The sequence below is a fragment of the Pelodiscus sinensis genome, chromosome 14 (assembly GCF_052426305.1).
Source record: "Pelodiscus sinensis isolate ZL-2025 chromosome 14, ASM5242630v1, whole genome shotgun sequence".
NCBI classification, from domain to species: domain Eukaryota; kingdom Metazoa; phylum Chordata; order Testudines; family Trionychidae; genus Pelodiscus; species Pelodiscus sinensis.
In genome coordinates, this window is record NC_143065.1 from 35,921,682 (window position 1) to 36,210,039 (window position 288,358).

General features: G+C 40.7%; 1 protein-coding gene and 1 long non-coding RNA gene across 19 annotated transcripts; one reads left to right on the plus strand and one right to left on the minus strand.

The window, feature by feature from the left end:
* Positions 1-19,355: 19,355 nt before the first annotated feature.
* LOC102451360 (uncharacterized) lies at positions 19,356-173,797 on the minus strand. 13 transcript variants are annotated; one of them, XR_332318.5, is made up of 8 exons: positions 170,329-173,795; positions 162,851-162,895; positions 144,807-144,893; positions 143,968-144,122; positions 142,104-142,235; positions 99,263-99,367; positions 21,383-21,458; positions 19,356-19,718 (listed from the first exon to the last, which is right to left on the minus strand). It is a non-coding gene; the product is annotated as an uncharacterized LOC102451360 (long non-coding RNA). The 13 variants fall into 13 exon arrangements; XR_001368550.4 differs by lacking the exons at positions 19,356-19,718; positions 21,383-21,458; positions 99,263-99,367 and adding exons at positions 115,008-124,188; positions 126,258-126,354; positions 132,616-132,730 and having other exon boundaries at positions 170,329-173,796; XR_012895709.2 differs by lacking the exons at positions 19,356-19,718; positions 21,383-21,458; positions 99,263-99,367 and adding exons at positions 124,628-126,354; positions 132,616-132,730; positions 134,961-135,045 and having other exon boundaries at positions 170,329-173,797.
* Positions 168,981-182,087, plus strand: NR2F2 (nuclear receptor subfamily 2 group F member 2). 6 transcript variants are annotated; one of them, XM_075896992.2, is made up of 4 exons: positions 168,981-169,066; positions 169,572-169,759; positions 177,173-177,700; positions 180,498-182,087. In XM_075896992.2, the coding sequence occupies exons 2-4, from the start codon at positions 169,717-169,719 to the stop codon at positions 180,770-180,772; spliced, it is 846 nt and encodes a 281-aa protein (XP_075753107.1). In that variant the 5' UTR covers positions 168,981-169,066; positions 169,572-169,716; the 3' UTR covers positions 180,773-182,087. The 6 variants fall into 6 exon arrangements, with proteins under 6 accessions (XP_075753107.1, XP_006126936.1, XP_014430893.1 ...); XM_006126874.5 differs by having other exon boundaries at positions 169,030-169,375; XM_014575407.4 differs by lacking the exon at positions 168,981-169,066 and having other exon boundaries at positions 169,448-169,759.
* The last annotated feature ends 106,271 nt before the right edge of the window (positions 182,088-288,358 follow it).

Below are 288,358 nucleotides of genomic sequence, written 5' to 3' on the forward strand. Positions count from 1 at the left end.
GCATAATTGGCTGGATAACCGTAGTCAGAGAGTTGTTGTTAACGGTTCTAAATCCTGGGAAAGAGATAACAAGTGGAGTTCCTCAAGGGTCTGTTTTGGGACCCGTACTGTTCAATATCTTCATCAATGATGTAGATATTGGGATAGAGAGTACGCTTATTAAGTTTGCAGATGATACCAAACTGGGTGGGGTTGCAACTTCTTTGGAGGATAGGGACATAATTCAAAATGACCTTAGCAAGTTAGAGAAATGGTCAGAGGTAAACAGGATGAGGTTTAATAAGGAGAAATGCAAAGTGCTCCACTTAGGAAGGAACAATCAGTTCCATACATACAAGATGGGAAGCGACTGTCTAGGAAGGAGCATGGCGGAAAGGGATCTAGGGGTCATAGTGGACCACAAGTTGAATATGAGCCAACAGTGTGATGCTGTTGCAAAAAAAGCAAATATGATTCTAGGTTGTATCAACAGGTGTGTTGTAAGCAAAACTCGTGAAGTCATTCTGCCGCTCTACTCTGCACTAGTTAGGCCTCAGCTGGAGTACTGTGTCCAGTTCTGGGCGCCACATTTCAAGAAAGATGTGGAGAAATTGGAAAGAGTACAGAGAAGAGCGACAAGAATGATTAAAGGTTTAGAGAACATGACCTATGAAGCCAGGCTTCATGAACTGGGCTTGTTTAGTTTGGAAAAAAGAAGATTAAGGGGGGACATGATAGCGGTTTTCAAATATCTAAAAGGGTGTCACAAGGAGGAAGGAGAAAATTTGTTCCTCTTGGTTTCTGAGGACAGGACAAGGAGTAATGGGCTTAAAGTGCAGCAGGGAAGGTTTAGATTGGACATTAGGAAAAAATTCCTAACTGTCAGGGTGGTCAAATATTGGAATAAATTGCCAAGGGAGGTGGTGGAATCTCCCTCTCTGGAGATATTTAAGAACAGGTTAGATAGACATCTGTCAGGGATGGTGTAGACGGAGCTTGATCCTGCCTTGAGGGCGGGGGGCTGGACTCGATGACCTCTCGAGGTCCCTTCCAGTCCTATTATTCTATGATTCTATGATTATAAACATCTTGGTTCTGTTATTTCCACTCTAATGAAGTGTGTTTTACCCACAAAATTGATATTATATTTCTGTTAGTTTCTAATGTGCCACAGGACTACTCATTGTTTTTAAAGTTACAGACTAACCCTCTAAGACTTTATAATTTTCCCACCATTTTGGCCACTTGGGATTACAAGGATACAAGGAAGCCCTATCCATGTCCTTTTCCCTCAACCACGTTGTCTTCATTTTCAGCAGGGAGAGGGTCTGGCATAAGATCTATTGTAACTGCTTCACCAGAAAATCTCTTTACACTGGAACAGCTGAACCATGCCAACCAATGCTGGACTGGGAGCTGGTAATGCTATAGAATGAATTGCCTAATTGGCTACAGAGAATTCCATGTTTCTTCAATTAATATAAATGCCTCAACATAAATAACTGGCACAGGGCCTAGTTTAGTCACTTGTTTGGACATGATGCAGAAAAGTATGTTATAGTGTTCCAGCTATACAAAGAAGTGGGATTAGATCTTTAACCACATTAGATGTGGCACTTGCTTTTCCTCCTGCCCAGCCAAGGTTACTTCCTGCTGCACATCAGAAGCATTACAGGAATGCCCAGGCTACAAGTGCAGAGTTTCTTTTTTACTTGGGGTAAAATAGTCTCTGTGGTCTGGAGGCATTATTCAGTGGCCCCATGTCAGAACATCTTCAGCCACCATTCCTGCACATTTCAAGAGCAGATTCGAGACTTTTCTCTGATTATCAAAATTATTAATTACAGCTAAGTAATGTATTCATTTAGCTTCCCCTCCTCCTCCTGCTCTCCCCGCTGAAAATAAATGTTCAATCATTTGCCAATGTCCAAACTTCAATCACAACTCTTTGTTGGAATTACAAAAAAATAGGAAGATAATGGTTCTCACCTCATTTAATCATCATGTGTAAAAAAATATTGTTCTCGCTCTCAACCCTAACAGTAGGGGCAAGCATGCCTGAAGGTGGCATTTTCAAAGCATGTAAAATGAAAATATGTTGTGGTTTTTGTTTTGTTTTGTTTTGTTTTGTTTTAAGAATAGGTTCTTCAGAACAGGTAGCTATGCATATTATAGGCAACTCGTTGCTTTACTCTAAAGGGCTGATCCAATGCCCAATATGACCAAAGGAAAAAACAAAATCAATTGGATGTAAATTGCAAGTATGGTCAACCTGACTGGATCTGAGATGGTGACTTACATCTCACTTTTCACACCTCACACCATTGTGAGAATTTCCCTGAATCTTCCCTCCTCTTAATCTTAAAATTAATTAATTAAAAATAATATAACCTTCAGGTGTGTATCTAACTTGTCAACCTAGATGGACTAAGAAAACTTGTAAATATTTGTAGTCAGTTCTATAAGTGCACATTCAATATTGTGCTTTGCTTGTTTATGTGTGTGTGTGTGCACGCATACGCATGCGTGTGTATTTGGAGGATGTCATCTTTGAAGTAATTGATAAAATGCCTTCCCTATCCAGAGGAAGACACAAATTAATACATCTCATATTTTTCCACTAATAAAATGGAGTCATGCTGTGTAATTAGAAGAGTCTAAAAAGAAACTGAATACTATGCTCATTAACCACTTAAGCAATACATAGTTTCTTGGTTTGTGTGTCACTTTTCTATATTTTTACAGGGTCAAATCCTCAGAGTAATTTGATAAAGCAGGATTGATAAATGAAGCTATGATGATTTATTTCAGTTCATTATTTGCTTCTATCTTACTAAGGGGTAATTATTTAAAGCACTTGATCAATAGTCACTCTGTCATCAAAGTTGTGAGCAAAGTTTGTGTCTGTTTTTATTATGATGCAGCCCTTCTGTAATCTCCGTCTTGTTATGAAAGTTAGCAAGATTGGCTCGGCAGATAAAAAAACAATGAGAGAAGTTTAGTTAATGCAGTGGATTAGCTTTTTATTTTTTTCCACTCCCCCTTTAAATCTGAATATTTAACACCAAGAGAGAAACCCGTCTTGTTTTTCGGCTGGAATAACAGCAGTTTCTGTTTCTAACCTGGGAAGAATGTGGTTGGGATTCAAAAGCACCCCTGTCCTATTGTTAGACTCCCCCAGCATTGATCCTTGCTTTTAACATCATAATGAAGGATGCTCTTTAGTGGATTATCTTGAGAAGGGATTAACTCCTTCAAGACTTCTTAGAAGGCAAGGTGTTTTGAGCCCTAAATACACACCAATTGCCTGCTTAACTTTTCATCTTATTTTGAAAACTGCCCAGCTGGAATTCAAATTCTTTTCCATAGAGCTGAATTTTCTTAGTAGCAAAGTTTGAGTCCAGGGCAGCAGATGCTAAAAATAAATACTATTCTTTTAATCTTGGGTAGTCAAATGTTTCAGATATTTCACCGAGACAGCCATGGCAAGATAAGACTCAATCATCAAAACTTTGCAGCAAATTCAGCAAAGCCTTAAATTCTGTTCCTGTCACTCAGACACATGAAATAAGCTGCCAAGACCAAACTCTGTTATAAAGGTCTCCCTTAACTCCATGTATATATGCATTGTAGACGTGCTGGGTAGCTAGTTAGTAAAATAGACTGAATTATAGCTAGAAGATAGATTAGAGATACATCTAAAATAAATACCAATAGGCACACACATATACAAAACTACTAATTTATATTAATAGATATTATATATAATATGAATTAATAGATATTTATATATACACACACATACATCATTTACAACCTTATTAATACACACATACAGTTTTGGGATGCTGCACCTTGACTTTCAACAACATCATTATCAGTATTGTTTTATGACACACTTGCTGTAGCATACAAAATGCCTAGTTTAAAAAAAGGCATTGAAAAGAGGACTAATTGCTCTATAATTTATAATCAAGTAGCTTCTTCAACCTATGTTTCTTTATCTTAATAACCATTCATTTCTGTCTGCCTAATTTATTGGAACTGAAATCTTGCATTTGTTCCACGTTCATCTTACCCCTCAGCTAATCTTGTTTCTGTTATTAACCTGCTCCATTGTGCTCTCATTCAATTTGCCAAGTAACAAGGTAGACAGCAAAACTTTTTCTTGCCTGGCTGTTACTTTTTCAGTTTAGTGTAAATTTCTTTTCTTCTATTTCTACAGAATAAAAACATTTCCCCTCATTGACATGAGTTGTCTTTTATTTCTTCCAAGGAAATAGAATGCAGATTGTAAGTGAATTTTTCATTTGGACACCCAGGAAAGTATTTTTATGAGCAACTTTATGAAGTAATAACAAGTGTCATCCACAATTTATAAAAAAACGCTTTAATCAATGGACTGGAATTATTAACCCAGCCTGGTATATTAAAAGGAATTTTTAAAAAGCAACAAAAATATCCAACATTTACAAAGTAAGTTTTCTTCATTTTAACAAACTGAGACCCAGGTGCACTCTTATTGTGAACTAAATGAAATATCCTCTTATTCATTTTTGTAATAATAACTGTATTCCAGCAACTATGCTTTAATTGTAAATAATCCCCCACATTCTTTCAGTATAAACTCTTTAAGGAGTCATGAATTTTATTTATACTCTCTCACTCTTTGAGAGTCTTTTGTTTATTTGCTGTTTAGTTCTTTGTGAAATAACACTCCCAGAAGAAAATCCCCCTCTCTGCTTAAGGAATTAGCCCAGAGACAAAAGCAGAGAATTCTTTAAGCCTTGTTTTGTACGAAGAGAAATGTTTGACATTTCTGCGGAGAGGTGTTTAGTTTGGATTCATTAGGTCTTAGGGACTCTTTTCTCTTTTTTTGGCCTTTCAGTTTCTGTCACTGTTTTTTTTTTTTTTTTCTCCCTCCTGTGTTTGGTAGACTGAAGAGAATTCACCAATGTGTAATTAGGTTTCCTACATTTGAATAGCAAAATCCAGTTGTGTTTTAAATGGGAAAGCTAAGCATTCCCCTCCACCAGCACGCCCGAACCTGAAACCAGATTTGTGAGCAGATGAAAGAAAAAAGACTTTGCCAAACATTATTTAATGCTTCAAATAAATACTAGTAAGGCTCCATTGGTGAAACTGCACTACTGGCACTAATGGTAGAAATTGCAACCTAGACAGAATTCAGGGGGAGTTCTCTTAGAATTAGGCTATAGAGTAGGAAAAAAGCCCAGTGAGCATGACAGCTCTCATTACTGCTGCCACCAGCGGGGGATGGATGGGTGGAGAATTATGGGTAAACATTTCACTGAGTCTAGTACACAGCACTACAAATACAACCCAGGCTGAAATGACTAAGGCTTTTGGAATTGTCAGAACAAAATTCAGGTCCAGCCCATACTAAAGTTTGGAATAAATCTATAATTGAGATAGAGGGCAACAATGCTCTAACTAGAGATGGGACACAGTTTTCTCATCTTGTGAGAATTTTCCAGATTTGAAAAAAAAATAACCTGAAATGGAGGAGAGGAGTCAAAATCTCAAAACACTTTGAAAAATAAAAAAAAATAGGAACTATAACTTGTGTTAAACAAAACATTTCATTCTGAATTTTGAATTGTCTTATTTCAATTTTGATATTTTTCATTGCTATTCATTTAAATTTCTAACCAAAGTGGTGTTTTGACACAAAAGCCCAAAATACAACAGGGAGACATTTAAAAACATATTTTTCAATTTTTTTTCAAACCAAGATTTTTTTTTTCAAAACGGACATTTTTGACAGATCAACATTTTGCACCACAAAACAAAATCTTTTTGTCAGAAAAATTCCTGAGCCACTGTAGTTGTTCCCATCTTCCTGGACATGTTTGTATTTTCATTGTAAATGGGGCCTAAATATCTCCTTAAAAACGGAGCAATATAACACAATTTGCATAAGGGCAGGTGCTTACTAGGGAAAAAGGATTAAGTTCAATCCTGGTCTAATTGTGTGAACTTCCATGGACTTCAAAAGGGTGATTTTGATTCCAAATCGTTTTGTCAAAATGACCAGATACAGCCATATCTAAATGCTAAATTTTATAGTCCCGTTTTAAGAGGTAAGAAGCTGTTAACAGGGCACTTTTAGTGACAGATCTTCAACTTATTTAATCACTTATTTCATCACTTGATTCAACAGAGCAGATTTGTTGAACTTCAGGGTATGCTTTGAAGCCAGTTTTTTTCTAGGCTTGCCCTAAGGGTGCGGAAGTCATTGCTTAATACAATTATTTAGCTGGGCTCTTTTCAGCTCTACAATCTCGGAACTCCAGATAAATTTTTAAAGGAGTTGGCTGCTGCCAGATATACCTGAGTCAACTGGCAAAAAGACTTCATGAAACAGCCAACAGTCTTTGCTGGTGCATCTGGCAGAACACACCTGTTGTGCTGCCAAAACACCGCATGAGAAATATCTGGATGTTGCACTGATTCTAACAGGAGTAAGTCAGTGGTATAACATAAAAGTTTGCCAGCCTACTTTTCTCGTGCTTATTGGGTACTTATTATTTTTTGAAAGTCAGGTCCTAGCTGTATCTTAAAATATTTTTTTTAACAAATTGGTTTCATCTTGGTGCTCAGAACTGTGATGGTAAACGTTGTGATCCAAAACCACTGAACTGTTTCCATTGACTTCAATGGGTTTTGAAACAGGCCCCATAAAAGTAGGCAGACAAGCTTAACAAAATGTATATAATTTACAACAGGGATCTCAAACTCATTTTACCTTAGGGCCAGTGCCAGTCTTCAGAGCCTCCAGCAGGCCAGCAGGCACTCTCTTCTGGCAAGTCTCCAGGGCAGAAGCATTCCCCTCCTCCCTCCCCCACACACATCTCCTGGCCTCATTTGTCAGCCTACCTAGTCCCACTCCTGTATGTCGACTGGCCCCAACTGCCATCTCCAGGTGATTTAACCCCAACCCAGGGGCCTCCAAGCCACTGTTGGCACATCCCTGTGGCATGGGGAAGGTGTGTGCTGAGATGTCCCACCCATATGTATGGACACACATTCCTGGGCTACAGGGACTCATGTGCCAGCAGCTGAGTGCAGGCTGAATTGTGGAACTGCTTGGGCCAGAGATGGCATATAGGCCATGAGTTTGAGACCCCTGATTTACAAAGTTCATTAAGTTTATATAGTGGCAGGCCATTTAGGACTTCACTGACACAAATAGAAGAACCAGGTTTATGGATCCCTGCTGGGAAACAGAGGCTACGCAGAGCAATAGTTCTTCTGTTAAGCAGAAGAACCTTCACTGTGGCATCTGGGCTTTGCAAGTCCAGAAGGTGAATCCAATCCTCAATTATCCCCAGAAAGACTTGCTAAGCTCCTTCTGTATGTGCTCCTGCTGGCTAGAACGGGTCAGAAAATTTTGACTTTTTGTCATTAGGAGAATTTTCATCAGATTCTAAGAGTGTTAAGAAACCTTACTCTAACAACTCTGATTTGACTGAGGCATAGAAGCAAGCATGTGACCTGTGTGATCAATCAAATATGGCTTTCTTTGTGAATATTGAACACTTGGTTATCGATAAGGACCTATCATTCTGATTTCAAATCCCAGCTTAAAAATGAATAGTTTGTTAGTCATTCCTCCTGCAGATATTTTTATTGTTCTCTTCAAACCGTCTAATAAAACGAAAGCTGTCTTCCTCTTTATATATGAGGAATCGCTTGTGTTTAAATAATATATTGTACTTCTGATGTACACATTTACATTCCTTTTTCACACTAATATTTTTTTACAGTAACCAGTCCATGACTTATCTTCCCACTGTTACTTGAAAATAAGAATAAATGTCTCCAGTATTAAAGACACTAATGTGATTATGCCCTATATTCTCAGTTGCTTCCTGACCACTCTGTGTGAGGTCTAAAATATCCAACCAGAATACAAGTTAAGTTTCCAAAGTGGGTTGCTAAAACCAAAAAGTGAAGTACTTTGGAAATTCATTTAAAGAAATAATAAACATTCTTCAGCAAATGCCCAAATACATAGAATGCTTCTTTATTGTTATTGGAGGCAGTTTATTTATACCTTTCATTGCCTCGTGGGCCATATCTTTTTAATGGGAAAGGAATTAAATCCAATGTTATATTTTTCAACAAGTTTAAATATTCTTCTTGTCTTTTGCTCCATGTACAAACTCCTATTACTCAATAAAAACCTGGGTGGTTGTTTTTTATTATTTTAAAACCAAAACATTGAGCTTTCATCAAAGCTCAGCTTAGATGAACAGGACATGTTGTCGGAACAGGTGAAAATAGACTCCTGAAAAAGTTCTCTCTGGTCAGAAAGCACAGGGGATATAGTCAATGAAAACACTTCCAAGCCTTCCTTTAGCAGAACCTCACCTCAAATAGTGTAAATATTGATGCTTTAAAGATGGAGACAAAGACAGACCTGAATGGAGAACAGCTATCAATACAAGTTCTTAACACTTTGAGGAAGACTAAGAAAACTGTTTTTAAAAAAAGATGGAGGATGTGGGGTGGGCAAGCATCATGCCCAGTCTTCAGTAGAAACCTGAATAATCCTGTTTGTGTGATGTTTTCTGATCTTGTTCTTCATAGAACAGACTATACAGGATCATAGAAGTTGTAGGATTGCAAGGGACCACAAGGGTTCCTCTGCACAGTGGGGCTATTTTGGCATACCCAAAGTATACCGACATAGTTCTATTTTGAGATAGCATGTCTGCTATTTCAAGACCTATTTCAGCACCCCTGTAATCCTCATTTCTGGAGGGTTAAGGGATGTCTTGAAATAGCATGTTATTTCAAAATTTGGCACTGCGTAGACATGCCAAATTTCAAAATATGCTGTTTTGAAATTCAAGCAAAATAAGATACACAATTTGCGTAGCACAAATTGCATATCTTATTTCAAGTTTAGGGTTCTGTGTAGACATGCCCCCAAGAGGTTATCTAATCCAGTTCCCTGCACTCAAGACAGGAATACAAAATAAATAGACCTTTTCATGAACGGTATTTGTCTAACTTGTTCTTAAAAATCTCCAATGACAGAGATTCCAAAACCTTCCTTGGCAATTTGTTCCAGGGCTTTACTAACCTGACAGGAAGTTTTTCCTAATATCCAAACTAAACCTCCCTGGCTGCAAGTTAACCCCATTGATTCTTGTTCTACCTCAGTGGCTAATGAGAACCATTTTTCACCCTCCTCCTTGTAAAAACCTTTTATGTACTGAAAACTGTTATCATGTCCCCTCTTAGTCTTCTCTTCTACAGACTAAACAAACCAATTTTTTTCAATCTCCTCTTATATTTTTCTAGACCTTTCATCATTTTTGTTGTCCTCCTCTGGACTTTCTCCAATTTGTCCACATCTGTGCTGGATACAGTATTCTAGTTGAGGTCTTATCAGTACAGAATAGAGTGGAAAAATTACTTCTCATGTCTTCCTTACAACACTCCTGCTAATACATTTCAGAATGATGTTTGCTGAAAAAAAAAAGCAATTTTACACTGTTGACTCATATTTAGCTTATGATCCACTAACACCCCCAGAGTCCTTTTCTGAAGTACTCCTTCCTAGGCAGTCATTCATGCTGTATGTGTGCAACTGATTGTTCCCTTGTAAGAGCAATACTTTGCATTTGCCCTTATTGAATGTCATACTATTTACTTCAGACCATTTCTCCTGTTTATCAAGATCATTTTGAATTTTAATCTTATCCTCCAAAAAACCTGCAACCCCTCCCAGGTTGGTATGGTCCACAAACTTTAGGGCTGTGTCTAGACTGGCACGTTTTTCCGGAAAATCGTCTGCTTTTCCGGAAAAACTTGCCAGCTGTCTACACTGGCCGCTTGAATTTCCAGAAAAACACTGACGATCTCATGTAAAATCATCAGTGCTTTTCCAGAAAAACTATGCTGCTCCCGTTTGGGCAAAAGTCTTTTTCCGAAAGACTTTTGCACAAAAGGGCCAGTGTAGACAGCACAGTACTGTTTTCCGCAAAAAAGCCCCAATCGTGAAAAAGGTGATTGGGACTCCTTTGTGGAAAACCGCGTCTAGATTGGCCACGGACGCTTTTCCGCAAAAAGTGCTTTTCTGCGGAAAAGCATCCTGCCAATCTAGAAGTGCTTTTCTGAAAATGTTTTTAATGGAAAACTTTTCCGTTAAAAGCATTTTCGGAAATTCATGCCAGTGTAGACGTAGCTTAGAAGTGTAGCTCTCTGGGCCATTATCTAACTCATATATGAAGATATAGAACAGAACCAGGACCAATCCCTTGACTGAGAATCGCTAACTGCTCTCTGGAAATGGTTTACCAACAAGTTATGCATCCACAAGTAGCTCCATCTAGATAGAATTTCCCTAGTTTGTTTATGAGAAGATCATGTGAGAGAGTATCAAAAGATTTACTGTACTAGATAAATCCATGGCTTCCCCAGGAAAGAAAGCTATCCGGTTGGTTTCATGTTCTTGACAACCCCATGTTGACTATTACTTATCCACCATATTACCTTCCAAGTGTTTGCAAACTGTTTGCTTGAGTATTTGCCCCATTATCTTTCTGGATATTTAAATCAAATTGGTTGATAGTCTGGAATGTCCTTATTCCCCTTTCCATAGACTGGAAATGTATTTGTCCTCTTCTAGTCCTCTGGAAGGTATGTGATTCTGTGACATCATGGCTGGGTAGTATGAACTGCCATAGTATTTCATTTGTTGTTTTTCTTTTGCTTCAAAAATAAAGACAATTTCCTTAAATCAGCTCTCACTTTTGAAATGGAAATCAGATTTACTTTGCTAAGTAATTATGCATGATCAGTTAACAGAACAAGAGAAGAAAAAAATGTAAGAGGCTTTTCTTCCTCGTCTCTCAGGCTTAAGTATGAAATGGTCCTGATTTACTTGTTGCACAAGATCACCAGCTATTGTGGAAAGACCGGATTTCTACACAGCAGTCATGATTTTTCTCTAGTCAGGACATGGGCTTGTGCTGCAAAATATGCAGGGTGAGTGGTATCAAAAATACTTTAATAGTTCCTGTTGCTAGATTACTGTTGGCATGGCACACTTAGGCAAATCAACTTCTCATACAATTGTAAAAATTAATTGCAGGGAATATGAGGCTTGTTTTGGAAAGGGCGGGAATTGGAGACCTCATTTTCACTGAATTATCCACATAAAGCAAGACATATTCAAAGTCTCATGAGTGTTGATGCATCTTTATAACACAAGCCAAGAGCTTTATCCAAGAATTAAATAACTGGGATACAGTTTTCAGGAACATAATTCTTTTTCTTAAACATATTTTTTGTTGGTGCAACTTTAATCCATTGATAATTTCAGCAGAGCACTAAACTTTCAAACAGTTGTTTGAAATAAATAATTCATGGAGACATTTAAGTGTTGGAGAGAGTTCTGTGGATGTACTTTATGGCTTATTTAATATTTGGAAAAGTAAGGGACTGACAGCACTTGTTAGAAACATCTGTGACGAGCACTTCCTCATGTAGGCCTTCATTCAAGATAACACTTAATCACGTGTTTAACTTTACACATGCATATTATTGCTTTCCTGAATAAGGATCCTTTCCTAAGCTGGAGGCCAATCCAACACCAATTTAAGCCTATGGAAAGGAGTCTGACTTCAGTGGAATTTGGCCCTTAATTAACCAACCATATGGTATTTAAACTATACGCAGATGATAATCCATAGTACTGTAAAGAATAAGAATAGAAGAACTAGCTATGCAGTAAAATAAAGAATTGTTATTATTTGCAAGGTTTTTTTATTGTTTTTAATAGTGGTCACGGCTTGGGATTTTAAGTAAAACATGTGCTCTGATTTTTTTTTTTTAATTGTCTTACTTCTCCTTCCTTTATGCCATGGCAAAGAATATGGTGCATTTCCCTGAAAGCTCTATGCCTATTTTCAAATTTGTTGCAAATCTCCTTTCAATAGGTCTGCCTTGACATGCTATGTTTCATGCAGTGAAAGATTGTACTGCTTAAAAGCTCCCGAAAGGTGATTGCTGTCCTTGAAATAGAAAGTGTAGTTTCAATTTAAACAAGAAGAATCATTTGCAATTTGATGGAAATACATGAAGCAATGTCATGTGACTATCTTTTCTAATTGTCAACAGATTGACAAAGTGACACATAATCCTGACAAACCAGTATTTAAATTGTTAAAATATGACTTTGTAGCAACTATAAGTCTGTCTGGCAATGTCCAGGTACTCCATACTATGTGGATTGTCTGCTTTAGAAATGAAGTTTTATACCAGTTTGCTGCTCCCAATTGCAAGTAAAGAGACATTACTAGAAGATTCAGAGGGGTAGCCGTGTTACTCTGTAACTTTAAAAAATATATATAGTAACATGAGCTTTTGTGGGCAAAACCCACTTCTTCAGATGAGCTGGAAAGGGATAACAGAATCCCTGTTATCCTCTCCAGCTCATCTGATGAAGTGGGTTTTGCCCATGAAAGCTCCTGATACATTTATTACTAGAAGAAACATCACAAACTGGGCCCTTTGAGTTGCAGGAGATGGCCTCGCACTTTTCTGTTAGTTTAACCAGACTTTCCATGCTATGCTCCAAAATGAAGTGAGACAATTATTATTTATAGTCTCTACTGTGGTTTTATTTAATGGCAGATTTGCCATTGATGAGCTCTGAAAACAAAACCTCTCACAGTTGGCAACGCTGAAAAAAGAATATTGGTTTCATTGGACTCAGTAAAAGCCAAAACTGGGGTGTTCATCTTGATATGTGAATAATTGGAGGAAGCGGTTAGAGCATAGGAGTTGAAAACCTTTCGTTAAGTTCAGCTCTTTCACACTGATTCATGATGAAGGCCTTAGCCAAGTCTGTAAACTTGTGTGAGGGTAGGTCTGCACTGCCATAAAACACCCGTGGCTGGCCAGAGCTGGCTGACTCAGGCCCACGGGGCTCAGTTTGCTGGGCTATAAAACTTCAGTGTAGACATTAGGGCTCTACACTAAATTTTATAGCTCATCAGTCTGAGCCCCATAACCACAAGTCAGCTGATACAAGCCAGCCCCAGAGCCTGTATTCCAGCCCAAGTCTCAACATCTACACTGCAATTGTATTGCCCCAGAACCTAAGCCCCATGAATCCACATCAGATAACACAGGAGACCAAACCTAATTGTCATGCTTGTGATGATTAAAACCATAGACAGTGGGTCCTAGAGAGTCCCCAGGAATGCTAGGAAAGCAGGCAGTGAGTTGGCAGGAGGCCAGGCAAGCCAAAGGAAACAGCACGTGAGCTTTTGTATTGGAAGCAGTGGCCTTCCTGTTCCTGATGTGTTGCCAGAGCACAGCCTGGGAGGACATGAAATAAGCCAGGGAGCCATATATATGGAGAATCCAGTGACATCCATGACTAGGGAAGGACTAAATCTTGAAACTACAGATATTTGAGTAGAACAGGGAATGTTTAGTCACACAATCAGGTTTTTTTTTTCATTTCTGAGTTTGGTGCTGAGCCATGCACAGGGCTGGTCTTGCCATGAAGCAAACTGAGGTGGCCGCTGGAGTGTAGAAAATTGTGTCTGCTGCTGCTGCTGCATATGTATTCTCTCTGCTCTAGATGCACATAGATGATGGAGTGCCATGAGAGAGTAGAACAGGAAGAAGGCAGAATTGAGACCTTTCAAAGTTTTGGCCCAAGCAAAGGGGTATGGGGGCATCATTTGAGCTCCCTGCTTCAGGTACCAAAATGTTGTGGACTGGCCCTGGCCATGAAACTACTTCCTTATACTGTTACTCTCCAAACTGAATCCCAAGGAAGCGTTGGTTTTAATCCTTTTTTGTTTGTTTGTTTTATTTGCTCTGTAACATCTAGCAACCAAGTAATGTTTCACCAACTGTGTTATTGTTGATGATCATTAAAAAAAAAAAAAACTTTGAAGATCATGATCTGATTCCCATGTCCTAGAAAGTGGGAGGTTCTGCACATTTCTAAAACTGCAAAGCCAAACTATCAAGGGAAAATAAAGTTTTCATGCTCTTTTCAGAGGAAGGGTTAATGCGCTTGATGGTAGCTCACAGGAAGTAATTCACAAGTGCGCCTTCCTGAGTTTTGGAAGGGTTTTTTGCATTTGGGTGGTAGCAACAATACCAACCCAAGGCCAGGGAATCTACAACCTTGGGGAATTTTTAACACAAGCCTGTAGTGGCAAGGTATTATAAAGTCTCTTGCAGACCCCCTCTTTCTACACTTGATGTGCTAGGGTGGGGAACAGGCTTGACTCCTACCTATCAAAGATGTTGTAAGACTTCTTTAATTATGTTCACAAAGATGTTTTGAGGTAACGGATGCTTCAGTGATGAGATCTATATAAGTAACTAGAGAGATCAATAGATAACGAGGAAGACACTGAAGACATGCAAAGTATTACTAGTTTCTTGCTGACAGCTCTAGTGGAAATCATTGTAGCTAATTATCAAACTCACAAGGAAACAAAGTAGCAGAGGTAAAAACAGTTAAAAAGTCATTTTTCACATTTAAAGTGATTATTAATTAACCAATAAAAAATCTAGCATGTTACAAACTAAACAATTTGCTTTTCTTTAAAAATTTAATACAGTGTCTTGCATCTAAATCTGGGTGAGGAGAGAATTAACACATAATATTACAATAACTTTATTTCTATTGCACAAAATGATTGGAATAGACAATAATTTTGCCTGTCAGCTTGTGGTGCAAAAGAATGACAGCTGCTCATTGTGCTATTAGCTGAGAAATGCATCCTGGTTAGCTGTTTTACTTATTGAGATATCCAACTGCTTCATGCAAACAGAAAGCAGGTGTTTCCCATAAAAACAAAACAAAAACAGTTCTGTAAACACTTTCTTCATTTTTCAAACTGGAAGCAGAACTTCAGCAAAGTCAAAAATCAGGCTATGTCTACACTACAGGGGTTTTCCGGGATAGTATCCCAGAAAAACTCTGCCGCGCCCAGGGAACGCATCTGCTCTTTCACTTTTTTTTGTGGAAGAGCAGACACGCTCTTTTGGAAGCTCTGTCTTCCTCCTCCCAGAGGGTATGTCTACACTACCCTCCTAATTCGAACTAGGAGGGTAATGTAGGCATACCGCACTTGCAAATGAAGCCCGGGATTTGAATTTCCCGGGCTTCATTTGCATGAAGCCAGCCGGCACCGTTTTTAAATGCCAGCAGTTCGAACCCCGTGCTGCGCGGCTACACACGGCACGGAGTAGCTAGTTCAGATTAGGCTTCCTAATCCGAACTAGCTGTACTCCTCATTCCACGGAAGCCTAATCCGAACTAGCTACTCCGTGCCGCGTGTAGTCGCGCGGCACGAGGTTCAAACTGCCGGCATTTAAAAATGGCGCCGGCCGGCTTCATGCAAATGAAGCCCGGGAAATTCAAATCCCGAGCTTCATTTGCAAGTGCGGTATGCCTACATTACCCTCCTAATTCGAATTAGGAGGGTAGTGTAGACATACCCAAAAGGAAGAAGGGCTCTTTCAAAAGAGGAGGCTTTTCCAAAATTTGGCCTAGTGTAGACGGGCCAAATTTCAGAAAAGCCTCTTCTGAAAAAACTATTGGAAAAAGGTACTCAAACTGCGGAGCTCAATTTGTGTATCTTTTTCTGATCGATCCCTGTAGCATAGATATAGCCCCAGTTAATTGTCTCCTTTGTATTAATGTATAACAATGGTCAGCCATCTAGCAACCTTATTGGATGGAAAAGAGCCCATGTGGACAGATATGTAACACACGTGGTATGAAAAAGTTATTACAACTTATTACTTGTTACAGGTCAGAAAGGGGAGAAAGAAACACTCATCCAGTTTCAAGTTGTCATTGGTATATCTTTTTACTTTCATTTCATCTGTTATTTTGCAAACTAAACAAACCCTCTGGTAGATTTATTTTTGAAGAGCTACACATCCATATAAAAAAGCAGGATCATTGACATTAACAGAGCACAATGAAAATATCATTAAGAACTGTCTTGTAAGTGAGTCTGCTGTTTCTCATGGAACAAATGGATCGTATGTATTTGGAATTCTTATGTGTTGTTTCACTTTATGGCTTGCTTGTAGTTTCCATCTCTTGGCATCCATGGACTCTAGCACTTTCCAGGAAGTTTTAAGTCACAGCCTCATATTCTTCTTCAGAAGTTGTCAGGGTTTCTCCATGTAGATGTGTAAGTTATTCTTTTACCCTTTACCACTCTCACTCTGGCATAACTGCAGGCTGACTTGTAATGTGTCCTAATTGTATAGTAAGGTATATTCTCTTAATGACTGGATATAACCTTTGTTGCATGTGCAGGTTGTTAGTCCCTTTTTAATAGCTGTATTTGTGTCAGGTGAGGTCAGACATTAATTCGTATTTTCCTTTGTTCCACTTAAAGAAATGTTTTTTTTAAGATTCTTGGATGTTTTCATTTTAACAATTAGAGGCACCCCACATAAAACAAATATTCCTGTGATCACATCTGCACATGCATGTGTGAATGCATACTAGACCATCATATACTATAAATTCACAGCACTTAACACATACAAAGTCACATACATGTAATCAAGGAGTTTTTCTGTTAAACTGACCAAAATAAACAAACAGGGAGAACTAATTTATGAATCTAGTGAACACTGATAGCTCCATTCTAAATCTGACTTAAGAATGTCTCGATGTCGTTTGCTTGGCCAGGTTACAGAAACTGCTTTTCTTGACATCAAACATGCATAACCTTGTAGGGGCCTTTAAGAGACATTTTGCTGGGCATGATTAATATCAGGAATGCCCAAGATACTTTGTGTTGGATGTTCTTTTTATATGACCTGGCAAAAGGATGAGGGTAAATTCACATATACTAGGATTTCCATTATGTTTTTTCCTCTAAAGAAAGATATTCTGGGGGCATTCTTCCACTTCATTCTCCTTTCTCCCTAGATGTAGGTTCACAGTGATCTTTGTTTAACCTGTTCTGATCATGCAGTTATCAACTCATGCTACATGACATTATGGCAAATCATAAACATAGCCAGGAGAAATAGGATGAGTAAAAAGCCCAGATGTCTTAATCTCATAGGACCCTCAACTCTGCCTTTCCTCTCAGTAGCTCAAGTCTACACCACATCTAGAATAGAAATGGATAAAGCCAGCCGCCACATGCCCTTTCACTAAAATTAAGCAATAAACAGCAGGGACTTAGCATCATGTTGCATGACCTCATGGTCTCTTTATTGGTGGAGTATCATTAAGAGGCGAAGTGAAGTGAAGGTAGATGGCCGCTAGCATGAGCTCAATAAACAGAGCTTGTATTTTATTACTGGGAGGGGATACAGGGACAGCTACCTCCCCCCTGCTCTAGGCAGCTGGTACTGCTTCTTCCCCAAGCAGGAAGCACAGGACATTCCAGTTACTTTCTGAGTTAGGGGTATATGCCACCTGGCAGGAATCATCTCTGGATGTGCCCTACAATAACTGTTATGGCAATGTACAATCAAAGCCCTTAGTCTGCTTCCAAACCAGGTGGATGAGTGTGTATCTGTTGGTGTGTTTATCTGACCAATTGTTCATAGCAATCCCTTAGCTGCTAAAATGATGATTTGTTTTTCAGCCACCAAAACTGAAAAAAGAACGGCAGCTCCGGGAACAGAGAGGAGAAGGGGGATGCCATAAGACCTTAAAATACAGTAAATTGTCTTGAACCTAATTGACTAGTGCATGTTCCTTCTTGTGTTTAGTGCTGTGCCAGCAAAGCTTAATGTGTTGTTTAGATTACTTTAATAGCTTTTGTTAATAAAGCAGTTTTCTCTGATTTTGTTTTGGGTTTTTTTAGATTTCATTTTAAAATGAAAAGGAATCCAAATGATGTTGGGGGAGCCTCTTCAGGAATGTATTTGTTGCATCTTTGATCGTATCTACATCTCTGTTTACTAGAAGGATTATGTAATAACTGTACATGGTACCATAGATAGCCAATGAAACCTTATATAAAGAACTAGAAGACTTACCTGGCATTGCCTGGGTCCTTCAGGGCAAGGAGTTGGTGGTGTGGGGGGGGGTGCAAGAGTCAGCACAGGGTTTTGAGAATGTGAGGGGCAGGAGGCTGGGTGCATGGGGGAGGGGTGATAACAAGTGTTGGGGGGATGAAGAGGGGCTCAGGGCGAGGCATTCCATCCAGCAAGGCATTTTTCTCCCCTACCATAACCACCTGAGGCCTTTTCTCCCCCTCAGCTCACTACCCTCAGCTGCAAGGGGCCAGCTGCCAGCCCCTCCAGCCATTAGAGGCATTTTCTCTTTCCCCCCACTCTCTGAAGGCAAGGGCTGAGAAGAAGCATTTGGGGCAGAGAGGCTACTTATGTGGTCTGGTGGCAGGAAAGATGGTGGAGCCCCAACCTTGCTGACCACTCTCTTGGTGGTGCAGCTTCCCCCAGTGTTCGCTCTGCAGTATAGCCCTCCCCTTTGGGGTCCCTGCCCCCAATAGCCACTGTCAGTATCACATTCCTCCTCTCGGTGCTCCTGCCTTTCCATGTTACAGAAAATAGTCCCATTCCCAGCACTTCCCATTTTCTTGGCACAACCAAACCCTGACTGGGCTTTAAATAAGGCTAAGAGGAAGCCGCATACCACTTTTGGTGGTCCTAGCTCTTACTGTTTTGGAGATCGTGTACAAAAGACACACAGCCACAGACAGATGCACATTTCTAAAATATATAGATAAGGACGTGAAGCCTGATTTTCAGGGGCAGTCAATACATTTGAAAATCCTGCCAAGGATCCCTGTCCCAGAGAACTTAAAGACTAGAGACGGTATTTTATGACATGATGTAGGAAGAGATTACTTTAGGCAAAGATTTAGAAGTATGTGAGGTTTTTATGGCTGTCTGTTTGAGTTTGTAGGGTGACTGCGGTTGTATGTTTATGGCTGTGGGTGACTGTTACTTTAAGTCGAGAAGAGGGACTGTTTGTGGTTACTGGTTGGAAAGCCAGCAATGAATCCCAGCAGAAGAATCCTCTATAAAGTGAGGATTACGTAAATTACTAAGAAATGCCGAGGGTTTATAATTTATGTGACAGGACGGGTTTTCCCGCGTGCTCCACAGGCCTTACATTCTTCTTAGCTGTATTGTGCTCTGTCTGAATGATAACTCTCCATCCTACTGTAGGGCTAGGAGGGGCATTCATTTAAGTGGCTCTGGATATATATTTCCAACAACATTGAACCTTTCCCCACGGAAATACACAACCCTGCCTGGCATCTTTCCCAACCAGCTCGACTGAAATGCATTTTGGGCTACCTTTATATTAGGCACTTTTATGTGTCTGGATTTGAAACAGAAAAATGGATTTAAATGTTATTTTACCAACAAACAAAAATTAAATCTAACACAAAACTAAATTCAACTAAAAATAGTATAGAAAATGACAAGGAGCTAGCCATCTCCTGATAAATATGTCCCGATTAAAGCACATATCTTGGTTTGGCAGGCATAACAATTATGACCACTCTACTGAAATAACTATATGAAATGTTGTGAGTTGGATTGAGAGATGGAAGACACGAGTGCTCTTTCTTGCCTCTGACTCTTGGCAAGGCCTCATTTCCATTGACGTCAAGAGCCTTTACACTGAAGTCCGTGGGTATATCTCTCCCAGTGGGAGGCTTTGGTTTAGGTCCTTAACTTCTCCTTCTGTTCATATTCTCCATCTGTAAAAGGAGAATAATGATGCTTAGTCACTTTTGTATAGAACTTTGATACTTTGAGATTTGTGCATGAAAAGTGGTATATAATGTCTAACACAAAATAATGGTTTAAATTACGACAATGAACAAAATTGCAGAAGCCAATTGGCTAGTTGTGCAGAGAGAGCTAAAGATTTCTCTCCAGTTATATGGCAATACAAGGATATCCTACAACAAGAATCCCCACACTTCCTCTTCCTGGGGAGCACTGGATCTGCTCACTCACACTTCCACAGAGAAGGAAATGCCAAAAAGGAAAGCAAAGAGGAGTAGAGAGGACAGAAGGTCATGGCCGTCCTATCCAGCCTGCTGAGCAGAGCCAGGCACTGGATCAGCACAGTGGGAACAGTCTTAAACTAATGTAAATCAACGTAGGCTGGAGATCCTCAGATGATGCAAATAGCTGTAGGTTTGTTGACAGTGGAGCTATGCCAATTTATACCTCCTGAGCATCTGGTCTCCAACAGGTAATATAAGAAATAGAAGCATGATCCAGAGGAGCAAGGAAATTAGAAGTCATGATTCCAGTGTTCTAATCATGGTTTGACCACTGACTCACTGCATAGTCTTTTTGCCTTTACTACTTCTTATGTAAAATGGGAATAATAAATAGAACATATTGAGCTACTGCACAGTAGTTATGTGCATATGAAGCCTCATGGATTAATATTCACAATATGCTTTGAAGGTACAACCAACACTATTTCACATAAGTGATAATAAGTATCTTTAAAATGTTGTCAAATAAATTGGTTACATTTATGAAGCAAATTGCCTAAAACAGTGAAACTCCGGAGATAATTTCTGGGCTCCTTCTGCTTTGGGTAACACTCAAATAGTCTTTCTAATCCCACAGTCCTGTTGTTGACATTCCAACCTAATGCACAACCCTCGACAATCAGATGTTAGAGCGTGTGTCCAATGCATGTGTCCAATGCATTCTTTTTGCTACATCAGGCATACTTGGCAGATATTAATATGCCTTTAGAAAGTAAAGCAAACAGAATAAAAGGAATCCTAAATATGTCACAGAAAAAATTACTGACGTCTTACTTTCCTCACAAACTGAAATATCTGTTGTCTGACTTTTGGAAAGATGGCTTCATAAAAACCCCAGTTACCAAGGAGTTAATACATGCAGTATAGTATAAGTATTTGGTTAATTTGCTTATTAAAATCATGAAAAGCTTTTGGCTCTTTGACACCCAAACAAAAGGCAAGCAATTGAGTGACTTTTGACCTGAGCTTATCAGATGACTGGTGTAATGCTGTCAAACCCTCATCACTGCATTCAAGTAAGGTCACATTTTATAGGTGTTTATGACAGTTTAAGGTTCATACTGCCTATCTTTGTCAACACTAGAATGATGCAGGTCAACTGGCCGGGTTAATGAGCCAGAGCACAAGAGGAAAAACATAAGAAAGAGACTAATATCTAAATTAAAAATCAAATTTAAATAACCTGTAAAACAAATAAGTTCTAACAAAAGCTAGAAAATCAAAAGTCACTTGAACTGGATTGAATACTATGACTTCAACTTGTGTAATTTCTGTGTGGGCATTAAAACAATATTTGAACATAGCAAAACTGTGGACAAAAATGTTACAAAACAGTTTGTGGCACTTACACAATTTCCTTTTAGCTAATTTTATGGCCATAAAATTGTGTGCTTTCCCGAAATTTCACCAAAACCAGTTCTTTCACTGGAAAAAAAAAGATGAGAAATCACTGGTTAAAACAAGTTTACACACAAATGGTCCTGTTTCTTAGCGCAAATATTTTTGTGAAAATTGAATTAGTCTCAAATTCACAACAAAATGTGCATAGGCTCAGATTCTGATAATTTAAAATTGAGAATATCTGTGCCATCTTCAAACACTATGGAAGTTAGTAAGTATTTGAAAATATGGTCACTTTCTTTTTGGTGATATTTTTAGAGTAAAAACTGATGTTGAAAAGACAAAATTATATTTAAAATGTATACTGATGTCATTATTGACCATTTTTGCTTAAATAGTAATATGGGTCTCTCTCAGAGTGGATGATTTTTTCCAATAATTTAATCTTCTGAAAAGTCTCTCAGACTTGTTAGTCTGTAACTTTAAAAACAGTAAGTAGTCCTGTGGCACAGCAGAGACTAACAAATATATATATAGTATCATGAGCTTTTGTGGGCAATGTCTTGGTTTTCATTTTATCAATAGAAATGTATTTTACTTTATAACTCCAGACTGTTACTTTAATGAATATTGTTATTCCTAGTAGAATTTGTCCTTTACTTTCCAGGTACAAATAATCTACAGCAATGAACATTTTGTGGGATGAATGGTGTTTGGGGTGCAGAGAAAAACCATATGAATAGACACACTGTCAACCACATAGACATAGTGACCAACTATGTCACTAGAATTCAAATTAAATTCTAGTGACATAATTGGTGTTTTATGATAAACATACTCAGAAGATTAAAAATAACGTGTAGTCCTGTGGCACCTTAGAGACTAACAAACGAAAGCTCATGACATTATATATAATTTTTGTTAGTCTTTAAGGTGCCATGGGACTACTTGTAATCGATGGTAGGGAAGCCTGTTGAGCAAAGAAAAAATGCCTCCATTGTACTTGTGTGTCTCTCGTATGTCCATATAGTGAGAAAGGCAGGGATGAAAGCACAAGAAACATATTTACATCAAGCCCTATTGCCACACTGCACCCACGTGGGTGGCCATTTTTGCCTCCCTAACCTCTCCAGACATCACTTGCATCTAAGGTATACTTGTTTGGCTAGAACCTTTTGCAAACTCTCTTACACACATCTTTTTAGTGATTTGGGCATAAACTTAAAATCCTTAAGAGCTTAATAATATTTTTGTTTTGTCTGAAATCTTTGGCTGTCACTTTTGATAGAAAACAAAGTTATAATTTCAACCTTCCTTTGTAATGAATTGCATTGCACATGAATTTATATGGGTTTTCTTAGCAAAATTGTAATAATAAATTAGATCAAGAATGCTTGAACATAAAGCTAGAAGAAATGTGAAACTGGAAATGTATAGAAACTCACTGAGTTATTGATGAAATAGGCCATGTGTCCTCTGATACCTTGGCTTGATGGAATGCCTCTAACTGCTTCCGTAATGCATCCCGTTGTGCCTAGGTGTGGGATGACAAAGTCTGCCTCATTCCTTTAATATGCTTTTACTCCTCTCATTTACAAGCTGTGTGTCCTTGTTTGTTTGCAAGAATGTTAGAAGAGGGCAATAATGGGTATCTATTAACTATTTTAGATGCACATACAACTCCTGAGAATACTCTGGATTTTGGGGGAGAAGCAATTAATGCCAAGAGAAGGAAAAGAAAAGTGTCTTATTGTGCCAATAATTTTGCCAGAGATAGCCATGAATTAAAGGAATCCCTCACCACTCCTTTTTCTCTTAACTGGAAGGGGGTTAAAGGATTTGTAAGTACTGTTTCTACAATCCCCATCTTGATGCAGATTCTATTAACACAAAAAAGACACTTGCTTCCTAGATTTGTTGTTACTGTCAGGACCACAGCTATGGGCCACTGATGGAGGCCAATGCCTGGGTGGGGCTGAAGTCAGTCTACAAGGTCAAAGCCAAAAGCAACAGTCCATTCTAGCAAAACACCACAGGATCTGGTCAGAATCAAGTTTGAATGGTCACTCTGGGCTGGAACCAAGTGAGTCAGCCAGAATAGGGCTAGTGGTGCAAGCAGTGCAGAGACAGAATGAAATCAGGAGTGGAGCAGGAAACCCAACAGAAAAAGTTATCAGGAGCTGGGCTGGCTTCAGAAACCAGGAGAAGGGCAGTGTATCAGGAGTGTTCCACAAAACCTCTCAGCAGCAGCAACTTGGGGATGCACCTAGCTGGACATACAACCTCCAGGTATTTTCTCTATGCCTTAAATAGTGTGCCTAGACCAATCAGGTAACATGGTAGGCTCTGCCAGTCCAGACCTCTGTGGGTGGGACATACTGTGGTGCTTACACCTATGAGGCTCATAGGCTGTTGTTCCCCACTTGACCACAGTGTCGGATGGTGGTGTAGATATGGCAACCATCCAGAAGACTATTAATTATTATATTATTATTCCCAGTTAGGATCTGAAACTCATTGTGCTAGCTTCTAAACAAGCATGTAATATAAAAGAAGATACTGTCCTGCCTTAAAGAGTTTATGATCTAATTTAAGACAAGATGCGACAAATGAGTGTGACAAATACTCAACACACTTTCAAAATGCAAATACACTATAGATAGGAAAATGGCCATAAATTCCCATACCAAAGATAATACCTATCAGTGTCTCTCTCTCAGTCTTTTTTAACATGAAACACATCAAACTGTATGCACATATTCAGTGGAATGTATGTTGTGTTGTTTTTTTCTGTTGAAAATCCAAATCTCCCCTTGTTGCTGTTTAGAAAAATATGTGTAGACCAGGAAAAACAAGATTAAAAAACATGCTTCTGCTTCAAAGAAATGAGGGTCTGACTCTGGTGTGTTTTCTTTCTGTGATGAATATAGCACACCTGGGGATACTACTTTTTAATAAATCATACATTAACACAGCCTTGGTTTGAAAGCCATTTTTTCTGTAAAAAGATTATACAAATTAAACTAGCAAATCCATTTTTCTGGCCTTTTTTGAGAAAATACAACAGTGTCTCTTGAGTTGTTGATCACTGTAAGAATGAAAACAGGAGGTTTTGTAGTTAGGACATGAGATTGAGATTCAGGGGACCAGTATTTAATTCCTGGTTATTTGGGACTGTGGCAAGTTATTTAATCTCTCTGTCCCTCAGTTGACCATTTGTTGAATACAGATAACATTTCCTTTTTCCGAGTCTTTGTTTTGTCTATTCCTATTGTAAGCTCTGTGTGGGAAATTACTGAATCTTTCTATGTCTATGTACTGTACCAATCACAATGAGGTTTCTATCTTAGTTTGAGCCTCTAGGCCCTGGTGTAATACTAAAAATAAACAACAATAAGTGTCTTGAGTCTAGACATCAGCCATTTGCTGAGACAGGACTCAAAGGCCACATCCTGGTATAAATAGGCAAAACTCCAGGTACTTCAGTATAGCCACACTGGTTTACAGAAGCGAAGAAAAGACAAGTGTCAGGACCTTACCTTTCTGTGTGATTCACCCTTTCAAGTATTGGAAAAGGGGGCATGAAGTGGCATGAAGTAAGTAAACAGCCAAAAATGTGACCCCTAAAGATAACATCACTCCCAGTCTTTGCAAAATGAGATGTGCTGAATTCCAGAGAGGATTGCTTAGCTTTCTAAGCACGCTGGCTGAAATATCTGGGCTACTTGGAACCAAGGCTTGAATACTGACAGGCTTCCTTCAGGCCTTCATTCTCCCGCATTAGATACACTGAGTTCCATATGGGTTACAAAGTGGACTCAGCTTAATCAAGGTCAGGGGCAGGTAAAAAGCAGCCCACAGGCTAGCCAATGTATAGGTTGGTATAAGTACATTACTTAGGGGAGTGGATTTTTCACTCCCCTGATCAAAGTGGTTCTACCGATACAAGTTTGTAGTGTAGATCTGGCCTCCCTCTAAAGAGAATCTGCCTAGGAATAAATGTATGTCTCTGCTGAAATAGATCCAGAGACTTATCCTGTAGAAACTTAGGCTGAAGTCAATGGAGCCACTTGCACATAAAAGTAGTTTAGTTAGTTAGTTAGTATCGTCAACAGAAGCAACAAGAAAATCACCATTATTATTTAATGCAATAACTGGATTTTCATAATGAGTCATGCAAATGTTTCTGTCCGTAATAACAAGTTTTAAAAACAGACATTGTAGAAGAAATAAGGAAGAATGCTACAGTATATAGAGATCTACATTCAGTTTGTGCAAACATATTAAAATCAGATATGGAAAGAAATCATTCCCATAAGACTGAATTACTGAGTATTCACATTCGCCAAAATTCTCTGCTTTGATGAAATGTGTGTGTGTATGTGTGTGTTTTTGGCCCATTACATCTTTCCTTACAACTTATTATTAATATAAATCCAAAACCAGAGAGCATATCTATTCAAAAATCTCCAAAATATCTCTCCTGAGCAATATGAAATCTTATGGAAAATGATGTCTAATATCACAGAAAACATTGTAACACATTAAATACAATTGGGAATGTACTTTTGAAAATATTACTTATTGCACACAAATGAAGGAAATAATCCAGTTCATTCTAATGGGAAAATATTTCTTCTAGTGCTATGATTTTGCAGGCTATAAAGTTGATTAATGCCTCAATAGAGTGAGGTTCTTACGCACATGCTTCTGTCTGTCCCTATTCAGCAAAATGCTTAAGCTCAGGATTTAAGCACATGCTTAAAGGCTAGCTATTTAAAGGTACATAGGCCTAAAGAATTAGATAGGTGGCAAGTGAGAATTTAAAAAATGCACAGGCACCTAACTCCCACTTGATTGAGTTCAATCAAAGTTTTGCACTTTAGCACTCTTTAAAATCCAACTAGGCTCCTATTTGCATCTTTAAACAGTTAAAACCTTTATACATCTGACCCTCTGTGCTTTGTTTTGAGCAGGGACACAGTGTCCAATCAGCTTCTTAGTGTTTTAGAAAACAGGATTCTAGTCTTTTTGTTAGGGTGATATTTTGTTGGGGAATTATAACTTTTATTTTAAAAATCTCAGAGGGGTAGCTGTATTGGTCTGTAACTTTAAAAGCAATGAGTAGTCCTGTAGCACCTTAAGGTATGTCTACACTACAGAGTTTTTTTTTGAAAAATGGCTGTTTTTCTGAAAAAACTTCAATTATGTCCACACTGCAATCGCATTCTTCTGAAACAAAATTGAAAGAACATAGGCTTTTTCCTGACACTGGTAATCCTCATTCTATGAGAAAGAAGCCTTTTTCCAAATGAGCTCTTCTGGAAAAGGGTGTGTATGGACAGGAAAAGAGGGAGTTCTTTCGACGGGGAAAGAAAGGTGTGTATGGACGGGGAAGAGAAAGGAAAAGCACAGGTACCCTGGTAGCTACTCCATCCATAGTAATCACAGTTGAAATGCGAGATAGCTTCCATTCACTGTGGACGCTATCTTTCAAAAAAGCATATCACTTTTTTGATGCGCTTTTGTGGAAGAAGTTTTTCTGGAAGATCTCTTCTAGAAAATCTTCTTCTGAAAGAAGCCTGCAGTCTAGACAAAGCCTTAGAGACTAACAAATGAAAATTAATAGGTAGCAGGTTTAAAACAAAAGGAATTTTTCTTCACTCAGCACACAGTCAGTCTCTGGAACTCCTTGCCAGAGGATGTGGTGAAGGTTAGGACTTAAACAGGGTTCAAAAAGAGCTAGATAGACTAATGGAGGTTAAATCGATCAATGGCTATTAGCCAGGGTGGGTAGGAATGTTTCTGTGGAGGTAGGTGACGGGGAGGGATTATATGAGGCTTACCTGTTGTGTTCCCCTTCCTCTGGGACATCTGGTATTGTCAGCAGACAGAATACTGGGCTGGATGGACCGTTGGTCTGACCCAGTATGGCTGTTCGTGTGTGTGTGTGTATACACACACACACACACACACACACACACACACACACACACTCTAGCGGGCTCTGCCCCGTGCTTCCTATGCTCATTCCCCCCCCCCCCCCCCCCCCCCCCCCGGCCACTTTCGTGTCCAGCGAGCGTGATGACATTATTCTGTCACCCAGCAGGAAAACCTTTTTTATCTATATCTATATCTATAGCATCATGAGCTTTCATGGGCAAAACCCACTTTTTAAAGAGAGATGATAGTAAAGACAGATATTTCACACCAAGTGACATGACACTATGTATTGCCCATCCCTTTTCCTTCCTTCCCTGCCTGAATACACCCTTAAAATCCGAAATCACACAGTTCTATGTCCTCTCTATGCTAATTACTGTGTGGGAGACATCAGTTAAAGGCCAAAAGAGGTCATCAGATCATATATTCTGACCTCATGGATATTTCAGGCCACCAACACCACCCATCAGACACAGACCAGCCAGGCAGGCTATGTGTGGTTAACAGGAACTTAACGTGGGCAGTGGAAAGCATGTGATACAAGCACAGGCATAAGAAAACACATTTCTCTCTCTTGACAGGGGACAAGTACAAACAAATGCTAGTGGCTGAAATAGCTTTTTTTGGTCAGGCAACGTCCCCATGGAAAGAGGCTATTTGAGGAAGGAATGCTTAGCAGCAAGAATAACGCAGGGCTTCTTGGCACTGCATGAGAAGAAAAGCCTCCACCAGTGGTGATGAAGGGAGAATGGAGGCTGAGGCAGAGTTGATGTGCAAATAGGTCATTGGCCATCCAAAATCTTGGGAGCAGCCAGGAAGGGTTACATCTGTGGCAAATCCAGCATTTCAACAATGTGCTGTCCAGACAATGATATCATTCCCACGTCTAGCTCAGTTCAACCAAATAACCTGTTTCTTTCATGTGTTGTAAGTTTCTTAAATGATGATCTAATCAGAAGAATTTACTGTAAAGGCAGAGGGATTTACACTTTGTATATGAAAGTGGATCAATCCAGAAAAAAGGATTTATACAACTATTTATTTTAGATAACAAGATTTTCAAAAGCAAGAGAGAGAATGAGAGATATACAGGCTGGAACCACCTGCCATAGGTGACTCATAGAACCACTAAAGAGGTGCAAGCCCCCATCAAAATGTAATTGTTAATGAGATGCCCCCTTGTGTCCCTTTCCTGTTACTCTGGGTGGCTCTCCCTGCACCTTTTTCCCCTCAGCGCCTGTGCCAGCTGCTCTAAAAAAGTTTCTCACTGGAAGTTTGGAAGGAGATGGGAGTTTTATCATGTTGTTTGGATGTTTGTTGCCATCATATCTGGGCAAACCATTTATAACAATATCACTTTGTTGAGGCATTTCACCACTTTTTCACAAATTATTCACAAACAGATTATTGTCTGCAACTAGTGTCCAGCGTTCTTTTAAATCATTCACATACCTACCAGGCTGGCGGGAAGCCCTTGGTCACTAGCGTATTTATGGAAAGAGATCACAAAAGGGGTGTGAATTCAGTCATGAGGAATTTCTCTGAAGTTTAAATTAATAATCTCTTCTTTCACACAGGAATCACCCCACTGTAGTCACAATAGATCCTGCAAATTCTGTTGTCAATAATGATTATATGCATAATCAAAACAGACTAAATCCCTCTTTCTCCCTGAAATGATTGGTTGAGTTGCTAATGGTCAGTCAATCCCTAAAGAAAGTTTTTAAAAATTGTGGTTAAGGTCCAGTCCTAGCTTTTGCAATAAAAAATAACAGCACCTGTAGCTAACAACTACAAGCTAAACCTCTCTAGTCCAGTACCCTGGGGACCTGACCAGTGTTGAACACGAGAATTTACTGAACTACAGAAGGTCAATATTATCTAGAAGCACAACCAACATCTCTGATGCTTGCTGGGCTCTTAGAAGACATTTGGGGTAAATTGGAGCTAAATAACAGTACAGAACACTGATAGCTGAGACTGGTGACTATAAACAATCTTCATGGGAATGTGGGAAACTTGGCCACACCCATGGTAAGTGGACATCCAGCTATCTAAAGTCATGCCAGACCACCAACGTTGCCAGACCAGAGAGTGACGGATTAGAGAGATTCAACCTGAAGTAACCCAAACAAAAGTGGTGTGAAATCTGGGGATACTTTACATTAAAATATGAACCACATATTCTGTCCAAAACATGAATGCACATACAAATATTTGTCCTGGATATACATGGTAGAGCACACAAAAGATGCCCAATCCTTCAATACCTGAAAAAAAAATCAAATTTCCTTCCTTCAAAGTTTTTAGGTAGTGCCTAAAGACTAACCAAAAATCAATGCTGTGTTGAGCTAGGGACTGTACAAACACAGAGAAGTAGACAAACCTTAAAGAATTTTTGGGATTTAATATTTTTTCCATCTCAATTCAGGTTAAACAGTCAAAATCTCAAATTTTTTGTGACCAACAAATGAAAAAAAAGAAAATGAGAAGTCATTTTGAACCAAAAAATAATAATAAAACACCTTTTTAGTTTGAAACCATTGAAGTAGGGTATATTAATGATTTTTAAACTATTTTTATTTTATTTTAGTTAGGAAATTTGTCATAACCAACTCTTTTCCCTAAACAGTTTCAGCTTTGATAAATGAGCATTGCTGGTGAAGAAAGCATTCATTAAAAAATTTCCCTAACAGCTAATGACAGATGAATTTTTTTTTCATTTCAATTTGGTTTAATAACCATCAAATAAGTGCCACCAGTTAGTTCACCTTTAAGACTTGAACTAACCCTACATGTTTTTACATCACCGTAGACTGTTACTGTGCTATATGTTAAAACCAGTTTTTCTTCTGGTCAAGAAAAAGTAAATTAAAAAAAAAAAGAAAACAAATCCAGTTGCATTTTTGGTCTCTCATAATATTGCCAGAATTCTAGCATACAGTTGCACTATTGGATGTTTGTATATTTCTTTGCAAATATTCAAATTTTAGTAATTAGGGAGAAAGAGTTCCCACATTTGATAACACAGATAAGTCATGGGAACATCAACCATATGCCAAAGATTTCTTTTACTGAATTTGTCAGTCTGAAATCACATTAACAAGAAAAATGTTAAAGATATTTTGTGTCTATATGAAAAGGAGAGCTGTAACATGGAATGTACTTATGACCACTTCTTCACTCCGCAGAAGATCACTGCTGCCAAGATTGATCTTCCAGAGTTCATTTTAGCAAGTATAGTTAAGACTCGCTAAATCAAACTCAGAGGTTGACCCCACCAGTGTGTGGTACTCCTGCTCTTGCAAGGAGTAAGAGAATCTAGGGACAATACCAAGCTCAGCTTAAGGTAAGTCAGCTCCAGCTATGTATTTTACATAGCTGAAGTTGCATACCTTAAGCCAAGGTGCTGGGTCTAGTGTAGACTTGATCTTACTATTAGTCGACTAAAGTACTGTTAGTTAAAGTAGTATTCCCAGTGCACTGTGCAGCAAGCCTAAGTGCCTTCATATAGGAATTCACATAAAGTTCATGAAAACAAAAAAGCACATGCTTAAGTCTATCTTTGTTCCGGGCTGCCCTTAAGCATAGGCCTAAGTCCTGTTTGACTTGAGACTTGTCTCCACTATGCCAGGGATTGATGCTGCAGCAATTGATCTATCCGCCACTGATTTATTGTGTCTGCTAAAGATGCGATAAATCCATCTCTGAGCATGCCACTGTCAATGCTGGTACTCCACCAAAACAAAAAGAGTAGCTGGTGTCAATGGGAAAGCAGCACTCGCTGACCTTACCATACGCAAGATGATGTGGTGAGTATGTCAACTTCAGCTACACTATTTGCATAGCAGAAGTAGGTCAATGGCAGGGGGTAGTATAGACAATAGCTTAGCCAATATTTTTTCTTACCCATACATTGGTCACCTCTTCAGAATCAATTTCATCCTTTTCTCACCCAACCTAGAGATTGCTTCCCTCTGAATTTGAAATTCTACTACCATGTACTAAAGCGGCTAATTCTCACTGAACCTTATATACAGGGGTGGATATCCTTCTGAATTGTCAATTCTTCATAAGTCTTGAAGGTAGTTAAAGCTAGTGGAATAAGTCCTCATCAATAACATTGGTTGTCGCTTTTTTAATCAAGTAATTGAATACAGATATTTTTGCATTGTTGTCCCGATCTAAACTTAGGGAATACCAGAGGTTTGTTTTACTTTATGTACCAGTTATCTGAGATATGTAAAACAGTTAAAATAAATAACCTTTTGCTTGGCTGTATTTTTCCTGTCTCCCTGGCTTTCACACCTCTCCAAGGGTATGTCTACACTGCCACCCTAGTTCGAACTTGGGTGGATAATGTAGGCATTCAAACTTGCAAATGAAGCCCAGGATTTAAATATCCCGGGCTTTATTTTCATGTTCCTGGGCGCCGCCATTTTAAAATGCCCCGTAGTTCAAACTACTTGCAATGAGGAGTAACAGTAGTTCGAATTAGGAGCTTTAATTCGAACTACCTAGCCCGTGCCGGGCAGGTAGTTTGAACTACGGGGCATTTAAAAATGGCGGAGTCCGGGAACATGCAAATAAAGCCCGGGATATTTAAATCCCGGGCTTCATTTGCAAGTTCAAATGCCTACATTAGCCTCCCAAGTTCGAACTAGGGTGGCAGTGTGGACATGCCCATACTTAGTACTTTATAGTGCTGTTTCATCTTTAAAGCACTTCACTAATATTAATTAATCAATCTTCAGAAATACTCCTGTAAAGTATTATTATCTTTAAAGAAATATAGATGGGGAAACTGAATCTGACACCTTCAGTGCCTCACCTAATGTCAGGGAGTTATAGGGCCAGATAGTCTAGCCACGTGGGAGCACTACTGAGCTGGTACAAAAGGAGCCATAATGATAAGTGCATAATTCTCTTGACATAGAGGAATGTCCTAATGATGTATCAGCACAGGCCCAATGACATGGGGGGTGGGGAGGGTCCAAAGGGGAAAATGCCCCAAGGCTTGGCAATTCAAAGAGGTCTGGAGCTCCCAACCACCATTGCTTTAAATCACTACCATCACTGTATAGCTCTGAGGGCTGCCGGAGGGCACTCCATACTCCATGCAACTCTGAGGGCTGGCTGTCCCTGGCTTCACCCTTTCTGCCCAAGGCTTTGCACCTTCTCGGAGCACGGATCCAGGCCACACCCACACCTTGCCAGGTGGCCCGTGAGGGCTGTTGGTGCCCCTGTATCAGCAACATGGATGGTCTTATGCCTCTGACCCCAAGCTCACCATGTAAGGACCAGAGAGGAGCAGGCATGGCAATATTTTGCTATGCCAGTCCTCTGTCGTGTAGGCTCCATTCAGGACCCTCAGTTAAGGCAGAAATTAAAATTACATCATGGCCATGTCTAACACTGAGGAAGCCAGATCTAGCTCCTTGTGTAGAGATTACACTCATTTATTTGTGGCTTCTTTCTGTTTGTTGCAAAAGCACTGATATTCTAAGGAATATCAAGGGAAAATTCATCTTATTCCCAATGCCAGGTCTGAAAGGTCATATTTATTGGGCTAAAAAAGCAAGTTTAGCCTGTTTACCAATTACAGCTACCCACTCTTTATTAGAGCTAATGAGGCCTCCTCATGGCATCCAAAACCATTTTATTTTGGGGTGAGAAAATTGATTTTAAAAAGGTGAAAAGGATAAAACTTTGTAAAGAAGGAAGGGAAATCAGCAATAGGAAATTGTCTTATCTAGGTTAAACACATATTTTAATATAGATACCATTTACGCAATAGACCCTAATGGCTTCTTCAAAAGCCATTAAGGAGTATTGGGTAAACACATAATTTGGTACGTGAGCTAATTTTGAAAGAACATTATTCTGTTTGCAATACATTTTTTTCAGGTCTGAAATGTATTCCTCTGACGTGCCTAAGGAGTGACTCAGAAATGGATCCTTAATCCACAGCAAGGAAATAACCTCCTAAAACCAGACTGGGTGTATATGAGTTTACATAGATGGCTGGGGAAAGGGGGAAAAAAAATCCAAATGAAATATTAACCAGCTGAGTGTTCTGTACTGATTTCATGAGACCAATCAAACCTCTAGTGATACTCTGCTTACCTAATATGGAATGTGCCATTTGCAACACCGACAAATGTGAGTTCCCCATTGTTGGCTTGCACCCACAAATATCAGAAAATCTGTGTTCCAAACCCTCAAACTTTGGAAATATTTAGAGCTTGATCTCAACTTTACTGCGTGTCACCTACGTAGACCACTGTCTGTAAGTCTCAGAGTCTCTGCAGACTTCAACTTTAATATTGACTGTCTTCAATGTTATAATAGCTCATTAGCATGTCCCAGTTTAGACTGTAAGATCTTTGGAAGAGAGATCATGTTTTCATTATATGTACACACACCAGCAAGCACAATGGTTCCATGATCTCGGGTATTGCCCTTTGGGAACTGCTGCAAATAATATTAATAAAATAATGAATTATAATTTACAAACAGAGAGAGTTAAATGAATTCCCCAAGGTCACAAGAAGTTCAGTGGCAGAGCCAAGAATGGACTCCACAAGGTTTGACTCCTAGTCACCTGTCTCAACCACCAGACTGCATTCACTTTCACTATATAATCACTGAGATTGTGGTGGAAAGAGGAGTGTAAATTGTGCACAAGTATTTGAAGGAGACTATAAACCTCTTTTTCTGACGAGGAATCACGGTTAAGTTAGAGGAGTATCAATGTGAATGATTACTGTAGAACAATCAGCCTGACTGTGTTATGAAGGGGTGTGTAAGTGTTAAGGGTTGACTGTGTTATGGGGGTGGGGGATGTAAGGGTTGATTAAAACTAAAGAGTCAGCCATGATCTAATAGTCTCTGATCACAGGTCTGGGAGCCAGGAAATTCTGTGTTCCAAACCTAGCAGTAGCATCCATTTTCCTCAGGAAATTCACTTTACTGCTCTGAACCTCCATTACCTTGTCTCTGACATAGCAACAACAGCACCTACCTTACAAGGATGCCATAAAGATTTCTTAATGATTGTAAAGTGCTTTGAAGAGTCTTGTACACCTGTGTTACACTTTTTTAACACAAAACTGTTACTAAAAATGTAGTATTATTAGACTAAGAAAACATTTTATTTATACTCCAGGGCTACGTCTACACTGGCATGATTTTCCGAAAATGCTTTTAATGGAAAAGTTTCCGTTAAAAGCATTTTCGGAAAAGCACGTCTAGATTGGCAGGATGCTTTCCGCAAAAGCACTTTTTGCGGAAAAGCGTCCGTGGCCGATCTAGACGCGGTTTTCCGCAAAAAAGCCCCGATCGCCATTTTCGCAATCGGGGCTATTTGCGGAAAACAGTACTGTGCTGTTTACACTGGCCCTTTTGCGCAAAAGTCTTTCAGAAAAAGACTTTTGCCCGAACGGGAGCAGCATAGTATTTCCGGAAAAGCACTGACGATCTTACATGAGATCGTCAGTGCTTTTCCGGAAATTCAAGCGGCCAGTGTAGACAGCTGGCAAGTTTTTCCGCAAAAGCAGATGATTTTGCGGAAAAACTTGCCAGTCTAGACACAGCCCCAGAAGTATTCTATAGTACTTTCCTGTCTACCTATGTATATGTTCCCCATTTAGCTACGTTAGATCCTTCCTTGGCTCTCATCACCATCATATCTGAATATGACACAATCTTTAATGTCTCTATGCTCAAAATTCTCCTGTGAGGTAGAGAAGTGCTGATATAGGTTGACCCTCTCTAAACCAGAACTCTCTGGAATTGTAACATCTGTGATCCAGCAGGCCCTGGAGCAAAGAGCCCCAGCATCCAGGAATTGGTGGCAAAAGGGCAGGTGTCTGGGCCCAGCTGGGACCAAGAGCCTAGTTCAGCCAGAGGCATGGCAGGGGGTGGCAGTAGCAGGGTCAGGAGCCCTCCCCTGCCAGGGCAGTGGCAGCCTTGCTGGTCCAGCGGCAGCAGGGCTGGCAGCCATGGTAGGTCCAGGAGCCTGGCCGGGATGGTGGCAGCAGGGTCAGTGGCCAGCAGCAACAGGGCCAGCAGACCTGACAGGGGCAAGAGCCCTGCCAGGCCAACAGCAGGGGGAACAGCATTGACCTCCCTTGGTCTGGCAAACTCCCTTGTTTGGGACCGGTGAGGTCCCAAGTGTACCAGCCCAGAGAGTTCAACCTGAATTTCCATTTACAGGTGGGGAAGTAGGGTACAAACAGATTAAATGACTTGACTCAGATTACATAGGAAATCTGTGTCAGGGTAGGAGATCAGATCTCCCTAGTTCCAGTCCACTGCCATAACCACAACACAATCCTGGAAAAGGCTTGATGGTGACAAGACTGCATATTAAAACATCAACAACACACAAGATGAAAATCAATATAAAATGCGACATTAATAAACACAGATTTCTTTCTTTTAAATGCCTCGTGTTTTTCAGCACACGACTGGGCTGGGAGGCTGAGATCAAAGCAATCAGAACAAATGTTAAGCAAATGAAGTTGTAAAATCTTTGTCAAGCATTGCTCAACTCTTGAAAACATATGGAGCATGACTGCTGGGCTTCATATTATGCCTTGAATGTTTTTCATTTTCTCTTTCACTGTTTCACAGCAGAAGTACAGTACTATAATTCCGTCCTTCCATTAACTACCAATTGTTTCTTTTGCCAACCTTTCCTTTTTAAAATATCATTATTATGAAGGATAACGTTATATAGTGGAAAATGGTAAAACAAATAAATATATATATGGCTACCCATTACACATTTACAGGGTTTCTCCATTGTCTAGATGTGTGTTCTATCGTTCATTCTAGATAAAAGGTATTATGTTAACAGTCCTGTAATTTAGAACTTTAATTCACTATTTTGTTTTTATCTTTTGGTGGAAAGAAAGACATTATTTTTTCCTTCCTGGAAATGTTCAGTATTGTTAATAATAATAATGGGTGATCCTAAAAAAGGATTAGACTTGAATAAGCACTCTATAGTTTGCATGCTTCATTGAATCACAACTACAGATGTGAAGGTCCCAACCTCCCACACAGCAGAGCGACTTGACACAACTCAGCTCCCACATAATCTGGGCTCATGTGACTCTTTCCATCACTGCCCAACCTTTAGAAATTCTTCCAACCACCCTGCTTCTCCAGTTTCCAAGTGTCAACTCCAGCTCCTTGGATGTCTCATCTCAGAGGTGGAGCAAGAATAAATGTCAATGAACCAAAAACTTATCTTAAGTCCATATGCTGTCTCTTGACTGTCCTCCCACCAGAGTAGTTAAGTCAATCCACCACAGAGTGACAGTTCCTTCCTCTGCATTCAAGCCCTCCCAGAAGGCCAACCTGAATCCAAGGATCTACTATGAATCCACACTTGCTCTACATAAATTCAAAAATCAGATGTGTGGATCACAATGTGATTAAGTTGTGAAGTGAAGCTGACCCAGGAGTGTTGAGTGCTCTGCAGCACAATCCAGACAGGCATCCTCAACTCAGACAAGATTTTACTGGTTTTACAGCCCAGTACAGAATAGCTAGATTTATGGATAGAAGTGAGTCAGGAGACAGAAAGTACATGAGGACCAAGGAAATTGAGGTGATAGGGGATGAGGAATTCAGAAAAGCGGCCTGGTGAGCATAACCAACTGCAAGCCATCTATATCCACAGATTCCCATATGTCACTTTGAGGGCTGATGGGTTCTAGTCCCCAAATCAGACCCGGTTAAATCATTATTACATTTATTCTATGGTTGGAAACCCCGATATGCATAGGTGCAACACTCACATTATAGGAACTCTTTTATATTTACAAATAAAATAATTTATTTTCACATTTAGTAAAGCTATACCCACTAACTCACCAAGGTAGATAGAAATTATAAAGAAAGTACATTTGGACATCCATACTTGCACCATCCCTTCATCCCTTGCAAAACAACCTGAAATGTTAGCCCTTCTCTTCCTCATCACTGTCACCTTCCTCATTACCACCAGTGGCCACCATTCTGGCCCCTTCCAAGGTCTACATTTCTCCCCTTACTGCCCTGGGATGCCACTTTTATAATAAGTAATATGCATATTCTATAGGGGGTTGCCCTCCTTCCTTATTTGTATTTCCTCCATTGCCAATGCTAAGGTATCCTTTTCCTATAAGTTAGTATGGTTTCAATTTTACCTGATTATCACATACATGAATTCATTGCCATGGAACTGTTTGCAGTTGGATGTTCTGTCCAGAACTTTTCAGAAGTTGGTGTTAGTTCATGTTCTGTGGTCAGCTGATGTCATAGGCACAAAACTCCCCCTTACATCTACTTTCAGTTCCTCATAACTTATAAAATGAGTAGTCCTGTGTCACCTTAGAAACTAACAAATGTATAGGACCATGAGCTTTTGTGGGTAAAAAAAAACTCACCTACAGACTAATACGGCTACCCCCCTGAGACTCATAACTTTTGAGTTACCTAAGTTTATCTATGCTGAAGTTTATAAGTCTCTAGCCTCATGTTAATTGCTAAAGCCAATGTCTTATAGGTTACTAACCTGTACATTTCTTGCCTTCCTGCTAAATATAATAAAGCAGAATATTATGCAGTGGATATAATAGAGAGAAGCTGGCCCATTGAGCTACAATTTGGGGAGCTCTTTAACAGATATGAATCTTTTAAATGGTTATGCATGGGGGGGCACACAATTTAGAAAGAAAGTTTAGAACAGATCTGTTTTTACTGTATGAGAAGTGGCTTCTTAACTTTTCTCTTATAGACAGGCCCGCCTACAGAGGTGGTGGTGGAGGGGAGCAAAGTAGCAATACAAAAGGGTCTGGAGCTCTTGGCCGCCACCGGACATTGAGGGCTGTCGGGGATTAGCGTGGCACTTTCCAGATGACTTCTGAGGGCCGCCTAGCCCCAGTCCTGCCCATTCTTGCCTGAGGGGCCTTTCCCTACCTTGCCCAGGGGCCAACCAAGGATGTCAACCACATTGCTGATCGACTACTATAAACTGATATTTTAATAAGGCAAGAAATATTTGCAGCAAGATACAACAGCCGTTGCACTTCTTTGGTCCATGTGATCTTTTTAGATCTACTGTGCATTGTCTTGTACATGTTCTAATCATAAGAACCAAGGGAGGCTTTTGAACTCTCAAATCAACCTTCCCTCTCCAGCAATAAAGAGGTGGCTCCAAAGGAGTTATGGGTGGAGTCCTCCTCTCTTTCGCTGTGGTCTCCAAGGAAGTTAAGAATTCAATGGACATGAAAACTATCTAAACCTTGGAATCATTCCCTACAAAACATGGTGGAAGCACATTGACACATTACAGCGAGCGCTAAAGCCAAAGTACCTGTTTCATGGATAAAAATCTTGAACTGTTCATGATATGGTATGTGAAACCAAAGCCTTAAATAACTGCATAGCTGCTTAAAGCATTTTTCCCCTTGGAGGACATGATCTTTGTTGGCCTAACATGAAATTTATACACAGAATGTCTGTAGGACACAGGGATGGGAACTAGTGGTGGCTGAGCCAAGTGAAATCTGAAATCGGGTTCTGTTGTTGATCACAAAGACAGACAAATCTGCAGAACATAAACACAGCCTCTGCCTTCTGCTTCCACTCTAGGGATGTGGTCCTGCAAGTCAGAAGTATTATGAGCCAAGAAGTATGTGATATGGCTAGGTTTGTAAATGACTACAGACTTGTTTCAAAATACAGTGGCTCTGTTCCATACCTCCAAAGTTTTGCTATAAGCGTAAGGTTCAAGCGAAGCCCAGCATTCAAAATGCAGCTAAAAATACTAAATTCTACTGGTTTTTTGGCTTGATGCGTTATTGGGAATTACTATTTTATGGCAGCTGATCTAAAACACGAAGCAACAGTAGAAACAACCATTTTGGAAGGGATGCGAAATGTGAGTAATGACAAGGAAGGCAAAAATACTCATCTTTTGGAAGAGCCCTTCTTCCTCATGGGATGAGGAAAGCGGGACTTCCAAAAGAGCGTGCCTGCTCTTCTGCAAAAAGAAAGCTGAAAATCCCCCTAGTGCAGACATAGCGTGTGTGCACAGTCTAACTCTGGATTTTGGCAGGAGCCTTTATATGCTACCTTAATACAAATAATGACAATGAACATCAGGTAATTTCAGCATATACTAGCCCTGAACAGTCACAACAGGGTTGAGCATAGAGCTGTTGGAATGCGGTTTGAGGTGAGATTCCCTGTGGATTTAGGGATAGTGGAAATGCCATGAAGTTGGGACTGGAGGCATGAATTTCAGGTAGCTCAGAAAAGGGGGAAGAAATTGGCTACAAGTGAGGTCCCAGAAGAAAATGGGGTTGTAGGAGTCAACACAGGGAGAAAACTGAAAATGAATCTCGAGCTAAATACTGATGAATAGATTTTTGGGCCAGAACAGTCCATTCTAGTCATCTTGTCTAACCTCTTAGTAAAGGCCAGAGAATTTCAGGCTATGATTCCTGTTTCTAACCTAATAGCTTGTGTTTAAAGGAAGATTTCTGTGCATATACACACATATCCTACAATTATCATAAATTGTGAAAGATGCTGGAGAAGGGTTCTGTATGGGAAGAAACATTGCTATCCTGATGCTTTAGGATTTCTAACTCTTTCTCCCTTTCATAATGAGTCAAAAAATATGCTGGGTAAAATGTGCTAGAAAATTTTTTGGGAATATTCATTCTACATTCTCTGTGTGACTATAGACACATGAAAATATGTAAAGACCATTTGTAGCATTAAGTGAATTTACTGGCAGGAACTTACTAAATTTACTGGCAGGAACACTCTGCAAAAACAGTGATTTTAAAGCACAAGTGGCACACTATTTGAGTGAATGTGGCAAATATTTGAGCTAGAAAAAAAATTACACCAATCTAATACAAATACAGAAAAGCACCCATGTAAGCTATGTGGGCACATCTAAACTATTTTTTTTTCTAAAGAGGATATGCAAATTCCGCAGGATATGCATATCTTCTTCCGATCTCACTTTCAAAAAAGGATCTTTCAAAAGTAAAAGTAGTTTGGATGTGGGGGGAGGGTTTAGGGGGAAAAAAACCCTTTTTCAAAAAAACTGCGTAAACCTCCTTTTTTAAGTAAGATCCTCTTTCAAAAATTCTATGTAGTCAAGACATGTGTGTAATCAAATTAGTAAGAGTTCTCAGCTGTGAGTCTTCATAACCAACTGCCCTTCAAATAATCTTTTGACTAAACCTAAAATTATTCAACTAATAATTTGAAACATTTGGAAAAAAATGACAGATTTGCAGATTATTCACAAACAGTAAAGGAGGCAAATTTTGTCAGGTAAATGATTCCTTATGAATAACTAGTGCATGTTATGAATATGTGACAGCAGAGCCAATCATATCCATTCTCTACTTCATGCTCATACTGAGCATGCTCATTAGAGGCCATTTTACAGCTGTTCTTCATTTCAGAAGGACTTCCCCATTAACCACCTTTTTTTTTCCAAAACATTATTCTATCTGTTTTATAAGTGAGGAGAATGACCCTTGTGGAATACCAGTGCATATGTTTGATGTCACTTTGCAGCATGAGCCAACAGAACTGGCCCCCAAAATGACTTATAAAGGGATTTTGTAAGACATGAGCAGAACAGCATGCACTCTGGCTAGGCAAGGAATTCAGTACTGTAATAGAAAACATGTATTTGGCTAATGCTAAACATCCTAACACATGTTAGCATTTGCTGCCAATATGCTTCCTAATTAAGAACAACATAAAATCATAGGAAATCCTGTATCCCTGTCTTCATGCACTTTCCTTATATCTTCAGTGTCCTGGCTCTGTTTCTCAAGTACAGCCTGCACAAGAGAAAGGTTAATTCAAAAGTAATGTTTTGCCAGCCATTAACTGTGTTGTCATTAACAAGATTAATATACATTCCACTATGCATCACCAAGTGCATTCTCTCCCGCACACAGATACCCTACGCCATCAAACAACCACTACTAATAAAACCTAATGAGAACAGTACAAATTAAAAGAATAGCAGCATTTCTGCTGGTTGAGGTGTCATCAGTAAACCATATAAAGATGTGGGATTATTATGGATCTAATTGAAGGGCAACTGAAAAAAAAATCTCTTCCTTCTTGGATGGTGAGGACTTGGCTGTGTTTGTATATTTTATCACAATGAACAGATTTCAAGACGAAGGACAGACTAGTGTCTGTTTTTCTTCCTAACTCTCGCTTCCTTCAATCTCCACTCTTTCTCCATGTGAAACTGTTTAAATGAATATCCCCTGCACACACACACACACACACACACACACACACACACGCGCGCGCGCGCGCGCGATTCAAATCAGCATCTACTGATTACTGCATAGGTAAACATTTGACTGTGTCCTTCTAAACAATCATAAGATTGAAGTTTTATAAGGTGATCTAAGAAAACCCAGATTCATTGGAAGTGGCCTAGACCCTGCTATTTATAAACTTACCACTTTCTTTCAAGTGAGGGGGTAGAAAAACTGCTGTCAGATTACAAGCAGTGTTCCTCCTCCAATTTTATATTGAAACAAGGCACTGAATTGATATCAAGCAATCAGCTCTGAGTCCAAAAGGTTATCACTTTAAAATTTCCATTGAGTCCTTAATTGTTTTCAGAATCATCCGTATTTGTTTTAATAAAATGCATACTATTGTTGCTTCACATTTATTCTTCCTCTTCTAATTCTTCTTCTTTAATCTATTTATTGCTTGTTTTTCTTGGCTCTTTCTCACTTTCCATTTTTCATTATTAGTTCTTTATGATCTTCTGTTTCCTTTTTTTCTCTCTGTCATGGCTGCTATCCCAGTTGTTCTCCTTTGGGGCCCGAGTTTCCCTTAGCTAATGAAACAAGAGATGCTTACCTCCCTTGCTTTTGCAATCCAGCTGTTTCCTTTTTAAAATATAAACTCATCTTTATTCAGTGAAGTTCCTGTGTAAGGTCTGATCTTTTAAGAGGAGACTGCATTTTGAAACCGAAAAAAAGGGGTGGAAAATAAACTTTGCACAGAAAAGGCTTTTGGATAGAAATCCAACCAGGTTTCTCTTAACACACACGCAGTATTCCCTGGTAAAATAGGGTCATTATTTTACTTAGCACCTCTTGGCACCCTGACATTGCAAAAGTCTCCTTGTCAGTCTCCTCCTCTTTCCCAGCCCCTTAAACCTCCCACCTTGAAAGATTAACGTTTCCTGGCCTCTGTGAAAGTGCAGTCGAACTAACACCACAAACCTGGGCTTTATATGATTAGTTAGTGAAAACTTGCCAACTTTAGGTGCAGCCTGCCAAGTCAAGTCAATTTACTTTGATGCTTTGACTGTGCAAGTAGGCCTTAATCCCCCTTTAATCTCCAGTGTGCCCTTGACATCATGGAAATTACTTACAAAGCTAATGTCGTCAGATGAGCCATGTTAACTATTTCAGTGAATGTTCTCCTGCACAATAGAGCCAGTTTACCTTGTAAAGGCGCAAGCCCCTAAAATATTTGCACTTAATGAGCCCAGCAGATATCATCTTACAAATGGAGAACGAAAAATCCTTTTTCTGCATTATAGCTCTCTAGGCCTCATGCGAGTTGGAATTTATATGCTATCCAAGCCTCCGTTCAGTGTATTTTATTTCAGGTCTGATTGATTGGATAAAGAGATTTACATAGTAGCCACAGCAGCAATGAGTTATTAGACGGGCAGTTTCTTTTTTTAAAAACTTGGAAGGCCAAAAACTTTTTGCTGACATAAACATTTCTACATCAATTTGTTTTGAAAGTCTGTTCGGATGTCAAGAGCAAATAGAAAAATAATTCCATGTGGTGTATGGGGCAACAAAGATGAAAATTAGCATTTCTAGCAGTGAGTGTGGAACACTAGTATTCTTTACTGATTTAATAAGAACTTCCATTCATATAGTGCCTTCATATCAAAATGACCTCAAGTGCTTTACCAACAACATGCTTGTATGCAAATGAAGGGATCACTTCGCCTACAGTTGGAATGGAACCAGCACTGGAGAGAGAAGAGAGTTGTGCTGTCACACAGTTTAAGACAGGAAGTGGAGGAAAATACTGTAGCCAGTGGAAACGGTATGGGAAACACAGATAGAAAGAATGTAATGATCTGATTTGGAACTTGGCTAAGACATTGAAGGCAACTGTAAATTGTAAAGAAAGGTGCTTTGAGATATTTTTAAATGACCATTGAATCTATTCTATCAGAAAGATAAGACCTCCTCGGACCTCTCTCCTGGCATGGTTTGGGGTGGTTTGGTATTGTCATGGAAAGAAGAAAGGTGTCTTTCAAAGCACATTGGGAGTTTCTTAGGAATATTCCACAGTTTCTTAGGAATATATCATCCCAGTACTGATCTCGCCCATCCCACGCTTAAGGTATGATCCTGAACAAAGGAGGTCAAGGGAACTTTTGCCATTTATTTCAGTGGGAGCAGGATCATCACCTTAGCATGTGATATCTGATGGGAGAATAGTGCAAAGCAGTTCAGCAGCAGAAATTTCACAAGCACTCTGCAATTTATGCAGCACACAGTTTCAAAAGAAAGGGGAAAGACCTTGTGAAAAATAGCGCGTGAATGATGCATCCATCTTTAAACCCACTTGCACACTGGAAAAATGGATAATATTCAATAGTATTTTTTTACATGTTCAGCTACCCAATTTGTAATCAAAAATAGCATGTGCACATGGCATTATTTTGTACAGGCAGAATGCCAAAACTGTTTAAAAAGTTGGCCCTGTGTGAAGAGGGGTCACTTTCCTTTCCCCAGAAATGCAGCCTCTGGGGTTAATGGCAGACATTTTTACCAAGTGAATTATTCCCTGGGAAATGGGATTAGTAATAGATATGGATCCAGATCCAAATGTATCATATTTTACAGGTGTGTGGATCAGGTGATCTGATCCAGGCCAGTTTGGTGGTAGGAGAGAAAGAAAAATGAAAACAAACTTGCTTCATGATAGGGAATTTAATTAAAAAGGCCAAATGCAGTTACCCAGTTTGGGATTTGGCTGAGACACCGAGCTAACAGCCTCCCAAAGTCTTACAGAGAGTGACAGGGAATTTTTAATAAACATGTGCGATCAGGTTTACAGTTTTGCATCACAGTCATAACTCCTGACACTCAATCTGTGTTTCAGAACGCAGCTAGAGACTGAGGCCAGCCTGTGAGGTCTGTGGCGCATGCCACTGGATTGCAGCACTATACCACAGCCAGCACCTGTGCCTGTCAGCTGATTGAAGAGTATGAGCACATCCGTCCTCTGTCCTCCCCCTCCCCTGCCAAGCTCTTCCCCCACCCCCTCCCGCCATTCTTTCCACCAAGAAGTGAAGAAGCATTCAGACAGAATATGCAGTGCAGCTATCCTGGCCCTCAGGTCAGAAGAAACTGAACCGAAAAGGAATTTCACACACTGTTCTCCTCGATGGAACGCAAGCTACGGTGGTTAGCTTATGGGCTACTTTTGCCAACGTACTTGTCTCTGACCAACAAACATGGGTCACAAGTGCTATGATTAGGTCAAGGATAGTGGCAGGGACATGTGCTGTGCTAAAACACTGGGTCAGTGAAACGGCCAAACTTGTGGAGCAGGTGGCAGAGGGGTAAATTTGATCACTTAAAGTTTTTATTGAATTGTTTCAATGTAGGGACACGTCCAGAGAAGTTGCTGGGAGGAAGACGTTTCCTGAGTTTCCATGACAAAATATATGAGGAGGAAGACGCAAAGAGGAAAGACATTACCCTAAGTATGGTTAGGCTGCAATATACGAAGTCTGCTGGACTCAGAGCCATTATCTGATAATCCTAAAGCAAAATTGGGACCATGAGCCAAACTCTGATTGTCCCACTACAGTTTTCCTGTAGAGGCACTGCCAGAAGCCTGCTAATCTGTTCAGGGACTCATCAGTTCTGCTGCTCTTCTTATCCCCAACACGCTAGTATGCAAATTAAAGGGATCTCATGCCAGGCTAGGATATAAAGAGGATGGGGTAACTCATGAGGGGTCACAAGGAACAAAGGACAAATGATGGTTTCCAGGAGGTTGGATGTTTGGAACCAAAGAAAAATACAAGATTTTGCGTCTCCTCACACCCACAAAGGAAAAAATTTGGAGTTCACTGTTCTCTACCTGCTTATCCCAAGTCTTTTTAGGTTTTTTCCCCAGGGATGTTTCTAATGTTTGTTTCCTCCCGCCTCCCCCATACTTGAACATTGAACTTTTTAAGGGGAATGTCTAATCAGCCTTGGAGTTCAGCATGCTCACTTCCACCGGGGCGTTACAAACGCTGGCACTTAATCCTGGCCTGAGTTGCAACCCAAGCAGAGAAATTTGAGACCTCTGCACAAGTCCTTCATTTCTGTCTGATCCAGGATAATTCTGAGGATTACTACTCAGAATATTGGGAGAGCAGACATTGGAACAGTTACCAGGCAGACAGCATTTTAAAATAGCCAGCTAAAAGTAAATGCAGGCTGGATTCCGGTGCCAAGTTAAAGGATAGGCATTGTGGTTAAATCGTATTAGCCAGAGCATTACGTCCATTAAGTGAGCTACTGAGGATAAGGGGGAAGTAGTTACCTTGCATCAAGAAGAGCTAGAGTATGTCAATTGGTGTTCCTGACATATATCACAGTGAGACAATCTTTTTCCAGTTAGACTAAGGGCTGGCTACACTAGACAATTGCGACACTGCAATGATCGATCCACTGGTGGTTGTTTTATCATGGCTGATTAGATGCAGTAGATCGACCTCTGAACGATCTCCCATTGACTCAGGTACTCCACCAGGATGAGAAGAGTAGGTGGAGTCAACAGGAGAGCAGCCCCCACTGACCTTTAGAAGACACTGTGGTAATTATGTTGGCTTATTGTGGTATATCATGTAGCTTAGATCAATGGTGAGCTGTAGTTTAGACTAAGCCTAAGTAGTTAATCACCCTTTCCTACCTCATTGCAATGGCCCTATTGGACCACTAGCAGAAGGTATCTCTGCTGACCAACACCAGGCTACATTTAACCCATGAATCAGACTCTGAGATCAGAATTTTTCTGCTTCTAAATAGTCTGCACTCCCAAGATAAGGCACCGATCTGTCTAGAGTGATCAACATATTTTAAGGCACCAGATATCAGCCTTTCACACCCCTACCCCAGCCTTTTAGGGAGGCTCAGACATTCTGGAAGAGGTGAGAACAATGTGCAGACGGTGCATGAAGAGCACTTGAAGAAGACAGCATAGCAGGCAAGGGTGGTGGGAAAGGATCCTGGGGAGAGCTGAGGAAGGAATGGATGGATTGTATCAAAGAAGATGGTAAAAAAGTAGATCTTAGTGCCACCTCAGAAAGATAAAGATGGCAGATACTTGTGTGATAACCCAATTTAGCTGATGGGTTAAGGGAAATAAAGAATAGTGGGAAAGGGGAAAGATTTCTCCTTAAGGCCAGGGAAACCAATGCCCATGAAATATCTCTCAAGAGTTAAGTTCTGGTCCTATGAAAATGACCAGCAGCTCCAAAAACTGGCCATGTGGAAGTGACAATGATTTTTTCATAAGACTGTAGGTCTTGTTTGCAGCCCTGATGTTTTATGTTCTTGTGTGTGACCTTTAATGCTAAGGGTGCTAGTAGACTTGATGGTAATGCAAACACAGAGTGTTCCACATGCATCCGTCAAAGCATTTAAAGATTCTATTAATCTGATGTCTTAATTGTTATTGAGATTAGGAAACAGGAGCTCCTTTGTTCCCACAGTCTGGGCACACTTTTAAAATAGAGGCACAGGTTGTTTGATTTTTGCACATTAGGCTGTTGATCTGACATGGAAAGCAGCGTGACTCGGTGCAGGTGATTCAAGAGGGTCATAAGTTGGAGGGGAGCTAATTCCCTTCTAAATCCCCTGACATATCACAAACCCTGGCTTTAAAAAAAAAAAACCACTGGCTCATCATGGTCCCTCCTCAGCAACTGTTTACCCAAAGTATAGGCAGGGTTTCCTCCTTTCCAGATGCCTACTAAATGTTTTTAGACAAGAGCAGCAGTGATATTTGCTCCCAGCTGAGGGCAACTGAAATAGGAGCGAAGGACTATATGTCCTATGTCCATTCTGAGAGAGACTACACTAGACTGAATTGCTTTTTTCAGGATACCTCTGGTATCCCGAAAAAGCAATGCCTCATCCAAAGAACACATCTGCTTTTTCAAAAAAAAAAATTCAAAAGAACAGACGCACTCTTTCACCATCCCTGTAAATCTTATTCTATGAGGAATAAGGGATGGCTTGAAAGAGCACTTTCTTTCACAATTTGGCGCCGTGTGGATGCACCAAATTTCAAAAGAGCCTCTTTCTAAAGTAAATCGAAAAAAAGATATGCAATTTACGTACTGCAAATTGTGACTCTTTCTTCAGTCTAGATGTAGCCTCCAGGAGAACATCCAGATTGATTCTTACCCTAGGGATGCTGGGAGAGGGAAATGAAAGGATTGAGAAATGGGAGGAATCAGAAATAGAGTGGATGGAAGGAAAGGAAATATATAGAGATTTAACCAGAGAAAAATAGAAACCAAAGTGAAAGAATAAAGGATAAAGTGCCAAATTCTCTACTCAATTTGACCCCTCCAGATGGCACAAAGAGATGAGAACCTGATGGCATATCTCCTTAATGTGAGAGTCCCCCAGAAGAATCTCCAGTGAGTAAAGGGCCAGTGTTCCCAGCCCCTTTCCTATGCCCAGTTTAGTGAAAGTGCTGAGAGTCCAAAAGGACAAGGCCACAATGCTTTTGAACGTAAGCAATTACCACCTGGCAGCACAGCTCTTAGAGGGAAGTCACCTGATGGTGTAGACCCTAAAACAAGTAGTACGTGGCAGTAATAATTACAGCAGCCTCTCTCCTGCGATCATCTATTTTAGGGCTGGTGTCCACATAGAATTAGCTAGATATTCCAGCAGCTGCAATTGGCTCCCTGATTGCACTCCATCTCACTCTAACAGAAAATGAGAAGGGGGGCAAAATACTGAAGACAAAACATGAGAAAAATCAGCAGAAAGAAGCAGAATCACAAGGGAAACAGGGCTCTTTGGACTTGTCTCCACTACGCCAGGGATTGATGCTGCAGTGGTCTATCCACCAGCCATCAATTTATTGTGTCTGCTTCGACGTGATAAATCAATCTCCGAACATTCTCCCTTTGACAATGGCATTCTGTCAGAATGAGAAGATTAGCCAGCATTGACGGGACCTTACCACACATAAGATGGGACTTAGTAAAGGCAAGGCCTTAGAAAAAGAGAACAGGGTCATTTTAAATGTATTGAATGTGGAGGTATCCATCTGCACAGTGGTAGTGTAGTCAACGAGGAACTGACCCAGATAACTCCGTCTGAGGACATATGCACATTGGACAAGACTGAAGAAATGAAACAACCAGATCTACAATGAAATGATCAAGTAATAACAGAAATAAGTATAGAGGGAGGGATAGCTCAGTGGTTTGTGCACTGGCCTGCTAAACCCAGGCTTGTGAGCACAATCCCTGAGGGGGCTATTCAGGGATCTGGGGCAAATCTGTCAGGGATGGTACTTAGTCTTGCCCAGGGAACTGGACTTGATGACCTTGCAAAGTCCCTTCCAGTTCTATGAGATAGGTATATTTTCATAGCCTGGTTTTTATTTTTTATTATTTGTACAAGTCCTGAGCCTGCAAAGCCCTGGGCCCAGATTTTCAAAAGGTATTTAGCTAAGTGTTGAAATGCTCAGTTGTTGCAACTTCTAACTGATTTAGAACCCTGAATCTTATTTTCAAAAGGGACTTTGGCACTTAGGAGTCAAGAGCCCATTCATAGCCAATGAGTTTTAGGCTCCAAAGTGCCTAAATCTGAGAATGAGATTTAAGCTCCTAAAGCATGTAAGCATTGCAATGGTAAGCACAGCAATGCCTAAATAACTTTAAACATCTGGATCTTAATCCCATGCCTAATTAATCTGAGTGAGTGGCCTCATTGACATCTGTAGGCCTGCACACATGCTTAAGTGCTTCAATAGATCAGGAACTTACTGCCTTGTACATTTGCTGAACAAACAACGAATAAAATAGAGTGAAACAGGGAAAGAGGGAAGGGCAAAAAAGCAAGGGAAAGGACTGGATTTTTGAAACATGCCTTTGAGAATATTGGCTGGCTAAATTGTTATGGAGCAAATAAGGCCTCTCTTATGTGGGGAGAGCAAATCTTGTATCAATGTGTCTTCTTGGGCTTCTATATTAGGGATAGCTCCACTATAACAACTCCATTTGACATGCTTCTGTGAAATCCAGCATAAAAACACCCATATTTCACATGCAACATGCTACAAGCCAGCAGAATTTGAGGGCTTCACTTTCCATTCACGCACACATCAGATCTCATTTATTTTCTTGTTAATATATCCCAAATCATCTCTTAGTGCTTTTCCTCTGGTCAGAGGAGCTCTCCCTGTGTTGTTACAGAGCAGGTACACTGTTTAGAGGATGTAACACATTCCCTCACTCTCTTTTAAACCCTGTCAACTTTCCAATACACAATAGATTTTTTTTCTGGTAGTGACGCCTATGAGGTTATTTACTGAGTCAATTAACAAAAGATAACCTCCCATTGTTCAATCATCAATAAATCAATGGTGTTAATACTATCTTGGAATGTCTTCCACTATTTACTTTAATATTGTTGACTCTAGGCACTTAAGAAAGCCAGCACCCTCAAGTTTCTCTTGATTAAAGGTAAATGGATTTTCTAGTAGCCATTAATAAATATAAATTGTTTTGGAAAATATTTAAGTTTGTCTGAGTTTAACCACTTTGTGAACATTTAAAAATGTTCCTCATTGTCTGTGTTTGATTACTGACAGTCATTTACACACAGTAATACTATTGTACAACACCTATATATTTTACCCTTTATTATTATTATTATTACAGTTCCTCCAGACTGTGCTTGGTTTACAGGCTTCTTTAACTTTCTAATTGTTTTTTAAAAAATGTTTCTTATAATGAGACAGATGCTTGAGAGTTTACAATCCATAGATTAAGTGCCGCCGCTCTTTCTTACTTGGACTGGCACTTTGCTCTACTAGTCATAATAGTTTCATTGATTTCAAGTTTGTGATCATATCCAGTGATCCATTTATTAACGTGCATCTCCACAAAGATGTCCATGCATCTGACAAAGTGTTTTTTACCCACCAAAGCTTATGCTCAAATAAATCTGTTAGTCTTTACAGTACCACAGGAAACCTTGTTTTTGCTTATACAGACTAACACAGCTACCCCTCTGAGACAAAGATGTAGTATCTTAGAATAGACCCACAAGCAATGTGATTGATATCAGTGGAATAAGATATTGCGGAATCTTCCCTAAAAAGAGAAGAGAAGAGAGACTTGTGGCAATACAAAGCCAAAGTCACAGCTCACAAAACTCTCTCTTGTAGGCCTGTCCCTGCACCATAGCCATATTGTTCCTTGGAATAGCAGAAAGTTAAGATGAATGGGGCACTTTACACTTCTCAGAGCCATTGTTTCAGGCTGTTTGCAGATTCAGGCAGAAATAACTTTAGGGAACATTTTCAAGGCTTTTTTTTTCACATACATATGAAAGAAAATTAAAATAAATATATCAGTTGAGATTCTAGTGCAGTCACATCACTTCAGGACTGGAGGCCTTGAAAAATGTTGATGTTACTAAATCCAAAATAGCAAAAGGGAAATCGATTAAAAAAAAAATCCTGAGTACAATCATTGTAATTCTGATGCCACATCAACTCCAAGGAAGGGAAGTAATTATTTCACATATTACCCTTTTGTTTCTGAAGTCAGTAGCCTTGAAAGTGAATTGAATATTATGCTTCTGCATAGAACATCTTGTTAGTCTGGCATCTAACTCTATTCTTCTCTTGATGATGACGACTGGTGACTAAGTATCAGAGGGGTAGCCATGTTAGTCTGGATCTGCAAAAGCAACAAGGGGTCCTGTGGCACCTTATAGACTAACAAATGTATTGGAGCATAAGCTTTCCTGAGCAAAGACCGACTTCGTCAGATGCATGTAGTGGAAGTTGCCAGAGGCAGGTATAAATATGCAGGCCAGAATAAGGCTAGAGATAACGAGGTTAATTCAGTCAGGGAGGGTGAAGCCTACTTCTAGCAGCTGATGTGGAAGTGTGAATACCAAGAGAGGAGAAATTGCTTTTGTACTTGGCTAGCCATTCACAGTCTTTGTTTAATCCTAAACTGATGGTGTCAAACTTGCAGATGAACTGTAGCTCAGCAGTTTCTCTTTGAAGTTTGGTGACTTTAAAATGCATGTGACTACAATAATAAATGAAAACTGTCATTGTTCAAAGATTGGGGTTTTTTTTTTCTTCTTTTTGCTTTGACCTCATTGTGTTGTATCGTCTACTTCAGCATGTTTTGAAAATAGTGAGGGAAACAGACAAGAACTTTTAAAGGAAAAACAGACTTATAATGATCTTCAACAGACCTTTCCATGATCCTGTGCAGATGGACATTAATGGATGGATTCCTCTTAAATGATGATAGAGCTCTCATGGACAAATTCGTTTCATGTGCAGGGAGATGATAGGAACATGGAGAGATGAGGGAAGCTTGTGCTTACTTTATTCAGGCTCTAGTTAGGGTTGCCCTAACTTGTCTCCTATCTGACATGGTCTCAGCATGTCAGCAAATAGTTGTGGTGCTAAATTGCCCTGGATACACCCTCTCCTCCTCAGGGACAGCCCTGCCACGGGCACGTGGCGCATGGGCAACCACGGCCCTAGGCACGTGGCGCATAGGAGGCCCCACCCCCGGGCGTGCGCGGTCCCTACCCCAGGCATGCTGCACATGTGCTGTGCCGGCTCCGGGTGCGTGGCGCATGCGCAGCCCCGCCCCATGGTGCCTGGCAGCCCCAAAAGGTTGGGGACCACTGCCTTAGAACATACCCCTGCCAACCCAAAACACCTCCTGCACTGGGGAATTCCTGCAGGGAAGGTGTGGCAAAGCCAGCTGTCTTGTTCAGGCCCTTTGTGTTTTAAATCGCTTTAGGATCTTTCATTCAGTTCAGCTCATGAGACTCAAGTGCAAATGCTCTGTAAAAGGATCCACCATAGCCAGTGTCAAGCAGAATTCTCTTCTGCCTTATTCAGTTACATGGAGTGTAACTCAGATTTCCAGGTCATTACAATGAAAAGAGACTCTCTCTCTTGCTTGAGGTAATGATGGAAGAACCTCAGTTGGTTCTAAGGTCCTGTTCAGAGAAGCATCCAACCATGCAGACAGCACGAGTTAGAGTTTACACCTGCTCTGGACAGCAATGACCTTGTGAAAATTTTGGACCCAGGTCTAAGCTTTGCAATGAAAATATATTTCTCTATATAAATTCTACAAGCTTAAAATTAGAGCATGTTTTCTGGGAGAAGAGATCAGAATAGGACAACTGGAGAAGGCAGTGTTTGTGAAAGCCTATCTTCATGTTGGAACTGGGTAGAACTGCACTTCAGGGGCTGGAGATGACACATGGATTGGTAAGTGAAAAAGTGCCTGTAGGAGTGCCACCTCTGAAAGGGTGAGACTCCAGGAGGAACCATGGAGTGGGCTAAAACTCCAGTCATCTGAAGAAGCGAGCTGCGCCCACAAAAGCTCATGATACCATCGACATGTGTTGTTAGTCTATCAAGTGCTACCAGACCATTTGTTGTTTAAGTTTATCCTAAAATCCATAGCTTGTGAAAAACCTATTGAAGAATTATCAGAAAAACAAGCTAGCTCCTTAGATTTAAATAAACTGTTTCCTCACCATCACATATAATACTGTACCCGCAACACATCCACATTCTTGATCAAATATTTTGAATCCACTTGGTAAAGCACCCCATAAGTGGGGAATGCACCTGGTGAGCCGATGTCTCCTCCACTTTAATTTTTGTGATCGGAGACCCTGGTGAGGTCACCCTAAATGACCAGAGAACCATACATACATCCCAGCCAGAGAAGAGAGCCAGAGGGGAGAGATGACAAAGACTGAAGAGATAAAGTAGGGAGGAAGGACACCAAAAGGACTCCATTTCCAATTTACAGCAACACTATGATAGGTGCAACATGCATTGTGTTCAGCCCTATGCATCTAGATTGGCATGATTTTCCGGAAATGCTTTCAACGGAAAAGTTTTCTGTTAAAAGCATTTTCGGAACAGAGCGTCTAGATTGGAACGGACGCTTTTCTGCAAAAGCACTTTTTGCAGAAAAGCGTCCGTGCCAATCTAGACACGTTTTTCCGCAAAAAAGCCCCGATCGCCATTTTTGCGATGGGGGCTTTTTGCGGAAAACAAATCTGAGCTGTCTACACTGGCCCTTTTGTGCAAAAGCTTTGCACAAAAGGGACTTTTCCCTGAATGGGAGCAGAATAGTATTTCCGCAAGAAGCACTGATTTCTTACAGTAGGAAGTGCTTTTGCGGAAATTCAAGCGGCCAGTGTAGACAGCTGTGTCATTGTGGAGCCTTTGGCTATTATCTTTGAAAAGTCGTGGAGATCGGGAGAAATCCCAGATGACTGGAAAAAGGCAAATGTAGTGCCCATCTTCAAAAAAGGGAAGAAGGATGATCCAGGGAACTATAGGCCGGTCAGTCTTACCTCAGTTCCTGGAAAAATCATGGAAAGGATCCTTAAGGAATCCATATTGAGGCACTTGGATGAGAGGAAAGTGATTAAGAATAGTCAGCATGGATTCACAAAGGGCAAGTCGTGCCTGACCAATCTGATTAGCTTCTATGATGAGGTAACTGGCTCGGTGGACATGGGGAAGTCAGTGGATGTTATATACCTTGACTTTAGCAAGGCTTTTGATACGGTCTCCCACAATATTCTTGCCAGCAAGTTAAGGGATTGTGGATTGGATAAATGGACAGTAAGATGGATAGAAAGATGGCTAGAGGGCCGGGCCCAGCGGGTAGTGATCAATGGCTCGATGTCAGGTTGGTGGTCGGTTTCTAGCGGAGTGCCCCAAGGTTCGGTTCTAGGACCGGTTTTGTTCAATATCTTTATTAATGATCTGGATGAGGGGATGGATTGCACCCTCAGCAAGTTTGCGGATGACACTAAGCTGGGGGAGAGGTAGATATGCTTAAGGGCAGAGATAGGGTACAGAATGACTTAGACAAATTGGAGGATTGGGCCACAAGAAATCTGATGAGGTTCAACAAGGACAAGTGTAGAGTCCTGCACTTGGGACGGAAGAATCCCAAGCATAGTTACAAGCTGGGGACCAACCGGTTAAGTAGTAGTTCTGCAGAAAAGGACCTGGGGGTTACAGTGGATGAGAAGCTAGATATGAGTCAACAGTGTGCCCTTGTAGCCAAGAAGGCTAATGGCATATTAGGTTGCATTAAGAGGAGCATTGCCAGCAGATCCAGAGATGTCATCATTCCCCTTTATTCGGCTTTGGTGAGGCCGCATCTGGAGCATTGTGTCCAGTTCTGGGCACCCCACTACAAAAAGGATGTGGACGCATTGGAGAGGGTCCAGCGGAGGGCAACCAAAATGATTAGGGGGCTGGAGCATATGACTTATGAGGAGAGGCTGAGGGACTTGGGTCTGTTTAGTCTGCAGAAGCGAAGAGTGAGGGGGGATTTGATAGCAGCCTTCAACTTCCTGAAGGGAGGTTCCAAAGAGGATGGAGAGAGGCTGTTCTCAGTAGTGACAGATGGCAGAACAAGGAGCAATGGTCTCAAGTTGTGGTGGGAGAGGTCCAGGTTGGATATTAGGAAAAACTATTTCACTAGGAGGGTGGTGAAGTACTGGAATGGGTTACCTAGGGAAGTAGTGGAGTCTCCATCCCTAGGGGGGTTTAAGTCTCGGCTTGACAAAGCCCTGGCTGGATTGATTTAGTTGGAATTGGTCCTGCCTAGAGCAGGGGGCTGGACTTGATGACCTTCTGAGGTCTCTTCCAGTTCTATGATTCTATGATTCTAGCTGGCAAGTTTTTCCGGAAAAGCGGCTGATTTTCTGGAAAAACTGGCCAGTCTAGACACAGCCTAAGTGTTTAAATGTCAGTCTGAGTCTCTGTACTTATTTAGTATAAACAGAAGATACAAAGAGAAAGAAGGTGATCCCTATTTCCCATGATGCCAAATATGGGATTTCCAAGACTGTAAACTCCTGGGAGCCGAGATAATTAATGAAGCGCACACATGGTGAGAAAGGAGGTTTGAGATACATGTCAAAAATAGGAGTAATTTAGTGTCAAGGGAATCTATCTTTCAGCAACATACAGGTAACTACCATTAATGTCAACGGGTACAACTCATATCCTGGGGGAGAAAAATCACACCCAGGGAGTTTTAAGGAGTCTGAATTTATACCTTTTACATACTGAGGGGCTCTCTCACATCATCCCTAAACACGTCTCCTCTGTGTTCCCTGTAGCATCAAGCACATAGTTGGCACTCAACAAATTAACAAAAGGATAGTGTATGTCCCAGAGGCATGAATTCATGCTCCTGTCTTCTGCAATTTTATATGAGGTATACATATTATATTTTCTCGGGAAACACACACACACACACACACATACCCCTATCTGCAGGAACATAAAGATCACGGAAATTACTCTTGGTTTTTTGCATATGTAACAAAAACATGCCCTAACTACTTATCCCATCATCATATAATTATTGAAGACATCTCCCACCTTCCCACAGAATACAGTGCTGAATATTCGACTCTCCCATTGAAAAAGACAGACAAACTGAAGCCCACAAGACAAATAAAAAATAAGCCTGGGTGCTATAAGTCTGCCCAAAGTCCTTATCTCAGGCTATTATATGTAAATCTATAAAAGGGTCTTAGTCCATGTGTCCCACCAACTTTTAACTCCTGACTACTTTACTTGCACAAATAGTCCCACGGGCTGCAAAATGAGTAAGGCAAGCAAAACCTTGTATATTTAAATGTGTTGACATAATGGGGTGGGTAGCAGCTATGAAGGAATTTTTCTGGTTCATTGGGTAATTATTATCCTTTTTAAAGTGGAAAATAAACATGCAGCTATCTATGAAATAAATAGAATTGTTCCAGTCTATTAGGTCATAATTTATTATTTTAAAAACTATTTTTTAAAGAAGACACTCTGATCTATGGAGCTTGAGTATGTAGTTAGAGAGTAAACAACCCACTCCATGTAGGTGGCATGCATTTTAAAAATCAAAAAGACCTAGTTGCTGCAGGAAATGATGTTGGTCTTGGATATTCTAGTGCAGGGCTACTCAATATGCGGCCCGCGGCCCGTTTGTCTGAAGCCTGCAGTGCAGTTTGGGTTTACGCGGGGCTCAACATGTGGCCCATGAGTGGGATGAACATGGCCTCCACTGGAAACATGCTCCACAATGGTGAGGCATCTCCCAGGCAGGGTTAGCACTGAAAGATGCAAGCGGACAGGCTGTCTGGAACAGATGGGTGCAGGGTGTTGGTGTTTCAAGCCCCTAGGGAGGAGGTGCCAGGAGCTCCGGGGCATTGTGGGAAGTGCTTTGTATTCATGCCCGTCAGTATGAAAGAAGCTATTTGCATATATATTTGCATGTATATACAACCACACTTAAGTTGAGGCTCTCGGCATGTGCTGTGAATATCATTGTGGCCCCCAGGGCTTCCAAAGTTGAATAGCTCTGTTCTAGTTTATACATTGTCCTCTGAGTCAGCACTGAATTCCCTTGCATGAGAGTAAGGATGTTGAGGTACGGGTTTTCAAATGAGATTTTTTTTCAAGTCCTTACTGATTCCATAGAATATTTTGTAAGAAGTTAGCGCCAACGTCCTGGAGACATTCCAATAGAAATAATTACATTCTTCCTAAATTCTCCTGGCAGTTTCAATTGGATATGGTGTGCTTCTTCAGCTGCAGTCCTGTTGTGTAGTGTTTTGTTTGAACCCTTTCAGTGGTGTGTGAAGTGATCTCGATATATCACTTATCTAACCTCACAGGAATTTTTGGAGGTTTAATTAAGGTGCTTGTTGAAAGTGTAAAGTTGTATTACCTTTTATGCAGACATATTTAACAAATGAACTGTAGTATTGTTTAAAAAAAAACAGTTATAGTGTAGTGGGAGCATGGCATGAATAAATGTCTCAAAGGCCAGTTGTTTAGGTGTCTAGGTTAATACGAATTTACCCAAGTCTAGCCTCTTAATCTCTATTTCATAGCTCAAGACAGTAACACACATTTTAGAGGACAACTTTTTTCCCCATAACATTATGATTTCAGGTCACAATGTCAGCACAGCTTTGATTTTCCTCTCTTTTCTTGTTTTTTTTTTTTTAGACCATTATTTAAGCATAGGTTTTTATATTTAATTTGACAATCTTTATATGGTTGCTGGCATAGTAATTTAGTCTACTTGTCTTTTTCAGAACACCAAAAGATCTAACTTAGTCAGAATGTCTTCTAGTCCAGATTTCTATTTATTGCCTACCTCACTGAGAAAGACAAGGTGAGTTATCATTCAGTACAGAAAAGCTGAGAGGCATTTATATGCTTGAAGTACTGTATAACCATCCAGTTCAGAAGCATAGTGTTAAAGGAAATGTGTTACTGCCCAGGCAAATCTCCTCACAACAATATTAAGCCCAAATGGTCTATGCAGCTCAGAGCAGCGATGTAGAAAGTTTACCTCCTACCCAGTCCCAATCCAAATCCTCAAACTTGCAAATGCAACAATTTCTGGCAGATTGTGTCCCAGTCTAATGGTTTACTTTCTGAACAATAAATTCAACATGAAATGACAGTCACAGCAAGTGTTCAAGGCTGTAGCTAACACAAAACCACAAATGTTATTGAAGTTGTAACTCAACAAATGAGAAAATGGGAACATACATGCAGGGTAGCTCTCAAAACTGTAATGTCTGCAAATGAACTTACCAATAGGAAGATGTTAATATTTGCAAATATTTCATCAAAAAGCCAGTTTCAAACCTACAAATTATAAATGTTATGGCAAGGAGAATATTTCAATAGGACTTTTCCTAGTCAAGGATGTTAGTTGACAAAGAAAGAAAAAAGCTGCCTGTGTCGATAATCTCATTAACAGTTAGAGAGAGACCATCATGCACAGTATTTTTTTTGGGGGGGGGGGGGAGCACAGAGAAAATTCTTTCCTTTTTTGCTTTTAACTGTGCTTCTGAGTGTCTGTTTAAATTAGGCTAATGTAATTAGCAAAACCCAAAGATACAGAGTTTGCACCGACGGGTAAAATTAAGGTTACCCATTGCAGCCTTAATACATCTGTATTGCCTAATCTAAATTTTAGCTATGAGGAGGAGAGTGTGTGGAATAGAAATGTCTTGCCAGTGTCAGGGTTAATGTATACTGACTGCCTAACTAGAGATAAATCCTGCAGACTTACTTCAATGTGGAAGTGCTTAAGAATGACATTTTGAGAAAAATGCGTTCCATTCCCCAGGACTATGTCCTGGCCCCGTGGTGCTGGTTGGGTGGGTTTTGGTTTTTAGTAGAAAAATGACAGAACTTTATAGTGAGATTACTTCTTCCAGATTTTCTCACTCAGACCTTTCTGCGTAAACTCCTTCCCTTAAAATTCTCTGAGCGGGAATCCTTACAAGATGTAAGTATTTACACTTTGTTTTTCCATTAAATAAAAAAATCTTTAAAGGGCTGGTTAGGTAGTCATAAGATATAAAGAGCATTTCAATTATTAAAAAAATGTTGACATTTACAGGCCAAGAGACTGGTACGCAGTTGCAAAGGTCATCAATGAGTAAACAGACATTAATGGTTAGCTGGATAACTAGTACATAAACAGGTCATATTAATAATTAACACAGGAAAACTGGCCGTTTACAGCAAGCTCATGAAAATAGTGAATAAAAGTAACATTGGGAAGGGCAAGAACCAATATTTAAAGGCATCTGGAAATAAATCTAGAGGAAACCTAATTTTAAGACATTAATTTCTCACTATTTCTTTCTCGCCCTTGCCTTACTGACAAATTATTTTTTAATTCAGGCAGCCAGAGTAAAGTCATTTGAAGCACTGATAAAAAGTGCTGCATGACTATTTATTCTGCAATTGATTCTTACCCGGAGTCCACAATGCTCCTTTGTTGACAACACTGCAGAATATGAAATAAAGAATAGATTTCATCCCCAAAATTATTTGTTTTTTTAAACATAGCCCCTCCTTTAGTTCATTACTGAAAAATATATTAAAAACATATAAAAGTTGGAGTTTAGTATCCTTTTGATGATTATGGAAGGTATGCATTGATTGTCATTAAAATGTATTTAAAGTGCCAATGGTAAAAGTTTTACCAAGTTTTAAAAAAAAAAAAAGAGGAATGCTCAGCATTTATCTCCCAAATATGCCCCATATAGTTCAACTATAATTTTTCTGTCTAGCCCTATTGGGTTTACTTCCTGGTTAAAAACATGATGCAAAACTTGGGGAATGAATGATCACAAAGAATTGGATGTTAAACACTATCATAGATACAAGTTAGATTTCTAAGTATGTGTGCAAAAATATTTGTAAAGATAAATGATGTTACTTTGAAGTGAGAGCCAGCACAATAAAAATGTGTCTTTGAATCTTATGTACATTGTACCCAGTATGACATACTCATTTTGAAAATTACATTGTTTAAGCTGGGATTTGTTATAACAACATCTAGTATCCACTAAAAGGTGAATTCAAACTCAAAGAGCAGAGCAGAGGGGAAAAATGAGAACAAAAAAATTAAAGTAGATGGCATCTCACATTATCAAACTGAAAAGATTTCTGATGGTTAGGTTGGTGAACCAGGAGTGCTGTTACATGCTAGTAATAGTTAATCAGAAAGTAAGGCTAACAGTGTGGCTGTGTTGACTTAGGAAAGAGTCAGAGAAAATGTTTTCCCCCATATTACTACCTCATAAGACCTTATGAGAGCCCATTTGCATAGTATTTAAAAAAAATCACAATGTGTTATAAATGCGTGTAGTCAGATATTTATTTCAATTTAAAACATATTAAAAAGAAGGACAATCTCAGACCCAAGATGCCATGAAAAAATATTAACACATCAATAGGCTACTAAACACTGCAATCTGTATGGCTTATTTAGGGACTGTTCTTAGATTTTAATGCAGACCATGCTGCCTATGGGCAAATCTGTGAATAGAGCACATTAACAAGTTGAGCCTGTGTTTCCCTTAGTGCCAACTTCTGACCGTCAGCCAGTGTACAGAGGGTCAGGACCCTTGACATGCTTACTGTGCCCCTTTAGGGGTTTGGCCAACAATATGGCTCCCCAAAACCTTGCAGTCACCTGGGCCAAAGGCTGCATAAGTTAGTGGGAGTCTTTCCACTTCTTTCCATGGGCTTTGGATCAAGTCCAAGGAGGACAAGCACAGAACTAATTGCCTTTTAATCAGCAATGCAGGGATAAAAAAGAAAGGTGTATCTGTGTCCTCCATCTGCACGGGCAGCCAACATCTGACCTCTAGTATGTTTCTGTATTTAATTGACTTTGAGGGTGCTAATTTCAAAGATCTGTAATAGTTGGTGCAAGGGACCAAGAATCAGTGCACCCGAGTTCTTGCTCCAGCTCTGCCGCTGGTTCCATGTGTGACTGTCAGAAAGTCATTTAATTTTTCAGCGTCTCCATTTTCCCATTTGTAAAATGTAGACACTAGTTGCCTGCCTTGCGGTGGTGTTGCGATGCTTAATTAATTAATGTTTGTGAGGTGCTTTTAGATCTCAGGGTATAGTTTGCAATGCATTTCAATATTATTTATTGTTAATAAGACAGTTGTAAGCAAAGATGAACCCCGATCAAATTCATGCACCTCTGAAAATTCAATTTGGGTAAGACCTGGAGACAAATATATACTTGCTAGTTAATCCAGAAATGTCCCTAGCCCTTTTGCAGACTAGGCAGAAAATGCTTTCAGTGTGCTCCCTTCCCACCCTACCCTAAGAAATTGAGAAAGAAAAAATAAACTGCACAGCACAGTACACCCCTGCATCTGCTACTTTTGCTTACGCTTCCCTACCAACCCTGGGCCCACCTATAGCTCTAACTATTATTGCCCCATGCATAAAAAAAATCCTCGCAATTGGCCAAAAGCAGCAATGTAATGAGTCAGCAATGTTCTGAAGTTTAACTTCAGGAGTCAATAACAGGGAAATATGCAATGCTATTGAGCCATTAGAAATCTTGAAAAAGTAGTGCATTACATATATACTGCTGAGTTTAGTGACGACAAATATTATTTGTCTTCGATGAGCCAATAAGATCACATATATAAATAATAGCATCCTAATGGCAGTAGTGATTTGTCTCCTGGCAGGAAGGGAATAGATGTTTCTTTGTTTTCCCTGTACCTCAAAAGTACATCTCAACTTATTATAGAATGTTCATGTCAAAGAGAAAATAGTCACACTTTTTGAAATCCATCAACAGAATGTAGACATTTACAGTGAAAACATTTGCAATGTCTGTTTCGTAACATTACATATTGACTACTTGTTTCTGTAACTCTGAAGATTCATTGTCCCTTAGGGTCGATAATTCTTGATATACACCTCAAGAGAAGTCAATATTTGCTTGGTGTTTTTATAAATAAAGCACAATGCCTTCCACTTATTCAGAGTCCTCAGTCAGTGTAATCCTTGGTTTCCCAAAACATTTTAATGGTTATACTTTAATATATGACCTATTCCTACATGCTTAAAGCTTTATTTCTTTACCTCTTTCTTTCTTGATAAAAGTGTTTCTTTCAGTGTTAATGTAGCTACAATTTGCCATATTCGTTAAGCTATCCTTGTTATTCTTAAATACCAGTCAACACTATAAAACTATTTAAATATATAGAAATATTTTACTGTTTGACAGAAATAGGGTTACTGAGTATTTTAGCTGCATTGTTTGGGATATTTTACAAGGCTATTCCACAAAGAACTGGAAAGCACCCATGGTAAAATACTGAAACAGATGTAAATAACAGTGGTACATGACATCATGATGAACCGTTCATACCCTAGCTTATTTGTGAGAGCCTTGCTTTTTTGTAGAGGGGGGGCCATGTGGAAATGGCGTTCTGCTGCACAAGCTGGGAGGCAGCAGTAACAAGCCTTATTCTCTGATGACTCCTTGGGCAACAAGCTGCAGAATGATTTAGGCCCAGCAGCAGTAGAGGGCAGGAATAGATGATCCATTATTGTACAGACCCTGAAGTCCTTCCATTTTCCCAAGGGGAATGCTAGAATCCTAGAAGCTAACTCCAGCCAATAGGCTGGTGTACCCAACACAGAGAGACCTGGGTTTTTCCCTAAGATTTCATTGAACTGTGCACTAAGAACAGCATTTTCATCCTGCAGCCCTTCCTCAGGCTATTCCCCTGAGTTTTCTCTACTGAGGGTCAGCTCCAGCATGGAGGATCAGGCCCAAATGGTGATCATCAGTGATCTAGTTGGAGGGAAAAGCCTAAAATCACTATCGCCATCACAAGACACTCCAGTAGAGTGTCTCTACAGTGTTTGAATAAAAAGCTGTGTTCATGATAATCTGAATTAAAGAAAATGTAATCAGAGATATAAAAATGCAAAAGGCTTTACAAAGTGGCATACGCTTAAAAATAAAATGCAATGGCATAGTCACAGTTGTCTTTAAAAGCTTTGCTCCATTTGAAATGGCTTTGTTATTAGTGATTCTTAATGCATGAGATAGTGGGTTAGAATAAATCTTTAAGTAATTCAAAACAAGGACTCTTCAGTAAATAGTTGAAATTAAAGGGGGAGTTAGAGTCATCTGGTTTCCATTAGGATGATAAAATAGTTCGCTTGAAACCTTTTACAAGATGCTTTGTTACTGGGAGGTGTCTGTGCATCTCACTCCATCACTAGCCATTTGACACAACATAAAAGGCTTCAAAAGCCATGCTAGGACTCTTAATCAAAAACTAATTGTAATAGATATTGGGGAGTGTTAACACTGTGACCGCTAGGTTGTATCTGCGGTATATAAGCAGGAGTGAACATTAAACACAACCCTGAGTTGATAGGGCTTATCTGAATTTCAGAGTTAAGTGCTAAGTACTGTAGGCCAGTATCTCCAAGCTATTGCTTTGTACCACTTTTGCAGTTAACTACACTGTAGGACTTTGTTTTCCTAATGAAATTTATAGCATTGTCAGGGAGCTTGGAAGCCCACTGAAGATACTGTTTCAGTTTTACAAGAGTTCAGCGAAAACACAGAGATACAAAGAAAATACCTCAGAACTTTATATGTTTGCTTGGGGGGAGGATCTTTTTTTAATCCTTATTTGCTGCTGATCACAAAGCTTATACTATTGGCAAAATAAGGGGCACCTTAAAGATGGACAACTTCACAAAAGTCACTAAACTTTTCATGTAGCCTTCTTATAAAACTACTTTGCCTGTCTCATTACAAGTGTTCACGAGTACTTATTGTGTGCATGTGAACCATGTTATTGATTTTACTGAAATAAGAGTAGGATTGTCATTGCTGGTTGTAATTTAATTCATGTATGTTCCACATAATGTCGGACTTTAATTTTGCACATTATTGCACCATTACAAACCTGAGTCACAACTGCCGCTGGGGTACATGACATGGAGTCAATAGGAACCCAGATACTACTGTGATGAATGTGGTATAAGAACCTACATAGAATCAAGCAATCGGAGTTTACACCCCCTGAGGATTTGGCCCATCGTGTAAAATACCTTTGACATAAAGTATATTAAAACCCTGCTGTTGTTATTTCTCATGAGCTCATTATGTATACTGTAACCTGTATGCTACTAAAATCTCCAGACAGCTGTGTTCCTTTTTACTCCAATTTCAAACAATATAATTAAAAAAGCATTTGCTGAAACGTAGACACTTCTACCATTTATGCTGGTACTATCCAAAATAGGCTAGTCTGTAAATACCAGATTAGTATCTGTAAAGCAAAAGCTTTTATTCCATAAAAGAACATTCAAAAGAAAATCTCAACCTTTCTTGCTGAAGAATAAGCTTTATTTGCAAAGCCCATAATTATCTTAAATGTTCTGAGAAGCTGGTGAGAGCTGCAAATGTTAAAACAAAACATAAGGAAACATTTTGGGACATTTAAATGGAGGTAGATAAAGATGGTGTTCTTTTCCTCCCTATTAGTTTACTATATAAATGGGAAGACATTACAGAATTTGAAATTTAATTAACGTAATTGACTGAATTGCATTTTGCAGTAGTTATTGTCATTAGCAGTCTTGACCTCTCTGTCAAAAGGATGTGCTAGTGATTACTTCCAAGGGGTATTTATTATGAATATTAAGCTCTTCACTAAGTGTCATCAACATATTAAAATTCATTTTTGTAGAAGACTGAAAATGCAACTAGTTGCTGGAGGGCGGGGAAGGTGTTGAAATCATTTAATCTCAACTCACATGTGGTCAAACCAGAAATAAAAATGGGGGGAAAGGAGAAAATATAATGAAAGGGATACTGGATATATTGTCATGAAAATGTACTTAAAGGGCACTTGATTTTCAATGAAATCTTGGCTGTATGACCTGGAACATTCATGACTGATGTTTAAAGCATGTTTTTATATAGTCTTGCCTTGTATCATTGGAGAAGTCTGAGTGTTCAAGGTTTATGTTAATCTACATTTGGTTCTTTTTTACTGACTGTTTGCAGAACGTGTATAATTAAGGTGGGCCAGAATTCATAGAGTATTTGTCTCACAGGTGCTCTTACCTGTGTCACTTGTACCCACAACAAACAATTCAGTCAGGCATTTGATACCCCAAATTGTATCAGTCAAGCACCTGCCTTTAGTCGGGAGGAGAGTACACCTATTAATTACACTTTCAGGGTACATGACAGGCTGTGTAGAGTTACATCATTCTCTATTATGTTGTAACAGCTTAGATGATGCAGCTATTTCTATTCAAGACAATTCCTTCGTCTGATTGAGAAAAAGTGAAGTGTGGAGACGAGAGGGGATTGGAAATGGAAGAAAAGAGAACTTGACAAAGGAAGAAAACACAAGAATTCCTCATCCACTCCTTGCTATTCACCATGTGCTGGAGATAGAGTTTGAATATTGTCTACCTCCTGCATGCTTCCAACAAAGCAAACACAAAGATTCCCACAACTGTGAGCTGGAGAATATTAATGTCAGGCCTCTTTGGTTGTAACCTCCCCACTTCTTCCCCCACTTCTCTTTGCTTTGAGCTCCTTTCTGCTGTTTGCAACTGGGCTGTCCATCTGCAGCACTACACACAACTTGTGCTGAAAGTAAACACTTGACTAAACATATGCCAAGAATACATAAAACTGGAAGGTTTGTTAAGGCTCTCAAACTCATCTTTTCTTGTCCTATTAGATTACAAGGACCTGATCCCCCAGTGCCCGATCTCAGTTTTGTAAGAGAAAAAAGAAACAAAATGTACAAAAATATATATTTTGTAAAATTCTGTGTTACTCTGTTCAGATGCAAGAACTAATCTCAAACCACTGAACAATCGTCTGTCAGATATAACTACTCAGGGAAGAACAAATGCAGGGTTAAAACTCTGATTATCCTGATTTCTAATCCAGTCTCTGCCATTTCCTCAAAGAATGACTCACTTCATCATTCTGCCTCAGTTTCCTCATCTATAAAATGGGGATAATAATACTTTCTCTCTTACTTCTATGAATATTCTGGAAACAAAATGTTGGTTCAGGCTGAACCAAAAATAATTTTTTTCCAAGAAGTCCAGCACATCAAAATGCCAGAAGAGTATATTTTGAGACACAATGTCAAAACAAAAGACATTTTGAGCTTGTTTTCATTTTTCTCCCCAACCAAAACAATTTGGAAAAAAACAATTCACAAAATATCCCAGTGGGTACATCTACACTGCACAGCTATTTTGGGATACTGGAGATATTTTCAAAATAATGAGCATGCTATTTCACCATCCCTGTAACCTTCATTCCACCAGGGTTAAAGGATGTCTGAAAATATCACATTATTTCAAAATTTGGCACTGTGTGGATGCACCAAATTTCAAAATAAGCTATTTTGAAATATAATCAAAATAAGATATGCAATATGCATAGAGAAAATTTCACGTTTAGGGTGCTGTGTAGGCACACCTAGGCTACGTCTACACTGGCCCCTTTTCCGAAAGGGGCATGTTAATTTCAGAGATCGTAATAGGGAAATCCGCGGGGGATTTAAATATCCCCCGCGGCATTTAAATAAAAATGTCCGCCGCTTTTTTCCGGCTTTTAGAAAAGCCGGAAAAGAGCGTCTATACTGGCCCTGATCCTCCGGAAAAAGCGCCCTTTTCCGGAGGATCTTATTCCTACTTCGAAGTAGGAATAAGATCCTCCGGAAAAGGGCGCTTTTTCCGGAGGATCAGGGCCAGTGTAGACGCTCTTTTCCGGCTTTTCTAAAAGCCGGAAAAAAGCGGCGGACATTTTTATTTAAATGCCGCGGGGGATATTTAAATCCCCCGCGGATTTCCCTATTACGATCTCTGAAATTAACATGCCCCTTTCGGAAAAGGGGCCAATGTAGACGAGCCCCACGTGTAACATTCTGCATTTTTCAATGATGAAAAAAAAAAGGAGGAAGGGCAAAATACTTAACCCAACTAATTCTCAGTAGCCCAATGTGAATTCCAGGCTTCAAAGATCCACAATATGAAGGGGCAGGATTTGCATCCAGCCATTCAGAACAGAGAGGGGAAAGCCTAAGAAATAGTTCCTAACAGCTCCTGCCTGGAGGAACATGGAATGGTGGGTTAATTAATCCTTTGGAGATCTGAACAAATGACCAACACAGGGGTTGGTTCATATTTCAAACACAATATTTTGTATTAAACACAGTCTATTACAAAGGACACACCTGTGCCTGTCACACTGAATGGGTCAAACTGCCCTAGCATTTCTGTAGTCGACATGGCATTCTGCAGCCTTCCATCCATTGTAGAAGTGCAAGTCCAGTTTCCTTATTTTAAGGTGAAATCTCTGTCAGCCCTACTCCGCTGAGTGTAAGCAGGAGTGAAAGAGAAAAGAGGCATGGAGGGAGTGTATGATCCTTTAAGGCAGGGGTGGGGAACCTTTTCAGGGGCCACTGACCCACAGAAAAATCAGTCAGGGGCCACACACTAGTGAGAAGCAAAGTGAGAAGCCCCTGACTGAGAAGGGGAAAGACACTCCTCACATTCCCCTTGCACACCAGAGCCTAAGGAGTCCCAGGCTCGTAGATTTTGTGTGCTCCAGCCCTGCAGGTGGGTTGCACTGGGGCTGGAGTGCCAGCATGGGTTCCCCAAAGCTGAGCCTCAGGGGGGTGGATCTAGGAAAGCTGGGGACCACATCCACCCCCGGGTTTGAGTTTCCCCACCCCTGCTTTAAGGCCACCATATTGTTGTAATCTAAGAGCCATGACACCGTTAGGAATGGAGTTTAGTGTGCAACCTGTTAGACTGTATGGCAGTTGCCAGAGCTATTCTATTCTATTCTATTCTATTCTATTCTATTCTATTCTATTCTATTCCAGGCTGTTGGGCCATGACCATCACTGTGATGTGTGAGTACCTTACTGAATTCTAGAAGTTAGAATGAATGGAGCTCTATTTCTCTGTATTCTTCTCAAGGGAGAATCAGCAGCAATACCAGCAGCGTGTAGCCACTGCAAATCAGTAATAAATAAGACACGCCATCCAAATAAGGTGCCTTAGCTGGGACTAATATCCCACCTTCGGAAAGAAAGTGCCTTTGTGCAATCATCAGAAAATAAATGTCCTGGGCTTCCATGTTCCAAAGAGACTGGAGAATTTAGGTGCCTTTCTTTTGACCATGACCTATTTGAGATAAAAGGGCTTCATTTTCAGATGATGGATACTTAGCACTCTTTATAGTATCACAACTCGGACTCAAAGTCACTGCCCATGTGGAAGATGAAGGTCACACCCTTTGGTGAGCTGGACTCATAGGCTATGTCTACACTGCATAGTTATTTCGGAATAAGCTATTACTGAATAGTTATTCTGAAATAGCTTATTTCAAAATAGCATGTCTACACTGCAGGGTAGCCTCAAAATTAGTCCAAGGCAGGCTTCCCTAAAGTAGATATGCTATCTCTATTTAGAGCCCCAGGAAGAATAATTTAGAACTCAGCATCTACATGCATCTTATTTTGAAATAGCTATTTCAGAATTCATGTTATTCTTCGAAGAATGAGGTTTACAGTTTTCGGAATAAGACATCTGTTATTTCAAAATTATTTGGAAAAAATGGAATTGCTGTGTAGATTCTCACATAGTTATTTTGGAGTAATGGCCATTATTCCGAAATAACTTTGCTGTGTAGACACATCCACATGTAGCGGAGTCACAGTTTTATTGGAAGCCATGGCTATTTCTGCTGCAACATTGGTTTATCAGTTTGGTTTTTAAACACTTCCAATAGAAAAGAAAGTGTCACACCGACCAGGATTCTAACTTAGCCAAATTTCTGCCACATCCAGCCTACCAGAGGTCATGGGCAATCCCCTCTCTTTCCTCTGCCTCCCTTACTGCAAAATATGGGGAATGGGGACACAACACACAACCTAACTCAGACTTAGCATTAATCTTCCCGAAGGCCTCTCATTACTTTGCCAATAAGATGATCTTCCTCCTACCACATTTCGATATATTTGACATCTGTCAGAAAGCTCAGGTCACACATATCTGTCTTCTGGTAAAAATGAGTCATCTTACAGAGTCCTCTAGTCTACTGCTAGGGTCTTTCCAGAATAATTATTGACATATTGTCAACACATCCAGCCTACCGTATTAATAAGAGTCATAAATTACTAGCTTTTTTTTCCTCCTCTCTTACCAGCAAAGAAATGAAGTGACATAACTATAGCAGCAAGCAGAGAGTAGATACACTGCAGTGAAGTTGTGGATCCAGACATACAAAGTGGCAGCTTTCTGAAAGATAAACATATTACACTTTCTCTTTTACTATCTTTTATTAGAGGGAGTGACTAACTCCAGGGACCCTTCATAACTGGTACAGATTTCCCTCTTCCTTCCTAACCATTATTCTATATCCTTGAGGGGGAAAAAAATCATTCTTCAAATGCTGTAGCAGGATTTTAAATAAAGCTGGATACATTTTATTTTTTCTGACTCACTCTGGGTTGGAATTATCTGTGGTAAACCCACTAATGTCATTTGAGGAATGAATTTGAGCTTTTGTGGGTAGCCATAGAGACCAGCATAAGGGAACTCAAACTTCATGCTTCATGACAAACGTGAGGTTCTGCAGAGGTCAGTAAAACACCCTCATTTAAGCCTTCCACCATTGTCTTAAGTATGTTCTAGGGCAGGGGTGGGCCAGAGGGATTCACACACTCAAATCCAGCCCGTCACAATATTCTGGGCTACCAATGTCCTTCAGCGCCGTGAGACCCTCAGACAGGCTGCCTGCCTGCCACAGTCCTGCTCACTACTCAAAGCAGCCAGCTTCTAGGGCCACCATATGTGTCTGCTTGGTGTACACTCCTTTTGGGGGTCTCCACAAGCTGTTTCCACCCCCATGCACAATCCTTTCAGCTACTATTGGTTGGTTTCCAGCCAATGGGAACTGCCTTGGCCATATTTGTGGGTGTTTGCAGCATGCAAAGATCTGCTGACCTCTTCCCCGCAAGGGGGAACATTGTGCCATGCAGAGATGCACATGCTAGCCCCAGCAGTCGGCCATTTTGAGCACATGCGGGGGCATAGCAACCAGGGAGCCTACCCAAGAGTCACTCTGGACTTCTGGCTGGGAGCCACCTAAGGTAAGCATCTCCTGGCCAGAGCCTGCACCTGGAATCTCTTCCCATTCTCCAATCCTCTGTCCCAGGTCACAACCCAAACCCTCTGTCTGCATCCCCTCCTGCACTTGGTCACAGCCCAAACTCTGTGCCTCCTTCCACACCCCTCCCTCATGTCAGAATCCTCTCCTGCATCCAAACACCCTCCCAGATCCTGGGAGGTCTCCCAACTTGGGAAAGAGGTCACCCCAACTGGCCACAACTGCCTCCTTCACCCAAACTCCCTTCAAGACCCCACACCCACTTCTATACACCAGGGCCCTATTCAGAGCTCACTCCTGTTCCCAACCTCCGTTCCAGACTCCACTCCCTCTCCATTAATGTAATAGAAAAGTGAAGCCCTTGACCACTTGCCAATTCTTGGAGTAGCCCCCATCAATAGTTGCCCACCACATTCTAGGGTGTTTATCAATTTAGTTTCTGCTTCCTCTGAAACTGGAGGTATTGCCCACTATTGGAGGCTTAGTGGACCAATGATCTGATTCACCATGGAAAATGTGTTGTTTTCATTGAATTCTTCAGATGTAAATCCCAACTGAGTCACAGAGTTCAAGATTATCTAATCGGCTATAGTAAAGGTCACCAACACCACCCAGTGATGTGCACATTAAACCCAACAACCAAAATTAGACCAAAGTATTACAGCCCATAGGATCCTAAACTTTTATGTGTTACAGGCACAGAAAAGGAGGGAGCAAGTTCCAGCAATTCCTTTGTCACTGATTAAGAGATTGATGATCAGATAGGTGGATAGAACCACATTGGCTGAGTAGCCTCCTTCCGAGTCTCACTACTATTATGGGATATCCAGAGACCCCATCAGGAACATTATCTGGAGTGAACACCAGGGCACATTCTTCTCTAGGTTGCTGACAAATACATTCTTATTTGGGTTTTAACTCCACCTACTTGCAACTGTTCCTGCCACAGCATTCTCTTGCTCCATGGGTAGTTGATTGCTAAGCAATATGTAAAAGAGCAGGCCAAAATCTGCAGCGCTACAAAATCTGTGTTGAGAAGCACTTTGCATATGAGCACTTTCACTGTCATGTGTAAAGTGCCTCCACATGATTGTTTCACAAGGATTTGGTACCAGTGCAACTGGCACCTCTCCCAGGAAGGATGTTCATTTTGCACTGGCAGGCGCTGTGTGACTGACATGCTGTAGAACATTAAGTACTTTTTGCAAGAAGGCTTTGGCATGTGCTTTTGCTAAGGGGGAAAAAAATCTATTCCACTGAATGTCATCTACACACAACAGATGTGCTGGGAAGAATATTTCACCTTCTTGCCAGAATCCAATGTGATGCCACATGCCCATCATAGGTGAGAAGTGGCATGTCTTTAATTATGTCACTGAAAGAAGTCCCAGCCTGGGGGGGGGGGGGGAACGAACACATCATGAGTAACCCTCATTTATCTGACTTCCACTGAGGAAGGTCTGTACAGACGAGCAAAATTTTCTAGGCCTTTGGCTGGCAAAAATTCTATCCAAAATCAATGTTGTTGTATTTCCAATGCTAATATTGGCGCATGTGCATACATAAGAGGACTGACCTTGCCCAAAGCTTATTAATAAGCTGGTAAGTGGACATTTACATGATCTTTCTCTCCTTTTGATTCACATATGATTTATAGAAAACAGAGATGAGATTCATTTTTAAAACAAGAACTTAGAAAGTCCAGGCCACAGGTTAGACCCACACTCTGTCTCCATTGCTGCAAAGAAAAGGGAACAATGAGGTGTCTTAATAGGGCAGCCTCTTTTCCTGTGGAATTCCTGATAGTATAAACTTGGAATAATTGGCTGTATGCCACCACATCTGCCCATCTTCTATAGGCATTGCAGAATGTGGTGGGCATTCTAGGGCCAGAAGGAAGCACAGCCAGGGAGCTGAGCAATCCTGTGGTAACGGAGCATGTTCTAGCAAGTCTTTTCAATTGATGCAAATTAAAGCTGCTCTAAAATTGCTCTACTTTATACCATGGAGCCAACCAATTTTGAGAAGGGCAAACTGCAGAACCCTACCTATGCCCCCTAGCTTGAGTGCATAGCTCAGATGCCTCTGAAGATCTGGTTTTTCGCCACTCATTTAAAATGAAGTCATTTGCTAAGTGGCAAGGAGAGGAATGAAGGGCCCATAGGAAGTCTGAGAATATTTTGGCAGGTGATAATATTTTTGAACTGCCTGCTGTTTGGTGCATTCCAATAGCGAAAGGCTTGCACTTCTAAAGAAAGAATAAAAGGCAAACCTGCCCAGGATAGCGTAGCAGTCTGTAGAAAGAGAGCCCATCTTTCAGCTAGCGTGCGTGGAGACATTTCTCCTCACTTCATTCTCAAACATTAAGGACCACATACTCACAGTGTTGTTTACAGTTTTCTAAACCTAAATCCAGCATGTGTGCATATGTCTGTGGGTGGGAATGACTGGATAATGTTACCAATATTTCCACCAGTTGTTAAGCTTCTTAAGTCCTCACTTTGTGAACGCTTCAGCCTTTCATTTTCTGAAAAATATAGTCAACGTGCATAAGAAAAGGTAAGATTTGGTAATGTGGTCACATTAGAGTATCTAGACATCTCCAGTTCACTCCATAGAAAGTCTGTGCAAATGTACCTTTATGAACAATTCAGGGGTTACTTCATGACTGTGATGGGCCAGGAGAGCATAATACCCCATTGGCAGAGGAAGTTACAATATCCAAGTACACTGGGCATGTTCCAAGGAATGGAGCAGTATAAAAGGGAGCAGCTCTACTCAGTCTGGGCTGGCCAACGGAGGAGAAAGACCTGTTGCTGGATCTCCAGAGACACCCAAGCCAAAGACCCAGACAATGGGAACCAGAGTCCCCAGAGATTGGCTTGAGCTGCTGGTGCCAGAGGAGTCCCAGGGAGAGGCTGTTATGGAACCGGAGGACCTGGAGACCACGTGGAGTATCCCCACATTGGAAGGCAGTGTCCCACAGAGGGAGCAGAAGTGGTATCTCCCACTCAAGTGAGCTCAGCTTGTTGTGGTTGGATTCCCTGCTGAGCGAGTGGTGGAGCACTCTGTCACTCACAGGGCCTTAGGTCAGGGCTCAGAGAAGTAGGGGGGCATGCCCTCCCGATATTTTTCCCCATACTACTGACTCTAGTCATTAGGATGTGCTGCCCTGAACCTAGGGCTGTGTTATAAACTGTGGCCATCGTGCCGCAACACCTTGGGATGAAGTGTGCTCGTGACACGTGGTGGAGAATGTGAGCAACATCCAGGACCTACTGAGAGGTCCAGGCAGAGAGAGAGAGAGAGAGAGAGAGCGCGAGCGCAGGACAGGGGAGCGTTCCTGTTCACCTTTGAATGAGTCGCTACAGCTGCCAGTTGGCCCCAGGAACACTGGGCTACTAGATTAGCTCCTTATTTAACAGGACAGGCACAGAGGGCCTACCACAACCTAGACATAAAAGAGAGGCTTTGCAATACATAAGGATGAAAGAGGTGGTACTAGACCACATGGATATCAGCATGGGGGTGGACATGTGACTTCCCCAGACTAACCACAATAGGAAAGTGTGAGTGTTTGGTCTTTGGCTGGCATTCCCAGAAAAGTGAATCAGAGGCTATGTCTAGACTATGGGGAAAATTCGAAAGAGGATATGCAAATTCTGTTTTTCCTCAAAAAATGAGGGTTATGTGGCTTTTCAAAAAAGGGGGGGTGCCGAAAAAACCCACACCTAGATTACTTTCAGTTTCAAAAGCTCTGCTTTTGAAAGTGAGATCAGAAGATATGCAAATTCTCGTGGAATTTGCATATCCTTTTTCGAATCTTCTCCGTAATCTAGATGAGCCCAATGACCCCAGGGGAAGGGGAGATTTCCCTGGTTGGAAGGCTTAGCTGGGAAAGGAACAGGTTTAGGGTGAGTTTGAAATATGTTTATACTGAGGCGTTAGTGTTAGAATTAGCTAAGCATTTTCTGTTTGTTTGTTTTTTTGTTTGTAACCTACTTTGCTCTGCCTATTCTCACTTATTACTATTTAAATTCTACTGCTTGTACTTAATAAAATCACTTTTACTTACTATCTAGCCCAGAGTAATTGATTGTTACCTGGGGGTGGATCAGTGTGTACATTTCCTCTTTCATTGTTAAAGGGGGCTTACCTATATAATTCTTTTGGGGTTCTGATCCCATTTGGGGAGTGGTATCCCAGGAAGCTGGGCCCTAAACTGCATTCTCCTCAGACCTGAATGGTTCAGTGTTTGTTCTGCTTCTTGAGGGGCACTGATCTCAGCTTGGTGCCTTGGCTAGGGGAAACCAGCGGAGCTGGCCCAGCAGGACAGAGCAGTGAGAAGCCCCAGAGAGCAGGAAGGTGAGTGGCAGTGGCCACGTCAGCGGTCCGGGAAGCCCCCCTCAGAAGTCTCCTGTGACTGCACCATGTCACAATAATAATAATGTCCCCATCACCCCCTTATCTGAAAGTTCCCCATGTTTTTCAAAGTCAAAATAGCCTTGTCTTGACAATGTCCTGGAGGAGAAACAGCTTGTTTAGTTTATTGGGAACTTTTCTGTGTGGCTGTGTCTACACTGGCCACTTATTCCGGAAAATCAGCCGCTTTTCCAGAATAACTTGCCAGCTGTCTACACTGGCCCCTTGAATTTCCGGAAAAGCATTGACGATCTACAGTAAGAAATCAGCTGCTTTTCCGGAAATACTATGCTGCTCCCGTTCGGGCAAAAGTCCTTTTTCCGGAAAACTGTTCTGGAAAAGGGCCAGTGTAGACAGCACAGTAGTGTTTTCCGCAAAAAAGCCCCAATCGCGAAAATGACGATCGGGGCTTTTCTGCGGAAAAGCGCATCTAGATTGGCCACAGACGCTTTTCCGGAAAAAGTGCTTTTCCGGAAAAGCATCCTGCCAATGTAGACTCGCTTTTTCCGGAAATACTTATAACAGAAAACTGTTCCGTTTTAAGCATTTCCGGAAAAGGGTGCCAGTGTAGACGTAGCCTGTGTGTGTGTCTGAGAGAGAGGGAGAAATAACGAACAACATATTGAGGGAAAGCTAAGTAAAAGAAATGATTTCTGTATTTAGTTCTGAAAGCAGAGAGGTCTATGGCCTTTCTTGTCTCTAGTAGGAATGAGATCTCTGGTCTAGGTCCACCTCTTTTGAAAGAAGCATTTCCTGCTGTCACAAGCATCACTGTACTGGTTGACAGTTTCATTGTTCCATTTGGATAGTGACTGTATTGGGAGGTTTTGATAGACGGTTGCACCGTGACCCTTTAGAAGATATGTGTACGTATTATGGCCAGAGACCTTTTTGATCAACAGTCAGCTCAAATATATGGCAGGAGAATTGTTAGGATGATCAAACTATTTCAAGAGGCATCAAAGTTTTGGAACCTACCGTGCTGGAATCTCCTGAGTAACTTTTGCAGTTTATGGTGTGTTGCATTTTTATTTGTATGCTTGTTTAAAAATATATTGGTTAAAAGAAGAAGAACAAGAAATTCTCATTATGGGGAGCACAGAGACTTGAAATAACTGGGTTTTGATACTTGCCATATTGCACTTTACTTTTTCCTCAGCACAGGATGCCAGCTTGTTTCTTCAAATTAAGACAATATGCTTATAGTGATGAACCTTATTGGCCATCTATCTTCCTTTTGTAATCTGGCTCTCATCAAGCTGAAATGAAGCCATTTCTTCTGACTGTGGCTGATTAAACACAGAGTAAACCTAGATCTCTAAGGAGGCTCTAATGATTCTCCACAGACCTAATGTCAGCCCAGCACCTGCAGCATTCAGCTTCCCCATTTCCATCATAAAATGGAGCATCTGTTACAGGGAAGTGTTATCTTTTTATCATCGACGGTATCTTTCTGTTTGAATTCACCTTCCCCATTTGGTATAAATTACAGCCATTTCATAAGTAATGAATGGTCACACAGGATGCACTCTGGGTATTAGGGGTTAAAAGGGCATGAATGTCATTTACTAAACCTTTATTTAACTTGGTGAAAGTTAAAACTCTGTGGCTTATGTACAACCCTCTTTCTCACAGCAAACAAAGGTAAAATGTTATCACTGCTTAGGTCTCAAGCATCTTGATATTGTTTATCTAAGTAGTCCCTCTCAGAGGTCCAGAGACGCCGGGGCCACCTCCAGCGGTTGAGGCCTCCTTGCTATAATAAGTAAAAAAGGATGACCCATGAAAAAAAAATAAGGCACTAAAAAAAGAACGAGACATAATTTGAATATTTTTTAATTTAACAAATGATTCTCTAGCCTTTTATGTGCAAATATATTAATTACTGAGGGAAAAATCCAGCTTTTGTGCAATGTCACAGTTGATATTAAGCATGTCGAGCCCATTCAAGCACTCTTGTCCCATAGCTGAATAGTGATTTAATAAGTTGCAAAACTTATCAAATGCTAAAAAATTAACAAGCGTCTCACTTTGAACTTGGGGCCTAGGCTAAATGCCCTTCCATCTAATTGGCCCTGTATCTAAGTACTAGCCATTGATGATTTTGGGGGGGGGGGACCATTTCTAGGGAAGGTATTAGATGCAGAAAGGTTCATTCAGGCCAAGGATATTTCAGTCTAAATATCTTTCAGTAACTTGATTAACTATAGTCCTAACAGTTTGAAATAGACTAGACTTGCTCAATAAAAGGATTAGACACAAACATAAGGCCTGATGCGAATTCCAGCTGAAGTCAATGGAAGGCTTTCCATTCATACCAATAAGAGTTGGATCAGGCCATTCAAATTTCTGGAAAGATCAGTTAGGTGTTCATAATAGAGAGTTTTTGGAAAAGCCATTTCTGTGTTTTATAAACCACTTTCTTTTGATTTCTTTCTGATTTTTTTTCTGGCAGATATTTTGATTATTTCCTGACAATGAGATGGACCGTGTCATATCTGGAGCAGGGAATGAAAACAAACATTCAAAACATTTTAGATTCACAAGCAAAGCTTTGTCCATTGTTTTCAAAAGAATGCGTATAGCCTTTAGTAGACACTGAATTTATATGTGACAAGACCAAACAATGCCCTTCCACTCACCTTTAGCTACAAGGATATCTGATACGGGTTCAATGGCTACACAGTATCTTTGATAGTTGCCTGGATTTAATCATCTGATCCATTATTATCGAGTATTTGTATTATAACAGCACTGAAGACCAACTTAGATCAGAGCATCATGTGTTAGATGCTACACATATTGACAGTGAGAAACAGTCTAGACCACAAAGTCTAGACCATACACGTACATAGTATTATTCCTTTTCTCCTGTTCTTTGTCTGCTTTGTCTATCCTCGTTTTACAGGTGGAGAACTGAGGCTCAGAGTGATGAAACAGTTTGCCTGAGTCACACACAAAATCTGTGGTTCAAGCAAGAATTGGACTCAGATATCCCAATACCCCCAGTTTGAGCTGCCGGGACCCCTACTTCATCCAAACTAAATATTTGCTGCTGTGTTTTTTGCCCCAAAAAAGGGACATATGCTTAAAACAAAGAAAGGGAGAAATGTCAATTACTTCATTGTTTGAAAACTCTAGCTGGGCAACCACGAAGCATCTGTAGCTCTGTAAAACTGAGGCAAAATGCACCAGGTTATAGAATTGTTTCTCTAATTAGCACTTCCCTTGATAAGGCTGATATTTCATTTCTCCAACACATCACCAGCTGGATTAATAGAAGTCATATATCTTTAATCCACAGGAAAGAATGACTATTTTATGTAGAGTTGATTTAAGTTCTATACAGGCATGTTTGGCATACAACATGTAGATTTAATGTAAAAGAAAGATTAAACAAATTGTTATTTCTGCTGTTTAGAAGTTTGAAAGAGGCACAACTGTACATCCACTTTGTCTTGGTTTCATTAGAAACAATAAGCATTATCTGCATATAAAGGAAAAGGAAGAATGTTCTGACACAAGCTGGAGTTAATTATTTTGGGTTCTATTCCTGGGTATGTCAGAATTTCTGTCTTTCTATGGGTATGCAACTTAATCTTTTTGTACCTCAAGTCTCTTGTTTACGAAATGGGGAAGATTGCATTTATCTATACAGAGGGGTGTCATGAACTGACATTCATGAACATTTGTAAATCTACAAATGGAAGGGTGCTATTGAAGTACAAATATGTTTAATCATTATTATACTGAATTATGTTGAAAAAAATACAATGTAATAAGAAGGTAAGTCCCCTTCTTCAAAAGAGATTAGCTCTCCTCTTCCCCCTCCAAGAAAATTGTCCACAACCGTTCATATGGGTCATTTGCTTTGAGAATCTTCCTAAAGTTCCTTCAGTTTGTCAAACTATTTTAATATCTTAGTAAACATTTTACTGTATTTTCCATATTGTCTGGCTTTTCAAGTTATCACTTCTAAGAAAATGGTAATTTTCAAGGGTTATTTATTAATGAGCAAGTGAACTACCTTTAGATTTTTCTTCTACCATCATAGAGATGAGCGAATAAGGTTTATGCCAGGATACAGTTTCAGGATCATTTTGCAAGCCTTCTCTCAGTATCTACTTTATACTAATCACTTTTATGCCAAACAAACTCATATTGTCCTGTCACAAGAGCACACACTTGGTATTCAGAATAATTAAGAGATGAGTCATCTTATGTAGTAGTTAGCATTAGTGATATATGGGGCAAATGATTGATGAGTCCAATGTGCATTTGACTTGTGTAGACTCAAAATATGCAGCAGAAGATCACAATTAATTCAGAAGAGACAGTGTAGCTGTGAATAGTGTTTTGAAAAAAAAAAAAAAAAAAAGACTCCAAGCCAAGCAGTTGGAAACAAACCTAATGATGCACACAGGTGACATTTCAGAATTTCTCATAATGATCACTCTCAAGACAAGAGGTGGTTTTAAAAATGGAAAACATACTTTCATAAAGAAAAACAAAATTTTGACTGTTTCAATTCTGTAAGGCTCAAAACAGAATTTTCAAAATTTAGATTTTATGAAAATATTTTTCTAAATTTCACTGTTCCCCTTTTGGTCCATTTTTCTCTCTCCCTGCCCCCTTTTGGTATTGTGTACACTAGAAATAAAGGATGTCCAGAGTTTTGTTTTGTTTTGGAACAGTCAAAGTGACAAAAGAAAAACTGAAATTAACTCAAAACTCTGGAGAGTGTGGTACACCAAAGAAAGCAGGCTGCAGTAGTTTGATGGAGGGCAGGTATATGGGCAGTTGGACAACCAGGTTCCTGTTCCCTGAATAGGCTGCCAGAAACTGCTGCCCAGCAATTAAGTCAGGCAGGCACTTGAGACTCATTAAGAGCCTGCCTGCAGCAGCAGGCTAATGGGATACCTGCAGCCAGTTAGGGCCTGCTGGTCCATTATAAAATGATTTCCCCTTGGCAAGGAGGGGGAAGGAGACGAGGGACAGACTGGAGTGGAGGAGGAAGCACAGAGTGAGGCAAGCTGTAGGTGGCATGCAGGAGAGGTTTTTCCCTAGATGCTAGGAACAAGGTATTGTGGGAGTGGTTGGAGAAGTGGCTGCTATACAGTAGGGATAAGGGCAAGAGCCCCACTAGTAGCTGCTACCTACGGCTCTGGGCTGGAACCCAGAGGTAGTGGGCGGGACTAGGTTCCCCTCTAACCCTCCCCATGACTGGTGGGCTGCTCCCAGGGAAAAGGGGACTTTTGGACCACGGAAGGGTTTTCTCCTCCAAGCTAGTGACTGGCCTATGATGAAAATAGCTTATTAAAAGCAGGGAACCCTTGCCTCCGAGAGAAAGAAGAGGCAGGAGAAGCCTCTGCGGCATTTTAAAACCCACCAGGAAGTGCAGGATCCAGGGGGCACTACCAGAACTCCACCACAAGAATTAGAATTTCCTTTTTCCCCACTGAAAAGGAGAATTAGAATTTCCTTTCCCCAAATTTTAAGACGTGTAAAAGTTAGAGTGGAAACCAGAAAAATATAGTGAAAATGGGAGGAAAGCCTACATACATCATTCATTCTGGTGCAACTAGTGGCATAATGGAACAAAGGGAGGGGAAAAAACCAAAAAAGTTAAATATTTCCCAATGGTTGGTATTGAGAAGACAGTAAAAATGTTTGAAGAACTGAAAGCCTTCATCTTTAGCATTTTTGTTAAGACATACACTTTTATTACTGTTATTAAAATTGTTTTGTTCCAGCTGGAGGTAAAACTGCTATAATTCATGGTTTGGTTGTGGGGGCACCATTCATAGATTCAGGTCATTCAGAGCTTTTCATATTTATCAAAATCATTTTGAAGTTGTGCCTGGAAGTGAACAACTGGAATGAAATATCAGCGAATATCAACCTATATCACTGCACCTTACTGAATGCCAATAGCTTAAATATGTGAAAAAATGTTGCAATCACCACAGGTGAGAGAACCTCAAGACAAAATTGATCTTATGTGAGCCTCCTAGTATAAAAATCATTTACTTTGCTTAGCTATACAGTTTATCTTGTCAGATTGGATTGTGACGGTGGTCTTTTGTGACTCCAAATAAGACGACATAGGTCAAGATGAGAGAAAAATAATTGAGAATCCAAGATTAAGAGATGAAGGATCAGCTGCTGAAATAGAGAAGCCTCTTATAGCGAGGCATTTGATAATGATATTGCAGAAAAATTCAAAACCGTAGAAAGAAAGATAAAACCAATCTGTGATGAGGCAAGTATGTGAATTATAGTCAATAAGCCAACAAAGATATGGAGCTGCTGTTGTATATTTTTAAACATACTGTGGGTAAAATTCATTTTGTGCAAGTAGCCCACGATGACTATGCAGGACTTAAATTTCATTTTAAACCCTATTCTGAAAGCTTTTATTGGGACTGAAATGGTACATAGGCTTCATAATAAGCCTCTGAACTCCATTCAGAGTCATATTCCTTTATAAACTGTAGGGGCAAAAGTTTTAATTACTTCATAACTGTGTTAGCAGCATGGCAGAGCCATCAAAGTGAGAGACAGGCAGAAACTGATCAACAAAATCATTATTTCTCGTGATGATACTTCATGAGCCAGAAAGAACACAGCTTGACTTTTAGGTCGTAAACTGCATTTGTAGTGTGACCAGTTAGGTAAATAACAACTTTTACTTAGAAACTGTGCGCATTTGATCTGGAAGTCAATGAGTAGCAAACATGGAACCTGTAATATCATTTCTTTGAAGTATAAGCACTCTTTACAAGAAAAAAAAAAGACGAAAACATCACTTAGCTTCATTTAGATCACTACACTGAAGGGTATTTCCATCAAATAGAAAGACATGGTGATTGCATTATAGACTAGAGAGATGACAGAGGACAGTAAAGCATTACAGACTACACCAGTACTACTTAAGAAAGAGCTATGTTCTGGGTTGTGGTGTTATGGTTTCAGCATACATAAGGTAGTGCAATATTAATACCCATGAAAAATCATCACTTCCCCAATTGAAAGATCTGAAAGGCCAATGACAAAAGGTTCAAAAGTGATCTCCCAGGTTTGCCTGACACCATTGTTTGGTGCCTGTCTTTGCAACACAAGTGGTGAAATCCTAGTCCCCATGTAATCAATGGGAATTTTGCCATTGTATCAAGTTGGACACTCCACAATTGCAAAATGCCAGCTCTGTGTGGCTATGTTAAAATAGGGTTGCAAATACTTCTGATAGATTTGGCAAACTTATGTTTATCATTTTAAGTGAAAAGTTTTTCATTTTACCAGCATTCCAAACCTCCACCTGAGGTCAGCTGGAGTTTTATCATTGTTTTCAATGGAAGTAGGATTGGGCCTAAAAGCATAAGCACAACAGAATCTAATTCTCCTATGCCTTGCACCTTACGGGAGTGGAGGGCATCCTGTGGCCTACAAGCAACATGCAGCCTATCAGGGTTCTATGTGTGACCCACAAGACATCGTTTACCATTGCCCACGTGCAGGGTTGCCAGATTCTGCTGGTTTCCATCGATGTCGTTTTTCTCCTAGTGATATTACTAAAATGGCATGCACATAGAGAAGCAAGAGTTTGAAGTGAGGTGTATGCTGAATGCGCACAACTCTCACAATCGAAGCACTCCTATGCTTCAAATGCACACGTTGCAAATCCTAGGCACACAAGTGCAGCTAGCAAAAACTACCCTATCCTGGGAGACCGTTTGGTTATGACAATCTTGTGGCCTACTGAGATGGAGGGCCACTTACGTGGCCTGCTCACTAGCCTTGATTGCCCATAGCCCTGTTCCCTCTAAGCTGCAGGACAGCACAGCTTAACAGGTGATTAATCAGCCCTGCCCAGTCAGAGGCTCAGGGCTCCATGAATGGAGCTGACTGACTGGGCGGGGCTGATTAATCACCTGTGAAGCTGTTCTGCCTTGCAGCTTAGAGGGAACACTAGCCCATAGCTGCCTTAAGCATCATACACCAATGCAAAACATGTTGCTGTTCTCATTAGGCAGCTTTTAAATATCTGTTTTGCACCTGTACAAACAATGACACAAGTGGAGGCATGCAGTCCAGCATATGAGGGCACTATCTTAGAATTTAGCGTGCCCAGGTTCAAGTCCCTGAGCTGCCATGAACTTCCTGTGTGACAGTGGACAAGTCATTTAGTTTCCCAGCTATACTTCCTCATCTGTAAAAGAGGATAAAAGTAACTTCCTGCTCCCAGCAGAGATGTTGTGAGGATAAGTAAGTTAAAGACTGGGAGGTACTCAGAAATTATGCCAGATAAGTCCTTTCAATAATTAAAAAGGAGGTGACATGTTCCTAGTGTTGAAATTTTTTTTTAAAGTGTAAATAAAAGATTTGCTGAAATATACATTTCAGCCTAACAGATTATTACAATAGCTACAATACAAATAGAGAATGCTAAGTCTAAAGCACAGTCACTTTCTAAGTATTCAGCTCCTTACTTGGGCAAAATTTCCCATCGACTTCTTAGAAGAAGGGTCAGACTCTCTAGTAGTACATATCAGTAAACACCGTTCAATATATAGTACAATGAAAAGCCACACAGATTTTGGCATACTTTATACTATCAATAGGTCATGTCATCCACCAATAGTTTGGTATTTGCTGGTATGCTATGCTTCCTCTATCTTCCCAGAAACTCATCCGCCTACCTGTAAACCTTGCAGATTCTTTCTGTGTACTCTCTCTAAGGTTGCATCTAGACTACAGGGTTTTTTCAGAAAAACAGCTGCTGTTTTTCTGAAAAAACTTCACTTACATCCACACTGCAATTGCGTTCTTTCAAAAGAAAATCAGAAGAATGCAGGGGGGCTTCCGACATTGGTAAACCTCATTCTATGAGAAAGAACACCTTTTACGAAAGAGTTCTTTTGGAAAAAAAGCATGTGTGGAAGTGGAAGAGGGAGTTTTTTCGAAAGAAGAGGCCTCCAGGAAAAAGCACAGGTGCTCTGGTGGCCACTCCATCCATAGTAGTCCCAGCTTAAATGCGAGATAGCATCCATTCAGTGTGGACGCTATCTTTCGGAAAAGTAGGTCACTTTTTCGATGTGCTTTGGCAGTGTGGACACTCTCTTTCAGAAGAAGTTTTTTGGAAGATCTCTTCTTGAAAAGCTTCTTCCGAAAGAAGCCTGAAGTCTAGACGCACCAAGTGTTAGCCTTTCCTGTCCATCCAGACAGCTAAATGTCTCTCCAACATTCTTGTATGTCAGTTACTGCAGCATCCCTCTCTCTGGCCTGGTCAAATGCAATCTTACCCTGTTCATATCCATTCAGAATGCTGCTGCAAAGATTGCTTTCCTGGCTTGTCGTGTTGATCATATCGTCTCTCTCTTTGCATCTCTCCACTAGTTTCTCCTTCTCTGTGTGACATCAAACATAAGCTACTTGTTTGCACTTTTAGGATCCTTCATGGTGACTTGTCTCTCATTCAGTATCAAAAGATCAGATTCTGCCTCCTGATCAGCCTTCATTGTCCACTTACAACATTTTCAAACAAGCACATTCATATGTTTTAGCCCATACTGCCCTCCCTCTGGGAGTTGTTCCCCATAAACACAAAACTAACTCATTATGCACCATTGAACCCTCCTCAAATCTCGGCATCTCTAACATGTCTGCAAAAAGTATCCCAAGGTTAGGATGTTATGTTAGCAGTATAAGCACCTCAGCATCCTATCAGTCTATCATACTGATCAGCGTCATCTCATTTCTTTGCACTCATCCATATGTCCAACTGTATCTGTAATCTTTTGTCTTGTATATAGATTGTAAGTTTTTGGGAGCTAGGGCAATCTTCGTGTTTTGTGTTTGTGCCGTGCCTCGTGCAAGTTCTGGCCAATGTGTGGTGCTTCTGGGCACTTTCATATAAATAAATAAATATACAGGTTGAACCTCCCTAGTCTGGCACCATTGGGACCTGACTGGTCCCAAACAAGAGAATTTGCCTGACCAGGGGAGGTCTCCTACCACCAGCTCTTGAGCCCATCACCTGCTACTGACAGACTGCCCCAACAGGCATTGTGCCTTACTCTCCCTCGCCCCCAACCTAATTGGGCTGCTGGTTTCCTAGGCAGCAGAGGCACCGGCTCCTGCCATGGGGTTCCGGCCCTAGCCCTGCACTCCAGGAGGTTGCTGCAGAGCCCTGGTTCTGGGGTTGCTGTGGGGCTCCAGGCCCAGCCCCGCCCTCCCACAGGCTGTTGCAGGGCTCTGGCCCCACACTGACCTGCCGGACGATGGATGTCGCTGGACCAGAGAATGCCGGTTTTTGGAGGTACAATCTGTACAATGTTCATACACATTGGTTTGACATCAACACTTTTTGTAAAGTTTTCTATGGACTGACAATCCAGATGTTTTTGCTATAAATTATGCATATATATAAGACATAATGTATGTCTTATTTGTAGACTAACAGGGAACTTACAAATTGATGTTTGTTAAAATTAATATTTTTGTCAGTCATAATTAGTCGCACTTGAAGCATTATGACCTTCCAGCAGATTATCTTAAAGTTTTATCAGTCCCTCAATGGAGGAATGATTATCAATTTTGATCACCCTGTTTTTCTATCAGATAACAGTAGTATTAGATCATTCAGCATTTCTCTGAATAATATGCTAAATTTCATTTTAATTTCAAATGGATGCTGATTTTCTTTGTAATGTGTTTACCGCATCCTAGGCTCTCTCAATGGATACAATAGTCTTGTACAGAATAACACAGAAAGGTGTATAATTGTGTAAATAGACCAAACAAGCCAAATGGAAGAAAGCATAATTTGCCTTTATTAGTTTCCATACATGCCAAATATTCTTTTGAGTTGTACTACCTTTTTATGCCCAGCTGTGATTAAAACTGCATTTTATGGCCCTTTAGCATTTTGAAATGTCCAATAAAATTTTTAAATTTAAAAAATCAAAAATTCTTATGAACGGGATCTCAATTATAATTATATAAATGTGAAGTACCAACACAGATTTCAGTTAACCTGAATTTATACATAAATAGCGGACATCAGAATCTGGCCAAGATGTAACATTTTATTCCAGATTTCAAAACTTCTTGGCTGCGTCTAGACTGACAAGTTTTTCCGCAAAAGCAATTGCTTTTGCGCAAAAAACTTGCCAGCTGTCTACACTGGATTTTGCGCAAAAGCACTGATGTTCTACCGTCCGAAATCAGTGCTTCTTGCGCAAATGCTTTGACATTCCCGTTCGGGCAAAAGCCCTTTTCCGGAAATGTTTTTGCGCAAGAGGGCCAGTGTAGACAGCTAAAAACCATTTTGTGCAAAAAAGCCCCGATGGCGAAAATGGCGATTGGGGCTTTCTTGCGCAAAACCGCTTCTAGATTGGCACGGACGCTTTTCCGCAAAAAGTGCTTTTGCGGAAAAGCGTCCGTGCCAATCTAGACGCTCTTTTCCACAAATGCTTTTAACGGAAAAACTTTTCCGTTAAAAGTATTTGCGGAAAATCATGCCAGTCTAGACGTAGCCCTTGTGTGAATACAAATATTCTTTCAGTAAATATTTTAAAAAATTTGTTAGTGATGTGTGAGTAGATGAATGGTATCTCAATCTCACCTGAAGAAATGGGTTTGTCCACAAAAGCTAAGGAGATATATGGTATTAATCACTAAAGGTATGTCTATGCTATGGAACGAGGTCAAATTAAGATACGCAACTTCAGCTACATTAATTGCGTAGCTGAAATCAAAGTAGCTTACCTCTGTTTTTGGTGCTGTCTACACTGCAAGAAGTCAAAGGGAGAACACTCTCCCTTTGATTTCCCTTATTCGTCATGAAAACAGGGTTACCAGCATCAACCCGAGTGCCCCTCTAGGGCCAAATTGGCTGTCTTAACTAGACCTACTAAATTGAACCCTAGAAAATCAACAGTCTTTCTCTATAGTGTAGACGTACATTAAGGGCATGTCTACACTAGGAAATTATTTCTTTCAAAGTAACTCCGGTAACCATTTTGAAATAGCATGTCCACACTACAGGGAATTCTCTAAATTAGTCTGAGGCAGGGTAATGTGGACACCCTCTCTCAATGTAGAGCCCCATGAAGCACAGGGAGTAATTACTCTGAATGACTCCGGGAAGTAGTTATTTTGAAATAGCAGCACTGGACTACTCATTTTTAAAAGTTGTTTTTAAAGTTACAGATTAAAATGGCTACCTCTCTAAGAATTTCAAAGGAAGTTTGTCTATTGTCAACAACAGCATAAAAACTATTCTAGATTAAACAGATGTTAAGTTGCTGGATTGATTCTGGTCTCAGCTACACCAATGTGAAACAAGTGTATCTTTATCCTACTGAAGTCAATGAATCTGTGCCAATATAGAACTGGTATGAGATCAGACTCAGAACCATTAAGTTGAATGGAGTTATTCCAGAATTACATGACATCCTTGTCTTTATTGGGTTTGTTCCTGATTTGCACGAGGTTAACGGGGATGAGAATCAAACTGTTCATTCTCAACAAATAGCTTTGGGCCCTGACTGTCATTTCACATGCACACAAGTGTCATTCCAGTGGAGTTGTTCCTGATTTACACCATGGTAGGTGTAAGAATCTAGGTCTAAATATTTTAACCAGTGAACGTGAATCATAGAACAAAACATGAATCAAGAGCTTTGTCTAAACACTTATACTTCTAAAGGGGCAGAACTGTGTAACATCCATGGGATTCCAATGACATCTTTGAGACTGCACAAATCTGGGCAGTTTGCTCCATCCTTGAGTGCAGCTTTTTGATAAACAATGTGTAGAAACCAATCTTTTTACTGTACTACATGTATCCTTTGGTATATATGGTTGTGCCAATTTTATTCCACTATTTGATCTGAGGAAGTGGGTCTGGCCCACGAAAACTCATCACCTAATAAACCATCTTGTTAGTCTTTAAAAGTGCTACATAGTCCTGTTTTTTGTTTAAGTAAACACAGAATTCCACATTCTCTTTCAAGTACTTTGGTTGCATGCAGTAGAGCATTCATAGGACCAGACATTTCATGACAGGGCACAGCACACTGACTAATAGTTTAGTTACACTAAATAATTTCAAAGGCTTCTACTTTCTCCTCATTTTCCAAAAGAAACCATTTTTATTTTTAATTGTTTGAAAACATTGATCAAAGCATTTCTGAACATGATATTTATGCCTCTATTGAGACACGAAGCTGAAAGAAATTAATTCTGAGTAGCACTTTACTTGCACAAATTTCAGATCTTTAAATTTCAAAATAGTCAGCTTTCACTATTAAAGCCTTGAAGTTAAGACACAGTTTAATATATTTACCACTACATTTCACTAGCAATAGAACTATCTTATTAATGTAGGGAGATACTTTGTACGTCCTAAAAATTTTAACTGAAGACAAAATGGGCAGGAGAGCTAAGGAATGTAACACACTTCTTCACTTCTGAATTAGCCTTCTGTCTTTAAGCCATGGATAAATTATTTGACTCAGTAAGGTTCTGAGCAGCCTGGCCATGATCCTGAAGTATGTGCTTGATTATAATTATAGTTGCATATTTACCACGTGTTGCTCGGGTCTGTAACTCAATTACATTTTTTAAATAGAATTCTATGTTTTTAAAATGAACCATATGTACCATTGTTGTTCTAAACTGTGGTGATTACAAAAACTTTTTCTGCATTTCTCTTTTCTGTCTACTACATATTTTAAGTTTTCTATTTAATGAACAGGTTGGACCTCCCCGGTCCAGCACCCTGGGGACCTGAGTTGTCCCGGACCAGGGAGTTTGCCAAACTGGGGAGGTCAATGCTCCCCGGCTGGCTGACCCACTCTGGGCTCCTCTCCTTGGGCCTCCCTGCCCTGCCGATGGTCCCACTAATGCTGGCCCAACACAGCTCCCCACCCAGCTACCTTCTCACTGCCCCAGGATCTTCTGGGGTTCCCAGCAGGGACCACTTGGCCACCGCTGGCTCTGCTGCAGCAGTGTGTTCCTTGGCTGGGGCCACCTGGCCACTGTCCATCCCGCTGCTAGGACCACCCCGCTGCCACTGTGGATTCCATGGGTTCCCCAGCTGGGGCTGCCTGCCTTTGCCAGACGGGGGTTTCCCCAGAGGAGCCTGCCTGCTCACCCCTGCTCTGCTGCCACCAGGGATTTCCTGGGGTTCCTGGCCAGGGCTACCCGGTTGCCAGCAGCCCCACTGTCACCTGAGGTTCCCTGGCAGGGGCAGAAGCTCCCCAGCTGCCACCTGGCCCTGCTGATGCCGAGGGGTGCCCAGTCAGGAGTGGGGCTCCCTGACCACCGCCTGGTCCCACTGATGCTGAAGGTTCCCCAGATGCCGCTTGATCCAGCCATTGCTCCCCAGGCCCTGCATTGTCTCCGTTGGTTCAGGGGCTCTTTGATCCAGCAACATCCATGGCTCTGCCAAACCACAGATGTTGCTGGACCAGAGAGTCCTGGATTCGGGAGTTTCACCCTGCACTATATACCTGTAGAGGTTAAAATTCTCTTAACTGGGATTCTCTGGTCTGGCAACATCCACGGTCTGACATAGATACTGCAGGACCAGAGAGTCCAGGTGAAGGGCCAGTGGCAAGGATCCCTGCAGAGCCGGCAAGGCAGTAGGCTGCCTGAAGCAAGCCTGCCGTCAGCGCATGGCAGCAGGTCTGCCTGGGGGAGCCCCAGTGCAGCAAATGCATGGCTGCCCAGCAGGGCCTGGAGCCCCAGCATAGGGCACGTGTGACTGCTTGGCATGGCCAGCAGCAGGTGAGGTGCTGGCTGGGTGGCCAGCAGACTGGGCGGGAGGGCCAGCATCGGAGGTCCAGAAATGACCTCCCCTGATCTGGCAAAATCCCTCATCTGGGACCAATCAGGTCCCAAGGGTGCCGGACCAGGAAGATTCAACCTGAACTACATTTAATGTACTAAAATATGAAGGGAGTCTGTGTTACCTGGGATTGGGGTCTACCCACATCCCCAGTGAGAAAAGGAAAAAACAAATAAGGAATGAGTCAGCTCATGCCACAGAGAAAAGAACATATCCTGCAAACAGAAGGAATGTCATGATGAAGAAGCTTAAGGAAGTGGTGGATAAACAAAGGAATGAAATTAGAACCAAGAACCAGAAATTGAGGCTTTAAAATGATGTGGAGGCCCTGCAAAAACAGCAAAACAGATAATGAAAATGAATCAAGACCTTCACCACAGAATCTCACTAAGGGTATGTCTACACTACCAACCTAGTTCGAACTAGGGTGGTTAATGTAGTCAATCGAAGTTGCAAATGAAGCCCGGGATTTAAATATCCCGGGCTTCATTTGCATCTTGCCGGGCGCCGCCATTTTTAAATCTCCGGTAGTTCGGACTCCGTGCCCACGGCTACATGCGGCACGGAGTAGGTAGTTCGAATTAGGCTAATTCGAACTACCGGTACACCTCGTTCCACGAGGTATTTAAATCCCGCGCTTCATTTGCAACTTCGATTGACTACATTAACCACCCTAGTTCGAACTAGGGTGGTAGTGTAAACATACCCTAATTGAGGCTCACAGGAAAACACTTGTTGATCAGAGAACGTACTTGGAAGCATATCTGCAAACGCAGGAAGAAGAGAGCAGCACTTCGAAGGCAGAGCTTGGGAAGCTGAGAAAGAAGAGACAAGGGGAGAACAGCCAAAATGGAGAAGAAATAAAGCCAGAACCCAGTAAATGTCCTGACAGTCCAAGATTTACTCTGGAAGAACTATGGAGTGTCTTGTATGAGTGGAGTGTACTGAAATCCGAAGTATATTTGCTGCAGGAGACGTTTTTCATGAGGAAACAGCAAGATAAACCTCAACTCAGCCAGAATCTTGGATCAGATGACTCATCGTTACAGCCATCATGTCCATAGAATCACAGATTATTAGAACTGGAAGAGACCTCAAGAGGTCATCAAGTCCAGTCCCCTGCCCTCATGGCAGGACCAAGCACCATCTAGATCGTCCCTGATAGATGTCTATCCAACCTGCTCTTAAATATATCCAGTGATGGAGATTCCACAACCTTCCTAGGCAATATATTCCAGTGTTTAACTACCCTGACAGTTAGGAAGTTTTTCCTAATGTCCAACCTAAACTTCCCTTGCTGTAATTTAAGCCCATTGCTTCTTGTCCTATCACCAGAAGCCATGAACAACAATTTTTCTTCCTCCTCTTTGTAACACTCTTTTCGATACTTGAAAACCGCTATCATATGTCCCCTCTCAGTCTTCTCTTTTCTAAACTAGACAAATCCAGTTATTTCAGTCCTCCCTCATAGCTCATGTTTTCTTGACCTTTAATGATTTTTGTTGCTCTTCGCTGGACCTTCTCCAATTTCTCCACATCTTTCTTGAAATGTGGTGCCCAGAACTGGACACAATACTCCAACTGAGGCGTAATCAGTGCAGAGTACCCATGCTTTTATTGGTGCTTAAGTTTGTGTGTGTGTGGTGCCCCTCTTCTCGGTGTGTCTTAGTATATTTTATGCCCTCTGATTGGTCTCATTCTACTTTTTTTATATATATCGTGTTCTGAAATTTTGTAAGCCGCCTCATATTTTGAATAGAGAAGCAGGGCAAAAATAGTTAAGTAAATAAAAATAATACTTTTAACCAGTTTGGCTGTTGGATCAGGCATTCCTCTTAAATGGTAAGAGCTAGGACTATCAAACGTAGTCTGCTAGGACTGTATTTGCTTTGGTGATTGTCTCTTTTCTGTTTGGCTTTATGAAAAGCTATCCCATTTCTGGCAGTGGTGACGTGTGAGAGTGAACATGCACCACCATAGCTTCCCAAGGTGGGAGAGCCAAGACCAGCACCAGCCAGCCACAGCGTGGTGGTGCCCCCTCTCTCCCTCTTTCTCTGCTTCACTTACCAGCAGCGGGGAAAGCATAAGCCGGATGGCTCCAGGCCATGTGGCGCTGCTTCTCACCACTCTGGGGAGAGCTGGGAAAAGGTAGGCAGCCAGAGGTGGAGCAAGGGCAGGGCGGGAAGAGGCAGGGCCAGTGCCCCCAACCTTCTCCTGTCTCATGCTGCCACTGATTCCCAGACACATCCAGTTTCACATTAGGAAAAGAGGAAGCTGCATACCAAACGTGGTGGCCCTAGCTCTTATCATTTAAGAGGAATTCTTGATCCAACAAACTCTCTAATATATAGTAGATGTATAGTTCCATTGGCTTCAATGAGACTGCATATGTGCTCAAAATTAAGCATGTTCTCAAAGGCTTTGCAGGAGGAGAGGTAGCATGCTCGGCACCCTCTAGGACAGAATGCATTAGATTGGTCATGAAAACCGGCGGGAATTTTCATATCTTCTTCCAATCGCTTTTTTGAAAGCGGGTCTTTAGAAAGTGAAAGTCTGGAGGCTTTTTTTTTCCCTGAAAAAAACCTTTCGAAAAACCGCTCTTCCTAAAAAAAAGGAGGTTTACATGGTTTTTCGAAAAAGGGGTTTTTTTCCCCAAAAACAACCCCGCGTCCAAACTACTTTCACTTTCGAAAGACCCGCTTTTGAAAAAGCGATCGGAAGAAGATATGCAATTCCCGCAGAATTTGCATATCCTCTTTCAAAATCAAAACGTAGTCTAGATGTGCCCTCTAAGTCTGTGAGTCTCTTAGGACACTGGTGTTCAAACTATGGGTTGCAACCCAGTGCTGGGTGGTGGAATGTCAGGCACTGGGTCTCATTGCTGCAGGAGGATCAGGTGACCTGTGGGGTGCGAAGGCAGCTTCCTGACTGTCCTGGCACCAACGACCGCGCTGTGCCCTGGAAGCAGCTGACAGCAGGTCCAACTCCTTGACGGGGAGGGAGAATGCACAGGGTTCCGTGCACTGCCCCTGCCCTAAGCACTAGCTCTGTACTCCCATTGGCTGGGAACCTGCTGCTGGCTGCTTCTGGGGCTCAGCATGGTCTGCGGTGCCAGGAGAGGCAGGAAGCTGCCTTAGCACCCCTGCTGTATGGCTGACCGGGAGTCACTCAAGGGGCGGCCCTCCCCTCTGCCACACCCTGACCCCCTCCAAAGCTGGAGTCCCCTCCTATAGCCCAAAGCTCTCGTCCTTGGCTCCATCCATGCTCTATTCAAATTATGTTGGGTCATGGTCATCAATACTTTTTTTTCAACTGGGTCATGAGAAAAAAAAATAACTTTGAAAACCACTGGTTCAAGTGCCTACATGAAGATTTCTGGTTTGACGATTCCCCTAAAATACTCAGAGCTAAGTAAACTATACGGCAGACCCATGGTAGGATACTGAATTTCAAAGGAAGAAGGACCATTTCTCTGTTGGGATTTAAACTCCAGATGGAGTCTACATCTTCCACATTTCATGCTTAGGCTACAGAACCTTCCCTTCCAGAAATCATTGGAGTCCTCTTAGATGCTAACTTAGCCATAGAAACTTTTTCACCAGCACATTTTTTTCTTCCTTTCACCACTTTTCTGAAAATCCAGTGCTCCTCTAGAGGATCGACTTCCATTTGTACATAGGCAGGTTATAAGGACATGCTACTCTAAGCATAGTTGCTGCATGGCTGTGCTAGTCATGAGAGAATGTCACTAAAGAGCACTGAAGTTTGTGCACTCTCCTGAGAAAAGGTGGGAGAATAAATACATATTCATTGCTATTGGATAGGAACATGGGTTTTTTGAGCTTATTCTCCCCGATTTGCAGAGTGTCTAAAGTTAGTGTATTCCTCTCTCCTTTCAGTGCCAATGTTCCCTAATATTAGTCATACCACTTAACTCCTACTTTTGGCTCCTCCTTATCTTCACTTCTGTTTTGCCTCATGCCCCATCAAAAGGAATTTCTCTGACCGGCACATCAGAAACTAAAAATCTAAGTTGCTATCAAAACCAAGCATTTGTCAGCATTAACCCAACATAATACATTAACATACAATATAATCCATTTATAGTGTATGTTATCATGCAAATAACTTAAGGGCGCCTCACAGTAAACGAAAAGAGAAAGGACTAAACCTCAGCTACTGGAATGTTTAGCAAGTAAACCTTGTTGGTTGTTTTTTTTTTTTAAACATTAATGGGTCTTTTCTCCCACGCAGGCATAGAGTTGGATTATGTGTAGGAGGTGGGGATTTGTGCAGGAAATTCCTATGCCCATTTGACAGCACTTAAATGTGAAACTCCTCCAAGCGATTTGTGGTGAATAGACTTCTAAAAAGGAGAATCTTCCTTGAAATTGTGAAGAAAGGAGATTCATGACAGGACTCTACTATGAAAAGCCTTGATCATCAGAAGAGCAACTTGTTGGCTTAAAGCTAAAAAAGCATGAGATCTTAATGATCTGGCTGGAGTGTATAATGTGTAAAATACACAAGCAAAAATGCTAGGCAATCAGGTTGGACTGGTCTTGGCTGACCTGACTCGTTGCCAACAATGATTTAAATTAATGTTCCATTATCAGTGTAGAATTAGTGAATAAAAGCAATTTTCCAACATTCTTACTTTTGATACATTTTTCTTCACGTTTTTCTTCATACATTTACAAATTCTTAAGTGGAAGTGCTGGGTTGATAGTGCTGCCTTGGAACTAGATCAAGGAATTAGCATGCACCCTGAGCACATGACTGAACTAAAGTCAGAAGCAAGTCAGGGATCATATTATGGACTCGGAAAGTCAGAATTTGGATCCTTGGTTCCCTCTTCTCCCATGTATGGATTAAGCAGTACCAGGTCGTTACATGGCACAGATTACGCAAACTTTCCTACCAGCTCTGCTGTGCTAACTGAGACAAGGGGCCGTTGGACAGAATCTAAAGCTGTGCCTATTTCTCACCCACATGAAAAAGTTCAGCCCAATGGAAGAACTCTCCTTCTGGCATAAGAAGGGACTTTAAAAGCCAGAAACAATCGGAAAACAGGTCAACCACATTAGGAACAACTCAGAGTTAGGATTTCTGCATCCAATTTTACAACATTTGAGCATAAGTACTGGATTTGTTTGTGCAACCAGTTAGTTGCACATTTAAATACATATGTATGCACATTGATATGCTTATTTGCACTTTTCCAACTAGAGACCGTTTTTAAAAATTCTCACAAGTGCAGGAGAAGCATTTAGCCAACCAAATCTAAATTAATAATGTGATATTCAGATTAAATTAGAGATCTTTCTCAGACTGTAGATTTAACTTTAAAATATCCAGAAGTTTGCTTTATCATGCAAACCTTAATCAAACTATGCAGATCTTTCTTTGGCATTTTCACATTATTCCAGACCACAATCCCTTAAATTACAAGAATACCAACAATTTTTTAAAAAAAGTTCTGACTAAAGGATACAAGTGACTTCTTTGATCTTATCCCTGGAATCCCCAACAAAACCAAACTTCTGTACCTGAATAGAACACGAAAACCCTTGAAGCCTCCTGAACTGATAGAAGGTTCCCTTTGCTCATGTCCCATAAAGACCTGATCCAGTTAATATTAAAGCCAGTAGAAAGACTCCCAGTGACTTCAGTGGCAATTGGCTTCTGCCTGAAGTGAGGCAAGAGTTAAGCATTGCTGTGTTTTGAGTCTGATATAATGCACAGTAGGAAAACACCTATTGAGTTCAATTGGTATTGGATGAAGTCCTTGCATTACAGTTAAGCAAAAGCTGGTAACTGGCAGTTCAGATTTGTTTGACTACAAAATAAAGATTTGGCAACTTGATTTACCTTTAAAAAGACCCAAACTGAAATGTTTGACTCATGATCCAAGTTTCTGAATCCTCACCCTACCACAGTGGTCAGGATTTCAAGATCCAGAGTTTTGATTCAGATCTTCGTTTGGACAAGGAGTAGCTATGGAGTCGCTTTAGGTGTGGATCCAGGTTTATGTGATTTGTCCTTTTCATGTGTGTTCATTTTTTTTAATTGTATCCTTTGGTATATATGGTTGTGACTATTTTCTTCCACTATTTGATCTGAGGAAGTGGGTCTGGCCCAGAAAGCTCATCATCTAATAACCATCTTGTTAGTCTTTAAAGTGCTACATTGTCCTGCATTTTGCTTCAGCTACCCCAGACTAACACGGCTACAGTTCTATCACTATTCCCCGATCCAGGTTTAGATTCACAAAACATGTGTTCAGACCCCAGGCTTAACTTCAGCCATTCCCACATTCTAGGTTTGCTACTCCCTTATCTTGTGTTCCTCCTCATATCCTTTCCCACTTTCTTCTCTATTCTCTTTGTCCACATATTGTTAGAGACTTGTGCATTTCAAACGATTCCTTGTGGAGAGAAAAAGAAAGAGGAGAAGCTGCTGGCTGCTCTTGTTTATATATATCTTGGGTGCCCCATACTCCACTGGTGATTATCTGACAGCAATGTACCAAAGCCCTGAGGATTGTTCGACTCTGCTAACATACCTCCCACGCTATGTTCTCTCTCAAAAAATTTCCACTGCCTGAAATCTGCTACCTTATTTATAATAGTCATTCACAACCAACCATATAACATCAGCTGTACTATGCATTTTCTACTATAAATCCAGAACACAGATTGGATTGATCACATTCTGATTCCATTGTAGAATTTAACAGTGTGCCAGGCCATATTTCCAAATGCACAGTATGTACCCTTATGCAAAGCAGTTCCTATGCACATATGCACTCGCTTTCTGCTAGAACTCACTATTGTCTTTTTTCTACTACAAATAGAGATAACTCTACTATATCTTAGGGACAGGACACTTTTGTCTTAGTAGGACTCTGATATTATTTAGCTTTTTTTTTTGGTGCAGTCACAATAATTGCTAAGTTACATAGGGCCTTCGTATACTGGAACCATTCAGATTTTATTGTTCCTTAACTTCATGGAGCCAGGTTTGAATCTAATTTATGTTGGTATAAATCTGAAGTAACACTGTTAAAACAAAAGGCACTTGAAATTTACAAATGAACTCAGAATGTGGTCCGTGCTTTTTTAGATGATCTAAAAAGTTAAACAAAAATTCATCTGAAATTGGGAAACTTAGTTGTCAGTCTTCTCTCACTTTAAAACAGTAAAGCCAATTTGTTTACAATTTGAAAAGGAAGCAAGAGGCTCTCTCACTACATCTTTGCTCCCAATTCGTTTCTCATATAGCTGGGCATCTGTGACATCCATGTTTTGTAAGTACCCTTCCCCATGGACAATACAGGCAGTCCCCGGATTACATGGATCCGACTTACATCGGATCCCTACTTACAAACGGGGTGAGGCAACCCCGCACTAGCTGCTTCCCCCAGCAGACCAGGGAGACACGAAGCTAGCGCCCCTCCCCCCCAGCAGACCAGGGAGACGCGGAGCAGCTTTTCTCAGCAGACACCTCAGCTTGAGAATAAAGGACTGAGGGAAGTGAGGTGTGGGAGAATAAAACTGAGCTCTGGAGAAATGTTTGGCTAGAGTTTCCCCTACAATATGTACCAGTTCCGACTTACATACAAATTCAACTTAAGAACAAACCTACAGTCCCTATCTTGTACGTAACCCGGGGACTGCCTGTAGATAATTTTTCAAGAGAGACAGGAAAGCCTATCTTCTGCCTTTCTGAGATGAGAATCAGGTCTGCCAAGGTAAGCTAAGCTTTAGCTTAGAGAGGATTTTTATGGCTGAGTTATAAAAACCCTGGAAACGGGAGTTTATGATAAAACCAGTGGCTGATCCTTAACTATAGCAGTATTCTTGGTTACCACTACAAAGACAGGCTTTATGTTAGAGGGCAGTAAAGCTAAATCTGCCCATAGGACATTAAATGTTAGCATCTAGTGCAGACAGTTATATTTTTAGCACAGGTGCTCTCTCCAAATACACTTGGCTTCAAGAACTCGCCTCCTCTTCAAAAAATTGTTTTCATCTGTAGCACTGGAAATGTTTCTATAGTTGTGAACAACTACATTTGATTAAAATCTGTCAGATTTATCTTCTTAGCAAGGAGAGAAGAAATATGTGTTTTCCACCAAAAGGAAATCAATGTGTCTTTATGATAGATGCAGACAAAAACTGGGATGGTGTCACTTTAAATAGGGAAGCAGGAAGAATGGGCAGCCCACCAGATATTACCATTAGCTGCTGACATAATTACTATGAGGCAAAGCCCCAGTTTAAATCTTCTAATCCATGTTTATAGGATTGTCTTACAGTCACTGACCTAATAGTTATTACTCAGACTTTTAAAGCGACAAAATCTTGTGTGTCATCCCTGTACCTTTCTTTCCTTTACATTTCTTAATCAATGCCGCTTAGGGAAATCTCCAAGCCAATGATTTTGCCAATACCATTTAAAAACATTTTATTATATGACTAATATTAGAGTCATATTGGCTCATAAATTCAGCAAAATAGTAGTCATTTTTCTCAAACTATTATAGAAGTAGAAGAGAGTTTAAAACTGGTTGATTTGTTGGCCAAAAGAGATTTCTGTTAGCAGGTAGACACCAAAAATACTATTTTATTGAAACAATGAAGTGAAAATTTGATAATGGTTTTAAGTTGCTGGGTTTTAAATCATAAGCTGTCTGTGGTGCAAGTTTATTATTAGCCATTTTCATTGTCCCAGCTTCTATAAATCTCACCTCCTTATGCAAGGAGCTCTGCATACAAATATTGAAAGTCAGTCCCTGATCTGACAAGCTTGCTTTAAAAAAAAAAAAAAAAAGTGAGAGATGCTTAGTATTATTAATCCCATGGGGAATTTAGCCACAGAGAGATTAAGTAACTGGCCCAAAGCTGGACAGGCAGTTTTCAGCAAAGGCAGGAATTGTATCCATCTGAATCCCAGACTGCTGTCTTGACGTATGATACCACCCTCCCACTTAGAATGAAATGGAACTAGGACTTATTACATTCTTAGAGGGATGCACTGCCATTGATCTCTATGTGCAATTCCTCTGGATTCAGCTTGGTTTTAACAGATTTTGCCCAATACCAGATTATCTTGGCAATGGGAGGATAACGGCTTGTGTCAAATGGAGACCACTCTGTACCAAAACCAGGCAATGATTGTCCCCAAATCAGCCTATAAAAATAAGGGAGTTTTATTTCATAGGGCAGAATTGAGCCTAAGACCTCTGAAACTTAGATCATGAGCCTCTACCACATGGGCTAAAAGCTAGGTGCGTGGGTTAAACATGGAGATAAATCCAGAGAGATCAGTAACTCTTACTAAAGACATGATGGTACCATTCCTGTTTCCTTTCATTACAACACAGAAATTTAGTGCCAAAGTAAATCCTAATTTGAAAGACAGACATGGTCCTCGGACATGTCCACAGAGGACAAGAAATAGCAGAAGACAGTCCTCAGTGAGTAGAAACAAAAAATAGCTGTATGGATCGCTGTCGATTTACATAAGCTGAGGATCTGGCCCAAGGAGAGCCATTTTTTAACTGGATCTAAAATATACAGGAATTAATGGAATTACCCTGAAGCCTAAATGAGCCAGATTCTATAGATAAAACACTGTGTAAAATACGTACTACAAAGGAGTTCATAATTCTTTTTATATAAACAATAGAAAAACAAAAATCAAACTGGCCTGGCCTACCTTGTTTGCAGCAGACAGCACCCCACTGGAAGAATTTATGGGAGAGTGAGCAATGAATGGCCCAACAATCTTCTGAGAAAGTAAAAACATCTTGGCTGTCTACATCTGCAAGAGAAGCCTGAATTACCTGCCTATCCCTTTAAGCATTTTCAGATACAAATCAAACACAGATGGCCCATTATGTTTATGACCTCACTGTCAATTGCTGTAGATGGTGCATGCATTAATTATTGAAATAGTTTCATAGTATTCAACTTTTTAGTGCATACATTGTCACAGATAATTTCAACTTTCTGACTAGGAGGAGGTAGAAACAATTTTATGTATGAGAATTAATCTCTTGAATGTTATAAAAGCCACAACTACATTGGGTTTTTTATAATTTAATAAATAAATAAAAACCTGGCCTGAGTCCTCAAAGTCAACATTATGTTAACATTCCTTGCAATGCATAAACGATGCCAAAACCTATTACAATTGTAGTAAATTTTGATTACTGGAGTTGTTTGTTATTTATGTGTAGAAAATAAAGATAAAACTGGGAATAGCCCTCTTCTTTTCCACGTACAAATTACATCCATAAAGTACCATGTTTTGTAAACAATAAAAATACTTGATGGAGGCTTTCAAATTATTGTATCTATTTTAGCTGGAGTAAATGCTGCCTCTAGAAAGTGGCAAGTATGTAGTACCTGTTGAATGGATGTCCTGTTTATTTCTGCAGGAAAATAGACTGAGGCTACAGAGGCCAGTAAATGGCAAAGTCCAGGTGGCAGTAGTTGTTAGTATGGATGGAGGAGACATTTTGAAGCAGAGGGGGATTCTCAAACACACCTGCGGCATTTAGGTACCTCCCCATGCCATTGAAAGTCAACAAGAGCCTCACTCTTATCCCCTTAAAAGTTCCATTCAGACTCCAAACTGACCAGGAAGGCATTAGGAGTGTCCTGGATCTGGATGTGCCAGAGAACCTGAGTCTGAACAAATCAACACTCACAGCTCTTCCCCCCCTCCCTACAAATAAAAGTCAGATGGCCCATGGTGCACCCATGCACAACAATACAGGCATAGAGCAGCATAGCCCCCTGCCTACCTTCCTTTCTCCCTCCACTCTACACTGTGACTTGATGGGTTGAAGGAGAAGCAAGATGACTCCAGGTGCATTTTCTTGTCTTCTGGAGCACAATCAGCTGTGGGCTTTTGCAGGCTGCCTGCAAAGATATCCAGCTTTGTCTTTTGGGGCCACACTAACTGCAGGTCTTTGATCCTCAGGAGTCTGCCTTAATCCTTTGGGTTTGTTCCCTACTGGAATTGAAACGGATCCAAACCATATTCCCATACAGTCACAGATTTTATGGCAAGAGGACCATGCAGTTGGGCCTTCTGAATAGCACAGGCCAGAGAATATCATGGATGGCTCCTATATTTAGCCCACTAATTTGTGGTTGAATGAGGGAAGTGAGTCTCAGTTTTTCCTTACTACAACACCTTTTTCTACACCAAATTTACCTGGGACTCTTCTCTCATACAGCCTGCACCCCTTTCCTTTTAGCAATATGAGAAGGGTAGATAACCTGATGGGTTGTGAACATGTCAGATTAAGAATTTATAATCTAGCACACAGAATTATAGGAGAGGCTGGCCTCACTGGGTCACCCAGGGTCCATGTACCTCAGTAAACTGTCTCCAACAGGGCCTACACCTGTGCTTATGAGGAAATAAAAGTCATACAAGTAGGTGGTTATGGCATAACCAACCCTCAAGGATGCTTCTTCCTAGCTCTCAGTTTGTGAGATTTGTTTGTGCCATGAAGCACGAGGGTGTACAGCCATTCTGAAGCTCTTTTTAAAAATATTTACTATCAGAACTCCAAATAATTCTAGTGCCCATATACATTTGCAATTTTTTTTAATTCTTCTAAGAGCTGGCCCCACTGACATTGTGGTAATAAGGTTCACAGGCTAGCTGTAGGCCTTGTGGAACACTATTTCCTTTTATCTGCCTTTTGAGGCTCCCTAAAAATTGCCAGAGTTACTGTCTTTGAATTCTCCTTTGGGATTTAAATGTTTTCCTGCCAGTGAAAGGTAATTAGAGAGCTTTGGAGAATGAAGTCCTCTATTTGTCCCCAAAATAGATACAGAATAGGGTTGCCAGATGGTTTAACCAAAAAAAACTGAACCCCCCCCCCCCCCAAAAAAAAACACCAGGGAAAAAATTGTTGGGGGGGAGGAGAGGACTCAGTTATGAAGCAAAAAACCAAAAATAATAAAATAGGTTAAAACAACGTGGCCCCTTTCAGAGTGCCTGCAGAGTCAGAATAGGGATAGGAAGAGGGGAGAAGTTAAGCACTAAGACCCAGGGAAAGCATTGCTTCCCCTTGGTCTTTAGGCTTTTTGCCAGCAGCCATTTTGTGTTATTCATCAAGCCAAAACACAGCTTCCCTGCAAAACCAGGTAAGCAAAGGGTCCGGGGGATGGGGTGGGGCTCAGTTGCCAAGTGTGTCATAGGGTTGCCAGGTGTCCAGTATTTTCACCTTCTGGCAGGGGGGAAAAAAATCATTAAATACCAGACATTTTTGGTGTCTGGTATTTTCTGAATTTTTTTTTTTAAACCAGAGAGGAAGCAAAAATACCAGACACCAGGTCAATGCCGGACACCTGGCAACCCTAATGCAGCATGGCCTGTGTGGGTGCAGAAAGGAGAGATGGTCTAGTCATAGAATTTGAGACCAGAAAAGATTACCAGATCACCTCATCTTACCCACCCCACATGCAAGTTAAAAACAAGATAAACAAGCACTTTAGACAAGCCATAACGCTAACCCTCTAAGAGCTAGATACTACCCATAAGTTTAGTAGCCAGCAACTCTTTCACAGAATACTAGAATCTGAGAATACTAGAACTGGAAGGGACCTCAGATCATTAAACCCAATCCCCTGCACTCAAGCACCATCTAGGATTATCCCTTATGTCTATCCAACCTGCTCTTAAATATCTCCAGTGTTGGAGAGTCCATAACCTCCCTAAGCAATTTATTCCACTGTTTAACCACCCTGACAGGTAAGAAGTTTTTTCTAATGTCCAACCTAAATCTCCCTTTCTGCAATTTAAGCCTATTTCTTCTTGATCTCTGATGATAGGACAAGAAGCACAATTTTTCTCCCTTCTTCTCCGCCTCCTTGTAACACCCTTTTAGAACTGCTATCATGACTCAACTCCCCCCAATCTTTTCTTTTCTAAAACACCCTCTATAATTTCTTGCCTGCAGTTTGGGCTTTTATAAGAGCCAAATCTTTCTTTGCCACACCCCTAAGGAAGGAACCACAATGAGCACAGGGTACTTTTTTGTATTTCTACGTCTAGACAGCCCAAATGAATTATTTTCAGCTGATCAGGGAACTTTTCTTGAAGGCCTTGCAAAGTTATACTAATACTTTGATAACCCAACCAACAAGCACACAGAGATAAAATATAAAATCTCTCTCTCCTCAGCCACCCCTGCTTTTGTCCACATGTAGACTTCCAAGTCCTCCAAGATTCCAACATTCTTTTGTAATTATCTAACCTGATTCTAAGGTAGGCCATAGCATAGGAGAGGACTGCCTGAGTATGGTACTCATCCACACCCATTGGCTCTGCTAGAAATTCAGACTGAAGGCCTTCTGTTAAAATGAGTGTTGTTGCTGCAGATCATGTTTTCAAAACAGGAAAACAATTCCCCTTGTACTAGGAACTGCTTCAAAATCAAGGATGTTTAAACACTGATGAGCTATTATCTGAGTTTCATTTCACAGGATCCCATGCAAATCTAACCAGATCCAAGATTGCTAGGCCCTGCAATTCCAAAAATCCTGATATCGGCTTTCCAAAATCATGAGACTGTTTTGTTTTCTTAATTGGGATTCTTTTTTATTTTGCCTCAGGTTTGGAGGGAGGGGTGTTTGACCTGTAGGGTTTAGACTTCTAAGCTTTTATCTGCATCTACAATAGCTAGAAATTAATTTTAAAAGAAAATGAAAGCAGAGATTTCCAACTTTGTGACTTCAGGAACTGGAGTGTAAGGAAAACCACCAAATATAATGATGACACTGCAAGAGATTGCAACACTGCACATTCCTTTCTTGTCTACATTGTAGGAAGGTGGTTTATTCCTGGTTGAGTTTTTGTTCCTTGATTTATCTATTTTTGTTATAAAAAACAAAGAAATGCTTAAAAGAAATTATAATTTGGATGGATGCTTGGTTCTATAGCTGTTGACTGTTCTCTGATTTCCTGAAATGAAACTAAAGTATAGAATATCACAGCTGTAACATGTCTGGGATGGGTGGAGCTCTTACTTTGAGAATTTACACTGATCGCTTTTTCCAATGTTGAGAAAACTTAAGCGCACATTATTTTTAAATGAGGTCTATATTTGGTACAATACCCACCATTCTGTCAGTTCTAATTTTAGAGGGCAAGGAGCCATTCTGGCACTCTTGTAGACTTGTCTAATTTTAAAATAGTTGAACAGCTGATAATGATCAAAGAGAAAATTTATGATCCCTTGAGAGTTTTTCACTTTAAAAAGTCACTGTTTATTGTTCTGAATATGATGTCATGCAGGATGTCATGTTTTAAACATGCAACTATGAACAAACAAAAGGAAGTTTTTCTTAACACAGCACACTATCCACCTGAGGAACTCCTTGCCAGAGGATGTTGTGAAGACCAGGACTTTAACAGGATTCAGAAAAGAACTAGATAACTTCATGGAGGATAGATCCATCAATGCTTATTAGCCCCGATGGATAGGAATGGTATTCCGAGTCTCTGTTTGTCAGAGGCTAGAGAGGGATCATTTGATGATTACCTGTTCTGTTCACTCCCTCTGGGGTATTTGTAATTGGCCACTGCTAGATGGACCTTTGGTCTATGTACATTCTTATGTTCTTATGTCATAGTATATGATGAAAAGAAAACGTGTCATCTGGGGTTAAACATTTATGACCTGCTTCTTGGTCAAGGTGGGGACTTCAGGGACAGCAACTGGGCATAAACGCATCAATTTAGAAACTGAGTCAGGTGACATTTTCTCCTCTTTCCAATGGATAGAGGGAAAGAGTAATACTTACTACCGGCCTACATCATCTCTCAGTTACTATCCATACCCACAGGACCAATAGGTGGTAGAACAAAAACTGTTCCCTTTCCACCTACTCTATACATGGATTAAGTAGACAAGTCACCTCATTTAGCTCTATGAGCCTGAAAGTCTAGGTAGCCCATGGAATGATAAGTTTTATAGCAAGAATAAGGACCTTTATAATCATTGAGTCTGACTTCCTGTGTAACAAGCCTGAGAATCTCAGGGATTCCTGTTACAAGCAAGGGGAGTAAGGGAGGTTCTTGGATTCCTGAATAGGTTCATAGTTGATAGATTAGATTAGATTAGATTCCTGAATACCTAAATGGGTGTGTATGGGTGTATGGGTGTGTGTGCGTGTGTGCATGTTGTATTTAAAACTGACCCTAGTTCCTATTACAGTGTGTGTAATACTGAGGCTGTCAAGTAGTTTTCCAGCCATTCACTCATCAGTGATATGAGGACTGGTGTGATGAGGGGAAGTTTTTTTTTTTTTTTTTTTTTTTAAAGGAGGGGATTAGAGTGGGTTGGGGATCTGCCCTGTGCTGGCCCTTTAAGGGTAAAAATACAGCCCTGGAAGAGGGCTGAAGAGGTGGAGCTGTGGAGCCAGCAGCTGTGGCAGGTATGAGCCAATTAGGGCCCAGCTGAGGAATGTATAAATAAAGGCTCCTGAAGGGGAACAGGAGGGACCTGACTGTTAGGGAAGCTAGTGGCTTCTTGAATTAGAAGAGGGCTGGGGAAGGGCAGGCAAACTCCCAGGTTCTATGACCTGAAGCAAGGCTTGAGAGCAGTAGAGAGGCAGTTATGATAGGCAAAGGGAGTAGGTCCACACCCCCTTGCAAATGATGAGTGGCCATTTCAAACTGAAGTTTGCCCCATGTCAAGGACTAGATAAAGACTGGGTTACTGAAGCAAAGTAGACATAGGGGGTTGGGAGTTCCCATAGGGGAAGGACCCCAGAGTGTGGAGGCACTGCAGTAGGGCAGTACCCAGAGGAGGCTACCATGGTCTGGGAGGGATGTTGGTCCTAACCAAAGGAATTGGAGGAAAAATAGGTAATAGTAAGTGAGACACCAACTGAAAAGGGGTGCTCCAGACATGAAAAGCTAATTCCCAGAGGGTCCAGCAGGAGCACCCCTGGAGAAAGGCCCTTTGTGTTCCGGGGTGGGGGGGATGTTTGTAAACAATTAAAGGCTCCACACAAATACTTGAGTACTAGACACAAGTTTCATCTGCATAGCTCTACACTGCATCTGGGAGTCATTCTAGGCAAAGAGTGTTTAATGAATAACTTTACAGCAAGAAGCCTTGCAACTTCCTATAAATATTAGGCTTTCTGCCTTCCTTCTGAAATATATTAACAGCCTCAAGAGGGATTATTGATGCTGGCAACTAAGTTGAAACAGCCCTCAGAAGTTCCTGACATTTTGTGTACATCATTAGATTTGTGTGTGTGTGTGTGTGTGTGTATATATACACAAGTGTTTGGAGTTTGGGGAGACTGCAGGACTAAGGGAAAGGAAGATTGATAAAGCAAAGCAATCGGAGTTATTTCTTATGCATGAAATTGATTAAATGCTTCACTAAATGGCTTATAAATTTGGCTCTCATATTTCTGTCACCCCACTGCAAAGATTACAGAAACTCCGTCTATAACCATGTTGTATACAATACCAAATTACAAAAGGTTGTAAAAACTAATGTTTTGTTTAAAGTTTTGAGCAGGACCATATGCCTTTGCTGACCTTGAGTAAGCTATTTTAATTCAAAACATTTCAAAGGGAGAAGAGAGGAACAAATCCATCTGCATAACAAAACCAAACTCACATTGTTTAGAACTTAGTACCATGTAGCATAACACACTTATTCACTGGCATAGAAATATATATTGAATGCTCCTTCTACTTGGGTATTATAACTTTATAGCTACCAACTGAATGTGGTGTGATTTCTAGGAGCTCAGGCTTCCCCAAGCTGAAGTGGTTCTATTATTTTTGTGCACTCTTTGTCATCAGAGCTATCTGTCTAGGGGCTTATTTGGTTCATGTCACCACATGACATCATATGTGCTAATGGATTTATCCTCACAATAGCACTGGGACGTGAGGAACTATTATCTCCAAAATAGAGAATGTTTGGAGGAGTTGGTCTATGTTAGGGTGAGAAATAAGCAGCCCATGGGTCAGACACGATTCTCCAAGGTTAGTCCCTGGCAGCCTCCAAATGCTTTACTTACCTGCACGGCCACTTGCAGCTCCCATAAGCTAGGGATTGTCATTCCCAGCCAATGGGAGCTGCAGGAAAAGGCACAGACCAGGACAGAGCTTCCCACAGCTCCCATTGTCCAGGAACGGTGTTCTCCAACCAGTGCAAGCTGCAAGCAGTCATACCTACAGACATGCAGGTAAATAAAGCGCCAGTGGACTTCCACAGGCTAACCCTGGCAAATCACATCTGGCCCATGGGCCATTTACAGCTGGGGTCCCCAAGTTATGAATGGGTTACGGACCAAACACTTGGCCGTAACTTAAAATGTTCACAAGTCAGACCCCATTGAGTTACATTGCAACCGCGCTGTTCGTAAGTGTGGGTCACATTTGTAACTCGGGGACCGCCTTTACGACCACTTAATGGGAGGTTTGGTCATAAATGCGAACGGTCGTAAATCGACCGTTCATAACTCAGGGACCGGCTGTATTGCCCTGTCTTGGAAGGACCGTCTTATAGTGCCTTTCCAAAGAGAAGATGTAGGGATAATATTGAGCAAGACCTAAAACTGTCTAATGTGAATTACCCTCAATGGGAAACCAGGTGACAGACAGGGGTTGGGCAAATTGCAACAGTGGCAAAGGAAACCTAGAGAGGAAAGGAAAGTGTAACAGATGGGGAACTGAAGCACAGAGAGATTAAGTGACTTGTTCAAGATCACACAGGAATTCTGGCAGAGTCAAGAAATGACCCCAGATCTCCCAAGTCCCAGGCCAGGGCAAAAGTCCATCCTTTTGTACAGATTTAGAACTTCCCAATCTGCCCTGAGCAGTGCACAGATGCATCACAGCAGGAGCTAACAAACAAAGCAGCAAATCAGATAGACACAGTTCCTGCCCCGCTCTTCTCTCGCTCTGATTACTGGAGGGGTATCACTTCTTTCACTATGTTCTGAAGAGCAGCTCCCTCCACACTGTGGCCCCAATCCCCTAATCTGGTTTTGCAAGCCACGTTTTTTGTCCTTCTCTGCTCCTCTCTCCTTCCCTACTTTCTCGCCAGAGAGTATCGCAATGTAGGGCCTGCGTTCTCCCCTGTGGAGCCAGTGTCTGAGCAGAGGAATGAGGCGGGACATTAGTCCCCTATGTAGCTGAGTGTGGACTGTGACACTCTAGTCTCAAATGATTTATGAATCTTGCATTGATCTGACCATCTTGAAAACTTTGACAGGGGTTGGTAGCCAGAGAGTTCATCCCCTGGATTTCCTAGCAGCAAGTGGAGGTTTTGGTATATTATCATTTGAATACTTGGGCATCCAGGAGCATCTTCCTCCTGACAGTCACAAACATGTTCAGCCTCACAGGACCCTGGTTGTGGTCTGTTATTCCCATTTGACAGATAGGAAAAAATGAAATACACCCAGTGAAAATGGTTTGCCCAAGGTCATTTGTTAATCTCCATCAGCGCCAGGAACAGGGGGTAAAGTAAACGAGTGCATCTTGGTTCACAGCTCCAGCAAGAGCTGGCTGAGCTGTGGCAAAGCCAGCAGAGAGCGAATTAAAGAGCTGGCAGGGACCTGGGTTGCAATAGGACTATACCTGTAAGAAATTGTAAGTTACTTTCACCACTGGCCAGGAGCTAGACCCCCAGCTCTCAGTGCTTTAAGCACTAGTTCATGCTTTTTTTCCCCCTTTAGTTATAGAAATAAATAAATGATGTGATTAAATATTAGCACTAAAGCAGAGCTCCAGCAGGATAGGTATGTATGAAATGCAAATGTGAGCATGGGAAAATAATTCCTCTTTTTTAACTATAAATGCTTGTTTTCAGCAGGGAAAATGATATTTTCTTATAACATTTTACAAGCCATCATGTCCCCAGCAAGGATTAACATTTGGCATCGAAGTACTGATCTGGCAAAGAGCTCTCAGTAATGGAAGCTTTTTTACAACCGACTCTGTATTTCAAGTCTTGACTGACTTGACCTCTGCCCATTGCTAATCCTTCACTTTCTTGCCAATAGAAAAGCACATCTTGAGGGTGGGATGGCACCAAAATACACAGCACAGAGCATGGCTGGACTTCAGAGGTGAAACGAGAGCCACATAGGGAAAAAACACCAGATGAAGTACATGGAAGGGTTCCTTAACAACTAGTAGTGCATTAAATGCTGGCTCCAATATGGATGGAAAAGACTTTTTCCCAGTCTTGCCCATGCAATGCATCTGTTTCTTCATGGAGTATATTCTTTTGTCTGAGTATTGGCTTCTGTTATAGCTGTGCATAGGAACCCTAACTCCAATTAGTCTTGTCGTGCCTGGCTGTACAAAAACACTGTGAGACAGTCTCTGCCCCAAAGAGCTTCCAGCCAAAGTAGATAATGCAGAAAAATGAAGGATTGTGATCCCATTTTCCAGGTGATGAACTCAGGCACAAACAACACTTGCCCAAGGTTACCTAGCGACAAAGCTTGGAGATGAAACCAGATTTTCCAAGGGCCAATCCGATGGCTGAACTAAAAGCCCAAAGTAGTGGATTTCTACTGCGTTCATGGAGCTAAATAGTCATGCCAGTAAAATTCTAATTATTTTTCGTTCTGACAATCTGCCCTGTGATATATGCTAGCTGTTCAGAGAGGGCACATCTAAACAGCAGCGCTAAACTCAAAATAAGCTATGCAACTTGAGCTACGCTAATTGCGTAGCTTAATTCGAAATAGCGTATTTTGACATTTGGTGCTGTCTACACAACCGTTATTTCGAAACAGAGCACTCTTCCCCTGACTTCCCTTCCACCTTATACAATGAGGGTTACAGGAGTCAGAGTAAGAAGCCTGTTATTTTGAAATAACGAGCTTGCTGTATAGATGCACTCTACATTATTTCGGAATAACTGATGTTATTCTTAAATAACATTAGCGTGTAGACATAGCTGTTTTGACAGAAGCTAGTCATCCTAACCCTGGCAACCTGACATTTTAATGCCTTGGTGCCTGTAGTTTTAATACTGTCCCTTATTTGTGGACATCTGTCTAAAATGTCATCGCTTCCTTTATAAATAGTAAATGGCCAATGCCAGAACATTGCCCTATTGCTACTGTAAAATGCAGTCCCAAGACTGAAACTGCATCTCACAAACACTCTTTGCAACTATGAGAGCAGGGTGGTGACTCCAAACCACTTTGGAGTCCTACAAATATAAGCAAATAATCTTACGGGGTAGAGAGGGATCAAACAGGTGTGGAAAAAACATAGCTTTTTCTGAATCACATGCTCTACACCAGAGATTACAAGGGGGAAATGGCATAAGGGCCACTTTGTCTTGTAGTCTCAGAGGGGTAGCTGTGTTAGTCTGTAACTTAAAAAAAAACTTAAAAAACAATGTGTGGTCCTATAGTACCTAAGGCTATGTCTAGAGTACATGGCTCCGTCAGAGTCATGTAAAATAGTTTATTCGGCATAGGCAAAGAAGCGGGGATTTAAATAATCCCTGCTTCATTCAAATAAACATGGCCGCCGCACTGTGCCGACGATCAGCTGATCTGGCACAGCGGGGCAGTCTAGACACACCGCGGTCAACAAGGGAAGCCTTTGTCAACCACTCCAGCAAACCTTGTTTCACGAGGCATACCGGAGTGGTTGACAAAGGCTTCCCTTGTTGACCGCGGTGTGTCTAAACTGCCCTGCTGTGCCGGATCAGCTGATCGTCGGCACAGCATGGCGGCCATGTTTATTTTAATGAAGCGGGGATTACTTATATCCCCGCTTCCTTGCCTATGCCGAATAAACTATTTTACATGGCTCCGTCAACGGAGCCATGTAATCTAGACATAGCCTAAGAGACTAACAAAGGAGCCATGTAATCTAGACATAGCCTAAGAGACTAACAAAGGAGCCATGTAATCTAGACATAGCCTAAGAGACTAGCAAAGAAATGGGCTATGCCCACAAAAGCTCATGATATCATCTACATATTTTGTTAGTCTTTAAAGTGCTACCAGGCTGTTGGTTGTTTTTTAAGTTTTTCCTGTTACCGGATAACTCGGCTACCCCTCTGAAGCTAAAAAATATAGAGAGTATCATGAGCTTTCGTAGGCAGAACCCTCTTCTTCAGAGAAGTGGAGCAAAATGCACAGAAACCCCAAAATGTAATCATGCAGAGATCCTGAGTGGGGGGGAAATGTCCATTAGCCAGCTAAGCTTGATCTAAGGCTGCTTTTGATCAATAGAGCAACCTCTGGCCAGACCAAAAGCATCAGAGAACAGGGCCCAAAGCAGTTCAAGTCATTACTGTAGAATGTTATAGTATTATGTGTAATAACGAATGGTAAAAAGAAAATGAACTATAAAGACTGTAAACATTTAGAATCAGATTCCCCAGCCAGCCTCATCATGTAGCTGTAAAAATGCACCACAGAATAGGCAAACAACCTTTGCAAATTTTGGGGGCAGCCTGGAGGTGAACGTTGCCTGTGCATGTAATGATAGAATACACGGACTTAAATGGATTTCAGAATAATACATTACGTATCAAGTCTTTAATTGACACAATATTTTTAGGGGGAGCCACTTACATGTAGGATCTATACACATTATTTACAATTTCAGCAATAACAGTTAATGCACTGTGACAAAGTATATTGTTTCCAGCTTGTTATCCATTCATAACAAGGTCACTCTATTACCATTATTTTTGTGAATGTAGCTGTTACCTTGAGGCAAAAAGTTAATTGTAAATTACACAGGGAGGCTCACTGAGGGTTTTTAAAGAAACACGAGAAAACACTACTCATTGTAAGTAAGGTAACACCGCCATTTTATGAAACATTTCCGTTTAGAAGCGGAGTCATTCAGGCATATGCTTGTCAAATGCACCTTCAGATTTTTAGGGTACATCTACACAGCAACACTATTTTGAAATAACTTAGTCTGCATCTATACAGCAGGCAGTTATTTCGAAATAATGTTGAATTACTGTCAAGCTGGAGGACTTCTTACTCCCACTCCTGTAACCCTCATTGTACGAGGAATAAGGGAAGTCAGAGGAAGAGAGTTCTATTTCGAAATAAGTGCTGTGTAGATGCTCCCAATTTTGAAATTAGCTATTTCGAAATAATCTACATAATAATTGGCGTAGTTCAATTTGCCTAGCTTATTTTGAGTTAAGCCCTGCTGTGTAGACGCACCCTTAGAGAACTTCCTATAGGACAGAACAATCCAGTCTATATTTAGAAATACTTTAGCTAAAAGGAAATGGGCTTTCATCATTTTTCTCACTGTGTTTGGGCCAGAACACATTCCTCTCCCACCACCAAAGACATAGACAAAACTCTAAAGGCCAAACTGTGACGTTCCCTCAAACCCTGAGTGGATTCGACCAGTGTTACTCAGACTCAGAACATCTTAACTAGTAAGGTACCTAACTCCCAACTGATTTCAGTGGGAGTTAGACACCTAAATACCTTTGAGGAACTGGGCTTGAGCACATTTTGGTGACTGATCTTACCAGAGTGCTGGATAACAGTGCAGCAATATGAATTAACATGCAGCTCCTAATACCTGCTTCCTCCTTGAGCCATGGGAGAAATAGACTATGTACCTGCCCTCAAAGCAACTTACTTCTTCCTTCAGACCAGTTCAGCTACATGGGCCAGCACATAGAGGGACAATACAGGGCTCCATCCGCTAGTTCAGGAGGCAAAGTAATGGCCCTGGAGCAGTGGTTCTCCCTCCCACATACATCAGACATGGTTTTCCTTATGCCCTTTTAGTCCCCAATGCAGACCATAAGGTGGGTTATCCATTATTTTAACAGGTGCAGGCCCAATGTTAATTATCAGAGGTGAGTTAGAGATCTTCTTTTATGAGTATGCACAGAAAATATGCAAAGCGCCATACATACTTCCCTCCCATACCCACTCACGTGGCCAGTCCGAGGACAAAACACAATAGCAGACTCCTCAAGCATGAGCCTCCCTGTCTTCTCAAGTAATGTGTGAGCCAACTGATGTCCTTGTTCATACCATTTACATAAGAATTAAACTTGTAAATTAAATTAAGTTATGGCTGACCTTGAACAACGTTTCCTCAGCTCCCTCTTCCCCTAGCACCCTTACTCTACATCGATGACATCTCCATATTATGGACCCACGGGAAAGAGACCCTTGAAGAATTTCACAAGGATTTCAACAACTTCCACCCCACCATCAACCTCAGCCTGGATCAGTCCACATGAGAAATCCACTTCCTTGACACTACAGTACAATTAAATAATGGACAAATTTCCACCAAATATACCAGAAACCTACCAACCGCTACACTTACCTTCATGCCTCTAGCTTCCATCCCAGACACATTTCTCAATCTATTGTATACAGCCAAGCCCTAAGATACAATCATATTTGCTCCAAACCTACAGACACAGACAAACACTTACAGGATCTATATAGAGCATTCATAAAACTGAAATACCCACCTGGAGAAGTGAAAAAACAGATCGATGTTTTGGGGCCACTGGGTCAGGGCAGTGAGGGTATGTCTAGACTGCATCTCTCTGTTGACAGAGGGATGCAGATTAGGCAGGTCAACATTGCAAATGAGGCAGGGATTTAAATATCCTGCGCCTACTTTGCATAAAAATGGCTGCCGCATTTTACAGACTCAGCACTTTGTCGGCAAAAAGTGGCAGTTTTGAGGGGGATCTGTCGAGAAAGAAACCCTTTTTTGACAGATCCCTTATGCCTCCATATTTTTATGCATAAGGAGGCATAAGGGATCTGTCAAAAAAACCTTCTTTCTCGACAGATCCCCCTCAAGATTGCCACTTTTTGCCGACAAAGTACTGAGTCGGCAAAACACAGTGGCCATTTTTGTGCAAATTAGGCATGAGATATTTAAATCCCTGACTCATTTGCAATGTTGACCTGCCTAATCTGCATCCCTCTGTCAACAGAGGGATGCAGTCTAGACATACCCTCACTGTCCCAACCCAGTGCCCCCAAAACATGAGCCAGCAAGCCACTGGCAGCCAGCCCTCCACCACTCCCCAGGAGCAGTCTGCCAGCTCCCAGGAGCCTGCCAGGAGCCGGAGAAGATGGGCGCCTTCCTGGTCCAGAGTGGAGATCATGGACCTTATTCAGGTTTGGGGGGGATCCCCCAATGTCCATTATGCACTAGGCAGAGGAACATGGCTGTATATGGCAGGATAGCTGCAAGCCTGGCCTCCAAAGGCCACATTCGAAACCAGGCACAGGTTTACATGAAAATCAAGTTGGTCAGCAAGACCCCCAACCCTGGGCCCTGAGCTTCTCCTCCTCCTTCTTCCCCTTGCTTCCCCCTTCCAGCTCCCTCCTCCCAGGTTTCCCTCTCCCTTCTCTCACCCTCTCTTCCCCCCTCTCCCGCCTCCTCTCCCCAGTCTCACCAGAGTTTCATTCCCCCCACCCCAATTTTGTTAAATAAAGAGAGTTTGTGTTCATGAAAATATGTGTATTTTATTTGACATTAGGGAGGGGTAAGTGGAAGGATGTGAGGGAGGAATGAGGCACAAGCCCCCAGTGGGGCAGACCAGGGAGGCTCTTAGTGCTCCTTAGAGTGGAAGCTCTCCAGCAGGGCCTCCTGGATACTGACAGCCCCTCGATGGACCTCCTGGATGGCAACCTGCAGAAAATGCAGCCAGACTCACAGCAACGTGTCCAAGAGAAGCACCAGAGCCAAGAGGCAGCTCTGGCTCCATGTTTCAGAGTGCTGTGGTGTCCCGAGTGAGGGCAACCAGAACACGCAGAGACAAAATGCTTTGCTGTCCCTCATCGAGGTAGGCAAGCAAGCAGGGAAAGCTGAGAACTGGCTGTCCGGGGGGGTCCCTTTAAACTTAGGCCTCAGATAGACTCAGGCAGCAGCCACACAAAGTAACTCCTGACCTGATGCCCTGCTGGACCTGGTTCTGGGCAGCCTTAAATGCGATTCAGCGTCCACTCACTGTGGCCGTGCTATTTCAAAATTCATGGTGTGTGTAAACACGTTATTTTGAAATAACTTATTTTGAATTAACTATTTCTAAATAAGATATTTTGAAATAACGCTGTAGTGTAGACATATCCTTATAGACTAACTTTTCTACCCCTCTAGCTTATCTACTCACTGTGGGTATGTCTACACTACCACCCTAGTTCGAACTAGGGTGGTAATGTAGTCAACCGGAGTTGCAAATGAAGCCCGGGATTTGAATTTCCCGGCCTTCATTTGCATGTTGCCGGGCGCCGCCATTTTTAAATGTCCGCTAGTTTGGACTCCGTGCCCCGCGGCTACACGCGGCACGAATGAGGAGTACAGGTAGTTCGTAATAGGAAGCCTACTCCGAACTACCTAGTTCGTGCCACGTGTAGCCGCGGGGCACGGAGTCCGAACTAGCGGACATTTAAAAATGGTGGCGCCCGGCAACATGCAAATGAAGCCCGGGAAATTCAAATCCCGGGCTTCATTTGCAACTCCGGTTGACTACATTACCACCCTAGTTCGAACTAAGGTGGTAGTGTAGACATACTCTGTCTCTCTTTCTTCTTCCTCCCCTCCCTTTTTTTTCCTCCTCCTCCCTCCTCCCTCCCTTATTTATTCTTGGATCTGGACTTTGAACACTCCTGTCATCTGAAGAAGTAGGTTGTGCCCACGAAAGCTCAAGATACCATCTACATGTTTTGTTAGTCTTCATGGTGCTACTCGTCTATTTGTTGCTTTTAAAGTTTTCCCTATTTCTTTCTTGTTTAACATCCTAGATCAGATCCCAAGCTTTCCCTTATCTCACAGTCTCAGGCACTTCAAGGAAGTGTAAGGTTTCAGGCCCGGGAAGGGTTAAGTAACATTATTGTTGTGAATTTCCACCATTGGTCATATGTTCAAAATGCACATAGCCTGAGACGTGTGCATTCTTCGTCCAATAACTTGTCCAGTAATGGGTGTATTGATTGCTAATGTCATCATGTTTTAGTATACATAAACCCCCTCACTCTATCATACAGCCGCCAACAATCCAAGAAGTCATTGTTTATTCATTGTAACTCCCAAACTGGCCCATGTCAAATTCTGCTTGAGGCCTTGCTGATAAAAATCAGCAGATGATTGGGCATACACATTCTTAACATGGCTGACCCATGACATCTTAGGGGCAGCAGAGAGCCTGTCATTATGTGTACAATACTCTTCTTTCTTTCTTCTTATCTATCCCCAGATGACTTTGAGATTTTATTAACTCATTAATGACTGAAGATGTTATTTAAAAAATGGGGGACAGGGAAAGAGAATTGTTTGTTTTTGAAGTGGGAATACACATGAGATTGGTTCTAAATAAGGAAAAGGGGGAATTGCATCAAGAGGAGGAGGTAATTAGTTTATCAAAATTACCAATCTGATTGGTTGGCACAAAGTTTTGGGTGGAGGTGAAAAACCACAAAAACTATTAAGCTGTTTGTGAAGCATTTTAAAAAACAGAGATAGATCTGTATATAAAATGAAACATCAAAGACATCTAAATCAGAGATTTCCACTGAAAGTCTGGTGAGTTTTACAAGTTCAAAAGTGATTTTCCAAGTGTTACTTAACCCTAAATGCAAACCTGATGTCAGTGAATATACTTTTGTACTTCTTAAAATTTCAAATTATTTTATGCATGTAAAGCTATCTCTTCTTTTTGTTTTTTCTCTTTTAAATGAATATATACAGTGAGCATTGAACAGCATGATATATAGCCACACCGTTTTTTTCACTCTGATTTTCACTTTTTAACACTCAGATCCTATTTGCTAATGTAAGTAAATGAGTCACTAATTTACAAAATGTTCATTTTTTTTTAATTTCAGGGTTTTTTGGCAGGCAGGAATTAGAGCTGTTCACAGTTTTATTAAGATATACATTCAGAATGCAATTTTTGAATGTTCTCAACTTTGGCCTAATACTGTTCCCATTAAAATCAATAATAAAATTCCACTGATTTCCATGAGCATGTACTTAGGTCAATACTGTGCATTTTTAAAAAATCCCATCCATAATTCCTAAGTCTTGTTTGAGACAACCATATAGACTGACAGTTTTCTGGAAACCAATATTCACAGAACAAAGAAAGTTTTATTCTCCTACACTTCAAATTTGAGTATGTTTATTATAAATTAAATGGTTGACTTGAAAACACACACACACACACACACACACACACACACTGCTTTTTAGAATTGGTGCTTCAAATATATATTAAAAATACATAATTATTTTATTTTAATGTTTTCCATTTCCAGATAAGTGTTGGTGAACAGTTTGCAATAATAACTATACCTGTTTTTAAAAAGAAGAATTAAAATGAGCAGATATAGGGTCCCGTAAATGTAAACCTAAAACTGGTGTAAAAAATAGGTACCTAGCTTCTAAACTAAGATTTTTTTAATAGGCTTTATATGTCTTTCTAATTTATTTTTTTTGGGGGGGGGGGGCATTATCAGGGTATTTAAATGCCTTCTTGCCAAAAGTATATACACAAAAATACATTCCTCTCTTTCTGTCATTCACTTTCCCCATCTAAGAGATCTGGCCAAGTGTGTGGGTATGTGTAGTGTTAGTACAGGTAGGTAGATTGAAGCATTCCTTTTGCATTTTGGAATGAAAAGATGGAGGTTCCTGGCCATCATTATCTCTTTTGGGAGTTAGATTCAGACCTGGGAGACTAGTCAGTCAAACACCTTTTTCTCCTAGCAGCACAAAGTTTCACTCTTGAGGGTTACAGTTTCATGGTCCCAGTGAAACATAACTGTTGTGGGCTGTCATGATCTTGTGTAATGAGGTATCTTGGGCTGGTTTCATAGGGTTCTTTGAAAATGACCCAGGATTCCCCAAGGAACCACTGTGGAGAGTTGGGCATTGGGGTGGTGAGTTCTCTATGGCTGCTGTGTTCTCTGAACCACTAAGAATGGTTTCATTTCTGGGTACAATAACAATACATGGAAGTAACAAATACGTAGGTCCTTGGGACTATGTCCAAAACTGACAGGAGTCAGATATGCAAGCCCTAGATGGAAGGGGACATTTTCTCAGTTGCAGCTATTTGGGGATCTAGAAATGGGAAGTCTGTGTAAATCCTAGTAGTCTGAGGGTGAACACTCATTGGAAGGTAATGTGACAGAGGTGGCAAGTTCTTCTAAATACTTCCCTCTCACTGCAAGCATAATTTAAGGCTTTTCTGAATCCATCTTCACGCACCTGCTCTACAGCTCAGATTGGAGAGACAGTGCTGTTTGCACATGACATGAAGGTGACTTAGAGCTACATGTTATCTGCACAGGGCTGGCCTTTTAGTCCTTGATGTTCCAAAATCTGTCTTCGTATAGATGTTGAGCAGAAGGGGTGAGAGAGATTGAATTCCTAAGGGACTCTACAAGTGAGGGCTACAGAGATAAACCAGCAAGTGCCTGAATGGAGCCTCCGAGGAATGATTTAAAACCATCTTTGCTGGAACTTGCTCACTTTACCACCCCTCTGGAGCAAGGCAAGAGGTTCTACAATTGATCACATCAAATGCTGCAAACAGGTCCAGTAATAGGATCATAATATGGCTGTTATGGTCTTAAAAACAATGTCAAACACTACCTTTATTATTTATTTCTACTCCAGAGATACCCACCACCACCCTGGTGATGGATCATGATTATTAAATATAATTATGACCCATTTTAATAAGAGAAGAAAGGAGCAGACAATAATTGTAAGAAAAAACAATGTTCTCTCCTCCTAACTCCCCAACAGTTGATCCAGACCGAGCAATGGTCAATTGTCAATATTGGCCAAATACTCTGTTTTTAATATAATGAAACTCCCAGGGACTAGAAACTATGTCTTGTTTTATACTTGAGAGTAAACAATTGGTAACATCTAGACTTGCAAAAGCCTATTTGGGCACCTATTACAAAAACTGAAAATGCATACTTAATGCAAAAAAAATATAGTAACATTAAAATGTTATTTTCTGCTGTCTCAAATCCTGTTAAATTCATGAGCACCTTTACAATATTAAAATTCCCTTCTGGGTTTTGCTTTCGATTTGGTTTAGTTTTTGTCTTTTAGTAAAAAATAATGTTACGTTTTCCTTGCGCTTTGTTGAGTCTATTTAAGCTAAGTTAATGTAGTCATTGGCATCCCTGATATTTGCACTACAGTAGGACGTAGGGCTCTCAGTCAAGGCCTGGAGCCCCATTGTGTAAGGTGTTCTCAAAGAGAAAAGACAGTCCCTGCCTTATAGAACTTATAATAGATGTCTATAAGATGAAGGGCCACAGTTGGATACCAGAAACAGACTAGGAGAGCACAAGGTAACCATGAGATATGTCTAACATATTGGGGAGTGACACATACCTTTTCAAAGGTGAGCTTTTCACTCCTGTCACTTTCTCACACCAAAATCCTAGACTATTGGAAGCTAGAATGGAAACCTATTCTGAATCCTTTGTATCATGAACTGTTACCTTGATGCACTAAAATTTTGGTGAAGCATATGGGTGTCTTGACAATTATAACAGCAAAATGGGATTTTTCAAAAGAAATATGGATTTTGACAGCTAGAGCCTAATTGCTGAGTCTAAAAAATTGCTGGGCTGGTATATTAGACGACTTTCAACATTTTCAAATATCTCACAAAAGAACCTATACCCCTACGACTATCCCAACATAAAATTTCAAGGCAGTTGTTTTCATATACCATGAAAAACCACAACTTGTTTGAGAAAATGAAGTTTCCTCACAGAAATAGATTAAATAAATTGTATTGCTCTTGTAGCCCTTGTAAAATAGCAAAAGTTAAACAAAAAAAAAGACAGATGTGATGTTGATAGATATCCCAGAAATCTCATGTAAAAGTTTGAGGGGAAAAAAATGCACCCTAGCCCTGAAAACATTTGGGGTAATAATAATCACACACTTCTTATTTTGTTAAAAGAGTGAATTTTAATGCCCGTGTTAAAGTGCCAGATTCCTATCTCTGGAGAATAAAGACCTTTATGTACTAAAGAACACATACATCCCAGACAGTAGCAGTGCAAGCATCTGATTTACAATTGTCTCTTTTTAGGCAGCAATGTATTAACTATAGGTTAGCTGGGCCAAAGTGTGAGGAAAATAGTAAAATGAGGGCAACAGTCAAAATAGAGAAGGAGGCAGTGGGAGGAAAGACATGGGTTGCTTTTTAATTTAAAAAAATGCCTTTTTAAAAAATTACATTTGTTATCTTGCTGTAGGTCACTGGATGCTAGTGTCATTGTTTACACACTGTGCCAGCACATACTTGCATGCACCAGAAGTGTTATCCATTTGCCAGATTTAGTGCCTAGTCATCCTACTGATGAGGTCCAGATTTTAATGCCATGCACACAAGTGGAGTGGACTGAGGAGGAATATTTTTAGTTTATGTCCAGGGCAAACACACAGAGTAATACATCCCACCCACCAGAACGAGAAGATATTTGTCTCCCTGCTCATCCAATGCTGGGCTGTCTGCTGAGTCAACTGACAAGGTTGCTAACTAGTGCCGATATTTATAACAATGAGGATGCTTATCCATCCATGAGACCACCTACATATTTTGCATTGGTTTCCCAACTTTGGAAGCTCCTAGTGAATCTTAAACCACTACTAGCTTGTTCCTGTTTAGAAGCACTTTCTCTTTAGGAGACAGGAATCAATACCAAATCAAATCATAATGAAAGAAAGGGATTCTAAAGTAATAATGGTGAAAGGTGTGCAAGCCGGTGGAAAGTACAGTTAAAAAAAAAAAAACCTGTGACAAGTCATGATAAATGGGTCGTTATAAAATTCATGTTTAGGCTGCACCAGTCTGGGGATAATGCCATTCGTCATGGCAACACTGGGGCACTAATGAGCCCTCATTGCATATTCATGGTTGTGGCATCGCTCTCTCTCCCTCCCACCATGAACCAATGCCTGGTAAATATCTCCACCTCAAGCTGAAACTCGGCTTAGGCTGCTTTTTTTTTTTATTTGTTATGTTGCAGCAATTACACTGTAAAAGTGCTGCACAAGATTGATTGCTCTGATCTGTAGTTCAATTGTAAATTAGAATACACATCCCCCTAGGGAAACACGGCCCCTATTTGTGATTAAGAAAAAAGCCCCATAATAGACTAATAGCTAAAGTTCTCTCTCTTTTACTTTCAGGCAATTAGCTTGATGAAATGGCCTCTTTTTGTGTACCCTGGAAGTTGTAAACCGATATCATAATGAAGTATATGATGTTTATTCTATTATTTTCACCTTGCCATATATGCAGGAATGCATAAATAATGGCTGCTTTGTCTAGTAAATTTACTGGTTCAGAAGTAAACTATATCTTAAAGAGACAGTGTACGGTTCCCAATGATGTAAATTAAGGTAAGTACTCATGTGTCTTGCTAAGACCCTTATAAAAATTAATGTTCTGCTTAAAATGATTGGAGACCATTTTTGGTCACACATTTAAATAATGCTTAATACTTACATGGTGTTTCCATTTCCAATGAACTTTATAGCCATTACTTAAATAACCCTCCTTAAATAATATCCCTGTGAGATAGGTATTATCCCCATTTTACAGATGATAAAATAAGGGAGGGCAATTCAAAGATCTAGCCGAGGCCACAAAGGATGTAAATAGCACAACAAGGATTGCTTTTCCTTTAGTCCTAAACTCAGACTATCTTAACATGCCTTTTCCCTCATTTATAATATCATCACCTGTGTAGTGTTGGATGATGGTTCCCATGGGCTCTGGTCTTAGTGTGACTCCTAGGTGTAATGCTGTTGTTTTCCTTTCTTTTGATGTTCTGCAATGTCATTTTAGCATTGAGGTCACGTAGCGTGCATGGCTATCGCTTCACTTGTTTGTAGGTTGTTTCCCTTATCTCCACAAATCCTGAACTGGAACAGCAGGCTGTGGACTTGGTGTTGCTTCCCCAGTCAGTGACCCTTGGCATGCACTGTCCTTCTGGAGAGTCAGCTCAGGCTGTTAGTCTGAGATGCTGAGTCGTGGTATGGAACTGCATCACCACTGATGACAACACCAGCATCTTAATTCACCAGCTGAATGGCTGTAACGAAAACTGCCATAGAGGTGATGGCTACAGAGCAGCTTGGGCAGCTCCAGTACCACATTTGAAACTGGAGACTCACAAGTTCAGTTACTAGAGCAGTTGATGCTCTTCAACCAAGACAATTTGACACTCTATTTCCATCTTACATAAAAACATGTACATTTCCAGGGTATCTGTATCTCCCATGGATCATGGACAAACCATGAATGTTCAGAAACTAAGCAAAATGTAGTGATACATCTTTTTTTCCAATATTCAGAAAAGACACTGATGTGATGGCCAATGCATCCATGGCCTACTGCCAATCCATGTAAACCAGTGGGGCAACATAAAAATACCATGTCCTCTTTCAATGCATCTACACAGCAGGGCTTACCTTGAAAGAAGATACACAAATTGAGTTATGTCAATTGTGTAGCTTATTTTGAAATAGGGAGCCTCTGCACAGCACTTATTTTGAAATAGAGCACTCCTCCTCCAACTTCCCTTATTCCGTGAACAATGAGGGTTACAGGAGTAGGAGTAAGAAATCCTCCAGTTTGACAGTAGTTTGACACTATTTCGAAATAACTGCCTGCTGTGTAGACACGGACTAATTCATTTCGGAATAGCGCTAGTTATTTTGAAATAGGGTTGCAATGTAGATGTACCCTTAGACAGCTAGCAGAAAATTAAAGAATGTGCAGCAGGTAGTTCCACATATGCCTGATTAATTCTCTAATCCAAGTAATCTAGACCCGTGTTCTCATCCTTTCCATTCATAAAAACACAAATGTGTCAATTACTGAAACATTGCCTAACTTTCTCATTTCATCTGTATGAAATTTTAGTTTGTACTGATTTTGCTAGTGTTTTTTATATTTGTAAAACTAGACAACTATCTAGATGAGTTGATGCATCTCCTGGAAGACCTCTGTATTCCACTGGTTAAGAACCACTGGTCTGTACAGTTAGGAGTGGAGGAAGAAAGAAAATCTGGGAGCAATTTAAAGTAAGTGCAATAATGCTTTGGATTAAAATACTGACTTTGTACTGCAGAGGACTTGTGACCAATGGGGGAATCTCTCCATCCCTTTCTGTGAAATAGCAATTGAGGTGCTATCTTGGAAAGCAATATAGACAAGGGAGAGGAAGGATAGGTTCAGGTGGTGATAACTGAAGACCTGGATTCAGTTCCCAGCATAGACTTCTTGTGTGGCCTTGGACTACTTGCTTTAATCTCTTTCCTGTGCCTTGGTTGCCCATCTGTAAAATGGGGATAATAGCACTCCCCAGTTTCCTAGAGTATTGTGACAACAAATATATTAAAGATTTGAGAAACTCAGGTATTGGGGCCATATAAGATGAAAAACCAGTGGCAGATACACATGGGTATATGTGCAACACTGTTGATTCACCTACAGGTTATTAACCTTAAGGTAGTATGAGAAAAGGTTCTATTAGAGAAGACCGCAACACAGTTTAAAATCATTTCATCACACTATACTACCAAATGCAAACTTTAAAAAAATAACACTGGCAGTACATAGACACCATATTTTGTTTAAACTTCTTAATCATTGTCTTCTTGCATGACAGCCCTGGCATTTAAAATATGTTAGGGGTGACACAATCCTTTCACCTGGTGCAGACATATATCACTGGAAGGATGTTCTCATAAACAAAGTGCTGCAGGCTATGATCGTATCATTCTCCTCTTCCTTCTCCTTAGTTCAGTTCAATGACAAACATTTTTTTCTGTTCTTTGCTCCAGTTTCTGTTCAGGAGATGGCTGGTGTTGGAACAGCAGGTGATGTTGCCAGTAAGGATTGATGAACATTGGTGGAGAAGGGAGGGACAATTTGCAGTGTAGTTTGAAATGTTTTATGCGGGGCTTTGGTTCTCCCCAGTGCAATAGCTACTCTTTTACCATTACAAGAAAAAATGTATTCTCATACACATATACACACTTAACTTTTAATATACAGTTTTTTAAAAAATGATCAGGGACTGTCACCTGACATGTCTACCTTGGTATCCCATGCTGACCTAACATGGGACTATAGCCACTCTCTGCCTCAGTTTCCCCTTAAGAATCCTGTAAGACAAAATTCTCCTGCTAGGATGCTACTTAATTACATCCTAAAATAAAGATGAAATACAGTCTCTCCCTAAGGTCTTAGATATGACGCTGCCTTCCTTCTTGGGGTCTGTGGTCTCTCGGCACCTTCCTATAATTGAGACTTGATGGCTTTTTATCAGGCCTATATATTCCTTAGACAGTTGGGAGCCTAGATAGACTTTCTCCCTTTACATTCACTTGTCATAGGTAGCTTAGGCTTGAACTCCCTTCAAAGGGGCCAGCAACCCCAGGAGGGGGATATAAAATCAGTGACAATGTTTCAAGGAAATTCTTGCATTATTAGCATGGTTCAGTTGAGTAAGTAAGTAGAGTGTCCAATTTGAGGTGGTTTGTAGACACAAAGCATGTGGATAATCTGGACAAAACTGGAGGTAATAGGACAGAAGAGAAATACCACAGTTCAGTGAGTTTTAATGTATTGGTAGGTAAACACTATCAGCTATTTGAAACACATCATTTCATGGCTAGAGCTTTGTATAATCCTCTGTGCTTTGTGACAATTTGTGAAGCAGGCCCAACTTTCCCCCATCTCACCCGCAAAATTGGCACATTTTTCTCCTGTAAAACTACCTTCTCAGTTTCTCCAATGATCTTACTAGCTATATGTGACGCTTATAAGTAAGAAACCATGTCACTAGAAGAAAATTACACATTCAGTTCAAGGCTAGAATCACTCCAAATGTCCATTCTTTGGGTATGTCTACATTGCATTCTTCCTTCAAGAGAGGAATGCAAATGCGGACAAGCGAAATGGCAAATGAAGCGCAGATTTGAATTTCCCATGCTTTATTTGCATAATTGCGGGCAGCCGCTTTTCCAAAATAGCGTATTAAGGGGAAAACAAAGGCAGTCCACGCAGCGTTATTTCAAGAAAATGCCCTTCCTTTGAAATAACCCTTAAACCTCATTTTTTAAGGAGTAAGGGTTATTTTGAAGGAAGGGTGTTTTTTTTAAAATAACCACGCATGGACCGTGTTTGTTTTCTCGAAATACGCTATTTCGGAATAGCAGCCATCCGCGATTATGCAAATGAAGCACGGGAAATTCAAATCTGCGCTTCATTTGCAAACTCGCTTGTCTGTATTTGCATTCCTCTCTCGAAGGAGGAATGCAATGCAGACATACCCTTTCAGGTTTGTGTTTTCCATGAAAATGCTGTTTTCCCCAATATTTTTATTAATGAGCATGCCATCATATTTTACATTAGCTATCTTCTATCATACAAATCAATAATAATCAGCACATCACAGTGCTTGAGATGAAGTAGTTGCGATTTTGTCACATGATTTAAATTATGGTGTTCCTCGTGATTCGTTATGGATTACACCTACTCCAGGTGTCTCTCTTTCTTAGTGGAAAATATGCTGTTTGAGCCAGTCAGACAAAATCTTGTGGCTCCTTTCAAATATTTAATTTGAAATACTTCTATAAGTGTCCAGCATTGGAACTGATTTCTTCCAGCAGTTGACACTAACGAAACTTTACACTGTTTATCATTCTATCTTATTTCTGTGCCCTCTTGAACTTCTGAACATCTTTTGTGTTGTGGTCCTAGTGTTTTATTATCCTGGAGGCCTGTACTTGTGTGAGCAGGGTACTTATGAGGCCAGTACTCAAAAGAGGGATACTGAAGTCAATGGCAGTCTTTGCAGTGATGCCAAGTGACTTTTACATCAGGCTTTGCACAGGTTGGGAACTGTTTCTTTTCCAAAGTGTGAAATTCTTAATAAACTTGACTTTTATTGGTAGTATACTATGTAACAAGGGAAACATATCTCTGGTCTTTCCCAGAGGGTTTTCTTCTGTTTTGTCATAGCATCAAGCCATTCATCACAAAAGGAAGAAACCCAGGAGAGGAGTATCTATGTTCAGCTGAGAAAATAACATTTCTCTAGAAGAAGTACCAATTATCAAGGTCAATAATCAAAGATGGCAGTGAAGAGTCAGAATGCACAGCCAAAGTATAATTTGTTCAGTACTGAGCATCTCAGAGATAGACAGTTCTACCTTCATACTTCAGAGAACTGCTGCCCATACATGTAAGGCTAATTTATCATTTGAACAAGACAGTCATGTTGGTATTTGTCAGAAACACAGTATAGGGCAGAGTATCTACAGAGGAAGATGTTGAATTTGGAGAGGAGAATCCCTTTGATGTGTAACTTCATTTGGAAATAATAGAATCAGAGAAATGTGGAAGGGTCCTCAAAAGGCCAGCAAGTTCAGGCCCTGCACTGATGCAGGACCATGTGAATGTACGCTCTCCCTGGCAGGTTTTTGTCCAACCTCTTCTAAAAACCTCCAATGATGGGTCCCACAATCTGCCTTGGAAGTCTATTCCAGAACTTAATTGCCTGTAGAGTGGGAATTTTTCCCCTAATGACTAATCTAAGTCTCCCTTGCTGCAGATTAAATTCATTAGTTCTTGTCCTACCTCTAGTGAACATGGAGAACAATTGACCACCATCCTATATAATAGCCTTTATCACAGCAGAACACTATCATCAGGTCCTCCCTCTATCTTCTTTTCTCTAAAAAAGAAAACAGGTCAGTCTTTTAAACCTTTCCTCATAGTCCAAGTTTTCTAAATCTATTGTCATTTTTGTTTGTTTTCTTCTGGGTTTGCTCCACTTTATCCACATCTTTATTGGATATTGTGGCACCCAGAACTAGACACAGTACTCCAGCTAAGACCTAACCAGTGCCGAATAGAGCTAGACAGCCAGACCTCTACTGTCTTTCTTATGGCACTCCTGTTAACACACCTCAGAATATTATTTTCTTTTCCCACTGTTGCATCACATTATTGAGTCCTGTTCAATTTCTGATACATTATTACCCCCAGATCCTTTTTAGCAGTACTACCACCCAGCCCATAATTCCCCATTGTGTAGTTACAGGTTTGATTTTTTACTTCTCAGGGGAAGTACTTTGCACTTTTCCTTCTTGAATTTCATCTTGTTGACTTGTGACCGCATTTTCCCATTTGTCAAGGTTCCTTGGAGTTAAGTGAACCAGGAATCCATGGTTACATCTAGACTGCATCCCTCTGTCGACAGAGATGCAAATTAAGCACATTGAAATTGCTAATGAAGCCGAGATTTAAATATCCTGTGCTGCATTCGCATAATCATGGCCTCACTTTTTTTGAAATGGAGTTTTTTGGGGAAAAAAAGGCAGTCTAGACGTGGATCTGTCAAAAATAAACCCTTTTCTGACCCTGTTTGTTTGTTTGTTTTTTGGGGGGGTAGCAGATCAGCTAAAATATGTGATTTGTTTTGTTCAGGATTGATCAGGAATATTAAAAATAAACAGGACAAACCAAAATTGTAGCTGCCAACTTTTCTAGTGATAGAAATAAACCTTTTCTGAAAGTTAGTTTCTTACAAGAAAATTATCCCAAAGATACAAATATCCTGAAGATCAAGAAGCTCTTTAAAATCTTCCAGTAGTAGAATCATGTAATTAGAGTCATGCTCCACATGCATTAAAGGCTTAAAACATTAATTGATCACTATAATGGAAGCTATTTTTAATTTGTTTATTTAATTTGCATTTACATGACACTGGATATGTTATGGATAGCTGACTCTATGAAAGCTATGCAGCTTACAGAGATATACAGTTTAATAGTGTGTGTAATTCTCTGAGCTCTAAGTCAGGATCCAACATAGCCCTTACTTAACCTATCTGACTGTATTTTGGTTGATTTGCTTTCAAGTCTGTTGTGAATAGAAATTCTTTGTTCATTTAGTATTTTACCTTAAAGAGTTGTGGAGGAGGAGAGAATAGCTTAGGGGGAAAACATTAAATGAACCATAAAATAAGCCCATAAAAGTAACTCAATCAACAAAATAAAATCCGTTATAACACATGAAGTTGTTATAGGTTATATCAGATGTTATGGTCCTGATCCAAATGCCCAGTGACCACAGTGGTTCTCTAGATGCTTTAGAAAGATTGCTCTCCCAAATGTGGAAACAATTAGAAAGACATTAATAACTCATTAGCAAACATTCCATAATGAATTTCTCATTTCTGGGCCAATGCTACTAGTAAAACATAGCTGCATATTTTAGCTCTTTAGCTGATGTATTTTCTATTGGACATTAACCTCCATTGCTGTTCCTATAAAAGTGCCTTAAACTAAGTATCTGTGACTGGTCCTCTTGAGAAAGGTGATTCATGAAGATCTTTATTCACATACCTGCCAGGAAGATGTAAATTGCTCCTCCAAATTAATAAGAAATCCTGGCTAACACAACTAGCAGGTCACAAAATCTAAGGTCTACTGGAATCAATGGGAAAATTCCTGTTGACTTCATTGGGCTTTGGATAAGAAACCACCTAAATGGATTTTAACAAGCATGTAATGGATCAAATGGAAAGTACACCATTAGTCAAGTGGAATATTTTTAATGTCATTCTTTAAAATTCCTGTATATACAGTATTGACCTGACCCAACTGTTATGAAAATTGATGGAAAGATTATCACTGATTTCAGTGGGCATAGGATTGTGTCTTAAATTTTAAGATTAATTCCAAAGATTAGACATGTCTTTACATGTTCAACAAATCACTATTATGCACACGAAACATATGCAATTTAATCAAGGATGTCTATTAAGATAGCCTGTGACACAATGGTGATTAACATTACTGTGAAATATATGTATTAGATAGCACTATGGAAGGAATTAGGGATACTAACTGGCATTATACTTTAAAGTCTGTGACCAAACACATGGAGAAACAAGTTTTGTCCCCAACAGGAGGGAAAGCAGCTATCTACCTTTCTTCAATATAAATTATACATTTTAGAAGCAAAACAATGGAAGCCGTATTTAGCTACGAATCCAAAGAAGGATGGGAAAGTCACAGAAAAGGAAGAACAACAGGAATCCATGCTCACTGACAAGGAAGAAAACCGGGTACCTCAGGAAGCTGTTGCCATGCTCAGTCTTAAAATGCTAGAATCATAGGACTGGAAGGCTACATCTACACTCCACAGTTATTTCGGAATAAGCTATTCCGGAATAGTTATTTCAAAATAGCTTATTTAAATAGAATGTCTACACTGCAGGGAAGCCTCAAAATTAATCCAAGTCAAGCTTCCCTATGTAGATGTACTATCTTAATTTAGAGCCCTAGGGGGAATAACTTAGAATGGCCCTGGAGAGGGGCTTTTTCAAAATAGCAGAAGTGGAGCAGCTACCCAGCCCCTATTCCGAAATAATTATTTCAGAATAGTTATAGAAATGTGTCATGTTAGTCTGGTGTAGCTGAAGCAAAATGCAGTGCTACATAGTCCTGCATTTTATTTCAGAATAGGCATTAATCTTCGTAGAATGAGGTTTACAGAAGTCGGACTAAGCCATCCATTATTTCAAAATAACGGAATTGCTGTGTAGACACTCGCATAGTTATTTCGGAATAACAGTCGTCATTCCAAAATAACTTTGCTGTGTAGACACACCCGAAGGGACCTTACGACATCGTATAGTCCAGTCCCCTACACTCATGGCAGGACTAAGTATTATCTAGACCATCACAGACAGGTATTTGTCTAATCTATTCTTAAAAATCTCCAGTGATACTGACAGTAGCGAAGCTCTCACTTGCCAAGACTGAGAGAGGTAACATGGCTAGTTACAATTTTAGGAACCTCAGCAGATTGGCAGACAATTTGGAGGAAATTTGGGATGGCAAAGGTGTTGAAGTCACTCTGGAAAAAAAAGTAGGCAGTTGGTGGAAGCCACCGGATGACCTGCATGCTTGTATATGGGCTTTTGGTGTCCAGGCCTTGAGCATGTAAGTTTCCCTGAATGACAGAGCCCTGTGTCAGTCTGGGTTGAATCCCAAAACATCACAGTCAGAATGGGGGGGGGGGCGTATGTTATATTTTCTTCAGTGTTGATCAACCTTGAACTTGTATTTCATCATGGAGAACCATTCTTGGTATAGAAAAAGGACAGTGACTTAAATGGAAATGAAAAACATTTAGATACATGAAAATCTATTGGGGAGAAATATTGTTTTCAATGAGAGATTCAAACACTTCAAACTTGAGACAGATATGAAATAGTAATTTCATAGGAAAAATCTACTCTCTTTCAAAGCTTTAGTAACCTGAATATTATCTAAATGTGATGATTTTTACATATGGCTTCAAAAATGACCAGATCTGAACAACTATTGATATTGTCTCACCAGAGATAGATGTGACAGACAAAATGCATGAATGTACATCCACAAGCACATCCCTTTCCTAAATATTAGTTTGACTGGCAGTCTGGAAAATATTAGTGTCTTATGAATTAAACAAAAGGTAAGTAGACCAATCATGAACTTTATGCATCTTTTGGCAGAAGCTACAATTTATGTGAGCTCTCTGTTTCTTCTAATTATACAGAATTGCAAATGGAAGTCTAACCAAAGCACAGACTCCAAAAATTTTGTCTTTCTTAAAAATTCCGGACACATGTTTAGATAATTCCCAAGCCTAAATACTCTGGATTCTCTCATCCTTAAAAAATCAACATAATTTCTTTTCCTTTTCTTTCTGTTGATTTATCATGTCCATATTTCAGCCTAAGAAAGAAAATGTAATTTCTATGACTCAGTAAGTGTTAGTCAGGAAAGAGTCTGATGAAACTCAGGAATTAGTCTGATGAACCGTCAGAAATTTTTACACTGAATTTGTAATGTAAATTACAGAGGATGACACTCTGAATTCAATAGTCCCATGAAAATCCTGTCCAAACCACATTGATTGCCAAAGAGATATATAACTCCCATAACATTCCAACCTAATGTTTCTTTTGCAATTTTAAACTTTTCTTTCTGTTGAGAGTGGCTGCTTCTATTTCCCAAAATGGGAAATATGTTTCTTCCTACCCTTTTAAAAGTCTTTCTAAAGAGTATTGGAAATCTGATCTCTTTGCATCTTACGTCATATCTTTAACAGATTCTCCAAGGAGATGCATGTTTGAAGTAGAACAATCTCAGTGCTGGGAATCTGATGTGATAATACAAAAATGTTCCAAAGTATGCATTCTGTCTGTGACTTTCCCCAGTGTGCAATGCCTTAAGTTCTGACACTGGATTTTTTTTTAACAATTTGTCTAGAATAAACTCACTGGATAAGATGCAAGCTCTGAGTTACACTCAAACAAAACTGCAGGGTCTCAGGCTAAAAACTTTAGGCTATATCGGAATATTTTATCTTGAAAGAAATTGAATCAAAACCACTATTGGCGTTAATGGTAAGCATACTGAATGGACATTCCTGTTTAGTCTCAAGAAAAAGCAACACATAATATAAACCTGAGGCAGTAAAGTCTGTTAAAAAGGATGGAAAGGATATTGCTTTGGGATATTTGAAAAGTACCAAAAAGGATGGAAAGGATATTGCTTTGGGATATTTGAAAAGTACCAAAATCGCTGATGGCACCAAGGGACCTGATCCACGGGTGTAATTAATCAGCATAGTTCTACTGACTTCAGTGAAGTTATGCTCAGGGCTGGTGACAGATATCACCAGGTCCTGGACAAGGTGATGGTTCTCAGCTCTAGGCCCCCTGGAAGGGGTGGAGCCTCAAGTGGAAGGGGCAGAGCTAGAGGCAGCCAGCCCTCAGTGCCACCTGGACTGTGACAGATGGCGCTCCAGGAACAATTTAAAGAGCCCAGGGCTCCAGCCATCACTGCAATAGCTGCATTGGTGACCCAAAGCCCCAGGCCCTTTTAAATCACCAAGTCTTGGGGCAACTTCTCCCTTTACCCCTCCCACTTCTGGTGGCAGCCCTGGTTATGCTAAACTATAGAATTTGAAAACTCGCCCCATAAATTTGGATGGTGAATTTGCACTTCAAACACTGTGTTCTGTTTAGATTGTTTTATACCTATAACCCCAAAACAACAACATATGAGATACAGGAAAGAGCCACAGACAAACAACTAAAAAAGACTTCTGGCTTTGTGGCTCGAGGCTGAAAATCAATGTATCTAGAAATTAAGAAGCTGAAGATGATTTAGTCCTGAACAAAGAAGAGATGTAATAGAACTATGCAACATGATCGATTGTTGAACACTGATTGGATGGATCACTTCAAAATTTCAGAACAGCTGGAAACTTGCAAAATTATATGGGCATATATTTAAAATGAATAGCCAAGATCAGTTAAAAAAAACATATCAGCATATGAACAACCTGTAGGATTCACTGGGAGATTGAGGACAATTATTGTGGGAGATTATTGAAGAGAATAGTTGTTTAGAGATGTTCAAGGAAGGTTTGAGTATGTATATAAGTAGCATATCGCTGTCTAGATTTAAAAATTTACATAGATATCAGATTTGATCATTTGCAGCATACGTTTTTCCAGCATTGAGTTAGCGCTAAAGGTATTTTTACACAGCGAAGTTATTTCGGGATACCAGAGGTATCTTGAAATATAGCAGATGTGCTATTTCACCATCCCTGTAAACCTCATTCTATGAGGAGTAAGGGATGGCTCAAAATAGCACTTTATTTTGGAATTTAGTACTGTGTAGACAGTGCCAAATGTCGAGACTCGAAATAAGTGTAGACACAGTCTAAATGTGTTCCTCGGTGAACCACAATTGCATAATTCATCCTGCTATGTTACAAAGTCCAGAAGAAGTTCCTTCCCAGGGATAAAATACTGGTATTAATGGGTATTTAATCTAGTAGAGACAATCATAACAAGAACCAGTGGCTAGAAGTTATATCCAGACAAATGTATATTAGGAACAAGGCATACATTTTTACCTGTGGGGGAATAAACTACCAAGGGAAATCATGGATTCTTCATTCTCATGAAAGTCTTCAGATCAAAACTGGATGCTTTGCTGGAAGGATATGCGCCGTGATGGAATTCTCTGGCCTGTGTTATACACATCAGACTAGATGAGCTGATAGTCCCTTCAGACCTTAAACTCTATTAATCTAGGTGTTCCCAGAAAAGAGCCACAAATATTGGTAACTTCCAGAGTCATGTTAACAAATTAGATCAGTCAGTGGCCTTTCCAGGGTAGCTCTTCTTACTGTATGTTTTTAAAATATGAATCATTTGAATTTATATCCTCCTCTATTGTGCTATGAGACATCTTAACCCCCTTAAAAATTGTAATGTACACACACCACTAGAGTATATAGTGGCAAAACAGTACATGTTGTGGAATAATAAAGTACTGCATATAGTCAGGAAGAATTAGCTGTCATTATGGTAGATGTTCATATATCAGAAAATTCCAGCAAAATATAGCATTTCCACAATTAAATCAAAACTTAATCCACCAAAAGTATGTACAGTTAAATTAAACATAAGCAGATAAAATCAGTGTTCATATTTTTGTCCCTATTCAGATAGAGATATCCAAAATTAAAGTAAATTAACTAGGTTATTAAAATCCACTTTGCTTGATCTTGATTTTAGATTTAAACAATATTTTAGCAAATACAGGCAGTTAAGGTTTATTTTACTGCAAATACAGGCAGTAAAACCAGATAACTGAAAACTGAGGCAATTCTGTTTGACCTGGATTTGATAATACTGACAAGTACTTCCATTTTTGCAAGCAGAATTAGACCGTATTCTTTGCATTACACTAGCATTTAGTAATCCTATCTCAGAATGGCCTTCTGCTAGGCACAGTTAAAAGTCAAAGATGACCTGGCCCTAAGGAACTTGCAATCTAAATAGATATAACATGCGCATAATAGGGTAAAGATACCTGCATGAAGTAGGAGCACAGCGACACTGATTCTTAACTCACTTGGGCTACGTCTAGACTGGCATGATTTTCCGGAAATGCTTTTAACGGAAAAGTTTTCCATTAAAAGCATTTTCGGAAAAAAGCGTCTAGATTGACATGGATGCTTTTCTGCAAAAGCACTTTTTGCGGAATAGCATCCATGGCCAATCTAGACGCGTTTTTGCGCAAAAAATCCACCATCGCCATTTTCACGATCAGGGCTTTTTTGAGCAAAACAAATCTCAGCTGTCTACACTGGCCCTTTTGCGCAAAACTTTTGCACAAAAGGGACTTTTGCCCAAATGGGAGCAGCATAGTATTTCCACAAAAAGCACTGATTTCTAACAGTAGGAAGTCAGTGCTTTTGCGGAAGTTCAAGCGGCCAGTGTAGACAGCTGGCAAGTTTTTCCAGAAAAGCGGCTGATTTTCCAGAAAAACTGGCCAGTTTAGACACAGCCTTGGTGTTTTTAAAAATCTGACCCTAAATAGACAAGACAGGCAAAGGGTAGGTAGAGAATCAGGCTATATCTACACTACAGTGATCTATTGGAGAAAGGTACGCAAATTTTTCCAATAGTTTTTTCAGAAGAGGCTTTTCCAAAATTTGGCCCATCTACAATGGGCCAAATTTCAAAAAAGCCTTCTCTTTTGAAAGAGCTCTTCTTCCTCATGGGAGGAGGAAGACAGAGCTTCCAAAAGAGCGCATCTGCTTCTCTGCAAAAAAATGCGTCTGCTCTTCCCTGGATGCTGCAGAGTTTTTCCAGGTATCCCAGAAAAACCTCATAGTGTAGACTTAGCCCCAGACGCACAGAGAAATGAAATGATTTACCTGGGACATTTACCAAGGAAATGTCAGAGCTGGGAATAGCACTTATGTATCCCAAGTTCCAGTCTCGTCCCTTGCGCACTAATCATGCGGCCTCTCAAATGTATCCTTATTTGTGAGAATCATCAAAGCTTTATCCAGCCCCATCGAATGACCTGAACATTGTTTGATCTATCCATTTCTTTAGCAAGTGCCAGGATTCTGAGTGCTCTGGTCTAAGGACCAGCATGGTGTTGGTGCATATTTGTGCATGAGCACAAATCCACAATTTCAAAGACATGTAGTTAGATATCCAATCATCTAGCTTTGTGTGTGCACACATGGGAGACTTGCACAGACATATGCCATTCTGCATGGACCATGTAGGTGAGCAGATGGACACCAATGGCAATGACAAAGAAGCCAAAAATCAGCCCTTTGCATGCGTATTTAATGTCCTTATAGGCAGCAAGAGAACTGTGAAACAACTTTGCATTTCATAGCTAATGTCAGCCCATGAAAATTTTATTGAATATTAAAAGGAAAAATGACACCTTGGCACTTGAACTGACTACATCTTGTGAGAGGTGCAAAGCCACTTCACCTTCAATGATTTATTAGACACACTTCTGCTTTCCTCTGGAAGAAAGAATTACTTAAATACCCAAGGAAAAGATTCTCCATTTGGTACATTTCCCATTCCTGTAAGTTACATGTGCACATTAAAAGAGGAACTTACCTCCTAGTCTCTTTTCCTCTGACAAATAGGTTGTGCATGGAAAACTGGGCACCTATTCAAATTAATCTATGTTGGCAAATATTTGATTCAATTCATGGAGCTCCATGGAACACTAGGTTGAGTTCTAGGAGATCTTCAGCTGCTGGAAATATTCCCCTCCTCCCCAAGTCTATAGAACTATTATGACTTACATCAATTAAGAATTTTCCTCTCCCCCTCTCTTTGAATCTGGATTTGGCAGAATCTTGCTGTTCACCACTTTATGTGGAGGGAAATCTGATTTCCTTGTAGCAGATTCAATGTTCTTTGATTCCCTCCCTCCTCTCTCAAAGTCAGGGAGGTCTGCACCTAGAGATACAAGGCTGCAACTGATATGTGTTTGCAAGTCCAGAAATGACAACAACCTTTCAGGTGCTATTTTCTGGCTTCTAGCAAAAGCATTGTGCATTGCTAATTGGACCATATGGAATTTCATTTTCCTCAACCCTTTTTAACAGTACAATATACTGTATCCTCTAACTCTAGCAGCTGATCTGTGCTATCCACACCTTCAGTGTGTCTCTTGTAATGTGTTTCACATATAGGCTTGTGTTTGATTCTGTTCTCCTGGGTTCTGACCTCAGATGAGAGCTGTAAATGGTGGTTGGTGGCAAGAAAGTACAATCACTTCCCCTTTATCAGTTTATTTTATTCCCTGCAGTTCTTCACAGCTCTACATTTTACTAAGTTTTCTCTTTATCAGTATGTCTAACAGGTGGCCGCTCTGATGCCTCTCAGCCTCCAGTTTGGTGCCTTGTAGCTTTCTTCCTGGCTGAGAAATGTCGCAGATGGAAATGAGCAGTTTCATCTCTTCCTGCCAGCTGTACAGTGATCATGTGATGGCAGTCACTCCAACCTGCCTGAGACTATGGTGTAGAAGTTGCATAGGAGTAGTCCCAGATGGAACCTGTGTCTGGTAGGACTATTCTATCCTTTTCAAAAAGGCAAAGTGATGTAGGTGAACATAACATCTCTGACAAGAGAACCAGCCAGGGTGCCAATTTTGATTATGTTCTTGCTGGCCAAGGAAATGGAGTTTTATCTTCATCCCTTACATTGTTTATTCCAGGACAGTGTTGAGGTGCACTAATAGGGTGAAGTGGGCAGATTGTATTGCTGATCTTATTCAGTAGATGTTTGATTTTGTTTCATTGGGTTTTCAATTTAGCAGATGCCTCCCAAAATGTTCTTTTAAAAGATTATTTTAAAAAATATACAGTGTGTAGATATTTTTACTCAGATTTCCAGTTACACAAACCCCAGAAATAGGCTCTCCCACCAGAGAGAACTGAGGGATCCTCTATTATCTATTATTTATGTATTATAAGGGCACTCAAAACTCCCAGACAGGACCAGAACTCCATTCAGGGCCTGCAGGCCCACTGTGCTAACTGCTGTACAAACACATTGGAAGAGACAGTCCTTGTCTTAAGGAGTCTGAAATATAAACAAAGGATGCAAAGGGAGGCAGAAAGAAAGGATGAGGTGGGACTAGGGTGAGCATAGATACTTAATTGATGCTACATTCCTCTCAAAGGCTGCATTACATGTACATATATGTATGAAGAGACACACGGAGAGAGAGAGAGAGAGAGAGAGAGAGAGAGAGAGAGAGTCTGATTTTTTGACTGCTTCTTATAGTCATTGCATATACAGTATGGCTACGTCTACACTGGCACCCCTTTCCGGAAATGCTTACAACGGAACAGTTTTCCGTTGTAAGTATTTCTGGAAAAAGCGTGTCTACATTGGCAGGATGCTTTTCCGGAAAAGCACTTTTTCCGGAAAAGCGTCCGTGGCCAATGTAGACACGCTTTTCCGGAAAAAAGCCCCGATCGTCATTTTCATGATCGGGGCTTTTTTGCGAAAAACACTACTGTGCTGTCTACACTGGCCCTTTTCCGGAACAGTTTTTCCGGAAAAGGACTTTTGCCTGAATGGGAGCAGCATAGTTTTTCCGGAAAAACACTGACAATTTTACAGTAGATCGTCATTGCTTTTCCGGAAAAGCAAGCGGCCAGTGTAGACAGCTCGCAGCTTATTCCGGAAAAGGGGCTGCTTTTCCGGAATAAGTGGCCCAGTGTAGACACAGCCATAGGGATACGTGTATACAAAGATGGAAATGAAGACGTGTTTCAAAAAAATTGTATGTACTTGGGTATGGGAGGCCATATGACGTTAGAAGAAATTGGAGGCATGGATAGAGGTAGCAGTAAAGGCACGGATAACACAGATAAAGGAAAGAGAAGGAGGAAAAGAGACGGAATAATAGGAGAATGACAGCAGGAACAGTCACGTAGGACAGATCAGAGGACTTCATCCCCATTGTTCGTCTAGGATCTTTCTTAGAACTAAATTTACCTAAAGTTAAAATGCTTTTTCTTCCCTCTTATATCCAAACTAGGCCTTCCAGGTGTATTGACAAACTAGATATTTCAATTCAACTCTTTTTTTCACATCCAAGGGCAGTTATTCATGTGTCCCACAGTGTTACCTCTCCCTTTTATCAGATCGATAATTACTTTTTGGGTCACTGTCTAGCTGACTTGATTACAGACCTAAAAATGAGAAGATCCGTCTCCCATTTTCTATCTCCTGGCTCATCCACTCTTCTTTGAGCAATTTCAATGGCAAACTTCAGTAAACGAAATGCTATCTTTTCTGCATACGTTAGACTTACTGTAGCTAGGTAACCAATGAATTGGTTTATTTTAATCTTGTCAATTGTGTTCCATGTAAGGAGGCTGGAACACAATTATAGTGACCTCTAGAGATGGATGGCTTTTGGGTAGGAGTGGAAAAAGTTTCCTCATCCCTTTGGAGTATAACTGCTATGTAAGTTAGACAAGGTTGGGAACCCTTTTTTCATATTTTTTTTCATGTTTTTAGATCAGTGTAGCTTACCTCTTAAGAACAACAGCTAGAAAAGGCTCCGTTAACTGATTTGGTATCAGAGAACTGCATACATATATTGAAAGCTGTGGTAAGAATCACCACTACTCTGTCTTGAGTGACCATTTAAAAGGAACTTTACCCATCACACTTACCTGGTGACATGCAGCTTAGGAGAAAAGATCAGATTTTCAACATGACCTAGGGTCCCAATTGCTTAAAGTGGGGAGGAATGCAATTCATTGCTGAAGATACCTTACCCAGAATGCCCTCCCATTTCAGCTAGAAGGATGTTAATGAGAAGAATTTCATTTTATCACAGCTGTCACACTATACTTTCATATAATAGGCCAATATTCACCTCTGATTTATCAGTGGGATTACACCTGGGGTGAATTTGGACTACGGTGACTCAGTCAGTAATGGTGAACTAGACTGTAGAACTTTCACTGTTATATGTTACTCAGGTGTTATCTCTGTTCTTTTCTTATTTGCTAAACAAAAGGGCAACAATTTTAAATTTAATTTAAAAGGTCTCCAGACAGATTTAGTATTGGAAAAGAAGATATAGAGGGATGGAATAATGCACCCTGTTTTATTCTGGCCATTGTATTGTATTCTCATATGTTCTAATAAAGTATAAAATGACTCTCTGCTATGTTTGCTCCTGAGATAGCAGGGGTATTTTGAGATTGCAGTCTTCTTGGATTATTGAGATAATTCCCTCAGATCTCAATGGGTCAACAATAAAGTGGTGGCCACAAATACACGGCTGCTTCAATCCAGTGCCAGTCCTTCTCCCCTCTTTGCTAGGCAGCTGTGTACACATTGTCCTTTAATTTTACAACTTCAGTGCACCCTTAACACTCAAGGCACAACCATAAAAGCAATCAAATAGGGGTACTTAGCTAAACTTCCATAACGATTTGTATGGTGTGGCAGGTGACACCCCTTTACTTTCATTCTAGGGATTGAGTTATCCTGTAATGAGTGGGAGATTCATGAGACTCTGTGACATTAATAGGTAGCAAGTTTAAAAGAAAAGAAAGTATTTCTTCACACAACGCACAGCCAACCTATGGAACTCCTCGCCAGAGGATGTTGTGAAGACCAGGACTTTAACAGAGTTCAAAAAAGACCTAGATAAATTCATGGGGGATAGGTCCTTCAATGGCAATTAGCCACGATGAGAGGAATGGTGCCCCTAGCCTCGGTTTGTCAGAAGCTGGGAATGGCGACAGGGGATGGATCACTTTATGATTCCCTGTTCTGTTCATTCCCTCTGGGGCACCTGGCATCGGCCACTGTTGGAAGGCAGGAGAGTGGGCTAGATGGACCTTTGATCTGACCCAGTATGGTCATTCGTATGTGCATATTAATAAGGAAAATTGTACTCTAAATTTCTGCCAGTCACGGAAGAACCCACCTCAATGTACTACTAATATACATGACTAGAAAAAAACCTTGCCATTTCAAAAGACCAATTATTTAGGTTTAATAACCCATAATTTAGTATTTCTGAATTGTTAGGAATTTCAGCAAGATTAGAAAGGTGAAGAAATGGGTTCGCATTACATCAAGATTATATGGCAAATTTTCACACCACATTTGAGACATGTGTACTAAAATTTTAGCGTGAGCTCACAGAGTCATTTTATAAAGACCACTCTTTGGACAGGCTAATTTGTCTATCTGTGTTCCATTTTAGGGCTTGATTTTAACGTGTGATTATTGCCACTAATACCACAGAAAGGGTAGGAAATCCATTAAATGTCTACAAGGGCAACTGGAATGGAAAATTCCTAAAGAAATCCTATTAGATTTTTTCCCATCAAATCAACAGTACAGACTTTTTGTGCTTTTCTTAATTATACATTGATATTAACTGGACTGTTGCATGATTTAAATCTGGCTCTTCTTCTCAGCTAGTCTGGGCTGCTGTAGTTTTTATGGCATCCAACTAACAACTGCATCATGCATTAATCTATCTAGAAAGAACACCTTAATATTTTTGGTCTTTTTTTAGAAGAAAAAAAGGCCCCAAGAATTTTATGAAAGCTTTTGGGTTCAGCCATTAGCAATCTTCTGCTGAGTATTTGAAACATTGCTTATTTTAATTGCTTCACAGGAGAAAAAAATATCAAAGATGCCATTCTCTATTTCCAAACTTTGTAATTATTTCTCTCAGCCATTTGAAATAGCTTAAAAGTATTTTCATTGAAATGTAGATTTCTTCCATTTCAAATATACTTTTGTTCTCCAGTATTTCTTTTCCTTTCCTTTGGCTACTTCTTCTCTAGTCTCCTCTGCAGCAATACCTGGAGTTCGGCCTCTGAAAACGATAGCAGAGAGATCCATGTCTGTGCTCACACAAGCAGGTATCTCCCCATTATTTAAATGTACCATCTCCACCAGAAGCCCATCCTCTGCATGCTCTAAGGACTACAGTAATACTAGTTAACTTGTTCATAGCATTTCTCATCTGCTGATCTCAAAAAGAGGTAAGTATCATTTATTCCCATTTTATGGATGTGGAAAGTGAAGCACTGAGAGATTCAAGTTGCCAGCAAACAAGTGGCAAAGCCAGGAATAGACCTCTGGTCTACTGAATCCCACTCAGGTGTTCTCTCCACTCGACAACCCTATCTCCCAAGTCACATTTCAAGCCTATACTTCAAATCGACTAATTTCAAAAACAGGAGCCTAAGATTAGTCTCTGCACATTTCAGTTTGCAAGGGGTTGGTTTTCATAAACATCTAAATGATATAAGAGCATAAGTAACATTCACTTCAGTGGAATAGGTGTGGGAACAAATTAGCCACATCAGGGATCTTGTTAGTCACAGGTGCCTACCATCCTAATTATCCCTGGGGACGGATCTACCCCCTAAAGCCTTTCCCACTGGAATCTGCCCCAGTTAACCTACAGATAAATTAAATAGTAACTCCAAAACTGCAAAAGAACAACAGTAAAAAGAATCCTGATGAAAACCTCAGACACATTTTGCTGGGGATGCCTTAAGATTTTCTCTGTCTCAATCCACTGTTGGCTATCTCCTCAGTTTCATACCTGCAACTGCCATATGTAAGGACAGACTTTCCATATTGACATTAAAGACATGCAAATCTTTAAAATTATCCCTTGAACACACTTACTTCAATCTGGAAAAATGAAACTTGGATGTTCAGAAAGCTTTTTGACTCAAGACTAGAGATCTTTTTAAAAGATATGCACTAAAAGCTCCACCAGAAGTGATGTGCTAGATGCAGAAATTACAAAGTCTGTTTCCAAGATATTCAGGAATTCACACTAGATGGTCATAATGAGGTCTTCTGGCCTTCCGATTTATGAAACACATCATCTCCAGTTTCAACCCGTGAGGACTGCACACTCCCCATTTCACAGAGCTTCATATTTAGATTGTATCCAATATCTTAAAGTGTAACTCATTCTAAAATGTGCCATGTGTTTTGCCTGGTCTTAATGTCAAAACCATAAGAATCTACCATGGGGGATGGTTCAGCTTAGTATCATTTGAAGGATTTATCAACGTCAGTGAATATTTCAGTGAGCTTACACTGAGTTTGGGAGTTGTGATGAAACCTGGAGACAGGTGAATTCTGTGTGGCTTTAGCCATATCAGCCCTACATGTTTGGTGTGTGAAGGAATTTACTAACTAAACTCTGCATTTGTTTCTCACTGAACTTGAACATCAGTCACAAAGCATTGAGGTCCTGTTGGACTCACCATCAGTGTTCCCTCTAAATCTTTCCACCTATGTGCAGAATAAATTTTGTTATTTGCACAGAGGTATGTGTGGCTGTGCACAACCAGTAGAAACACATGCTACCAGCTGTGGGTACTCTGCTAATTAGCTGGGCAGCATTTGAATCTCTCTGAGTGGCCACCCAAGTGGTCAAGTTATAGGGAACACTGCTCACCACTGATCCTGGATATGAAGGCAGCCACAGTAGCAAGACATTATTTCTTCATCCTATAGTTTGACAGGAAGCTACACCACTTACTCTTAGATGAGGATCAGGCCACAATGATCTATGTGTTCACCATTTTTTGGCTGGGCCTTAGCAGCTCTGAGTATCCAGGTGTGAAGATGTGTGCTACTAAACTCACTTCAGTAGAATGCAGCAGCTTTCCTCCTGAGCAGGAAAAGACACAGAGAAAATATCATATGATGCTGAACTGGGCTACATCTGAGAATGTCCTCTAGCCACAGCTGTGCTTCTCTGGGATGATGCACCTATGGGCAGCTACACAAAACTCATGGGAGCCAAAACTAAGGTGTTCTTGGTTTCTGTGTCCTCAGCTGTGGAACAAAAGTATGGAAAGGGATGAGACTGAATCCAAGCAATACATTCTCCATACCCAGTTTTTACATAAACTTTTTGGCAGCAACCAAAGACAAGGAACCAGAACAGCAAAAATGAAAGAAAAATGAGAAAGAGGCAGGGGGCCAAGCTGTCTACAGAAAAAGCAGAAGTTTTATAAAAAAAAAACTCTTTGGCTATGTCTACATTGACAAGATTTTGTGCAAATACTTTTAACGCAAGAGTTTTTGCGTTAAAGTATTTGCACAAGAGAGCGTCTATGCTGGCATGTGCTTTTGCACAAGAGATGGGCTTTTGCACAAAAGCATCCGTGCCAGTGTAGACGCTCTCTTGCGCAAGAAAGCTCCGATGGCCGTTTTAGCCATCAGGCTTTCTTGCACAAGAAATTCATGTTGCCAAGAACAGTTGCGCAAGAGGGCTTTTTCCTGAGCGGGAGCATCATAGTTCTTGCGCAAGAAGCACTGATTTCACACATTAGAACGTCAGTGTTCTTGCGCAAGTACTCCTCGCCAATGTAGACGGGTAGCATGTTTTTGCTCAAAAGTGCCCGCTTTTGCGCAAAATCATGCCAATGTAGACCCAGCCTGTGTGTTTTGTGCTCCTATGCTACAATACTAGATTCTACATCCTAGGTATAACTAGCTAGATTAACTTCTTGCTCTCTCTTGTTCACAACAAACATGAACAAACCCCTTTTTTGCCTTAAATGTCTTCACAAATAGTTTCAGGACTTGTTGGGGACAGAGAGAGGAAGCAAGTGAGGCAGAATATTTAGAAGCTTCTCAACAATACAAATACCCTCAGGTCATGTTTGCCAGACTTCAGTAAAAGCAACAGACAATCCAAAAGTCAGAAAGTCTCTAAGTCTTGATGCATAGATCTAATTTTGTTGCAATCTCTACCTGCTTACAACCTTGTCATTATCTGAGCAGCGCTTTGTGTATTACTTGGAACCACATATAGTGAAATCGAAGAATCTTAATTGGAAGATTTAAATGGGTAGCTGAACGAATGCTAGCTGTGGCAAGAGTAAACCTTCATGATACCTGGGACAGGACAAATAACATAGTCAAAGAAAGAATGAATTATATTATTACAGGTTGAACCTCCCTAGTGCAGAACTCTCAGGTCTGGAAACATGTCTTCCAAAATAATTTTACTTAGCCAAATGTCTACTTTTCATGGGTTTGGCTAAATTTCCCAGAGTCCCATAAAGTTTTTTTTTACAACCACCAGTTCTGGCTCTCAGTGTTCTGTGCTGTTATTTAGCTCTAATTCGCCCCTAAATGTCGTCTAAAAGCCAAGTGTGCAGTGGAAGTGTTGGTAATACTGCTAGACAATATTGACCACCCATGGTTCTGAAAATTCTCTGGTTCGGAGTTGGTCAGGTCTTAAGGGTTCTGGGCTAGAGAGGTTCAACTGTAGTATTGCCACTTCAAAGAATGCATTTAAATATTTAGTCACAACGACTCAAAGAAGGTTGTTCAAAATAGCAACAAAGATAGCACTTACTAGAGAGCTAGATTGTGAAACCTTAACTCACATTAAGTAGAACTGCGTTCCCAAGCAGTTCCATTGATTTCACATGGAAGAGACCCTGTAGTAGTCATGCCATTTCTTGCTTCTTGATTTTGATGGGACAGCAAAGGTATGAGGCCAACATGAGTGAGAGTCTCACAGGCTAGCCTGGAATGACATCTGTCAAAGAGAAGGTTTTAATGCATGTAAATTGTTCCCATATTGTATGCTAAGAGTTATTTTTGCATCTTTGTATTTTTTTGAATATCTTAGAATGTTGCAAACAAAATGAAAGAAAATGTTTCCATGCACTGTAAAATACAAATGGCATAAAAAAATTACTCAATACATCAGACAGTAAAAGTAGCATAACTAATGTGTATTATAGGATCCCTTACAAGTGATATGCTAAATCTCAAGGGGCTGAAGTGATAAAATAATTTGATGTATAAATGATGCAGCGGTTGCTATGGTAACAATGTATGCTTTATTGAATAGAACAAGAAATGGTCAAGTAAAGCTTGATAGCTAGGCTGGGGATTAAAGATAGACTTTGGCACTGTGGGAAATCCAACTTGAACTAGAATCCACTTGCCTTGAAGTTTTATTCTTGCTCTAATTGTGTCTAAATTTGGGGCTTTCTCCTTCAGAACCCAGCTTTTTTCCCCACTTGATTCTAGAGTGAAATAATAATAATAATTAAACAGTGAATAAATTCTGTGTTTGTCTTTGCAGTGAATCAAGCCTCAGTCATTGTGATAATTCCAAGAAAGTGAGAACTCCTATCTGAAATCTTCATTTGGTATAAAAATGAATCTGTTCCTGCCATGTAAATATGCCTGTTTTACCTCAGTCTTTGCTTACCTTCTATTCTTTAATTTTCTCCTTTCAATGGATTAGTCAGAACTGTTCCTGGGCTGGAAGTGGGGATTGGACAACAAGAACTTGAACCTTATTGGCTGAAAATGGAAAGCAAGAGTAGTTGAGATCCAAAAGCTGTTGCTATCACAGTCTTACAAAAATGTCATGCAAAGAGCAAGTGCAAACTTCCAAGACAGTCTCCCTTGTTTCTCAGTCAGCAGCAGCAGTGAGGAAAAGAGATGGGAGTCTTTCTAGCTGCATCTGAGAATACTGGTCCAGTAAAGCCATACTAATTCTGGTTAATTTAGGTGGATTCTGGCCTGTGAGGTGGTAGGAGAATTATAGGATGTGTTCTGTTAGACCCATCCTTTTCCAGTTTACAGTTCATTCAAGTAATAGAGGTGGCTTCTCTTCAGTGTAAGAAACAAACATTACACGGGTTTCTCACTGCCTCCATATTATGCTACAAGACATGTATGTTGCTGTTATCTTAATCCCCACCCTGTTCCTCAGTAAAGGAATTTTGAATGGTGTTTCTTATCCATTCCCCTTCCATCCCCTTTCCCCCTCGTACCCCCCCACACACTACTACCACCACTACCAGCATATGGACACCTTGTCTGGATTTTTGTTGTGTTCTACCTTGGTCTATTACTGACAAAGCCTTGATTATGAACATCTAAATGGGGATAATATCTGCATTTTAAGGTATATTTTTGACTGCAACTCTTTTGTTGTTACAGGCATAACCATGGGTGTACACAGCATGTAAGCACACATCAAAGATGTGCATATTTCCATTGTATCTCCACTTCTCTCCCTTTCAGTGGGAGGGAAGATGCAAGGCTGTTCCCCCTCCCTCACAATTGGGACTGAGTTGCTTTCCATCTTGCATTGTATTAAACACACAGGCTGTGTCTAGACTGGCATGATTTTGCGGAAATACTTTTAATGGAAAAGTTTTTCCGTTAAAAGTATTTCCGCAAAAGCGTGTCTAGATTGGCACAGATGCTTTTGCGCAAAAAGTGCTTTTGCGCAAAAGCATCTATGGCCAGTCTAGAAACGATTTTGCGCAAGAAAGCCCCGATCGCCATTTTAGCCATAGGGGCTTTTTTGCGCAAAACAGTTCTTCCCTGTCTACACTGGCCCTCTTGTGCAAGTATTCTTGCACAAGAGGGCTTTTTCCCAAGCGGGAGCGTGAACGTATTTGCTCAAGAAGCACTGATTTTTACATTACAAAGTCAGTGCTCTTGCGCAAATTCAAGTGGCCAGTGTAGACAGCTGGCAAGTTTTTGCTCAAAAGCAGCTGCTTTTGCGCAAAATGTTGCCAGTCTAGACGCACCCATAATGTACAACTAGGAGAACTGCACCCGGGCAACTTGTGGTGTTTTTCTTTTCCTAAACTGGTTAGACAACAAAAACAAGGTGTATGAAAGAAACTGTCCATCTCCTTCATTCCCCAAAAGTGCATTGTGCTGCCCAGGGAGTGCACAGCTGGATTCTCTTTGCATAGGGGCATCACATAGCTGATGGCATCCTCTTGTCACAATGTCCATGTTGTAGAATTATAGAAATGGAGGGCTTCAAGTGACTGAGACAGGTCATCTCCTCTTGCTGTGGACCAAGTATTCCTAGAGCATCCCTGACAGGTATGCCTAACCTGTTCTTGCATACCTCCAATGATGGGGACTCCGTAATCTCCTTTAGTCACCCTTTCCAGGACTCAACTTCCTTACAAACATTTTTCCCTTGCAGATTAAACCAATTATCCTTTGTCCTACATGTGTCATGTATTTTGGTGTCACGTGCATGGTAGGGACTGCAAGGGAACATGCCAGAAGCACATTGTGTTGCAGTAATCCTGCCCGGCAGAGTGACCGCTAGCAAGATGTTGTTTCTGGTATGCGTTACACTATCTCTGAGGCTGCTCTAAGTTACTCCTCGGGCTGATCTGACCTTGAGATGCCCTGAGGATCAGGGAAGGTAAAAATGAGTTGGATCCATCTTTCTGTCCTTGCACCCATCACTCAAATCATAGGCTTGCCTCTCCTCCCTATAAAACATGAAGCTTGTTTGGGAACTGGAGCACTGATTGCCCTGTTTTCAGTATGGTGTAATGCAACAACACGTTACTTATACCCATTCTGGAAACTGGGTATGGCACACTGTGCACTGTCCCTTTGAAGCTGTTAGATTCCTTAGCTACTTACAATTCACTAGTTAGCTACACTCTTCAGGTTTGCATTCTTCACAGATATGCCTCCTTGAGGAGATTTGAGGGAACAGAATGGTGCCGACATGCAAACACCAAAGGTAATGTAATAGCTGTTGCTTGTGTTTTTTAATTATCAGAGAATCATGCTGGTTTTTAAGTGTTCTAGAAAAGCCATTACAACACTGCTGCCACCAACCTCTGGGTTGCCTTAAGACAGCTGCCACAAATAAGCATTCACACTTTTCCTCTTTTCTTTTATTAACTCCTTGCTTACCACTGGCTGGAGGAATTTGTTTATTTATCTTAATGAAGTGTCTGTTCAGGGCGACTGGGCGGCCCAAGAGCTTTGTAATGCAATAAAGAGTCTTTTATGTCTAGCTTGTGAGTTCAAATCCAGCACATCTGGTAAGTATCCAAAAGCCAATACTATCAGAAGCTGCGTGGTGAGCTTTGTGAAATGAGTTAGGCCATCTCTGCTTGTTTACAAATGCCAGCTTCACCGTAAAAAGTGACCCAGTTAGTACTAAGTATCACCCATTTTTTACTTTCTTAGGAGAGAGAGAGAGGTTAGGGACATGGGTGAGCCATGAAAACTCAGCCACCCATTCATCCCTGATGATGAGTTTCATGAGGTCAAGATTTGAAGCACATGGACGAGGAAGCTTGCGCCCCTGCAAACTATGCTTCTCCTTTTCTCTTCATACGGGATTTAAAATCTGAAGTTTTCAAACCTGACTGGCAGCTATTAGGCTCCTAAATGTGTATTTGGCCACGGAAATGTAATGGCTCAGTTTTTGTATGTAGATTGGCGGATATGCGTTTTATATCTGCGGGTCATTTTTGCAGATACGGATGCAGATGCGGGTACAAATTTTGTATCTAGAATCCCGCAAATTTGCAGATCTCTGCTTTATATCTACAGGGATCTGCAACCATGGATGTGGATCTGAATAACTGCAGATCATTTTTGCAGATGCGGATATGGATACCAATTTTGTATTCACACAAGGCTCTATTCATATATGATGCTTATAATATCAGTGAAGTCTGTAGGAGCTGAAAGGATGCAACATCTGTGAACTTTTATTTGAGTGCTTAAAAAGTCAACTTTAACTCTTAAGGTATCAAGTATTTCCATCCATGCTGGAAATTAAATATACATACTGGAAGTGTATATCCTTCAGTGCACATAGAGTTAATATGTTAGGAATTATCTGGAGGGCATCTCTTCAGGTGTTGATCAGGAAAACACTGCATGGGCTATTAAAATAGCTACTTTTGGTAGGGTTGCAGGTCAGGAGTAGCTTACTCCTATATCCTCCCTTGTAGTCTGACCTGTGCACCACTCTTTTTAAGGTCAGGCCCTTAACATCAGGAACCTGTTAGAAAGAAAGATGGGATAATTTATAAAGCTGTTGCCATTCTTAGGGTTAGGTGTGGAGGGAGAGGGGGGGATACATCCCAATAAATCTTGATCTATTGAAAAACAAACCACACTTAAATTTGAATCACAAGCTCATTCAAATCTGAGAGTCCTGGCCAAAAAATCAACAAGCTTGAACTTGCCCACAATGTACTAGTCACCATGATCAATTTCTAATCATACTCTGGAGCCCTAATGATAATATTCTCTTCTGTTAGTTACTGTTTAATCTGTAATATCTTGATGCAGGGGTTAAATTGGTATACCTATGTTAATTAAACAGAAGACAGCAGAGACAGTTTTCATTCCGAAATTCTTTTGAGTAGATTGTTTCCTAGTGCTTCACAACTGGGAAAAAATAACAAATCCAGACACATTGTGAATAATTTTAAGCCCTGCTGAAGAAGCTATTTTACTCATACAGTGATCTATGATCTTTTTTTGTAACATGGTATATTTAATTATTTTGCTGCTCTATGTCCGTTTCCTTTACTTTTCTCCTTTTCTCAGTGTGCATATGCATGTGTACATTCATAACAATCTTTTACTCTTAATCACAAGGAAGCGTGCACATGCATAGGTGCCAGGACTGGAAAAAAAAAACAAGTTCATGAATTGTACTTTCAAACTTTGTCTGCAGATTAGTATATGCAAACATACGTCTGCCCCTCTTCGTCTTGGATAATTGGTCACAAATGCTACTTGACACTTTTCAAAGCAGACACTTTAAATACTTCTGAACATTGCTGAACTTTTTGGCAGGAATTCATTTGCTTTCTAGCCCAGCCACTCATTCATGACCCAGTCCTGCCATTCATATTCCGCCGATTTCATTGCAGTGTTCTGCCAGAGTGAAAGAAGCAAACACAAGACCAGAGTCGTAACTGGTTTAAGGCAGCATACTTCCATTGGATTCCATTGGAGATGCATCAATTTACAACAGCTAGTGTTCCTGCCTTTGCCAATACTAGTTAACCAGGGCATTTTAGTCTCAGACGCCTCTTTATAAGTTTAAACTTTCAGACTACTCTGTATATATTGTAGCACAATGGATATCTGAAGGGATGAGGTCACACCATATTGTCAGAAAACACATCACATTTTAATGCACCTGTAGCCATCACACATGGATACCAGCTCTAGGGCTAGCCACAGATGACCCTGTCTGGCAATTCTCATTCACCCAGCCCCTTTCAAACCTGCCCATGTACAACTCAGCTGGTGGAGGGGAAAGTCCATTAATAGATAGATAGATATGTTTCAGTGAATACACTGAAAAATAAATACCAGTAAATGGAAAACAAGTGACTTAGAGTGTTCCATATAATTTCGTGCTGGTAATCAGTCCATTGTTTGTGCTGACATTCTGTGACTGCTGTGTGTTTACTTAACATGCACAGTTACTGTAAGAACGGAGCAGCCTGTACAGCCCACTTAGAAGTGCTTGCCAGATCCCAGGGAGGGTTTCTATGTTATTCCAGTATTATTTTTGGGTATTAGCATGTTCCCTTAAGATTGTCACTGAGAACATTTTATTTTATCTAATGACTTATTTCAGTTTTATTCCAGCAGTCTCCGACTGCAGTAGTCTTCCATGCACATGCATATCCATTAACACTCTATGTAAAATGTGAGCTACTTGTTTTCTATACTGGCATTTGTTTATTTTTCAGTATATTAAGCATATTCCTGTTGCACTTTGAAGGACTCATTACAGTGCAATGTTTCTACGTTGCTTTCTTCATCCAGAAAATGGACAGAAAAGGAGCAGATTGAGTTTAGTTTGAGAAGTAGGTGAAGGTTCAGGTGGAGTCTTATTTTATCGGAAATAATATTAAACCAATTTGTAAGATGTAGCCAGCACTAATTTTTGAAGGAACTATTTGGTTCATTCTGTACCAAGACCCAGCATATATCCTGTCACTGGATCAACTTCTGCCTCAGCATCACTGGGTTCACACAGAGCAGACGAAGGGAGGAGGCAAACAGGGCTGGCCTTACCATGAGGACAACTGAAGCGGCCGCCTCAGGTGCCAGACTGTGGGGGGGGGCACCACTAGGCCCCAGAGAATTGAGACTTTTCAAAGTTTTGGCCCAAGCAAGGGAGCATGGGGGCGTCATTTGAGCTCCCCACCTCAAGTGCCAAAACGTTGTGGACCGGCTCTGGAGGCAAAGGTAGTTTAAGGCACATTTCTCTCATCCCTGCTTTTCTGTGTCAACTGGGAGCAAATCATTGCCTGGCACAAGTTATAGAAATAGCTGGAATGACAGTTCCTTTGGCCTTGTGTGTCCTGACTCCACACCCTCCAGTCCCTGTCACAATCCCTTCTCATTGCCAGCCCCATCCTGAACACGCTCATCCTACAGGAGGGGAATAGGTGGCACAAACCAGCTTCATAATGCAGAGGGATTCTCCTACATCCAGAGAACCCTTAACTGTCCTATTGGGACAACTTGATCCTGGGTGTGTGCTGGAGCAGGGTGAAGGGAAACTTAGAGTAGGCCAGGGATCTGTCCCATTGACTTCAAAGGGACTGACTGGGCAGAATTCACTCATATTTTTATTACATGGGGCTCGCTAGTATTGTATTAATTATCTTGGTCCTAGGTCTTACAGAGCCCTGAATGAAATAAAACATGAAACCTCATGTACTACTAGGCCTTTGGCACTACAAATGTGGCCTGGCCATGGATTTCCCTACATTCCCTTCTAAAGTTCCCCATCAGTTTTACATGCAGTGCTGCCAATTTATTCCTTTTCCAATTCCCATGCTGTCCAAATTCAAACACCCACTCTAATTTCAATTCCCTGGGCTATGTGTGAGAATTGCATCTAAGCAGGACTCTAATTGGCAAAAGAGGTGCCATCAACCTACACTCTGTGCCAAGTTAGCCTTTGTGCCCATTTCTTTGACTTAGAAACATTTAAAATACTGTGTCTAGTTTCAGGATAGAAGAGAGCCAAAGGAGCCAGACACTACTGGCTGTGGTCTTCTAACACTTTCACTAACTGTAGCACTAACAGTGGTAATTACTCCCAAGAAGTAATAGTTTGTAAAGAAAAGAAAAGAAAAGAAAAGAAAATTGTCTGTGATGAAGCTTGCTCAGTAATGCCACAAGTGACTAAAAAGAGCTCACAGCACATCAATGACTCAGTGCCAAGTACAAACAGGATATGAGTCAAAGTCCAGAAAGGCCCTACATAGCACTACCTGACCATAGATGGAGATTTCCAAGTTCATGGTCATTAGTGGCTAAACTCTCACTTACATTGGGAGTTGGACATCTAACAGCTCACTGTGTCTTTAAAAATGTCCCACATAAGCTTTGCTTTGGGGACTTGTAGCAAAAGTACAAATAGTTCCCAATAGCTCTCTGATCCTGGTACAATATAAAGATATTTTTCTATTTGTATGCATTAACAAAAATTTTGCCTACCCTCAAAAAGAAAACCAACAAAAAGCCTTGTCTAGGTTAAAGATCTGACATAGGCCCACAAAAGAGCATTCAGAGTTAAGGATGATCCTCCATCTAGAACTCAGAACATTGTTCCCTGGATGACACGGCCAGCAGGAGTACATAAGGTTACCACTGATGTAAGACATCTGTTGCAATGCCTCATGAATGCTGTTATTGAAAGTGAGTAAATTGTTGCATGAATGGGCAAAGATTTGCTTGGTGTGCTCATAGTGTTGTGGCCAAATTCCAGTGTTGGTAATTATATTCTGCCTAACTACAGAATATGTGTGTCAGAGGAGATTCCTTCTTCTCTTAATGTTCACAATTTGTGTTTAGTGTTGCTATAAAACAGTTGTTGAGTTTCGCTGTATTTGTGGATCAAGATCTGTGTACAAGAAAAACTGTTTTTAATTCATCTGGGTAAGTCAGTTGTATGATTTAATCTGATTATTATAAGATGTCTATATTAAAAGAAAATGTGAAATTTATTTCTAGCTCACCCACCTATATTGTTGTTAGTGGCATTACAACACAGACAAATTGAGCCAGCCATAGTAATAACCATCATGTGTTAGGGTTTTTTTTTTATTCACTGGCTAACTTGTATCTTGACTCATTGGGATCAAAAACTAGTAGGTTGTCCCTATTTGAGAATAGTTTTGTGTCACAAGTAGGCCTTTTTGTTGAATTATTATGCAAACAATAAGATAATATTTAATTCTGACTATTCAAAGTCCTTTGAATCTCTTAGTATGTTAGTTTACATCACTAATGTAGTAAAAGCTGAATGAAAAAGCTCGATTTATTTGGAAAATTATGTATTCCTAAAAATGTGTGTGCAGATCATTTTTAAGTTAGGTCTCCTGTCCCAGATGACCCACATCACATAATCTGATACCATGTAATGTCCGTAAATGATAAAAATGAAACAAAATGCCATTTTCTTTTTGGTCCATAAAGAGCCAGTACAGAGGACAGTGAGGGATAGGGAACCTACTGAGGACCAGCATTCTCTCTGCTAAAATTCACCATCAAATCAGTTCAATCCTCCAGACTCCATCTGAGTTCTCGGGTTGACTCACTCTGACTTCACTGCATAATCAGAAGGCTTTTGATCCTTAACTGGGAAACCAAAGAAGAAAGTAAATGCCCTCACAGGTTGTAATATAAACTTGGGAAAAATGAAATGTACAAGGAACATTTAATATTCTAAAATGATAGTTGCAGTAAGTAGATTAGGAATGAGACGGCTGGAGAATCCAGACTGTGCATTTCGGTCAATTCACTTCTCATGCCTTCAACATTTTGTTTAATTTAGAAGGAAACAGTTCTGAGCTGAGATAAAATCTACAAACAAAATTGACACTAAATCACTACACAGGCTAACATAACAATTTAATCTAGCCTGTGTTTCCCCTAGCTTTATGCCTAGGGTTTGATTTCTTCTTCTTCTGTTTCTGACATCTATTCATTTTATTTTACTGGGCTAACCTTAACTTGGAAGCTCAAAAATAGTCCCAGTCCTGAAGTGACTAGGGCTTCAGTGGGAACATTAGCAGGACAAACATTTGTATTATATGTCCTAAAGGATAGGGTATTAAATCTCTTGTTTTAGGCATTATGTGGCTATAGCAGATGTCACAAAATGTTTTTCCGTCATGTTTAGCATTGGCCTTGCACATTATGGAGATATTCTCCTTCCTCTGGTGTATCATGTACAGGACAATATTGAAATTAATAGACTTCTAGTTCGGCCTAATGTATCAAATCAGTACAGGTTGAACCTCTCTAGTCCGGCACCCTTGGGATCTGACCGGTGCCGCACGAGAGAATTTGCCAAACCATAGGAGGTTAATATTATCTAGCAGCATTACATACACTTCCACTACTCACTGGGCTCAGAAGATATTTAGGCATAAATTAGAGCTAAATAACAACACAGAACATGGAGAGCCAGGACTGGTAGCTGTAACAAACTTTATGGGACTTCAGGAAACTTGGCCACACCCATGGACATTGGCTAACTAAAACCATCCTGGACCATGGATGTTGCTGAACCAGAGAGTGCCAGATTAGAGACTGTCAACCTACATTCTGCATTTAGGGATTTATTCTTCCCTTACTGCTACTGAGAGGGGCAGGAATGATAAAAAAACTTAGCCCAGACCGGCTTAAAACCATAGGCACTGAGTTCCTATCCTTAAAAATCCATTTTATGCAGCCAGTTTCAGAGTCTTGAGTCTCCGAATAAAATATTTGGCTGGGTAAGAGAGCAAATTTAATATTCAGAGCCTTTGCCTATTTTGATCCATCCCCAATTGGTCGTGTGGGAACTATTCTTAAGGGAGAAATGGTGTATTTCAGTGATTAAACAGAGTCAGCAGCAACAGTTTAAAATACTATTGAAGTGTCTGGGCCACATATTAAAGGCATTTAAGCACCTAAATATTAGAATAAGCTCCTAATAGGGTTTTCAAAAGCACGTGGCTGCATTTTTCATCTATAGGCACCTAAACGCCTGTAAAATCTAGCCCATAGATGTTTGGAGGATGCAACATGGGGGTTACACAATGAATCTGCTGCCCAGGATGCTTCAAAGGAATGTTATTTCAGGTCTGCTCTGATTTCTAATTAGATAATGAATGATGTAGGACTCTAAAGCCAACCTGGAATTTGTGTTAGCACTTTGCATGTATGAATGACAAAGGGATACTGATTTCATAGCGATTTAAATGATCCAGCAAAAGAATGTTTAAACGTCTTTAATGCCCAGCTATGCCAGAGCACCTGGAAATAGCAAATTAACTCCAGATGTTTTGCCATTGACAAACTTGTTTCTTTTACAGCCACACAACACACACACACACACACACAGAATGACTTCCAATTCCACAAATGAAAGGGAGCAGTTTCAGCTCCGAGTGCCTCGATAACTCTGAATTGCAAGTGCTGGAAGGAATTTTAATCTACATAGTTTTAAAATAGAGGGGGGCTTTTAAATATGCTGCAAACAATTTGTGATGGTCATCTCTAAAATGCAGTTCCATTATCCTTTTCCATTTGGAATGAATGAGCTAATTAATTTCAGGCCATACTTGATGAGGTCAGCACCATACGAAGGGTGCGTGCTAGACATTGCTAATCTCTTTCAGCTGAGAGTGATGAATTAAAGATGAAGCATGCCTTTGCAGGCCTAATTTAGAATGTATATCAAAAACCTACAGCAAATAATACTATACCCTACAACAAAGGAAAACTTGTTCTCTCAGGCTCCCATGTAGTGTTGATTTTAAAGCCATTTTCATTTCACTTTGGAGTTCCAGCTGTGGATGGGTGAAACAGTTCAGAAAAATCAAGCTTTCTCAGCCTGCATGGACAAAAGTGATGGGTGGGGGGAAACCAGTCTGTGTTTGATCCGGTATGTATTGTGATTCTAACTGTATGCACCACATTTCATAGATTTCTCAAAGTCCTGCATTCCCCAAGATAATAGTACCTGTGACATATTACCCTCATGCTCCAAAGAAGTTTTTCTAATATATTGTAAAGTCTAAAGGGAAAAGCAATACATTTGTTAATGATGGTTCTTATAAATTTTTACTGGGTTTTCTATGTTTCCCCTGTTTTATAGGTATGGTATATAATTTGTTGGAAATAATAATAATAAATAAATAATACACAAATAAATAATAATACACTAGCTTTGAGCCAGTAGAAAGCTAGATCTTTCCATGTTTATTCACACTGAGTAGCACCTTCTTCCTTAAATAGTCCCATTTGCTTACTTGAGTAAAGTTAGCAGAATTTGGCCCAAAAGAGTGCTATGAAAACCATTGTTAAACCAGGCCATAGCCTCAGACAGTGTAAAGTGGTGTAGCTCCATTTAATTCTGGTATAGGCTATGCTGATTTATGACCCAGTTCTCATTGATAGCCAAGTCTTTCCATACTTAGGCAAAACTCAAAGGCTACATCTAGACTGGCATGATTTTCCGCAAATGCTTTTAACGGAAAAGTTTTCCGTTAAAAGCATTTGCGGAACAGATCATCTAGATTGGCATGGATGCTTTTCCGCAAAAGCACTTTTTGCGGAAAAGCGTCCATGCCAATCTAGACGCGGTTTTGAGCAAGAAAGCCCCGATCGCCATTTTCGCGATCGGGGCTTTTTTGCGCAAAACAATACCACATTGTCTACACTGGCCCTCTTGCGCAAAAGCATTTGCGCAAGAGGGCTTTTGTCCAAACGGGAGTAGCATAGCATTTCTGCAAGAAGCACTGATTTCAGACAGGAGGAAGTCAGTGTTCTTGCAGAAATTCAAGTGGCCAGTATAGACAGCTGGCAAGTTTTTCCCCAAAAGCAGCTGCTTTTGCGGAAAAACTTGCCAGTCTAGATGCAGCCAAACTGAAATCAACCTGAGTTTTCCCAAAGTAAGAGGCTGTAGGATTTGGCCTCATATGCAGCAACCAATTAGACAGGATTGTCAATTCTGTAAAACTGATAATCCAAACTGTAAATTTGTTCTCTGGAGTGAGAGGTTGAAAACAATAGACCTCGGGCTACCCCAACATTGTGTTTCTTAGTACCTAGCGATTAGCTGAAATTCTTGACAGGTTATTGCAATGAATCAAAGTTCCCAACTGGTGGCCATAACCGGCTGCTGTCTTTGTATCCCAGTAGTCCTCATTAGAACAAAGCTGCTTCGAATTAAATCCAATCTACATGCCAAATCAATCTTTCAACCCTTTGATTGCTTCTGAAAATATTTATATTTCTTAATAATGCACATTTTGTGCTGCAGCCTGTGATTAAATGCAGACAAGGTCTAGAAAAGCCTAGAGTGTATGCGGAAGGGGTTATTTGGGACAGGAAAGGAAAGATAAAGAACACAGGTTTTTCCCATTGTGGAGCCATTAGAGTGTATAAATCTAGCAAATTTAGTTCTATAAGCATCAGAGTGGGTTGGTAATAAATACAGATTGGAGTATTATAATAACCAAATGGAGTTTATGGATTATGCTCAGTAGTTCATAATTCTCCAATGCTGTACTCTAGCTAGCTTTCTCACTGCACTGAACTTTATTAATATTCTCTTTGCATGTTTCCTGGTGAAAAGTTAAAGATTGCAATGATACTCTACATAATACCAACATATTTAAAGGATCTTCCCTTCAAACTAATTTCAGGGAATGGTTTTTAAAGGGTTTAATTAGAAGAAACAGATGCTGTAAATCAGCTACTAACTCCATTAAAAGTTGCCAATTTACACCAGTTGTGGATCTGGCATTAGGTGCATGAAAATAAGAATTTGAACATAAAGGAGTAAACCATTATTAGTGCTTATCCAATTAATTTTGTAGGTGGCCAATAATGGGTTCTGCTGTGGGAAACACACAAAGGCTTTCCAGATGTAGCCCAGGGTAAACAGCATGTAATATGTTTAGTAAATGGCGATATAAACTACAGATAAGATAAGGTGACGAGGGAAAGAGGTATCTTATTCCTTGTCTGAGACGTTTTGAATGATTATTAAAATTTGTATAGCTAGGTCCTGATCCTGCATAATGGGAATTGTGCCCTTGTTTGGGAACACAGATGAGATGAGGAAAAATTTCTTGGAGTTCCACCCAAAGCATAAGCGACTGTTGTTACTTATAATAATAATAATGAAAAGGTGTGGGGGGGGGGAGCTGACTTTTTAGAAATATATTAGAATAAATTGGGTGGGCAAAATTATTATTATCCCTGGGTACAGGGAAGAAATCTGAGAACTGAATCAAAAATATATCGTTTAGTTATAATCATCAAGATGACAAAGGCAGATCTAGTGTATTTGTTTCCTTTGTTTGTAAATTTTCATTATCGTGTTTCAAGTCTTCAGTAAGGATGGAAGGAAAAAAAATTACCCACAATTTTTTTTCATTCATTCAACATACATTTCATTTATTAATCTGTCATTTCCTAAATATGTTGTTGTTATTTTTATTGTTATTAATATTATGTGCTGACCCTTGACTATTATTCTGCATTAAAATGCAGTCAGGATATATGTCTTCCACGGCAGGAGAACTTACATATTATCACCAGGAAAAAAAATTCTTGTGTCAGGGTCTGATCCAAAATCTACTAAAGTTAATAGAAAGACTCCCATTAACTTTAGTAGATTTTGGATCTGGCTCAGAATAAAGAAGTGATACAATGAAGCTGATATTTTATGAATAACTTCTATTATTTGACCAGCCCAATTTTACACTACACTAGGAGTTCATTATTGAAAAGAAGCCTTTTGTGTGAGAACTTTAAAATGTATCCTTGAGTGAAGAGACACACAAAACACAGAGACTATTGTCTTACGGGGTGCTTTTATTAAGCAGTTCCAGCCGAAAGGTGTATGCCTATTTTTAAAAGAAATTTTCTGATTGTAGATAACGGCTCAATTTGATTTAGTGTCGAATGATAGTGATGGGGTTGATAACTGAGCATTCATCGGTAATTCATCTTGTGCTAGTAGAAATTTACAGCAAAGCAGTGCTTTCCCAACACTGACAAGTCCTATTAATCTTCTTCAGACACATTTCAATAGGTGTCTCCATCTGTGCCCAACATCTAAACACTCTGGCATCACTGGGGACTTTGAGACACCTTCATTTCAGGTTACACTAGTGAAAATGTGATACTAGATTGCACTCTATTTTTTAACCTAATTCTCTCTTTTCATTCAATTAGCCTTTCATGCCTACATTTTTCAACTTATGTGTAATACCCTTTTTCCCAGAAAGAACTTAAATGGAGATTTTATGTCTTATAGACACAAACTATACTATGTTGAGAGTAACCTAAAACTTAAACTTTTAAAACAACATAATATGGTACATAGTTGCGGTGGAACTGGAGATACTGTCCGCAATGTATATTCTGTATAGCATGCCCACAAGGCAAAATATATCTGTCATAATACAGCTCTTACAAGCATTATTAGGCCTGAGTAGAGGAAGGACTGAAATCAAATTTATTCTTTTTCCAGTTTACCAGTTTTTAAAATGGTTCCTTGCACAGCACTTGTTTGAAATCCACTACCCAGTATCCATGTGTGTCCAACTATATACAGATTAAAACTATGTAACACATCTCGCTTTACATGTATAATAATGCATGGACAAACATTCCACAGTCAAATTAGAACAGTAACATTTAAGGATGTATTATGCTCAAACTTTCTTGCTTGTTATTAAAAAGAAAATTAATTTCCGAACCATGTGGGCAAGTCATAGTGCAAACTGAACGTGAATTTCACTTCCAAGCCGAATATTGTTAGCTTCACTTTCAAACCTGCAATGAGTTCATTAAGAAAGGCAGCGTAGCTTTAAAGATTATTCATTTTAAAAAACAGCCTCTTATTCCATATAGACATTTTGGTTATGTGTTAATAGAAAAGCTGAAGATACTTCCTTAATTTTGATAAATCATATTGATTTCTCAGTAGCTGCTTCCGTTTCCACAAAAATCTTGTAGTGAACTTTCTCCTTACAAGATCCAAATAATGAGTAATATGCATAAATAGGTAGCAGCATTCCAGAATTAAGACAGAGTCTTAGACTTCTTTGCTTCTATGAAGTTCTCTAAAACCATCCTGTGAGTCATGTTATAGATCTAAATGACCTTATTGTAGGTGGCAAGTTTAAATGTGCCATATTAATAACTTGTTATCCAAGACAAATTAAGTCCTTATGTGTCAAAAGCACTCTGCTCTGGATTACCTACAAGACAAGTATTTATTGAATAAACGTTGGATCCAATTTCATTTTAATGTGACTGACTGTATGCTTCAGCCTTTTAGAATGAGATAAAAACATTCAAACCTATAACTCTGTTGCAACATTACACCTAACTTGTCTATTTCTATTATTGTCTCTTTAAAGAGAAATAGGGAAAGCGTTTTTTGTTTAGTTTTGTTTTAAAGGTTTTATTATTATTATCATTCTGAAGAGCAAGGGGAGAGATAGAAAAAAGGCTGGCATTCAGCCTAAAGAGAAATCATTGAAACAAATTAATCCTATGCCGTTTAAATTGACATGGTAATCCATCATCAGCAAAGGCAAACTCTGAAAGCAATCTAGAATCTGCAGTGTTCTTTCACTGGCCCTGAGGCACAAAGACAGATAGTAAAAGAGGAGGAAAAAATCATAAAAGTTAGCAATGCCTTGGAAGGGGGGGGGTGGAGGGGAGAAGAAACAGCTTTCACTTTTCCTGCTTCTAAATATCCAGTTCAGAAAAGAATCCTGATTAACCTTCAACAGTTGTTACCAAGCTGAGTGTCAAGTAATCTTCAACTGCAAAGCACCCGAGTGTTTTGCATAGAGTGGACATCCTTTATAAACTCTAACATCCAGAACTATATCCAACACCAACTTTGGAAACTCTTTCTACTTGTGCCTTATATCAGCCTAAACTTAGTTATTCCAAAAGGATAAAATTATATCCTTCCTTCATAACATTGTACAAGCAAAGAAATGTAATAGTCATGATTTGCAAACAGTTGATGGAAAAGGCTGGTTTGTGAATCTAGTCCATACCCTGTCTGTACAGGATTGTGTACTAAACTATATATTTCCTTGGGCTTTGTCTAGTCTAATATTTAATATCTGTAGTGACTGGAGCCTTTTACATTTTTAAATCTTTAGGACACGTGGTGCAAGGGAACGATTTACAGGTGTCAGGCCTTAGAAACCATTTGTCCTGAAGTTGCTATTATCATGATATCAAGTCATCTACAACCAATCCAGAACTGAGCTATCTAAGAATAGCTTCCACTGCTCTTCCTTTTCTTTTAAGCTAACAGATCCATTACTTTTGTCCAAAGCTTCTCCTTGCTAGCTGGGTCTACTTATCCAAACAGTAGAATGTATGTTATTGAATTAATACTTTGAATTTTAGAGAATAAAATAACATAAAATAAAAACATAAATCCAGGGAAAGAATACTACTTTAGAGTTAGAAACCAATATAATATGAAGAATAAGTCAGACAAATTGTGCCAAAGGCAAAGGGGTGTAAGGCTGGATAATCTGAACCATATCCAACATCTGCCTTATTTTAATTTAGCTGGGATAAAGTTTGTTCTTGATTATTATTAAGAAAACTTTATGATGTAGAGAATACCATGAGCAATGTTACCAAACTGTTTTATTGGTGTATGACATATTGTATTGTTACGGGGTGGTGGGTTATTTTAAATTCCCTTCTCACTCTAAAGCAACCCAGTTCTCAGATTCAGCTCTCTGAGATGCCCGTTTCATCTCTCTATGAAGCACTGCAACTGGATCTGAAACACATACAGGAGGTTAACTGCTCAGAGTTGATTAAAATTATTAAATTTTAGGAGAAGAACTTTGACGTTTAAAAGTTCCAAAATGACATTTGCAAGTCATTGTCGGAGATATTTGCTGGATACAAGTGGCAAAGAATGTCTGAAGTAAACAATTGTATTCTGCATAACATAAATTGCTCATATGAGAAGTGATCTCGCCCAATTTGTGAATTTATTTTCCTTCTCTGTAGCAAGAATTATTAGATTTAATAACAAAAGATCCTATAATATAAAAGAGATAATTATAGAGACTAGAGTAACTCCATTGATTTCAACTAACTGGTCTGTGTCTGAGGAAGGTTGAATACTTAAGTATATCAAAGGTTGGGATGTGATTGAAACCATAACATTTGTATAAGCACAAATATATTTAAAATCCAAAATAGGGTTATTTCATTATCAGCTAATATTTAGATCAACATTAAATACTGCAGCTAGAAGTAAACTTTCTTGTATTTATTTCTTATTAAAACCTAAAACTGATCCTAGTTTTTAAAATTTGTTCTTCCTGACACTTGACATAAGGCAAGCTTGTCAAGAAATGCCATGCCTGCTATTTTTCCCCTGTTTGCAGGTATCCCCTTGCTTTAATGATTTCAGTTTAGCTTTAACTCTTTAACATGATACAATCTTATCCTATTTACCTTAGACACATAGGATTTTTATAAGGCTGATTGATTTCTTATAAATAGAAATTAGCCTTTTGTACAAAACTAGCACCATTTAAAATAATATCTGCAAAAGTAAAGGAGCAAATGTGAAGAAATGTATACATAGATTGATTGGCAGCTGATTCTTAAACACTCACTACAGAGAAGGATTTCACTGTTTTGTAAAATAGCTCATCTTAATTCAATTCAGAAGGCAGAGTCTAAAATATGCACTTAAAATATTTCCAAAAAAGCTATTCAGTCTTTCAGAGGAGGGGGAGTTTTAATTATGAGGCTATAAATATGCAATTGATTAAAAAAAACTCCTAAATTCATATGTTATTTTATTCAGCTGTGGTTGTGTGTATACATCTGTCCATCCCTGTCTACGCTTATTGGGTATGTCTGATAGATGTATTTCTATTTATGAAATGCCTAATGCAGGCCCAAAAATGTAGTAACTGCTTCCCTAAATAATCTATTTCTGCTTTCAGAAAAAAAAACCTTAGAATTTTGATAAATAACAGTATAGATCAGTTTTCCTTTTTGTATTTGATAAGAATGTTATTTTAAAAGCTGAATATTTAAAATTTATATCATTGCATACTTTCAGCTGCCTAAGATTCTGCTAATTATTTTTGGACTTGTCTCTTAAAATCACAAGCCACTATCAGGATTTCACTATTAAGTCTGTTGGAAGGAAGACAAATAAAATAGAATGCAATGATTACTATTATTGGGGGTGATTACAATTTTGTTTTTAATTTTTGCTTGACAGAATTATGGATAAAATATAGTTTTATTCTAAAATCAGAGCTTATTGAATAGACAAGAGATGATGCAGTTATCATTCATATTTTTGGACATTCCAGCTATTATTTTGTTAATTTGAAAATAAAATACATGCACACAGAAATCATATATAAACATACTTACCAAAAATGCATCTGTCTCAGCAGTTAGCATATTTATGTCTTCACACTAGGAAAAAAACAAACAAGCGAACAAACACTAAAAACAATTCAAATGTATAGGTGAGGATTTGTATATGACAAGTACTGTGTGGAATATGCAGAAACCTGTAAACAATTTCATTGCTTAAAAAGTAGTTTGATAGCATACAAAGATACAATTCAATATCATGTTAAAAGGTTTAAGAATAGAGACTATGAAGCAAAAATGCAAAGCTTCTACCATCTTGTTTTGTGTGTAAATTTGTGTAGAGGCATATAGGTACAATTTGGGAGTTATTAACTTTCAACATCAGTTATGACTCTTAAATCAATCCATTGTAACTCCCTATTAAAATATCAGCCAGGTGTACTAGCAGGCAAATATATTTTGAGACTCATTTCTAGATTTTTTTCTTTAAAAGTTGTGCTTGACTAAGGAGAGGGATCTAAAGTGATTGTTCTAGAGCTGATAAATATAGTTTCCTTTTTGCAATGACTGACATTTTTAGAATACTTCATTTATTCTGCATTTTAAAAGTAGTGAAAATGAAAATCTGCAATTAAGTAAATAAAATATTGCTTTACAAAAGTGTATATATTGATAAACTTTATGCATGTGTGTGTGTGTGTGTGTGTGTGTGTGTGTGTATGTGTGTATACATGGGTGCATAGACAGGCAAAATAGTTCATCTTTCCATTTCCATTTTCCTTCGTATTAGAGAAAAAAATGGAAAAGGAAGGAACAGATATGTTCTTAAACCTGGCAGCCACACTGCATCTAACGCTACTGCAATCGCCTTTCTTCCCTAGCATCTCTCTCACACACACATACACACCCTTCAGATTAGCGTAGTTAACCTTGGCTCTGTGCTGGAGCGGGAAGGGTTAATGAAACCAAGCTCTTTACGACCTGGAAGGTCAGACTCTTCCTATCTGCAATCTAAGGAATTAGGTAAAGAGGTTATAAGATTATAGTGAGAGGCGTTATAGGCCCTCCTAGCCTCACACCTGAACATATTGGTCTAATCCACTGGGATTCTTAAAAATCGCTTCAGCTATGGAAAACTGTTAATTAGGCTGAGTCTATCCTGAGGTTTCCTGTTGCATTAGTGATCCAACAGGGCAGTACGAACCCCGTAGCCTTACATGAAATTCATCTAATATACCCCCCTTTCTTCCCCCTCCCCCTGAATTATAATATCAGCAGCCATTTATTTAGGGAGAAAATAGCGTATGGGGGTTAAAGGCATACAAAGGAATTCAAAGCCTTTTTCTCGGTCACCTTTTAAGTATTAATAACTAGTTGCCTATTTGTAGTTGTTTCTAACTTCAGTGTTTGTAGCAAAATTAGCACTCGGAGAAGTAAAGATGCATATTCCCATCAGCTCTGCTCTTGGATTCCTAGTTCGAGATTCCTTTCATTCTTCTCAGAAAATAGCATCCTTCGAGCTGCTTCTAAACTTTCCCTCGGTCGTATGGACTTAGTTTTATTCAATTACATCTTATGTCTCCCCTCCCCCACCCCTCAAGAAAGGATATTCACTGCAGCTTGTCCCTTCAATATCGCGAAAATAACCTTTATTCTGTGCAAAAAAAAAAATCACCAGACTCTCTAAATATTCTATGTTAACGTTGATTGGCAGAGTCATTGTCAATTTCTAGCTTTATGTACTTTGCTACTTAGCATGACTGCCTGAAGCAGGGTTGTATGTAACCTACCGCCACACATCAATTGATATTATTATACCTGAGACAGAACTGAATAGTCCTCTACAAACTGCTGGAGTTAAAGACCCTGCATTAGAATCCCTATCCGAATTACAATACGAAGTGCAGAGCAGTGTTTAACCATGTTGTCATTTTCAGAAGTGCTGCTTTTTTATGCCATTTGTGGTTACCTTAGAAATAGATTACATACTAGAAGAGCTGTTATTACGGTTTCAAATTATGTGCTTAAACACTAAACTCTCTTTTATTCGCCGTTTATTTTAGGGGATGGGAACACACTCGTGTAAGTTGATTTAAAATCTCACGGCCGTGGTGAATTTACTGTCGCTGCTGTTGTTAAGGGTATTCCTGCCTGATGGAGAGAGATAACTGAAGTCCCTTCAACTTGATCTCAAAGTCTGACCATCATTTACTCCAGCCCTCTCTTTTCCATTCTGGCAGCACGTCTTTTGTCATCATATTCTCGTGGTTTCAGTCATTGCTTTGTATGTGGGTGGGGAAAACTTATATATCATTCTCCTATTTTTTTTCCTGATAGAATGTATATTCTCTTGTTTCTCTCCTTCATGTGTGTTCCTACTTCCTCTGTCTACCTGATGGGATCGTTTTAGAAATGTGGGTCTAATTCTTCTGCCTACCTTCTTCGGTCTGATTAGGTATTATTTTTCATTGGTTCTGCTACAATAGGGTCCTCCCTTTAATCTCCCGATTTTTTTTTCTCTTTTCCCCATCCCGGTATAACCAAATCCATGAAATTCACAGCCTCTCTCTTTGACACTACTGGGTCGCCTAATCACTTCGTATCGATTTCCCTAACTCTTTTCATCCAGCTGAAGACACATCTTAAAACACTCCAAGGCAGAGTGTGCTCTTTGCTTTATACACACTAATAAAATGATTTACCCTTCTCTCTCTGCTCTCCTCACAGGAGAAAATCGTTCAAGTCCCGGCTATTTGTGTGTGATCAGTAAATATTTAGTGTGGTGACATCTTCAGCTCCTCTCCTGATCAATACCCAACCCAACAGGAGGTGGACTATTTTCCGGGAGGAGACTTGCCGAGAGCTCCCTTAGATGAGTTCTTTGCTTCTCCTACAGTATGTTATGATTTGTCCTCAAATGTACCCAGTAAAGAGAGAAATAGAGGGTTTTAATCGGTCTGTTCTCAACCTGTTTACTTTGACATTAAACCTCCTACCATCACCAGATCTCCCCTCTCCCTGTGATGTTCTACACACTTCTAAGGGGCAGCAGTAAAATGAATCGCAAGCAAGCCAGCGGTCACAATCCATTGGGCCATTCTGTACCCCCTTTTTCCTCTCTCCTCGCTTTGCAATGCAGTGTCGAGAGATGGGGGGGCCGTAGGTGAGGGTCTGTCTCACGTGTGCGGGATATTCGCTGTTAGGGTTTCACTCTCTCGCAAAGTCATGCTCCGCGTGTTGGTTCGGAAGTCCCTGGAATACAAGGTGCCTCAAGAACTTCACATATATCCCTACACTTCTATTAGCAATCTGAGGCTTTATCTCCCCTCCTCCACACACACACACACACATTCACACCCTTGTAATAGGTTATAATGAGTCAGGACTGGAGTAGGGAAACTGCCTTTAAAACAATTAACAATGGACTAGACCTTACACCCCATTTCTAAAACCCTCCACGTTGGAGGGCTTTCTCTAGGCACGAAAATGGACAGAAAGAGGAATTCACGAGTGTACTTCTCCTGATGTTATTTCATTCCAGGGAAAACCCGTGCCTGGCATGTGAAATATTTTCTGTGGTAAATGGCTATGTGTGTATACTGACCTATGGGTGTATGTGTATACACGTATGTCTAAAATAGAATACATGAATGCAACGTTATATATTATATCCATTATGCATGTATTTGTGTTCCATATTTTATACACAGATATTTCTCTCTATCAGTATGTGTATTTAATCTTCTGTCTATATATCACTTATAGACAGATGACTAAATGCGCCCACATATAGAGAAATAGCTGTGTATAAAATATGGATCACATAAACATATATTGTATACACCGAGATAGATAGATAGATCTCTCTATATATGTATATGTGTTTGTGATCCATATTTTAGTGTATATATGTGTGTGTGTATAACATATGTGCGGTGTACTGTAATTAAATATTCTACTATACAAACGACTACATCCACCTGTTAACTTTGTTTATAAACCACTTTAACTAATAGCTTTTAACTAATTTATCCAATCTCTTATTCAGGTAAAGGAGACGACTGGGGCAGAGAGGGAATCCATATCAAAAGGTGTTACACCCTCTCTGTCGGAGGAACTTTACACATCTTGTATAGAGCGATTATCTCCAGAATATATCTTTATACTAATGCATACTTAATTGGTCTGTCTTGACTGTCCATATAAAACAATTTAATTAGGGTGCTTTCTGCTTTGGAAAGAAGAAAAAAATCTGCCCAGCATTTATTGTATTTAGCACCAATACAGGCAGAAAATGTTGCACAAGTTTTTGGTTGAAAGAGCACCTATGTGTCCATTGAAGGGCGTTGATCCGAAAAGACAGAGAGGACAAGTAAAATCGATTTGAAGCGACCCTCTCTGTCCCTTTCACACCATTCAGACACTCCATTCCTTCTAAGACAAAGCCCTAGCGCCTTGGGAATGCTGACAAAAAAAGAAGGCTCCAATCCCACAACCAAATGGAGCTCTCTGAAAAATTCCTTGATATTGCTGCTATTTTTTTAAATGATAAAGCCCAAGATAGTCTCACCCAGCGTCTAACATTTCTCCCGCAGGAATGTGTAGGGAATGGGTGGAGGTAATTATGGCTATTAGTATTGCAAGTCTAGTTTCAACCTTGGTCGTTCGCAGGCTTTTAGGGTTAAAATAGCCGTCACCTCTGACCCCTGCAGAGCAGAGTTGCGGCTATCACTGCAACTTGGGCCAAAGTTTTCAAAAGCTGAGCTGCACAGCAGAGAGAACACATCTCTCTGGAATTATTTTTTTTATTTTAGATTGAAAACATCTTTAGCCATTTTAATTAAATTCCCACCATACAGCACCGGGGGGAGGAGGGGGTGCAAAACCCTTAAAGGTATAGTCCACAATCTCTCTTCCTTGTTTCCTTTAGGTTTCTTTGGCAGTTTGATTTCAAGCATGAAAATTGTTATCGTAAAACTGATTATTAGGTCATCATTTCATCCTTGGCTTGCAAGGATAAACCTGGGGGGGGTAATTCTCCTTTCCTCTACCTCCCCCCCCCCCTTTCTCTTAGCCTTTGGGATTGATAGAAAAGGCACATTTGGAAGATAGTGTTTGGAGGGGGGAGGAGTGGGCTAAGGGAAGAAATTACTTTACTATGTATCATATGCTTGTCAGCACACCTTAAGAATTCTCACCCATAAGGAGTTTATTTTGGAAAGGGGGGAGGACTGTAAAGGAGGGGACAATTTGGTTGTCCCTCTGTCAGTAATAAAAATTCATTCAACGGGGTTGTGTCTCCCTCTTCCATGTATAATCAGACTTCAGAGGAGTGGAAACTTGTGTGCACCATCGCTAGGGTATTCATGATCAGTTAAAAGATTTGCCCTTCTGATCAATATTGTGCATTTATTCCTCCCCTCTTCCCCCGCAAAGGCTGCAATGATAGTTGCCTTCCTCGGGTTTTTTCCACCATTGTCTGAGGTGGGTAAAACCCATTTGTAATTTTCATTAGCTCCGTAAACATGCAATTAACATTCAGAACTGTGTTTAACTTAATTCCTGTTTTAAGGCAAAGACAAGTAAGAGTGGAGGGAACGTTTGTTCCATTTGTCAAGTTTGACACACTCCTTACCATAACAGCTTCCTAAAATAAAGGATCCGTGTGCGCCCCTCCCCCCGCATCTTTCTTTTCTTAAAACAAAACGCGCACAAAAAAGGGAAGAAGCAGGAATCCATTAAGTTTAAAACTGTACTCGACTGCCAGAGGCAGCCTAATGTATTCCAAATTGTCCCGGGCGCTCCCTACGTTGGCGTCTCATTCACTGGGAAAAAAGGGGGGAATTACTGGTGGGGGGGGGGGGGAAGCATGGTAATCATAGCAGGTTTGTAACAGAATCCTCCACTTTTAATAAATTACAAATCACAAAAGTTGTCATATTTGTGGAGGGCTGTGGGAATATCTCTGAGGGTTTCAGTTAGCAAACGGATTTTATGTAGGTGCTTATTTATTTTAAAATGGGGGGGGGCTGTGGATTCACTCCTAGCTGGGATCCCATCTCCGGGGCAGACGGTTAGTTCTGTTTCTTTCCCAGCTTGCTTTAGCATAAGCTTGCGTTCTCTACCGGCCCTTTACAGGACGCTCTGCCCCCCCCTCCTCCCCCCATCCCCTTTCTGTGCATGTGTTGCTCGTTCGCCTGCAGTTGTTTGCGGTTTCTCTCTTGGCGGGTTTGCAATCGGGTGCCTACATCCTACCACAACCCTGACTAAGTTAGGAGATTGCACTCTCATTTATCTATATTGTTTCCGACTGGACGGAGGGGGGGGGGGTGTAAGGTTGGGTTTTTTCCCCCTTTGTTTTAGTTTTGCTTTTTAAGTCTCGTCTTTGCCGCTGGAAACAAGGTGTAGCAAGCCGCTCTTCCTTCTAAGGAATGAGATGAGAGACCAGGATCCCTCAAAGACATCTCCTACCTTGGGTTTGGGTTTGGGGATTTTTTTTTCCTTCTTAAAGGCGAGGCGCACATTCCTAAGCAGCTATGTACACAGCTCTCCCGCAAACCTCGTCTGTGCAAAGTTAGAGTGAGTGTTCAGTTATTGTCGTCCCCCCCCCCGTCCCCCCCAAGGCTGAACGCTAATAATAAACGGAAAGCACTTCCCTTTAGATTGTGGGAGATCTATTCCCTTCACCTTTCTTCTTTTCTCCCCCACCCCCAGAAGGCTGTAGCCTCCTTTTTTATTTATTTATTTATTTACTCTCTCTTTTTTTTTTTATCAGTTTGCACAATCGCTAGATAAACACCAAGAAGGAGATTCTCTTTAATTACCCAACGCACATCTTTCCAGGGGGGCAAACAGCGGTTGTTGGTTTCTTTTTTTTTATTATTTCACCTGCCAAACTAAAGGAGAGGTAGAAAAAGAAGATGCAAGCGATTTGGGACCTTGAACAAGGCAAATATGGTTTTGGTATGTTTACTTATAGTTTCTTCTTTTTCACTCTTTTTTTTTTTAATGTGTTGTGATCTTGTGTGTCTCTTAAGGGAAAAATTGTTAGATAACTTACGTATTAAACTATCGTTTCTAAGGTTACGTGGGTTGCTCGAAGAGGGGGGGGGGAAGAGAGGGGAGAGACCCAGTGTCTGCAATTACAGCACCATGAGTTACCACGTCCTTTAGTTAAAAAAAAATAAACAAAACGACCCAAATCCGATTCAAAAGCTAACATACAAACGTGCATCAAAGTCACTTCAAACAAGAGCGAAGAACGAATCGCCCTTCTGAAATTGTATTGCTCGCTCCATTCTACTTTGTTATAGTAACTGACTATTGGGGATGGGGGGACTAGATCTCTAAGTTCGGAGCTGGGGATTCTGCCCGGAATTTTGTAATCGCGTGAAGTTGGCAGGATTTTTTTACAATAATAATTTGAGAAAGCTCGGGTTTGAACGTAAAGCGTGGAGAACCCCTCTCTCCCACCAGGAACAATTCCGCTTTAAGCATGTACAATGGTAAGAAGCAGGAATATATATACTCACCCTCGGAAGGTGCGGGTGGCAGGCAGCAGCTTTAAGGCGAATGTTTATCCTTTATTGCAAAAGGCGCAGATCTGACTTTAAGCAGCAAAACTGCTCTGTTCTGACAAACGCATGAGAGGCATGGCTCCTCATTTTTTTTTTTTTTGAAAAAAAAATCACAAACCAGTCCCCGTCTCTTCCCCCCCCCCCCCCCCCCCATCCCCTCCGCTTAAGAATACCTATTCAGCACTGGGCTTGGAGAAACCCTGGTGCAGAAATCTTACTGTCCGGTCTAGGAGTGCCCAAGCCAATTAATTTTAAATCCTCCGGAATGAATCAGATTAAAATGCACAGAAGTTTCATTCTCGTATGCATACGTGAGCCAAAAGTCGTTTCTCTTTAAGAGATCCTTTTCTTTTAAAGTTGAATTTTAGGCGGATAAGAGACTTACACTAGGGGGCAGACGGATACTGTACTTGCTCCAGTCTTGAGCAAATTTTTTCCCTCTCTCGCAGCATATGCTCTGATTTAGCACTGTAAATTTTTCAGAGGACCCAACTCTGACAGCCCCTGGTGATTTTCAAAGTACCACAAGCCAGTGGTTAAAAATTGCATTGACTTGGAAGTTCAGAGGCACACAATAGGAGCCACTTTCCCTATTCATGGAACTTCAGTGTGGTGGAAGAGAAAAACACACACATACTACATTCAGGGAGAAGAGGAATTCATTGCATTATGTTAGACGTAACTGCTTTCCACTGTGTTCAGAGTGAAACCCTGTATTTGTTCGATGCTGTACTCCTATGGCCATTTAATCTATAAAGAATTAGAGGACTATTAGGCAACTTTCTACCAGAAAAACGGAATCCCCCCTCTTTTCTAAAGATTTATACGGACGCTATCCCAAACTTTATTTTAGTAAAATGAATCTTCCCGCCCCTCGCTCATCAAAATAAATTTACATCTGCAGTAAAATAGCAGAAGGGGTGTATTCTTTTTGTAAAAAAATAAATGAGTGGATAAATAAAAAGTAATAATACAATCCTACTTTTAAAATATCACTGTTCTATTGTGACTCAGCTCCGATAAGAACATTTTAAAATCTTCATCTATCGGCGGTATACTCATGTTTTCAAATATTATTCAGGAAAATTAGCCGCAGTTCAGCATTATATTCTTGTATTCTGCACCAGCCTACATGGCAGAGGTGTTTTCAAAAAAATAATAAACCACCCATTGGTGTTAGCTATATTGTTGTATCCCTCGAAGAGCAAATAGTTGATCCGGGGCATTCTTCATTATGGTTTGAATAATCAGAATATACTAGCGCTCTTATTATATACGTAGCTCGCATATTCAAACTATTCATAACGTGGACGCTGTTCAGAAAATTAACGCTCTTTGTGCATTTGTTAAGAAGGATGTTAATGTTTTCAGATGATGAATTATTCCTGTTTACTTTATAATATTTGAGAAATATAGGACATGCCCCATAAACTACAGTCAACAACGATGTTGTATATTCTCAAACAAAACGTATGACCCCCTAATGTCTGAGTTATTTGGAAATAATACGGCAGCTCTCCACATTTTAACCGTAAAAAGATCCTTTCCTCCCACCCCTTTCTATCTATCTCCCTCTCGATCACTATTTAAGCTAAGGGTTTATATTGCTACATCATGATCAATTGGAATTCTACTGCCTGCTTTTGAAATTGACCAGGCGCGCATCTTTGTTGGTGGAATCTTATTATATTCCAGGTTTATAAACAGGACAGTGTCAAGTCTAGGTGCTTTTTACAACTTTCCAATCATCTCAACACCTGCGGCTTTCGAGACATATATTATTTCTGCGGCAGAAGGGGTGTGCATGTGGCAACATGAAAAAGTGTGTGTGGAGAGGGGGGAGCTGCAGCAATTAATCCTGAATATAGTTTTGTATGCATCTGTGTCCCCATGTTTGCACTTAGTTTGATTACATGTTCAGAAGTCCCTATCTCAGACTTGGTTAATATATGTACGTGTGTATTTCTATAGAAGTAACTGTCCGCCTGTCCATGTATCTGTGTATTTTAAAATTTATATCTATCTCCGCATGCGTTTGTCTTGTTCTGGTGCTTGTTACAGATATTCAAAAGGAAATAAGCTATCTCGGTTATGGTGCTTAGTACCCAGGTTCAATAGGATATAAACAATTGTCCTTGTGTACTTAGATCGGTTACCTATTTAGAGTTGCTCCATATATTGTACAGAGGTTGTGCTACCGAGTCACAATACTACCATATCCCTATATCTTATCTGTGAATTTCTGCCTCGCCTAAAACAAAAAACAACACCACAAGTTGAATAGCTAGAATTGTATTACGTTATAACCAAGCCGCCTAGATGGCTGATAAAAGAAAAGAAATTCTGGAAAACAGCACGGAAATTTTCCAACACACTCAATGAATGTAATATATGCTGTACTTGATTAAATCGTTGCTATTTCTGTAAACACTATGCAACTCAGAATAAATGTGTGGGTATGTGTTCACATATATAGATACTCAGACATGTGTGATGTGTATTTGTATGCTAATTATTTCCAATTTATGTTGGGGAGTTTGATGAAAAGAATGGTTCTTGAAATGCCACAGCAGTCAAGAAACAATGAAGTCCATACTCAACTATTCTGTGATCAAGTACCATATTCACTGGTGTCTCTGTCTACCTACATTGACAGATGTATATCTAATATATATGTAGCATCCATACAGACATCACACTGATGTGTATGGTATGAATACAGGTATCTCCAACTTTGCAAATAACCATATTAATGATGGTTAGATGGGGTTGCATATACTGAAATAATGGTTTATTGCTAACTCCATTTTAGAGCTTTTTTTAAAAAATGATGCTGAATAGGTTTATGATAATGTCTTGTAACCGCAGCATCTGAGTTACCTTTTTGTCAGCATCCTCTTCCCGTATTGAGCAATTAAAAAGTTAAATCTACATACCTGTGAAACTTTAACCCTAAAAAGGAGAAGGTAGTCACTGAAGAATATCAATTCTGAAAGTACTCCTTCTCCAATTTTGATTTATAAGAATTGCACCTTATTTAGTACAGAAACTGTTACTTCCCTCACCCCCTAAAAAAAAATCCACCAGGAATTTATTTTCTGACATCAGCAGCACAATGGGGAACAGGAAACTGTAATGTAACTCTTGCTTGCAGGTGATGATATGATCAGACTTTTTTTTCCTCGTGCCTGATCAAAGAGTTAATAAAGTCTGAGATCAACAAAAACTAGTTCAGTCTCGCTTTGACATGTATGTATATGTGGGTCTCCAGCCTTATTTCTCCACAGCCTTATGAAAGATTCTGCAAGAAAAGCAAAGGGAACGCGCAAAAGTATCATCCTAGTGATCCTATTTTAAAAAGAAATCCACCCCCACCGCCGTGCGAAGCTGTCTGAGAACTCATCTCGCTTTAGGACCCGGCAGCCTGCTTTGGCAGCCATGCCAGCCAGCACAAGGCAGAGCGGCCCAATGAGGGGCGAGGGGCGGTCCGGGAGCTTTTGACCAGTCAAACACAGTCTGTTGCCTTATAAGGCGAGCGGTCGCCATGGCAACGTGTGCTAAGTTGCAGCAGTCGTGTCAAAGTTCACTATATAGAGAGCGCAGTGAGCTGATCGCAGAGAAAGCACTCACCACTCTGCCAGCCCAGCTCCTATAAATCGCATTCACTTCCTAACCCCCCTCCTTAGCATATTTGATCACTTTGATTCTCAGTTCTTTTCTTTGGCTTTTTTTTTTTTTTTTTTTTTTTTTTTTGCTTTTTTTGTGGTGGTGAGGGGGGGGAGGGTTGATTGTCCCTCCTGTGTCTCTTCTCGTCTTGCTTTTTTTTTTTTTTTTTTTTTTTTTTTTTTTTTGCATGAAGAATGATGCTGTGTTCTAGGTTGTGATCCGTCTTTCCCTCCTCCTCTTCCTCCTCCTGCTCTCCTCTTTTATCATTATCCCTGGCTGCGCTCTACGCTGGAGAGTTGACTCTTTTTCCCTTCACCTCCCCCTTTCCCCCCCTCCCCCCCCTCCTCCCCATGTGTTGTGTGAACCAACTGCGCTAAGAGCCCCACTTGCAAAGAAGGAGACGCGGCACAAGGCAGCGAGCAGCGGCAGCAGCAACAGCCGCGGCAGCGGGAGAAGCAGCAGCAGCAGCAGCAGCGGCGGCGGCGGCGGCGGCAAAATAAAGAAAAGAAAAGAAAAAAGAGAGAGAGAGCAGGAGAAAGAAGCAGCGGAACGAGGGGGGGAAAAAGCGAAGCGGATCTCGGTGGATGTTTCCACCACCTGGACTTGAAAAAACTACAGCGAAACCCTTCGCGTTCTGCGCCGAGAAAAGTCTTTTTAGTTGTGCAATTTTTTTTTTTGGTGCAGCTTTGTGTGTCATCTTTAACCTTTTATCCATTCTTATTTTGATGGCTTTCCTGAATGGCTGACTGTGAGCTTCCCTGGACCTGGCCCCCCGACACTCGCCTCTCTTCCTTCAACTCCCCTACTGCAGATCAGTTTAAGAGAGAGAGAGAGGGAGATCTTTGAAGAGATTTTTCCTCTCTCTCTCTCTCTCTCTCTCCCCCACCCCCATACCCCCTTACTTTTCTGTCTTGAAGCCAGACAATCGACTCGCAATCTGCCCTCCCCCCTCGACCCCTCGTTCTCCACCGTCGCTGGCTTTTTTTTTCTGTTCCCCCATCCCCCTTGTCTCCTTTTTTTTTTAAAGAAGAGAGGGAGGGAGAGAGAAACTGCTGCAAAGCTGATCTGAAAGCAAAGCAAACAAACTTTAAACATAAAGGGGGAACAGGAAGTTTGGAAACGGTGTCCAATAGATATGGCAATGGTAGTTGGTGCGTGGCGAGATCCCCAGGACGATGTACCCGGAGCTCAGGGAACTCAGCCTTCTCAAGTCCCTCCTGTGCAAGGACCACCAGCTGGGGCCCCTCACACACCACAAACCCCGGGACAAGGAGGGGCACCCAGCACTCCAGCCCAGACCAACCAGCCAAGCCAGCAGAGCCAAGGAGGAGACAAGCAGCAGCAGCAGCAGCACATTGAATGTGTGGTTTGTGGGGACAAGTCTAGTGGCAAACATTATGGCCAATTTACCTGCGAGGGCTGCAAGAGTTTCTTCAAGCGGAGTGTAAGGAGGAACCTGAGCTATACTTGTCGTGCCAACAGGAACTGTCCCATTGACCAGCACCACCGCAATCAGTGTCAGTACTGCCGCCTCAAAAAATGCCTCAAAGTTGGCATGAGACGGGAAGGTATTGGGATTTCATTTGTTTTCCAATTTTCACTCGCTGCATTTTGCTTCCCCTCCCCCCTGTTTCCCACAAACCAGTTTTTTTTAAGGAGGAAAAAAAAGCCAAACAATAAACAGAGAGTGAGAGAAACTTTCTCTTGATTCAGAAAGAGGCGGGAGGGGGGGGGGGGGTGCTTGCTTGCTTTCTCCTGCCTTCCTAATTGATTTGTGTGCGTGTGTGAGGCGGCTGTTGGAGGATCATTGGAAGTGGATATTTTAGTTTCAGTTGTTTAAGGAGGGAGATTATTTTTTTCTGAGGCATGATTACGTGTGTATGTTTCCTCCTGCATGTTCCACATCCCTGTCCCCAATTCGTGTGTGTGTGTATGTGTGTGCATTTATAGATAGAGAAATGAATGTCTGCCCCCCACTCCCCAGCCTTACATTGCAGTTTTCCACAGGAGGTTCGAATTACTGGAGCAATGTAACTAGCATTGTAACACTGCAGGGCTCTTCAGCATTCCATTATGGAATCTCAGTCTGATTTTTTTTAAAATAGACTCGTCTTTTTATTATTATTATTATTATTATTATTATTATTAGCCCCCTCCCCTCCACAGCAGAGACAGAGAGTATGTGGCAAAAGGAACGGGGGAGTATGGAGGAAACAAATAAGTAGCGGAGGGGGTTTGATCGGGGCCAGTCGAGTCTTTGTGATATAAAATTAGACGAGACATGTGCGCCTCCAGTTTTTGCAATGGCGTGTTCCGTGTCTGGACGCTGCTATGTAGGTTAAGGGTTAGGAGCTTTGGACTGCCTGGCTGGTCTTTGTGTGTCTGCGAGAGTAACTAACCTTATCATACGCCAAATAACCAATCTAAGCCACGCACATTCAGCCACTCTCCCTTCTTTCTGCCTCTCTGGCTCTGATTCCCTTCCCCTCTCGCTGTCACCATGTAAATTTATTAACCAAATGAAAGGCCCACTTTCCATGAGCAGCTGAAAAAGGTGCTTTTAAATAATCACCCTCGCCCGTCGCGTGTGTGTAGACCCACGTCTGTGTGTGGCGGTGGAATTTTACCTTTTTCGAGGATTATTGGATAGTCAATACATACTGTCTGGGACGAGCACTTAGTATTTTGAAAGGTGCCAGCACCCTCCCCGCCCTGCAGCCTTAAATCAATAAGCAATATCAGCTGTTTAGCTGTAATGAAGAGGATCCCCCCCCACACACACACACACACATACACAAACGTTCGGTACCTATGGGGGGGAGGATTTTTCGTGTGTTTAGGAGCTGTGGATCCGGACTAGTGTCCTTAAAGCAGTTCAGAGCAGCAGCCTTGAGGCAAGTACACAGCGTTGCTTAGCTTTTATTACTGCTTTTACTTTAATCAGGGGCTGCAGAGCCTTAAACCAGACCCAGGCTGCACGCTGTCTGGAAAATTGCGTGTCGTCTCCCCTCTTCCTCCCCCCCTCCCCTTGAAGCTGACTTTACCCAGGGTCACACACTAAGCAGCACTTGATTAGCCAGGTCCGTGGCAATTCAGATATTAATTGCTGTAGTTTCTTCTTTATTTACTGCAGCCGTCCAGAGGGGCAGAATGCCACCCACACAGCCAACTCATGGTCAGTTCGCCTTGACAAATGGGGACCCTCTCAACTGCCATTCCTACCTATCCGGATATATCTCCCTTCTCCTGAGGGCAGAACCCTACCCGACCTCCCGCTTTGGCAGTCAATGCATGCAACCCAACAACATCATGGGCATCGAGAACATTTGTGAACTGGCAGCCCGGATGCTCTTCAGTGCGGTGGAGTGGGCCAGGAATATCCCCTTCTTCCCAGACCTCCAGATCACAGACCAGGTGGCTCTCCTCCGGCTGACCTGGAGCGAGCTATTTGTGCTCAACGCTGCCCAGTGCTCCATGCCCCTTCACGTCGCTCCTCTGCTAGCCGCTGCTGGCCTGCACGCTTCGCCGATGTCTGCTGACCGAGTGGTCGCCTTTATGGACCACATACGAATCTTCCAAGAGCAAGTCGAAAAACTGAAAGCGTTGCATGTCGACTCTGCAGAATATAGCTGTTTAAAGGCCATAGTCCTCTTCACCTCAGGTAGGCAGCATTTATTTGCAATCCCCCCTTTTCTTTTTGCACCCCTTTGAAATCGGTTCACTCTGGCCAAGTGTAAGAAGCTGGAAACCTTGTCAGTGAGCATTGCTACATGTGTCCTCTTAGAAACATGGGATGTGCTTTTCCAAGACAGGCCTGGCACTAAGCACCCTACCTTACAGGGAGCCTGCAAATAGTTTTAACAATGATCAAGAGGGAGGGGAGAAAAAACTTGTGAAGCACCGATAAGGCATGTGAGGCTCTGTCTTCCCCGGTGAAAGTAATATTTGATTTCACAGGATAGCCCTGGCATTTAATGACACCGATCCCAACAGCAGCAAAGGCTGCCCATATTGCTAAATGCAAGTCTGCCCATCCTTGAATCAGTTTATGGACAGCCACAAAACAACCCACCAAAGCAGTCCTGAGGGACTGAAAATCAAATTTAAAAAAGTTAAGCATGCAACTCCGAATTTAAAATACACTCGCTTCCTTCTCAGAAAAGAAAATAAATCACATTTCCAAAGAGCTGTTCCTGGATTAAATAGAACGTGGCACCGAGCAATTCTGTGTCACTTCATTTAAGGGGGCAGGTTTGCAGTTATACCGAACAGGAGTTGCATGGTCCAAAGTAAGTAGCGGTTCGGAAAAGATAATTACTCCACTACACTTGGAGTAGTAAAATGTAAAAGTAACAGGACAGGGTGCTTAGCTGAGCCTTAAAACTGATTCTGTGCTTCCTATGCCCCTCTGCAAGGAAATAAAGCAGGAAGGTGTTTCTTAGATCATTAAAAGTGGAAAAAATAGGTGCCAACTTTTTCTGCATATAAATAGTATATGAGTTATAAAACAATAATTGAATGCATTATGAAATCTAATTAGTTTGCACCGTAGTTTAATCTATGTGAGTAATCGACTTCATTTTTAACTCTGGAGGCTATATATAGAAAGAGATGGAATGTATATGCATATATTTATATTTAAATGAATGCTTTCTAATTTGTGCACTACACTAGCCTAGGCTGCTAACTTAAAGGTGGCATCCGGTGACACTGTTTTGGATCTCTAGAAGTTTTGGGTTAAGGTGGTTTTGTTTTCTTAAATGATTTCTTTTGTAACTAATTTGAAAGCTTGGGAAAGTGACCACGTGATAAACATATGAATGGAAGCAGGACCTGTAAAATAATTACTCATCGGAGTTTTTTAAAGCTTGATATCAGGAAACAGAAAAAAAATGTAGTTTATGTGGAGTGGGGGGAGGACGACTTACAATCCACTCCTTGTTGTGTTAAAGGGGGTCTGGGGAACCAAGTCATTTTCTGGACTTTGTCCAGGTTCTGGGTCGTGACCTAAACTTCCTTTTATATATTATTGCTTTACACACAAAACTTTCCCCCAAAATTACTTGGGTTAAAGTCCTAAGGTGATCAATTAGCAGGGCGCATCTAGCCGTAGGAAAGCAGAACGTACCGTTTGTTTGTGAGATGCTTATTTTATTATCCTGTCATTTTCCAGGGATGCATTTTTTCCCTGGCTCAATTTTTCAGCTAGGGTTCCCTCGCCCCCCAACACATACTCTCCCGAACACAGCCCTGACGAGTTTATTTCAAATCCTGGATTTCTAAAGAACACTTTTTTTAGCCTTTCAAGAAAGCAACCGTCTGACACTGTGGTAACTGTTAAATTTATTACTATTTGCAAAACGTGAGGCCTGGCATGCAAATTGCCTCCCAACTAGATAAAGGTTTCTGTTATCTGATTCTGTAGAAAAGCACACATGCAAAAATAAGAGTGATGCATGCAGCTTCTCAGATACCCCAATATCTCCCAAGGATGTAAAACAGACACACACATCGATGCATGCGATGTCTGCCCTGATTTTATTATTTTTGCTTTTTTGCTTTAAAAAAAAAATCTGGGGTCTAATGACTCGCAGAATATGCATGTTAGCCCTATGCCTAAGAAGGCACAGAGAGGTCAGGTCATAACCTGTACTCTCAGCACAGACGTCTGTGATTTAAAGGGAACTGATTGTATTTTAGCGTATCAGGAAAAAATGTCCAGACCATATTAGGGAGTTTTCTTCTTGTAGAGGATTTGGGTTTAAAAGAAAGAAAGAAAGAAAAAGTGAGAAAAAGAAAAAAGAAAGAGAAAAGAAGGGGGGAGAGCTCAAATGAACAGAGAGATCACAGTTTGCATGGCTGCTTCTGAATAGGCTAAACTGACAAGATCAGTTTTAAAGAGCCACTTAAATCAGTTTCAAAGACTGCAGAAAAACGCGCTGTCTTCTTTGGGGGAGAATCTGTTGTTGGATCCGGGGCGCCATTATTCTTGGCTGGGCCAGTTTTTTTTATTAATTATTATTATTATTGTTGTTGTTATTCCTTCTAGCCACATGATGATATTCTTCACAATTGTTTTCCGGGTGGGAAAGAAAGAGTGGCTTAGCCCCGCACCTTTTTCAAGCTTTGCAAGTAATAACACTGATAACAGGACATTTCCCCAGATCATCATGTAGTGCAATGAAACCCTAAGATCTTGAAGCTTTGCTGAATTGTGAGGCAGACCCTGCCGAAGGGTGGATTGCACACATATGTGTACATTATACATATAGAGAGAGAACTATATATTATTCTACTTTTGCTAAAACAGACTTAGCTCTGAGAGCGACATGACCAATCACCATCTATACCTCATTTTACCAGTTTTTTTTAAAAAAAACAATCCTCTTTAAACTGATTGTTTTCTTTCTGTCTTTCCCTTTTTCTTTTTTTCTTTTTTTTTTTTAACTTTCTTCTAGATGCCTGTGGTCTCTCTGATGTAGCCCATGTTGAAAGTTTACAGGAGAAGTCACAGTGTGCTTTGGAAGAGTATGTTAGGAGCCAGTATCCCAACCAACCAACGCGATTCGGGAAGTTATTGCTACGTCTCCCCTCACTGCGCACTGTCTCATCTTCTGTCATAGAGCAATTGTTTTTCGTCCGTTTGGTAGGTAAAACCCCAATAGAAACCCTAATCAGGGATATGTTACTGTCTGGCAGCAGTTTTAACTGGCCTTATATGTCCATTCAATAAAATATTGGAGAGAAAAAATAAAATATATATATTGAGAAGGGAGATGAAAGAGAGAAAAACAAAAGCAAATGACGTTTGGGTTCTGGTGGTTGCTTAAATTTCCTTCCGCTAAGGATGTAAAAGAATGTTACAAGTTTGCTAAAAGAAGACAGGAAAAATAATGGACTGTGAATTAAAAAAAAAAAAAGACTCTCAAATGAACTTTTACAGAATGCATTAAAAAACTCCCGTGTCGTTAAGAGAAAAAAAACTTGCTACTTATCATTTTTTGTTTAAAAATAAAGGGAAAAGAAAAGTTAAAGAAAAAAGAAAGATGAAGGAAATACATTAGGTGGGGTTTTCTTTTTTCTTTTCTTTTTTTTTTCTTTTGGGGGGTAATTTTTTTAAAAAAAAATCTCGCTAAAAGTGCTTTTAAAGGAAATTTGGAGAAAATTAGCAATGGAAAAAGTAAGTCTTTTTTTCCAAATTATTAATTGTCCTATGTGTCTATGTACCTATAGTTGTTCTTTTTTTGTATTTTTCTGGTTTCAAACCAGTTTATTCTGTGGTTCTATAATAATTTTTGATATAACCTTGGCTTCTTTAAAAAAAAGTGTATCCTTAAAATATATGTTCTGAAAGAATTAAAACTGAGTCCACGGAAGTATCATAGGAAGAAAGGAAAAGAAAAGGAAAAAAACCCTCAACAACACAATGATGGAAGCGCACTTAGAGGTGGTGACCCACAATTTAGCTTGAAGCTGAGAGAGAGCTATAATTATATAGACCCCAATGAACCACATGTCACTTAACTACCCCAAAAACTAGGTTTTTGATATTTTCAGACAGAAAATGAACTGTGGGGATTTATTGTAGGTAGAATGAATTGTGTCCAAGACACATTATGGTTTTGATTAAAAAAAACAAAAACAAAAAAACAAAAAACAAAACAAAACAAAAAAAACAAAGTGAACTTTTGTAATTTGGATTGGGTTCCACATAGTTCTTCATGAATTGTTATTAAACTCCTCTATCTGTTTGTATATTTGCAAGCCCTTTGTATTATAATAATTGTTGATATTTTCCCTTTTTAAAAATATCATTGAAATCAGCATGACAAAATAACACTGTTGGCACTTATAGATAACGTGATTGATTCAGTATCTTAGAGTTTACAGTTTTGTGTTTAAAAAAACTGAAGGTTTTTTTTTAAAGTGCAACATTTCTGTATACTGTAAAAGTTATAATAACTGAACTGTTTGGTCGAGTCTTTGTGTGTTATATTCCAAGGAAAATTGAAAGTATTCAGAAATTAAAATATTATTTGATATCTGAACCTTGTTTGGCTGTCATAAATGTCTTTCAGTAACCACATTAATTCTCTATAGTTTGTAGTCATATAAGTCCATAGGCAATTGATTTGTTTACTTGTCACAATAAGTTTATAGCAGATTTATAGTAGTGTATTTACTTGTTTAATTCGGGAGTGGGGAAGGGAGACTTAAATTCATGGTTTATCTATGGTTTTAGGAAGTACTATATTGAAATGGTAAACCATTACTCCCCACCAACCCCCTTTCATCTAATCCTCCTGTTAATTAAAAATGGATTTTCTAGAGAAGGCCCTTGTTTTTGTCACACTTAAGTGCCTACATAGGAAAGTTATTGTTGTGAAAAAGTATTAGAAATCTGAAGATCAGTATCTATTTTATGATCAGAATGGGAGGAAAAATCTTTTGTACATTTCTGATATACACGCACAAGATCACTGGAGCAAGGTAATAGCAGTATTGTAAATACAGGCCAGTTGTTTGCATTGAGTTTTCTTTAAGCATGTGTGTTATTTTTTATAATATTCTGTAACTTCCATCTATGGTTGTCATTGAGAGGTCTTCAAAAGGAGTGACTTAGATTGTAGGACTGAGGAGAGTGTTTTTAATGTGTAAATATAATAGCAAGTGGATTTTTTTAAAAAAATTGGACAGTGAAAGCATGACCAGAGGTCGTCACCATATTTTATGTTTGGGATGTATGAATGCATGTGTATGTCTATTCACACATACATCAAGCAGGGCCCTATATGGCAATCCTCGCGCAGGCAAAGGTCCCATTCAAATCAGTGGGCGTTATGCCTGCGGAAGTGCAGCAGGATGGGATACGCAGTTTGTGTATTTCATACTTACTATCCCTTGTCATCACAAATAACATGTTAAGGAAGGAAAGACGAAGCAGGGTGATCTGATTTTGAAAGCTGTTGCTTTCTTCCTCTTTTTAGTGTGTGTGTGTGTTCCGTCTCCACCTTTGGGCGATAGAAGATGCTTTGTGTGTGAAAGCTTGCAATTTGGTCCTTGTGTGAGGCTCCCTCCTCCCCCCTCCCAAGTTACTATACCATGTTTGGGTTTTTTAAAAAAAAAGCCTGAGAGATAATTCTATAAAGTCGATTAAACCCTGATCTTCCTCCCAGTTAGACACATCTGTTGAGGGCTTTGTGTGAGAATTATATACATAATTGTGAATTTGAGCAATTTTACATCTGAACCACGGCATATATATATGTGTGTGTGTGTGCGTGCGTGCTTTATTGAAGGGGCTTGCTGACCTCTAGATTTAGCTTTTTCTATTGCAAGTACTCTACATGTGAGTGAGTGTGTGTGAAGTTTTTATTCCAGCTAAGACCACAGGATCTTTACTTGTTTGTTTTGTGTTAGCTTATTGTAAGCAACCGTGTGCTGTACATTGTTATTGGCATTAAATTATAATTTATGATTTTCAAATCAAAAGACAGTCCCTGGTTTTTTTTTCTTTGTTTTAAAGCCTGTGAGCTAGATCCAGATAGATCTACGTTTCTGCAGCCAGCTTTGGTTCACATAGAATGAGCGTAAACAGAAAATGCATAAGGGTTAAACAAAAACCCCATGTATATCTATTTGGAATGCTCAGAGGAGGATTTGTTTAGGGACTTGCATTAGGTTTAAGTTTATAGCATTTAAAGAAAGTTTTTCTTTTCATGCTGAGTTAGAACAAAAGACCTATCCAACGACTGAGTTGGACAAAAGAGGAGGGCTGGGAATGAGAGGCTTGTTCTATGTGAAATTGACGAGATCTTTTTTTTTTAAAGCTGCTAAACATGGCGACTCTTTCCCCTTAAGTGTCTATTTTCCCCCCTTGCGAGGTTTTTATCTGATCTTAGTTCGCTGTTTCTTCCTCCTCTACCACCATCAGCGCTTGGGATGTAAGAGAAACAAACAGCCCAGCGCGAACCACAACAATAGTAAAAGCAGACAGGCGATCGCTGCTTTTAAAACACTTCAAGGCATGTCCTGAGAAGGACTCTCCCCTCCCCACCTCCGAACCTTTCCCAGTTAGATTCCCTCTGCACTTCTGAGCAGGGGGGGAAGTTAACACAAAGCGGGAGCGCTCGGTTTAAAGGACAAACATTTAGGATCGTACCCGACTGAGCGGGGGGCTTGTACTTCAGTTTAAAACGCTAGCTGCAAAGTGCTCTCTACCGCTGGCGTGGCGCTTAAATCCACACATTAGCCCTCCCCAAATAGCGCGGGGGTACTTGTTCCTCGAAGGCGGCGGGACCTGGATGTGTGCGCTAAGTGGCATTTTGGGGGGTGTTTGGTAGGGGAGATGAAGCGTGTGAAAGTATGCCTTTAAGCTTGCTTTTGACTTGGTGTCCTATTAGCTCAGCCAACATGGCGTCTCCCAGTAGTGCAATGCAAAGAGCCTGCACTGAGCTGCTAAGCAAAGGCAGCGCTTAGTAATAGGAAACACATTGGGTGCAAAAATAAAAGAGGCAGCAGCAAAAAAAAAAAAAAAAAAAAAAAAAACCAACAACAACAAAAGCAAAGCAGAGGGCCATTCCATCTGTAACCAGGAAAGCGCCCTGAAAACTCCAAGCAAAGCAAGTAAATGTAGGTCCGAAGTGATTCTGTAATTAAACAAGCAGGGATCTAATCAGAGAAAACATTAACAACGTCCCTCTCCAGCCATCCCCCCCCCCTTCATACAGTGGATTTGAATGAACGCTTTTTCACTCCCTCCTCTTCTAACAGGTTTGAAAGCCGGTATCAGAGCCCGATCTTTCTCTCTGGATGGTGCATGGAAAATATGTGTGTTCGGGGTTTGGGAGGGAGGGAGCAGATTTTTTTTAAGTCACCAGATGCAATCCCCTATCAATTCTCATTAACACAGGAACTGTGTTTGGTATTTTCCTGTGCTGTAGGTAGTAGCACATTTGCATACCCTGGCGTTTAGTCAAGAGATCCTTTAGTTAGTAGAGGTGAGATCAGAACATTGGGAGACTTATGTGTAGGCAAATGTATACATAGGCAGAGAGATCTTCCATCCAGAGATTGTATACAATCTGAATATAAATTACATGTGGAAGGATCTCTCCCAAACAAGTTTTTCCCTCTCCTTCAGCTCAATGGCCATTGAAATAAAATAAAATCTATTCAGAGTGTTACATCAGGGTTTGTTCTTCAGAGAGAAAGGGGTTCTCAAGAAGGCTCACTTGAGGAAAAAATATTTCAAGACACTTCATACCCCTATGCCCCTCATGGAAAGCCTGATTTAAAAATATACATAGGGGTTTTTTTTAATTAAAACTTTATTGGGTCCTGCGAATCATACTTGTTTCACTTCACTTTGTAGAGAGGAAAGAGATACTCGGAGAAATTCAGGCCTTGTCAGGATTTATTGAAGTTGGGTTTAAAAAACGTGCTTCAGATGATTTTTTCCCATTTTCTCAGATTTCAAAGGCTCCCTGCAGTGCGGCTGCCTAATTAATGGTGAAATTCAGCTAAATCTAATTATGCAGTAATTTTAAAGCAGTTAGTCCTGGGCGTTGGTTTGTAATAGGACCCCAGGTTTTTTTTTTAAGTTTGCTTAATGTGTTGGTTTAGGGAGGGTGGGGGAGCAGCCTTTTGTGTAGCACAGATATGCAAAAACAAAACCAAAAAAAAAAAAAAAAAAAACTAGCGAGGGGGAGAAACGTGTTCTAAATCGTATGCGACGGGGTGGAATAAGGAACACCAGTAAAAGTGTAAATAACACACTAGTTAATAGGTGACCATAAAGGTATTTTTGGCCTATGGCTTTCCAAGTCCCAGCTATTTCGCGGATGATCTTGGAAATGTAATAAAGAGGCAACAAACCCTCTTCCTGTATAATATAAATCAGATTTCTCCCATTGAACATCTATAGTCATTAGAGCAAGAGGCTTGTGTTCACGAAGTTATAAATCTTATCGGCCTTTTGATAACACAGTTGTAATCAGTTAGCATCGCATTCAAACTCAATTGTAAAACTGCCTAATTTAATATGTCATATGTGTCATTAAAACTTTGTGTTTTTTCTCTCCCTCCCTTTCCACCCCTCCTACTGCCCCCATAAAGTAAAACGTCAACAGCTCTGGCGTGATCGCTCGAAGTACCGCTTGATCAGGGAGTTTCCAATATTTCTATGTTGTATTTATTTATTTTATTGGTATTCGAAGTATTGTTGGCTCGTCCCATCGAGGTAATCGGAAGCGTTTCGATAATATTAGAAGGGGGAACTGGAGAGGAGGCCAAAAAATTGATCCCTTCTCTTTCCTTCCCAGTTGCAATCCCCAAATGGAGTTCTTTTTGAAAGAAACTTGTCTTATAATTAGCTAAGCAAACACATCTGCTTTCCTAGTTTGGGCTTAGTTAATTATCAAAACAAAGGGCCCGTTTTTCTTTTTACCTTGCTGGAAAGAATATGTTATTTCAGGAGTTCTCTCTTCTCCACTCCCGCGCTCTCCATCTCCTTTTAAAGCCCTTCCATTACGGCAGCAAGTTAAAATTATTGGGGTTATTACTGGGGGGGAATAATTTTGCGCAGTCTGCCTAATGTAAGGCTTGATCATTACCCTCCTTGGAACAATATTTTTCCACCGAATTATCCTTTCTACTAGGAGGAGGGCGGATATGAGGGAAGAGAGGGGCTTAGAATTGCGAACCAAGTTAGCAGCAATTTGAATCAAGCTTGCACTGGGTTGATTTTAGTTGACAGAGAGTGTGTTGGAGCTGAACGCCATAATTTGCACTTCTGTTCTTTTATTAGGGTTGGACAACGAACTAATGAGCTTTTCCCCAGCACAGTGTCACTTGTATTTATTTTCTTATGGAAACTTTTAGGGAGCGGAAGTGTTCTTTAAAGAGAGGGAAATAGGTAGGAGGGAAGTTTTTTGAGTATTTTCTTACGGATACCCACTGTGTATTTTAGCCTTCAAGTCTTTGCTTGAAGGAAGCCCACGGTGTGTCAAGAAGGATAAACTCCAAAGTAGTGTGTGAATTTTAGTCAATAGTCACTTGTTCTATACCAGAACGTTCAATTGTTGGGAATTTAGAATCCCTACCAATAGACAGATAGAACGGGAGAGCAGGTATCCCTAATAATTATTCTAATTTAAAAAAACAGAAAATAGAAAACATCAGGGATCAGAGTGGTGGAAGGAGAGCAATTTGATCAGATCTCCACTGGAGACAGTTAACTTTGCAGAACGAGGTGACTTTTAAAGCTGCCCTGCAAGCTAGTAAAACCAGGAACTTCAAATAAGAAATGAAAAAGACAAAAATGAAGGATTCCCACAAAAAGAGAAGGGCGACGTGTTTCCAGCTCCATCCCAACCAACGCGTGAAACTGAATACATTGTCTCAACTCTGCCATGTATGTGAGCCTGGCCAGATTTTGATTTGGGATTCCAGTGTGTTTGCTTTGAACTGGGCCCTTCGGTTTATTAAGGCAGTGAGAGGAACTCAGCAATCCTCTTTGAACCACGCTTGGTTTAACTATTTTACACAAGTTTCCCCAGGTCCCTGGAGATTCTTCAATTGAAGAAGGTTGAAATTAGAGTTAAAAGCTGGAAGGCGGGTGGGGGCTTGTGTGAAAGAGGGTGATGAGTCTATTGCAAATGGCCCTATATCGGCTGCTATTATAGAACGAAATAAACATCTACATAGGTTTGCCTGATACACGCAAATAAATCCCGTTTTTAGAATCCTGAGCCGCTCCAGGGAAATATGGCATTTAGGTCATACGTGTAAACGCGCGCCAGTGCTATGTAGTAGTTTTACTCCAAAACTTTGTCTGTTCCTCTTTTCTTTTTCTAGTAAATTGGTGTTTACGTGTGCCTTTATGTTCCGTCTATAACTAGGATGTAATCAGACGCCCCATGTCTCTCTCTAAAAGCATTTAATAAATGTCTATTAAAGCGCTACAAATGTAAGATAAATTTAGTGGCGCTGCTGTCTCCCTGTATCCAAACGGTAATGATGGATTTATCAACAGGGATTCGCCTTCAGCGCAGTGAGAGAGATTTACTCAACAAATAAGTCGGGAAAGCACCCACCCAAATACAATTATTTATACGGAAACTGATTTCTTTACAGCGCCATATATTCTGAGCCAAATTTTTCTCGTTCTTTCTTTCTTTCTTTCTTTCTTTCTTTCTTTCTTTCTTTCTTTCTTTCTTTCTTTCTTTCTCGATCCACGACTGCATCTTCTGTTTCGCTATCTATGGTTAGAGGTATTTCTCAGCCTATAATAAACTGTCGCTCAACGCAGAATAATACACTTCTTATTTGCTTTACTCTTTACCTCCCTCCCCTTGTATTTATTTCCCTTACTTTAGCAAAAATGACGGTGACGTGTGTATGTAGTAGCACAAGTCGCTGTTTCAGAGTACAAGATGGACGCTAAAATGCGCAAAAATAATTTTAGATTTTCTGTGTGTCTGTCCCTATTTGCTACTCGTTTCCTAGGAAACCGATCTCCCCAAAATGATTTCGTGTACCTCTATTTAAATTTCCGCTTTAATGTGCTTAACTCTTTTTTAGCCCCCTCCCACACACACACCCTTTTGGGGACTCTTATTCCTGCAAATGTGACAGAGAGAAAGAAAAGGATTCCCCATTCGGACTTAATTCAAGAACTGTAAACTCCTGAAATATTCTCTCCATCATTAGAAAGCTGCAGATTATTTCCGCTTTATAGAAGCTGTCTCAGAAACTCAGACGTCCCCTTCTGTCCGTTATTTTCCGAGTCCCCTGAAAGGTTTGATGAAGTTTGAACAACGGAATTGCTACAGCTGTGTTCATTCTGAAACATGTAACCCTCATTTCTTACTTCCTTTCCTGACCATAGCTGCTCATATTGAATAAGTCTGAACCCCCGAATTAAACATACATCATTCGATGAATCACATTGGCTTGTTAGAAAAGTTTTTTTTTATTTTATTTGACTGTGCATTAAAAAAAATAAAGCCGAGATCCTGTATTTTCCTTTGCAGAGAGTTTTTATTCTTCTCTAGAAATTTCATTGAGATGTCTCTGTACTTTGCTTGTCAGTTATCTTTGTTCCTTTTAAATAAAGGGCTTTTAAATGGACTTATTGCTCCCAGCGTGGGTTCTTCTCTCTAAATGTTAGAAAATTGTGCCATCTACCCGCTATTCTAAGTACTGTCACACTCAGAGACCTCCAAGGACCTTCCAGCCCCAACTTCAATACAACTGTGTCAAAGGGTGGGCTAGTGGTGAGAAGAGAAAGGGTTACGTGGATTTTACAGATTTCCAGCTTGAATCGTTCTCTGCAACGCCAAAGTGATCTACAAAGATGCAATAGGTCTCCGCTCGCTTCTTCTCCCTCCAAACCAAACCCTTTACAATAATTAATGAATCCTCTGTGTTAGCCACATTTCACTTGCTACCCAGTGTAGAGTTTTCCTGCTACTTTAGACACGAAAAGCGTGGGTGTGTCGGAGAGAAAGGGAAGGAATCCTCTATCGTATTTTTAAAAAAAATACTGTTATTTATAACCATTGCCTCTAATGATCAAAATATATTATTCCTAATTGGGAAAGTTGGCTTTCTACGGTTGGTTTTAGCTGGTTAGCGATTATCACTGCTGGCTGGGGTTAGAAAAAAATGTATATAAACCTTACAACTTATGTAACTCTATCCAAATACTTCAATACTTTTTAGAGCCGCTTGGATGATGTATAAAGAGGAAATCTATTTCCTTTTCAGAAGGCGAGGATCTGAAGAGAATACATGTCTCCTAATGCGCTTCGAAATCTCGCCTGCTCATGGGAGACTGAAAATAGGTTTTATTTCCACCTCTCAAAAATCATAACTGCCTTCTAAATCAGTTAAAACGGATTAACGGTTTCCAATTTTATGATGTAGTTACATGTCTTTGAAATTATTTTGTACCCCTTAGGAGTATTAAGAAAGATTTCTAAGTGTCGGTTGAGTATTTATAGTTGGGGGGGGGGGGGAACAGTGATACGCTTTATGACTTTTATGACTTGTTTCACACTGTTCTAGAAATGGAGTTTTAAGCAACATACAATTAAAACTATATTGCTCGTTGGATAAATTCCAAGGAACTCCAGAATCAATTAGTTGAGATCTTTGGATACTTGTTGCAAAAAAAATTAAACTGCAAAAAAGATCAACCAATACCAGTATCCTACCAGGTGTTTTAAAAAAAATCGCCATAGACACTATATAGGGAGTTATTTCTCTGATCTCCCTAACTTTGCATTTATTCCTATTTAGATGCCCAGTTTTCATAGATTCATTTTGTACTTTTATTTCTGCATATAGTCACACTTCAATCTTCCTTCCTCATTTTGTGTTTTAGGTCTCAGTGATCTATTTTCCCCTTTCACCTCTCAATTTTTTTTAAAAAAAAAGTCAAACACTAAGGTTAATTCTTTGTTCTTTATTAACTACCACATAGAGCGTCACATGAGAAGGCAAATTCATCTTCTATTAACCCTAAAACTAAATAATTATCCCAGTGTTTTTAAAACGCAGCTTTTACTAAGCAATATATCTAACACTTAATATAAATTGTTTACTCTTATAAGGCATGATCTTCTCCCTTTTCAGACAAATAATTCAATATACTTAATGGGACTCAATTTGCTTTTGGAGCAGGATTAGAGATTTGGATATATTTAACTAGATGCAAGTGCAGTAGTAATGGGGGTTTTCGCTGGTGGGGGTTAGTCATTTGAAGAGATATTAGGCAGTTCAACCCAAAGCTGCTGTATTCCTGGCATATGACGTGGTCATCTTTCTTGTTATTTATTCCACTGAGCTCATTGTCTGTCTCTGTTCTTTAGAAGGTTTATTTTTCTTGTCAAGAAAGGGGTCTTCAATTTTGTAGGCTTCATGGATTCCCCACACAGGGTTTTCCTCCCTATATAATCGAATCCCAGCCAACAAGTTAGTGTCTTAACTCCAGCAACATTACTAATTAACGATGCTTTGGAAATGAACTGTAGCCTGGCCTAAAAAATCATTCTTTCACTAGACAGCAAGAGCAGCCTGCCTCTCTCTCTCTCTCCCTCTCTCTAAGCATAGGCAGACTGGCTTTCCCAAGAAACACTTCCCCCACACAAAAGAGATACTTTGGAACAATCCTAGTTATACTTCTAGTGTGGATGAAAATAAAATAGCAGGCGAAAGAAACAATTGCCAGCCAGCAAGTTTGGTGTAGTTTATTCAGACAGAAACTCGATCCTGCAGCCACTGTGGTCAATGGCAAATTTCTACAATAGCAGTCAGCTCCGAGTCCATACACTGTATATATTGGAACATACAGATAGCAATGCTACTCCGTGGATCTCTTCTTTATTAAGCTCTGGGCCTGGCCCATATTTTCCTTCCCCCTTCCTTTGTCTATGTCCTGCTCCTTTTCCAACATCATATTTCATTTTGCGCGGACACTGTACTAACATGGTGGGTTTTCTGATGTTCTTATTTAAAGACAATGGAATAGAAGAACAACTACAACACACACACACCGGCCCCATAGGGTTGTCCTACGCGAATTGCTTTCAAACACATTTCTCTCCGGAGCCTTTCATCTTCCCATAGGTTTTATTTTGAGGTTTCACTACAAACATTCAAATCAGAAAGGCCAATCCCTTTGCTTGACCAAGCTACCTCTAAAAATACGTCTCCACTGGTAACTCTAAGCTTTTTCTTCGCTCCCTTTCCCCCGGTTCTGATATTAAAAGGGCCCGAAAGTTTGATCATGAATAAATAACTAGTGTTCCCTAGTTGGAATACAGAAGCTGCCTCAAAGTCCAGGTTTCCCCTTGTTCTCCACCCATAAGTGGGACGCTCCCTTTATTCCCTCTCCAAACAAAAGAATAAGTTCTTCAATAATGAGAGGAATTTCTGGTGATACAATCAGAGGATTGCAATGGGGGTTGTGGTGTTGTCTCTATTCGGGACAGACAGAAGAAAGCAACATGGAGCCGTTCCAGACACAGCCTTTTTGCACGAATGCCCCAAAGTGAGGGTGGCAACACATGTAAACTCCCTTTCGTTGATCATCTCCCATCACTTTATTCCAAGGGTTCTCTCTCTGTCTTTTTTTCATATTAAAGGATTTTTTTTTCATATTTCTCCCCGAGTGCCTCAGCATCAGTGTGTTTCAGGGCGATTATCTCATATCTTTCCTCCAGAAGTAAGCTATCCCTTCAGCCCCTGGGTCAGGCATTGATCCCTCTGCAATGTAACAAACGGCCGGGTTAATTTTCCTTCATTAGCATTTCCATAGCTCAGGCTGCACACACAGGATTCTGCCCTATAGCTTCAGCGCGTCTGTCTGTCTCCGTGTGTGTGTGTGTGTGTGTGTGTGTGTGTGTGTGTGTCTCACATCCACACGTTCTCACAGACAGACACATGTGTGTGTCACGACAACATTCTATTCCTCACACTCTGTGGGGAGGAGTGAGGGAGGAGGGTGCATATTTTAAACAATCTAAACCATTCTTTTAGCTTCAGATCCCTTTGCTTCCTTTCCTAGCATTTGACTCTCCCCCCTCCCCTTTTTTCCTTTGCATGGATCTTTCTTGCTTTTTGGTTCCTATTCCATTTAAAAAAACGTTCTTCTGATCACTCTAAATTAGAAGGTTTGGGGGGATTTTTTTTTTGCTCACCCCGTTTACTACTCTCTCTCTCTCCCTCTCTCCTCTTTTCATTCACTGGTTGCAAAAGAAAAGGGGGTTGGTCAACACCAAAATGGCAAAGTTCAGCTTGGAAAAAAAATCCTCCAGCTACCTACAAAGGGGCTCAGGGCTTTGTAATGGCAGAAAGAAACAAAAATGAAAAGAAAATTGCAGTTGAGACTAAAGTGTGAGAGTGTGTTTGTGTGTATGTATATCTGTGTGTATTTTTAAAGGTTTCTTTGAACTGCCTTTGTGCTGACTAGGCACAGCTTTTTGCCAATGCTGGTCACGGTTTAAGGAACTTTGAGTTAACCTCTTATATCGAATGAATCTTTTCATTTGGAAACCAATAAATCTCAATCTCTAGCCACCTTTTGTAGAACAGGCTGGGGCTTACCAAGGCGAGGCTGAAGCTTATAATAAAGAAGAGATAAAGTTTGCCAAAGTTTTTTTTCTTCCCCCTCTTCTTCTTCTCTTGTAAATAAAAGTTTTGGAGATGGCAGCACTTGGGAAGCAACCCGGAGAAGGACTTGGATCTATGCATTGTTTCACAGTAAGCGTATTTACTTAAATAGAGTCTTCAAGGTTTCAAACACGAAAATGATTTATAGTTTTCCAACAAGGCATTCTTTTGGTCAGTTATTTAAGGGTGAGGCTGGAGAAAAGGGGGGTGGTCCATATACTGTAATAATCAATGTGTGTCTATGGGGAAGGAAAAGGGAGGGGTGTTGTAGTAGATTGGAAGATAAGTAGGGTTAACACTATAAACATTAAAGACAATTGAGTTTCCCTCACAGAGCTGGAGTTTGGGAGAAGGGCTCTTTCTTCACATTTCTAAGACATTAAAAAGAGAGAGAGAGAGAAAGAAAGCGAGAGTTTTCTCAAATTAGTTTGGAGTTACTTTTTTATATCTGCCATGCACTGCTCCTATTGGATGTGATTTCTCTAAAACCCTACAATCCAACGTTGCGTTTAATCTTTGGACGGGGGATATGATTTCAATAATCAATGCTCTGAATTTTTTTCTTTACTTATTTCCTGTCTGGCTTTTCTCTGTTTCTGTGCATGTGTTCCTATTTACACCCCCAAGTAGCTTTTAAAAAAATAATGTGTATGTTTTCTTGCACTGACACATAACTCACTTTCAACCCCTTTCTTTCTTTCATTTGTATTTAAAGACAGCGTGCTTTTCGTCTCCAAATTGTTCCCATCCAAGAATTATTAATTACTCTTACAAGGCGAGAGATTCTTAACTAATACCAAAGTTGTAAATTACCACCTTCTCTCAAATATTTCTCATTTGTCAACCTTGATTGATTTGATTAATATTCCACTAGTTGAGATAATTTCAAGCTGTACTTTATAATCAGCAATACGAATGCTGCTAAGTGCAAAGCGTCTCCTTTCGGAAGGGAATTACTCCAACCTTTAAACTGAAGTGTATTTTACATTTGCAACGGAGAATGCAAAAGTGGAACTCTCTCTAAAAGGTCATTAAGACAGCTATGCTGCAATTTTGTCACGAAATAAAAAGAAGCAAATGTGTCCGTTTCTTGGAAAACTAACAATTCTACCAAAGACATTGTACATGTCGTTTCAACCAATGTGAATTCTAACACCATGTTTCTCATTGCTTTGATTCCAGAATGCTACATTTACTGGAACAAACAGATAGGACTTCGGTTTCTGTATTGCTAGCAGTTCTAGACAGATAGGAATAAGAACTCAATATAAAATAAGCACACCCTAAAATAACAGACAATAAAATTGTCTTCCTCGTCTTACTCCTCTCTGAACGTAACTGAATTTCTTGGGCAAGGGCGTCATAATGACTTAATTATGTGTCTGCAAATAATCTATCTGTTTTCTACTCTATATATGAAACAGTAATATGTTGTTGTTTATCAGAGGGCAGTGAAAGAAACACACACACACACACACACTGAGGTTCAGTTATTATATCCAGCATGTTATTCTTGCAAGCCATCAATACATGTTCCCTCCAATATCACTTGAGTTTTAATCTTAATTATATTAACTGAAGTACCGGGCTGTCACAGAACTGAACATGATGCATGACGTCTGCCTATTAAACGATCGATTGTTAATATCGCTCCTATCGCGTCTCTCAATATTCACAATATGTCTTATCTCGTGCCTGGAACGTGGTGCCACTTTTTTAATGTAAAAATGATAGACTCCGGTGAAATAACATTTCGTTCAGTCACCTGCGATTCAGTGTGCACACAAGAGACGCCAATGTATATGAGACGATTTTAATTATGATTAGGAGACGCACTCTGAGAAAGAGAATAGATTTGGAGGGGGAGTGGGGAAGGAGCATTAATGAAATCTTTCCTGGCAATACTAAAAGAAACAAGTGGTTGATACAATGAAGATTTGTCATAAAACCCTATATGGAGGGAGGGGGGGAATCATATTTGACGATCCTTCCTGCTTCCCCTTTGAAGCAAGTAACACGCCGTGAGGGCACATCTGCAGACCACGCCTGTGCTTGGCGATTATACCCCATTTCGAGATCCAAGTTCTCCCCTTTCCCCCATCTACAAGCAGAGCTACAGCTTGCTTAGAGGCTCCCCATATAATGTGGGCTGAGATCCCCAGGCCTGAAGTAGATTGTATTTGTGCACATGAACCCTTTTGTCTTGGCCTTGGACTCGCCTGCCTTTTCGCAACCTAGCCGAGAAACAGTTCAGGAGGGTAATTTCCAGTCCCAGTGGCACAAAGGTGGGGGGTGGGGGAATGGCCGGCCGAAGCGAGCCTTGAACGCGAGCCCACTACTACCAAGGTCTAGGGGTTGGTCGGCGTTAGAACATCAGGCGCCCGAAGGTCCAGTCCTGATGGAAGAAAGCAAATAGGAGCGGTGAGGTGGATTGGCTGGAAGGAAACCGACCCTCAGCAGGCTGATTTCGGGGCAAGTTAGTTTGGGGGACAAGAGGTTTCACTAACATGGGGTCAAGCTTCCCTCAGTATTTCGCACGGGTCACCTGTGTGCAGCCACCTTTGCAAGTCGCTGGGCCTGGACCAGCCTCCCCCGGCCTTTCTGCAGCCAAAAGATGCTCCCACGAGAGGCGGGGGGTCCCCGCGCGTTGGCTGGACCGCGCCGCGCGCTAAGATGCTCCGGGGGACCTTTGGAACTTACAAGTGGAGTCGAAATGCGGCCTCGTTGGCACGCGACTGTCACCATCCTTCAATTTCAATTCCGGCGCAAGGCAGAAAGAACTTGGCCGGATTAACTAGCTCGTAGAGAATTACTGTCCCGAGGAGTCCTAAAAGAAAAAAAGGGGTTTAAATAAAATCCTTTCCCGCCTCGCTGGCGTCCTGATGCTAAATGTAGGCAAAGGGGAATTGAAAAAAATACAACTTGAGGGGCTTTTAATCTTTCATTCAATTGTATTTCTTCTTACTCGGGGTTGTTTACATCCCACATCCCATGGCTAAGGCTCTGCAAAAGGCATCTATTTTTCTCAGGATGTTACTTCCAAGTGCCATAATCTGTGGGAGTGTGAATCTGTTCTCGTTATGTGTGTGCCCTTCAGTATTTCGAAGTGTGTGTGATGTTCCTCTCCCCCCCCCCCGTATAAATTAACCCAGATTAAAGCCAGCAGATTGCTCCAGCGAGCCTACCTCCTTATGACTTCATTTTTTCAAAACTTTCCCGACCCTCTCGCAATCTGACAACACCTGTTTCCCGTGCACCGCGGCTCTAGCAGCCCTCATCAATTTAGCTTTTTCAAGGGATGACGTAAATGTGGAGAGAGGGAGGGGAGGAAGCAGATGCAACGAGGTTATATTTAAAACTTTTTATTTGCCTCGTGTTGCTAATAGCTCGGCACAGGGAAGATAGTCTGGAGCCCTTCCCCCACCAGCGTCCCTGGCTGCTATTTCGAATAGCCCCCACCCGCCTTCTCGGCACTGCTCAGTTCAAGCGGAGAAGTTTGCTTTTCAGACAGGGGCATGCACAGCCCTGCAGCCGCAGCCTCCCCCGATTCCCTTCGGCTTGCGGGTTGGCGCATGTGGGGCGGCAGCCAGCCACCGGGCCACTTAAACCTCTCGGAGGAACTCCAGAGACTGCAACATGCAAGGACTCGTCTCCCCCTCCCTACCCGCTCCCATTGATGCGCAAAGGGTTCGTGTCCTTTGCTCTGTGCCTTGTATCTGGAAAGCCACCAGCCTGACTCAGTCAGTCTCGGCAATGCTCCGCTCTCCAGCGAAGACGGATTCGCCTGTCGGGCGCGCACACGACTCGCTTTGCATAGTGCGCTCCTGTTTCATCCGCAGAGCCAGCGAGTAAAGTGGCTTCCAATCCAAGGATCTATCTCAGGGGAGCCTGATCTTGAATCTTGGAAGCAGGCGCGTGATCCTAAACAGGACATTCATCACAATATTGGGAAGGGAGGCATTGGGGGAGGGAGCCGAGGGTGGGGATAAAGCCCCAAGACATTAAAATGAGGTGGAACCTGACATCGTATCTCTAATATCATCCCCATGTCAGGCAGCAAAATATGTAATGGTTCAATGATGGCTCGAGAGGCGGCTGTCCCCTAAAGAAAGGCCAGGGGAGCGGAATCGAATCAGAAGCCTGTTGGAGTCACACACCTGGATCCCTTCTGTTTACACGAGGGAGGACAATTCGGTTGAAAGGGCAGAGGAAGTACAGCGCCGAGAGATGGTTTGCTGGTTCCTAACTCAGTGTGACCCACATGCCCTAGGTTTCATTGGGTGGCATTATAGTTTAGTTAGCGACCTGAATGGGTGAGGCGCCGCGGAGTAAATGATTGGCGACCACACCCCACAAATGAGCGGCTTCTACTCCGTGTTACCTGCCGGTGTCCTTATTCAATCTGCCCCACATGTATATTCCCTAGGGCCAGCCCAAGCCGCAGCTGTAAAGACTAGCCGTGCCTGGCATGGCTTGTAACCTCTCCAGACCTGCCCTCCCCACACACACACCTTCCCCGTATTGCGCGTGACAAGTATTTCCCGGGTGGGAGCTCAAAGGACAAATGGCTTGTCTAAGGTAAAACATCTCTTCCCCCGGGACCTCGCCCCTTGCCTTGCTGGGAAGGATGAGCCTTGTGCTCGCTCCGAGACCTTTGTAAGGCAAGAGCCAAACCCTTGGCTAATTCGCAGCTAACCGGTGTGAACCCGGCTCGGGTGGGACCGGAGGCGTCGAGACAGACGTGGACTATTTCTGTCTCTCGTGGAACTAGACCCGCCCCCAACTCCGAGTATTAGGGAGTCGGCTGCACCCTGAGGACCACAGCGCTTAATGACCCGCAGTGGACCCCTCTGCATGTCAAGGGAGCAGATAGTTCCAGCCACGAACCGGTCCCTTTCCCGCCCCACCTTGGATTATTTGGCTCTGGGTCGCAGTGGCTCTTCCCTGGGCAGAAGAGACCTTCTGGCCGCAGCCCTTAGGTCTCCCATCTTATTTATTTATGAATGAAAGGCGGTGTGCGCGTCTGGCCTCCCATGCCTTAGAGGACATAATATGAAGGGAAGAGGAGGAGAGTTCAACATTTTCCACTTTGTATTAGCTTATTCTTTTAACTATCTGAGTGCACACACACACACACACACGCGTTCCATACTCTGACTGTTTCAACAGAGCAGAAACTGACCGAGGGCTCAGGCCTAGCAGAGGCAAAGCCATGAGTTTCGGACTGGTCTCTTCTAGCGCATCCTCCCGGTCCCCTCTCGCTTTGCATAATCTGCGATCATTCCCCAAAAGCGTGCTGGTGAAAGGAAGAGACAACAAGAGAAGAAAATAGACCCCCTCCCTTCATCCGGCCCCTCCATTACTCCCTCCCCCACGTTCTTTGGAATGATCTTGTCCCGAATTTCTATCAGAATTTCATACACCCGGAGCAGCTCTTCATCTTTCATTTCTTTTCTTTTTTCTTTTCTTTTGTTTTTCTTTTCTTTTTTAAATCTTTTTTGGGGGGTCGGTGACAAAGTTATTTTAAAAAAGTCACCACCTCGAGTGGCAAGCCCGGTGTATTTCTTCCCATAAAGTTTGACGCTGACTCTCGAAGAGACTACGCAAATGAATAGGGTGTAAATATAATTAATAGGAAGAATATGCAAAACGTTTGCGGTGCTTAAAAGGCTCATGACAGATCTCTGAGTGCATGTGAGCTACTGAGGCAGATATTCTGGTGCCCGATATTAATGGTTAGTTTTAACATTGTTTTTTTTTTTAATGCAACCTCTCTCTCTCTCTTTCTCTCTCTCTCTTTCTCATCCAGGAATCATTAGCAACCCCCTCTGGCTACATGTTTTGCATCAGAGAAACATTATGACACAGTTGTAATACAAACTCCACTGACTTGCTTTGCATCTTGTGGTAGAAAGTGCAATAGCAATAAAACCCGTTTTTAAAGTCTTGAGGCACTAAATTGTCTAACAGCAAACCCGAACCCTTATCCAAAAAGAAAAGGAGGTGGGGAAGACCGACAAATCCCCAAACTTCTGCGAGCTCCCGACGGAATATCTTTTAAGCTGAAATAAAACGAAACGTTAAAATATGTTTCCTCAATTTTTTTGCAATTATCATTAAAGTTGTGTTGTTTCCTTCAATAAACCGAGCCACCGCGCCTTTGAATCCTCTGCTATTAACATCACTGGACTTCGCGTGTTATCTCTCTATGTTAATTGTAAAACTGAACCACTGCGCAATTATCTCTCTTCCACCTGTCGCAGCTGTTTGGTTATATTGTGTCTAGTGTAAATTCTGGCTGGATTTTCCCCCCTCCTGTTCTGTTTTCTTTGAAATAGTTCCCGAGCATTCATTGTGGGGAAAGGGAAAATAGTGAAACCAGCACACCCCGAATAGGAGTTGTATTTCGCCCTTTGCTCATGAATTAATATTCTCTGCTTTCGGATTAAGTCATATGGCCCCTCTTCGCTTTCCATATTCTCGGCATAACACGGGGATGTTCCTAATCAATACTTAACCGCATGGTCTATGCGAAGCAGCCGACGTGTAGAATGTGAGCCCACCGTGTTTGTCTGGAAATGAAGGCGGTCACTGCTGTGGGTTTGGGAATCAAGCGAAAAGTTTGCCATTCATTTCGAGCCGAACCAAGTGTGGCGGCGGTCAAAAAAAAAAAAAAAAGTTGCTTTGTGGCTCCACTCTTGGTCTTCCACACGTGTTAACCATTTCAGAAGCCGGTAGCTGCCCAGGAGAAAGCGCTCCGCATCTCAGATTAAATACACTTCTTAACGGGACCACACAAGCATGGCCATGCAACGGCGACCTGTGATAGTTCAAAAATACAGCCCCATGAAGCACTTGGCAAATGTGCTCGTGACCTTGGCTGCATTGATATAGTTGAGTTTTGAATAATTTGCAAAATCTTTATTGAAGAGGTGAAAATGTGTCTCTCATACAAAATATGGAATTGTACAAATTAGGTCTAATTTCTTTGCTAGAATTGTCTTTCATTCGGCTGGATAAACAGATTTTTTGGGGAGTGGAGGAAGGCAAGGGAAAGGAGGAAATATAATATTTTGTACTTTCACTACCTTCCTATCTTTGTTCTGATATTTAAGCAAGCGTTATTTGTATCAGCCAAAACAAAGCAGCTAAGGACCACCAATTGGAGCCTGATCTGAAAATATCAAAAGATACTTCAAATGCCATTGCATGACTGACTGTAATTATTTGATTTTGCACGTCTTAATTGATAATGCAAGTCTCGTATAGCTGTTTATGTTACCAGGTAACTTTGCATTCAACATGCCCATGAGGTTAGTTACCTACAAAATAAAATTTGGGTTTTAAATTGTAGGCAAGGTGAGAAAAACTATCTGTTATTTTATATCTCATGTTAAACATTGCAGCTTGTGTTACAACTTCAGTCTTTGTGAAATTGTACACTCTGGTTTTGTCTTTCTCTCTTTCTTTTTCACGCACATTCTGTTACTATAGAAGATGCTAAGCAAAGATATAATGTCTCGTAAACTATTAGTAGGGAAGATATTCGAATGCCCTGGTCTATTAGGTTTCTGATTATGAAAAGTAAGTGTATTCAAATATCACTATTATTACATTTTCTGCCGCGCAGTAATAGTTTAAGCAGCAAGGTGGCGCACTAAGGTACAGAAGTGTTCTTGATTTATACAGAAGCCCATTAGCACGACTTCTTCGGCAGTGGTAATACAGTTGGTAGAAGAATACAATTAAACTGGGCATTTCAAAAGAAAAGACATAATAAACCAAACAAATGTTAAAACAGACTTATATCAATAAAGCCCAGCAAGTTGAAGCTATCAATATTCAATCGTTAGAACAATTCACATTGAAATGTGTTGCTAAGAATTTTCCGCTAGAAATATTTGAGCCTTATATAGCTCATAAATACTCAGTTAATATTTGAAACATTTGGTCCATTGCATTCAAGACAGTCTATTGATTACTGGTATTGGAATATATGGGAACTGGACTGTTACTTACTAAGGCGGTATTTTGTGTGTGTGTGTGTGTGTGTGTGTGTGTGTGTGTGTGTGTGTGTGTGTGTATCTATATATAGTGATGGACTGAAACCAAAAGCAACCTAGGTTCATATTTTTAGCTTGTTAAGTGCAGATTTATGTTTCAATTATTTGAATGGAGTTCGAAATCTATCTTTTATTTTTGTACTGGTGACAAAGGAAGAAAAAAAAATCAAACCAAGTAATCTCTATATTTTGTTAGAAATTCATTTCAGAGTTATTACTATGTTTCCAAAAGCTGCATTCATGCCATTTGAGCTCGGTTGCATTTATATTAGTATAAATATGCAAAATATAATAGATTGAAGATAAGATGCACTTCTGAAAAATGAAAATGCAAATATACATTCCAATGATCTCACTCCAATGAACTATTTTAATGTGGTCAGCTAAGTGTCTATTGTCGCATGAGTCGTCTTATTCCGAATTTCTCTTTAATTAATCTGTTTGATTATATTTTTAGCAGTAAATCAGTAAAGATAGTTTATAAGCATATCCTTTGCAGTAGAATGTTTACAATACTGTTAATCACTCTTTCAAAATTATTACTTTTACAGTTAGTTAAAAATGAATGCCCTAAGAATGCACGAAAAATATCAAATATATATATAGGAAGGCATATATTAAAGATTTGCTTGTTTGTTTCGTTGCACGTTTTAAATAGAGGAAAAAAGTTAGGCGTAGCTAAGCCTCTCTCGCTCTCGCTCTCTCTCTCTGTGTGTGTGTGTGTGTGTGTGTGTCTCTCTGTGTGTGTGTGTGTGTGTGTGTGTGTGTGTGAAAGAGAGAGAACCACATGTATGTATTACATGTGCTACCTTATAATTGTGTATGTTTTGTCTACGTACTGCTCTTCTCTTTCCCTCACGCTCCCTTTTCCGTAACTTTTCCAGCCTGGACTGGTGATTTTATTTTACTCCTCACATTAGAGGTATAGGTAACTAAAGCAGGTCATGTCATTAGGAATGTTAACGTCGAGACAAAGAATTATAAACACGATCTAGAAGTCTTTCTCAATTCATTTCTTCAAGTGTTTTACTTGGGTTCAGTGATGAAAAGTGACAGTTCTGAAATAGACAGCTTTTAAAAGTAATGAAGTCAGATGACGCTTTCACCTGTCGATTGCTATAAATCAACTTTGAAAAAGATGAATGAACAATATTATTTGCCAGCTTAACTAGTAGTTAAGACAGAGGAAATCGGTGTCCTTTCCTCTGCTTTTATTACGGATCCTCGGCGGGAAAAGATGCATTTAAGTGATCCACTGTGTAAAGCTGAGAAATGAAGGAACTTTTATATTTTCTCTTTGATTTTAGAGGCCTTTGAAAGCAGCTATTGCCTGGTTTATATACGTATTAAGGCCAATCTGATCTACCTAATCATTCCACCTCTGTAGGACATGCACTTAGGAACATTTTCAAAATAAATGTGGGCCACTGCATATCTCTTATCAGGTTAACCTGTTACCTGACTATTAATAAGCTAGGTTTAAAAAGTCTGAGACGACGGACGATTCTTTTAAGGAAACGTATTCTAGGGTGTAGCCAAGCGAGTCTTTCATTGTAGCAAGCGACGCTGTGTTCGAAACCGGGATATATTCTCTGATTCTTCACCTCCATTGATGGGATCCCACGCAACCCTACAAATATTGCAAAGAAAGCAATTAATACTACGTTATAATGGATCGTAAGTCGTGATCACATTTGCCGAAAGGTTTCTTTTGCAGATTCCGGTGCTGTTCTGTAAGGAAATGCACCCTGTTTTAAACAACAGAGACTATGCTCCGGCTATGAAAAATGCGAACGGTCCATTTTCAGTGTCACATTCTGGGCTTAAACCAAACAAACAAAAAACAAAACTCCGTTTGTTAATTGAAAGCCCAGATGTTCAGATAGCGCCAGAGTTTGCGTTGTATTTTGCGGCTGTTAAATCCAACGTGTAAAATGACTTTTAAAAGTGAGTTAAAGGGGGAAAGAATGGAACTGATGTTCAGCAATTCTGTAGTGCACTTTATTATTGTAAGGAAAAGACAAGGCAGTGTATTTACTTCCATTTCTTATCACTATTAACCTTCACGCATTTTTCATTTTTAAACAATGTTAATTAATCTCAGATCCTTAAATACGTTCTTGTAGTGAGAAATGCGCCTTTGTCTCTATCTTTAAACTGTCTCTGTACTGGTACTAAGGCAGTGTTGATGAAATGCAGCTATTAAACATAAATACGTGTCCATAATGTGAACTGAAATTTTGCCTGAGATTCTTCTATCGATTGTTATCGATTTTATGCATATCTGAGTGTTCTGACTTCTAGAGAAAACTACGAACAGGAAACTCTGGGAGAAGTTTGTCTAACTCTTTAAAGGTGACCCGTTTTAACTATTTCATTTTTTTTACCATTGAAGAACTTTCATTTGACTTCACACAGATGAGATTATCTCTCAAAGCTGAACCTGTCTATTTCATGGCTCTTCGCAAGTTGCTTTCTCCTTGAAAGATTCTGAGTAAAACGTATTCTCCCCCCCCCATCCCACTTTTAAAACAATTGATCCTTACACATAAAGATTTAAAAAATAGCTTATCTGTTTTGCTAGGACCTTTGGAGGCAGGTGTAATATCCCCATACCTGTTGCAAGTATTTAAAGATATTTTCTCCACAACTTTTTTTTTAACCTCAGGAAACCATAAATACGTGAATGAAATGTCTCTAGCAGAGTGTCCATCCATTCCAAATAATGTTACCACCCAGCAATCTGCCTTTTCTTTATAGCACAGTATTTTCTTTACCCTGCCTTTGATTACTGCTTCACTTTCCTCTTGATCAATAGCAAAGCGGTTATAAAAAATGACTGAGGTATTAATTGTGAAATAGGAGTTCACATTGTGATCACACGCCAATGTATGGACACACGTGTTCTGTATGCCCAAGCACCTCACAAGGAATCCGAATTTGGATCCGCAACCCTTCCGTGGGAAGTTTGAAAATGAATTATTGGATAATCTTTAAATAAGTGGTCGGCGGATAGTCCTCACTTTAATTCTAGATTCAGTTTCTGGGCTGTTTGAGAAACCTGTCAAACCCTATTATAACCCAACCCTGGGAGCTGCAAGCCCAAAAGCTTGGAAGGGGTTTAAGATACCTCCTGAGCCACCCCCCATAACATGAAGGGAGAGAAATGAGATCTTCAGTCTGCAAACACCTTTAGGGTGATTTCAAACCAGGTGGCTTTATTCTATTATAGCTTCGCCCGGATAAAGAGAAGAGCAAAGGCGAAGATCAATTTTAAGATATTACAGAGAAAAGGCAATCAATCCTTGGACGATCCATTTGATTTCCTAGGTTAAAATCTAGTTTTTAGCTGGAGCACGGAACCGGATTTTGAGACAGGCCATCTGACGGGGTTTGTCTGCTGGGTCAGATGAAGAAGTGGGAAGGAGCACTTGCAAGTCTTCTGTTCCCGTGGAATGAGGTGTAATGCAAAGCCTCGGAAAATGTTACAGAGCGGTGTACCCTTTTGGGCAAAAGTTTCCAGGAAAGCCTGATGGATTTGTCGGTGTGAGGTACCCGGGTATACCCCTCCCCCCCTCCACAGAGATCTTCCTTTGATGGCACGTGGAGTGGTAATGCGAGCCCGAAAATAATATAACACATGTGTGGACACAAACAATTCTCTCTTATAGTGTTACCAAAGGCACCTAAATTAATTAGTCCGAGCCTTAAGGCTGCTAATGAGACTCATCACCAGGAAGCTAAAAAAAGAGGAGTATTTGGTAAGTGTCAGTGTGAACGGTGTAGCTAAGTAGGTCACATCACTCACACACTGAACTGGGGTTTGGGGTTGATGGAAATACACGGGGGTGGAGGGGCAGAAGGGGTGTTTTCTTTGCCTCCCTTATTTCCTCCCTGTAAAGCTGGTGGGCACGTGTTTAAGGGAGGCTCTCACCTCCAGCAAGCTACCAGAGGGGCAGGTGACATCGCCAAGTGGGAAGGGTCACATCGATTCTTTTTTGGGGCTGGTGCAAGGTTGCCACCGTCCACCAAGCCGCAGGCAAAGTAGCCTGGGAGCCATGCCTGCCCACCCCTTAAAAACGCGCCGAGCGAGCCGTCCCGGAGATAATTAGATTATAAAGAGCACTAGCGTTGTTTTATTGATTCCCATGTAAATCTAGATACAGTGTGGGGATGGGAACTGAAAGCAGAGGGCTTTTTTTCTCCTTTAATTGCTTGGATCTCGCGAGAATCCTGCGAGAGTTTGATTTCTCTTCCCCACCCGCCCCTCATCCCCCCGTCAAAGTTATGCCGAAAGAATCAGGGGGGAGAAAACCCCAAACAAGTTATTTCCCCTGCTTCGGGATCATGTTGCCCACGCTGCACTGGAGTTTTTACGTGTCACTCCTAAATCAAATTCTTCCTCATTTGCCTGGAAGGGGGGGAGGAAGGGGGCATGTCAAAGCCCGGGGCAAAGAGTATTCCCCAAACTTGTCACGAATGCCCCTCACCTCTGTACACTCCCTCTGAGGTTTGGAAAGAAACGGGACGCCCCTAGGAGAGGGATGCTGGACCGGACGCAGGCTCTGGGATGCTGCAGCGCTTGCTAGACTGAATCCCCCCTCCTCCATCCCCCAGGGACAACAGGTAAATGATGTGGAGGCAGTTTGGGCGGAGATGCCCCCACGCGCCTTAGAAATCAAGCAAAACGGGGATTAAAAAAAAGCAAACGTGTTCATATGTCCGGGTTTATTAATACCCTACAACAGACGTGGTTCGCATTGTGCCATCTGGCAGATCCCAAGTTTTGGCGGCCACAAGAGTAGCTTTATGTCAATCCAGAATCAGGTGAGACACCCTTCCTGAGCCATGAGCGCTACTCCGCGTTCAGCTGTTGCTTTATTTCCGAGCAGGGCCATTCCTGATGGCTTCGCAGTTTTCCTGGGTGGGTGGGTGCAGGGAAGGGGAAGGACTGGAAAATCTCCCCTTTTCCCGGCGGGGAGGTGGGGAAGGTCGGGGGGAGGGGAAGGGGAGAGGGATTATTGCCCTAATTTTGGACAAGGATCGCCCAACGAGGTAAAAACAAAACTCGACTTCATTATGTAGAACAAAATGTAATTTAGACGCAGGGATGGCTGTCCGCTGCGATTTCCATCATTTACTGATAGCGATCACACTTATTACTTTTCTTCAAAGTCTTTTTCCCCCTTAAAAAAAAAAGAAAAAGGGAAAGAAAGAGAAGAGGGCATTTGTGCTAAATTGCCCGACGCGAGTGTGATAACTGTCAAAAGTTTGACATCAAAGGGAACTAATATTATTCAGTTACCAGAGGAGCTGTCTGTCCAAATAAGAATATCTTAATTACTGAATCACAACGGTAGAAAAGGGAACAGATCTGAAAAGAAGTGGGGAGGGGGGGGGGAACTTTTCAGCCTGTTCCTTTTTGATGAACCATCTATATTAGACCACTGTGCAATTCTTAATCATGTTTAGTGGTTTTACCCTTTCTCTCTCCTCATCGGTCCTCTGAACTTTATAACTATATGTAAACACGTTGTCAGTTTGAAAATAATCTTCTCTGGGTTCTTATTAGAAGAAATTTCAATCTTCTTCAGTTCTAGATTAGGCAGTCTAGTTTTCTCTATCAGTGAATGGACTGAGGTTTCTTGGACAATAATGTGCCAATTGTTGATGGTTTGTGACCCATAAAATGTGAGGGTGACTATTCTGGCTTTGGTATGTAATTATGCAAAACACTTTCTATAAAGGCTTGCCATCTGATCTAATGACAGTCCCTGCGGTCTATTTCAAAAAGGGAGGGTCTATGTATATACAGCTCCTGAGAGAAAGAAAAGTAACATTTTGTTTTAATACAAGTTTTATGGGAAAAAATGGATAAATACAGAAACATCTGAACACATAGGCAGGCGTTTTCTAGACAAATTAAACTAATGATGAGTTATTTTAATAAGTTAATGATAGCAACAGAACGAACCTATGTCCAAATGGAGGGGGGCAAAGGAATGTGAAATCTATAAAAATATCTGCTACATAAAGACACCTTTGCAAATATTTAAAGATTACCATTTAAATAGACCCCCATGTCGTATGGGGTGAGAAGTTTGGAATCCAGAGCAGCGTTTTAAAGGCATTTATGCTCTTGTCCACCAAATACTTTGTAAGCCTTTAAACATTTCTTCAGTTTCAGATTTTTTAAATGGATTTTTTTTAAAAAAAATGGTGATCATTAATTCCAATGAGAGTTTTCACCACCTCAGGTCCATTTAAACAGACCCCACGTTCTGAATGACAACGGTCATGATGTTTGATATACAACATTTCATCTGATAAATGAACTGCCATGGGCCAGTGTTATCAGATCAGCCTCTTTTGATAGATAAACAATCTAGGAGCGGTAGAATGTCCAGTTAAACAGGTGAGCGGGGAAGCCGCTGACACCTAGGACTCCAGAAAGTTTTGGACAAGTTTGCAAGGAAATCACAAAGCCACTGAGTTTCTCTGGTGATACCAAATGCAATTTATTACGTCACAGGACAGAACGTAAACACTGCAGTCAATATTCCCCAATGTACACTGCCTTATATAGATTAATAAGAGATTAAATATTTTAACAACTCGGATTGCCATGGCAGTAATGTTTATTGTATTGTATTTTCTCCAAAGCGCGCGCACAAAGAGCTAGCTAGCAATAAAGAGCAAATAGTACATGGTTATACGTAAATATCGCCCCATGATGAGAGTCCAGTGTGTATCTCCACATAGTCATCATGATGTGTGTCCAGTGTGACATGTTTAATCCCTCTGTGGAATAAAGTAATAAAAATGTTTAAAGACTGATTAAGAGGGAGAATAAACAAAATATCAGCATAACACAGATAGGAAGGTGGAATGGATAATCAGCAGCAGAAAAGGCTCAGGTAATTATGATCTGAAATTAAATATGATGTTTAAGACGGCTCCTTTGTAATGTAGTGAAGATTTCAGATGCATACACATCACAAATACTCAGGTTGTCATCTGGAGGTGCAAATCTGAAAGATATTCCAACAAATGAAGTGCTGGCAGAGAGAGGTATAAAGGGATCTACGCCTGTCAGGGGTCAGACAGCCTGAGATTGCTTCTAGAGATCTTTTGAAAATTTCACACGATTGAAGGCTTAGGGGCTTTACCGCGTTCGCATTTCAAACTCAGATCAGTGGGATCACAATCAAAAATAGAGGTCTGGAAAATTTTGATGCAAAGATGGCCACAAGCTTCAGTGATTTTTTTTTCCCCGAGACAGACACCCTGACATGACTATGATCCTTGGGATGACAGAGTTGTCAGAAAAGAAAGAGAAAATTGCATCTTGTCTTGTAACTTCCTATCAGTCAAAAGGAATTTAGGATCCTCATTCTTTAAAAGACAGAGGAGAAGAAAGAGGAAGAGAGTAAAAGAAAGAGATAGGACGCTTTCTTACCAAGCTCACAGAAGTGAACACTTGTGTGTTTTATTATTAAGGTTCCACACCTAAACGTTTTTCTAAGCTTTTCTTTTCATTTTCCCCATGCCATCAGAATTGATTGCCTTATACAGTTTCAATACCTGATCGACTTATATCTCCTCTAAATAATTGACATATATTTTCTGCCGACATTAAATTATTTAACATTTATATTTGACATTGGCTATTATTTTAATTGATCTTAATATTCAGGATTTTTCCCCACAAATATATCAGACGATTATTGTTTCGTAAATAGGAAAACATTAAAAACACACACACACAGAGACCAGGGCGCCGTGGAGTGCATTTGTCAGTGTAAGAAAGTCAAAGTAGCAGTGTGGAATTAACAAGGTAGCTGTATATTCTGAAAGTGTCCTGTCAAGAACTTTGAAACGATGAAAGAAGGATGTATAAGTAAGAAAGGGGTAGACTGTATGCCAAAAATATTCAATGCGCTCCATGCATAACGCATTTGGAGTAGTCAGGTGCAATAGCAAGTGTATTATAATCTTAATCATTTTAACTGAATTGATATTGATTTTTCTGAACATAATGAAGAGTAGTTAAATACCGTGATTTATAATTATTGTGCGGGTTTAAAAAATTACACCGGTAACTTTGACAAATGCACAAGGTGTTTTTGGAAATAGCAATTGAGAGTATATTTTTTCTTAATTAGCTCAAGGCCAAAGGTTTAGAGAGCTCGAATTAAGTCAAAGTTATCTCAGATGCATATTAGAATCCGTTAGGTGCTACGTGAGCAAGAAAAGTTAAGAAATAACATAAAACAGGCTGAGTTCCACCTCACTGTTTGATTTTTGTTTATTTAATTATTTCGCTAATTTGCTTTTGTAGCTGGATGTTCTTTCCTAAGTGAAGAAAAGACAAGAAAATAGAATCAATTTAGTTTTTATCAGTTTTACGGGGTGGAAACAATTATTAAAAACAAAGATGGTTGCTTGTATAAGAAAGAATGAAAAAGGATTTGGATCCAACTATGGAGAAAACCTCCAGAATTAGATAAACTTGTTTAAAAAAATCTTCAGAAATAAATACATGCCATGTCACTCTGAAAGGCAAAACGATCGCATGCAAAATACGTAACATGATAAGGCTTTAATTTCTTGAATTACCATTAGAAAACCTATTAAGATTTTATTTTTGTTAAAAGCTTTCCAATCTCTCCCCCCCCCCCTTTTGCAATTCATAAAGATACCTTTGGTAGAATGACATCCTAGTAATTAACACAATAGAAAATGTGTGTATTTTTTTTACCACCAAAAGTAACTGGATAATTAACAAATACCTATAATTATCTATAGATCTCACCTTGCTTAAATGAGGACTGACATTTTAAGAAGAAAAATACAATCTAACACCCAACTTTCAAAAAAACCCATTAAAACTTTTGAGAGATGCGTTTGATGTGCGTTTTCCTTTGGTGTGAATATTTATGACAATGGCACAAACATAAATTTACAGAAATTTGATGTAAGATATTACACATCTGAAGGACTTTCAGGAAAATAATACAAGTCTTCAATGATGCTTTCCTTTTCCAGAATTTTAGAAACAAGTTCTTCAAAAGGTTAGCCAGTATTAGAAGGTTCCTATTTAGGAGCCAACATCTATGTTCAGATGTGTCAGCGTTTTCAAGATATTATATTAAGGATTAGATTAAATTCTTTGGGAACACTTTTCTAAGTTTAGAAAAAAGAACAGGACGCAGTAAGCAGGGTAAAAAACGAGTCATATTGAAAGAGTGTTTTGGATTCAGAAGGAAAAACATAAGAAGACAGGTTTACAAGAACGAAATACCCTTTCTGGGCGAAAAAAATGTATTTTAGTACACAACAATTAATTTCAGGCTTTCTTCCACTTTCTTGTTTCCTGAAGTTTTTAACTGAACAAAATTATATTTTGGGCAGCAAGTAAAAAAAAGTTTATCTAAGTTTTAGGTAGCTATAGAAGTGTCATATATGTGTGTGCTTGTGTGTCTCTCTGTGTAAAATCGTTGTCAAAGAAATAATCGAGTTAAATGTAAATAAAAAGAAATAACAGGTTTGGGGCTGTGGGTTAAAATAGAAAAGGAAGTAAATATGCAATCAGAAATCTGATAGGCAAACAACAATCAATCAAAACGAACTTTCCAAAGCACAAATACATTTTGAGAAAGTTTAATACTCAGTTTTTAAAGGTGTACTGAGAAATATTTGGGATTATTTTAAAAATGGAATATTGAACAGACAGTTGTCTCTTTAACAGAATCTTGGTTGCGGTATTTAATTTGTCATTTTCTATCCATTCTCCAGGTTTTCTAAAGTCGACATGGAAGACGGGACTCAAAAAAGTTTGTTTTTCTTATTAAAAAAAAGACACCAGCTATATTGTCCTTTTACCACTTGCGAATGGGCAGCGGAGCCTTTAGACTTGGGTTGTTGTGAAACCAGGATGTTTTATTTTTTAAGATATCGATATTTTGATCAACAAGATTGACAAATTATGAGACCCTTAAAAAAAAAGAACACTCAGAACCAAGAAGTCAAAATTAACTCGCTACTGCATTTGTATAGAATTTAATTCCCAGGAGCAGCGACAGTCTAGGTCGATGGTAAGAACAAGGGGCCCGATCCTGCTATCCTTGCTCAGAAAATACTTCAGGATCTAGCCCGAGGATCCCTCCCCTCCCCCCATATATTGTTATTGTTAATATTCCAATTCAGGATTTCCATTTTACTTTACTCTTCTACCATTTGGAGTTACTGACCATCCAGCACCCATCACTTCATGTGTAAAATCCATGACATTATTTTAACACAACAGAACACGTGGATAAAAAAATAATAATAATTATAATAATTAATAATAATAAATAATATAAACATGCAATTTATCCTGAATGTTTTCGGATGATTTTTAGATTAGAAACACAGATCAAATGCTTAACAGACCCTTCTTGACTTTTGCTCCCCAAAAGCATCCTGGAGCTCCTTACAGGTGTAACCGGTCCCCTCTGCCAGAATCCATGCACATAAAGCAAGGGAGCTTAGCAGAGACTTGTCAGTATTGCCATTTACAGGTTCTTTTGCTGACCCTATACTCAAACCTTGTGGCCCTCTCATTTCTTATGCTTCCAATTCTCCTTCTGAAGTCTTACTTCGCTGGTCATTTACATCGGATTAAATCCTTAATGACTCCACTGGAGTCAGAGAAGTGATCCCGTTCCTAAGGAAAGTTTTGGTTGCGCAAAGATGGAGAACCGGGCAATATGTAGCGTTTCAAAACAGCAATGTACTTGCCCTTCTATAAACTGACTAGTTTAAAAAACCACAAGTTAAATTTGTTGGACTAAAAAACACACCTCCAACGGTTTATAATGCTTTTTTCATATACCCGCAAGTAAATTAAATCCCCCTTAAATCTTCTCAATTGCAACTAGGGACGGCAGCTAATATTAATATTGCCATTAACTGAAATGATAACTCTGTCTGAGTTAGTGGGAGTTTTCCTTGGGCTTTTTACATGGATGATTTAGGACTGCACTCAGAAGCAATCATTTCTCTGTGTACAATTTACAGTACTGATTCAGCTGTTCCTCCTCGCATTTGCTGAAGGCAGTTAATGTTGGAGAATCAATGTATGTTTAATAAAAAATCAGGTGGTCTGTAATGTATATGTTGTGCAAGCTAGTGTCATATATATCTACATATAGTGGAACATCCATATTTATATATATTTCAATGGACAGGTGTTATGTATATGTCTAGGGGTGTATCTGTCATACAGATCTAGACAGTGTGTGTGCATAACATACATACTTCATGAGAGGACTGGGTTATTTATTAATTATTAGTAGTAATATTAGTATTACTTTAGGGTGGGGAAAACGGTTAGAATTATTCCCAGGCAAAACTATTGCAAGTAGATTTCATATGATCGTTCTAATTCCACGTTTTATGTTTTATGACTTCTTGCCAGCAGCTCAGTATGTTTCTGTTTAGATATACTAAGCTCCTTGAAATTAATTAACCTGTGGTCAGCAAAAAAAAGTAATACTGGTTAAGCTATATTCCTTTACAACGTTTGGTCACAGTTAGTTACAGAATTTTCCAGCTGTGAAGATGATGTACACTATTTACTGTAATTGAATTGCTGTTATAACACCTTTCAAGAGGAAAAGTGATACATGACAAAAGTTTAACTGACGCCGGGGTCTTATCTGGAATAAAAACTTCACTTGAGTCATTACATTCAGAAAGGCTCCTAATACTGTCCATTTATGTTTTCCTTTAATGTTGGGTGTGCAATTTTATTTCCTTTGTAATGGCACCAGCAGAGAGTGAATGTTAGAACATCCCCAGGTAACTGCCGTACTGTTAAGGGAAGTGCAGGTGAAGCAACTAAACCAAAAGAAGCAAGAAATCTCCCCTAGTGATTGTGAATGCACACTGTTAAACGTACCTAAAAGGCAAATAACATGCCTGAGACTCATAATGAAAGCAACGACATTTCATAGGAACATGTTCATGGCATCGTGATACAATTTAAGCTAAGTTGTGTAGAATCCAAAGTATTGTGTTGTACAAAGATCTATCTTTGATCTCCTTCCAGGGGAGGCCAGGGGCTTGGATTTCCAATAGTATAAACACAAAATAGCCTTGGAACTTACAGCCAACCGATTCAACCAATGGCGTCTACAAACAATATAGAACCAGGTCAGCCTGCCACTTTCAGACCACTGCAATTAGTTTCCATTGGTCCCTGAACTGACTGACTTAGCTGTCAGCCTCATCCCCTTTGCCTAAAGCTACCTGAAGTGGCTACTTAACACTATCCCTGATACACAGTAAGATCACTGTCTGTAAGAAGTTTAGAGCGCCAGGCAAACTTCAAAAATACAACTCGAATAACAATGCATCCCATTACAAGCCTGAGACTGAAACTGATGTTTGGGTAGATAGTAAGACGTAGAACTCCAGTTGTTGCTTCGATTAAATCTTTTTAGATAACTTACAAGTGATCTCGAATACCTTCCATACGCTAATACCACCAGCGAGTTTGGGGGGAGAGGGGGAAAGGGAGAAAGTCACGTATACTTTGAAATAATACAAAAGAAGTCTTCCCATGTTTCGGGTAGGCAATTGAATTTAGTTCCTCTATGCCTTCCAAATCGTAACAGATTCTTTAGGGCACGGGAGCGATTATTCTGTAAAATAATGTCAAAGCAGACTGTTCATCAGATCCCCTTATTATTAAAAGGGAGGACCAGCTGAAAAAAAATCTGTCGCCATTTGAAAACAACAACACCAACAACCCGAACATATTTTAAATAATTCCTGCAACTTTAGCTACCTTTGGCGTTTTTGGCAAGAGAACAAGTGAAAACGCCGAGGAATCAGAAGTGGATGTTTTCCCCTTCCGTGCCACATCCCAGCCTTCCCTTCATCAACTTCAAAGAGGACGGAAAGGACAAACATTCTGATACAGCTAATAATACATGGAGAGAAAAAATTAGTATTCCTTAGCAAATATAAGTGTTCATTAATCGAATCATGTATTTGGCTCAGAACATCTTTCCAGTGCCTCTGGGAGATTGAAAAGTGCTAGAAAAGCGAGGAGCGGAAATGTTGGTTGACATTTTTCACTGCTGATATATATCAAGTCAGTGAGAACTATTAAAACCGGTAAAATACAAATACTGCGACTAATCATTAATAGTAAACACATAACAGAAAATCTGGAGAAAGAGCATCCTGCGACTTTTGAGGCTTTGCTTTAAAGGGGTCTGAAATCTCTAAACGCACCAAGGCAATGCTAAGTGCGCTGCTAGGCCATAGATTTGCAGCTCCGGCGGACAAAATTCCCAGTAACTTTAAATCATGAAGGGTCAGACTTCATGCCCGGGAATGGGTTACAACGCCCTGCCCGTGAAATATACTCGCTTATGCACCAGATCGGTGGTTACGTTCTATTATGGCACCGTATCAGATTGGCTAGTAGCATTAACGTTGTTTGGGGCGCTCGGTACCAGTGTTGTTACTTTTTATTAGGATTTCTGCTTTGAAAAGCGGGGGGGGGGGGGGGGGAGAGAAAACTCCGACCGCCATGGTCTGAACTCTCTCCAGAGAGCAATCCTGCCTGTGCGAAAGAGCATCCTAGGCACCAGGGATAGGGGACTTCTTTTCAACCGGGTCACACTCTGTGCCCATCACTCGGGGTCTGGAAGTGGCTTTCATGCGCCCACACACACTGGCACACTCACCACGCGCTCACCTTCCCTTTAAAGCGGCCCTTGCTGGGAAACAACAACTCGGATCTAGTTGATCTATAAAGTCGCCAATCACCCTCGGAGCTGAGCGCTCTTGGCAGGGCACGTCCCTTCTCTACCCTGATCAAAGGGACGCGAGGCACTATTGTCCTTCTTCCGCTTAGCTATTGCACGTGCTTTGAAACTGCGCTTGAAATAAACTGGAGTGCAGGGAAATCCATCCCGTCTCTCCCTGTGCAGAGAGCTACAGATCGGCATAACTCAAGAGAGGCAGCATAAGGATTTTTCCCATGCTGGGATATATTCCAGGCATACTGGGAGTAGTTTACTTCGAGGGTCTCTGAAGAACAGTGAGAAAAGCAGGTAGACGAATCAAAGCAGGGATAGTGACTTTATTCTTTTCTTTCTAGTGACTACAGGCAGGCAGAAGAGAGATCTATGTACACTCTGGCGTGCTACGATTGTGTTGACTTGTGTGTGTATGTTTTTGCAAGTACGCTGGACTGGACTCTATTCCTCGATGTATCTGAATATAATTTACCAGGATGTAATAATTTATTATGTTTTACATTGGTATTTACACTCTGCTGAGAAAGAGCTCCTTGCAACTCCAAAGCATCAAACACAAAGCATGTTTCACTAACAGAAGTTGGTCCAATAAATGATGCTACCTCACCCTTCTTGTCCTCCACTTTTGACACACTTTACTGCTCACTCCCACATGGACGCCTTAACCTGATACTAACTTTTCCTTTCAGGGTATAGTACATCTTTACGCCATCTATCTGATTGTTAAAGTGTGTGTGTGTGTATACATACAGAAAAGTACTCTTGTGCCATAAACATGTTGAGATTTATACACAATTCTGAACACTAGATCCAGTGAGAAATAAATCAGCCCAAATTAAAGTTGCATTTTAATTAAATCTTTATGTTCCCTGTATATAAAAAGAAATTCAAAAGGGGACCAGGCCTGGATACCTGTAAAAAATCATCCAAAGCTTTTTCCTTTTCAACAATTGTCAAATTTTATTCTCATTTATACAACTGGAGTTACTTCACTGCAATCAGAAATCATCCTCCAAAGGAGTAGAATGAAGTTCCTAATACTTCTGCAAAAATCTTTCTTAACTAGGGTTGCCAGGTGTCCGGTTTTGAACTGGACAGTCCAGTATTTGAGCTTTCTGTTCGGGAAACAAATTGAAAAAATATAAATGAGAAAATATAAATGTCCGGTATTTTCTAAATAAGATGTAATGCAGATTGTGATGTAATGTCAAGTGTGTCTGGTATTTTTTGTTGAAACCATCTGGCAACCCTATTTTTAACAAAAGATCAGCAAATTAGGACTCGCTGATATTTTACACACATCAGTTGTGTTAAAATTAATACATAAATCTGAAATCTTAAGAACATTGTAAAAATGCTTTGCCACTTTTAAAATGATGTGGGAAGCTATGCTGCATTTCTTAAACAGCTATAAATGTTGTGGCTGCTTAATTCATTAGTATCGAAAAAGTAGATATTGAAATTTGAGCACAGTGGAAAAGGGGAGGTGTATATCTGGATTAAAGTTGATGGAGGGCGGGTGGAATGTGAGGCAGAAGTTATGGTAGATGTAAGGATCCCATATGAATCTCCTGGGTTTCTAGCATTTAGTTTTAAAACTATAACTGTAACATCATGAACAACATTTTTAAGGGAACTATGTTGTGAACTGTTACTTCTAACTGAGAAATTTGAGTCTGGATTTCTTTAAAAAAGAAATTCAAACACAAGCTATTGGGACCAATTTATGTGTTTGAGGAAAAATCTCTATGATGCAGGAATTACTGGATAAAATTTATTCCCTCTTACAGGTTCCCCCTGGCCTTCAAGCATATGGATCTATTTTAGTGAAGATTTTTGTCTTGGAATTTATTCAGTTTTCATTATATATTTAAAAAGGTGTGAGGTTTTTTCATGGTTACATAACTTCGAAATTTTAAAACTAATTTGTAACTTCAGTGAGACTTGTGATGAGCACGAGTGTTAGGATGATTATGGTGATGAAGTTTAGGGTTTCTGGGACGTTTCACATGGGGTTCTTAGAGAGGGTTACAAGCTTTGTCTTTTGTGAAACAGAAACATATTTAGATATTTAGGGTTCAAAGAAGTCCTAGATTTTGCTAGCATGATCTGTAGATTTTATCAACCTGAGTCTTTCTGTTGGCATAGACTTCTGGTGCTCATCAATTTAATAACTAACAGATTTAGAGTTAAAAAGACCCCCAAAAAATCCACCTAATCCTCAGTTTGAACATGTTAGTGAGGCATGGTTTGTATCTATTCTACACAACACACCTAGGACATGTGAAATAGACAAAATTGATACCTCCAACACCACCCAGGAAATGCATGGGATTTTTGACTGAAAAAGAGTTTGTGCAGTAAATACATATTTACTGTGCAACTGTCTACAATGGGGAAGCAGACTTTTCCCAGGGGTCAGAAAACCAGACAACTACACACTCTTCCTTGAAAAAGCTGGAGTCTTCCTGCCCTCATGGTGTTTCATGTACTGTGTCCTGGGTAATAACATGAGAGGATGCCAAGGTTCTAACACTAAACTGGTCCTTTATAAAGAAAACTGTCCAGAGAGAGTGGTGTCTTCCCCTTCAAAGCACCACTGTGCCATTGCCCCCTGCTCCTCTGGAGTCCTCAGGCCAGCAGGATCGGCAGTGGTGCACTGCTCGCCACCACTTGTGATTCATGCTTGCTTCCCTGAGGCTGCAGGTGAGCTTTTGTTTGTGTGTGCAGATGTTTGTAAGTCAGATCTTTGTAACTTGGGGAGTGCCTGTATTTACAGGGAAATAGCATTTGCAGCCAGCAGTCTATCAGGGTACTGGCTATATCTACACTGCACAGTTATTTCGGAATAAGCTATTTTGGAATAGTTATTCCAAAATAGCTTATTTTGAAATAGCACATATACATTGAAGGGAAGCCTCAAAATTTGTCCGAGGCAGGCTTCCCTAATGTAGATGTGCTATCTCGATTTAGAAAATGGTGAGGGGATATTTCGAAATAGCAGATGTGGAACATCTACACATGCCTTATTTTGAAATAGCTGTTTTGGAATAGGCGTTATTCTTCACAGAATGAAGTTTACAGAAGTCGGAATAAACTGTCTGTTATTTTGAAATTATTTCAAAGTAACGGATGTGTAGATGCTCGCGTAGTTATTTTGGAATAACAGCCGTTATTCCGAAATAACATTGCTGTGTAGACACACCGGCTGTGTCTACACTGGCACCCTTTTCCGTAAAAGGGATGCTAATGAGACACTTCAGAATTGCAAATTCCGCGGCGGATTTAAATTTCCCCCACGGCATTTGCATGAACATGGCTGCCGCTTTTTTCCGGCTCAGAGTTTTGCTGGAGAAAAGCGCCAGTCTAGACGGGATCTTGCGGAAAATAAGCCCTTTTCTGGAAGAGCCCTTATTCCTACTTTCAAGGGGCTTATTTTCCGCAAGATCCCATCTAGACTGGCGCTTTTCTCCGGCAAAACCCCTAGCCGGGAAAAAGCGGCAGCCATGTTAATGCAAATGCTGCGGGGGATATTTAAATCCCCCGCGGAATTTGCAATGCCAAAGTGTCTCATTAGCATCCCTTTTACGGAAAAGGGTGCCAGTGTAGACACAGCCACCCAGTGTGACTACACAGCAGGGCTAAAGTTGAATTAAGCTACCCAACTTCAGCTACATCAATTGCTTAGCTGAAGTCAAAATACCTTAACTTGGCATTAGGTGCCTTCTACACAGCAGGAAGTTGAAGGAAGAACACTCTTCTTTCAACTTCCTTTACTCCTTGTAAAATGGGGGTTACAGGTAAGAAGTCCTCCATCTTGCCATTAGTTTGAAATAATGGCTTGCTGTGTAGATGCACTCTTTGTTATTTCAGAAAAATGTTAATTATTCCAAAATAACACTGCTGTGTAGATGTACCTTCTCTGTGCACACATACTGACTTCCAAGTGCCTCCTTCAAACTCTTCCCTCCTGCAGCCTGTTTTTCTTCAGACAAACTCCAGACAATTGTTGCAACTTTTTGTGCCTGCCTTTGCTGTCTTGTTGCATCCAGTGGTTACTAGTACATAGTCCGCCCCTAAGACATGGCTTTTGCTGCCAGCCCATTGCAGACTGTTTTCAATGCTTTGTCACTGGTTTTGGGTCAAGACAAAGCCCAACTTTATCTCACCTCAGTCAGGCTGCTGATCCTCAGCTAATTTCATCTGCTGTAAGTATACCTGTTTTTTGACGGTTTGTAAGTTTCTTCCTCAGTGGCTCCCTTGGGCTAATGGAACTCCCTTTCAGTAGCCCCAATGGCTGCACTATTTCTAACATCAACTTGCCCTGTAGGGGGTCTATATCCTTGAAATTTGTCCATGTATTCTGAAGAGACCTGTGACCAGGCTTCCTTCTCTCACACAAGAGGGATATTTTGGTGTTGGGCTGTAATAAAATCCATGGCTTGCATGGTCCTTGTTTTGTGGGTTTCTAATTGAGAGCCTGCATTTGCCCATTGGCCTCAGAATGGTTTGAGTGTGCACATGGGTGGACAGAATAGCCGGCCCCTGGGCAAGGTGAGGGAGAGCCTGGCTCTGCACTCTTGGAAGGGTTGGGGCCTCAGGCAGAAGGGGTGGGACTGGGGACAGTCGGCCCTCAGCACTGCCTACAGTGCACCGCGCTGCACCTCCCCATCCCAGGTAGCCTTCAGAGCCACCGGCAGTGTGCCACGTGGTGCTCCCATGGTGATATAAAGGGTCTGGGCTCCAGCTGCTGTCACTGCTGTGGTAGTGGCATTGGCGGCCAGGAACCCTGCACCCTTTTGAATCGCTGGGCCTCAGGGTATCTGCCCCATTTGCCCCACTGTTGGTGGGCCTGATTGTGCACCACCAGCATGTGGTCACATTTATTCAGCCTAACACTGCTACTCAGGGGAGCTGACAGCCTTCACGGGCCCCTGGGCAAGGTGGGAGGGGCTGGCTTTGTGCTCCCAGAAGGGGTGAGGCCTCAGGTGGAGGAGGTGGGGCCACAGGAGGAAGAGGTGGGGCCTCAGGCAGAAGAGGTGGGTCCAGATTGTGCAGTTTCAGCAATGGCAGCCAGGAGACTCTATCCCCTTGGAATTACTGGGTCCCGGGGAAATTACATAAGAACATAAGAACGGCCGTACTGGGTCAGACGAAAGGCTCATCTAGCCCAGTAGCCTGTCTGCCGACAGTGGCCAACACCAGGTGCCCCAGAGAGGGTGGACCTAAGTTTAGAAAAGAGGAGACCGAGGGGGGATATGATAGAGGTCTATGAAATCATGAGTGGTGTGGAGAGGGCCGATAAAGAAAAGTTATTTATTAGTTCCCTAAATAGAAGAACTAGAGGACACCAAATGAAATTAATGGGTAGCAGGTTTAAAACGAATAAAAGGAAGTTCTTCTTCACACAGCGTGTAGTCAACCTGTGGAACTCCTTGCCAGAGGAGGCTGTGAAGGCTAGGACTATAATAGAGTTTAAAGAGAAGCTAGATAATTTCATGGAGGTTAGGTCCATAAAAGGCTATTAGCCAGGGGATAAAATGGTGTCCTGGGCCTCTGTTTTTCAGAGGCTGGAGAGAGATGGCAGGAGACAAATCGCTTGATCATTGTCTTCGGTCCACCCTCTCTGGGGCACCTGGTGCTGGCCACTGTCGGTAGACAGGATACTGGGCTAGAAGGACCTTTGGTCTGACCCAGTATGGCCGTTCTTATGTTCTTATGTTCTTAATGATCAAGTGATTTGTCTCCTGCCATCCTTCTCCAGCTTCTGACAAACAGAGGCCAGGGACACTGTTTCTATCCCCTGGCTAATAGTCTTTTATGGACCTAACCTCCATGAAATTATCTAGCTTCTCTTTAAACTATGTTATAGTCCTAGCCTTCACAACCTCCTCTGGCAAGGAGTTCCATAGGTTGACTACACGCTGTGTGAAGAAGAACTTTCTTTTATTAGTTCTAAACCTGCTACCAATTAATTTCATTTGGTGTCCTCTAGTTCTTCTATTATGGGAACTAATAAATAACTTTTCTTTATCCACCCTCTCCACACCACTCATGATTTTATATACCTCTATCATATCCCCCTTCAGTCTCCTCTTTTCTAAATTGAAAAGTCCCAGTTGCTTTAACCTCTCTTAACATGGGACCCGTTCCAAACCCCTAATCATTTTAGTTGCCCTTTTCTGAACCCTTTCCAAGGCCAAAATATCTTTTTTGAGGTGAGGAGAGTACATGTGTACACATTATTCAAGATGTGGGCATACCATTGTTTTATACAGGGGCAGTAAGATATTCTGTGTCTTATTTTCTATCCCTTTCTTAATAATTCCTAACATCCTATTTGCCTTTTTGATCGCCGCTGCACACTGCGTGGAAGTTTTCAGAGAAAACTTTGCCCCCTTTGTCCCCTCCTGTCAGCAGGCCTGCTGCCACTGGTCAGTGTGCTATAGGGTTGTCTAGCCTCAGTCTAGAAGCAGTACAGTATTGTGCTATTGGTAAGGAAATTAGTTTGTCACAGTTGTGGATTCTGTGATTCTTTCCACTTCTCCCCTCCCCCCCACGATCCTTCTCTTTGAGCCCTCTAGTTTAGCTCTTCTGCCATTTTTGGTATGCCTACAACATTAAAAAGTGCCCGTGCTATGAGGAAATGTTCCCATACCTCCTGATTCTCAGGCTTCATTGCACCGTAACCCTCTTCTGCCAACAAAAATTATTACACAACTGCAGGAGAGTGGGGACAAAGGCGAATCTTAACCTATTCAAGCCCATCACCCTGGGGGAAGGGGGACTTATGCCAAAGATCAAACCCCACCTCCCAGGGACTGAGAGACCAAAGCCAAAGGCCCAGAGCTCCAGCCCCGGGCAGAGGGCCTATAGCCTGAGCCCCGTCATCCAGGACTGAAGTCACTGGGCACTTGCTTCAGCTCTGAGCAGTGGGGCTCAGGTTTTGGCCCTGGGGCCTAGCAAATCTAGCGCCACTCCTGACAACCCCATTACAACCGGGTCGTGGCCCACTTTGGGGTCCCACCTGGTTGTGCGAGAACCACTGGAGTGGATGAATCCTAGCCCCAGCAAGGGGAGGGAAGGGTTAATGAATTGTATGGCAAAGTATCACTGCCCTGATTGGTTTAGTCAATCCTGGGAGCTGGGCTTCAGGTGTTAGAAGAAGATGTCTTTGATCCCATGGAGGAATGCACTGGGCTGTGACGCTCCACCTCCAGGACCAGTGCTGAGCAGAATGGGGTGGGGGAGGGGAGAGACTTTGAACGTAGGTGCTTTGGGACTCATATGACTTTGTATGTGTTGATTTCCCTGAAGCACTAGAGACACTTGTCAGTAGCCCCTGTAATTAAATCACGACATATACAACTGACAAAGCTGGGCTGCATGGCCCAGACTTCTGTGAACGCAGCTGACCCCATCTCCAGGGAGTTGACAGCCTTCACGGACCCATGAACACGGTGGAGGGAGGGGCAGCTCCATGCTCCCAGAAGGGGTGAGGCCTCAGGTGGAAGGGGTGGGGACCAGGGACAGTCAGCATCCCCTCCCCCCAACCATCCGAACTGCACAGAGCACACAGCACGGTACTCAGGCGGAGATATAAATGGTCCAGGGCGGATAGAAGCCTGTGATTCCTTTGAATCACCAACTAGCCCCTTGCCACCCCTGTGGGTGGGTCTGCCCATCTCCACATGGATGATGAAGGCTCCGTTATCATAGTCCCCTCCCCAATCCTGGCACACTGATGCGTATGAGAATTCTATCACTGGATAGGGCTGCATCAGAGGGAAGCCAGTCAACACGGGGTGGTAGCAGGTGGGAATCCTGAATTTGGTATCTCAGACCTGAATTCTTGAATTCAGTATCTCAGGTGCAGGGGTGGTAGGTCACTGCAATACTGTGAATTTTTCTCAGCAGGTTCCTCTGTGTAATTTCTCTGTCTTCCCTAGTCTTTGGAACGTGTAGCTGCATAGCAGCGCCTTCAGATTTCATTCAGCTGGTCTCTGCTCCCCCTTCTCTATGCCATTCGTGTAGATATTAAAAAGATCAGAGCTCATGTCAGCCCCAGCTGCACTTCAGGAGACACCTGCCCCAGATATGATAATTTGCTACTTGTTATTTCCTTTGTTTGTAGCTCTCAGCTACATTTCCATTAAGCAGAAAGCATCTTTTTTCTGAGCCTGTTGGAATTAATTCTGAGAGTAAGTCAGTATAAATCATACTAACAGATCCCCAGTTAGTATAAATCATAGTGATTCCGCTCAAGTCAAAGGAGCCAGTACCATTTACACCAGGTGAAGATATGGTCCCATTTAAGTTATATCTTCTCTTTCCTGTTCTTCCACACATCTTGGGCAATTTATTCCTAACCCCCACCCCTGACAAAATAATTTCTTTATTATCCCCTTTACTTATTGCTCAAGATTCCATTATGACATAGGGGACAACTTCATCAGATATGTTTAGGTTTACCAGGTTGATGCATGGATTTCTGGTACTTCTGATCCTGTTTTGTATCTTCATGAATGACCTAAATGTGGGAGTCTCAGAGAGGCAGTCATGTTAGTCTGTAACTTTAAAAACAACTTTTAAAAAACAATGTGTGGTCCTGTGATACCTTATGTCTACACAGCAACATTATTTCAAAATAACTAACATTATTTCGAAATAACTTTAAGTCCACATCTACTCAGCAGGCAGTTATTTCAAAATAATGTTGAAATACTGTCAAGCTGGAGAACTTCTTACTTGGATGCCTGAAATCCACATTGTACAAGGAATAAGGGAAGTCAGAGGAAGAGAGCTCTAATTCAAAATAAGTGCTGTGTAGATGCTCCCAATTTTGAAATAAGCTATTTGTTCAGTGGAAAATATTTGCTGATAGAGTTAAGCCCAGCTGTGTAGGTGAGAGAGAGACAGAATTAGTCTCTATGGGCATGACTACACAGCAATTTTATTTTGAAATAACAGAGTGAGTGTCTACACAGCAAGACCATTATTTCAAAATAATTTCAAAATAACAGGCCTCTTACTCCGACTTCTGTAACCCTCACTTCACAAGGATTAAGGGAAGTTGAAGGAAGAGTGTTCTGAAGGAAGAGTGCCTAAAGCCGAGTTAAGCTACTTCAACTTTAGCGACACAATTAACACAGCTGAAGTTGTGTAGCTTAATTTGACTTTGTCCCATAATATAGACATATCCTCAGGTACAAAAAGAGGGGGGAAATAGCAAACTCATGAGACTGGGGGGGACGGTTCTCCAATACCACCCAATAGCTTTTCACTACGGCTGCGTCTAGATTTGCAGAAAAACTTGCCAAAGCAGCTACTTTTGCAGAAAAACTTACCAGCTGTCTACACTGGCCACTTGAATTTGCGCAAGAACACTGATGATCTCATGTAAGATTGTCAGTGTTCTTGCGGAAATACTATGCTGCTCCCGTTCGGGCAAAAGCCTTCTTGCGCAAATGCTTTTGCGCAAGAGGGCCAGTATAGACAACGTGGTATTGTTTTGCTCAAAAAAGCCCGGATGGCGAAAATGGCGATCGGGGCTTTCTTGCACAAAACCGCATCTAGCTTCGCACGGACGCTTTTCCGCAAAAAGTGCTTTTTCAGAAAAGCGTCCGTGTCAATCTAGATGCTCTTTTCCGCAAATGCTTTTAACGGAAAAACGTTTCCGTTAAAAGCATTTGCGGAAAATCATGCTAGTCTAGACATAGCCTACTTGTTTTCCTTTTGCCCTCCTGCATAAGCTTCCAAAATGGTGTGGAGATGGGATTGAAATGTACTGCACTCCAGCAGTACTGCACTAGCAGAATGTCCTTAAATACTTGCTCCAGCCAGCTTAAGTAAGAGCAACCCTGTGGTTGTTCTAATTTATTCCACTAGCCAATTCAGACTTTGGTCAGATCCAGGATTAGGGAAGATGGCTTAAAGCATCATATTTAGTTTTCCATTATCGTCTGTGCTAAGCATGAGCTTCATGCAACTGATCCAACCCCTAGACTATATTTTTGAAGTCCTACAAGTAGTAGCACTTTGTTATCAACCAAGAGTAACTCCATTATATTTAACAGGTACAGAATGAAGCGTTTGTTCAGTGGAAAATATTTGCTGATAGAGTTTGCTCCCTTTCAAATTCAGAACATGCTCAGCTCTTGCTATCTCCAGGCTATTCTGAGAACTATCTTCCAGTAGGCATTCCACTAACAACTATGTGCTAGATTAGCTTAGGAACATGTTCATGAGTAGAGAAAAATTACAACTCTCCCCTGCACCCTGGCCTTCAGAAACACCCCTGAACTGAAGTTCTCTAATGTATGTGTCTAAAATCTAAAGAGTTTAATCAGCTGAAGAGATGATGATGAACTTAATTTATACAGCAGGGCCCGGAACCTAGATACTGTAAGTATGATTGCCTTAGAATTAATACCATCTATTAATACCATCTATTAATAATTCCCATCCTCTTCCATGATGGCACATTGTAATATTTTCTCCCTTCCTTATCAGAATACTTATTTGTTTCAAAACTAGCATTCCTGAATTCAATAGTTGTGTGCGGTTGTATCCAGTGAACCTGCTTCTTACTATGCAGATAAGAAATTATGTTGGTGTCTGGATTCATTTTTGCTTCATACCCTCACGTTCTCAACAAATTCCTTTTATATGTCTACTGTAGTTACTTATATAAGCCCCCACATCACATCTGAGCACCACTCAAGCTTCATTGTATTTGTCCTCACAATGTTTTGAGGACGGAGGTAAGATTTAGTCTCTCCATTTTACAGATGGGGAACTGAGGCACAGAGAGGTGAAGTGACTTTGCCCAGGGTCATGCATGATATTAACAGCTGAAAAGGAATTGAAACTGAGGGATGCTACAGTCCAGGCTAGCATTCTAACCAATCAATTATCTTTTCTATCTCTTCCCCTCTCAGGGGGTATAGTCTTAGGAGTCAAGCTTCTCTTCTCTCTGCCTGTTGATACCACATTTGCAAACAAGTACTCATCAGACCTCAAAACCCTCCTTCCCCACTGCATCTCTTCAGAAAAAAGGCATGTTAAAAATTCGGCCATCATGTAACCACTTCCTTCTGAAAATAACTTACCATTGAACTGCTCCACTAGCTTCCATGCTTAGGGTTATTTCCTGTTCTCATTGGTTCAGTGGGGAAGTGAGCTACAGCCCATGAACACTTATGTCCTAATGCATTTGTTAGTCTTTAAGGTGCCATCGGACTCCTCATTGGTTTAACATTGTCCATGGAGTTTTAGACTAACTCAGAGTGAAATCAATAAGGCGCGTGATGGAAATCTCTCAGATGTTGGAAGGATTTGTTGATCAGAGTTCAAAGTTCTGGTAAGTTGTTTTCTGCACCTCTACAGAAACAGTCTCAGTGCTCCTTAAGTAAGCAAAGCATTGGCCAAAGTCAACTTCTTGATATTCAAGCAGCTAAAGTATTGTTCAAATGTAACCCAATTAATGACAGTAGGGTAAGTAAGCTTTGCATCAAGGGAAGCTGAACTGATGGTCATCTATTCTAGCGTGCACCTATGACAAAGAGGGACAAGAACAAAAAAAAGTGGCTTATTAGAAATTTCAGGAGTCAGATCAAGATATTCCAGGATATGTGATTAATCACCATCATTAGCGACATGAATGCAAATGATGAGGGGCACTGAGAGATAGGCACTCGGCAAATGAACAGTTATGAAAAAAACACAGCTATATTTTCTTGACCTGAGGGATTAGCTAATGGGAAGTGGGATTTCTTACACATCTGCTATACCTAACCCTCATTTAGTAGCTGGCCAGTTTCTTAGAGAGACCATGGAAGTATTGGGGAGTGAGAAGAGATTTGAAGGAGAGATGAATGGCTTAGTGGATCATTTTGTAAAAGGAATTCTATGATGATGAGAACGGAAAGAGATATCAAGACAGCTATGGAGAAACGGAAAACTCAGCACCCGAGATTAATATCTCTGATGGACAAAGGGTTGCGGTGAGGAGGGTCATCCAAAAAGACAGAGACGAGCAGTTACAACACGATAGCAGGGGGTAAGGTGGGTATTAGGAAGAACACAGTGGAGAAGGTTGCGGTGTCTGGAAGATAAAGAGGGCCTGCAAAATGTTAGTTCTGTGGACAAAAAGAAAAGGCTGGATCTGGGGAGATGGCAACATGCAGATGCAGGTTAGATGTGTAACTTAGGAGAGAACTCAAAGGTGACTCCAAGTTATGGAGCCCACAGTGAAAGGGAGGAGGGTGGTACTGCCACTGGAGACAAAAATCGGGTGTGAGGATTTAGGAAGTAAAACACACACCTTCTATCAGCTGTGACTGATGCATGCTTAGTGCATATTGAGATGGTGGAGTGTATGGAAAGGTGGCATTCAGCTACCACAGCAATCTTCAAAACTTGGGGTCACCTGGGCATTCATTCTGTCCCTTACCCTAGCAATCAATGATGCTAAGAGATTACTCTGACAGCCAAAAATCACTGCCACATCTGAGATCCCCAGGGCAGTGACCTTGCAGATAGATGGTTTAGGAGCCTCTGCAGTGGCTGTGCACTACATGGGGTTTTCAGGAAATCAGGGCATAATTTAGTCACAATGTTTTCCCAATAGTTGACCCACTCTAGCAATAATGCACTTAGCTAGCGCTAGCTTATTACACTGTCAGGCTACGTCTACATTGGCCCCTTCTCCAGAAGAGGCATGTTAATTTCCAACTTCAGAATAGGGAAATCCGTGGGGGATTTAAATATCCCCCGCGGGATTTAAATAAACATGGCCGCCGCTTTTTTCCAGCTTGGGGAAAAGCCGGAAAAAAGCATCTAGACTGGCGCGATCCTCCGGAATAAAGCCCTTTTCCGGAGGATCTCTTAGTCCTACTTCAAAGTAGGACTAAGAGATCCTCCAGAAAAGGGCTTTATTCCAGAGGATCGCGCCAGTCGACATGCTTTTTCCCGGCTTTTCCCCAAGCCGGAAAAAAAGCAGCGGCCATGTTTATTTAAATCCCGTGGGGATATTTAAATCCCCCGCGGATTTCCCTATTCTGAAGTTGGAAATTAACATGCCTCTTCTGGAGAAGGGGCCAATGTAGACGTAGCCTCAGAGATTAGAATAATAGAATACTAGAACTGGAAGGGACCTTAACTGGTCAAGTCCAGTGCCCTGCCCTCATGACAGGACCAAGTATCATGTAGATCATCCCTGAAAGATGCCTATCTAACCTGCTCTTAAACATCTCCAGTGATGGAGATTTCACAACCTCCCCTGGCAATTTATTCCAGTGTTTAACCACCCTGACAGTTAGGAAGTTTTTCCTAATGTCCAATCTAAACCTCCCTTGCTGCAATGTAAGCCCTTTGCTTCTTGTTCTATCATCAAAGGCCAAGGAGAACAATTTTTCTCCCTCCTTCTGGTAACACCCTGCCCCTCATGATGAAGATCAGAAAACATAGACAACAGGGAAGAACTAAAGGAGGGACCAATCTCAGAGCTATGGCTGCCAAGGGTAATGCTTAAAGTGTTCAGTGCTTCCGTTTCCTAATTATACGTATGCACATCTAGGTCTCTTACATTCATCTAGAACTGTTTCTCTGTCCACACAAACATTAATGCACTGTCTGGGCTCAATGATCAACTATGCCCAGTTTCCACAAGGCACATCTGAAGATGTTTGGGAAGTGAAAGGTTGTTGTGAATTGGCTACAGAAATTCTTGGGTTACACTAGCTCCATACCTCCTCTGGCCTCTGACACATGCTTTACACTGAAAGTTGTTCTGGATGTGATGGTGATTAATTGTACCAGCTTTGCATCACCTCAGGACTCCTCTGAGATGGGGATATCGTTCTGGCTGCCTTGCACTGCTGATCTGGGGCCCTGGCTTGAGCTCTACATGTGTATCTATATTATAAATATATATTTTAAAGATGTAAAAAGACAGACCTAGTAATAGAAGTGCATATAAATACATAATTGTTTAAAGAATGAATCACATCTACCGTACTGTTTCATATCATATAAGGAAATGATCAGGTAATTTGTCCGGATTGATCAGTCATAACAAAGGACGTGACATTCATTCAACCATACAAACCCACGTCCTCAGCTGGAGTAAATTAGCTCATCCCCACTGACTTCAAATAATTACTTCATCCAGCTTCACTGACTTCAAATGGGACTGCGTATGTTTGTACCAGTTGGCCCATGGAGGCAAAACACTGAGCAAGTTCAGAAGTGTTAATTTAGAACAGTTCTTCCAGGTCTATAAAAATAGGGGCATCATTTGGTCATAATTCTGTTACTCTCAAGAGACACAGAAGAGATTTTTTTTTTCCACAGATTTTTTGCCTGAAGTCATGGTTTTCCCCTTTAGAACTTCTCTATAAAACCCTAATTCACACAATGATAAAATCAGAGGACAAATTAGCAATACAATAAAATTATCATTGCAGAAGGCAAAATAAGGTTATATTAGAGATGCTGAGTGATGCAAGATTCTGTTGTGATGGACCCCATGTCAGAGGCCTATCGTGGTCTTCTGCTACCTCATAAAATCAGTTGAATCATGATCATCGCTGGATATTTATCCTATCAACTGCAGGGACTTGAGCCTTCCAAGCACGATGAGATTTGACTCTTTCTTCCTCCTGCTACAAGAGGTTAATCTGGGCAAAAACAAGTCTGATTTCCAGTGTGAGTGGATAAAACAATGAAGAAGTTCATGTGAAAAATAAGGATTTGATGTGATGAATAGTGTAGTTCTTCAGGGAGGGCAGTCGAGACTTACTGCTGAGATGTCCTCACAGGTCTTTGGCTCCGTTTATGATGATAGCCAGAAGGATGCTTGCGTGGGTGCTCAGTGATGTGTGATGTGTAGACTTGTGCACTTAGTCTCCACAGCAGACCCCAAGAGAGTCCCCAAGAAGGTGCCAGGCAAGGTTTATTGTTAAGCGAAGTACAGTAACAGTCGTCAGTAGACTCTACTGAACCACTACGCACATGTACTTGACACAATGGAATGACTCAATCAGTGGGAAATTTCCACTGTCCCCCGGATATCCAAAGACTGTCCCCTCTCCCCAAGACACCACCTTATATAGAGGGACAACAAATCACACCTCACTGCTGATGTATGAGGTTACCACCCTCTGATGCTACTTAGATACCACACATCACCCAGTACCTCGTGGTTTGATTAGCTCATCATGATGTCGTTTTAGACCTTTTCCTGCACCTGAGTCTGTATCTGTGGGGAGTGTACCAAGGTCTTTTTTAATAAGCTAGTGGTACCACATGATTTCAACTTATGACCAATACCAACTATTGTTCTGCAGTCAGTACCTAGCACCAATTAGTGTTTTGCACTCTCAGACCTGTTTGTGCCAAGTTCTGTGGGCTGAGGCCTGCCTCTTGCTCACAGCTTAGCTTTGCTTTATATTAGCTATGTTTTGTCCATTGTTAGCTAGGCCTCGGGCCTCAGAACAGGCCTGTGCTGCATTGGCTTATGTTTTAGGCCTTCATCTTACTACAAATAGGACTTGCTTGTTTTGAAGATTCAAGGTTGAATAGTGTTAAGAATAAGAATAATACCTGTCTCTTATAGGTTCCAAAGTGGTAGGTATATTGGGGAGGAGGGATAGCTTAGTGGTTTGAGCAGTGGGCTGCTAAACCTAGAGTTATGAGCTCAATCCTTGTAGAGGCCATTTGGGGCCAAAATTTGTCAGGAATGGTACTTGGTTCTGCTGTGAAAGTAGGAGACTGGACTCATTGATCTTTCAAGGTCCCTTCCAGTTCTAGGAGCTAGGTAATCTCCATTATGTTTTATGTTAATCTGTTTCAGCAAAAACAAGAAGGGGGTTCTATGGCACCTTAAACACTAAGGGTGTGTCTAGACTACAGGGCTTTGTCGACAAAAGTGGACTTTTGTCGACAAAACTATACCTGCGTCCACACTGCCTTTGAGTTATGTCGACATAACATCGACAAAACTCAGCAGTTTTGTCGAGGTATGTAAACCTCATTCTACGAGGAATAACGCCTTTTATCGACAGAGTTCTGTTGATAGAAGGTGTTATTGTAGCTACACTATCCTTTGCGTCCACACTGTTATGTCGACAAAGCGGCTTGCTTTGTCAACAGAACTGGATGTAGTCTAGATGCTCTTTGTCGACAGAAGCTTTGTCGACAGTATCTGTCGACAAAACTTCTGTCGACAAAACCCTGTAATCTAGACGTACCCTAACAGATTTATTTGGGCATAAGCTTTCATGGACTGGAACCTATCTTGTACCCAAATAAATTTGTTAGCTCTTATATAATACTTTTCATCAGAAGGTACAACTCTTTCCTGTGTATGTTATTATATCATGCCATATGGTGTGTATATGTGTATATATCAATATTGATATGCACCTGCACACACACACATATGCCTTTTTTCAAGTTCAAACAATATCAACTAAAAAAGCAGTCTTTAAAGTTTGGGCCTAATCCCCCAATGCTTCAAATCCAGGTTGCTTCCTTTGATTTCCAAGTGACACCAATTGAGGATCTGACCCACTAGAGTCATGTAATTCTAATAAGCACAAATATACCCTGTTTTGAAATTGCAAAGCAGAATCAAGCAATGTGTCCATGTAGGAAATAATATTGACTGGATAATTCAACTTCATTTATATGGGCGCTTCCTTCATCTCTTGTGGGCACTGGGGAAAGACAAAGTATATTGATATCAGAAATGATTTTGGATGGAACACTTCAATGGAGAGAACATTAAATATATGCCATGATGGATGACAGTCTCTGGCAAAGTGGATAGATCTACAAACTTCACTAAAACTGCCATCAAATAAAAAATGTGTAAGTTGGAGGGGGTGGGGGAAAGAGGCACAAGAAATACTGCTGAAGAAAAATTGGATTGAGAAATATCATTTATCTGGGTTGTTAAATCATCCTGGGCAGTGAGAGGAAAATAATCACCACATTTATAACCACATTCACTCTATGCTGGCAGCCTTGGAGATCTGGTACTGCTGCGAAGGGAGATCAATCCACAGCTGAATTGGAACTGAACAACAGCACTGCTTTGTTAATGCTCGTGTATTGAGCACCAACATGACAGATAGCGTAAACCAAAGGGAAAAGATGTTTTACAGTTCTTTACAATTACTGTTTGTGAAGGATCCTTGGACCCCAAACCTTAATGGTTAGAAAGATACCCTGTAATCACTTATGTCAAAGTATCTTTTTAGAGTAAATTACAAATACTGAGTCCAGGTTGTGAGTTACAAGACCATCAACTAGCAACCAAAAGGAACAATAAACACAGAACGACTGAGAAAGATTTGATAGGCCGCAAATAAGAGTCTATTGTGATGGCTACACTTTGATTGTTATCTAAAGATGTTGGGTGGATTATGGTTCTCCCCTTTTTATATAATGAATAAGAACATTTTGAAGAACTATATTACATCCCTAATCTTTGTGCAAAGATCCCATTAAAAGCAATGAAAGTTGTGTATATAGAAGCAGTTAAAATACAATCTTATGTGAAATGGGTACAAGATCTTCATTCATTATACCTGTAAACAATTTTTCTGAATGAAAGGATGTTAGGAGAAACATTTATTCAAAACACTTGAGCCATGTAGGACAGTTTGAACGTGTAAATTGTTTGGTGTACTTTAACTTTACATAGTACATATTGAAAACCTGAATCTCAAGTTAATTAAGTTTTCACATTATTGAGTCTTTCACATCAAAGACAAATTAGTTTCATTTTCTGGGTCTTTCTGTGGACTTCAGTTGATTTTGGTCAAGGTCCTTTCTCCATTAAAGCAATTCTACTGTAAAGACAAAATCTCCATCTGTGTCCATGTTGCCAGATGGTTGCATTTTATGTAGCCAATGTGTAGATAGATCCACTTTGGACTGCCATAAATCTTCCACTTAAAAGATGTCAAGAAGCTGTATAAATGTTAAGAAATTAAGCCAGTGCAATAAAAGAAGGTTGAAATCCAAACCATACATGCAAAGTGGTTCATGGCAGACTTCCAGATTTGTGGGTATCATGTCACAGGCATCTTGGAAAGATTAGTCAATATGATTTTACTACAAAGATAAGTTTGCCTTGTACTAAGAAATCTACTCAGTGGTTTGCCTAGAGGTTTGGTTAACTGCAAGGATTAAATTCAGGATTTTGAAACTATTGCAATGATTGTTCTGAATCAGAAAATATGAGGTTTAAGACTAGGGTTCTTTTCATGTAGAGGGGGAAAAATTGCAAGTGTAAGTAAGGGAACATCTACACTGGAGTGCTATTTTGGGATACTGGAAGTATCCCGAAATAGAGTATTCCATGTCTTGACAGCACACCCATTATTTCAAAATATAATCGAAATAACAGGCTCACTATTCTGACGTCCCGGTAAACCTAATTCCACAAGGATTAACGGACTTGGAATAGCAGTCTGTTTTGAAATTTGGCGCTGTCCAAATGTCAAAATAGACTATTTCAAAATATGCTCGAAATAAGGTATGCAATTTGCATAGCTCAAATTGCGTACCTTATTTCGAGCTAGTGCAGCAGTGTAAACACACCGTAAGTGTGTGTGTGTGTGTACCCAGAACAGAATCTGGCTTTTACAGCTTCTGCTGTATTTCCATAGTGTGGACTGCTTTACTTTAAAAATGTATCTGATCAATGCTGAGAACATGCTGTGTGAATGACTTTTATTCTTATGCTGAGTGTACTTGGGCCATACAGTTCAAAGAATTAGTCAGGATGGTTTGTCTAACCACCTGGCTAGTCTTCAACAGTTTTCCACTCATTAATAAAAGGTCTCCTTTGTAACCTAGTTTCTTAAAAGTTTAATTCTAATTCTCACAAAAATTATTTCTAAAATGGGGATAAAGATTTATATCTTTCCCTGTTTCACCACATGGCATGTTTAGACAGTTTTTCCCCTGAGTGTGCTTTTCCATGTCGGCACAATCTACTTCTATTAGAGATGAAATATGCAATAGCTTGGGCTATGTAAAGTACTGAGCATAAGAAAATGTTCTACCAAGACCTTGACTCTAAAAAACATTTGTGCTTAAAATTCCTGCACTCCCTAGATCTTTCCTGGTGGTAATAATAATGGAACCACTCAAATAGGGTTTGATCCAAAGCCTATTGAAATAACTGAAAAGGGAAGTCAAAGGAGTTTGTTAGGCCATGGACAGTTCATCATTGGCTCTTGGTGATTTAACAACTGTGTTTTCATGCTCTGCCATGAGTAATGCTTGAAGAGATGGCAAGAACATCTGCTTGCCTCAACAGTCATTTTAAGCATGGGGGTCTGTAGTAGCCTGTAATATAATCACCTAGTCAAGAACATTTACTTGTCTTCTCTTCCCATATTTCTTTTCCTTTGACCAAGCTTTAAATTTAAGTATTGTTGTCAAGTTTGTTTGAGGAAGACACTCGAAGAAAAACCTTTCTGGTCCATCTGGTGGTAAAAAGAGGGCATTTTATTTTTGCTTTTGAATGCCAATGGATTATTTATACTGGTGCAATGTTCTGAAGAGATAAAATACTCCCCACTGTGCAACATGCAAATGTCTGGAATGTAAACATAAATAATACTTGTGCGTTCATGATCAAAGACCCTTTTTGGTCCAGATCCTCATCTGCTATAAATCAGCGTTGTTCTACTGAAGTCTGCAGAGCTCTGCTGGTTTATACAAGCTGGCCCTTCAGCTTTAAGTAAGTTTGGTCTTTATGGAATAAATAAACAAACAAATAAGTAAATACACACTCCAGCAGATTGACAGGCTGACAGCCTTTGAAAATGTAATTCTCTGTTTATTCAGGGAAGAGCAATGTTAGGGGCAGCAAGAATGCCTCCTCTCTACCCACCCACCTGTCTCAACCCTCACCTGGAGAGAATATTTGTATGGACAGAAGGACAGCATCATTGTCATGCTAATTCTGTCATTGTCTTCTCTGCTCAGCCTACCAAGAAGGCTTGCCAGCTTCGTGCCAATTGTGATGTAAACTCCTTTCTGCTGAGATTTGGACCAAGACTATCAACTCATTTCACATAGGCCACTCAACAGCTGTTGGATGCTACCAACTTTTAATCACCAGCCTGTGCTGCATTTTAACATATCCAAAGGTGAAAATCTCCATATTCCATTAAAAGTTTCAACAGCCACCTACTTTGTCTCATTGAACATTATCCTTCCTTCAATATTTTACATAGGGTGACAGAACAATTTTAATGCCGTTCAAGGGCCTGATCCACCTGCCACTGAAGTGAATGACAAGATGCCTTCTGCTGTTCTAAATCTGATTTGTCAGTTTAATAATGTGTTCACTTTTTTCCTTGTATTCTTTTGGTATATATGGTCATGCCAATTCTCTTTCAGAACATGATCTAAGGAAGTGGGTCTGGCCCACAAAAGCTCATCACCTATTAAACCATCTTGTTAGTCTTTAAAGTGCTACATAGTTTTTCCTTTTGTTTTAGCAAAATCAGACTAACACGGCTACCTCTCTACTACTGCTTTCGAGTTAGCTCTGGATTTGACCTTTGTTGGCCAAATTATTCTCAAATGCCCATAATATTTCCACAACTGATTCCAGTTACATTATCCAAATACTGGTTAGGGGAAATGTCTCATTGACATAAACACCATAAATAAATCTTTACTTCCAGGCATGCTCCAAGACACTCACTTCCCTTCTTTTCTGTATGTGGTGCCTTATTTAGCCAGTGCACATAAAGCAGCACTTGTTTGTATAAAACAGGAGGTAGACACTTGGATGAGTATTTACTTATTTATATTTGGATGTGGTTCCAGCAAATATATACGAGATAAGTGTTTGCTTCTTCTAATACAGTAAACAGGCACAATCATTAACTTTTTTAAACTTTATGGAGGAATGAGATTTTACTTATATGACTGATGCATACATGGCACATATATATACTGTAGGGATATGAATATAAAGTGTGCCATTTACATTATCTGTTGTTTCCATGTTTTTCTCCTTGACTACTTTTAGGTGAGCTCTCAAAGAAGAAATGCTTTGGTGGTATATTCTTGGTATGGAACGAACTTTTTTTGCAAGATTTCTGGGCTACTGATAGTTGCTACTGAAGAGCTCTAAGTCCAATGAGGGTTTAATGCTGTGATGAGTGCCAGGGCAGAGCAGTCTAACAATATAAGTCTGTTGGACATGTCGTCTGGGCTGTCACGTTCAATTTGCACATGACCTCCTGGCCAAAAAATGGGAAAGAAGTGGTAGAATGTGGGACTGAAAGCTTATATTATTGCTTTGACAGCTTCACTCATCTAGAAGTAATGCAAAATGCAATTTATATTTATACTCTCTGACCTTCTGCACAGAGAGGGAAACTATCTAATGATGGGCCATGGTAGCAGAGAAAGAAACAGATCTCAATACAGCTGGAATTTGTCTACATTTTTTTGCTTTTCAACCATTCAATTACAGTCAAAAGACAAATGAAACATGAAGAGTGCATTGGGAAGGTACTGACACAATTATTTTATAGTGAGTAGGTTCTGGCTTTGAGTCTTGGCAAAGGTTGCCATGCACGCCTTATTTCACTAGATACAGATAATCTTCCTGCTCCCACTGGACAAATCCCCTCTGTTTGTAGGTGTGTAACTCTGGCCATAACAGAAGGAGAAAAAAGACATGAGCGAGTCAGTAACAGTCTTCCTATGCATTTGGATATTGTTGAGAGAGACTGATACTCTAATCCTATTAACTGAGCTAAGTCAAGTCAGGCCTAATTATAACTGGGATATTATTTACTTTTGAGGAAAAATGGGAAAATAGGAAGAAAGTCCATTTCCTCTTGTTACAGGGAGTAATGCAAAGGCTTGTATCTGCTCCCTAAAAATCTTGCTTTTGGTTGCTACAAAACTACTGCAGAAAATGATAGGCATTGTTTGAATATACCTAGCATTGAATTTTTGGGCCAATTGCCATAAATCTGCATGACTCTGATGACATCAATGCATCTATGCCAGTCTATACAAATAGAGGATTTTGGTCCCAGACTCAAGTTTTCCCTGTGGTTAGCTAGTAACTCTGCTTAAAATAATCAGAAGCGTTGACCGCACAAGTTGTTATCTTACAGAAGTATTACAATGGTGTGACAGACTCAAAAGTTAGAAGAATTCAGTAGAGGGATTATGGGCAACAATCAATATTACACAAATTATATCAGTATGGTTTTAGCACTTCATACCATTTGACCTGCCTTTCCTGATCCAAAGCCCATTGAGTTAATGAAAAGACTGCTCCCAATTTTAACGGGCTGTGGATGAAACCTAGAATTCAGTTATTGGTCCAAAACAGATAATAAATCATTCCACTATTTTCCTAATTCTTTTATTTTGCCTCACCATAACTGGATAGGTGATATTTGTTTTTATAGCCATAGTGGCAAAGTACATATAATTGGATAAGAATTCTAAACAAGGTATCCAGCTTTGTTTAGGAAACCCTTCTCCCATAGCTACACTGTTGTGATTTCTGCAGAAGTAGAGCAGGCATTTTTTTTTACCATAGAGAGACTGTAACAATAAAATCCAGTGAAAAATGAAATTGACGAGGCAGTTAATATTTTAGAAGGGCACAGAAGTGTGGGAACAAAGGAATTGACTGAGGTATTTGAAACAATTCCATAGTGTGAAGTAAACTTCTTTTCAAATGAGCAAAACAAGAATATGCTCTAGATAATGAGTGGGTTATTTTTGTGGAATTGTTGAGCCAAATGTGTATTTTATCTTTCAATGTACCTCTCAACGAGACAGAATACAGGGTTGTCACTATTAAAGTTTTCCTAGTGGTTAAATATTATTTCTTTAGCCACACATCCTGGAGAAGGGAATATAATTACATTTCAAAAATATTTCATCCAGAAATGGAATAGATGTATTTTAAAAAGCCTCGGTTTCAAATGCCTTAAAATGATCTTGATTGATTCCTGCCGAGAGAAAATGTGAGAGTCAGTTCTACTTCCTAACTATTAGGAGAGTCTGTGAAGGGGAGGGATTTACTCTTTGGAGTGACAGAGGAGCTGTGTGACTGGTGTATGTATATGTGGGAGGATGTAAGGGATCCTGAACCCTTTTACAGTTGGTGAACGTGGTTAAATCAATCCCATCTTGCTTAGGGCTCCACTGTTAAGCAAAGCAGAAGTCTGGACCTTGGGATTGTGTGTGAGGGGGGAGGGAGGGCACATTTTTAAGGGATCAACTAGAATCTAGCAGAGAACAGTTGATGGATTTGTCCAGATCAGCTCCCACTGACGTCAAGAGGAACTCTGTTTCTGAATTCAGCGGGAGCAGCGGGTTTAGAAGCTTTTATTTTGAAAAGAAGGAGAGGAATGATCCTTGCTCATTTATACTCCCCATGCCATTTATTTTGCCTCCTATGGCCTGCTTGGTTGTATAGTAAATCGTCTCTCCAACACACGCGCGTGGACACACATTCTTTGCAGGTCACAGCTGAGTCACTGAATCTGGAAGGGGAGGAGGGACAATCTAGTAGCTAATGTGGCATTTTGGAGGACGAGCTTTTAAACCCCCCCTCCCCCCATTCCCCTCCTCTTTGTTTGTGTCTTTATTTTGAAGTTTAGTTCCCCCGTAGAGCTCCGAAGCGAAGCAGTTAATAGTCATTTTTTTCGACCGTTTTTAATCCACATCTCTGCCCCCTACCTGCCCTTATAATCCCCTAGCATGTGCTGGTGACATCACACGGCCAGGAGCTCCAAGTTCCCGTCCCCTTGTAACTGTCATTAACTGCAGCAAGCAAATGAAAAATGACTGGGAGACTCAGTGGCTCCCACCAGTGACCTTGGGTATTATTAGAATGACCTCGCTTTGGCTTGACCATAACAAAAAAATCTTGATAGCATCACCCAGGCTGTGTCTGAATCCAGGCTGCTGCGAACGGGGCTAGGAGGGAGAGGCAGCAGGGAAAACATTCGCGAAGGCAGAGCAAATGTGATGCAAAGATACAGGGTTCGAGGCTACTTAGGCGTAGCCTAGCCGGATCAGTGACCTCTGCAGACTGGCCGGGCAGGAGGGTTAGCATTTCACTTCGCAGGTCTTATATTTGGCTTCTGTTTTGGACACATCCCCTTGCACCGAAGGTGGGGAATGAATCGGGGGCGCATACAAGTGAGAAGGAAAAAAAACCTCACTCCCCATGTTCCACTTCCACCGGAGTCTAGGGGAGCCAAGATTTTGTGTGCTCCAGAACCAAGGGGAGCCAAGATTTTGTGTGCTCCAGAACCTAGAGGAGCCAAGATTTTGTGTGCTCCAGAACCTAGGGGAGCCAAGATTTTGTGTGCTCCATCCCCAGGGACGGTATGGGGATGGAGAGGAGGCTGGCGCTCCAGAGCGGAGGAAGTTTCGAGCTACGGTGGCCGGATCCAGGCAAGCTGGGGGCCGCATCCGGCCCCCGGGCCTTATGATCTCCATCCCTGCCTTTAACCCTGCAAATGCGGCTTGGCCACAACGTCTTCTCCTCATGCTCCGATCAGTCCAGTCAATGTGCAGTCCTAGGTATCATTTCCTGATCGCTCGTGTGTGTGTTTGGCCTTGTTTCTTTCAATGCGCTTGACTACTATTAATAAATATCATAAATAGCTTGGAACAAATCCTCACAAGCAAATGAGAAAATGAATTAGCTAGAGAAGGTTCTTTCCCCAGGACGCCAAAAAGGGGAAACGACCGCTTTGATTCAGTGATGGGTGACTCTGGGGGTTGAAAAAAAGAGAGCCCATCTTTGTGTAGAATGAAAAAGCCTAGTTTGGCTCACTTTCCCCACCTCTCACACTGTCAAAGTGAGCTCTGATAAGAACAGGATAGTCTGCTTTTAAAAAAAAGTCAAACAAATGACTAGAAGGGAAAAATATTGTCCCATTAAATATTGTAATCGATAGCCTGTCAATGCTGTGAAGCTGTACTCTGTCCCTTCTCCAGGGTCTCGTTGGTTAACAAATGAGACCCTGATGCTCTGACATGCTGCTGGCTACCAGCGGGTTTGGACGGTGTGCTGTGGTTTTTCGCTGTGAAACAGTTAAAAAAACACACACACAAAAAACCCCCAACAACCTGGAGGCAGAGACAAAAGAGAACCTCAAAACCGCCGCCCGGCTCCTTTTAGCTGCTGTCAGCTGGAAATAGATCTGAGGCCCTCTGGACTTTAACTCCCGACAAAAAGGGCATTTTATTCCAGGTTATGACAAGTTGCAGAGAGACAGGGAGAACTCGAGGAGAAGAAACAGCAAGTGGAATCAAAAGGGACGCTGGATGTTTTGAAGACAGAGCGCAGATGACTTCGAGTGATAGGTGGTAGCAGCATTCCTGATTTCAAACACCGCTTCTTTAGCAAGCGCAGGGCAGGGTCATGGTGGGGGGGAGGCTGTGGGGGGCTGCTCACCACCAGTGCGGCGCCTGACTCCCCCCTTCTCTAATAAGATCAGACCCCGAGCATGGCTCAGAATTAACACCGTCTCTTCTGCCCACAGAAATGAGCAATGACTCTCGGAGTGCACTAGAGTTGGGGACTCTTCTGCAATGAACTTTTGTAAAACTTCTAGGGCATTTGCTGGTGTGTTCTAGGCTCTCTCCTTTCAAGATATACAGACCCCGTGTGCAACACAGAGCGAGCCAGCCAGACTCTGCTGACCCAACAACAATAAGTTTCCAAGCTTCAGAGGGGTAGCCGAGTTAGTCTGTAACAGGGAAAACGTAAAAAACAACAAATAGTCTAGTAGCACCTTAAAGATTAACCAAACATGTCGATGGTATCATGAGCTTTCGTGGGCACAACCCACTTCTTCAGATGACTGGAATATTAGGAGTCCGGATCCAAGAGTAAATAAGGGAAGGGGGTGGAGAGAAGGGTTCTTTTTTCCAGTTGGGGCTCAGGAGGTCACTTGTCAGTGACATCATGAGGTCCATGAGTACAGCACGTGGGTGATTATCCTATGTACAGAACCAGACCATAAGTATCGAATTCTAGAGGTATGTGAATATCTCTAGCATAGGATGTATTTCCCATAGGATGTATTTCCCCCTGGCAGTGGTTTTTCCCCTACGCCCTCCCTGTGCCTGTTACGTCTCCGGAACATGAAAAAGAAAACTATCCCGAGGAGTTTACCAAGGCGCCTAGCTCTGTCTCTAGTAGCATCCACAGAAGTAAACGTCGCAGGTGTTAAAATAAACCAAGCCTAACAGCTGCTCAGGGACACTTTAAACCATCTGATTGCGCAGGATAGGGCTCCCATTCGACTTCCCGCTGGCAGCTTTTCAAATGCATTTCATTGCTGGCTGCCAATGGAGGATGATTCTCTCTCTCCCTGCTAACACAGAGGGCCACTTATTTGTAACAACCTGGGCACTAGAGCCGCCGCTTTGCCACCTTTGCAGAGAGATTCGCATCTCGCGAGTGGAAACCAGGGCTTGGGTCTGAAACAAAACCAAACAGAGACGTTTCGCAGGGCGGAGGTGTAAATGACACGCTTGTGGACGGGCAAGTTTATTCCAAGCGAAGGGAAGTCCAGGGAGAGGACCCCATAAGGGAGCACACCGCTAGGCTGACACGTGTAAGGCCGGCCATACGAGCTTTTATCAAGCGACGAGGAGGCAATGTCGACTTGCTCTGTGTGGACGCTCTAAAGCGTTTCTCGCTCACCAGCGGAGAAGTTGGTTCAGTAAAAGAGACCGTCTCGCTCGCCTTGTCCTTCTGACATGCCCCGGTGCGCGTTCTTTCTGCCCTGAATTCTTGCTTGCCAGTTGCAACTTTGCTAGCCCCAAACAGATGCTCATTTTAAACGTAGACCCTTCTAGCCTGCTGGACCTCGTGGCCACCACACATTGCTTATCTCTTGCTAGCTCAGCTTGAGGGAGAGGTGTTTCCCTGGGGTTTCTCATGCATAGGGCGCAGTTCCGCAGTACAAATGCCCGCTTCCCCCCCCTCCCAAAAAAAGCCCAAATGATGCAGTACGGAGAAGGTGAAATGTACAAGGCATCCCGCGTTCTAATCAGAAATGTAACAACCTGAACATTATTCTTGGTTCTGGACTTCCAGCACTCCGGTCATCGGAAGAAGTGGGCTGTGCCCACGGAAGCTCATGACACCATCTATATGTTTGGTTAGTCTATAAAGTGCTACCAGATTATTTGTTGTTCTTTAAGTTTTCCCTGTTACAGACAAACCCGGCTACCCCCCTGAAACTTTTCAACCTGACCAGTCACTCCCGGGCAAACTTCCGCCCGGCAGGAAGGTCTCCTCTTATTCTCACAGCTAAGTCCTTTTGCTAAATATTGCCTGATGGCCCTTTCCTGTTTAAAGTGACTGACATCTGACGGATAAGACACAAGCCACGTCAAATTATAGTACAACGGAGAAGTAAAAAAGGGTTATTTCTTAAATGACATACTATTAAAATATTAGTAGCACTTTGTACCATCTACATGTTTTGTTAGTCTATAAAGTGCTACAAGACCTTTTGTTGTTTTTTAAGTTTATTCTGTACAGACTAACACGGCTACCCCCTGAAGCTGTTAAAATATTAGACTCCTTAAAATCGCATCAAGAGGAAAACTTTATCATAGTAATACAACAATAACGAGACAACCAAAATAAGAATGATATTCTCCGTCACCCCATATTTACCCGACTGTCTGCGTGTGCGTGTGTATATACTACAACATACAATACACTATAACAAACAATTTCTTTATTTCTTTCCCCCGTTTGTTATAAACTTATTGCAAATATAACTAAAACTATACCAGCGAATGGTATTATTCCGCATGCACACTAACGGACACTAGAGTTTCAGGTTGCCCCTAAACATACTGATTAAGGGTAGACTAGTGTCGATCTCCTATAAAATATTTTACTCATAAAAGGTCTCCTAAAAATGGAAGAAAAAGCAATTCTGAAAGACAAATGAGCGTTCACTAGCCGAGCTGTGATTAATTAAACGTTGATTTTTGTTTAGGCAAATAGATAAGGCAAATAGGAGGAATGATGCCACTTTCCGGATAAGTCAGTGTTTACATGCTATGTGTAGGCAGCATCTCTTATTGCCTGAGTCTGCAATCTCTGGTATGTCTCCCCCCACCCCATGCTCAATACATTTCAGGAGCCTACCTACCCGTGTTTTTCTTTTGCCTTCCTCTGACTTTTTCTTCCACATTGTACGATGCTGAGCGAGTTAGTGCTTAACTCCCCAAAATGATGTGTTGTCTTCTTGGAGGCGTGATATAATAATAATAATAATAATAATAATAATAATAATAATAATAATAATAATAATAAATAGTTTAGGCTCCTATACACAACTATTAACAAATAGTGGATGGGCCGTGGGTTTTTGCAACAGCAAAGGCCGTGAAGGAACAACACGGTTAACCTCTATGACAGCGGTTAACCTCCAGGAGAGAGAAGGGGAGAGAAATGTCCTTCGCAAGAGAAACTATGGGAGAGAAAAGCTCGAAATACATCTGTCTGGCTGTAAACTATTGTTTCTTTGCAAAACTGCTGGGGGACACTCGAGCAGATGGCAATCTGAGGGAGCTAAACAAGTAGATGTGCCCTTGTTACATAGGTAAAGAGGCATAGCCTTCCAAGGATTCCCCCCGCCTTTGAATAATAAACTCAAGTGTCTGCTTGTCTCAGCCCTGTCCGTCTTCTTTAGCCAACTTGACAAAGTGGAAGAAATATGACATGTGAATTATTAAAGAGGAAGCAGTTGACTTCTAACCTCTGTTGCTTTTTCGCAGGACCCATTACCTGAGAATTTATCTTGCAGGAATTACCGTATCTGGAAACCTCATAAGGGAGAGGCAAGGAAGAAAACACCCAAGAAGTGGGAGTTTGGAAGAAAGACCACTGAACAGCACCAGATTTCACCTCCGCTTTTGCACCACTCACGAGATGGCTAACGTGCTAGAGGAAACAAGCTATGCCTTAAAAGTGGATCAGTTCGCCGCAGGGAGCCGGAGAATAAAATCCGGAGTGAATTCAAAAGGGCTGTCACCACTTAAATACCTTTAAAATATAAAGATAACAATGCAAAGTTTCTCCGGGTTTATGTCCTCCCGCCCAGCGCTTTAAACAAGTTAGTTTCTGGACATGACAACATTATAAATAATAATCAAATCCTGCACGGGTGAAGCGCCATTGTGTTTTGTTTTGTGAGTGGGAGGAATTACTTCTCTTTTGGATTCGTTTTTATACATTTGTGTCTATTACACGTGTTATTATGCCAAAATGATCAGCACTGCAATGAAAACGGCTCCCTGAGCCCTGTTCAGATGCAGTGGTTGAAATATACAAACAGAGGGTTTAAACTTTCGCAGCTCTGCAATAATCTTCTCTCCCAAAGTTTCTTTGTGCTAATTTAGCACTCAAGTGACGCGGAGACTGGGTAATTCAACAGCTGTTTTTTAGAAGCAAGTAGCAAAGGGGCCATATTGAACAGTTAAGGCCTTTTATAATTTTTGGGGGGGGGGGGAGCGAACACCAAGAAAGATGGAGTCGATTTTTTCTCGGCCCTTTGGGCGTAGATCTGTACACCCCGTTGCCAAGCTGAATGCAATAATTGAATCGCTCCCAAGTCCCAAATCTTGGTGATAGAGCAGTCAGAAATGACTCCATCTGACAGCAGAGCCATAAGGCAAGTGATAGATACCATTGTCCAAATCTGACCCTCCATTAACACCACCTATCAGCATCTGTATTCTGTCACCAATTCCCATCCCGGAGCCAAGAGGGGTGACTCTAATATTCTAAGCACATTGAAGGCTTCCATGCTGACTGTGCTCAACCCCTGCATCAACTAAATGGGTGGAGAGGGTGACCTAAACCTTGCTCTCTCTATCTCAACGCGCCTTATTACCCCTCTCCAATCCCATTGTTTTGCAGGTGCCTGCAATTTGCTCCTTATCTCCTCTCTGTTTAGGAGGGCTTCCTTTTATTAATACAAAAGGAGAAATGTTATTAATATTAATTAACAAAATAAAAAATGAAGCCGTTTTGGGAATGCACCAAATGAATAATCTCATCCTCTAATTGGAGATGAAGAGTGGAGGGGGGGCGAGGGTTGGGAGGGAGGTGTAGAGAAACAGATGACCTACTGGGTGACAGGCACAGGTTGGAAGGGTGACATTTTATTGTAAGCCTCCCTATGAAAGGAAGAAAAGGAAAGGACCAGTCAATTTAATGCAGGGACCAAGAGTGCAAGAGTGTTGCTAAGAGACAGAGATGCTGCTAAAGTTCTATCAGAAGCTGTACCCTGACCTTATGCAAATGGAGGCTTCCAACTCTTTGTGGAAAGGCTGAAAATTCCACCCACTGTGTCACCAATACCTGGCATCGAGCCTTTTATTCAAATGTTCTCTAAAAACACACACACAGAGGATGTGACAAAGCATGACACATTTAGGGCTGTATAAAAAAAAGAGAGGAGGAAAAGGGAGGGGAGCAGATCTCATCGTGAAAATGTCACTCGACCATACCTTCCAGAGCCTGTGTCTTTCCTCTGAGCTGAAAAACTAACTTTAGTATTCCCAAACTGCCTCGATACAAGTTGATTATGTAACCGAGAGAGTTCCTGCTTACTCTGTACGTGAGGGGAGACGCTGGGCAAACAAAAAAAATAGCAAAAATCACAGCCTTCTTTCTTCCACTCATGATCAAAATATTGCAAGATGAAAAACAGGGACAGATTGAGATTAGAAAGGGCCCAGACCGATAGGAAACCGTTATATTTAGCATAGCCAAGGTGGAAGAGTCCTAGAGAAGTACAAGCACAACCTTAACCAGAGATCCCTAGGACAAGGTGAAGAGATTGTCTGAACAGAAGCTTCCTAGTTATTACTGACAACAGAAAGAGAGAAAAGACTGGCGTAAATCAACACAGTCCAACTCCTAACAAAAGCTGGTTAAAACTGGGTTACATTAATGAAATCCAAGTGTGATCCCAGAGGAAAAGACTGCTACAAATAGTGGGAGAAAATTACAGACAAATTACAACTTTTCCCCCAACTATTTTAACACGGAGATGCCATGCAGAATTTCTGGCAGTCCTTTAACTTCTAAGGCAATTATTAGGAATCAATAGCAAGCAAAAGCGAAAGGTGGTAATCAGTTATTTGTACTATGCAGGATTGCCCCAATTTTCAGAGTAATAGTTAAATTATATGCCTTTATTCGGGTTTTTTTTTTTTTTTTTTTGGTGATGCAAGGATTTGCAGCTTTGCACTTCGTCCAAGATAAGACAATATAGTCAGGGCAAAAAGCAGAGCGATGATGGATATGTCACCTCTAAAATCGAAAAGCGAACAATGAAATACTCTAGTGGGGGAAAATTCGCCGCCAGGTATTCTCCTGGTCTAACTTTAATAGTTGCACAAGTTTAAATGAACACTTTTTTAGTACCCTGGCTGGTGAAATTATCAGTTTAACGTCAACTCAGTTGATTCCCGGTGCACTTCTGTGACATTCTTACGGACAACAACCTATTCACAGAAGTTAGTAGAAGTTTGCTTATTTCATAATCAACAATGACAAATGACTCCGTTGCAATTTGCAATGTAAATTGATCACCGATTACTCGTCTTTAACAGGTATGGGGATAATTTTATTCCCCAATTTCTCAAAACCTGTTTTGTTGCTGTGTTGTGGAGATTTGTTGTTTTTAGTCAAAGAAAACTATCAGAGTTCTCATGTACATGAAGGGTTAAGAGACATTTAGTGAATAATATGTATATATTATTATGCTTTGGGTTTCTCGTTAGTCTATTAGACTCAGCAAAACCAGACACTCTGAAAACTCAAGGTTTTTGTTTTATGACTAAAGAGATGGAAAATTATCGATATTTCGAGATACATCTTGTTCATTAAAACTGAGGCGCGAAGTTGTTCGATATGAAAACTTGGCCACCACGCAGATCAAAACTGCGAGCATGGAAAGAGTGGGTAAGTCTTTCTCTCTCTTGGATGAAAACATCTTGATTCCAAGTGAATGGAGTAAATGAATTTGCTGGCGCAAATGGACGATTGGATTTTTTTATATATAAATACAATAGTAGGACTTCATAACGCGCACAATAGTATTAATATTTCATATTAGCAGCGTGCGGATGGTGAACTTTGTAATGGGAAATTCAATCGCCGCTGTAAATATTAATGGAATATGAAATGAAGCCGCAGCCTCCATGAAGCGCTGACAGTAAAACGGAGTGAGCATGTGGTGGCCCTGGGGCAAGATAGGCCTTTCCTCTTGTCCCTCTGGCTTGATTACATTAGCCCTAGCCTCTCCGTACAGTGCTGAGCTCAGAAGCTGGAGTGCAGAGGTCACCCATGACAAATGTCCCCGTGTCTAGCCAAACAAGACCCCCCTGGCCCTCCCATTACATCTGCCCAACAGGCCCCCGGAGAGAGCTTGGGGGTGTCTGTTACAGGTAAAGAGCTCTTTAGCGTAACTTTCTCAGCCTAGCGCAGGGGGAGGAGCTGCGCCTTCAGGACTTGCTGCTGCAGCAGCGGCGGAGCAAGGTCCGTGGCGCAACGACGAGGCAGCCCCTGCTCCTCATCCCCTCCCCAAACGTCCAGCAAACGGCAACAAGTCACCACGAGTCAAGTCCCAGCTGCAAACGCACGTGGGTAGGAAAGCTGCCGCCCGCTCCTCCGTCTTGCAGGGAGTCACGCTGGCCACGGGAGAAGGGGCAAGAGGCTGTCTGAACACCTACGCTCACTTCTCCGCACGCCGTGGGGCGCTTCTTTTCCACACCTCCGGGGGCCGCGACTTGGAAACTCTTTTGTTCTCTCCGAAATTGCATTGCCCCCTTCCCCCGGGAGCTGGCGACCGTTTGTGCTCAGATTACGTTGGGTGTCTTATTTATCCCCCCCACCAAAAAAAATTCTAAATTGCTAACATGAATCAATCTTTTCTTTCTTTCTATCCCCCCCCCCCCGGAAATAGTACAAAGCATTTTGTGTGCGCAGTTCGAATCTCTACGTAAGCCAGCCGACTGTGTGATATCATCCACAGCACCTGGTGACGTCATAAACTACCTGCAGACTACCACCTGAACATTCCATTGTGTGTGCGTGCGTGTTAGATTTGATGGGTTTGTTATCTCTCTGATACAAGTTCAGAATTTGCCGCCTTATCTATTTACATTCCATATTCCCCCACAGGTCACATATTACAGATTAATAGCGATCTCCAGTGTAGGATGCCACAACAACACAATGGCCATATTGTTGTCTGGAGAGGTGATTGATGCAGAGGGTAGGTAGCCTTGGGCGTGTGTCTCCTGAGCCGGCTGGTCATTCCCAGGTGAAGGAAGCTGTAACGTACCGCCTAGGCAACCTCCTTGTAGTTAGACCATACCAAAACAGGTGTCTGCAGCGCAGTGTTGGATGTCAACTCAAGCTTGTAACTAGATTGCCTGAAATTATTAGCACAACTGGGTAAACTTGTGAAATACGGACTCTTTGCTATAGTGCTCAGAGATTCCAGAGCTATGAAAGAACTAGCGGGTGGTGGACAGGGTAGGAGAAAGTGGGCATGTTAACACTTTTTGGATCGTCAGCTATTTATTTCAACGCTTTGTATAACTTGAGTGTTCTCGCTATCAGCCTGCTTTTTTTTTCATTTCCAGCATTTCTCTTGTACAAACAGCACTTAGAACAGCTTCCTTTTAGACTGGACATTAATCTTCATTTGTTAAGAGCAGACTTGTCAGCATTACTTGTGGGGGCTGAACTAGGCTTTCCCTGTATCTGTAGCTACAAAGTGTCTTGCTTTATCTGCTAACGTCCTAACTTTCTCCCTGGCACACGGGTTTGTGGGTAGATACACGTATATTTGATGGCGACTGGACAAATATTTAGGCAGGTGCTTAACTTATATGTACCTGAATATTACTATTGCTTTCAATGGGAGCATTTTCGTGCTTTAAACGCTCAGAGTAAATGCAGGATCGGGGCCCATCACCTGATGCAAAACAGAATAAGGGACTTGGGGTACATGATGCTAATTCGAAGTGTAAAGATGAGAAAAAGAATGGTAACAAGCACAATGGACCACAAACCGTATTTGTATGATATTCCTTTTCTTACTCTGCCCCTAAATATTCAACCTGCCTGACTGCAAAACATGCACTGAAAATGAAACGCATTAAAATATCCCCACTTCTTTCACACAACCCACGATGGTTTTGTTTCACACACATTCCCGAGTAAATTAATTACTCGTATTATTAATTCAATTCTTGGCACTCCTGTAGGCTTCTTCCCATTTCTCTGACATACTGAAATGGAAGAGCCTTTATTTGTACGTAGCTTGTTTAGTTTGTCAGCCTACCTAACGCGTCAGAAATGATGCAGTGCAACAGGAAATACAAGAGAGATTTGTATATTGCTAGCAGACCTTCTCCGTTTTGCACTGAAATAATCAGAAAAACAGCCCCCTAAATTCCTTGAGCCCCCCAGTCACTAGCTTTGTGAAATTATGAATTACGCTCCTCTCCCCCATCCCGATATACCAGCAGAATATTGGCTCTGGCCACTTCTGCATTTTCTTGTGCTTTAACTGCTTCCATATTTTTTTCAGCCCTGTGGCTCATGTACTTTATACAGTGTGTGTGGCTTCATTAAAAGCTTACTATTATATCCCCCAGGAAAGTGCAACCCTCACCTCTCCTTGCTTCTTTGTAAAGAGTTACACTTTCAAAGCATACACACCCCCCTTCACCAAAAGGGAAAAGCAGTGGATCCAGGTTTTGTAAGTGTTAAATAACTTTCTCAGCGTGTATTAAAGGAAGATTGTACTCTATCAACAGCTGATTGATGCTGCCATGTGATCCTCTCGGTTTGTCTATAGTATGATATTTATTTAACCTGCTGGGGGACTGTGTTCGGGGGCAGCTTGCTCCTGCTGTCAGGAGCACACACATTACACACTACCCCAGGTATTCTGATTGATTGTTCCCACCCCAAAGCCTTTGGATCATAATTTAACACAGCAGGTCCTACTGCACAGGCTGGGGTTTCGGGGAAATACAGTGAAGGGTTTCTCTGAGCCAGTACTGCAGAGCTGCGTGGTTTTCCTGACACTATGTATAATGCAGCTCACAGAAGCCAATGGCGCCAGTCCCTTGAATTAATTCAGACCCTTTCCAGAAAGCATCTTTCTGGACATACATATTGCCTGGAACTTGTAAAACACACGGACATGCCACAATCGGCCATGGCAATTAGTTAATTACAGTTGCCCCTCTGTAGCCAAGAAGCCAGTAGAAAGACAGACTTCAGTTTTCTCATCAGATTTTTCCCAGGTTAAATTCAATGCAAAGTCCTTTGGTTCTTAACTGTAGGAGGGAAAACCCCACATCTCAGCCTTGCAAATGGTGATGTACTAATGTGCAAGAAGACTGGTTGATGACTTGCCACTGCATTCTCTGACAGCCAGACTACCAAGTTTTTACATACAGCCTTTCATCCTTGGTACCTACCCAGCTGTCAGGCACCCACTAGAGCAGGGATGGGAATCTCAGGTCCGGGGCCAAATGTGTCCCCAGCTTGCCTGGATCTGGCCCTAAGGACTCAGAGCCCACCCCTGAGCCTTGGGGAGCCCCTGCTGGTGCTCCAGCCCCATCCACTATCCTCCGAGGACCTGGAGCACCAAATCTACTAGTCTCTGATGTGCGAGGGGAATGTGGGGAGTGTCTTTCTCCTCAGTCAGGGGCCAAATCAATGAGAGGTTTTGTTTTGCTGGGTTTTTGCTTCTTTTTTTTGTGTGGCTCCCAAGTGATTTTTCTGTGGGTCAGTGGCCCCAGGCCCAAAAAAGGTTGCCCACCCCTGCACTAGAGTCTTTCTGAACATAGGGGCCAGTCCTGGCTCCAAAGGAAAAAGTTCCGTAGCCAGGAGGCTGTCTAGCAATCTGTTTCATCTGGAGAACTGAAAGTTTAGGTCCTGACCCAAAGCCCACTGAAGTCAGAGAGAGTCTCCCCCTTGACTGCCATGGATGGGAAGTTGAACATGCAGTTTGGTGGAGAATGTAGTGAACAAGCAAATGATTTTCCTGCTGGTTGAGAAGTCGTTGGCTGCTCTGTTGAAACACCATCTGGACCAGTCACCTTGCAACCTAAGGCTGTCAGTTAGGACCTTTCCCATGTTTGAAGGGGAGGGGGGAGAGAAGGGTGTGTTCCTGCACTTTTAATAAAAATTTCTTGGCTGGTTTGTGATTACCATACCTTGCCCCACACCAAAAGTGACCCTTTAACTCAAGTTACCCCTTCAGCAATATGGGAAGAAATCAACAAGCTGCTCGACTCCGACCAGACTGGCCCAAACTGGATCAGCAAGGGGAAGAAATGGAGCCTGCCCCCCAAAAGGGGGGGAAGTTATTTGCTAGGAGGTAGCACTGACCACAGACCTTCAGCTGCACAGGCCAGAGTAACATCCGCCTTCTTTGCCCACCAGCCCCCCTTTCCAAAAGTGGCACGTCCTCTGAGAAGAAAGCACCTGGAATATCTGCCCTGCAGACCTTAATTCTATGACAAAAATGTTTGCACGGCTCCAGGAGGTGCCATCTTTGTGCTAAGAAAACAGCGGCTATCAAGGTAAGTACACACACCAGGATCAGGCAGAGGGAAAGGGCAGCCTGGCGTAAGAAAATATTTACCAGGGACTCAGGAGCAGCCAGCGGGGCAAAGTCTTACCAAGGTGACTAAGAGGGCAGCGTAGGTGCCAGCTAATAGATCTGCTCTAGTCACACGGGTCAAAGGAGTGTTGACAATTCATGTTCATCAGGTATGTTACCTATGGTCAGATATCGGTGGGAATACATAGGGGTCCCTGGTCTTCAGTGGAGGAGGCACTTTAACCCCCTCATTGCCAGATTTCTTTCAACAACGTATATATGTTAAAAAAAACTCCAAAATCCCAGGCAATTACTAGATTGTGATTTGTTTTTTTTACACCGCAGACCTGACGTCCAGTGAGGGACTCAGAGCAGGGCTTTATGTTTGTTCTCCTGTCCACTGGCTAGAACACTTTTGTCTTCAAGGACTGGTTTAATATGTCCAAGTAATATCTTGCTCCAAGATACAGCGACCCAAGGGGGCACCACTCTGCTAGCCCTGAGTCCAATGCCAAAGTTCTCCTTCACTTCAGCTGGGCCTCAGGGGAAAAAAAAGAAGGGGTACTCCAGAAATTCTGGCCCTGGGATGCAAGCCACATCCTCACAGGCTGTAACCAAAGTAACAGAAAAATCTTAGTTGCCTGAGGGGGCAAAGAGAGAGGAAGAGTCAAAGTCACAGTTTAGGTGGGAGGTCAGTACCCTTCAACCAACGAGGGATTCATACTGGATAGTGATAGAAATGTAGCCGTGTTAGTCTGGTGTAGCTGAAACAAAATACAGGACTATGTAGCACTTTAAAGACTAACAAGATGGTTTATTAGATTATGAGCTTTCGTGTATCCTTTGGTATATATGGTTGTGACTATTTTCTTCCACTATTTGATCTGAGGAAGTGGGTCTCGCCCAGGAAAACTCATCATCTAATAAACCATCTTGTTAGTCTTTAAAGTGCTACATAGTCCTGTATTTTGTTTCATACTGGATAGACTGTCAGTTCTGCGGATATACTATCAGTAGAGCATCAGTCTGTGATGAGCCCGTGATACGTCTGTGAATTAGGATGATCTATAAAACTTTGGTTGCACTAGGTATCTCCCTCCCGAACCCCACTGGAGATGTGTACAGATATGTATGGGCAATAACAGATACTCACACAGGCCAGGAACTCCCTTTTCCTGTCTTACAGGTAAAAGACTTTATTCACCTTGCAATCATGTTCTTTCTCTTGTGTTTGGAAAGGAGCCCTCAGGACTCCCCAAATGACAATGGGAAATCCATCCAGCTGTGGAACGTACGTTGAATTCATCCTTTTAACTCTATTACAATAAGAATGCTACTTAAGATGTAGGGATGATTCTCCATTTCTAGCAGTTCTCAGCGAGAAAGGCCATTTGCAGGCATTTTTGCTTGGACTTGCTATCAGGGTGAAACATGGAATTTACGAAGATACTAAATGTAGGTAGAGAGGTGGGTGAAAGCGAACCTAGAGGATGTTCATCAGATGACTCTGGAAATTAACGTGCAACATTCTACAATTAACATTCTACATTCTAACATGCAACATTCTAATTTTGATTTTCATAGAAGTATAGAATCCTAGGGCTGGAAGAGACCTCAGGAGGTCATCAAGTCCAGCCCCCTGCCCAAAGCAGGACCAAACCTCACTAAATCATTTTAAGATTAATTCTTGTCCAGACAGTCGGATGTTGAGAAATCAGTGAGTAAAATGATGGCCCCTCTAAAAGTTACTTGTTACTACACCACCTGAATGACTTTGTCTGGCTTTTAGTTACTATCAGTTGCCATGAATTGCGTCTCTCTGTACTGGTCTTGTGGGGCATTTGTGATAAAGATAAATACAGGAGATTGTAATCACTGATCTGTTAGAATCTGTGCAGCTGCTAAGAAAGGGAACAAGATAATGTCTCTGGCCCCAAACTTCTCGGTTTTGGAGGGGAAGAAAAGTGCACACTCTTGTTGTATGCCAGAGATTTGAGATATTGCCTGCTGCTTTATTGACAAAGTAAAGCAAATTGCCCTTTAAAACATGATTTCTGGACTCTGTTATAATGAAGCATATATGTTTTTAGGGCTTGTTACAGTCAGGCCCTATTGACTATTTTCTGAATAGTTGCCATTGTATTTCACTTGCAAAAGTAAGCCGTGCAAACAAGCTCCAACAATGGTTTGTGGTTTTCCTACACATGCTGACTTTAACCTCCCCACATCAAACCACACCCTTTTCTTTTGCAGCCAGACTTCCCCTCCCCTCTCTAATCTCTTTAAAAAAATGGTTTAAACAGAAAATAAAAAAAGGATATCTACTGGGAAGGTGTATGGATCAAAGAGCGATGTAGAGACCATACATCTTCCAGTCAATGGGGTAAAAGTGGCTAACCATCACTGAGAAAAAAAATGGGACAGTTATGTTTCCCCCTCATGGCTGTGATTTACCTACAGTAGGGGAAACAAACACACTCGTGGTCTTCTGCAGCTTTAGATCTAAATATAGTTTTCTCCTTTGGAAGGCTCACAAGGTGAATGCCTCCATACTTTCCCTCACTCTTCTGTATTGATTTGGGTTATTTCACACCAGACTAAAATAATCTTGAACATACATACAAAACAACAACAACCCCAACATAAATGAAGCCAGGATCTCACAGAAAGGGTTAATATACCAGGCATGTCTATCAGTTTCTGTTATTGGGATGCTAGCTTTGGGAAATGTGGAATTGCTTCTTTTTCCCCCAACAAGATTTCTTTAAAAACTTTTGCTCATTACAAGACTCAAAAAATAGAAGAACTAGTTTACATAGTTGATTATGACAAAATAATAATAATAATAATTCATAATAAACTTTCCTAAGTAAGCACACAACTTTAACTAGCTTTCCTATTAGTCAGCTTTTTTCTAGATCACTTTTTCATACTGTGGCTATCAAAATGAGATAATGACTAAAGAGGGGGGAACCTAATCAGCTTTTTAGCTGAGTTTAAAGAGTCTAGAGGCCATTTAAAAGTAGCTTTGGTCATGTTTGCTGGCTAGCTGCACTGTTTGCACTGCCACATTATGATGGAGAGAGTAATGTGTTTGATAGATAAGAGGAAAGTGGCTAGCCAAAAATCAAGGTCATGTATGATAAGAACTGACACTTTTACCCATTTTTCACACACTTAAAAGGAAACTTTAAAATATTAAGGGAAACCGAAGTAAACACTGAAGCACACTACATTTATCACAAAACAGTGCACAGACAAATCTTGCTCCTTATTTAAATAGCCCAAAACCTTATCATAGTTTGGAACATGTCAAGCAATAAAAATCAATGTTTCTCTATTTTCTTAGCAGCAAGGTAAGTTCTTAAAACATGCTGTTCCTGGGATAACCACACAATTCACTTTCCCCTTTTGATGTTTTATCTAAACTTTTTAAACAATGAATGAAATAAGTTATAAGCTGAAGATAAGATTCTATAAGTGTAATCAATAGCGAAGGGAGTGGCTAAGTTTTTAAAAGAAAGCAAAAAATCAAGGATTAAAAAAGAGAAATTAAGATATCCCAGGCTCTCCAGATTAAAATCCGTACGGAATAAAATCACTCACTTTATTTTTTGAAAATCCATATCTAAAGTTGCATACAGGACCAAATCTAGGTCTCAGGATGGAAGGGGCCCAGGAATCAGGCTGCAGTCCCAGAAGTCCACAATGCAATGAAACAGCCCCAGGTGCCCAAATCAGATGGCATGGGATGGCTATGGGTAATGTAGACATATTTGTAGTATAGACAAACCTTTAGGAGACTAAATTTTATCGAAAGCCAATGAGATTCAGGCTCTAAAATGTCTAAGTTGGAATTGGGGCTTAGGCTCCTAAATCAGTTGGAACTAGACCTTCAAAGGTATTTAGGCACTTAATTCCTGCTGATTTCAGGACAAAAGGTACATCCAGGATATTCCAAGGTCTCCTAGGACGTCTCTACCCTACACAAGAAGACCTATGGCAATGAGTTGCAGAGTTTGGGTCAACTGACCTGGGATTGTGGGGATTGGGCTACAAGGCTAAAAATAGCAGTGCAGATATTCCTCTTAAAATAAGAAATAAGGGATCTTTCGGAAAAGGCTTTATTTTCCAAAAGATCCGCGTGTAGACTGGCGCTTTTTTCTGGCAAAGCTCCGAGCCGGAAAAAAGCGGCAGCCATTTTTGTGCAAATGAAGCGGGGAGGATTTAAATCCCCGCTTCATTTGCAATTGCGATGTGTCCAATTTGCATCCCTTTTACGGAAAAGGGATGCAGTCTAGACACAGCCGCCTGTTTTTGGAGAGGCAGCAAAAGTTCAACCCAGCCAGACATGTAGCATACGTTAGTTTTAAGGCAGCATTTGATTCAGTTGACTGAGTCATGCTATGTAAGGCCTTCAAGGGTGTAGGTGTTTCAAACACTCTTTCAAATTTGATTAACATGCTGCCTAATAGAACTACTGCCCATGTATGTCTTGGGAATTGAATACTGGCACCTTTTAAATAATTTTCTGGTGTCAAGCAAGGTTGCATCTTGACCCTGCTTTCTTTTTCAGTCAATGGATTTCATAAGGTAGCATTCTGGGTATGTCTACACTACCCCGCTAGTTCGAACTAGCGGGGTAATGTAGGCATACCGCACTTGCAAATGAAGCCCGGGATTTGAATTTCCCGGGCTTCATTTGCATAAGCGGGGAGCCGCCATTTTTAAATCCCCGCTGCTTCGAACCCCGTGCAGAGCGGCTACACGGGGCTCAAACTAGGTAGTTCGGGCTAGGATTCCTATTCCTACAAGGTGTACCGGTAGTTCGGAATAGGAATCCTAGTCCGAACTACCTAGTTCGAGCCCCGTGTAGCCGCGCGGCACGGGGTTCGAACCAGTGGGGTTTTAAAAATGGCGGCTCCCCGCTTATGCAAATGAAGCCCGGGAAATTCAAATCCTGGGCTTCATTTGCAAGTGCGGTATGCCTACATTACCCTCCTAGTTTGAACTAGGAGAGTAGTGTAGACATACCCTCTGTTAGGTTCATAGGCATTTAAGGTCAGTTCTTTCTCCCTTTCAGACCTTGACTTTGCTGCTGATGTCATGCTTCTAGTACCGAGCTCCAACAGGTTTCACACGGCATTCCAGAAAATGGAGGAGGAGGAGTCAGCAAAGGTTGTCCTCCACATTTCTAGCTTAAAGACGAAGTGGTAAAACCTAGGATCAGGTCCTTTCCTTTCTCCAGGCTTTTTGAAAAATGAAACTGTTGAAGCAGTCTCCGGCTTTGGTTATTTGGGTTCTATGCTTTCCTGTCCTTCCGATGGAGGTTCTTCACTGGATTGGCATCTCAGTCTTTCAGCCTACATCAAATATGGAATCAACATGATCTTGGCACAAACAACCAAGTTCAAGTTCTATTTGAGCTGAATCTTCTCCATTCTGCTGTACAGTTGCAAAACATGGACACTAGGGTGCTCAGACTGCGAGGCTTTCCACGCATAACCAAAGGTTTTCCACACAAAATCCCAACATAGTTGATCGAGTGTAAAGTAGAGCAACTTCATTCATAATGTAGATGTTTGCAGCTGCTTCAGTCTACAGGCTATTGGGGCCTCTGTATGGTGATGGCTTCTTACACTTGGAAATGTTGCCAGAATGCCATATGATGGACAGGTGAATGCCATTCTCCAGATAGCTTATAACATCTATGATAAAATTCCACTAACTGAGGGATGTAGGTGGCTCAGAGGCAGAGTCACTATTTACATGGACGTATCAAGTCTGTTCTGATGTTGGACTCTTGACCTGTCAAGCCATTGGGGCCACACAAGGATGGACTACATGGCAAACAATTGTTATTACCAACTGTTCAGCCAAGTGAAGAAGAAGAAGAAGAGAAGAAGAAGAAGAAAGTACTTTTCCATTTCTAAACCTACAAGAAAACTATTCTTCTACACAATTTTTTCTTGGGGTACTAGGTGTTTGGCTAATGTGATTATAAACTTATTTAAATTAGAATCACAGAGAGAAACATAGATTTTTTGAAATTATTTTCTTCTCCATAGTGGCCACCTTTAACACGTTTTTATGCCTCAGTTTTAATAATCTATATCAATGTTGTTTTTTAGCTGATTTTAATGTCAACTAGGGATTAATGTGTATTAATTAAATTGACTGAATTTTCTTTAATGAGCACAAAAAGATTTCATGTTAATGCTGCTGATTGTAATAAGGATTCTGTCTACTTATCTGTATTTTCTCAACATCTTGAAATAATTTATTAGGAAATGAATTAATTTAGTTACTGTTGCCTGGTAAAAAGAAAACAAAGCAGGTGACTGCAAACTGGTCTGTCATTATTGAGATGACCATGACATAGTATTTTCACTTAGTAACACAAGACTTCATTATTTTGTACTGAATACATAATTTATGCTAGTTCTATTTCTTGTTTGTTTGACATCTGAATTTACAGACAATTCCCTGACCCTTGGTCTCTCTGCACTACACTGTAGGTGTTTCTGTTTATAGCAAATGCTTCTTGCAACTTGACTCCCTGTCACATGCTCCCTGAACTCAGTCCCTCCAGCCTTAAAGATGTGAGTAGTGATGTGCGCATGCATCTCAAGGCCAATGCTCTGTTACAGTACCTGTACTGTGATCATGTCGGAAGATTAAATGGAGTGAAATTCATCTCTGTCCCAAGGACCAGAGTTTGGCCTGTGCAGCCTTTGCCATGAAGTTGCATCCTCTGTAATGAGCCCATACAAAGCTGACACTTGACTTCAATGGGAAGTAAGTGGTTTTGAGTAAGCCATCATCACAGGAGTGAATTTCACCCGCTCTGGACTTACAGTTGCTGTTCTTTCACAGCTTCATCTCCCACTGAAGCTCATGGTGAGTTATACCAGAAGAAGCACTGCTGGATTATACTTAGTATATGTCATCTGGGGTCCAGGAAGGGGGCACTTCTAAAATATGTAATTATGCAAAACTCCAGTTGAAAGTTAAGGTGGGGAGTGGCTCATTTAAGTCCAAAGTCAGTCAGAGATGGAATAATCTAGAGTTTTGTTCAGATATGGTCTTCACTTAAGAATTGGATCTTCAAGTCTTTCACATACTGACTTTCATGACCATGGATCTGAAGGACTGGGTCAAACAGTCATTTACTTATTCATAAATACTTAGGTCCAGAATACTGGCAGGAATTTAACTAATTAAAAACTAAACATCAAAGTAGAGAGCAAATATCACTCCCCGGGAATATACTTTATATATCTGTCCCGGGGGAATTCTACAGTTTTACTATGGCTCCAAATCCAACAATTGCAGAATTCCTCCAGGACTAAATACACGTAACCCTCTCCTCCCCCCTCACAGGGCTGTTTTGTTTTTCAAGATCAGTTAGCTGGACTCTTGGTTTGCCAAATCCGGTCTTCATGAGAGTCTCAGGAAATCTTAATGACATTTATTGGGTACTATATAGACACTTGGATGCTAAGTCATTACACTGCATAGGCTTAAACTTAACTCTGCATCCTTTGCCTTTCTTGCCATCTACAAATTCCTGCCGTGGGCCACATTTTCACATCAGCTTCCCGAAATTATTATTGTAGCATGATATAGAGGGTGGCAATAATGAACTGTGTGGGGCTGATTCTTATCTCACTTCCTCAGTGCAATATCACTGATTTCTAGGGGGTTATATTCTGCTATTATTATTATTATATCTGTCCTCCATGAACTTACCTCATTCTTGTTTGAGCCCAATTATACTTTTGGCCTTCACAACATCCCCTGACAGTGAGTTCTGTAGGTTGACTGTGCATTGTATAAAAATACTTCCTCATGTTTTTTTTAAACCTGCTGCCTACTAATTTCATTGGATGACCCCTGGTTCTTGTAGTAAATAACAAATCCTTATTCACTTTCTCCACACGGGTCATTATTTTATATATTTCTATCGTATCCCCCTTAGTCATCTCTTCTCTAAACTGAACAGTTTCAATCATTTAAACCTCTCCTCAGATGGAAGATGCTCCATACTCGTAATCAGTTTGTTGCCCTTCTCTGTACTTTTTCCAGTGCTAATCTGTCTTTTGTAGTCAAGTTGTAGATGTATCATGGATTTCTATAGCAGCATTATCATAATTTGATTTTGAGGGGATGCTCTAACACAGAGATTTTCAAACCGTGGGTCGCAACCCAGTACTGGGTTGTGGAATGTCAGGCACTGGGTCTCGTTGCTGCAGGGGGATCAGGTGACCAGTGAAGGTGCTAAGGCAGCTATCTGCCTGTCCTAGCACCGCAAACTACGCTGTGTCCTAGATACAGCTGGCAGCAGGACTGGTTCCTAGGTGGGGAGGGAGAGCACACAGGGTTCCATGCACTGTCCCTGCCCTGAGCACTAGCTCCGCATTGCCATTGGCTGAGAACCTGCTGCTGGCTGCTTCTGAGGCACAGCATAGTCTTCAGTGCCAGGAGGGGCAGGAAGCTGCCTTAGCACCCCCGCGGCACTGCTGACTGGGAGCCATTCAAGAGAAGCCTCCCTGCCCCAGCCCTGACTTTCCCAAAGCCAGAGCCCCCTGCTTCACCCCCAAAGCTCTCATCCTCAGCCCCACCTCAGGGCCCACCCTCTAGTCAAATGATGTTGGGTCGCGGGCATCAACAATTTTCAACTGGGTTATGAGGAAAAAAAAAGTTTGAAAATTACTGGTCTAACATGTGTCAGAGTCCAGATTGTGGCAGACTCACCAAGGATCTGGAGGCAACATGGGCGACTTAAAGCCACCCTGTCTGGTTTTGTGCTGAGTATAGATGGGCCCAATATGGGTTAATCCTACTCGTGTCCCTTCAGTCACATGGTATAGGAAGGACCCAAAGAAGAAATGCTTTATATTTTTAAACCTCATTATTAGTACGGTCATTAAATCATTTTTTTTCGAATTGTTTCCATTTCACAGAGGTTGAAATGGAGCCTTTAAAATATGATTCAATAGTAAAAGATTTATTGAAAATCTCATTTGTCAACAACTAAAAGTTTCTTCTGATAAATTTACATAAGAACATGAGAATGGCCATACTAGGTCAGACCAAAGGTCAATCTAGCCCAGTATCCTGTCTTCCAACAGTGCCCCAAAAGAGTGAACAGAATAGGTAATAATCAAGTGATCCCTCTCTTGTCACCCATTTCCAGCCTATGATAAACAGAGGCTACGGACACCATTCCTACCCATCCTGGCTAATAAGTATTGATGGACATAACTTCCATGAATTTATCTAGCTCTTTTTTGAATCCTGTTAGGGTGCATCTACACAGTAGATCTTAACTCGAAATAAGCTACGCAAAATTGAGCTAAATCCATTGCATAGCTTACTTTGGAATAGCTTATTTCAAAATTGGGAGTATCTACACAGCACTTATTTTGAAATAGAGCACTCTTCCTCTGACTGCCCTTACTCCTCGTACAATGAGGGTTACAGGAGTTCAAGTAAGAAGTCCTCCACCTTGACAGTATTTCAACATTATTTCAAAATAACTGCCTGCTATAGATGCGGACTAAGTTATTTTGAAATAACGCTAGTTATTTAGAAATAATGTTGCTGTGTAGACGTACCCCGAAAGTCCTGGTCTTCACAACATCCTCTGGCAAGGAGTTACACAGGTTGACTGTGTATTGTGTGAAGAAATACTTCCTTTTGTTTGTTTTTAACCTGCTACCTATTAATTTCATTTGGTGACCCCTACTTTCAATCAGGTCTTCTAATTATATATCAAACAATTGTACCAAATTATTTTCTGAAAAGTTTCATCCAAACATTTAGGGAGCACATTGATAACAGATATTTGTTAGTTATGTTTATTTCATATGTATGACTCAGGCTAGGTCTAGACTACAGCCTTTTGTCGGAAAAAGCTACACAAATTGTGCTCTGCAATTTGCGTAGCTTTTTCCAATTGCTTTTCTGGAAGAGGCTTTTCCGCCATTTGGCTCCATCTAGATGGAGCCAAATGGCAGAAAAGCCTCCTTTTTCAGTGGAGCCCTTATTCCTCATAGAATGAGGTATCCAGGGCTCCCCAAAAGAACGCATTTGCTCTTCTGAAAAAAAAAGCAGAAGATCAAATGCATTCTCTGGACGTGGCAGAAATTTTCCAGGATACCAGAGGGATCCCGGAAAAACACACCAGTCTAGATGAACCCTGAGTGTTTAATGCTGGCTGTAATAATATTTTATTAACAGGTTTACCTTGCTTCTTTTTTATTAAATCACCAGACTATTTGCTTTTCTATGATATATAAGCAAGTTCTCTGAAAGCAATATAACAACACAAAATGGAAATAAAATGGATATGCTGAATTTTGTAAAGAAAAATACCTTTAAAACAATCAAGTAATAAAAAGTCTTTCTGGCCTACTACAACTTTTTTTTTAAAGTCCAGACACGTTGCACTGAATTCATATCATTCTCTGTTTTTTTCAGAACCAATCAAAATTAAACACCAACAGTTGTAAAACAATGTTAATAAAAATCCCACCAGAGAAATCCGTCTGTCTCATTTCAAATCAGTGGACGACATTTTACAGAGGGGAATAATTAATATACACTTTATCTCCTAAACTAATGTTGCCAATAGTAGAGCACAATACATGGAAATACAGCACCTTTCTGAAGGAACTGCCCCACTTCACTAGTCATCACTTATTAGTAAGCGTGGCCTTAGTCCTTGATCTGCTCCATGTAACCTATATCTAACTTATAGGGAAACAGTTCTGAAGCAGGCACTCAGATACTATAGTTATCAAGATCGCTAGCTAGAAAGTACAACGAGGACGTGATGTATGAAATTCCATTAAGAAAGCTTGGTGAGTGCTAACACTCAAACAGTGATTGAAACTGTGTTAGCAACAAGATACTTCTCAGTGCCTGAGACTAGTACAGTATATGGTCCAGAGCTGCAGGCAATATGCTCTGATCTTTGGAATTTCTGTACAGTATCTATTTTCTATTGCTCTTTGCTATGGAGACAGACCTCCTCTCTATGTTTCTAGGTATTTCTTAAATGCAGAAGTCATTAGTTCTTGAAGATCATGTGACATAGCAAGATCAAACATCCATGATAGCATCTGATTATCACCCTCCAAAATGTTCTGTTGTCTATTCTGTCTAGATTCTTATGGCACACTCATCACTGTGGTATCTGAGTGCTTGAGAAGGCCATAATACCATATATCAAATTTTGGCCAGGTAGCTCATTTTTAAAAGGAATCTAAACCCAGCCTCATGCTGTATGCTTGTCTCTCTATCTAAATTTTTAATGCCCCTCAAGCTGTATTATCTAGGTACAACACCTACTCACACTCAATTTGGGTTTATGTGTAAATGAGATTTTACAAGTGAAATTCTGTCATTTCCATGAATAGTACTAAATGATGGCATGTACTAAATATAGAATCCATAGCCTGGAAATATGCTCCATAAAGTTTTTGGGCCATGTAGACAAAAGTACACAAATCTGAGTGCAGTCCCTTATTTGTATGCAATATATAAATATAGGCATGGGCAATCAGTACTTGGTTCATGGCTATAGAGAAATAGAAGACACTCAGATATGCTTATTTTCTTTTTCACGAACTCTCTTTACTGAAAGTTTCGCAAGGTGCATTCATGTCGATGAAAAAGATGAGATGACAGAGTTTTTGCAGAAACCAAATAAGAAGTCAATAAGGGGAAGGGCCTGTCTACACTACAGAAGAGATTGATCCTCTAATGTAGATCCATAAATCGAACTCTGTATTCTTCCTTCTGCAAGGAGTAAGGGAAGCTGGTGGGAACATGTGCTCCTGTAGTCCTCCTGCCATGTAGACACAATTTGGCTTCAGGTAAATCGAATAGCCTACCTTAATCCAACCTTAATCCAACCTTCCTGGTCTAGTATAGATCAGGCCTCAGAAACATCACCTTACTATAGCTTTAATTAATGGCTTTGTACATTTTGCCCCAAGAAACCAAAACTTTAGTTGAAGAAATGGAAAATGTAACACAATGTAGGCAACTGAATTATCCCTCCTCCCCCAAAACAAACTCAAATCACAATTAAAAAAAAAAGCCCCGAAACAGCCAAAGAGAAGTTAGCTTTTGATTCACAGGAGTTTCCCTGCTTCTAGGGACTGGGGGGGAAGAACCACTGTGCTTAAGCTGCAGATGGTGCCCATAGCAATAGTTGAGCAATTTGATGTTTAAAACAATCTTTTCAGTTCTCAGGATTCTTCTTGGCATTTGTTTCCTCTTAATTTTGTATGTGTGTACTTATTAAACTAAAGAAACAGTGGGATTTTTTTCCCCCTCTCTTGTTTTGTCCATACATTGATTTTTGTTATGATGTACAGTTAAATTACATACCCTAGTGTAAAGTTCCCTGAACACTAAGAATAACTAGATATCTGCTCCTTGAAGATTAATCTTTTTCTCTGCTTGAGTATCTGAAACAACAGTTCACTCACAGCTGGAAAAGTACATTTCTGCAATAGGTCTATGTATGTGAGAGGTGTCACCATTTCTTTGTTATAGTATTTATTCATAATAATGATGATGATGATGATAATTCTTTGCAATTTCACTGTCTTTCATCCAAAGAATCTCAAAGTGCTTTCCTAGCATTAATTAAATATCACAACAGATCTATGAGAAAGGAAAATGATATTCAGGGATTGCTTCACCAACTACTAAAATGAAGCCACCTGAGTGGTAGACAGTAGAACCTGTTCACAGCACACATTTTCTGAATACAATAGTTTTGGACCAGAAGTGAAGATGAATATCAAATCCAAGTGAAATGGCAGGAGGTGGTACGTAATTTGCAGATTAATAATTTAGCCAGAGCATCAGATTAAATAACCAATTGTGGTGAGATCCATTGGTATCATTTTTTCCAACCCTGTGGTCTCCCTTTTACAGACCAAAATTTGTGCTCTGAATTCACTGTGGGTTTAGATCACAGCATTTGAATGGATAATCAGCCAATTTCCTGGCACAAATCAGATAGATATTTGAGTGCTAATCTTTCCTCTGACAATGGTGAAAGAAGCCAGTTTCACAGTAGTAATGAAAGGATAGTTAACTGTAGGGCTGGTTGAAAAATTTCCCTCAAAACTATTTTCAGTAGAAAATTGGGTTTTCAACTAAAAAAACATTTCCATGAAAAATGTCTGCTTTTCACCAAACATCTCAAGTTTTCATCAAAACTTTTTGAGTCGAAAACTGAACATTTTCATCCAAAACTTTTTGGGATTTGTCCAGAACTGTTTAGTTTTTTTGTGGGGGAGGGTGGGGAGGAAATGAAGAGTTTAAATTTGGATGAAAAGAAAACCATTTTCCAATTAGTGCTAGTAAATTGCAGCCACATCCATGTCAATTCACCCAAATATTTACCCATAATGGAACACATTTTTTATCTTATCCAAAAGACAACACCTTCATGAACACAGTACCCTCCAAGGCCATGTTGAGCATTAGCTTACTACAGATTTAGAAAGGCATGTGGCCATCTACTGCATATCTAGAACCTGTGTTTTTCTTGAGAGTTTCTCATTAAGAACTGACCTGTCTCGAACATGGTTATCTTGTTGCCTTGCACTCGATCATAGCAGAAAGCACTAAAGTTGTGTGCCCTATAGAAATATAAATATTTCTACTGTATCACAACAAGAACTGGACAAATATTTCAATATTGTAGCGGTGTACTCCTAAAACACTAAAAGGAAGCATCTTCAAATCTTTATTTCCAATGCTCAAATAAAATGTACTGAAGAGACAAAGACCAAATTTAAACCTTGAAAGAAAAACTATTATTTTAACATAAGTCTGATTCTATAATTTATCATCAAAACAGCATATTCCTAGCAACAATAACAGTTCCACTCCCTGTTTTCCCCAACATTTAGTAAAAGATAATTGGATATTATTGGCTACTTCTTGTCTATTGCTCACCTCAAAATCTTTGACATCTCTGACATCACTGAGCTGTTGCCATGGGGAGGAGTAAATTGTCTTAAATGTGCTCAGTTTAAAAATATCCTTTGTATTACCATGTCCAGAAAATATTTGAGACACATATGAAATAATAGCCACAATCAAATAGGCAATAAAATATTATCTATTCAGTGTCATCAGGTGAGAATGTTATGTTTAAGAAAGAAAGTATTTTATATGAGTTTTAAGAGTGGTTGAAATCAGCATATGGAATTATGCCAATTTATACCAGCTGAGGATGCAGCCCAGCATTTAAATAATATTCTGCATATGCACCATGTCACCATCACCTGTTTTCTAAGAGGCACACACTCAGTTTCTTCCCTGAATTCCTTTTAATGTATAGGCAGGTGCTCTAGTGTCAGGTCTGTCCTCAGTTTTCAATTAACTTAATCACAATAAGGTCAATATTAAAAAAACAAATGAGACCTAGCTAATTTACTTAGATACATGTATTCAGACTGAAGCAGCAAAGAAAGGGTTAACCATAAAGTATTCCACCTTGAACCCTGCACTCTCTTTATCTAGCACACCATAATAAAAGATCAAGAGTTCCTGCTTATTATCTTATTTTTCCTGCTTGTTCCACTAGGCTAGGGCCCAGACTAGTTATGGATTAACACCGTGATCAATAGTAAGCTTGCTGTCTCTCTCTCTGCAGGGGAAAATGAACTCAAAATGCAGTCAAACTCTTATTGATCAAGGATATAGGTCTCACTTTCATTACCTCTGTCTCCTGATAACCCACAAATAATGTGATGAGTTGCTAATCTCTCTGATTTTCAATGGACCCTTCACCCCTCCTGTCTGCAGAGTAGAGCTTTTATTTTTGTCTCTTCAGTGTAATGCATGTAGCATTAACTCTCCCTCTATTGCCATCAGGTTTGGTCAATCAAGGCTCATAAAATGGCATTTAAATGGAATTGGGCCAAACAGTGTTAAGATTATATTTGGGTATCTCTAAGCAAAGGAGTTACCCAATAATAATAAATGGCTCAAATAGGTGGAAGAGGACTATCTTTCATTGACTGGCTTCTGTATGGGTCAGATCATTCAGACTGAACCAAAATCAATCCCAGGGCTGGCCCACAACATTTTGGCACCTGAAGCCGGGAGCTCAAATGATGCCCCCATGCCACCTTTTCTCCTGCCTGCCTGTTACATCTCTTGTGCCCTCTTTCCTCCAGCACAGCACTCCACCATCTCTGTGCATCTAGAGCAGAGAGAATACATATGCACCAGCAGCAGACACAATTTTCTACACTCTGGGTCCTAGTGGCATCCCCTCACAGTCCAGCACCTGAGGCGGCCGCCTCAGTTTGCCTCATGGTAAGGCCAGCCCTGATCAACCCAGAAGAAGATGTTTTTGGGGATGCTTCATCTTAATCAAAACATTCTGTGGATTAATGTGTCTATGACTTTCACAGTACTACTGGCTGCCATTTCCCTCTGTCCATCATGGAAGATCTCTCTCTCTCTCTGAGGGTACGTCTACACTACAATAATGTTTTGAAACAACTAATGCTATTCTGAAAAAAACATAGTCTGCGTCTACACAGTTGGCAGTTATTTCGAAATAATGTCAAAATACTGTGAAGCTGGAGGACTTCTTACTCTGACTCCTATAACCCTCATTGTACAAGGACTAAGGGAAGTTGGAGGAAGAGTGCTCTATTTCCAAGTAAGTGTTGTGTAGACGCTCCCTATTTTGATATATGCTATTTTGAAATAAGGTATGCAATTGACGCAGCTCAATTTGTGGAGCTTATTTCGAGTTAAGCCCTGCCGTATAGACATACCCTAAGACAAGGAGGCTGAGGTAATATCTTTTAATGGACCAACTTTTGTTGTAAAAGAGACATGATTTTGGGCTACACAGAAGTCCTCAAAGCTTGTTTCTTCCACCAGCTGTGGTAGGCAAACTATTCTGAAGACAAAACAGAAAATGTGATGGGATCAGGGGGTCTCAGACTCTTGGCCCATGGGCCAACCCCCACTGAAGCAATTGTGCAATCCGGCCCTGGAATACTGTCAGAGGAGGAGGAACTCTCCTTTACTGTTCTCCAAGCCTCACCCTTTCTCACGATCACTGTGTGCCCACCCCCCATGGCACTCTGTCGCCTGTAGACATGTCTTCGAGGATCACCAGCAGCAGTGGTCAATCCCTACTCCCTGCAGGCTGGGGTTTTGAGACCCTTGCCTAAGATTAAAGTGGTCTTGAAATAAGCGGTAAGAATTGAGGTAGCAAAGAGTTAGTTTCTATTTGATTTGTTACAGCAGAATTTAGTTTTGTTTCTAGGTACTTGCATGGGTTCATTGAACTGGTCCTCTGGGATACAGTGTCATATGTATTCAAATAACTGTCTGATATGTTTTCCAGTCCCTGCAGGTCCTACAAAGTGGGTTATTATCACAATTATTTCAATCACTGATTTAATCAAATCATCTAAAATTTACTATCGATAAAAATATCATGGATTGGTTCTAAAATGCAAAGGTTTCAAGTTTCATCCACAGGGGTTTCCTTCAATGATTTTTTTCATCCTTTAGATAATACTCACAATCTTGTAGCCACTGTGGTGACCAAGTTTGCATCAGTTGTATAATTAAGACATCTTAGTACTACTTTAACAATCTAGACTGACAGAGATCTATGAACTCTGGGTCTGCTTCTGAAATTTCAATGGACATTATTTTGTGTGTGGGAGGGGGGAGGGGGGAACGGAAGGTTTCTCATGTCATATAATTACTGCTCTTTTCTGTTTACAGGTCTTCCACGTACTGTTTGCAGTTGGTCCAGATTTCTTTAGATTAGACTCATTATTGGTTCTAAGTCTTTCCATTGTATCATAAAGAAAATTTAATTAGCTTTTAAGAATGAGGTAGGCATGCAAGGCACTTAACAATGCAATACAATTGTTTGTGTATAATAGCATCTCAATGATGGCAGCTGCTTTAACAGTTAAATCAAAGACAATCAAGATAATTGGTTTCAGACAATTGCCTTTCTTGTAAAACATGCTCCGATCTATAAAGTCAGATAGAAACTGACCAGTGGAGTCATGGAGCAATAAAGTTTATTCTCATCTTTTAAAAATGAAATCTAGACACCTTGTGTTAAAAAAAAAGCACCCAGAAATGAATTCAGATCAAAACATTCAAATGCGGCTGTCCGATGTTAAACACTTGAACCTGTATTTTACACCTCAATGAAAGTGGTTTAGTTTTCAAAGTAGCTGGCACTCCATAGTTATATCCATTGATATAGTTACTACTTTTTGGGCACTAAATATATGTACGTATTTAACGGTAAGCACCCACTACATAATGTTGCTGTTAATGCACCCGTTCAAGCATGTTCTAGCTTTTTAGGATCAACCTCTGCTATATGTGAGTTATGATCCATTTTTTATGGTCAAAGACTCATGAGAAACAAATGATTCCATTTGCCCGCATATGGTTCTTCAATATTCCTAAGTGACTTGTATTTCTAAGTTAATTGCAAATTTCACATTTTGATGAAAAGGGCAGGATCTGAAGGAGAAATATCTCATATTTTTAACAAAATAATATAATTTTGATATCAGTCATGGAAGATTCTATGACAAGGAGAGTGGGGAACAGGACCCTTTATTCATAAACTGGAATGCACGTGACAAATTGATGTGTAAGAAGAAGTGATAATGGTACTTTCCTTATTGAGGACCTGTCAAAGAGTAGCCAGATCATTAAAGGGAGATAGGTCTGTGACACAGCTAATTTGCATGTCCAAGTAGAGAAAATTAAGTCACATGATAGACAGTCATATGACTCAACCAGGCCTCTGGGGGTAGGGCACAAAAACAGAGGCCTGTTATAGCCAAGGAAGACAGCAAGAACTAAGAGAGGCTTCGCACTTCAGGTCTTCTCCAGCTTTTCAGAGAGCAGAATTAAACGGTGGCTCAGGGAGGATGGGCTGGGCCAGTCTGAGACTGGAGTGAAGTTGGCTTCTTTTGGGGAGTAGATACTTATGCGAATCTGCACAGCTGGGGGAGGGGGAGGAAAGGCGTATGAAGCCAATGATATACCTTGGTGAGGCTTGATGGTGGAGAGCTACAGACTAAAGAAACTCAGGTAGGAGGAATTAGGCTCAGCTGGGGTATGCATGAAACACTCTATTTTGAGTTTATTTGGACTTAAGAAAGTAGAAACCCAGCAGAGGAATTTTCTCAAGGCTTTTGGACTATGTCAGGGTTTCCCAGCCTATGGGTTGGGACCCAAATATGGGTCGCCATTACATTTCAAAAGGGTCATCAGGTGTCTCCACAGGTGGCTCTTAAGGAGCCATTCACACATTTTTTGAATTGCCCTGGGTCACCAAGTCTTCCTGAATTCTCAAAATGGTTCCCCATCTGTAAAAGGTTAGGAACCGCTGGACTATGTGGAGTTCTTAAGAGGCTATGAGCAGAAGAGGAAACTGAGGCATAGTGATGTGGCTGTGTGGAGGAGCATGGGAAGCAATAGCCTGGTTACACAATCCAGTCGGACTGCTCTCAGATCTAACCCACAAACTTCATGGGCATCAGTTATTAAATAGAGTAAATCTCATTAGGCCCTAATCTTTACAGTCTTAAATGCATTCTATCAGCAGAGGCCAGGTCTACATTTAAAAAAAATATGCAAGCATAGCTAGACAGTTAGGAGTATGACACTAGCCATTGGAGCTATAGGCACAAAAGCCATAGCATGGATGCAGATATATGGCAAAAGTGTACACAGAGAGCACAGCTATATTGGTGAACCTTTGAAGTGTAGGCAAGCTTGACTTTGATGCCACAGTTACAGCACTTTTAATTCAATTCTAGGCTCTCGTTGCTAGTATAGCTAATTATTCCGTCTCCCCCCCCCCCAAGAGGAAGAGACAGAGAAGGCGAGACACTGTCACATCGGAGAACCACTCCTTGAATTCACGCACTACTGGCAATAATTAAAATTTGGTGGTTACTGTGACACTGCAATTCTTTATCTAGGGATGTCACTGTTGACACCTAGGGCCTCAGAGGAAGGAATTACACTCCGGAGAAGAGGGAGTAATGGGTTAAAAAGGCAGATGGAGATTTATACCTGAAATAATCTGAAGCAACTGCAAAGATTAAAAAACGAGCAGAATCACAAAATGTCCACCAATTAAGCTTCATGAAAATATCCACTTTTTTTTTTCACTTTTCTGTTTCAAGATGTATAGTTCACCCTAGAGCATCAAGTTACCATTCATGAGCCTAGCACATGCATAATTAATGCAATCTGTTTTCTGTTATGACTATGGATGACAGAAATCTATGTGACGACGACAAAATATGTATTTATTTGGTTGTTTTCTATATGGCTGTTAATAGGTTTGACTGTATCTGGAGTTGATATTATGCCACCAATGTTGTAAAGTCAAACCTACCCTCATCTTTCAGGACTAGTGTTTGGTATGGCTATCAAATTTGAATAGCTCCTTTATGTTCTTTTTCAAACTGAATGCTTTTATTTTTGTCAATAAACTGTGTCATTTATTATAGTTAAGAAAACTCATGTTGTTTGAGGTCTTTATCAGAGTTCCTACAAATCAGGTTAATTGGTGATCAACAGAGCTTTTCTGCCTTTAATGAGGCCTGGTAGCCCAAGGCAAGGCCTAGCTCTTGATAAGGGACTTTCTTTTCCTTATTCTGGACTCTTTGATCACTTTTTTTTTCACTAGGAGAACAACCGCCGGGAATGTCATTGTTTTTTAATTGCCTGATTACCAAATGTTGGAGATAAAAGATAGATGTTCTCAATTAATAACATTTACATAGATTAGCATCGCTAACAAGCCTCATTAGTAGATGCTGACTTTTGTTTAGACTGTGTCCCATGTCATTTGCACACTGCTTGTGCAATGGTAAGTACATTCTGCATATTAAAAATATTTCTTTCTAATCTGCTTCCATTGAATATTTTAAAGCACAAACAGGTTTTTGTTAAAGTGAACTCTCACTTCACTGCACATACAAGTCAACATTTTACACAGTAACAGGTTTTCAAAGAAAAATTCTTGTCCTCTGGGAATCTTTGTAAACCTTTGAGTTACCTTACCATATTTAATCAAAATAAATGGGAATCAGAATGGCCTAGTGGTTAAAGCCTTGTTCTAGACACTGCTACTGATGTATTACCTGACTTCAAGCAACGGCCTTATCTGTGCCTCAGTTTGCCAATCTATATATTGGGTATAATCCCCTTATCATCCTTGAAGAGCTTTGAGATCCAAGGATGGAAAATATTTTGAAAGAGCAAAGTTCTGTCCATATACATTTGATCTATTGTTATTAACAATCTATATTGAGGTAGTAAATGTTGATCCATCTTTTACACACAGCTGGTCTGGCGAGTGCACTGATTTGCAATGTGTGACATTTAAGTGTTATCTTTAATCCCTAAAATCTGACCTATTTTAGATGCTACCTTGCACGTTAGGCTTCATCTTGCAATCATTTGGGAGATTACCAGGCTTCAAATTTGAGTTCAATGGGAAGAAAGGGAAGCCATACGATTGTCAGAATATAGTCTTCAACTCTGGGATTTACTTTGCTCATTGCTCCAGTATAGAGTTGGCTAGCCCTTTTTGAACTATTAGGTTGAATTTGGATGTTCTGATGAAATTAAATTTTCTCAAATTGGTTATACTTTAATCAATGATGTTTTAAAATAAAGTAGATATACCTCAGAGTTAGATTGGTCTTATGGAAACGGAGAGGAATTAAAGTGTAAACTGTGCCCCAAAGAGCTTATCATATTACTTTGTATTTGAACAGGAGCTAGTACAATAGGGCCCTGATCCTGATTGAATCCCTAGGCCATGTCTACCCTACAGAGAAGATCGAAGCTGCCACAGTCGATCTTCTGGGGTTCGAATTAGTGGGTCTGCTGAAGACATGGTAATTCGAACTGAGATGGACACTCCTGTCAACACTGGTAGTCCTGCTCCTATGAGGAGCAAGGGAAGTTGAAGAGAGAGTGTGTTCCTGTGAATGGCACCCAAATTCGATTTAAGATTCTTCAACTCCAGCTACGCAAATAATGCAGCTGCACGTGTGTATCTTAATTGAAACTTATCCCCTAGTGTAGACCTAGCCTTAGAGACTGCAGCAATAAAATATAATAATGGTGTCTGTCCCAGAATTTCAGACACAAAATTTCAGTGTCACCAAGAATTCAGTGGTAAAATAAATTGAGTCTTTAAGCACAAAGCACAACATTCAACAAGAAACTGCAGTAAAATCCAGCACAGTAAAGATTTTTAAGAAAGGTCTTCTGTGTAGTATGTCATACAAAAAAAGAAAAATATTTGTTAATTGTACCCTCAAAAATATTAAGTACCTCTAATTGAAAGATAAACATGATACCATGTTATTTAGGTAAATGTACGCATATATACATAAGAGATATCAACTTTTATAGATCTGGGGAGACACAGAAATGGGTCTATCTATTATTTTGATCAATTGTCATCTTTTGTATATTTTCACCACCTACTGCACTGATAAACACAGAACCAATATTATTTTTACTCCATCTGGTTGAAAATCTCTAGTGTCATGCCCTTTGCTTCAACTCTGAAGCTGACTTCAGGGCTGCATTTTCAAAAAAAAGAACTAGGCTATATAGCTCAATCAAATATCAATAGTAAGTGCTAAAGCAGAAGCTTTCATGCGATCTGTGGATGGATTAAACGAATCAATCAATCAATCGTGGATGTAAACTTTTAAAAAAGATATCTCAGTTCATTAGAAAAAATAAAGTCCTGTTTTTTCACACTTATTCCTCACTTCTTAATACAGAGGAACAAAGTAGCTCCATAGATCTCAGGAGACTCTGTGGAACAAGGTACTATTCAATGTTCTCTCTAATCTTTTCCATGAACGTGTGGAATATTTTTTCACATGCACTGAGGCATGTGCAAATGTGCACCATCCATAGAAACACAAACCTACCTGTGGGCACTCTGCTAATCAGCTGGGTGGCATTTGAATCTTTCCTGAGTGGCCACACAAGCTCATGCTTACATGAAACACTGTTGCTATTCAAGATCAAGGAGCATTTCAGAACCTGATGCCAAAATACATAGAATATTCCTATTTATTTATATGCTGCTGGTTGTGTATTTTGCATTTTTTTTCAAGAAAGGATAAAATATGTTTCAGTCATCATTTCATTGACCTATCAGTTTCACAGGGCATCCAAGCCACATAGTAAGTAAATTAGAGGATAGAAAAATAGAAGAATTACAAGTCTCCCTGAATGAATTACATGTTTGCGTGCCGGTGTGAGATGACAGGGCTATGATTCTGAACTGCATGTGTGCCTTCCCTCTGTGGGGTGATCTATATCTTTTGAAAGGAAGAAAAATCCCTCTGTAAACCAGAGGCACTGAGAAAGGGAGAGGGAAGCCTGCTCTACAGCCAGCGTTCCGAGGCAGCTGGCTTTTAGCTCAGGCAGTAGAGGTGCATGGCTTTAGCCCCTAAGGTGCCAGGTTCAATCCCCCCTGCGGAGGGGCTGGGTCCATTGGTGTTACATCTAGAATGAGTTACTTTAGAAGCTTGTATCTCTCTGTCCATAATGTAGCTTAGCAGCTTTGATAGCTCTAATGTGGCAGATGCATGTTGATGGTGAAATCCATTGCTGTGCATAGGCCCAGTATAGGCCCTTCCATCCCTCTGCAAGGATCGAGACCATCAACCCACTTCATACAGGCCTCTAATGGCCAGACCTAGGAAGGAAAGGGATATTTTGCCTTTTGCTCACACATACCTCCCTCCGGATCTATGTGTGTATCTGTGTATTCTGTGCTTGGTGATTTGCATTACTTTTGAATCCTATACCGAGCCACCTATCTTTAAAGTAATGGGGGAATTGCACGTGGGGCCTGGAGGCACCAAACTACAGTCTTCCCATCCAGACCCAGCATGTGGAGCTGCAGCATGTTTACCTCACAGAGAACAACCTGGCACAGCTCCTCTCTATCACCCGTGGGAGGCGGAGGAGCCAGAGGATTTGTGTAATCAGAGATTCCACACTCCCTATCTTGGTCCACTCCTAGTCCTGCACTTGGTGTGGACCCATCAGGGACTACGTGCAGAGATCCATTCCCTGATGTGCAGGAGATGCCCAGGCATGAGGACTAGTGGTGGCTTCCTTTCACCCAGACCTCTCCACAGCAGGGCCAGCTCCAGGGTCCCCAGAAGGAGTGGGGCCAGGCTAGGCCGCTGGGCAAGGCGAGCAAGATGGTCCCACCCACCTGGCCGCTCACTTGCTGCCCTGACGGGGAGCCGCGTGGCTCAGCCATGCTACCTTGGGCCTGCAAACTCTTTGGTGGGGCCTGGTGGGGCTGGGGGCTACAAAAAGAGACAAAGAGAGTGTGTGAGTGACAGACTTTGGGACACAGATTGAGTGTGTGCGGCAGTGTGTGGCAGAGAGACACTGAGGCACAGACTGGGGGTATGTGACAGTGACACAGAGAGTGTGTGTGCTGGCTGCTGCTAGCTACATTTTGGAAAGACGCCAGGTTCTGTCTCTTTAAGGGAAATATGTCCTGCTGTGGTGGCTTCCTCCTCCCCTGCTCTGCACTTCTCTGGGTCATTTACCATCCACTGGAGCAGCTCTGCTGTGTGTCTCCCTCTCTCCAACCCATGCTCTGCCAAGATAGGGCACAGGGATAGAGAGATACCCTGACTTCTGCACGTCCCTCTCTTCCCTACTCCTCTCCCACTCCTCCCCTCTGCACAGCTAGCAGGAGAGTCCTGGGAACAGCTGGGCTGTAGGACAGAGCAAGGGAAGGAGGAGGGGCAGCTGAACACATGCAGCTGGCTGTAATTTGGCACACTCTGCTAATCAGCTGGGCCCGCCAGAGAGAAATGCTTGGTGGGCCGGATCTGGCCCCTGGGCCTGATTTTGCCCACCTGTGTTTTAAATGGTGGGAAATGCTTTACCCAGACCTGTAGCAGCAGGGTGAATTTTACATAAGTGAAATGGTGTTTTAGGTTAAGCACATCTCCTTCCCAGCTGGTTGGTAGGGTATTTTTAAAAATAAGCAACCAGTCCTAACTGTCTTGCCCCTGCCATAATATAAAACTGGGTTAATTAGTGTTTAATCAGTCATGGCATCATAGCATGTGGGTCCTTAATATTATTTTTCTTTCCCTCAATAAGTGGAATGTTGATTAAATTCTCTCCTTTCCATTATATCTGTGAACAGCCGGGCACGTTCTTCAGCTGGTGTAAATCAGCATAGCTGCTGATGGAGCTCTGCTGCTCTATATCAGCCAAGGATCTGCACCTCCATGGCTGTCTTTTAACTTTTGTTTTCTCTGTCAACCCCAGCAAGAGAACAAATGTTGGGGGAGAGATAAGAATGCTGTTGAAGCAGTTATTCATAATGTGTTCCATTCTAGAAATGCCAAAGCTCTGATATACTCATCAGAATGCTGTCCCAGAGCAGTTCCTATGTGGCCATTTTCAAGAAAAACAGAAGATTTGCTGCAGAAATGACCTAATTAGATTGATATAGTCCTTGAAAATTGGAGAAAACAGATTCAAATAATGCTGCTTCTCCAATTTATGGACAATGTTTAATTTTTACAGATGCCACTTTTTCTTTAATTAGCTTAATCTCCACTGCTTCGCAAGGAAGCACACAAGCAGGGGATTATGATTTTTGACACAGGCAGCTCACGATCATTTTAAATGGATACTGACGCAAGGCAACTTTGTGGCGAAGGCAACTGAAGTTCACCTATGGAACCCTCATTTTGAACCAACTTCGGGTTATAACCCAATTGGCTTCTTCGTCTCAGCTCGGTGTCGCCAGGTCAGGATGTGGATCACTGCCAAGGCATTAGGGAGACTTACAACACAGTTGCATGGCCCGAAGATAGACAGCCTCAGTTACAAGCACTGCCTGTCCTGACCCTTAAGCTTCACTAGCACAAATATTCTCTGCTTGCTTGCTTGAAAGAAGAGCAAAACCCACATTCCCTCCAGTCTATGTGATTGTTTGTTTTTGTCTTGCAAAGCATTTGTTTGTTTAATGTTAATAAGCCTCATAACTTTGTATAATAATAATAAATACTAGAAGCTCAATGGTGATTTTAGCTAAATAAAACAGAACAAAACTATTGTTACAATTTAGCAGTTTTCTAACAATTGGATCAATTTGGCTGAACACTCTTTTACTTTTATTTAAAAAAAAAACCCTCCAAAACCCCTGGAAGTCAGCTTGAGCAAAGGGATCATACAGGGGCTTTTCTGTTGTCACTCCATATGCATCAGATTTCATCAAACATTACCATGTTTTCATTTAAAAATAATGCAAATCTCCCTTCCCTCCAAAAGTTAGTTGAGGTATATATTGCTTTAACTTAAATTGCACTATGTAAGGTCCTGATACATTTGCAAGCTGATTTCAACAAAGTTAAATTGATATACAATTCAAATAATACTAGATCTGCTAGCTGCTATGGTAAGACAAACAATCATAATGCAGTGGTGAGTCATAGCCAGTGTGGGGGTCAGGGTAGTGAATGCTGCCTTGAGATAAACATAATTTTTGCAGTAAAGAGAGCTAGTGACTCATGCGCTGATGAATATCATGTATTTTATTTATTGTTTCTCCTAACTGAAGTAATATCCCAGGAATATGAAATCTCTCTAGGTACCCTTATGAAAATGGTCCTTGTTTAAAGATGTGTCACTGTGTTCTTCCAATGTAGCTTAATTACCTATATTGGGAAGCAATCTGGAGCCAATTATTATGTTATATGTTTTTATAAACTTATTGATTAGAGCTTGATGAAAATTTTTAACCAAAAAGCTTCCCTTTAAAAGTGGTGTTTTACTCAAAGCATTTTTTCTTTTGGCTGGAAAAATGTTGCTTTGGACCAAAGAAAAATTGAATTGGGAATTAGAAATGCAATGAATCAAAACTTTTTATTTCACTTTGAATTGAAATTTTTGTTTCAGTTTTCAAAAAGTCAGCATTTTAAAAAAGTATCTTTATTTTTTCCTTTTTTTTTTTGCCACTGATTGATTGCACTAGAATGATTAATGTCTATTTTTTATTTCATTTTTTCAAGTTTTAGTTTCCTACTTTGAAACTTTTCAGAACTTTTTCATCTTTGTAGAAGTTATGGGGAAGGGGAAGGGATTAAAAAGTGAAAGGAAAAAAAGTGACTCTCCTCCCCTAAATCCTGACAATTAACTTTACTGAAATTTCAAAAATACAAAAGTATTGGAAGGAAATAATTTAAAATAGAAACAACTGCCTCAAAAGTTCCAGGAGTAAATGGAAATCACTCCCTCTAGCTCTCTACACTCATCTCTGCATCAGCATAGAAATCAAGGTTTTTAAAGGCAGAAAAGACTATTGTAGCCAAAATATAAGGTAGAAGCTAACAGGTGTTTGTTGCAGCCTGACAGTCTGGGCAGAAAGGGAGTATAACTTCATGTTACAGGGCTCAGGGTCAGACTCATGCACATAATACAAAAGAATAGAACAGGCACAATCAAATGCAGGCATTACAAAGGAAAATTCTTCTCTCGTGTGCTTCTAGTGAAATCACCAGAACTATGTCAGAGACAAAATTGGCCTGCTAAGATTTTAATGTATTATTTATTAAACACATTTAGGTGTCTATGGTTGGCATTTACTAAGTCATTATTATGAAAAAGTATTCAGACATGTTGCATCATTTGCAATTGTTGATGAATTAGGTAAAATGAAAATTGTACATCTAATCCATAAAACAAGGCATATGTTCTTATGTAGCTGCAGGCTAGCTGAGGAATTTTTAACATAGGTATCAACCTGAAATGTTAAAATAAGATGCCTCAGAGACAACGAGCCAAAATTTTTTAAAGCCTTTAAACTATTCAAAACGTTTTGCTGAATATTTGAAAACTCTTTCCAAATGAAACAAAACTTATATTAGTAGTTCTTTCTCTCTCTTTCTCTCAGTTTACACTTCATTAAAATACACAAACCTTAGATATTCATTGATTTATTTCCACCAGAATTTTCAAATTCAGGATGTCTGAGTTCATGTTCCTATCAAGTTTATTATATATATATATATATATATATATATATATATATATAGTAAATGTTTATGTTTTAGGTCTATAGTGCATAGCAGTAGTTTTCAGACTTTTTAGGATGTGTACCTTTTTCCAGATAATGTGATCTACTGCATATCTCCATGTGAGATAGGGTCATAATATACTTATGATTAGATTACCGAGTCTTAGTAAAAAAAACTGCATTGTCTTCCATTAGACGATTTTTCTAACATATCCTCTCACAAGATGCTCAAGGAGTATGCATACCTGAGACAGATTGGACTAGGCTCCTGAAACTCCCTGCTGGAGACATGTGGCTTTGTTACACCCCACTCCAGAGAAGTCATAAGGAAGTCCTCCAAGAAGGCTAGAGTGGCTGCAAGGAACTAGTCAGTCAGGGTGCAGGAAGGCCCTATAAAAGGAGCTGCAGCTCAGTGCCTCTGGAGACCTCAAGCTGTGAAGACTGGATGACTGGTTGGCTGAAGGAGTTGCAGCACTGTGGAGAGATCTGTGTAGTGAGCTCAGTGACACTGATGGACTAGTACAGGACTTTGATATAAGGCCCCCTGAGGTAAGGGGAAGCCCTGGAGACACCAGTCTTTATCAGAGTGGGGAACAAACTGAGGGAATGGACTTGGAGACATGCTAGAGGAGGTGTTAAATGTGTACCCAGAAAGGGGTTTGTGTTTGATCGCACACAGGGTTTATGACTTTGCCGGAGAGCTTAGTTGCCAAAGAGGCTTTAAACAGAGAGTGCGGGTACATGCATTAAAGCCAAGAAGGGCACTCATGAGAGGTACATGCTGCCCCGTTACAGTACCGCAGGTTGAAAACCACTGGTGTATAGCAATAAGGTTGTTTCTCTTAAAGAATCTGGTCATCTAGAAGTGCTCCCTGTATTCTCTGTTTTAAAAGTAGCCAGAAACCATTCATAGCAGCCATGTATAAGTAGCTGGGCCTGGCATATTTGTGAATACTCTTTAGTTATCATCGTTATTTGGAGCCTATCTGTGACTGTGTGGTTTCATCATACAGTTTTGGCCATAATAAGGCAATTTTTTTAAAAAAAAGTAGACTAATGGAATATGACTTGGAATGTAGGCTGGGAGATGAAATTTAACATAAGGCCTGGGAGGTGTGAGGCTATGCATCCTACTTTAGAACCATTCTAATATGTCATATGGAAACAAGCTGCCCCCATGTCACAACTGGTGCTGGTGTCATCAAAGAGATTATTGGATGGTTGCATGTTTCCATGGGGTTTCATAATTTGCATCCAAAGGGCAGAAGTATGGATGTAGTAAATCACACAGTAGAACCACAGAATATGCTATGGCATTGATATGATATTTTAAAAGGGCACAACTATGTATCCCATCAATCTGCAGAGCTATCCAGACTGAATGCTCTTTGAGGTAGGGACCTTTGTGTTGTAAAGCACCTAGTGCATTTTGGGTACTACCACAAGATAAATACAGTGGTATAGACAACAAACATATCTAGGTCCTTAAATATAGAGAAGAGGATTTTTATTTTCCTTCCACTGTCCACAGTCAGTGTATATGCTCAAGAAAAGAACAAGTATCACAGTAGGATATTCATGATTTATATTATAGGAGACCCTGTTCCTGGCCAGAACATTGGAAAGAGTGTTCAAAACCTGTTCATTATGCAAAGGTTATCTCTGTAATGCTGCCAAAGGCAGTATAATTTTGAGTTATCTGCCATGTAATTGCCAGCTATGAGAAGGGACAGATTTAACTCGTATACCCAAATATTTCTATAGAAAAAGGTCTGGCATTTCTGATGCTGTCACTTTCGCATTTTGCATGGATTCTCCTTTATTCTTCCTTTTCATGATATATTGGTGTGCATTTTACTTTATCATGTAAAATACATTAAGCATATGTATGCTTTTCTCAAAAATTGCATAACTAAGGCACATATACAGTTCTGCCACATTCAATGAAAATGTTATTAGACTGATCTAAATAACGTGTCTTTCCTGGAAACTCTGGCAGTTTGGTTTTGTGAATGTGTTTGTGTATGATATATTGCTTGACTATTTTAATAGAAAGTGGTGGAGGTTTAAATTGTAGAAATGTTTGTGCTTCCTAATCATATTGAGTGAAGAAAAAAATGTGTCAGTCATAAACTATGCACATCTAATCCCAAACTAGAAACCACTATTCACCTAGAAGTCCAGAATACTGATTAGAGTATACACAACTCTTTGTTCATTAATATCTAGCTCGTGAGCATATGGACGTGAAAGGTCATCATGTCCATTTTCAACTGATCGAAACTTCCCTTGATGATCTGCTTTTTTGTGTCTTTCAAGAGATACAATCACTGTCAATGCAACAACCATTCTTTAGGAAACAGACATCTATCTTTTGCTAATTACCCTCATTTTTTTCAAAGGAGAAAAATGAGATATTTTCTACACTTTCCCTTTGGAAAGAAGATGTAGGCATGTCTTAATTTTGCAAGGATGGGATGAGCAGTCTGCCAGTAATTTTCCAATGTATTTGAGATCAGTCACATCGGGAAAATATTAAACTGTTTTTCATTTTTCAAGAGTCAAGGCTTACAATATCTCTTGTTCACAGGTGGTCAGTTCAAGGACTCATTAAAAGTTTTACAACTTTCCTTTTGATAAATATGCTGGAATGATAGTCAAACTGGCATGAGAAATCACAACCATTAAAGAACATGTGCTGCATTAAAGGGAAATAACAAATTATTATTTAATGAGCTGACTAGTCTTCCTATTGTTGCTTTATTTTCAAGTAACACTGAAATGGGCTCCCTGGTGTTTGTAGTTTCTGGCTATCTTTTTTTTCCGTTTCTGCTCATTATTAATTCTTTTCTTCTCCTTGCTAATCAGCCCAAGTGCCATGTGTTTGGCAGTCTGATTTTTATACTTCATTCCCTTTGGATTTAAGGGTTACTTGTAGACCTAGTCAAAGACTTAGCTAGTAGTTAAAATCAAGGGCGTACCTCGTGACCACCCCCCCACACACTCACACACACAGTTTATGTGACTGTTACACCTCTAGGTTAAAGTTCATCAAGGATTTCCATAAATCCAGGGGGTAATGTGCCAAATAAGATTAGAGAAGACTTCATATTATTGCACAATCCAATGAAATATCATCTGTTAAGCTCCTTCTGGTAGGGACTTGAAACAGGTAGCTAATATTATTAGCAGGTTCTAGCCTTGGAGGCAAACAGAGAGCTGGTGACATCTAAATAAAAAGTTAAAGCTTACCAAGTAACATCACTACTAGCAGTGTCATTAGGGTAGGTACAACTCTGTCAGAGTTGGGATTCCAATAATTCCCCTTTCATGTTACATTCTTTTCTCTTACATGTTTCATTTCAGTTTATTTTGTTATGTTTAATCTTACTGCTGATTGATATTCTCAAACGCATCTTTATGCCAAATAATTTGAGATTGTTCTATCAAAGGTTGCTTAATTCCTGAAATTATATTATCATAAACAGGAGAGCATGAAGAAATGGAGCAAATGAGGTTTTATGTCTGATCTGTGTCTGTTTTATCTGCACTCATCCTCCCTCCCGCCCCCCACAAGCTTTGACTTGCATGAAAATAAGAAGGAAGAGAGCATTTTAAAATCTCCATCCAACAATAATCATTCAGCATGGTTGAATTGAGAATAAGAGACACAAACGTTTTTCTTTCATGAGGCAACCCTACAAGAGAGGAGCAGATACATCTAAAATCTGTGTTTGTCCCTATCATAAAAGGCTGTTAACTAATTGTTTTGCTTTTTATCAAATTCAATCTCTTGTCCAAAGAACACACATTTAGAGTCAGATTCTGATATCCTTACTCAGGAGGTTGATTAGCCCTTGATTCCATTAATCATTCGATTGAAATTGATGGGCCAGATTCTTAGTGGGTCTAAATCAGTGTAGCCAGTGCCATCAGAGAATCTGATCTAATCAGATTACTTATCCGTAAGGTGCTGTTCAATGTGACCTAAGGCATTTAATTCTGACACTTAATTTGAGCTGGTCAGTAATGTTTTGATGAAACATTGGAGTTGAAGAATACCACCCAATGTCACCTAGTGGGGGGACATGATGGGGCTGGATGTAAAAGGAAACACAGTTGGCAATGTGGGAAACTAGGATACTAGGGGTTCCTGAGGGATACCAGGTAGCTCCTCTTCTGCCCCTGAAGCTTCTGGCATGCATTGAAATTCAAATCCCGGGCTTCATTAGCAAGTGCGGTATGCATACATTACCCCGCTAGTTCGAACTAGTGGGGTAGTGTAGACATACCCCAATTGTTTAGAAGTAATTTAGTACAGCCGCTCCCTGAGTTACAACCACTTCCACTTACGACCATCTGCACTTACGACCAAAGCGGTTGTAAATGCACATCCGAGTTACGAACGACAATCCGTGCTTACGAACAGTGTGGTCATCATGTAACTCTATGGGATCCTAGTTACAAACACTTCAAGTTATGGCCAAGTCTTTGGTCCATAACTCGTTCGTAACTCGGGGAGCGGCTGTATTAGATTTCCACATTCTTTGACTTCTGTGGGAATGAATTTAACGGAGATCTGAGGGATTCTGAAAAACCCAGTCAGGTGGAGAAATGATATTAACATGCAATACCGTATTTCAAAACTGCTTCCAAATGTGCCACCCTATCAGTGAAAATGGGACCCGTCTGCTCAGGGAATGTCACTTATATTACATGGAGACACAGGTGGACGAGGGACACGATGAACTTTACAGAGCACTTTTAATCTTTGGCCTTTAAGCAACGTAGCCACAACAAGTTCACATCAGGATAGTGGCATTAGCGAAGACAAGTTTACAAATCCCTGAGTGTGTATCCATCATTCTGAGCTTGAGATATCCGTCAGTCCGGAGCAGATGCTGCTGTTGCCGTGCGTGTGTCATGTTACTGAAACCCCTAGATAATGATTACGACCGATTATACAAGATGCCATGTTCCTTAATCATATCACTTACATTTCTGCTGAACGGCAGTGACAAGGGTTTGAAAGGAGAAGATCACAGCTGTCCAATAAAAAAAAATCAGATAAAACAGACTGTGTTTGCAGACAGAAGATTATGCTAACCTGAAAAGAAAAGTAGCTTTAGTGCTGTTGATTTTTGCACTCTTCCTAACCTAGCTGAGCTCTCACTCAACCTCCCCATGCTCTGCTTCACATCTGAAATGCAGGCAAGTGATGTATGTGAATAGACATATATTTGTGCATTTGCTGACATGGCTTATTTACAGGTTTCTACTGAAGTGATCCTTTGTGCTTTCTGGGTTGAGATCACAGGTCTTTCAGTGCTGATGCAGACAGCTGGAGTGGGTACATCCTTTCCTTGCCATGCTGGTGACCCCAGCTCTAAACTGGAGGTATCACCCTACTTTATTTGCTAGTCCATTTGGGGGCCTCTCTTGGGAAGATACTGTTAACCGTTTCAATTAAATCCAATGCATTTTTTACATTAATTGCTGTTTACTAATGACTGAGCAAAACTAGTGTAGTAAGGGTTCAAATAAGGTTCCAAGAACTCAGAGATAAGTGCCCTGCTAACAAAGCTAGGATATGAAATGAACAAAAGAAAATCCTCATAGTTTCAAGCAGTTATAAGACAAGGCAGTCCTATATCCCCCTCATTAAGGATTTTGGGTGAAAATGTCAAAAATATATAGGAACTGACAGAGCGGAGATTTTTTTCCTAGATCTGCTAACCTTTTATGTTAAAGAATTACAAGTATAGTTTGAAAGCTGGATTGGAAATGTCAATGGACCTGATTATATCCGCACAGGCTGCCAGAAGCATCGTCACTAAGATGCTGATCGGCCCAACCTTCCCGTCACCCTCTCGCAGAAGCACGTACCATCAGATATGTAATTCTTTGCTCAGGATGGCAGACCTCCAACAGTGAATGCAGTTTGACCCAGGTCAGGCCAATTTTGCTAAATACGTAAATTGTTTGTATTCTACTATCTGAAAGATGCAGCTCTTAATCCAATGTTGTAAACATTATAAAGGAAAGTCAACCGAATGTGGAAAGTAACATACGTAGGGGAACCTGCATAGATGTAGCCCTCTGGATACAATTGTCTAGTGCAGTGTTTCCCTTTTTTTTGACCACGGAGCCCTTTTAAACTCAGAAAAATTTTAAGGAATCCTACAGCCAGGGAAAAAGTTTGTTGAGCAAAAAAACCACCCCACCACCCAAGCACATAGAAGGCAGCTAGATCCCTTGGGAAAAGCAGAATGGCAGCGGGGAACGGAAGTGACGGGAGGAATCTTGGTCTGATCGGGGAGACGCGGGACCAGCAGCTATTGCTGCTGCTAGGTCCCCTGGTAAAACCAGAGTGGCAGCGGGGGACAGGGAAGTGTCTGAAAGCCCAGTGGGGAACCAGAGAAGGAGCCAGAGTCTTTGCACGTCAGGCTCCTCTCTATCTCTTTAAGGGCGGGAGAGCGTTCGGGTTCTCGCGGAACCCTTACTTTCACTTCGCGGAACCCCAGGGTTCCGTGGAACACCATTTGGGAAACACTGGTCTAGTGAGTCCGGAAGCTGGCACTAGTCCAAAGTGGTGGGTTCATGGGCTTGTAATTTAGTCCTTGCTTTACACAAACATCCAAGCAATTGACTTCTCTAGGATGGACACTTTTGGAAAGCAAATTTTAAGCCTGTATATGACCGAGGTGGACGGTTTCTACAGTAGAAATCACATGAGTGCCCTAGGAACAAGCCAAATGGCCCCCCTTGTTATAAACTCCAGGACTCATTGCTGAACCTTGCCGACCTCTAAGGATGCATAAATGTTATCCTTATGTGGAGGCTCTGAGATTCTGTGCCTCTGTACAGGGTCTGGTTTCTAGGGTCTCCTGTTTCCTTGCAGTTCCAGTGGTGCCGTGCTACCAGAGATCTCCTCCAAGTGTATCCTTTCTACCTAATCTCTGGGAACCAGAGGAAGGTTGACACCTATCACATATGGTGAAAAAACCCCATGGAAACATGTCTTGAGAGTTCCACACATTTCTTGTTTAATTTATGGTTTAGGAAAGCTTTCCATCTTTAGGATTTTCTATTCTATGTGAGTCATTACACAAACTTTTTCAGGAAATGTCTATGTCTTAATTTAAATGTCCAATTTAAATAATAAACCTATGATTAACCTGTGATAACCATTAAAACAATCCCTATGGCAATCAGCATTCCACATGATGGAGAAATCCATTTGCTCATTTTCCCTTTAGAATACCCTCAGCTCTGAAGATTGGACTCCATTAAAAATCAGGAATTTGTATGCAGATTAAGACATATAGACTTATAATTGCTGCCAAGTTAAGTCAGACCCTTCTAAATAAAGTAAGATGATTGTCTAGGATTTGCCTAAACTCCCTAAGACAACATCTATGGCCATATGTGACCACATGTGGTACAAATAAAATGGAGGTATAAAAGGAAAAAAGATAAACATATAATTAAAACCAGCATAGCGGACACTTGTGCTCATTCATTTTAATGACTACATGCCCCACTTTATAGAGCCCTTGCAGAACCATAGCTATGTTGACCACATGCCATAAAATACATGAGTGCAACCCACGTCCAAATTATTCAGTACAAGTAATAAATCCATCCCATTAACAGGATAAATATGCACAAATGACATCTCTGGTGATAATGCTGGAAAGTGACATGTTGTTAGCTGGCAGCCATACAGGGTCCCATAAATAGTAATGCTACCGCCGAGTTAAGAAACAAACAAAAAATAGTTTAGCTTTTAAACCCATATGACTATGTCTCTTCCTTTGTAATTTGCCATTTGAAATGAAAAGAGATTGTGGCCTTGAAAGCTTCTATTCTAATCACTTTTTTGTGCACCTAATATAAAACATAAGTCAGACCACTTATTTGTGCAGATGAAATCTTCATCTACCCAAGGTCAATTTTAGTTGAGCTAATATAATCAGCAAAAGTCAAGGTTCCCTTACCATTAAAACTGTCCATACTTCCAGTCTTTTGATATTCTGTTCTTAACCTTGAATCCCATTGTGTATGTTGTATGAAGAGAGGGTAGTGAATTCACTACAGTATAATGATGACTGAGTCATCCTGGCCTAGATTCGCAGCAGGATAAAGCCAATAGCTGAAAAGAATAATTTAAAAATTATTTGAAATTAATACACTCTTCAATTATATGCACCCACCTTGGCATATGCATGTAGTAGGGTGCCTAAAGACTACAAACAGCTTTTGGTTACTGTTTTATGAAGTACTTATTATTGCTCCTGAATGTATTTCGTAAATTCAAAATAGGTTTACATAGAGTAAGTATTGCTATAGAAGACTGCTTTGAGGTCTGCGCTAAAGAAATCACACAATTAAATATTTAATGTAGTCTGCTATCACAGAGTTTCCACCCGTGCAGGTTGGCTGGGTATTCCAGGGATACTATTCTGTGTTAACATGTGGAAGGATCTGGCGCTGGGCCCGCTGTATTCAGAGGATCTTGAGGATTTGTGGTGTTTTGTAAACAGCTCACTACTCGCAGTTCAAGAATGAGATGTGGCATTGGAACAGCTCTGCCTCTGTCACCTTAGCTGACGGTGATGTGGAAGGGTGACAGCCTGGAGCACCTCTTCTGTCAGGAAGAAACATTCTTCTAGCGAAGATGGGGGAGAGGATTTACTCCCCTTTGTAAGGGCTCAACCTCAAGAATTCCAGCTGCTATGGTTCCCCACTAACGCACCCTTCCTGGCCTCAGTGCCAGGGCAGCCATTGACAAGGAAGCAAGTTTCTAAGAAACTGTCTGAATTTTTTTTTCATGTTGGTGCCAAAGTAATGTCACTAGAATAGCTGGCATGCTGCTAGAAAAACCATCTCCACAGCTTACATTCATGCAGTGCTTGTCTCCTTAAAGAGTTATAAAGGCTTTACAGGCTAGATAGAAAGGTGAGCAAACAATACCGGTCACCAGGAATTTTTTGGTCCTATTTCTGGCCATAGGTCCCTGGGTTGCCTTGAGGAAATCACTTCATCATTCACCCTCAGTTTTGTAGTTTCTAAAATGGGGGTAACAATTACCTATCTATGAAATGCATACTGTGTTGTGAAAAGATCAAAGGCACTTTGTACTTGTTACAAATGATTGTATATATTGGATTTCCGTCACCCATTCTGGACATGCAGCCAGTTTTGCAGTGGGCCGTAGCAGCTGTTTAACAACACACAGCAACACGTCACAGCTGTAGGGTTGCCAGATGGTTTCAACAAAAATCCCAGACACACTTGACATTACATCACAATCTACATTACATCTTATTTAGAAAATACCGGACATTCATATTTTCT

Bases quoted from the DNA above. Each gene is read 5' to 3' on its own strand.
- NR2F2 (XM_014575406.4), top strand. From the start codon at position 175,175: ATGGCAATGGTAGTTGGTGCGTGGCGAGATCCCCAGGACGATGTACCC. The intron at 175,608-177,151 runs GTATTGGGATTT...TAATTGCTGTAG, and splicing joins AGTTGGCATGAGACGGGAAG to TTTCTTCTTTATTTACTGCA. The intron at 177,701-180,497 runs GTAGGCAGCATT...ACTTTCTTCTAG, and splicing joins CATAGTCCTCTTCACCTCAG to ATGCCTGTGGTCTCTCTGAT.